The sequence below is a fragment of the Melopsittacus undulatus genome, chromosome 12, assembly GCF_012275295.1.
Source record: "Melopsittacus undulatus isolate bMelUnd1 chromosome 12, bMelUnd1.mat.Z, whole genome shotgun sequence".
Classification (NCBI taxonomy): domain Eukaryota; kingdom Metazoa; phylum Chordata; class Aves; order Psittaciformes; family Psittaculidae; genus Melopsittacus; species Melopsittacus undulatus.
In genome coordinates this window covers 6,241,762-6,526,842 of record NC_047538.1, presented here as the reverse complement: position 1 = coordinate 6,526,842, position 285,081 = coordinate 6,241,762, and the positions used below count along the sequence as shown (strand labels likewise).

Below are 285,081 nucleotides of genomic sequence, written 5' to 3'. Positions count from 1 at the left end.
TTTACAAGGAAGCTGGCAAGCAGGGCTCAGCAGTAAGAATAAATGAGAGCCCTTTAGTGAGCTGTTCCAAAGCTGCTGGCTTCTTTCCTCTTCCTGATCCCATGAAGGCTGAAGCCGTGCTGCTGCTTGGTTTTCCTTGCAGCTCAAAGGGGTTTCACTCCAGATTGCAGCTCCTGGAGCTGAGTGATCTCAGCAGGAAAATCAGCTTCCATTTGGGATAAATAACTTTAAAAGCTTGAGCTGCTCTTTAAATGATGGGGTTTGGTGTGTCTGAGTGCTCCATCTGCGAGCAGCACTAGAAGGAAAGTCCTGTGTAGGTGAAAACCTGTGGTTTCCTACATAATAGATGCTTAGACATAGGAAAACCCTCAGGGATTGAAGCTCTGCTAAAGGAGATGAAATCACAGTGGTCCCCAAAGCTCGTTCTGTGTTCTGGTTCTTTATTGCTGCCATCCGTATTGGATGGTCTGATGGCAACTGTTAAGTGATATGGAAAACTGCCTGCCAAGAACTGGGCTGTGGACTTGGCTTTGTGGAGCACATGGAAGAGCTATTGAACAGGAACATCCCTGTTGCTTGATAAGGCTGCTCAGAGTCTTAGTGGATGTGGTAGCCTTGCCACATGGCTCTTCATAATCCAGTTCTTTTGGAATGGGAAGGCCTAATAACTCACCAAGCATGGGCACGCAGTCAGCTGTTGCAATAGGTGCTAAAGGGCAGAGCTGGGTGGCCTTGGTGAGATGACATCCACCCCTTTATGTGAGACCTGGCTCTGGGCCAGTGTCTGCAATCATAGAACTGAGGTTCTGACACAGAGAGAGGGAAATAGAGCAAATTCATTGCATGTTAACTCTGGTAGGGGATAGAGACACAGGAAAGCAGAGCGAAGCCGTTCCCCCTCCAAACACTATTAAAGAAACCAGAAGAGAAACTGAGGCTGGAACCGAATTTGCTTGCCCACCATCACTTGGTAGCTCAACATCTGAGTGCAGAGCCCAGGCTAAAACACTTGTTAGGACAGGAAATCACTTCTCAGGTCAGAGGTTTTGCTGCTGCAGATGCATCAGAGCATCCCTCGGGTCAGCTCTCACCCCCGGGGCAGGCTCCTACCAGATTCCATCTCTTCCTCAAGCAGCACTGGGATCCCTGCTCTGCTCCCGGCTCCAGCAGGAAGCAGCCGGGCTGGGGTGATGGGTGCACGGCCACCAAGCGATGCAGCCTCTTGCGTGGGAGCTGCTGCTCCAGCCCCGGCTGGCACGCAAGGCAGCCCCGTTGGTTGTTATTAATGATGCTTCTGGCTCGCCCCGATCCCGCAGGGACATTCCGGCTTTAATAAAGCACAGCTGGAGTGAGGTTTCCGGGCTGGGGGGGGAGCGGAGCCTGCCGGCATCCAGCTCACGCCTGCCACTTCCCGGAGCCGGGAATGGTGGGGAGGAAGGAGGCTGCAGCCCCCCGAGCGTGGGAACCGCTCCAGGCACCTCCCGTCTCCTCCTCCTTCCTCATCCCCAGGCAGGAGGGGAGGGAGGGCTCCCCACGGGCAGCCTTGGCTCAGAAAAGCTGGCTTGAAAGCCAGGCGCGGTGGGGAAGGCAGTGGAAGGGGAAGAGGAAGCCGTGTATTTGCTGGGAGGAAAGGGAGAAGTGGTGATGGAGGGAGGTCCTCAAACCCCCGGCTGCTGTTCTGCACTTCCACATTGAGCGGGGCCAGCATCAGCAGTGACCTGAATCATGGCCTGTTTCCATCAGCCACCCCCCGAGAGGCCGTGGCTGCCCCATCCCAGAGCTGGGTCTGATGGAGGCTGCCCTAATGTGGAACTCAAGGAGCTTTAAGCTCCATCCCAGCGCACGGCTCCATCCTGCCCCGCGCGTGCAGGCAGCGACCTCAGGGGCTTGGCTGCATCCCAGGAGCCGCTCGGCTTGGCAGGGAGAGCGTGAGAAAGCGGGGGGCGACACCCCGAGTGTCATCACAGCTGCGAAAACTGCTGAGCAGAACGGGCCTCATGACACAAATATGCGCCCGGAGGCTTTTCCGTGCTGGAAACAGAGGCGCGTTCTTCCCCAGCGCCGCAATGAGAGTCATTCTGTGCTGTGCAGTGTGGGATTCTTAACTAGGCTTTGGGAAGGGGGGGGAGGCTCCATAAAGCAGGGTTGTCATCGCCAAGTGTGGCATCGCTGGGAGATGAAGGAGGAACATAACACACCCCATTAAAATTAACAAAGCCCTTTTCTCTCCCTGCTTTTATTTCATTCCCTTCTCTCTCCCTCCTCCTCTCGGCTGCTGCTATTTACAAAGTGACTTCAGAAACTGATAAAGCACTTTAAGTGCAGCCAAGCGCCGTCCTGGCCTCACATGGCAACGCTCAAAGGAATGCACCACCACCACCACCACCGCCGCCGCACAGGCGTGCCATTAAAGTGGAATCTGCTCGGAGGCATGTGCCACCGTGTCCCCAAGGCCTGCTTCCCTCTGCCCTTGACACGTGTCTCACGGCCCGGCAGTGCCACCGGGTCCATACGGATGCACTGAGTTAACCTCGGTGTCAACAGAGGACAGTGCAAGTGGTAATCGCATCCATTGTGAAAGTGGATGTAAGGGTCTGGCCCTGTGGGCAGACAGGAGGGACATCGGAGCTGCCAAACCAGGGGCCTGAGCTGGTTGCTCCAGTAGCTGATGATGGGGAGGACTCCACTAATGGGTGAGGAGGCTGATGTGACCTGGCATGGTGTGACAGGGATCCAAGGGGACATGCTCTTTGCACCCATCTTGCTGTGGCTCCAGGTGTGTGATAACACACATCTTCCCCCTGGATGTCCTGTGTGTGCTGTCATCCTCCTGGAGCAGTGAGGAGCAGTGGCACCAGCTCACTGCCAGCTCTGCAGCATTGGACCCAACACAGCCGCTCACTGCTCACTTCTTCCTGAGCAGTTCCCAGCCAGAATTGCCCACGGGCTTCATTAACTCCATTAATGACAGAGAAGCCCTCCCCTGCTCTGGAGCCAGGCTGAGACTGCTGGGCTGGGGCAGCCTGGAGAAGGCTCCTTAAGGGGAGGCCTTAAAGCAGCCCCAGTGCCTAAAGGGGCTGCAGGAAGCCCCCTGGAGAGGGGCTTGGGACAAGGGCCTGTAGGGACAGGCCAAGGGGAATGGCTTTAAACTGAAACCATTCTCTGACCCCATTACTGTGCAGCAGACACCTTGTCAGAGCTACCTGCACCCATCCCTGTCCCAAGGACGCTCTCCCCATAGCGTGTTTGAGAGCAGCTAACTCTGTCCCAAAGGGAGCTCACATCCCCCTTGTGCTCCTTCTCCTGCAGGAGGGAGGGCACAAACCCTCATTGCTCTCAAAGGGATTGTGCACCCACACCCCAAAAGCTCATTTACACGAGGAGGTGTTTGGGCCTCCAGGAAATCTCTGCTTCACACTTGTGCACTTGAGTAGCCTTAACTCGAAGCAAACAAAGGTTATGGTCCAGGTGTAAATATAAAGCACGTATCTTTATTCTTTATCTAATCAAACTCACAGTTTTATCTTTACTGCCACTGGTGTTTAAATGTTTGTACTACTTTTTTAACTAGCTAATGTAAGAGGGACCATAAACCTGAGGCAGGCTTCCACTGCAGCGGTTTCAGTTCTGCACACTCTCTTTCACTTCATACCCAGCTGATCTTAGTCAGTAACTGTGCCCCATGACAGCCACGGCCATCACCAAGCTGCTGCTTGGTGCCCCAAATACAGTTATTTACCCAACTCAACCCCGTTTTGCCCCTTTGTCTTCTTTGTCCCATGAAATGCAGTGGAACAAGCCTGCCAGCAGTGGCATTAGCAGAGCATTCTACAGGCTTTACCATTTGCTTCTCTGGGCAACCTGTGCTAGCACCTCACCACCCTCATAGGGAAGCACTTCATCCTGATATCCATAGGAAGCACTTCATCCTGCTATCCATAGGAAGCACTTCAGCCTGATATCTATTGATATGATGGGGGCTCAGTCTCTCTGTTCCCCTCTGTTTTGGCTCCTCTGTTGGACTGTCCATCACTGAGACCAGCAGCAGCATTTTCTCCATCAGAAAGACACTAGGGAACAGACCACAGTGTCTGCCCATTCCCTACATGCAACCAAACAGGCATCATCTCATCAAGAGCCTTTGGTCAAGCTCTGTTCCAGGGTTGCATGATTTCTCCTCACAAACAGCCGGTTCCTCCTTGAAACCATACAGATGGACTCCCCCCATTGCTGTGCTCCTTATCCATGCCCCAAGCCTGCAGGAAAGAGTTGACCTCCCATAAAATCCCTGTGGCAATGCAGGGTCATGGGGGTGGTGTTTGTGTCAGGGTCAAAGCGAAGGGGACAAATTCCAGCCATAAAAGAAGGAAAACAGCAAAGGGAGAGCACTGGTGTGCAAAAGAGAAGTCAAGGTACATGGTGTGAGTCACCTGCTGGAGTTTTCCAAAGGAAATGAATGGCTCCGTGCTGTATTTCAGTGCAGAAAGCAATGGGTGCGGGGGAAGCCTGTTTACCAATGGGCAGTCCTACCCCATCCCATTAAAGGGGAGGTTCTGACCACTGATTGCCACATCCTTGTTGCCCTTATCAGTATCTGCAGTGTGATACCATCTCTGCTTGTAGCCCAGGTAGCCTGCCAGCCAGACAGGGAGGGGCAGAAAGGCAATGGGAATGATAAGCCTCATGCAAAGGAAAAGTGCTCACCCACCAGTTCTCTTCTGCACGGGGACTATGTGAAAAGGGGATCTTTAGCCTCAAAAAGCCTGGAAATTGACATGTACCCAGAGCTGCACATCCTGCTCTATGTGCTCTTATCCTGCTTTTCACCCATCAGCACGGCTGAGCTGGAGCAGGTTATGGGAAAGCACAAAGAGGAGATGGATGGAAAGGGAATTCAGTTGCTCCTTATGCAGCTTGAAGAGTTATTGTTTGCTCCAGAAGCAGTCGGGACAGAGTGTGAACTCCATGAGAGCAGCACACGTCCCCATGAGAGCACATCTGCATGGGCTTTTGCTTGGCACTGTGCTAACTGAGGCCACAGAGCTTGTGGTTTGGAGCTAGCTTGTGTCTGCCTGGCTCAGAGCTCAGTAGCAGAGGCCCTATGGGATATAAGTTGCTGGCCAATGCAACGGAGAAAGAGGGAAAGACCTTATAGCACAAGCTGCTTCCAGGAACCACGGCTGGAATAAAGCTCCTTCCAATGCTATAGCTTGAAGAAGCACAAACCATTTTGCTGCTTCAGTTTATATCCTGCTTCACCAACTGATGGGAGCAGAGCTGGAGATGAAGGGAATAAAGTAAAGGCCAAAACCAACCTCAAATTCCCCTTCCCCTCTGACTTTGTCGCACCGATTGGAGTTGCACTGGGCCTGGTTGGTGTGATTGATCCCACTCCAACATGCCTAAAGCTGACCTATATTATGGAATCAATACCTTGGAAAGGCTCAATACTAGGGCTGGCAAAGGCAGCCGGAGCTTTCAGAGCTCCTGTTGGGACAATCCCGCACCCCAATTTCATTGAGGTGCATCAGGGGATTGAGGACCCAAAGTGAGCCCCTCTTGGCAGGCTGTAATGTGGAGGGTGAGCTAACAGAGAGGCTCTCTCCTCACCCTGCATTCTGTGTCCTGTGAGCCAGACACGCTGTTTACCCCTGGCTTGGACTTCTTGTCCTCACCTTAGTGCCAAGGTGGCAAGGTTACACTGGTTTGGACATGGATTGGGAAGCTGTAGCCCTCAGATCAACTTTTGCCCTAACTACTGATGCTCCAAGCAAAACGTGCTCCACATGGATATCTTTGCTTATGCAGGCCTGGCCTTTTGTTGGGAATTAGAAGAATGGAATAATGGGATTGTTTGGGTTGAAGGGACCTTAAAGCTCATCCAGTTCTAACCCCCTGTGCTTCCAAACTGTGCCTTAGCTCCCTCACAGGGAAGAACTTCTGCCCAAGATCTCATCTCCGTCTCCCCTCTGGCAGTTTAAAGCCATTAAGTTAATGCTCTGTTCCTTGTCTGCCTGCCCAGCCACCATCCCAGCCCATCCCATCCCAGTGCAAACTGGGGTGAATGGGGTGGCTCAAGCTCTTCATCCCCCTTCCCAAAGCTGTGCTGCACACATGGAGGCAGGGGCACTTCTCCTTTGTGCCCAGCTCATCCCGAAAGCATGCTGTGTGTTTATGTGTCTGCACACATCCCCTCCCCTTCCTTCCTTGCTATTTATTCTCTTGCTCTGTATTCCTTCCTCTGTCAGCCTCCCCTCCTGCCTTGTGAGAACAAACACAGCACAGTCGCTAATTCCTATCTGGCATGCTGCAGCCAAAACACAGGGAGCTGGTAGGCAGGATAAGTCTAATGGTCTGTTCAGTGCAGGATCCTATCTCTGACAGCGAGCAGCACAACTCACTGCTGAGGATGGAGAGCCCTAAAATGCCCTTTTGGAGCAGCAGCCTCCTCCTGGATAACCTACTGGCCCGGAGCAAAAGCCTTCCTACCCACAGACAGTGCTGGGTTAGCTCATGCCCCAAGCACGATGCTTCATCCTGCTTACTGTAACTGGATGTTTCCTTGTTCAAGTAAATGCCTCATGGTTGTGGTTGCATAGGAGTACCTAATCCTTGCTGTCTAATCCCAGCTGCTCACTGCCTGCCTTGTGCTGAACAATCCTGCATGGAGCATCTTATGTGGAAACCGAGAGAATCACATAGGCATGAGTGAAATGCATCCAGTATGGGCCCTTCAGAGTATTCCTAGATGCTGGACAATGTGTTCCCAAGGGCCATTCGTTTTGGGTACCTGACTGGAATCACTGCATATATCTGTGCAACTAAATCTGGCAGTGTTAGGGTTATATGCAAGTGTTAGATGCAAGGGGGCATCCAGGTACTCATGGGATGCAGGATGAGGATGAAACTGTTCAGTCTGCTTTCCTGTGATGCCATGATGTTCTATCAGCTGTGGAATTCTAAACACCTCATGCAACCCATGGCATGCTTGGCTGCATATGCTGCAGCTTGGAGAGCAAGAAATGCAGGCCAAATGCACAAGCATCACCCTGAGAACATGAGGTGTAATAGGTCTAGGCAGGGCAGGCTGATGCTTACAAGGGCTGGATGCAAATAGGGGCAGCTATCTTCAAAGGGAGGGCAGATCCCAATCTCTGTGTCCCTCGAGGTACTCAAAGAATGGGGAACTGAAACTCATCAACCCTGGCCTGGCTGAGCACAGGGATCAGCTCATGCATGGTCAGCGGGAGGCTGCAGCCCCGAGCAATGCACTGGTCCCTCTTTCAGCTTCACCCTGAAGCAGGAGTGCTTTTAGTTGCTGTTTCATTTCCCCTCCCCGCATACAGGACACTGCCAGCCCTCCATTGGTGCTGAAACACGAATGACAACCAGCCACACAAGGGGCTTTGGGGTAGAATGGCACAAGATGCTCTATGGTGATGCCACCAAGTGCTGTTGTGGGAAGAAGTCGAGCCTGAAGGATACAGAGGACTTTGGCAAGCAGAGCTCTGTGTTTTCCTTCACTGCTCTGCCCCATGGGGAAAAGGGAAGCCTTGGGGGTTCTTATTTGTCTTCTTCTTCTATCCCTTCTGTTTTCTGAAGTGAAGCCATTGGGGTGAATGCACCCATCAGTATCCCAGAAACACAGTCCATTTTCCACCACTGTAAGTTTGCTGTTGAAATACAGACACAACACAGCTATTTTCTTTGCCCAAGGACAAGCAAACCATCTCTCTCTTCACTTCCATCTGTACTGCTGAATGTCAGACCCTGCCCTGCAAGTCTCCCCAGTGGATTTCCCACTGCTTTTGAACATGGACAGGCTCCCCTTGGCCACAGGGCTCAATGGAGGGGAGAGGAAGAGGCAGGCACCGTGTGTTGCAGGCTTCCCTGTTGCCGGTGCTGCTGTCCCAGCCCCATCCGAGCAGGAGTGCCAGATTTGTCATTCCTGATATAAACCCAGGTGCTAAAAATAAACAAGGCTGCTCACAGGAATGAGCTCACACCATGGATGCTGCTGGGAGGCAGAACACTCTCTTCCCATGGCACCATCCCCTTGGCTTCACTGCTAAAACAAACCAGTGCTCGGCACTCCAAGCCTCATTCCCTACTCTGTCTATAACTTGTGATGTGGGCCCAGCATAAATCACTTCAACCCACTCTGTGCAGCCACCTTGTAAGTGCCTACAATAACCTCTGCTTCCCTTGGGTGCTGTGAGGTTTAATTGCTTGCAGACTGCTCTGAGGTCCTCCAAAGAGCTGCAGAAGCACAAAGTGCTATGAATGCAGCACCTCAGAGCACACACTTCCCATGGTTATCCATCCTGCCTGCCTGGCCTGCTGCCCAGCGTTTTGCTCAGATGATTTTGCTTTGTTTAATCCATTTTAATTACCTTTCGCTGATTGCTTTTTGCCCTTTGTTTAAAGCATTGCAAATGCCTAATTGCATCTCTGGCTTCTGCCATCAGTTGTTGTCGGGGCTGGTTCTTATCAGCTTTCTGGGTTTGCTTTCAGATGCTGGTGAGGGGCAGAAACCCAACGCGGGGTCATGTTTGTTTGTTTGCTTTGCTGGTGCAGGAACTAAGCAGGTTTTCACAGTTTCGCCAGGAAAGGGGCCACCCATTTTGTGGTCTGCCCTTTGCTAACAGACAATTTCAGGCCTGAGAGCAAACAGGCCATTTTGTGTCTGCCTCCTGGTGTAAATTAGTGGTTCCTGTGCTTTGCTGGGGCAGCCGCATCAGTTACCCAGGCTGGGACCTTGGCTGAACCTTGCAGGGATGCAGCCCAGGGTGGTTTCTGGGATGCTCAGGAGGAAGCAGCCCAACCTTCACTCAGCATCATCACTCAAAAGCAGCTTAAAAGCTGCATGTGCTGATCCCTCCACATGCAGAGGAAGGGCACATTAACCCTCTCGTCCCCAGTAAGAGATGTGCTTTGTCCTCCACAGAGGCTCACTCATGGCCCTTGTCTCAGTGAGGGCACTGCTGGTCCAGCACTGGCATCACCAGTGGCAACCGTCCTCAGGCTCTTCAGGGCCATCAGGTTACTTCAGGTAAGCCTCTTACAACATCCCTCAGGGATGCAGTGCTGGGGGCTGTGAGCACACACACAGGGCATCACACATGTGGCAGCATCCACGTGTGCATCATTGTGGTGACGCACACACATGAGGAGTGGTGCAAGGCATGCATGAGTCAGGCATAGAGTCATCATGGAATGGTTTGGGTTGGAAGGGGCCTTAAAGCCCATCCAGTTCCAACCAGGGACACCTTCCACTGGAGCAGCTGCTCCAAGCCCCTGTGTCCAACCTGTCCTTGAACACTGCCAGAGATGGGGCAGCCATCGCCTCTCTGGGCAACCTGTACCAGTATCCCACCACCCTTGTTGTAACGAATCTGCCCCTCACATCCAGCCTGAATCATCCCTCTTTTAGTTCAAACCCATCACCCCTCATTCTATCGCAACAGGATCTGCTAAATGTCTCCCCCATCTTTCTTATAGGTCCCTTTCAAGGACTGAAAGACCACAATAAGGTCTCCCATAAGGAGCCTTCTCTTCTGCAGGCTGAGCAAGCCTAGCCCTCTCAGCCTGGCTCCAGAGCAGAGGTGATGCACACAGAGCAGGCAGCCCATTAGGGACACATCCAGCCCATGCAGGACGCATGCATCCAGAGCATGATCCACAGCAGCCCCGTGCCAGGCGTGTGCCTGCGTGTTGCCAGCGGGATGGGCATGGGAACAGAGCCCAGAGTGTGACTCCATCCATGCCAGCTCTGCCAGGCTCACCCTGCACCCCTCTTGTCCCCCCACAGGGCTCCCCCAGCCCTGCTGTGGCTATAGGGCCATGCGGCTTCCTCCTCTCTGCTGCTGTTGTTTGGGTGACAGCTCCTGCCCCATGGCATCAGCACTTCTTGTTTAATGCTAACAATAGCAGCCACGTGCATATCTTCCCATTGCTGCGTGTCTCCAGCATGCCTGGCAATGCAGAGGGGTTCTAAAGGCCAATGAGCAGATCCATGGTGTATCAAGACGATGTGGGTTGATATCACTCACAGCTGCAGGACCTGAGCAGGTTGGAACAGTGTGTGGGCCATAAAGGCCATCACAGGACAAACTGGGGGCATTGGAACCAAAAGAGGTTCCTGAGCTTCCTTATCCAGTTTATGAGCGTGGTGGCAATGACCTTTGTACTGAGCTCTGCACTGCGCTGTGCTGATGGACCTCAACCTTCATCCTGGCCAGCCTCTGCTCCATGTGCCTCTGCTCCATGTGCAGATGCCCCTGTGTGTGCCTTCCACGTGTCTCTTCCCTCATCTGCTCATCTACCCCCGTCTCTCCCCATGTGTCAGCTAACGAACTGGTGCCCTTGGGTGTTGATCCTGCTACAGTTTTAGCTCCTTCCCCAGCATGTCCAAGGTGGAGTTGTCAACGGGTACATGCAACAGCTTGTTTCTTGCCACTGTGACTCGCAGCATCCCTGTTTGGATGAATTCCATCTCTTTATTTCCCTGAAGAGACCTAACCCTCCGCAGCTCCTTCTCCCTGTTCCCACCAAGGCAGGCATGGCCCTGGTGCCTCAGTGTGCAGCAGTGTGGTGGGGTCAGCCAGCTCACCTAAAGGAGCAGGGACCCATCAGCCTTATTGTCACTTGTTTCCTAAGGCAGGATTTCCACCCAGCTCTTTGGTGGGAGCCTATGGTGAACACAACGTTCCTGCTCCTTCTTTAACGACCCGTTGACAGGCAAGATGGAGTAGGCAGAAATCAGGATTCTGGATCCCCTCCAATTCTTTATCCACGGGAGCCCAAGGCTTTCAGCATTGGGAAAGCAGCAACAGGAAACGAGTCAGGGGGAATTTTAGGAGCTGTTGAGATGGCTGCAGTGTTTTACATTCCCAGAACTCAGCAGGCAGCAGCTGTCTGCTCCATTAATCCTTCCCGAGTTTCTCCTTTGCCCCACCAATGCATTCCTCTTATGCCCATAGAACACGCAAGGCATGATCCCATCCTGGTGTTATCCATGCACAGCACGACAGGGAAACACCAGCAGCTGTGTTCCGTCCTGCTGCAAGGCAAAGTGAGACCTTGTGCTCCCGCTGTGCCTGCCTACCACAGGCTCGGATTAAGGCTGAGTGGTTCAGGGATCCCTATTCCCAGCTGGATTTCCGTGTGAAGTGAAGGGAAAAGCCTGCAGGGAGATGCCATTTCAGTTTGCCTTGGGAAGGCACATGGAATCCTCCCTGGCTGGGCTGGAGCGAGCTGTGCTGCGCTCTGCTCAGCTGGATATTGCTGCTCCATCTGTGTTTTCCTTCCTCCTTGGCCCAGCTGCTGAAGCTGCTTTCCAGACCCCCCGAGCAAACTTGGATCCTCGGCAGGATCATCATCCTCGCTGCCTGCTTCCCAAGGGCTGCATCCAGGAAAGCTTTGGAGCGCAGCACCCCTCCAAGGGCCATTTGGCCAGCTGAGCATCAGCATTGAAACCACCTCCACCCTGCAGCCCCTTGGGGAAGTTCCTTTGAGGTCAGGGTTAAGACACATCAGCAGGGCGATGCGAAGGGAGCCCCTGCGTTAATGGAGTTGGATGGGGATGTGGAATGTGCCATTGGAAGCGTGCAAGGACCTCGGTGGGAAAGAGCCTGGCATCCAGAGGTTACCACTGCAGCCTGGCACGCTGTCAGCAGTAAATCCCTGCTGGCTGGTTCCTACCTGCTGCAGGAAATCTGTGCGGGAGCAAAGCCAAACCTCCTCCTCCCTTTCCCACTCCTTATCCCATCCCGGCCCCCACCTCTCCCACCCCTTTCCCACTGCTCACCACCACCCCATCGGAGGCCACATCATCCCTCCCACCGAAGCGGGCTGGAACGCGGCCACGAACTGCTCAACCTCAACACAAAGGGGAAGACAAGCCTAAAATAAACAGGCACGCACCCGCCGTGCACACAGCGCTGGGATGGGGAGGAGCGGGCAGGGAATAGCGATGGGAGGCTGGAATTCCAGGCTGGCCTCTTTAAAGGTGTGTTATTTGTTCAAGGCTGTCCAAACATTTGCGGAGCGCTGGCAGGCCCGGAATGTGTGCGAGAGCTCCGGCAGCGTGTCCTAGGCGTGGGAAAGCTCTGCTCTCCTCAACCTTTACAGGCTTGTTCCCCCACAGGCAGGGATTCAATAAAACCCGAGCCAGAGATTTATTGAGCTGATAATGACAGCTCCAGTCAGCAGGCAGACACCAGCAAAGCCAAGGGGGAAAAGGGGGAGAGAAGACTCCCAAGTCGCAGGGAGAGGAGGGAAGAGTGATCCCAGCATCTTGCCTGCGTGCGGCACAGCCTTCCCAACAAGGGATAGGGATTGTGGGTCCCCGAGTGTGCAGCCTTTGCAGGTGTGCAGGATTCCATGGGGTGGGAATTGCGGGATGCTGCCTGCCTGCTCCCGGTGAGGTCAGGGATGTGGCCATGGGGTGCAGTGGGTGAGCTGGGGGTGATGCTCTGGCCCCCAGCCCACAGGGCAAGCTGCTTCACATCCCTCCCCAAAACCAGCCTGGGTAATTCCCAGCCCAGCCAGTGCTAAGAGGAGAAGGGCAGTGAGAGGGTTGCTGCTGGGGCTGCTCTGGGGTGTTCCCTGCAGGCTATGCTGGATGTGAGAAGCTGTGTTCCTCATGGGAAGGCAGGAAGAAAGGGATGGCCATGAGGGCTGGCTTAAAGGCATTGCTGCTGGTCTTGGTTGTGAAGCCCAGGTTGTGGTGCTCAGGGGTAAAGAAGTAAAGAGCCTCCAAAACTAGCTGGAGAGGGGCTGTGGGTAAGGAATGGAGGGACAGGACAAGGGGAATGGCTTTAACCTGCCAGAGGGGAGATGGAGATGAGACCTTCATCTGGAGCCCTTCCCTGCTGCCCACCAGCACCGTGTGGTCACTCTGGAGTTAAACCCCATGCACACACCTGTGGTTATCAGCCTGTTTTACCAGTGGGAAATGCAGGAGATAGGAGGGAAGTGACTCACGCTGCAGGGCAGCACGGCCAGGAACCAGCTTTCAAACCTCTGCCCGCGATAGCTCTGTGTGCTGCACGTCCATCACCCAGCCAGGTGATACAGGCATTAAGGTTCCCCTTCCGCAGCCCTGAGAGGCTCCACTGTGGTTTCACTGGGTACAAAGCCATCTAATGGCCAAAATGCTCCAAGGAAAACCCTTCCCAGGATAACCCTTGTGCTCAGCAGCCAGGGAGAAGCATATCCCTTAGCCTTGGCAGCCAGGTAGCTGAAGGCAATAGAGGCATGGAGCAACGTTTCATGAGTGCTGCTGGGATAAAAGGGAAATCACATCGCCCCTCTTCTTTAATTATTCCCATCTGTGTTCTTTCTGGCACTGCAAACCTTTGGGAACTTGGGAACCCATAGAAAACAAAGTGTACTCTCTATAGTGAGAGTATCTGCACTGCTGGAGGGGGGGTTAGCCTCACACCCCACCCAGCTCGGCTTTCCCAAGTGTTGGATTCACATCCCAGCAGGACCTAATGAGAGCTTCATGTTGGTGGCTGCAGAGAGGGGAGTGCTGTGGGTGTTTGGGCTGAGGCCGCGGCTCTGCATGGACCTTACAGCTCCAACAGCCCTTTGCAATTTGGCTGTCAACAGGGAGGGCAACTGGTTTCTATAATAAACACTTGGGGATAGACTTTCAAAGAGCAGAGGCCCTGCCTGGTTTGGGTGTGTGTAATTCGTAACAGAGAGCAGATTCAAGTGTCTGGATCGCCGCCTTGAGCCTGGCTCTACCGTTTGGGCTGGGGTTTGGTGGATGTGAAGGAGGAATTGTCATGACAGCCCTCCCTGCTCCTGCTCCTTGGTGTCCTCAGGACTGCAGTGACATGTGCTGGCCCAGCTGGGAAAGGAAAGCTGGCTCCTTGCTTTCAGACACCATAGGCTTTAGTCTTAGCCCTTCCCTTCCCTGACTGCTGGTATTGATCCCTCACAGCCTCTGTGGTTTCACCTGCAGTTGAAGCAGCACATGTTGTCCTGACTTGATCCTGCTTGCCCTGTAAGAGCAGCTCCTCCTCTGTCTCTGTGCTGGCTCATCCTCACTCTGATGGAGTGACCTGTGTCAGCCTCAGCCCTTTGGTGTTGGCTCAGTGAGGAGCAGTGAACTGGGCAGCGCCCAAGGAAAAGGGCAACGGAGCCAGGAATCTCACAGCAATCCTATGGGAACCTGTGCTGTATTGCAACCCCAGTCATTACAGCCCGCAAGGGAATGGGGAGCCAGGGATGCCAACTGTGACAAAGCCATCCAGGGGCCATGCTAAAGGCACTGGGAAGATGCAGAGTTGCTCTCTAGCGTTACACTGGATGTGCTCTAAACCTACACGTAAGGTTGAGGGGAGGCATAAAGATTGCACAGAGAAAGGAAATGAGAATGAGAAGGGAATTGGAATGAGAAATGCAATGTCAGATCTATAGAATGAATACAGCTAAAACAGGCTCTGGGAGCTGGGAAAGGGGCAGAGCAGCAGGGGCACTGAACCTGTAAGTGCTACCTACACTGTAGGTGTCCCCCTCCATAAGCATCCCAGACACATGGGATGTGCAGGAGGTGCAGAGCCCTCTCCTTTGTCCTCATCTCTCCTCCTTGGGGCCCAAGCCAGACCTCTCCACGTTGTGCAACCCTGTCTGGAGCCCTGCAAACAACCCAGCTGCCTGCTTGGGAGCACGCAGCCCTGCTGCTGACGCCAGCCAAGCCATAGATCAGATGGGAGCTGCCCATGGCACCGTGTCCAGCTGCTAAGTGCATCCTCAGACGCAGCCAGGATGGAGCTCTTCCCTGTTAGCCACAATGGGCTGACTGAGGAGAGCATCCAGCTGAACTCCAAGGGCTGGATGAGTGCAGCACGTGTGGCTCCGCTCAGCCACAAAGCTGCTTTCTCTTACAGAGCCAGTTGCTCTTGGCAAAGCAGCCCCTGCTCCTGACTCACTGCCTGCCCCTCGAGGGCAGCTTCCTCCCTGGGTGGCAGGTACCAAACAGATCCCGTTCCCTCATTGCTGCCCCGGGAGAAGCCACAAGGATCATGCACACATCCCTCATCTGGCCCTCCAAAGGCGCTGCTGGAGCATCTGTTGCACATCACCAACAGCGTTTTCCAGGCTCTGTGGACTCGCTCCATCCTCTTCCAGATGCTTTCAAACTCTACATCCCCTCATGGCATGAATGCTTCTGATAGCACTGAGTGCAGATGTTTGGGTTCTGGACTGAGCTCTGGTACAGGATGTGTGCAAAGCTGGGCAGCCAAATGCACTGATTGCATGGAGGGGCTGAATCTGGGAGCTCTATGGGGAGCTGTAAGCCTAGCTCTAAGAGTAAGCATATGGGGTAATTAGCACAGGTCACCTCACTCTCCATATCCCACCATAACCCACAGGACAAAGTCACCCCTATGCTTGCACAACTGTGACACCCCATTCCTTGAGGCACCCCCAGCATCTCCCCTCCTTCCTCAACCACCTCCTTTCCTCCGTGGTGTTGCTGCAAGGGGTGTGTGGGGCATCTCCACCATGGGTCAGCCCCACAATGGCAGGGAGAGACCCCAGGAGCACAGAGCTCAGGGATAAGGTTCCTGCTGCTGAGAGACTTCATCTTCACCGGTGCATTATGGAGCCTGCTGGCTCCTAACACACTCCCGGGATGAAAGCACAAGGGCCCTAATTGTCCGAGTATTTACCCAAGTTTAGGTCCGATAAGCCCTGTTGATTTTACAAGTGCTCCTTGTGGCCTCGGGAATGACTTTATGGCTGGAGCGAGCAGGTGGAATACTGTGGGGAGGAGAGGAAGGAGGGCAGACACCCCAACCAAACCCACCTTATCCACTTGTTTGCTGATCATTCACATGCAGTTTAACTCCTTGCTGCTCACCCCCAGTGTGCTGGGGGCTTCCCATCACCTCTATAAGGGCTGAGATTAGGGAAGTCCTTGTCAAATTCCTTGTTCCTAAGAGTTCCAAAGGAAGAATGGAAACTTATCTAATGAAAGGCAAAAGAACCTCTTGTCATTGAGTCTATGAGCAACTTGCTTTTGAGGAAGGGGTAGAACATCTCTTGCTAAAGACTTACAGAAGTAGACCAAAAACCAGTCAGCACCAAGGTCTTCAACTGGTGTAAACAGGCATTAATGCCACCTAAGGATCTGAGGCTAGAAAGGCAGGGTATCAGTCCTTCTCTATCTCTTTATTTTACAGGTGGAAACCAAACCAAACCAACACATCTCACCTCAAGGATAATATAAACCAGGGTAGAAAATGACTGGGCAAACCTTTGCATCACTTGGGAATCAATCACCTTCCTTCCTGGAGCATGGGACCTCACAAAGAGAGCTGTGAAATGGCACTCCCAGAGTCTTCTTTCACCCCATTACTCAGGTCCAAAGCAATGAATCTTTCTGCAGATGCCATTTACATCCTCACTGGGATGAGGATGGGAGCTTAGATTATTTTTCACATGGGAATAACAAGGGGCTTGGCATCCTCAGGAAGTTGGGGTATCTCTGTGCTGAGCATCTCAGATGAGAGAGGAAAGGGAAGCATTTGAAGTCTGACAAAATACACAACTGAGCTTCTACATTAACCCAGGTTTCCTCTCTTGTGGCTCTGCCCCTTGGAAATCAGCCCTCTTGAAGACGGCATTGAAGCCTTTAGAAGTGATTCAACAAATCAAAGCACATCTTTAAGCACTTTCTTAACCTGGAGCCTTAAATTCCACCCTCTCTGATAAGAATGAGCCTGTCTGGCCCTGGCACAGGGTGCCCAGAGGAGCTGTGGCTGCCCCATCCCTGGCAGTGCTCAAGGCCAGGTTGGACACAGGGGCTTGGAGCAGCTGCTCCAGTGGAAGGGGTCCCTGCCCGTGGTTGGAGCTGGATGAGCTTTAAGGTCCCTTCAACCCAAACCAGTCTGGGATGCTATGAAAAAGCCATCAGGAATGCAATGATTGATCACATCGTTCCTCATGATGCTTCAGAGTCAACCCCAGGGCACTGCTCAGCAGATCCCTGCTCACCCCCTGTGATGCACATGGGGAAGTGGGCAGAGGAAGAAGAGGGAAGCAGGAGACAATGTCTGTGTCCGTGTCAGGGAGTTCATGTCCGGAGCAGAGGGAAGCCGGTGCCTGCACATTCCAGCCTCCTGCCCTGCCACATGCTGCCTCTGCCTCATTTCCTTGTGTGTGTGTGTGGTGTTGCCTTTGGCACCCGGGATGCTGTTTACACTTGGCATACGGAATAACACAACTTGATATGGATCTGGCTTGGAAAGAGCAAAGCCCCAGCTCTGCAGCTGGAAAAATACTTGGAGCTCCCACAGCAGCCAAGAGCAACAGCAAGGACAGGCTACTGCTCTCTAAGGGGGACAGGGATGGGTTTTGCTGACCCACTTCTAGCTTGTGGTGTAAAGGTGCCTGCCCCTCAGGGGAGAAGGGAAGGTGTTGAGCAAGCATTGGTGGTGCTTCTGAAGGGGTTAAATGACAACAGGTTTCTGTTGTGAGTATATAAAGGCCTTTGGAAGATGGGATCAGGATCATTCCCCTTGGGGCTGGCTGGTGGCTACATGGGATGCTCTCCAGACCCTAACAGGCTGGTGGGTCCAAGCCCTTGGGCTCTGCATCACACAGTGAGGCAGCAAACAGCTCAGAGATGCTGGTCCCACCCCTTCCAACACAAAGGCCTTTTGCAGCTCATTTGGGGTTCTGTGGCGCTGGGAGACAGGGAAAACTCTTTCTTTTGGCTGTCAGTTTTCCTTCAGCCCTCCCGCGGTGTCATGGGGATGGAGTGAGGAATCACCGGTGCCTTTCCCTGCCCCTGTCGCTGTCAATTGTGTCCGGGAATCTCGGCTCTCTCCCACCTTTCCAGTCCAGCCCTTTTCAATCTCAGCAGCCTTATTGGCATGACACAGTTTGCAAGTCTTGCCAAAGCTAATACATCACACGTCCGTCCCTCGGAGCAAGCGTTTCTCAGCACAATTACTCCCCAAAGACCCATCGAATGCACAGACCAGGGCTGAACACTACAGTTTAATGTCCTCATTAAACATCGATGAATAACCACCCCCTATCAATGTCATTCTGGTTTCAGAGTACGCAGCCTCTTGGGATTGGAATGTCAGGACCACATGGGAAGACTGTTGGGAGTTGGTGCCAGCATTTAGTTGGATTACAGGCGCCCATCCAAAGCCAGGCCCCTGTTGTGCCTGGCACTAGGGAAAAGTGCCTGGCCCAGTCGAGGTTGGACAATGCAGACACATAAATGATCCTTCCTCTCCTTTTACTGCCACAGGAGGTGCTGAGGGACTTGCCCAGGGACATGCAATGAGTCAGCATCAGAGCTAAGGGTTAAACCCACATCTCCAGGGACTGAACTGCAAAACCAGTTCCCCCTCCCAGATGTAAATCCCAGCTCTGGGGGCCTTTCCCATGGAATCTGCAGCACTGAGGCTCCCACAGCCACTTGCAAGACTCTGCCAGTTCCTCCCCTGCTTCCAAAGGGATGTAATGGTGCAGATGGAGCTGGTGCCTCTCTGGATGCACTTAGGGCATCCCAGAGGAGGAAAACACACGCTGTCAGCATCTTCCTTGTGCTTCTCTGCTGCTTAATGCCTCACAGACAGGATCCATGCTCACATTACCTCTGTGAGATCAATCCCTGCCCAGCCGAGCCCAAGTACATGATGTGTGCAGGTTTAATTCAGTTGAGCTCAGCTGGCAGCACCAGCTCAAAGCGGGGCTGTGGTACCCAGTGCTTGCCGCAGGGGCAGAGCTGATGGGCAGGCAGTTGCCAAGGCTCAGCTGGTGCCTGGTAACACAGGATGTCTTTGCTCACGTCTTCCAGCCCTTCACACAGATCCCCTGCATCTGGCCTTAGCAGATGAATAGGTAAGAGATGGCTCACTAGGTGCAGGAAGAAAACTCCTCCCAGGTAAATGTGCTTCTATTCCTGCAGCCTGATCCTGCCCATTCTGGATCCCACAGGGCTGATGTGCCTAAGGAAAACACAGCCACACCAGCACGGACAGGAGGAACACGCCATGGCAATTCCCTGTCCTCTCTCCCTCCTTTATCTACCTATAGGAGAAATTCCCATGTTAATTTTGGATGGACACCCCAGGCTTGTCTATGCACATTCATGCTCCATCCAACTATTGCCACAGTGAGTGGCTGTGTCCCATGGCCCATGGCCTGACATCCTCCCGTTTAGTTCCTGCTCCCTCCCAGACCTGGGAATGTTCAATGGGCTTAGGAAAACCAAAGCAGCCGCCTCCTAAAGAAAACCCTTCTCTGGAAGCATTTCAGGGAAGATTTCCCCATACCTGGGCAGGGAGACAATGGTGGGAAGGAAGTCGCAGTCATTATCCTCATTGTTCCGAGGTTTAATCAGGCACTTTGGGATTAGCACCTCAGTGCTGAGGGCACAGCTGGGTGGGAAAGGGCTTGGCTTTGTCCACTGCAGTGGGGGAAGGCTGTTTTCCTCACTGTTGGAAGTGGGTTGTGCTCTCCTACACCCAGGATCGTTGAGTCCTGCGGTGGGAGGCAGATGGGAGGCAAAGAAAGGCTGAGACCTGCGGTGGAGTCTTCATACCACAGAGCAGGGTATGTGATGGGGCTGGGGGAGCCCATCAGCCACCTCCTACTCCTGCCTACGTCAGAAGGAGCCGGAGTGAGGGTGTACATCCGCAGAACCTGTTTTCCAGATCCCTTGGCATCCTTCCATGTCTCGCTGCATGCGTCATCCCTTCGTGAGGCTGCATCGTTCCCTGGGAGCCCCTTCCCCTCCCCTTTCCCTGTCTCTCATGCAGAGATGCTGTGTGTTTGTTTAGAACCCTTTGCCTATCCCCAGGATGTCTTTCATCTGCAGCATTAACTGTTTCAGTGACAGGAGCATCCTCCCCGTGCTGCAGAAACAGGCTGCTTGCACTCAGCTGGACCAGAGGGCACCTGGCGTGGCTTCAAGTGCATCCCTGTATCCAACAGGACTGCTGTTTGTGTGGCTGAGAAACAGACCATTCCTAGTGAACCATATCCCTTGGGAACTGCTCTGGAGGCCTGATCCCCTCTGGGAATGGCCTCTCCATTAGCAAGGGACAATGTCTCTGAAGGAAACAATGAGTCCAGCCCAAGCAGCAGCTTGGCCACCCTCATGGTGTGGGTGTTGCCTCCAGATACCAACTGCTGCCCTTGGCTCCGCTTGAAAGGGCTCTGACAGGCTTTTTGTTCATGGATTGAGTGCAGGCCATGGGGAGAGCTCCTTCCACACTGGATGCTTTAGAGGGGACCTTAACTCTTCTGCCCCTTTGCTCAGCTGTGCCTGTTTCCTTCCTCTGGCATCAGCCCATTGCATCCCAATCCTACTGCATCCACTCTGTCCCTTCTATCACGATGTCTCATCCCTAGATGACATTTTTAGGTGTAGAAGGCTCAGTCCAAACCAGAGCTAGGATGTCCATGCAGACCCCAAGCCCCATGGGAGAGGGATTGATGGAGATGTTTGAAAGCACTCATATCCAAAGCAGAGCATCCTGCCTGAGCATACAGAGGATAGAGGACAAGCTGCATCCCACCGTGTGTGACCTAATGTGGGTCAGTATTGCAGATGCACAAGCAAAGGTTGCTGGAAAGTTGTGATATACCCAGAATAGGAGACAAGAAGATGGATGGGAACATCCATAGCCCAATCACAAGGCTCTGGAAGGCCAAAGGAGGTGCCAGCCTTTCATAGACATCCAGGTAGAGCAACTTAGGTATCCCTACTGGGCATCCCTGCCCAAAGGATGTGGCAGGGAGCCCTGAGCTGCTCAGCATGGAAGATGTGCAGACAGGGAAAAGCCCAGCTAAAACCCTTTGGATCCTTTGGAGAGGGGGCAGAGGAGACCAGATTGGAGTCTCATCCAAGAGGTGTGAATGGGTGAGGGCAAGGGCAGACTTTACACTCACTTCCAGGGGAGTTTTCACCACCCAACACGTGTACGTTGGGGATGGGGGGAGCTAAATATACAAGTGTCAACAGCAATTAGTGTTTCACACCCAGGCTGAGAGGGGGATAAACATCCACAAGTAGCCAAGCAGTGTGGGGCTGCCTGGGTAAGAGTGCCAGACAGGGAGGAGGGAGCAGAACAATGCCTCCTAATGCTATTGCTTTGTCAAGAGAAGTTTGCAGCTTGGTGGGAAGGATGCTCCATCCCACACACTTTCTTGTCTCCCTCTTGTTGCTCTGCAGTTATTGATTGGGGAGACACCAGGCATTAAGTGCTCAGCTTGGTGCACACAGCATCCCCTCAGAGGGATGCTGATGTAGGGTGACCTTAGCTAGGCCAGCACAAAGTGGGAGTGCTCTTACAGCCACAGTAACCAGGCTGCTGCTGAGCTGTTATCACATAAGGCAGAACTGAAATGAGCCTGTCTTGATGGTGCCTTGCATTAGGTATGAAAACAGCTTCACTGTTCTGTCCTGGCAGTGTGGAGCAGGTACAACTAAACCAGCAAGAGAGGAGATGCATGAGCCAGGGCACGCTGCATTGTCAGTAGCCAATTTGCCATCCTTCTGGTTGAACTGATGCAAAGAAGAGGTGCTTAGCTCTTAGGGAGGTGGGTTTGTGCAGTGTTGGATCTGGGGATGATTTTGAAAGCATTTTGCAAGCCATTTGGTGAAGCCATATGTGATACAGGCCTAAGTGGTGGGGTTAGAAGGCAGCTCCCAGCACTAAGGCCATGCCATCGTATCAGGTCTGGAAATAGACCTCTCTTCCTTCCAGCCTTCCCACTTCCACTGCTGTGGTATATAAAAGCCCTGCTATGCCAGAGGCTGTCCATGCATGCTACGGTGCCAAGCTCCTGCCATCCAGTCGTGCTAACTGGGCAGCAAATGAGCATCCATCCTTGTTTCACCATTGAGGAGCAGAGAACCTGAGTCAGTGCTGAGTGTCCAGATCCCACAGAAGTGGATCTGACTGACCCCATCTTCCATAGCTGCCACAGTCACTGCAGGAGACAGCACCAGCCCTCGGTGGGAGGCAGAAGCTGACAGCCCCATCTGTGAGAGCAGCTCCTGCACTGAGCAAAGGCTCTGGGGACATCCGCACTGTGGCTGTGCTGTGCCAGCACCAGGTCAATGCCTCTCCTAACCCCCCCTTGCTGCAGCTTCTGAGGCTGTGCAGGGGCTGCCCCTCCTCTCCTCCAGCCTTGATGCGCACGGGGCAGCGCCTGGCTCCGCGCAGCACCGCACAAAGGCTCTTTGTGGACACGATTCAAAGGCAGACGCTCTCTTTGTGGAGCCTGGCAGCAGCGAGCCCTGCCTGCCCTCCTCCTCCTCCTCCTCCCCTGGCTCCCCTCCTCCGTGCTAGCAGAGCTGCAGTGCGTGCGCTCCCCCCTCACGTGTGCGCACAGCCGTGCTGCAAAGGGGAGACAAGAAGGATGTGTTCCTGGCTCTGAACCCGCAGCAGCTCCTTGGGGAGGCTCTCAGCCCACCCAGGGCAAGCGGAGAGCACGACAGCTCCCGCTGAATCACCTCCTCCGGGGGAGCCGCGAATAGGGATGGGGATGCGGATGGGGATGAGCCGCCTGATCCAGCGGCATTAACACTGCCTCCGGAGGCACAAACTGCTCCGATGGGCACAGGAGCAATTCCTCCAGAGAAGCAGCAGTCACATGGATCCCATTAGTCCTTTGCTTAACATGAACCATAAGCAGAAGCCACCACCAGCACCTCCGCAGATGCCGGCGCTGTCAGGGGTGCTGCACGGCACAAACACATCTCCTCATGAAACCAGGGCAAAGCTGTCCCCAGAGCCCAGGCTGGGCATGCAGGGGCCATGTGAAGAATGTGGCTTGGGAAAGGGGGAAGCCACATGGGGCAACTTGCTGCCTGCTTCTTGCTTTATGGATGGGAACTACCTGTGCTCCATACATCACAACACGGTGCCAGAAACAGGGTCCCTGCAGGCAGTGCTGTCTGATGGCTTTGCTAATATACGAGGGGGCTCAAAGAAAGCCACCAAGTGGTTTTATTCATCACCCTCCCATCGTGCAAATACACATGAGCACAAAAGCCTCCAAGCTGCACGATCTGGGTGTTGTATTGCCCATGTCCCATGGTGAGCAGAAGCAGCATCCTTTGGTGGTACCCAGCACTGAGCCCTTCATATGGTGATTGTGCCCAGTCTAACACAAGCCCTTCGGGTATGGCCCTGGCACAGCTATAGGGGTGCTCTGTGTGCCCTGAACCAGAGCAGGTTGCCACTGGAGGCTCATGGTGACAAAGTGGAGTGTCAGGCAATTACCTTTTCACACTTGCAGCCTCTGAACTGCCCCATAACTCAGAGGTGACAGACTCAGTGTGTATTTTCTGCTTAAAGAGAAGCCGGTTCCAAAAGGAAAACAGCCCTTCCTCAGGTTTACAGCAGGCTTCAAGGCAGACAGTGGGACAAAGGAGCCAGTGAGGTTTCAAAGCTGAAGGCCAGGTCCGTGTCTGCAGGAGCTGGCATCAAGGAATCAATTCTATCAACATGGATCTGGTGCAGGCATTGTACAACACACACTGCTTTCCAAGTCACCATGGACGGAGCAGGAGCTCCATGTAAAGGGCAGTGGTGCCAGTTATGATGGTGCATAGTTAAAACCAGGTTAGGTCCTGCTGTGTCCTGGAACCCCATGAGCAAGGCACATCTGCTCATCTATCCCAGATTGCCTTCCTGGCTTTTCAAGTACCTGGGGGCAGGGCCCATACCTTGCAATGTGTCCTGTGGGAATCCTGCATCCATGCTCCCAGCTGGGAGAAGCCCTTTGATTTTGTCATTAGGCAGCACAGAGCAGGGAGCTGAGTGTGTCCTGCTGGAGTGAGCTCCAGGACACCAGATCCCTCCATCTGCCTCTTGTTTATAATGTAAACTCCTCTACACCCCTTCCCTGCTGCAAGCGGATGTGCCAGTGATGATGGATCAACACGAATCCGGGCAGCAACGCTCCCAATGGAAAGCAGGAATAGAAGCATGGAATGGTTTGTGTTGGAAAGGACCTTAAGATCATCTATTTCCAACCCCCCTGCCATGGAATCTCTGTATCTGTCTCTGCCATGGGCCAGTGCCTTCCCCATGGTGGGCAGTGGGCAAGAAGGGAGGAGAGCTGCGGCAGGATTTGCATGCAGATGTTACTCGGGTTTGCAGCTATCTATTTTTAATATAGTTTTGAGCTAGGAGGTATTTTGTATGCGGCAACAAGCATGTTTTTGCATAGAGCAGGAGCTTGGTGACAGCCTCTATTTGCATTATGGCTGTGGAAGGACACCAGGGACCAGAAAACCTGAACCAAAAGCAGGGCTCTGGCTCACTGGCAAGGATCCTGATGCTAACAGATGATGAAAGGAACCTGCTCAGAACATCCATGTTTTGGTTGGAACCAGAAGCACCTTCCCAATGTGCTGTGACACCCTCACTCCCTACCCAGGGCTTGGTTTTTATAGTAACATCTCCAAGGTCTCAGCCTCATTATCCCTATTGTAGAACAGAAGAAGCAAAGGGAAGTGTTGTTCTTTGGGTGAGCTCTCCCCAGCGGCCAGCAGCTCATCCCAGCCCTATGGCCTTCCCACTGGAATGGCCCTGGGAGCATCCCATCCCTGACCCGCAGCTGCCTCCGGACTGACAGGAAAACCCGTCTGCTCGGAAGGTTAAAGCACTGCCCATAGGGAGAGCAAATCCTGCTGCTGCCTGCAGCGTGCTGCTCGCCTGGAGTTATTGCCTGTGGATTAGCAAAGGTCAGGGTTTAGTGCTCCAGCCCTTCCTTTACTACACTTCAGGGCTGTGCTTGAAAACAGTGTTGATTTAGCCTGGAAGCGCATGGAAAAATCCCACCCAGCCTGGGGAGCCATGGGAGCAGGATTCCTGGAGCAGATGTCATCCTACTGGCGAATGGAAAACACCCCACCCCTTGGCTGCTGCAGCGCCATAGGGGAATTCATAGGATCTCTATGGGCAAGAACGCTCCTTATCAGCAGCCGCTGTGCTCTCCTGCTCCTGGCATCCTCTCCTGTAGCAAAGCTGCTCCCAGCCACAGCCTCCGCTCCTCCTTTCTGTGCCTTGAGTCTTTTCATCCCTCTCTCCTCCCTCCCGCCCCTTCTCATCTCGCCCTGACAACTCTGTTCCCCTCGCTGGATGTGGGAGGGATGGGAGCTGGATAATGAAGAACCCGGCACTTCTCAGCCCTGTCTCGCTGGGAGAGCTCGGAGCTTCCACCTCTGCCTCCCCCTGCTTCCAGTCATGTGCTGTCTGTTCCCATCGCCTGAGAAGCTGCAGCTGGCAGCTCTCGTGTGTTTGCAAGCGCTTTGCTTGTGTTCTGTGTGTGTGCTCAGGGGTAAGGGCTTACTTTGAGCTAGGGACAGGGGATGGAGATGGGATCCAGTTTATCCACAGCCAACGCCCCCGTTTGCACAGATGTGGGGCTGGGATGCTGACATCTTGGGTGTTGGAGGCTTCCCACCTCCCTGACCCCTAGGATAGCAGGAATCACTTCTTCCATCTCTCTGTCTCCTGTTCTGCCCTTCTAAATGGTTTACCACAGCTCTGCAGGTCGTTCAGGCTTTGGGCAAGGGCAACAAGTTTATTTGCTAACTCCTGATCCTTCTTTTTATGCTACCTCCTGCCAGAATTAAGTACTTTGTGTTGAAAGACATTATCTGGAAAGGCAAAAGCAAGACGTAAAGAAAGAGGAGGGTTGGGACTGTGCCTCCTCACACAGGGATCAAACTGGTGCTGCTGCAGAAACTACCTGAGCAAACAGCAGAAAACAACAGGCAGAGGCCAAGGAGAAGCTGCTGATAACCTCTAATCAGTGCTGGGTCCATCGATGCTCAAGAGGAAGCAGGCAGATGGGTGCTGGATTGTGCTCTCTGTCCCTGAAGCATGATTTCCCCTAAGTGTCACCATTGCAGAGCCCTGGAGAACATATTCAGGCACTGGGGATGCAGTGTTTCATCTCTCACCTCCTGCCTGGTGCCAGAGCCATAGACAAGAAGGAGTTCACCCTCCTCCACTGCACTGAGACAAGCAGCACAGCGGAGGATGGACAGGATTGATCATCCCAACACATTTTCCATCTGTCCCCAAAGCCAATATTGACACAAGGCCCCTGTGTGGCTGCTTCAGTCATAGGATGAGCAGATGTGGTGGCTCTTTGGAGCACAACCCACTACAGCTCAGGTCTGAGGGGATGTGAGGATACGGCAGCTCCCAAAGGCAACCATCCCACTGGGATGTGGCCTCTGCCCTGGTACAGCCCATGGGGCACATTGGAGCCAGTGCCACCAGACACACAGAGGATGGCCATGAGCCTTCATCCCGATCCCAGCCCGATCCACCCTGCCTGTTGGACATCCTGGCTCAAAGAGTGGAGGGCCTGGAGCCTTCCATACCAGGAGGCAGATTTCCATCTCCAAATTCCATTCAATTAAGGATCGTTAATGGGGCTGGATTTGGCCTGAGCACTAAGGGAGCAGGGTCAGTGCCGAACAATATCCTGTTGACATCGCTTCTGAGGAGCAATTCAAGGGGCAAGAGGAGAAGGGGCCTTGCTCAGCACAAAAACCCTCAAAGAGGGCTCTGGTCTCTGCTCCTGCCTTCCCCCAGCTCCATTATCCAGCAGGGCATCCGTGAGGAGAATCCTAAAGGAAGAAGTGGAGGGGAGCCTGAGAGGGAAGTGTCCCTTTTCCCTCTGGCTGGTGATAGCACATCCTCATGGGAAGGGGGGCACGGGGGTTTGGATAACCTGCCTCATTAGTGGCTGTATGACATCATTATCTCACATTAGCGACACTCTTCCCGAGGTAATTGGGAAGCCTCTGGAATGGCCCTATGACCTTTCATTAATGCAATGGGGCCTTTTCCTTGTGCCATTCCTCACTCTGCCTCAAGCAGCTGCTTCTTGTTAAGATGCCAGAAGAAGGGAGCCCTGGTGCCATGCTGGGGTTTTCTGAGCCTCTGTTCCCCATGGGAGGAATAAAGAGGTGCAGGAACACTCAGCTGCTGCTGTGGTTCAGCCTCTGCTCTCATCAGCTCCATGATGCTGCCTGGGCAATTACCTCTGCCTGGCCCATGCAGAGCTGTTTGGCTCAGCCAAGGTTCCCTGCCTGATGCCCATAGGGTCTCTGGTCCCACTGAAGAATGGGGATGGAGGAGATGGGGCTGTGGTACCCACGCTCTCCCTTGCAAAGGATCTTTGTGTATCTCTGTGCTTGGAAGATGCTCAGGACCCCAGAGCTGCACATATAGTAATGGGTCCTGCTTTCAGGTCAATCACAGCTCAGGACTACCTTCAGATACAACACAGAAATGTCATATTTCTGGTTGTTTTGGCTATGAAAGTGGAGTCCTACTCATTGCTGCAACACAGAAGGCACAGACCATGCTCCTCCCAAGCCTTTCATCTCACTCCAGCCATAGCTCTGGTGCCTGCTCCTATCTTTGCAGTTGTTATTGTCTCTGCAGCTTGGCCTCAGCTGCTAAATCAATGGCCAAAGATGAGGCCCTGGCAGCCCCAGGTAGCACAAAGGTTTCCAGTAGTGCTGTGCATCTGGGCTGTCATTAGTGTTGTTATTCCAACAAGGACCAGGGGCTCTGGTCCAGAGGGGCACTTTGTTGTGCTTGGCACAGTGCAGATGGGGAAAGGATGCCAGTGCTGATGTGATGAGCAGGCAAAGGAGCAACCACATCCCTGTTTTACAGCCAAGGCACTGAAACACAAGTGGAGAGTAAGCCTCAAGCAAGGTAATGCAAAAAGGCTGGGGTAACCTAAAATACACCCCAGACCTTCACATCTGCTTCCCAGTGCATGTATGGGAGCTGGAACTGCTTTCTCTGTGCCCTTGCCAATAGAAAAGCCTGACTGGAGCTGCAAAACACAGCCTTCCTTATCACCCCAGGCCAGGATTTGCTGCCTTAAGGTTGTTTTCAAAGCAGCACAAGAATTCTTGCAGCATGCAAAGGAGCCCAACAGCTCAGAAACACCCAGTTCCCAGTCAGGACCCAAATAACTGGTATGCAAATAGAAATGCAAGCTACATGTCCACCCAGCACTCAGGGAATAGGGGAAGAGATATCTTGCTTTCAGTAAGGAGAAGGGGGTGTGTGTAGGGGGGGGAAATGTGTATTTAAAGCAGGATTCCCAGATGTGCTGTGAGGAGACAGGAAGATGGGAAGGAATCACTTCTATGGAAGGGGTTTGCTGGAGCTTCATTCCAAAGGCTGGAACAAGGCCATTTCCTCAGAAGACAATGGTTTGAAGGAGGGATGTGGGATTGTTTGGGTTTGGTTGGAGGCAGATTGATCCACAGCCAACAAAGTGGGTACTGTGTGTGTGTGCTTGGGGTGGAGAACAGGGAGCTCTGAACATGGGGCTGACACTGGAGATGAGCAGGAGCAACAGCCTGCTCTAAGGAAGTAGTTAAGGGGAGCAAGAACATGTCAGCACTGGCCTGGCTTGTGTTTGAACAAGCAGCAAGTGAAGGGGGAGCTGCAGGAAGACCTATCCTCTCCATATGAGGGTACTGTGTGTGGATGAGCTGCCTTGCATGTGCACAGCACAGTGAACTGGTCCCAAACAGCTCTCTGCCTCTAATCACTGTTTATTCTTTGCAGATAGGGCCGAGGAGCCATGCCCGGATGTTTCTGTTCCCTGATCCCACAACTACAAAGGCATCCTATAGATGAGGTCAGGAGTGGTGAAGGCCAGTTGAGATGTCTCAATCTAATGGACAAGAGCAGTGGGGGGGTCCTGGAGCCAGCCAGGCTCTGATTTATGACCTTCCCACTAAAATGGGACACCACGATTACTGGAACATCACATCCCAGCCCTGTGCTCCTGCATCTCCCATCACATCACATTTGACTGCTCTCTCCACACAGCTTTTTCCCCTGGTGCTGGGCTCCCCAGCAGGCAGAAGGGAGCTCAGAGTGTCAGTGGGATGTAAATAAGGCTCCTTCCTTAGTCCCAGCTCAGGTTTTGTGCTTCCTGCTCTATGCTTGCTGCTGGGAGCCCTCCAAACACACACGCTGCCTTAGGCCTGGGAATGGACCACCAGAAATGGATGCTGTGGTACTGGCCCAGCTCTAATCTTAGTTTTGCCTCCCAAACCTCTGCAATAACCTTCAGCCTGAGGGGATAAGGACCACTGGCTGCTATTCTCCCAGCCACCATTCTCTGTGGGGCTTTTGTGTTCCAAATGTGGAAACAAATTAACTCCCTGGAAAGAGCTATTCAGAGGACTGAGGCTTTTAATCCCCAGGTGACTGAAGGCAGTTTCAAATGCAGGTGAATGAGGCAGCCAGGTCTTGGGGAGCCTTCAGTTGACAGAGCTTTACCTTGTTTCACTGTGGCATTTGGATTCCCCGGGCTCTGGGCACCAGCCTGCACAGTGCGATGCTCTGCGGATGCTGGCTGTTGGCACATCTGGCTCAACAGCTGGAATAGGATTCACCACCCTTGCTGCAGTGGGAAAGCACTTTCCATGAGTGCAAGTATGCTGGGATTCCCATTCCACAGCCTCAGCCTTCAGAGGGTTAATGCCATCAGCTCTCCAATGCCGGTTTAATTCAAGCCAGACTGGAGCACAAGGCAGCCTCCCTTGGAGCTGGAGCCTTTGCTCCCGGGGCAATCCTGCCCTCCGGATAAAGGGTGAGCAGAGCAGCCCTGTGCAAGGAGCTACCGGTGTCTGTTGTGGTTGCAACCTGACCTCTCCTTTGCTCTTTGAAGCTGCTGACAGTGGGTGGGCTGGGATCAGTGGAGCGGCAGTTAGAACAACAGCACGGCGATGCCCCGCTCCGCCGGGAATAGGAGCTGCTTGGAAGGGGATGGGCAGGCAGGGGTGAGGAGCTGGGGGCCTTGAGGGCTGCAGATGTGGAAGGGTTTGTTTGTGGGCTGGGGTGGGAGGGGAGACCCTTTCAACCCCCAGTGTAATGAATCAGCCGCTGGGACAGGCAGCGGAGCGGTGGCTGCACGTCCTGCTACCGTTGCCCTTTCCAGGCCCACAGCCAGGATGGGGAGGGGAGACCTTCCCCAAGAGGATGCTCTGTGGGAAAGTTTCAGCTCCTTTTCCCTTTCCATGTCCTATCCCGGAGCTTGCTCTTGCTCCCGAGGGTCAGCATCAGCATCACTGCCTTCCCTTCCATTGCTCCAGCCCAAAGCTGTCACAAAGGTGGGTACAGGAGGAAAAGAACCCCAGAGAGGTGGTCCAAGACACAGCTGATGCTCCTGTGAGTTTTCCTTTATGCCTTTACCATATGGGCCTGTGGACATCCTCATCCCAGCTGGTTTTGCCCCAGAAAGCCCTTTTATTGCTAAGGACAGGTAAAGGGAAGTGTCCAAGCCCCATCCCCATCCCTGCCAGTGTTCAAGGTCAGGTTGGAGCAAGCTGCTCTAGTGGAACGTGTCCTTGCTCATAGCAAGGAATTGGAGCTGGATGAGCTTTAAGGCCCCATCCAACACAAACCAGGCTGTGATTCTATGCTAAAATAAACCGGTTAAACCTTTAGTGCAAGCTGCAAGTAGCTGATGCAGTGACATGTCTCACAGGAGCTGCCCCAAGCTTGGCATTCCAGAGGGGCTATGAAGGAAGGTGATCCATGGGGAAGGAGGCAGTTCCTGCTGCTGGTGGGGTAGGTGTGAGGGTGGCTCAGCAATGCCGTGGGCTGTTCAGCTGGGCCCTAAAGGAAAGGTCAAAGCCGGCTCTTGGGTATGATGCCAGCCTCACAGCTGCTTTGGCACTGGGATGAAGATGCCAATGCTCTTCTTATTGCTGTCCAAAGGGCTCGGAGAGACTCTGGCCCTGGGCCATGCTGTGACCCAGCATCAGGAGACTACTGGTATTGCTGCCTGGCACCTCGTGCGTGCAAGGAAGTGCAGAGGCAGAGCAGAGCTTCCTCCAAGTGTTTAGGGTGGATTGGTGACTGCAGAGATGGAGCTACCTTCTGGCTTGGAGATTTGGTCCCCCACATGTGCAGCTGGTGACCTACCTGTGTGGATCACTGAACATCCCTCACTGCAGCACATGGTAGCTGCAGGGACTCCCAACACGCACAAGGCAGTGTTAGCAAAGACCCTGCTCTTCCAGCCTTATGGAACGTGGCTTTTTCCCTTCCCCTAGAGACATCACACCAGCTGGATGGGATGCTCAGGAGATGCTTAGCTTCCCCTTCACCCCTCCCTTACAGCTTGCAATGCTGATTGCTCTAACACCATTACAGCCCTACTGTCCTGGCTATTGAAGACCCCTTTTTAGGAGGAGCATAGACCTCTGTGCCAGGAGGAAGTTAAAATCCTAAGGAAACTGCTAACTTTCTGGCTGTAAGTGACATCTAGTGGAAATGGCAGGAAAAATTAGGCTCACAGGCAAAATCCTGTTGGAATTCAGTGGTGAAACTCAGATTCCTTCAGCCCAGACACCTTTTCTTCAGGCCTTGTAAAAGCAAACAGCTCTATCTATGTGGGTATGACTCAAAGAGAGCTTGGTTTGTCTCACACCAGCGAGCAACACGACAAGGAGGTGGCCGTGACATGACAGCAGTCACCTGGCCTTATGACTGCTGGTCCCAAGCCAGAAACACTGCATCCACAATAGGCCATGCTCTGGTTTGGTATTCCAGATGGAAACAAGCTAGTTCTGCACACCTAAGCACCATGGCAATGTAGGTCTGGCCTGGTCCATCCTGATGCTCATGATGCTATAGTCTGGTCCTGCTGGGTTCTCTAAGCAGGGCATGATTCCCCACAGCCTCCTGTAGCAGCACCCACAGAGAAGCAAAGAGGGGAGCTGCAGAACCTGTCCCTTAAGGATGATGAGTCCAAGGTTATGGGTACCTCTGTCCTAGGCCCTGTTTGCCTCCTCTTCCTTGGCACTGGATGTGCCTGCTTGCTGCCACCCCTGCGCCAGCAGGAAGGCTCCAGCCAGCAGAATAGATGTGTCCTGAGGCTGTTCTTGTGTAGAGCAAAGCCAAAGCTTGCAGAGAAACCTGAAACGCAGCGAGACTTGGATTAGCAACCCGAAACTCCAGCCAGGATATGAGCCTTTTGGAAGAGCTTGGCAGGGTTTCAGGCAAGTGCGGGCTGAGTTTCAAGTCAGCTAAGGCTGACCTTTGAGTGAGCCCACTGCTGGCTGCTTGGGAAGCATGGGCTTGAATGCTAAGAGAGCCTGGGGGGTGAGTTTCAGGCTAAAGAAACAACCCAAACACAACGAAACAGTTAAAGGGGTTAGGGAAAACCAGCACAGAGCTCTTATGGTTTGGGGGTGATCATTCCAAGCCACTCACCTGCCCCCAAACCAGCAAAACCAGACTGGGAGTTACAGCTTCACTGCACATAGAGTTTCAATGCAGCTTAACCCCTTCCTCAGCATGGAGTAACTCACTTCCAAGCTACAGCTGAACTCCACATCACAAGGGAGGGCTCATGGGTGTTAGTGGTGGAAAGTCAAAGGGGTATCCGAGCAGCTCAGTGTTCCCTGTTCCTGGACACAAAGGGCTGTATCTATAGGGCAGATTGTACCTCACAGGAATTTATGGAAGGGGAGAAATGAATCAGAGGGATCACATGATGGAAAGGCTGGGGCTGTGACAGACAGAGATAGGCAGACAAGGCCTGGATGTACCAGTCACCATGGCTGAAGGATGATGATGGTGAAACCGAAGCAGAAGAAGGCACAAGGAAATAGCCACAAACAGAGCTGTGTGTCCCAGGCAGTGGGATAAGAAGAGCTAATGCAGTTTTTGCTCTCGAAGCTGTGGATGTATTTCTCTTCCCATTATGTTGGTGTTTTTTTCCCATTACTTTTCCTGCAAACACATTCCAATCTTCCTCCCCTAACACACAGCATGTGATGGGTCTAGAGCAGGGCAGGGAGGATGTCTTCCTAATCAGACCCACATTTCTCTGCATTGTCTGTGTTGTCTCAGCAGTGAATTCAGCCAAACCCCCCCCATAATCATGATGTTTTAGTGCTGTTTGTAAAAGCTCTGTGAAGGTAGAATTTTCCCAAATGGAGTTTCCTGGATAGGAAATTGCTTATCTAAGAGTATTATTCTATAGAGCTCTAATAGCTCCTTTCCCCCTGCTTGTCTGTTGAAGTCCCTTTACACTGAGAGTGATGAATATTGAGCCTGAGGCCACAGAAGGGGTCTTTATGCCAAAGGAAGTGCCCCTCCACTGTGTCCCCAGTTTCCTTGCCTAGCTCCCCTTTCCATGTCCTTGATCCTGACTCTTTCTCCCACGCTGTGTCCTGTGTCATCAGGCAGAGAGGGGCCTCATCTGCTGCTTTATTTCAAGCCCTTCTCTAATTACACACTGACATTAGTTATTTATATAATGTCCTTAATACCACAGCATCAATACTGGAGGTGCTGGGGGTGGCCTGTGCCTGCCTGCCAATGGCTTGGCAGGCAGCATCCGCTGCTCACGTTGGTCCAGAGGTGCTGGAGCAGCATCCCAGCATCTGGCATCTGCTCCTCGGGAGAGCTGGAGCCAGGTACCCCGGAGAGGCACTGGGTCACCATGTGCCAGAAGGCAATCAGAGATGGTCTGCTCCTGGCTGGAACTGCTGGATGCCCTTGGCAGATGGCACAGTGTCCCTTCTGGCTGCGGGCAGTGTGCCTTTGCCCTTGAAGCCCACACTTATGGCCCTGCCATAGAGGAAAGCAGGGAAGCACTCGCAGATGCATGATTCCCCCAAGGACTCTGTGTGGGCTTTACCCTGGCCTGCTACATAAATCCCTGGATGTCTCCTGCGCCCAGACTTGTTTGTGTGTCTGGGGTGGAACGTGTGGTGGGGTGTGTGCAGTTCCTGCTGGGGTTTGGTGTGCGGCTGCTCCAATGGGACACTGATAACGCAGGCTGCTGGCTCCCAGTTCCGTCTCGCTGCCTCTGCCTCTTTCATGTTCTCTGCTGCGGTTTGCAAGGCAGAGTTGAAAGGTTTCTCTGACTAACCCTGCCTGCTGGACTCAAAGGGAAGGAAGTCGACTGCAGCCAAGAAAAGGAAGCCACTTGGTTTCCCCTCTGCGTCTGCAAGCGCGTGTGAGGGGGAGAGGGAGAAGGGTGTAGCCAGATCACAGAGGAGATAGGATGGGAAGACAGCAGACCTCTTCCCTTCCATATTCTCCCTGTGTGCGTCAGCCATAAGGAAAGGAAGCGTGTCCTGGTCAATATTTACCCTGTGGCATGGGGCTGCTGGTGGGCTGCACGCTCCTGGCTCGCTCCTTGGCAGTGCAGTGTGTGAAGGCAGCCACGACGGGGAGCTTCCTTCCCATAGGATGCTGGTGCTGGCAGGGCAAGAGGCCCAGATGCCTCCAGCCTGTGGGACAGGAGCCATGGGAGCACACGCTGTGGAATAGCTGAGGATGATGCAGAGATTGCGGGTCCCTCTTGGTTCCCACAGCATCTGCACAACTGTCCATCTCCAGTTTGGGGTCTACAGCAGCTTGGTGACTAATGTGTGTCCATAGCCTTGGGGCAGCATGGCCTGGAGCTGGCTTTGGGTTCACACACACTGTGCTGCAGGCAGCTGCTCCAGGTCATCTATTTCTGTCCTCTGGGACATGCAGAGGGAGGCAGAGGGCTATTTCTGGCTCTGGTTGCTGACCCACCAAGCCACCGGGGACCAGTCGCTTCCCCAGTAACTCCCTCGTGCCAGGCTCACACTGAGGAGCCAAGCCAAGGCTCCCTGTGCCACCTGCATGGGAGGGCTGCCATGTGCCATGCAGGGCTTGTCACAAGACTGTGACGCTGGCTGTGATCTTTTGATGTGAAGCTGCAGTCAGCTGGCAAGAAGGGATGCTGTCAATAGGTGAACCCCCTGAGGGATGTATATGTCACCCTAGGAATGAGTAACCCACAGACTGAGGTATGCTGGAAAAAAGAGCAGTCATTACCATCCATATGCCACTTTCTGCCTTGTGTCAAAGGCTGCGAGCTCTGTACATGGGCCGCTCCTCTGCTGGCCATGCCATGGGGCAACCCCATCAGTGGGCATCAGGAGTGGTCCTGGAGACCCCAGAGGCTGTGGGACAGGACGGCATTGGCTGGCACCATCACATCTTCCCCACCAGCTTCTATATATGGGCCTGCCCTGTCTGAACCCATCACACTCGGATCTCAAGTGACACGCCGGGGAGGGAGGGGGGTGTCTAATTTTAGCCCCTGAATGGATCTGTGCTGGAGCCCAGCTCTCTGCCCCCGTCAAGGGTACAGCATCATGTTGTGCTGGGAGGATTTTCCGGCGTGGCTCTTTGAATGGCTCCATCACCGGCTCAGGCTGTGGTACAGGTAGGATGCAGCCTTGTGATCTCTCTGCTTCTCCTCCCGCTGCTGGATGCCCTATGCTGGCTTTGGGCTCTGTTGCATCTCCCTCCCCAGTGCCACAGGCACGGCTTGTTGCAGTGTCCTTGTTTGGGCTGTGTTTCATGGCACCTTCATGCCTGATGCTGTGGCAGCAGGAATGCTCTAGAGTGTAAATACCCCACTTTTCAAATGGGCTGTAGGCAAAAGGAGAAGGAACAGGGTAATGGAAGTGCAGGGCTGCTGTGGAGAGAATCCCAAGCTCTCAATGCTGCTGTGCCTGGGAGCAGAGGCAGACCTGAGGGGGGTAGTAGTGGTCTCTCTCAGTGCTGGCTGGGCTGTGCTCCAGCACAGCGGTGCTTGTCCTGCTGATTCTGTCCTTGCCTCCCACTGATTTCAGTTGGAAATGAGTGAGGATGAGGGAATGCAGGGCAAGAACCTGGGGACAAAGTGATAGGGGCTTACATCTGCTGATGGAGGTGTCCCTTCCTCATGCCCTGGTCTCTCTGTCCCCATCCCTCCCTTTCCTGCTGCAGGCATGGATGACTTCGAGTACAGCATCCAGCTGAACGACAGGGACTGGGCTGAGTTCTTCTTGGCGGCAGAGGAGTGCAACCTGGCCCCGGCCTCGCTGGCCACGGCGGAGGAGCAGAGTGACATTGAGCAAGGGGACGGCTCACCGGGCAGCACAGAGGGGCCGATCGCAGCCAGGGTGGGCAGCAGGCCAGGGCCTGGCACGGGCAGCCCTGCCCCACGTGGGGTGACCGGAGACACCTCTCCGGGCTGCAAGGCCGACGGGCACCTCTCGGGCAGCGAGGGCGAAGCGGACCTGGGCTCTGTGGGCAGGACCCTGCGTGCGAGCGGCGAGCCCGGCTGCCCTTCACCGGCTCCGATGCCCAGCGTGCAGGGCAGGCAGCCCCCCTGCCCTCCCGCTGCCAGCCCGGCCGGGGGCACAGCGCAGGACACGGCATGTGAAGCAGCAGCAGCGCAGGCGGAGGAAGGAGCAGGCAGCGGCAGCCCCGCGATGGAGCGTCCCAGCAAGGCGGCTGGAAGCAGTGAGCACGGAGGGGATGCAGGAGGGGCTCCGCCCGCAGTGCCTGCTTCCCCAGGGCGATCCGCAAGGAAGGGTCTTAGCAGCGCTTCCCGCTTGGAACCAGGACCACGGGGACCCCAACGTGAACCTCCCCTGAGTCCGGCGCTGGAGACAGCACCCAAAGCACCCGTGTCCCCAGCACGGGAGGAGGCGAGCGGGGACAGAGCCGGCTCCGAGCGCTGCTCCCCCGCTGGCTCCCCGGAGGTTGTGAGGCCCAAGGTGCCAGCGCAGGCGAGGAAGAGCAGGAGGCAGCGGGGAGCCAGTGCCACCGAGCCGGGGGACAAGGAGCCGGTGGGGGCTGCAGGACAGGGGACTGCGGTGCCCATAAAGGCACCTTTAAGCTCGCCACTGTCCTCGCGGAAGAGTAAAGGGAAGGAGAAGGCAGCCAAGCCGGCCCCGGTGAGGATGGGCAGTGAGGAGGCAGTGGAGAGCAAAAAGCCAGTGCCCAGCGCTGGTGTGGATGAGGGTGATGTGGCTGCAAGCTTGTCCCCAAAGCTGAAGGTGAAGGAGAAGGCAGCCAAGCCGGCTCCTGTGAGGCTGGGGAGCGAGGAAGAAGCAGAGAACAAGCGGCCGGTGCCCAGCCCTGGTGTGGGTGAGGGTGATGTGGCTTTGAGCACCCCATTGAAGCAGAAGGTGAAGGAACCAGCCCCTAAACCAGCTCCCATGAGGCTGGGCAGTGAGGAAGCAGCAGAGAGCAAGCAGCCGGTGCCCAGCCCTGGTGTGGGTGAGGGGGATGCAGCTGTGAGCGCATCCCTGAAGCAGAGGATGAAGGAGCCCCCAGCCAAGCTGGCTCCTGTGAGGCTGGGCAGTGAGGAGGCAGCGGAGAGCCAGCGGCCGGTGCCCAGCCCTGGTGTGGATGAGGGTGGTCCAGCCGTGAGCACTCCCCCAAAGCAGAAGGTGAAGGAGCCGGTGGCACAGCCCCTGGGAAAGGTGAAGGCCACCAAGCAACCAAAGGCAGGGCAGGCTGGGGGCTTGGGTGGACGTGACTCTGTGATCCCCGATGGGGCCGCAGGTGCCAGCAGAGCCACAGCTCCTTCAGGAGGGACATGCCAGGAAAAGCTTCTCCATCCCAAGAGTGTGGTGGCTTTCAGTGGGGATGCTGCAGGCAGAGCTCATGTGGAGCCTGCAGCTGAGGGTCCCAGGGAGCTGGGTCCCCCTTGCTTTGAAGCTGGGACCTTTGCGGGGACAAACACCCTGGACGTGACTTGGCCTGAGATGTATGACTATTTGTTCTGTGACTCCCAAGAGGAAGAAGAAGGAACATGGAATTCAGTGGAGGGGGGAAAAACACTGGAAAGGGAAATCTCCTTACCTGAACTCTATGAGTATTTTTTCAATGAACCAGAAGGAAAGAGGAAAAAAGCCAAGAGTAAAGACAGGAAGCGAAAGAAGTTCAGCAGCTTGGACCACACAGAGCTGCAAAATGAGGATCCTGACTTGGATGCAGTCAATGACTCTGTGATTATCTCAGTCCCTGAGGTGTATGAACACTTCTTTGTGGATGGGCCTGGGAACAGGGCAGGCTGGAGAGGGATTTTCTCCATCACTCCCACCTCGGAGGTGAAGAAAGCTGTGGGGGCTTTGAAGACCCTCCTGCAAAGACATCTTGTCGGACGCCAGGTCCCGGAGCCCCAGGCTCTTGTGCAGAGAGGATCCAGAGAGAATCTGCCACTCGTTCCACTGGGTCCGTTGGGAAGAAGCAAGGCACAGTCTGACTTGGACATGGCCCTTGCACTGAGAGGTAAAGCATTGTTATCCCTGCCCGACAGCCCCATAGGGATGTGCCTTTTCCCTGTGTGGTCCCTTCCCCAGCTCCCAGCCCTGCCCTGCTGCAGCCATCTCTGCTTCAGCCACAGTGGCATTGAGGCCACCATATAAATGGGAGCATTGAGGTGGGCTGGTGTGGCTGATCAAATCACACCCCTGCCATGTTAACCCTGGCATATAGCAGCACTGGGTTGTAGCAGGGATAGTGTGCCTCAAGCCACCACCATCATGGAATCATCGTGGAATGGTTTGTGTTGGAAGGGACCTTAAAACTCATCCAGTTCCAACCAGGGACCCCTTCCACTGGAGCAGCTGCTCCAAACCCCTGTGTCCAACCTGGCCTTGAGCACTGCCAGGGATGGGGCAGCCACAGCTTCTCTGGGCACCCTGTGCCAGCGCCTCAGCACCCTCATAGGGAAGAGCTTTATAATATCTCAGTTTTCCCCTGTGTCAGGTTAAAGCCATCCCCCTTGGCCTGTCACTGCATGCCATTATAAAAAGTCCCTCTCCAGGTTTCTTGTAGGCCCCTTCAGGTATTGGAAACCGTGTAGGTTACCAAGTCCCACTGGACATGCTGTGTCACATTGTCTCTCGTGATGCTTACACTGTCCCTATGCCAAGTGAGTGCTGCTGGCTGGTTTCAGTACTGCAGGAGGCATGGACAGGGAAGCTGGGTATATTCCATGCATACCTTACTTTGCTCCCCACGAGTTCCAGTCCTGGGGCAGAGGTGGGCATGACAGCATGTGTGCAACAGCCTGGCCTGAAGTCTCTGTCCTGGGTGATTCACTTCTTCCCCTGAATGGATATAACTTCCTATGGATCTGATCTATATTTTTATACTCTGGCCAAGGAAAACTTCCTGAAGCATTTAACAGCATTAAATATGGTTGGGTTTATTACAAGGGCAGGTAGAGATGGGGATCCCCCACCCATCCAACTGCCTGCACAACCACATAGCTGTGTCTGATGAGGGCATGGGAGCCAGGGCAGCCAAATCTTTCTGCACCAAAGAACTCATGCCCCTGAGAACCAGCAATGGTTGCTAACCTCAGCAATGGTTGCTGAACTGCTCTCCTGTTAAGGCTGCCAATGGAGCTAATATTGGTGGGGGAAATGGTGTGCACAGAATGGAACATGTCCAAGGCTTCCAGCTGAAAAGGTGAAGGGGACTGTAGAACACATGCTAGCTTGAAAAACAGCCTCCCGAGACCTCAGAGGTCACCTGAACATTGACTGTTACGGGATGCAGGGAAGAGAAACAGGGATAAAGTGAGAACAAGTCTGACCCACTGCCACAGTGTATTTATCTTAAAGCTTATATGATGCTTAGAGGCACAGTGCCTCATAGGTAATATTAAAACCAAACAATGAATGAGTCATCCCAAAGGGTGCCTCAGACTAGAGCTTCCAGCCTGTTTGCACAGAGGCAAATGTCTTTGCCATGGTGCAGCTAATTAATAAGCCAGTTTTAATTAAAAACCTGATCAAATAAACAGAGGAGCTAAAGAACCCCTGTGTCTCCAACTAGACTGGAACTCCAGCAGAGAAAGACATGCAGAGCACTGAGGGCTGTCTCCTGCTGCAGAGAGATGCTGAGCACTGCTGCTTCTTGGTGACACCTGTGTTGTCCTAGAGCTGTGGGACATGGATGAGGACCTTGGGACATGGATGGGGACCTTGCCCAGAGGGTCCCCCCTGCACTGGCAGCCACTGCAGGAATTGTGTTCTCCTAAATCCAGCCCCACTTCCAGGCTGGGAAGATAGGGAGGTGGTGATGCACTCAGAGGTCCTGGAGGCATCATATCCATGGGTTGTGCCTCAGGCCCATGGGTGGCATTAAGTATTTGCCTTGGGTTCTTGAAGTATAAACCTGAGAGGGGTGGAAAATGTGCCCCTCTCCTTAGCAAATGTACCTGAGTCCTAACTAGAAATGTTTGACTTGATCAATGGTGAAATAACATCTTCTGGGAGGGAAAATGTGTGACAAAGATGTATTTCTGGGGCAGCACAAGGGACCCACTGCTACAGAGGGACCAGAGCCTGCTGTGGCAGAGGAAGTGGTGTGAAACCCCAAACCTCCTGCTCTTCTCCTCACAGGGAACCCCCAGGTTCCACTGGCGCTGACCCACAAAGACATGTGCCTCGTCTTCTGTGCCTTTGCATCCTGGGCAGTGAAGACCTCCGACCTGCAGGCTCCGGATGCGTGGAAGACCAGTACGTATGGTGTCCATCCTGGAGGGAGAGGGGTGGGAAGGGCCTCATGGAAGACACGGCAATGAGAAAAGCAGGGATACTAACACACCTAACACTGCCTGTGGGAAAATGCAGTCATTTCCCTACTTTTACAAAGCATCCTGTTAGTTTCTAATACCTTCTAATGCCTATGGAAATGGAAGTCCTGATTCATAGAATCACTTCTCTGGGCACCCTCTCACCACCCTCACAGGGAAGAACTTGTGCCTAAGAGCCCATTTTAGTCCCACCTCTCTTATCTTACTTATTCCCATTGTCCTTTCCCCACACAAAGTGACTGCTGACTTGAACTTAGCTCTAGGACAAGTCTGTGTTCCTAGCTTTAGCCCTGCTCCATCCAGCCTCTGACAGAGACCAATGCCAGTGTATCAGGGCAAGAAAGGCTTCTTAGGCTCCATGCTGGCTAGAAGCTCAATCAGGACCCTGAGTATGCAGGCTTAGACTCCCTCATCTCATCTAGAACAAATGCACGTTGTTCTGAAGTGCTGTAAATGCATCATCTATGTGCTATCCTGATGCACTGAGTCCTGCAGGAGCTCTGTTGCCTCCTCTCCAACCACAGCATTTGAATAACTGGTGGGGCCAGAGGAAGCTTGGGCAACACAGATTAGCTGAGCTGTGGCCCAAGGGGTGAGGGTCACTGGAGGAGTAGGGAGTGGGACAGCAAACACAGCGACCCTGCCCTGGGGCTGGGTCCAAAGCCCCTGCCATGGGGTGTGAGGGTAGGACCAGGGCTTCCTGCTCCTTGTCCAGGGCAGGAATGTTCCCCACTAAGGTCACACAGGAAGCTGACACCCTGAGCTGAGAATAGCTTATTAGCTAAGGTTGCTCAGTGCAGTCATCACAAGGAGCTTTTGGACTGCTCCTCCTTACCTTCTTAGTATTAGACCGTACATGTGGCCTCAGAGAGGGTGAGAAAAGAGGAGTATGGGCCTCGTGCCCTTGGGATTGCATAACCCAATGCACCCAGGCGAGGAGGTGACGTCCTGGCTTACCCTTCTCTTGTGACATTTTGGGTTCCAACAAGCTGAATTTACCTGTTCTAGGTCCCAAAAATCAAACTCATCTAAATTTAAGCCCGGAAGTCCAAACCGAAGCAGAAAATGAAGGAACTATTGTGAATCCCTGGTGACATTTCCTACTTACCTGAGGTTAGGCTCATTAGATGTCCACATGAACCTGTGCGTCTAACCACCATCCATCTCCATCACACACATGGAGTTTAGGTTGTGTTTCTCTTAAAAACAGCTATTTCTTGTGACAGGGTGGTGTGTTCCATGTGCCCAAGCAATAGGATCAGGTGTGGCTGGCCAGGCTATTCAGGGCTGAACACACTGGGAACAAGTACAATGAGGTGGGGAGGAAAAGCAAAAGCAGGAGGGGACTGTAGTTCCTATAGACCAGAGTGAGCCACGTTGCTTGTGATCCTGAAGGCTGGAAAAGCTCTTCAGGTGTGGGAGAAGCACCATCCTCACTCTGGAAATGTGTTGGGCTCTTTTCCAGTGTTCCTGGCAACCTTTGGCACCCTTTCTGCCATCCGCTACTTCCGAAGGCAGGTCAGAGAAGGACGTTCCCAGACCTAGGCTCAGCTCACAGCAACGATGCTTCCCCAGGACAGGAGAGGACCTTTGGAGGCAGAAGCTGGGGACTTTGTTCTTGGGCAAGTGTGAAAAGCCTGGATCCCAGCACCAAGACTTCTCTGGACCCATCCCTAAAGGGGACAGGATGTCACAGGAAGCAGGATCCTTCCAGTGACATCTACAACACGGTAGGCAGTTTGTACCTGTACTGAACAAGAGGAGCCCGGCCTGGGCTGGCTCTGCTCTTTCTTTGCACACTTCTTGCATACTTGTGCTATCTCCTAGGAGTAGTCACAGTGTCTGTTCCAGGGCGCTGCTTGTCCATCCTCCCTGCTGAAGTCACCTGGTGGCAAAGGAAGGCACCGAGGTGGTGGATGGAGGAGAGAGCAAAAGAAAGGAGGAAAGTGCTTTGTTCTGATGAAGGAGCTGGGTTATCTGTGAAGGAGGAGAGAGCTTTGGGGAAGAGCTATCCCTATCCAAACATGGTGCTTTGCTAAGCATGTGCTGGCTGTGTGTGGGTAAAGGGGGATGGAGAGGCTGCTCACTTGGCAAGGACCAGGTCCCCCATGACCGGGTTGGCTCAGGGCAGGAGGACTCATCCTCTTGGACTGCACTCAAAGAAGTCATGCTCACTCTAACTGCTCAGCAGGCTGAGATAGGGTTTCTGTTGCATGTGGCCCTGCTGAGCCGGAGCCGTGGATGTGGGTGAGGAGCTCCTGCTGCAAGGACACATCTCACTGTTGTAGGCAGGGAATGGGCAGGGATCCTGCAGCCAGAGCCAGGGGAAGGGCTCTGTAGGAGCTGTGCAGGATGCAAAGGGGCTGCAGGGGTGGCAGGGAAAGGGGCTGAGCTCAGGGAAGCCTCTGGAAGAGCCCTCATAAGGACAGGAGCATGTTGGAGGGGAGGAGAAGGTACGTGCACATGTTTGGCTCTGACAATCACCACATGAAGGGTCTAGATACATGACTTGGTCCCTCCACTGCCTTCCATCCTAGAGACATAAAGGTGGATGGGAGGAGATGCAAAGGGAGGATGTGCCGTGGCTGAGTGTGTAACCCTGTGGGGTTGGAGAGGGCTGGAATGACCCAGGATGGAAGATGGGGTGAAAAAGGACAAGGAAGTGGTTCGGTTTCTTCCCTGTCCCTAGTGCCTTCCTGACCACTCAAGGGCATTACTCATGATGGCTTTTCTTCACTCCCAAGTCTGATAACAGCATGAATGTGAGATTTGTTAAGCACTTAGGGACCAGATCCACAAAGATATGGGGGGGAGGCTGTCTGGAATACCTGTGTGGATCTGCCTATGGGCTTTGTAGGAGCACTGTGGCAATGTTTGTCTTATGAAGCCAGAGAGGGGAGGTTTAGCTCTTTCCTTGCAATGCAGAGTGCCATGCAATTTTAATGTGTGTAGGGCTGTATTGAAGATGATGTATTATTGCTGATAAGAGAGCACACTGTACAATTGTACAGAGAGATATGTAGCAGTAAATAGCAAGAGAGAGATGTACATGGACTATATATGTATATGGACTATAATATATAGATGTATATGACCATATATAGATGTATATGGACTATAGTAGCTGTATAGGCAGTAAAAGGAGTTTGGTGGAGGAAGAGAACAGATAAAATGTGCTGGAAGCTTCTAATAAAGATCTATCTCATTTAATACTCTTGTGTGCATTCCTGTGTCTATATTGTTTGTGTGTGAAACTGCTGAACGAGTGCTGAGTTTTAAAGAACAAGAAATCAATCCATTATGTGATGTTGATGCTAAACTGTAGGAGTTGTGCTGGTTGAGGACAGGGTATGCAGGGAGATGGGCTGCTTCTCTTCTCTGGCTCAGGCCCCATGCCTGCCCCTCTAAGACACATCCTGGCAGTTGCCTGTCATTAACAGCCTGCTCTAGAGAGCCCTTTGCTCTCTCCTGTCTCAAAAGCACTCAGGACTCGAGCTCTTGCTGCCTCCTCCAGGGCTCCTTGGACACATCAGTGAGCACAAGTCAATGCACAGCAGCAGCTCCTGGGTTTGGTCCATTGATGCTCACTGCTTCTGCCCTCCCCAATCCCTGAGGATGCAGCTGAGCTCTGCATGAGCAGCATCCCAGAACGCCTGGCCCTGCAGCCTCAGGCACAGCAAACCTCACTCTGAGCAGGAGCAGGCAGAGGGGAGGCTGAAGCATTCACATATGCTGTGTTCCTGTTTATCCAGCCATAAGCCATTAAGCACTCCCCACGTTCTCAGTGGCAGCCTTGGCATGGCGGGTGGGAAATGGGGGAACAGCTGGAGGAATCAGGCAATTCCATTAGGCTGCGTTTCCCAAAGCAGGGAAAGGTCAGAGGAGGGCAGCAGGCAGGGAAGGGGGCTCTGGGCCTGCCAGCTCCTCTCTCAAGGGGCTATTCCTGTCCAATTCCTCATGCAGAGTGAAGTTCCCAGGGTAAGGGACAGAGCTAAATCCCAAATGGTCCCTGCTGACTGCTGGCTTTGGTTCTTTCAGATTGTGTGGGGTTTTGTCACACCAATCTGGAGGAAATGAGGTTTTCCCTTCACCTTGCAGGTGCAGGAACAGTTGGTTTCCCTCCCAGACATGTACAGCACACCCAGGCACAGTGCTGGCAGCTAAGAAATGATTGTGCTGAAAGTCACTGCATTTAATGGTGAATTCAACGGCTGGGAAAGCTATTCTGGTCTGTCCCAGTGTCCCAGTGACTGTAAAGCTGGCCTGAAGATCTCCCTGGAACCGGGAGGGGTTCTGGCCATAAACCATTGTGTTGAATACACTTCTGGTGACATTAACCCCTCTAGGGGCTGGGGCAGGGCTCTGTTCTGGGATGTGGGCTGTCTGTGTGTACCCAGTCAGCCTGATCTTTCCCAGGCCATGCCCTTGCTTTGGGACCTCATTTTCCCTTGGGAAGAGGCTTTGTTCCCAGCTGCTCCTCACAAACCAAAGTGCTGGTTCAGCTTGGTTCTTGGTCTTCTTCCTCTGGGAGGAATGAGGAAGCTCAGTGAATTGAGGCTGGGCTGCAGAGACTCGGAGTGAATGTATAGCTGCTAAATCACTGCTGAAGCAGTGTCCTCTCCTGCCACCATTGCTTAAAGGCTCTGGGCATGGTTTATGCAGGTGACCAGCTTGTTCTGCTCCTTGCAGACAGCCAGGTTACAGCCAGAGACTACCATCAGTCTTCCTGAGCTGCACAGGAGTGGCACTGATGGGAGGCTGCAGGAAAGCTGGTTTGGGTGCATGTCTGATACGATCCCAAAAGGAACCAGACCTAGATGTTGCAAGAAGCAGGAATGGCAGGTAATGCCCTGCACTCCCAACATCCCATAGGTAAGCCATACACAGTCAAAACACTGCATTTGGGGTGGGAAAAGGGTCAGGCTGTCCCTGCCCACCTTTACCTGGGAAAGGGACACACGTGTCACCAAGGGACACAGGATACATCTCCCTCTCTCAATGCCCCTATCCCAGTGCTCAGAACCTCATGCTAAGTTTCTTCCCAGAAGAGTTCCGTACTCATGTCATGCTGTAGGCAACGTGAGATGCCTGTCACCTCTACCAGCCAGTGCCCTTTGCCTTTCTGTGATAACTGGTGTCTTATCCTTTACAGCTCAGGCTTGGAGATGTAAATGTGATTTGGCACCTCCCCCTGCTAACCCTTACTGAAGGTACCAGAGGATCCATCAGGTTAGAGGTGCATTTCACGCTCCTTTGATCTCCCCTGGAAGAAGTGGGTGAGATGAATATTTCAGAAGATGGATGTTTTCAGCTCACCACAGAAGCAAAAGGAAACGTTGAAGGATCTGGTTGGTGTCAGGAGCTGGAGCTCTGGGAGTGTCTGCAGTGCTCAGCCAAGCACCAGTGTCTCTGGTGTCCTCCAAGAGAACCTGCTTGGGCCTGCCTGTAATTTCAATGCTTGGTTTATTCTCTGACCTTTTAAGCTCTCTGCTCTCCTCCGTTGGGAGGTCATCGTGTATCTCACCCTGCAGGGAGGAGCCAGGAGCTCCCCATCTATTGCAATAGCAGCCACCACAATAGAAATGACCTTTTCCGTGCATCCTTGCTGTTCTCCCTTCACCAAAGAGTGTCAGGGGTGAGGTGGGCCCTGTGCCATCGCACCCGCTCCTTGCCTTGCACGTAGCTCCCACATCTGACCCCTTGCCTTGCCAAGCAGATGAAAAAGTCAGGCAGGTGCACGCTCGAGATGTGCCTCCGTATTTCATCCTGGGATATGCTATGTGCCACCCGGCTCCTGGAGCCCTCGTTCTGCCAGAGCAGCTCCTTCTGCCTGTAATAAAACCAGAGCAAAGCATCCCGTGGTGATCTCTGAGTCATGGCCACCTCCTCCCTACACTTCAGAGGGGTTTTAGGGTGCTGTGCCAGAGCCAGGAGTGCCAGCACAGGGCAGAGCAGAGTGACCTGAGGATCCCTCTGATGTGGGACTGGCAGGAACACGGCTGGGGTGTGAGAGCAGGACATGTTCTGGTGGATTCCCCCACCCACAGGGCAGAGAGGGAGTTGCTCAGATCCTGCCCATCCTCAGTGTGCTCCAGGCTCTGTTGGGGTTCCCAAGCAGGAAGCAGGTTTGAGCAGCAGGTCCTTCTCTTACAGCGAGCCCACAGGAACAGACACGTTCATCCCAAATGCTCCCCAAGGAATCCCTAAAGCTCAAGTGTCTTTGTAAATACAATTACAAGATCCAGTGCAGCAATGAGTGAGAGCTGCCCTGGTCTCTTCTCCAACCTCCTGAAGCCAAAGGAGCAGGTCATAGGCTCCACTCTCTTTAACTACATCTCTCTGCTGTTTATCCTTTGAGCAAAAGGTTATCCTTTGGGATTGTGGCTTGGAATTCAGCAAGCAGAGAGAAAAACAGCAGCTCGTGGTGTTGTGATCACTGCTCTGCTGTTCCAGCTCTGGTTTCAGTGGGGGGGACCTGACCTGGGCACTGGGAGGGAGTGAAGGGGTGAAGAGATCATTTGTCAGTGAGTGAATCACTGGCTGCTGGTATCACCTCGTGCCTTTCATCTTTCATCCCTATCCTGAAGCGAGCTGAGCAGTGGGATGTGCACAGGCACGCTGCCTGCTCCGGAGCACTTTGGAGGTGACCTGGTTCAGGCTGTGCCTGTACAACAGCCGGGCTGCAAAGGATGAATACACACTGGGGGAGATGAGAGGTGTTTGGTGTGTCCACAGGTACAACAGCTTCCGTCTCAGTGCAACCTGCACTGGACATCTGGGATCTCCTGAAGGGAACCCTCTGTTTTAATGCCTGTTGGAGGGAAAGGACAAAACTGAGTTTTCCTGGTCATAAGGCAGATGTCAAGGGGACAAGGGGTAATGGGTTCAAACTGAAACAGGGGAAGTTTAGGTTGGATGTAAGGAGGAAGTTCTTTATGGTGAGGGTGCTGAGGCACTGGAATGGGTTGCCCAGGGAGGTTGTGAATGCTCCATCCCTGGCAGTGCTCAAGGCCAGGTTGAACAGAGCCTTGGGTGATATGGTTTAGTGTGGGGTGTCCCTGCCCATGGCAGGGGTTGAAACTGGATGAGCTTCAGGTCCTTTCCAACCCAAATCATTCCATGTCCACAATCAGAGCCTGGAAATGCATCTGATCTTATCTTGACCACTCTGATGCTTATAGGGGCTGGTTTGGGAAAGGTTTAGGGCTTGTGCACATGCACAAATTGCTCAGCATTTGTTACGCCAGCCTCACAAACCTTCTGAAGTAGGGACGGAAGAAGTGTTTCTATGGGAAGTGCTTCTTTAACCTGCAGAAGGCTTCAGAGAGACCTTATAACAACCTTCCAACACCTAAAGCTGCCAGCAAGAAACCTGGAGAGGGACTTTGGATAAGGGCCTGTAGGGACGGGACAAAGGGAATGGCTTGAACCTGCAATGGAGGTGGGATATTAGGAGAGAATTCCTCACTATGAGGAGGGAACAGGGTGCCCAAAGAAGGGGTAAATGCCCCATCCCTGGCAGTGCTCGAGGCCAGGCTGGACACAGGGCTTGGAGCAGCTGCTCCAGTGGAACCATGGCAGGGGGTTAGAGCTGGATGAGCTTTAAGGACCCTCCCAACCCAAACCAGTCTGGGATGTGTCCCATGCTGAGCAGCTCTCCCAGTCCACAATATGGGATCCCATTGACCAACAGCAGCTACATTCACGGGCACACATCCTGGGCTCAAAGCACCACGAAGGCACAGCACAGCTTCTAAAGCAGTTTAACTCCTGCTCCCACAGTGGCATCTGCCCTCATCCCTGCCTACATCTGGGCTACATTTGTGCCTGTTTCAACACTGCCCTTTCCACATGCAGGCTGCTCCTTCCTCTGTGTGTGCAGCTGCCATGGGCTGCTCGGCTCCTGTTTCGGGTCCCGGCCTCCATCCCCATGTCCGTGTGTCTGTGCCATGTTTGTGGGGCTCGGTGTAGCTGCTTCCAGCTGCTGCCCTGCATGGAACACAGCGTTCCGGGCTGGAATGTGTGCGTGCCCTTCGCACAGCACCCTCAGTGCTTGCACCGAGGGGAGTGGGATTTAAAGCCCTGCCATAAATCCCTCTCCAGATTCCTCATGGGTTCCTTTAGGTACCGCAAGGCTGCTGTGATGCCTCCTTTGAGATGTATGGCCAACACATTTACTTCTTGCTCTGGTTATCCAGTGACACCTCTGGCTGCAGCACAAACATGTTTCTAAGCATTAGAGCCTTCCTGCTGAGGGTTGCTGTGGGTCACTATGGGTCATTATGGGTTGCTATGGGTCGTTATGGGTTGCTATGGGTCACTATGGGTAGCTATTGGTCGTTATGGGCTGCTATGGGTCGCTATGGGTCGCTGTGGGTCGCTGTGGGTCGCTATTGATCGTTATGGGTTGCTATGGGTCACTGTGGGTCGCTATTGGTCGTTATGGGTTGCTATGGGTCGCTATGGGTCACTGTGGGTCACTATTGATCGTTATGGGTTGCTATGGGTCACTGTGGGTCGCTATTGGTCGTTATGGGTTGCTATGGGTCGCTATGGGTTGCTATGGGTCACTATGGGTCACTATGGGTTGCTGTGGGTCACTATGAATCACTATGGGTCGCTGTGGGTTGCTGTCATGCCCGGAGCAGTGTGTGTGGAGGGCAATCCCTCTGCCTGCCCTGCTGCCGCACCTCTGAGGGCCGCATCCAGCTCCGGAGCCCTGGTGCTGTGCCCACAGCAGGCACAGGGGCAGAGGCACCTGGCACAGGGCACAGGGCTCAGGATGGTGCTTCCTCACCAAGCAGGTCCCTGCCGGGGCCAAGCTCCCCTTTCCCAACCGGCTTTGTCACAAGGAGCCTGCCATGAAGGGAGGTGACGGAGCCATGGGATCAATGAGGGTGGAAAAGAGCTGCAGGGGGATCAAATCCAACCCTTACCCCAGCACTGCCCCATGGCGCTGAGGCCTCGTCAGGGCCGGTGCCTGCAGCCTGTTCCAATGCCTGAGCACCCTGTGGGGCAGGAATGGTTCCTCAGCTCCATCTAAACCTGCCCTGGTGCAGCCTGAGGCCAGTTCCTCTTGTCCCATCCCTTGGGAGCAGAGCAGGATCCCCTCCCGGCTCCATCTTCCCCTCAGGAAGCGCTCAGGTCTCCCCCCCAACCGCCATGATGGAGCCGCTGCCCCTGCTTCAACGCCTCAGCACCACCATGGGCACGGAGCACCTGCCGGCCGCCATGAGGTGAGGTCTCCTCACAGCCATGCTCGGGTCGGGGAGGGCGGTGGTGGAGGCTCGGTTGGGTGAGGGGGGCAGTGATGGCGTCCATTGTGCTCCCCTCACGGTCAGGCCCCATGGGTGAGCAGGTGAAGGGCAATGGAGGCGGTGCTGAGGGTTTACATGGAGGGGAGAAGGCTCAGGGGAGGCCTCATGGCTCCCTGAGGGGAAGATGGAGCCAGGAGGGGCTGGGCTCTGCTCCCAAGGGATGGGACAAGAGGTAATGGCCTCAAGCTGCACCAGGGCAGGTTTAGATGGAGCAGAGGAACCATTCCTGCCCCAGCGGGTGCTGCCGCATTGGAACAGGCTGCCCATGGCTGCCAGAGCTGCCAGAACCCAGGCCTGCAGCAGAGTCCCATTGGCTTTAGTGCTAAAGCAGCCCAGCAAGAGCAGGGTCAGGTCCTGAGCAGGGCCTCACCTGGGTTAGACACAGGCACCCTCCGGGCCACAGAGGCCTCATGGCTTCGGAAGGGGCAAACCCCCCTTCCATTAAACCAGGGGTGCAAAGAAGGAGAGAAGCAAAGTATTCCAGAAGAAGGTGCACTGCAATCATCCAGCCCCACAGAAAGCCACCAGGGAACCAGAACATGGATTGGGAACCAGGGAACCAGGACATGGATTGGGAAGGGGCTTTCCCCTTCTGGTATCACTGCTGGAACCCAGTTAAAACCACCATGGTGACCATCTTCAAAGCCAGCATGTCCATAGGAGCCCATGGGCATTGCTGCATCCGGCACACCATGTGCTTTTGCTGTTCCCTGGTGCCCTTGTGTCCCCAATAAATAGATCCGTTTGGGGTTATTAGGTACAAATCTTCCCAATACGAAAGCAAACTGGAAACAAAACAGTAACAGGTTGAAGACCCAAACCAACACACACACGAATGTGCAGACAGACGCCTGTCCTGCAGTGCTGAACGTCATCCACAGCTGGACAATTAAATACATCTTCAAGTCAGCCACATTTACACGTTAAATACATAGAATCCACTCGAACCTCACATGTAAACTTTGTCGGGTACCTTCTGAAGAGAAGTGTAATGTAATACCTAGATATTCAAGTACAAAGAGCCCCTGGATTGCTTTGTTTGCACCAGTGAAAGAACAAAACTAGAGGTTTTGGGTAATCTGGTTTGCAGCCTCTTTAGGGAACAAAGGTTAAGAGTGTGGAGCCTCAGGTAAAAACATTGGGATTTGCTGCTGACCTTTTATGTGTTAAAGGATCTGGTCTAAGAGGCTGGAAAATGATGGCACTGAGACTTTGTCCCCTGTTGTTTGTGTCCTGGCCTTGCTGCTGCTCTGGAGGGGGGAAGAAAGAGGTTACAGCCCATAGTGGCATTGCTCAGTGTTCTGGCTGTAGTGAGTTTTCCTCCTTCCCTTTCTCCCTAGATACCCATAGGCAGCATTTAGTGCAAGCCCAGGGATGTGCAGAGGGGTGGGAGGAAAGGATGCGGTCCCATAAGAGGAATCTAGAGCATCCTTTCCAGGGAAGACTTTGGTAAACACAAGCCACTTGGCAGCACAGTTCTTGATTCCACCTCATAATATTGCAGGTCACCACCATGGTCTGGAGCTAGCACTGGCAGGAGAGAACTTACTGCATGAAGTGGAAAGGAAGTCCCATTCTGCCCAGACCTGGATTTCTCTTCTCCAGCTCTTGGCAGTTAACCCTGACCTCGCAGGAAGACAATCCTATGAGCACAACTGTTGCTACCAACCTTATGTACCACAATGGGGCCTGTCTCATGCATGTTTGCAGGCTTCAGAGCTCAGTGGAGGAAGGGTCAGCCTAACAGCTATCCTCAGGGATCAGGATCCTCAAAGAGACCAGCCTGAGGGTTCTGGTAATAGGCAAGATGATCAAACCCAGTCACCAACCAGCCCTGTTCTTTGGCCTTTGAGTGACTGCTCCATTTGAACATCTAGTCCCTTTTATTCAAGGGAGCCTGACCAGCTTTTTGTTCTTCCTTTCATTATCAAGGGGACAAAGATATTTCCTAGCCAGGGCTCCCTAAGCTGGCGCAGCCTCAGTGCATGCTCCTTAGCACACATACTGCTCTCTGGGTCTGCAGAGGATGATGCTTTTGTGCTTTGCCCCATCCTCAGATTCAGAGAAGTTTGAGCTGCCGGGACGTGGGAACCAGCCTTTACAGAGCAGGATCCTTCCCTTTGCTTTGTACACCCCAAATTCCTCACCCTGGAGGAAAACCCAGTGAGAAAAGAGCCTGGGGGCTTTTCTATGCCTGGTTGTGGAGGCTTTCCTTCAGTCAGGCCTGGTAAAACTGCTGGCCAGGAGCTGGGGAGGTGTGAGGGGTGTCTGGTTCCTTCTCCTCGGCTTCCCACAGGTTGTCGTAGCTGAAGTCACTCTGGAAGCTCTGGAGCTCAGCATAGTCATGGTAGGCTGAGGAGTCGCTGTGTGGGAAGCTGGTGTCTGGCAGGTCATAAGTGCCAACATCCTCATCTGCAATAAAACAGAGCAAAGCACTCAGAGAGCTCCTGAGCAACCCAGTGGCTGCCTGCTCCTTTGCCAGCAGAGTACACATGAGGGTCAGCAAGATCAGAGCGCAGATGCCAGTGATCTAACAAAGTGGTGGAAGTGTCTGTGTGTCCATCCTCTGCTCTGGGGAGACCTACAGACTGTCAGACAGACGCAGGCAAGAGGCAGGGTGACACAGTCCCACTCCAGGGAAGCAGGAGGAAGAGTGGACATGTGTGAGTCCCTGTGCTCCCTGGCAGCCCTGCTTTGAATGTTCCTTATGGAGACAGACACCAGCGAGGCAGAGTGGGCTGCAGCACCCAGCGGGCCTCCCAGAAGTCTCACCTGGTAGCTGCAATGAAGGGCCCAGATGTTCCTCTTGCAGAGAAGAGATCTGAAAAGAAAGAGATGTATTGATGAGGATGACTTAGCACTGCAGTTGTAAGACTCCACACCAGGGAATCAGACCTCTGTTGGGTCCCCATCCCTGCTCCCCAAGATGCAGGAACCGACCACTATTCCAGCCTGGAGAAAGGTAGGACCCCTTGCATCCGCGTGTATTCCCCCTGCAGCCTCAGACTGCCTTTACAAACTCACATTTTCAAAGTAAGAAGCATCAGGAGGCCGCAGCTGGAGATGGCATGAGGAGCTGTACGGAGCCACAGGCACCTCTCTGCAGTGACTGGGCAGGGGCTGGCAGTTCCTCTTCTGCAGAGAGAGATGGTCTCTGCAGGCATTCACCTGTGCTGAGCCCGTCTGTCCATGACACTGTAGGAACTGAACCAAAACACTCCACATTTGATGCTTGCTATGGACAGATGGGCAGCACTGACCTGCTGCTCCCCACCTATAAACCAGCCCTGCTCTGACCAGACTTGGCAAACACAGGTTTTCTGCCTACCTTACAAAGTCTACTACATTCCAATCCTGAAAGCCTTAATGGGAAAGGAAGAATGGCTGCAGTTCCCTCACAATGACCCACAGAGGTGGTGGGAGTTGGCCAGATGTGAAGGCAGGAGGATGAAGACTACTGTCAGCTCAAGGGATGAAGGACAGAGACTCAGCATATTCCTGAGAGGTAAGTAAAGCTAGAAACACAGCCTTTAACAGACACTTATCATAGCTGGGATTTTTTGGGGTGGATAAAGGGGTCTCTGTGTCTGACTCATCTCTAGTTTCTGCAGACTGGATGATCACATCTCAGTCTCTGTTTTGTGGTTTCTGGCTCTTCCTGGGATTGTCATGAGCATCCAGTGATAAGACAGGGGAAACCTGTTCCCCTCTGACTCTGTCCTGGCTTGACAAAACAGAGAACCTGCCCCACCCCAAAATGCAGCTCCTACATCCAGCTCAGGCTCAGGCAGACAGCAGGAAAAGAAATGGCCTGAGGCATGATTTCTGGAGCCAAAAGCTTGTGTGCTGAGTCAAGCCCATAACCAGCAGCAGACACACTGGGTGCCTTTTTACCTCTTCCAGGAAGCTGGATCCTGCCACTCTGCGAGCAGCAGAGGAGTTGGGGGTATAGGGGTCTGCATACAAGGGGGAGCGGGGCATGGCTGGCTTCTCCAAAGAGCTGGAAGCTGTTGAGGGCTGACTTCCCACCAAGCTCCATCTGTTCAGCTAAAAGGCAGAATTGAAACAGAAACATGACATGCAGTTCCTTACTTGGAATTCATCCCCAGGAGGGATCAGAGTGGGGAATCTTCCTGCAGCTAAAGTCCCAAATGCTGTTCAGTCATGAGGGATGACAGGGCTGGCTTCCAACTGTGGCCATCTGTGCTGACAAGGGGACTTCCCTGGGTGTAAGGCAGATGCACACTCACTTGGCATCACACACTAAACTAGTGATGGACACACACTGGAAAGCTTGTGTTGGTTCAGGAATTAGTGCCCAGCATCTCAGGGCTCCAAGGTGTTGTTCTATTTGTCATGTTTAACCTCACTTCTCATGGACCATTTTCAAATGGAACTGGGTTTCACACCTTCCAGGTCAATTCTCCCTGCAAATAGCACTGTAAGGAAAGTGTGACCCATCCACCAGCTTCTCTGCTGCTTCATCCTTCCCATCCCCACCATGTCTAACCTAGGTCATGGAGTAACCTGGTCTAGTAGAACGTGTCCTTGTGGCAGAGGATTGGAACGGGATGAGCTTTAAGATCCCTTCCAACCCAAACTATCCAATGAATCTCTGTTGCAGCCCCCTTACATTACTGAGGTCCAGCCGTGGCAGGGGAGCTGCAGGGTGATGCTGCAAGTTGTGTGCACAGTATGGCTCATTGTACACTGAGGACAGGAGCTCGCCGTTGGGGTTCTCAGGAATGAGGCTGCAGATGTTTCTCTCTGTGTCCTGGCTGGGCAGCTGCTGGCCACAAGGTCCACATTTGCCCTTGGACTTCCTGGCACTGCCTCCCCTCCGCAGGTCCTGTGCCAGGCACTGAAACAAGAAGATAGACCCTGGAGATGGCTCTTCTCAGGCCAGCCCTGGGCTTACAGACCTTCCTGTAACCAGTGCAAGGCACTCCCCTGCTAGGGCATCATGCTACACTCATGCACGGTCCTGCAGTCTATGCCCCACGTGTTCCTCCCCATGCATGCACATACCCTTGGGCATACATATGCTGCACAGGATTAAAGGCTCTGCAGGGGCTCTGACACCATTACCTCCCCCCACAGGCTTTTACTCTAGGATTTTCTGACCTCTGAACAGCCCCATTTGCCCTTTTGCAATCTGTACCAACAACCCTAATGCAGATCAGAGTTTTGGGATGGGATTCCTCGGCAGACTTCTCCCTTATCAGCAATAACAAAGCTGAGCCAGGACAAATACAGGCTCCAGGCATGGATTTGCTACACTGCATAGCAAACACTGACCACCCAGCTCATGGATAAACTGCTCATAGGCAGTGCTTGTCCTCACATGCATCCCAGGCTTTTGGGGGGTTCACTTACATGGAGGGGCTGGGAATAGCCAGGGGAGAGGGGGTCTTCAAGCACCCTGCTCTCAGGCATCAGCACGAAGGACTGTCCATCCGGGAGAGAGCCACTGTTCTGGGAGAGGTGTGTTAAGGTTGTCACTCTCCCTCCTGATGCCCAGGAGTTGGTACAGCCGTCAGAAGCGAGGGACCCTCTCCCACTGCCAGCAAACTAGATGGGGGAGAAGAAGAGCATGTAGGAACAACCCTCTGGACACAGGCATGTCCCTCCCTAGTCCCATGTCCCACCACACAGCACTGTGACAACCTACAGCCAGGTTGAAGGCAGTAGGATGAAACCTACTGACAGCTCAGGGGATGCAGGACAGAGAGTCAGGAAGAACCTCCAAGGGAAGGGAGGACTTCAGCAATATGGGGAACACTAGCCACAGACTCAGAAATAGCCTTTTCCCAAGAGATTTACCTTCTACAGGCACTCAGTTACCCTGCTTTTGAAGGAATATAATACAATATATCCCTATATAATGTAATAGAGCTTCCAAATAATCTGCAAGGATCAACAGCTTCCCAACAACCTTCAAGCAGAGGACTTGAAGCAAAGTCTGCTGTGTCACCAGAGACAGGTAGCAAGATAGGTCAGCCAGGAGTGCTGGGAGACAGGTATTGATCAGCTTACAACCCCACAGTGTGTTACCTGGCCGGGATGCGGCAGCTTTGATCCCGAGAAACTCTCTGATCCGGAGAGGGAAGAGTCGGCATTTCGGAACTGGGCTGTTTTGAGGCAGTAGAGCCACTCCTGGTAATCCTCATAGCTGCGGCAGGTCACCCGGATGGAGTTGATCAGTCGGCCTGTGGAAACATCACTCACTGCTGTTACTGGGCTTGAGAATCCTTTTGCTTCATCCCTCCCCACTTTCTTCTGGGATCTGGAGAGCCTGTGCAGGGGCAATGGGAATGCTCTGTCTTCAGTGCTGACCTTTTGCATGTGGTCGACTGCAGGGCAGGGGCAACCACAGCCCAGATCTAAATGAGGGGGTGAGGGTGCTGCTGGCTCTTCCTACCAGCAAAGCCAGGGCACAGATGTTCCCAGATTTCCAAGCAGTTCAGTTCCCAGAGCTTGGATGCTAACCCAGAAACCCAGCTCCTTAGCAAAACCAACCCGGACCATCACATACCTTCTATCAAAAAGGAGGTTTTTTCATTCTCTTCAAAAAGCACTTGGATGGCATTGAGTGGCAGCTCACCCTGTTGGAGAGAGAAGAGGCTTAGGAGTGCAGAGCTGAGCACATCACAGCCCACGCCATACAGCAGACAGCGGAGCAGGGAGGACAACAAGCCTGCTTCAGGCTGGAGCCTCTCCTGGCACCTGGCTGGCACCTCTGTACTCTCATAGGTGTGGAGCACAGGCATGTTGGAGAGCTCTGTCCCCAGACTTACTGCAGGAATGAAGCCTCTGAAGTGGCACTTCCGTAAGCTCTGTCCTTACAAAGTCCCTCCTGAGCTGGGAAAAACACTCCTTCCCTTCTAGTCCTGTTTTCCACAGCTTCCCATAGTTTAATGACAGACCTCATGTTGCAAACATGGTCCTGAAGGAGGGTTTAGAGGTGCTGGATTGGGACTTCCAGCCTTGCAAACAGGAATGCCCACAATCCACACCCTGCAAAGCCTTACAAAGACAGGGTTGCACCCTATAGATGCCAGTTGGGTGAAACATGAGCTCCTGTGCTAGACTAGGGCACAGTTGTGAATGCCACTCCTGTGATCCCAGTGGGCTCTGCACTTGCATCCACATTCCTAATAGCAGGGCAGAGGAGCTAAATCAGTCTGTCATTGGCAAAACTGGAGTGAGAAGATACCATGTGCTATTCCCCCTGCATGCAATAGCACCTCTGTATGCACATCCACCACTGTCCTCTCTGCCATCACGCAATGTCCCATGCTCATCCCCCCGTCTGATGCTGTGCCAGGCCCAGCTCTCCAGTGATCCCCATGGGACTGGTAGGAATGGGACTGCCTGTTCCAGACCTGTTGTGCCCTGCTGCCAGGAGCCCCTTAAGTGTCATTGCTGAAGTTCAATTCCCTATGGGAATTAAACCTTGGCAGAAGGGCCAAAGGTCTCCTCTTCCTCTGGGGCTCCCCAAGCTGAACTTTCCTTCTGGAAATGAAACCAGAACTGGCATCCAACTCAAGGTCCTCAAGAGGTGCAACCATTCAGGATTCATTTGCCTTAAGTTTACAGGCTGCAAGGCAAGGTGTCTAGCAGAAACTCCTCCTCATACCCTCACTGCAAAGCTCTGAGGACCGTGGCTGACGACGTGACAGCTTTGCCATGAGCAACACGTGGGGCTCAACCAGGCGCTGTGGTTTGTGCTGGCCAGCTGCCTCTGCAGCAGCCTGCGGGCACAAGCGGCTGGCTGTGGTATTTCTCCTCCACCAAAGTGATTTATGGGCTGAGCAGCGCAGGGAGGCTGACCTCGCTAGGGAAAGCCCAGGTGATGCCCTGGGACTTGTTCTCCCCTTTTGCTGTAAGAAATCATGGAATGGTTTAGGTTGGAAGGGAGCTTAAAGCTCATCCAATTCCAACCCCCTGCCACGGGCAGGGACCCCTTCCACTAGAGCAGCTTGCCCCAAGCCCCATCCAATCTGGCCTCAACACTTCAGGTGGAACAGATGGAAGGCTGCATGTGGGGCGTTCTGTGGTGCCTGCTCCTGCTTCTCAGCTCTAGCACATTGGTGCCCTCCTGCCCCTAAGGATGACTGCATAGGGCTTCCCCTAGGCACCCAGCCCTCCAGCCTCCCTAAGGCAACAGCTCTTCATCCATGGGGACTATAGTCTCACCTATGGAAGCAGAGCAGCATCCCTCCAATAACACACCACAGAGAGCCCCTCCAGCCTTCCCTGGGCATGTCATGAACTTTCCCCTCTCCAGCAGCTCCCCTGTTGCTGATTTATACCTTGCCCAGGGCCTTTTCCCACCAGCAGTGAGCCAGAGCTGCTGTGGGTGAGCTCCATCCTTGGCATGCTCAGCCCCTGCCTTCCCCTTCCCTGCCCCACACACAGCACTTGGCAGCAGCAGCTCCTGTGGCTTGTCTGAAACTGGAGAACAAAAGGGCTGGGCTATTCCCTCACACACAAATTGTAGGGCTCAGTGTCTGCAGGCAGGGAAGGGAAGTTCATTTGCAGAAGCCCTGGGAGAAGCAAGGCTCCTGTGCCCTGACTTGCCTGTGGAAAATCAGGTTCCCAGTGCAGTGTCACAGGCTGGTGAATCAGCCCCTGTGCAGAGCCCTGCCATTACCCCAGCACTGAGCCGCCCAGGGACCCACGCTCAGCACCGTGGGAAGGGAACATTGCATGGCCAGGGCAAACAAATCTGGTTTAAGCTTTCAAAAGAGATGAGTTCATCTCTGAGCCCAGCCCAAGGCCCCCTTACGTATGCTCCATTGCCAGGAGCTACAAACGTGTTCCCAAAAACAAGCTCTGAGGTGTGTCACATAAGCCACCAGCTGCTGGAAAACACCCTTCAGTGTTGCACGGGGATGGAGGAGAGCTCCCACTGGTGTATGTGCCCTTCTTGCTGCAGGCACAGCATCTCCTCTGGCTGGGGGGATGCTCTATGCAGTCTTCCTTTGTGTTAAAAGCAGCCTGCATGGCTTGGGCCTAATGTAGACATAGTGAAATCATGTGAAGAAGGACCCCAGTGAGCTCACATTGCATTTCCCAAGCCCTCACTCTATGCAGGGTTTCCTTGTCACTGGCTCCTCTCTCGGTGGCTAGGAAGGATGCTGCACGTGCAGGTTCACAAACAGTTCAGCACTACTTTTGGCAAACAGGGCCAGAAAGCACAGGGCTGTTTAATAGCCATTGCAGTGATGACTCAGATGGACGTTGGCAATCACACTTCAGGGCCATTCAGACTGAAGGCAATGTGAATGCAGCTCCCATGGCCCACAGTGCTGCCTGTGCTGAGGCTCCCAGCATTGCTCCCACAAGCAAAGACACAGCAGTGCACTAGAGAAGCTCATCTCACATCCCTGGGGCACTCAGACCTCCACATCTTTGCTGGCCCTTCCACTGGTGCCCTTGTTCCACAGTGCCAGCAGCAGCCTCTTCTCTCTGCCCACCAGCCAACTAATGCCTTTAGCCTTCCCCACGAGCATCAGATGCGCTGCCTGTATATTACCTGCTTCCAAGTGGTCTCACAGAGCCTGGGAAGCAAACCCCCACTGGGATACTCTCTGGGGCTGTTCCAACTCCTGTCTTGAGCAGGCAAGCCGGATTCTGTGCCAGCATAACCACATAGAAACATGCCAGCCTCCCTCCTCCCAGAGACTCGAGATTCCTTGGCAGCCAGCTCCTTTCCCCGTGGGCTTTTGTAGGAGGGCAAGGTGTTTCTCATGGGAAGATAGCTTGCACCATCCCTCTGCCTGCTGGCAAGGGAGCAGCATGGAAGGAAAGCCGTTGCCAACACGGAGAGCACAAGGGAAACCAGGTGGAGAAGGAGCAACAAGCCAAAGAGGTGCTGAAACAGCTGCTGTGGATGGGTGAGAGCAGGGAGGTGCTGAGCTTACCTTAAAACAGAGGCTGTTTTGCTCTTCAGATACTATCACCAATGTGGACGGGTAAAGCACCAGCAGCCGGTCATGCTGCTCCTTGGAAAGTAAAGAGGAAGAGGGTTTCCTGTGAACAGCCAGGCAGGGCTCAGGTCCGGAGAGCCCTTCTCTTTGTCTGTCTGACAGCAGCCTGAGGCCACAGCATTGGAAACAGGGGCTCCATGGAGATCCCTGCCAGCTCCAGCTGCCAGCCCTTTTATGCACATGCTGTCCCCAGGCATCACTTCTGGGACACAGGAGCCATAAAAACCTTTTTCCATGCACCAGGATATAGGTAAAATGATCCTTCAGGGACACATTGGATTAGTGGCAGCAGGTAGGCAGAAGCCCACACTTGTCACTGCATTCTAAGCCTTGCTGACAGAAGGATGCTCCTCAGGGATGTGTCCTACCTGGAAAGGCAGATGCTGAAGCTTCACTTTTGAAACACAAAGGACATCGCCTAAGGATTCCCTTTGGGTCCCTCTCCAGTCCTGGACAGGCATGTTCTGCACAGACCACCGCAGCTCCTCCTTCCCTATGGAGCTCTGTTTCCAGTCATTCTAGGGACAGGAGCGAAACTGAGAAGCAGGGTAGACATGTCCTCCCCTAAGAGTTCAGGCAGCACACAGCACATCTCAGGACATGTCTCAAGTGTGGCAGAAGCAGGAAACAGTAAACAAATCTGTGCAGGAGTTAGTTTTCCCACCAGGACTGAATACTTGGTACCTAGCATCATCTGTACCTTGCTTTTCAAAGGGGAATACCTCTGTTTTACAAGTGGGGAGATGGAGACAGGGAGGGAATAAAACACCCCACAGAGACTGGAAGAGAAGGCAAGTCTCTGGAGTCTGGTTTTCCAGTCCCTGGTCCCAGTCTCCTTCTCCTCCAGATGTTTTGTAAACTCGGGATCATTGCACAAGCAGCCAACTGTGTGAGAACTCCTCTGAACCAGCCCCAGACCTCTGCCCCTTCAGGGGCTGTGGTGGTGGCACCTCAGGGTCACAGATCTCCCTTCCACACACACCCCTGCCTGGCCCTATTGCAAAACCTTCTTTTTTGCTCCCTACACCTCAGAGGAGGATGCACAAAAGCCAAGCTCCTAAGTTAGAAGCTGTTGTTAGGTCTTAGCAGTAGAGAGCATCCCTAAGGTTGCTATTCAGACTGAAATCTCACCTCACTCTGGTGCTGATGGCACAGCCCTAGGACCCTAAAGCACACTTCCTCCCCAGGCAGAACATTCCAGAGGCTGCAGAGATTATCCCTCCCATTGAATGTAGCAGGAGCAACACAGCATCCCCCCAGGCAGCCCAGCTCTGTCCAGCTGAGCACACCTCATCATCAAAAGACACCAACCTGAGAGAGGAAGGGCAATCCAAGGCTTCCTCCATTTAGCTGGATCTGCTTCTCCAAGTGATAAAGCCACTGCTTCAGCTCTGACTCAGTGGGGCAGAACACGATAAGGGGATTCAGCAGAGGACCTGGGTATGTGAGACACAGGATGAGCAGAGCAGATAAGGGCACCAACTGCAGCATCAACAAGTAAAGAGCTGGCCAGAGCTGTCACACTCAGCACATCACACATGGACTGCCTGTCAGTGCATTGCTCTGTCAACACCAGCCCTTCCTACCACTACCATCCCAGCAGGGATGACTCCAGCACTTTCCTTCCACCAGCCACATCTCACTCTGACCATGAGGCACTTTTCAGCCCAAATCCAGGCCAGGAACAAGAACCAAAGACAGTCCAAAAGTCAATATTGACATCAAGAGACAGATTTCAGCTTTTAAAGTCCATAGCAGCTTGTGAGAAGCATCTCTGCAGGCAGACTATCACGCTGTGCTGCTGCAGACAGCCCAACTCAATGCGAAGTTTCATGCTACTTCTTACTTTTACTTTGGCACTCAAAATGTAGAACACTGGTAGCTTCCTGACACTCTTTATTTAGTGCTTCACCAAATACAATCTGTACCAGACAAGCTAAAGCTGCTCTCAGACATACTCTCGAAGGGAGGCACAGCCCCTAAATCTTGTTGATGTGAATGTTTCCAGCTATCATTCACTTACCAGCACAAGCAGAGGTCTCACACACCCTCTGCTATTCACTACAGACACAACTTGGTGACGTGAAGGATCATTTCTGCCAGGCTGCAGGATGTGTGTTGTGATTAATGATTTACCTGTGATCTCATGTTAAAGCATACTTGATGCATGCTCGGTAAGATCTGGCTTTGAGGGACTTGCAAGCATTCAGATAAGCAAGTGTCCTGGGTAAAAGTGGTACTTTGCCCTTCTGTGGAGCTTTTCATCCCGTAATTCCTGCATTATGCATGAACAATTGTTACTGGTGACTTTGAAACACTACTGTCTGACAGGAAATGCACTAACACAGACAGAGCAGGGGTGGGGAAACTGAGGCACAGACTCCCTGAGTGACTTTCCATAACCTCTCTATTCAGATCCACTCCAGTCATTAGGTGTCAAGCATTACTGAGCATCCAAGTGCCTGTTTGCCATCGTGGCATCTTGTCTCCTCTTGCCTTGGTTTCCCAATGGGGATAAGGGGATTCCCTACTTCATAGAGCTGCTATGATGGTATAAAGGTGCTAGCTTTATCTAGATATTCTGAACAGTTCTCTGGGCATCCAGGTCCCTATGGAAACAGCAGGAATTTTGCTGGGAGGGCATGACCCTTACCATGGCACTGCTTGCTCTGCCACCCCCAGCCTTTCAGACATACCCTGAGGGCTGTTCACATTGCCACATCTAAACAGGGCCCCAAAGGAAGAGAAGTGAGAAAAGGAACTTCTGCCTAAGCCTGAAGCCTCAGACATCCCTGAAGCTGGTGCAGGGAGCTGCTGGGGAGGCGGTGAAGAGGCTGCTGCTCATTCTCATTCAGTTCCTGCCATTTCCCTCAGCCCCAAGGGCACATTTGTGACAGGGCTGTGACACAGCCATGCTGAGCAACCTGTGCCGGCCCTCGTGCTCTTTTCTTCTGCCCTGTCCTTCCTCTTTCCTTGCAAATGCTTCAGGATGAACACTGGAAGTGAGAAAACCCTTTCCCAGAGCAGCAGCAGACTATTCCCAGCCAGATCTCTGCCTGGTGACACTAAAAAGCTGCCCCATTTGTAGAGGAGGGAGAGGTAACTCGAGGTGCTCAAGAACTGCATCAGAGAAGGACCACGAAGCCAAGGTGACAGCAGCCATCATCCACTTCACCATCCTGATGCACCCATGATGGCTCTGAACGCTGCCAGGCTTGGTTCTTATGCTCCACCTCCATGCACCCAGTGATCTTGCCGGCACCTCTGACGTACTGAACAAGCCTGGGAAGCACAGTTTATAGGCAACTGCTGACGCCATGGGATTGCACAAGGGAATGGATGCATGTCTTTTGTGTCTCAGGCTCATGAGACAAAAGAATTCCACCCTCAGCCTGTGTGGGGCCACAGACAAGGCTCTTACCCCCTCCATTCATTGATTCCACCCCCTGAAGCTCCACTGATGCCACTGATCTTGAGGAAGCTGCTCTAGCGGAAGGGTTGGAACTGAATGAGCTTTAAGGTCCCTTCCAAGCCAATCCATTCTATGATTCTCTGGTTTCCTTGTGTCACTGCTTCCTTCATAGACAGCACTCTGTCAGAAGGGCCTCAGTTTGCTCTTTCCCTCTTTTCCCCCCTTTTTGCATAAACCCAACAAAGCTTGAGGCAATTTTCCACCCAGCCACACTCCTGCATGTTTTAGTACAAGCAGAACAAGTCCACCCACCCCAGGGCAGACACCCCTGACTGGTTATGCATGGGAGAAGCTTTCCTTCACTTTGCAGACTCCCAGAAAGGGCTGTAGGACTCTGCCTAGAACAGTGCAACCAGCCCTTAAAATCCATGGGTTGCATGTCCCAGCTCCTCTTTATAATGGATGTAATCTTTTCATTTGAGTGGTCCTTGTATAACCTTCTCCCTATCAGAGGACACCAGAGGACACACACGGGGCCTAGGACACAGATGAGCTTTCTTGGCTCTGCATCATCACTTCCTTCTGTGCAGTTCATGCTTTAACTACTACTCTTGGGGGCTTGCAACTGCTGTAATTCAGCAGTGACTAAGCCAAAAGAAGCCTCCAGCCAAGCTGCAGACAGGCTGTTATTCCAGGAAAACCCTGTAAAGCAAGTTTAAAAAGCCTGTGGATAGAGAAGTGCTGGGGAAGAGAGAAGTGATGTTGGGTCCTGGTGTTAACAGCAGAGGTAACTCACCTCTCAGTACTGTTGCCCCCCAGAGTCTCTTCCTCACCTCCAGGTTTATATGGTCACAAGAAGTGGGAGCAGGAGTTTTATCCCATTCCTTCATCCAAAGAGAACTGTCACTCTATGTCCTGAGCACTAACCAGCTGGAGCACAGGAGCATCCTTCCTCTGCACTCCCTATTCATTCCCTTCCCTGCCTGCAGCCCTGGACATCACTGGCCAGCAGTTTAGAACCAGGGAAGCCTTGATAGGAAAGCTGGAAATGCTGGAAGAGCTTCAGATCTCTGCAGCCTCCTTCCACCACATGCTCTTCTCTGGGACAAGGTCAGAGCAGGACAAAGTGCAGGGACAGTTGTGATTCATACAGCCTCTGTTCTCTGCTCAAACCAAACCAAGAGGCACTGACCTGCAATGCGGAAAGCATGGTCCTCCTGCCCCGTGCTCTTGCCAGTCTCCATTTCACACACAGTCAACTCTTTCAAAGGCAACAGTCCCTGCATAAGGAGAACACACCATTATTTTGAGGGGCAGAACATTTCCTTTACATTCCAAATCCTTCAGTTTTAAGGGAAACCTCATTAGCATTACATGGGAATGACCATAAAGCAAAACTGAGCTGCCCAGTTCTATACTCCAGTCCTTCTAACTCTATACTCCAGTCCTTTTTAAACAAGCACTAATACTGATTGCTGTAATGTCTAGGGGCCAGTGTTGGCACATTAATTCCTCTTTAATTCCTCTACAATTAATAAAGCAAAGAGCTGTTTTTAAAGTAGATGGGAGATCTTGTAAGACAGTTTGCACTGTGACATGTGTCTTTCCTCTTGAAGGAAAGCCCTTAGGAAAACATGCTCTCATCCCCTGAGGGATGCCCTACCTGGTATGTGAGTCCATTGGAGCCCATAGACTGAAAGTACAGGTAGGACTGGAACAGCTCCAAGAAGCAGTCATTCACCTCCTGCAGAAAACACATATTTTGGGGTTTATCTCAGGTCATCTTCCTCATCCCAGCTTCCCTCTGTACCTCACACTGGTCTGTGCATGGAAAAGGGTGCTTATCCAAGGGCCACCACCACATCACTGCTGCAGATCTGAGCATGGAAGCATGACCCAGGTCCCCACTGGGATAGGAACCAGTGTCACCAGCCACTGCTGGGAAAAGAAACCCCACAAACAGGTGCTGCAGCTTACCTGGCAGTGCTGGAACTTAAACTTGACCTTGGAGTAATAGATCATCTTGCCCAGATTCCTGACAACTGTTTTCCTCCGTCCCTTCTTGAACAGGCTGGGGAACCTCTGGTCCAAGTTCTCCTTCTGGTTTTCCTGGTTCTGAATACTCTGTACCAAGAATTCCAGATAAAAACCCCATCAGAGCCAGTGGGATGATGTCTGCAAGAGACATTCCCAGAACATCTTCCCAGACGGGTTCCTCAGAAAGGCTCCCTGGGCATGTGCCCTGGCCCGGCTGTTTGTTGTTGGGTCTCCATGCCAGCGCCGAGCTGGGGTTTGGTTACTTCATTCTCCCTATGCAGGGGGAGAGAGTGACCTGAAGGGAGGCTTTCTGGGTTGGGAAGAGGAGGTGCAGAGCACACCCTACATTTAGGATATCCCTGCATGATCCCCTGCCATCCTGATCAAGTTGTCTGCAACAAGGACTGCTCAAGGCTGAGCAAGCACAGCTTGCCTTCCACTGGGGTTAGTGGAAAGGGTTCTTTTGCTCTGCTTCCACCTGGATTCCTCAGCATTCCCATCTGGTAGAATCTGTTGTTCCAGACACCCAGATCCTTTTGAGGCAGAGTCCCACAGCCATATGAGAAGATGCAAGGCTCTGAGTTGAGAAGCTGCGTATTCTCAGTGCAAAAGGGCAAGGGAAGTCTGCATGAGGCTGATGTGAGAGGGAGACAGCACTTAGGGCTGACGCATTCCCTTAATTCCTGCATTCTGGTTGTATGGAAATTCTTCCTTTTGTGTCACAGCACAAACCCACATCCCTATGGCACTTTGCTACTCACAGACCAGGGCTGCTGTTGCACTGTGGGCATGGATACAGGGATGAAAAGCTCTCCCTGCAGTTTCTTTGGGAAGAATGGTTTTGTTCCAGGGTCTCGGCTGACATCCTTGGGATAAGGGAATGGCTGTATGCCAACAAGGCCATATTCCCCTCAGGTCTACACCCCACTGGAGTCTTAAATGTCAGCTTTGTTAGCCACATCAGGCCCTGGGTATTCATTCCCAAGCAAAGGAGGAAGGCAGGAGGGAAAGGTTAGGTCCCAGTCCCCAGACTGTGGGGCCGCCTTGGTGGGACCCCTCGGGATACTTCCATGGCCACGCTGGAGCTGGGATACAGGGGTAGCAGTGACATGCAGCTCCCCATATCCAAACAGCATTTCCAGGAATGAGCATGGAGAGGGCTGTGGGGCTCCGCATGGATCCAGTGTCAGCCATCACCCTGTGCACCAGCACTTCCAGTGCTTCCCAACCTGCCCATTCCCAGTGCACTGTGCCAAGGAGACAGCTGCGTAAGCTCCGTGATAAATGGAGAGCAGCAGAGCTGAGCAGAGCTGTCTGCTGGGGCCTCCGTGACTCAAGCCTCTGGCATGAGGTTAACCCCCCTCAGCCCCAGAGCAGGGCCAGAGGGGAGCTGGTAACCTAATGCTGTCCCTTTCACCTGCAAAGCTTGGGGCTCCTGCCACTGACTGGAGGAAGCTCATTTAAAGACACCCATTAACCCCTTCTCTGCTCAGCTCCATGCAGATCCCACGTGGAGCACCCCTGGAGGTGGGAACCTGCTGGCTGCCAATTCCTGCTCTCACCAAGAGGCAATTACACGTAGGAAAAGATTACATGTGTGCTCCAAGCTGCTGTCAGAACAAAGAGCAATGGATCAGCTGACAGCAATAACAAAACACTGCTGGGATAAGGGAGAGGATAAAGCAATGGAATGATGGACACAGCGACAGCAGCAGCACCACCAGCTGCATGGGCAGTGCGGCTGCCCGGAATGCAGCAGCCAAATTCCCATGGAAAACATAAGGCCCCAAGAAGTAAAAGCAACCATGGAGCTGGGAATTCAGCAGGGGTTTAGGGAAAGAGCTCAGCCAACCTGCAGGCTTCCATAGGGATCCTGGCAGGGTCAGGAGGGAAGGGGAAAGCTTCTACTTCCATGGTTCATGGGGAAAGGAATAAATGAAGTGGAATACCTCCTGCTCCCAAACAAGAATCAGGAAGCTCCAGCTTGCAAGGCCTTGCAGGAAGGCTGAGATGATAGTGGATAAACATGGCGAAATCTCCAAGACCATGGACATCTTGTCCATGATCACATAGCTGCACTCTGCTGCCCTTTTGGCTGTAGGACCCTTCTGACTCAAGTCACACCAGTTTTTCAAGCCCCAGTCTTATCACTCATGATCAGACATTGTGGGTTTGCAGAAAGAAATGGGGCTCTTCATGTCTGTTATATTTTTTTCTCTCCTGGTTTTTTCTTTCCACCAATTTCTTGTCCTTCCCTGGAGTGCCACTGTTAAATCCCAAATGGAAGTGCACATGCAAGGAGCTCATCTGTTTTGTCCATACAATCCCAGACTGGTTTGAGTTGGAAGGGACCTCAAAGCTCACTCAGTTCCAACCCCTGCCATGGGCAGGGACACCTTCCACTAGAGCAGCTTGCTCCAAGCCCCTTCCAAGCTGGCCTTGAGCACTGCCAGGGATGAGGCAGCCAAGTCCATCTGCAATGCCTATGGTTTCTTTGCCCTCTATTCCCAGAAGCAGGCTGTCTAGCACTGTAAGGTTAACCTTTGTAAAGTTAATGGTACTTCCCACAAACTCCTCATCATCTGCTTAGGTCCAATAGCAATTTCCCAGGATATGGATTACTTGCCTCTGGAGAAAACAGCTCCTGCTGAGTCTTAGATGTTTCTTGGCTCGAACCCACAAGTGCATCCCTTTGCTCTTTGAGGGATTGAGACACATCTGGCCAGCCCCCAGAAAGCAGCACTGGGAACCCCATGATGTCCTGCGGGAGTCAGGGACCAGAGCTATCACAGCCTCCTCCATGCGCATCACTTATCTCCCTGGCCCATGCATCCCCTGGAACCATGGGGATGTCTCAGAGTGCAGCCAAAATGAAAGGGGATTGGCATTTCTCATACCTCTGAAATCCTCCCAGCCTGCTGCTTACTCCCCTGGCTGGGCTGTGCTGGTGCCAAGCTCTCTCTTCCCCCATTCCCATCCTGCTCAGTGCTGGCTCTGTCAGCTCAGCTGGGTTTGAGGCAGTGCAGAGCATTGGCAAGCTGCTTTGTCTCTGGGTTCAGGGAAGCAGCAGGGCTCTGGCAGTGCAAGTGCCCTGACACGTTCTCCCCCTGTCTCCAATGCCTCATCCTACAGGTAGAGCAAGTTAATCATTAACCTGCCTCAGCCCCTGCAGACCCCAGTGACTCCCAGCTGAATCACAGCCCTGGCAGCAGGAAGAGCTCAGCCTCTCGATGTGCCCTGGGGCTCCCAAAGCTGCTGTTTAATGAGAAAGGCAGCAAATGAGAAGCAAGGCTCCCCTGGCACATCCTTCCCTCTTGCGTCTGCTTGGGCTTCATAGGAGCTGGAACTGGGAGGTGTGGGAACCAGGGCATGAGGCTGGTGGGAGCCAAAGGTGCTGGTTTCATGGCAGGGTCCAGAGGGAATGGGATTTGCCCCAGCCCCGAACTGCCTGCCACGGCCCGAGGTTTGGGGATCCCATCTCCTCTGAGATGCATCGGAAGAGTCCTGTGCTGATGGTCCCTTTCTATCCCACCCCCTGTTATCCTAGCCCTTCCTGCTCTGGGAGGTGGTTCTCCTGAAAAGGCAGGAATGGGAAATGGGCAAAGCCAAGGCTTTCTCCAGGCCACACAAGAAGCTTGTGGCTGAGTTTGAATCCCATGTGCCCCAGGCAAGGGTAACATCCAACCGATCTCTCCACCCTCCTTCCTTCCCTGGAGAGATCCCACACTCTCCTATGCTCCCAAATGAGCAATTCTGCAGTGACCTTTGTTCTGTCAGCCCCAAGATCCGCTAACATGACTACTTCTCCGGCAGAAGGATCCAGGATCCATCTAGGACCTGGTCCCATCCTTTGGGATGCCAGCCGAGTCCCGCAGGGAACCATGCCCACACCACATTCCCATTACTCCCATTCACAAAAAATAGGCAAGAGCATGAAACATTCCCAGCTCCCCTGTGCTTCCCACCTCAACACAGACACAGGTCCCAATAGAACGGATGGCACCGTCCCAAGACCACCTCATAGCCAGGAGACGGATCCCAGCCCTGCCCCTTCTCAGGCTCACATGAGGAAAAGCAAAAGGGTTGGAAAGAGCCAAAATGGGAGAAGCTGCATGGAAAGGGACTGAAGAGTCCCTGCTTGTAGGGAGCAGATTTTGGGACCTCTGCAGCAACCTAAAGTACATGAGAAATGTCCAGCACCTCATCACCAGTGAGATCCACCTAACCTGCAGCTTGAAACCCAAGAGATGATGCCCTGCTGCTGACCTGCTCTGAAATCAGCTCTACTAGCACTCTGTGCCTCAGTTTCCCCTTCCCCTATATCCACATGTCTTACTGAAATGCAGTGGGGGAGATGCACGCACATACAGCCAATGGGCCCCAAAGCTCAAGCCACATCCCTGTTTTACCCAAAGGGGCTGAGAACACATCCTGGGGTTCATCATTTCACCTCTGCTTTCCCTGAGCAGTGCTGGGAAATGGGCCATATGGCCACAAGGCTGGTATGTGCCTGGGACAGACCTGCCCTTCCTGCTTACCTTCCCAAGGCTTATTGCTAATACGCTGCTGCTCCATCTCATTCCAGCGTGGGAATGAATCATCCCACCTTTAAATGCTCGCGTTGGTTTTCCCCTTCTTTCACAGGCTACCCAGTAACAAAAGAACCGAGAGCAAAGGGGATGTGTGGGGGATATTCCCACCATGCTGCCTGCTTGGCTTTCAGCAGCATCCTCCCCCCCATCATATGTTTTGGATGATGGTAGGGTCACCACAACACCTCCATGGGGATGTTGGGGCACAGGGCTCATCCCTCCCTGAGATAGCCCTGCTCCTACCTCCAGATCCAGACCCATCCTCCTTCTGATGCACAGCACTGTCCTTGGGTGGGAATAATCTGTGGGAGCAGTGGGGATGGGGTTGGATGTGTTTGTACTTGCCTTTCCTGGAATATACTGCAGGATTTTGTCTGTGGTCGTATCTCTCTCCTGCCCTCCTTCTATCCCAAAAAAGCTGGGCAGCTTCTTCTTGCCATTTTGTCTAGAGAAGGGAGAAAAGAAACCCAAAACACACACATGCAAACGCACATCTAGGCTGATGCACACTGAATTCTGCCCTAGAAATCAGGAAGCCATAAAACTAAGCACGCAGTTTGTCATGGGCTTCCTCATCTTCCCAGCCTTGCAGAACTGGGATGGGGTTTGTGCTGCACTTGTTGGCGTGTCTTTGCCTTTGCATCACCAAAGGATCAGATGGGCTCATTGGTGTCTCCAAATCAGTGCAGGGACCAGATGTTCCATTGCAAAACAAAGAGCACACCCAATCCTGACAGCTACTCCAAAGCCCCTGGAGTGGAGATGCATATGTGCACATACACCACTATATAGCCACAAAGAGGCTTGATTTCTGTTTTGGTGGGTTTCCTCTTTCCTTGTGCTCTTTGCAGAGCAGTCACCAGTGCTCTGCTGGGACTTCCCAGGAGTTGCTCCATCTCCATCAGATCTGGTGTTCGGCTCAGCAGGAACCAGGCTTATCTCCATGGAGAGTGTGGGAAGTGGGAGTCCTCAGGGACAGGAGGTGCTCTGGGGCTCAGCTGCTCCCCTGCAGCCACCCAATGTCAGCCCCCCAGGGTCCACATTCCCCAAGAGATCCCCCCTCTTTTATCCCCCGGGTTTGCTCCCAGTTTATAGCAGCACAGGAGGCCAAGGGGACAGTGTCAGTGTCTCCTTTTGATTAGAAACCCCCCAGCTGAGCAGAGTTTATGGGGTTTGTCTCAAAGCCTAGCGTGTAGCATAGTCAGGGCCAGCAAGATTGTGAGCAATCACCCTGGTTCCCAACAGAGCTTCTTTCCAGATGGAGCATTTAGGATGGGGAGAGCTCTGCTTTGTGTATGCTTAAGTACTGGCAGGTATGGGAGCATGGGAAAGGCTGGAATCATAGTCATGGAATAACAGATTATCTTGGGTTGAAGGGACCTTAAAGGTCATCCAGTTCCAACCCCTGCCATGGGCAGGGACACCTCTCACTAGGGCAGGTTGCTCAAGCCCCATCCAACCTGGCTTGTTCCACACTCCCCGCCAGGCTGAGGTCCATCAGCGGGTACCTGAACGCTGCTCTGGCCAGCCCAGCACCAAAGATCCCAAAGGATTTCGGGGACATTTCCAGTTGTGCCCTCACTCAGGGTTCCAAACGCAGCTCAAGGGGCAGAGTGTTGGGATTCGGGTCTTTACCCTGAGCTCCGAGGAGGTTGGAATGTCATTCTTTCACAACAGAGCACCACGACTCCGGTGTCATGAGTGAAAACATCGCAGGCAAAACAAGGAGTGTCTGCTCTGCACCTCGCCCTGCCTGCTCCATGGAGGAGAGCTTTAGTTTTCCAGCTGAAATCCACTAAATCACACTTCTCCCAGGGGCAATGTGCTCGGATACTCTTCTGCCATAGCGCTGGAATTCCCTTCCAGCCACTTGCGGGGCGCTCATTGCAGCGCTCATGCACTGCCCCATGAATCCATGCAAACCCCGTTTCTGCTGAGCACACAATTCCTGGCTTTCCCAAGCGGGGCTCAGCCCCATCCTGCACGCTGCATCCCACGGGAAAAGGCAGCACCGCTTGGAAAGCGGCGCAGGGTAAAAGCCAAGTGTACTTACTCCTTCTTCAGCGAGGGCTTCCTTCTGAAAGAGCCTCGGAGCCTGCCGGGTGCTTGAGGAACACAGGTTATGTTCCCCATGCCGGCAGCGCCCGCTCCGTGTGCCTGGGTCCGTGTCTGTGTCTGTGTCACGCAGGCGCTCCCCTTCCGCCCGCCGTGAATGGGGTGGGTGTGAGCCAGCCGAGGCTCCGAGCTGAGGTTCCTGCCCCTGCCCCTGCTCCTGCCCCTCTCTCCCTCCCCGCTCCACGCTGGGAGGAGCAATCCAGGCCCCGGGAATTGCGGGCAGGAGGGCATCCCTGCGGGAGCGCTGCCCCGCAGCCCCGCTTCATGGCCCCGCAGCCCCGTTGCATTGCCCCGCAGCCCCGCTGCATTGCCCCGCAGCCCCGCTGCATTGCCCCACAGCCGCGGTCCGGTTTGGGATGGGGCTCGGAGGTTTCTCCGGGACGAACCGGTGTCCTCAGGCTGGTGAAGCCGGCTTCAGAGCGCAGTTTTCCTGGAAAGAGGAATTAAGCGCAGAGTTCTCTGCCTGCCAGTGCCTAAAGGGGCTGCAGGAAACCTGGAGAGGGGCTTCTATGAGAGCAAGTAGGGACAGGACAAGGGGAATGGCTTTAACCTGCCTGAGGGGAGACTGAGATGAGCTCTTAGGCAGAAGCTGTTCCCTGTGAGGGTGCTGAGGCACTGGCACAGGGTGCCCAGAGAAGCTGTGGCTGCCCCATCCCTGGCAGTGTTCAAGGCCAGGTTGGACACAGGGGCTTGGAGCAGCTGCTCCAGTGGAAGGGGTCCCTGCCCGTGGCAGGGGCTGGAGCTGGAGGAGCTTTAAGCTCCCTTCAACCCAAACCATTCCATGAATTAAAAACCCAGCAGTGATTAAAGTGACCATCACACACTAAGATTCCTCACTGGCAAACAGGACAAAGCTGGAGTCCCTAATAAATGCCTCTGGAATGTTACTTCAAAAGGAAATTGATCACTGATCAGCTCAACCAGCTGCAAAAAGGATGCAGAAAGATAATAGCAGTGCTTGATTGGTGTTTAAGCTCAGGTGGTTGTGTTAGTTGAAAAAGTCCCAGCCTGGATTAAGGTGAATCAAACAGCATAAAAATATAACAAATAAACAGGTAGTATGCATTGAAATCTAGGAGTTATAGGAAATTAGTAAAGGAAGCAAAAAGGGATGTATGTGACCACGTAACTAAAGGGATATTTATAGAGGAAATGCTTTCAAAGATTCCTGACCATGATATGAAACCCTTACTCTGTGGAAATAGAAATAACACGAATGAGTAGTTAAGGACAATCCCAAAGGTAGATGCAGAACAACTATTCCTGTTTCATAGCTTGGAATAAACACAGGCAGCATAGTCATAGGAAATGACAAACTCCTTTTCATCCCATGGGCCTGCGGGTGAATGCTGCAAAGCCAACAGAAAACTTAGATCAGAAGGTTCAGAGGATTCATGTCAAGACCCGAAGAACAACGATCTTACACCAAAGTCTTGCAGGACCATGGGATTCAGGAAGAAACTGCTTAAGTTAATGGGGATGCTGCTATTTCAACAGATAAAGTATCCTGGTAGTTATGGGTTTGTCGGTGCCACTGATCCCTAGGAAAATGATGTAGGAGCTGTTAGGGAGTTTGATTCACTTTAAGAATTAAAGGAGGAGAATCTAGTTAATACAAATCAACTTGGGGCTATGGAAATTAGATCTTGTCCAAGCAATTGAATTGCAGTTGGAAAACATCAGGTTTAGTTAATAGAAACAGTGCTGATCTAAGGGATGACTCCAAAGCACATGATGTGACACATCTCTGGAGCTAGGGAGACTCCGAGACACAAAGACTTAAGATCCATAGATCTCTTACAGACTGCCCAGTCAGAGAGAGTCGATAGCAACTCTAAGAGGGAATGTTCCTTGGGAAGAGCATTCCTGTCCTGCTCCAGTGACAGCCCAGCAGCTCCACCTTGCTATGGGAGCAGAGAGGCTTACAGGGATGTGGAAGCACCTGCATGGGGGGCAGACCTGTGACAGCCAAGAGACAACAGGAAGAGATGCACAGAAAGTGAAGCAAGGAGCCAAGCTGAACCTGGAGCCTGAGTTTCCTGCTTTTTAACAGGAAAGGTTCCTTCTTACCTGGACAACTCCCAGAGGACTAGGATGCTTCTTCAACCAGGGATGGAGCATTTGGCTCAGAGATTTGCTATGTGAGGTCTTGGACAAAATGGGTATGTTAGACTCTATTAGCGTCCACCTTGACGTGGAATGGAAGTCCCCTTGCTCTAACAAAGCCCACATATCCCCCAGGAGATAACTGTACAGTCAGGCAATACTTGCCCAGAGAGAGTTGCTGATAATGGACATGCTATAACATTCCCTTTCTGTTGTCTATAGTCCATTAACCTTCATCATCTAGAGTCAGTCACCCCTCTGGAGGGCCCCTTGCCATGATTTTGATGGCAGGGGGCTTCAGCAAGCTCTGTCCTCCATGCACAGCTGGGAGACACCAATCCACCAGCAAACCCACAGCCCAGCACCCCTGGCACAGCCCAGACCTCACAGTGAACAGCAACAACTGTGTTTGCTTCAGGAAAAGCAGGAGTCCTGTTAAGACCCATGGCTAACACGGTCAGCACTGTGACCAGAAATGTGCTGTTCCTAATGTGTTTGTCCTATGTACAACCTTACAGCTCTAACTAGTGATATAACTGCCCCTTTCCTGCTGTTATTACAGCAAGAGAGAGGCAAATATGCAATATCCCTGCAAATATGTAACCTTTTATTACTGGGACACCAGTGACATGACCATGGCTGGTCGGACCAATGTGACCAGTGGTTGAGGGCAAGTCCTGTTCTCCATGTGCTGAGTGAACAGCTCTCCCAGTCCCTCATTGCTCTGCTTCCAGGAGGGCCTCAGCTGGGTGGCTCCAGCCTTTAGACAGACTTTTACAGCAGGATAGTTATTTATAGCAGCCTGAAACAGAAGTGAGAGCCTAGAGAGCAGCAAGAAAGAGGACACTGGTGGCAATGGCCAAGCCTGGCGTGCCGAGCGTGCAGCATCAAGGCTTAACTGCAGGGATCGCAGCACACACGCGTGGGAAAGTTCCCTTTGGGGCCCCATGGGGTGTTGCCATGCAGCTTCTCATTGCTCTTTTCACCCCCTGCACTCCCCCCATGGTGAATGGGGATAGTATTTCCCCCCTTCTCAGGCAGCAGCAAGGGAAGGTGGATCTGATCTGCTGCTGAACCAGGCCAACCAGCTATGCTGGCCCCCAGGCAAGAGGCATGTGGCAGCTGGAGGTAAAGGAGGATGTTTTCCCTCTGGTTTTCAGTTCTAGTGTGGGGGAAAGCTGTCAACAGCACCGGAGAGTTGGAATCCTAGGGGGTATAAATCAGTGTGCCCCTAAAGCCCCTATGCATTAGGCTGGGCTTTCCCCAGTGGTCTCTAACACCATAAGCATCTTTGTCCCAGCACATTATCTTTGCTGAGAATACAAAGCACCTTGTCCTCAGGTGAGTGCTGGGCCAGGACCTGAGCTATGAGCTGCACACCTGTAGCACAGCAGTTCCTTCTACTAATGCCAGACCAATCTGGCCTCCAGATGGGTGCCTCTCCCTGCTCTTCATACCTTGAAGCCTGAAGTGGCTGTACCCAAGCAAATGAGATCTCTCCCATCAGTGGCTGCTCAGATGCTCAGTCTGCCATGTCCATCCTCTGCCTGGGGCTCCTTCCCCACCTCTGCACATGGCAACACAAAGAGCATCTCCCTGCCCCATAGAGAAATGAAAAGGAAGGATGCAAGAGGCAGGATCCGGTATTCAAGAAAACATCTTTATTGTACACATTGGCTTCTATTGCTTATATCCCCTCCCCGATCCCATGTAGTGCAAAAACTTCAGAGAAACAGAGTTCCACATAAATAAGTCAGATAACTCACAGAGAAATTAAAGTGACAACGGATTGACATGGAGTAAACCGGGTCTGCCCATCAGGAAGGCGAAGGAACCCTCTCCCTGCACACTGGGGCAAGGGCTCCTGCCTGGCCTTGCAGACTGACACCGGGGTCCCTGGGTGAACCACATCAACACACACAGCCCCGGAGCCACCCACTGGGGGATGCTCCTCTGCTGGGAAAAGCTCACATAGGGAATTGCACGAGTAACATGTTGGGTGAGACACCACTAACTAAAACTGGCAGAGAAGCCACACACAGTTGACAGTTCTCCTCCCCTCGTATAGGGTATTACAGACAGACAGACACAGACACACATCCCCTCTGAGGCCTCCTCCTCAGCAAGGGATGTGCAGCACCAGAAGCAAGTCCACCCTGGGGTCACCCAGGGTAGATGCTGACACCTCGTGTCCACACAGTGTGGGTCAGGGTGCTCCGGACCCCCGCAAGCTGCTGGGGAATTCTTTTGCCCTCTCCTTCCTTCTTTCTCTTTCCCAGGAAAGCAGTGAGCACCTGCATAGTTAGAACATCACAGACACAAAAAGCTCCCCCCCTCCAGGTTCCTGCAGAACAGGCTCAGGGGTGATATTGCTCAGGACCCAAGTGATGGGTGACAGGAGCCACACTGCCTGTGTCCCTGATCCTTGAGGCAGGGCAGCATCGCACACCAGTGGTGTGCAAATTGCTAAAGATTACAACTGAGGCCAAGGGCTCCTGGCACAGAACTTCTCCTCAGCCTCCTCTATCACTCTCTTCCTCTCCAGTTTTGCCTGCCTGCTGCCCCCCTAAGGCAGCAGGCCCCATTCATGTTAACAGCCACAGCTGGCCAGATGTGAACCATCACTAGAACAACAACTTAGATGAAATCAGCTCTTCAGCAGGCTGCCTGGGCTCTGCTGTCCTTACCCCATTCATCACACAGAGGCCTCAGCAGGACCTCAGTATCCTTCACTTCTGACACAGCCATGGGGCTTTTAGGGTGATCCTGTTCAAACAGGACCCTAAGCCAGGTGCATCTTGCATGCGCTGGTCCAGCAGAAGACTAGAATCCTGATGTTGCTTATACGAGTAGGATGGAAAGGTGTTGAAGGCCAGGTTGGATGAAGCCTTGGGTGATATGGTTTAGGGCGAGGTGTCCCTGCCCATGGCAGGGGGCTGGAACTGGATGATCTTAAGGTCCTTTCCAACCCTAGCTATTCTGTGATTCTATGATCGAGACCTCATGCATGCAGCAGTGCAGATTTCACCCATATCACCATTACTTCCAACAAGCAAGTGACGACATTGACCAAGGGACAACCTGCATGAGCAGAGCCTGGACATCTGCACTACAGTGTCCTTGGGGAGAGGCTGGGGCAGAAGTAGCCCAGATTGCCAGAAACTGCTGTGAATTTCAGGGGTCCAATGTGAGGCACTGTAAGTGGGCTTGTAAAACATGCAGGCACCTGGCCAAGGAGAAAGCAGATCACCAGAAGCATGGTCTGAAGTTGGGGAGTCCCTGTCTCATCTCAAACTCTCACCCCAAAGAAAAGAGACCTCTTGAAAGCCCCTTAGTGAAATACAAACTGTAACTGAGAGATGAGAAGGAGCAGGGAATAAAAGAAGGATAAAGGGATTAGTTCTGAACAGTTAGACCATATTTCCAATGCTACATTTGAACACTGTTGAGGTACCAGTGGTTGAGTCATTCCTCTCTAATGTGGAGAACACCTGATAACGCATCTGAGCTCCAGGCTCACACACACACCCTACAGTATACGCATTGAAAACACCACCCAAGAGGTTTCATGGCATAGGTGGGTCTTACTGCGTGGGTCTTATTGACTTACAGTACTGATTTACTCAACCTTTAGCTACTTAAAGTGGTTGCCAGTGAGTTGCTAATTGCAAATGGTCCCTTTCATGCTGTTGCCACAGTATCTCACACATGCACATACAAATCCATACACCTATAGAGAACGTCTTCCAGGACACAGTCATCATCTCATCCACAACTGAGGAAAGTAATTGCATCCCTAAAAGCAGAGGGGATGGGGAATTGCAGGAGTGTCAAAAATAAAGGGATGTGAAGTCATCAAAAATTAAAATATTAGCAGTTCAAATAATAAAAAAAGGCAAAATATTAACACCCCAAAAAGTAATGCCAGGAAATCCTCCTCATTTAGAAGAGAACCGATACCTTCCCCTAACCCCAGCACCTGCTTTGCAGAGAGGGGAACAGCAAACAGGCCGACCCATTCCCAAGCTGAACCAGGACCATGTGCACAGAGCAGGCAGCCCCACAGTCACTGGAACCTGGGCCAGCAGCAGCACAGATGGCAACAGGGTCCCTCAACTCATCCTCCTGGCTGGAGATCAATGGTCGGTTGGGATCTTGGGGAATGAGGTGGGACCAACTGAGCATGGAAACACTGGAGGGTTCAGGATGCTGCATCCAGTCCTGTCTCCAAACCTCACCTCCTCCAGGCTCTGTCCCTTAAGCTGGGCTTCTTCTGTGTATTTTAAGGCATCAATTAGACACCATTGAGAACCATACAGTGGCCTCAGAGTCTTTTAACAGTGCACGATAGGCTTGGTTAAAGAGTTAGGCTACAGTGACATTCAGAGGAGCAGTCGCACACTCAGCCGTGTCCTTGGGTGCTGCCCACCTCTGCCACCCCACAGGACTCCTGGAAGCCTCCAAGGCTGTGCTCATCCGTGTGGCACTGGCTGGATCATGGGAATCCAAGAAGCAGCAATGGTTTGAAGTTCCCCCTCCCCAAAGAAAATATACCCCCTTTGGGTGAGCGGTGAGATGAGTCTGAACGGAGCAGAGAGCATCCTCTCTTCTTGCCCTCTACAAGGAGGGTGCTCGTCCAGGAAGCACATTTCTAACTGCTGTGGTCGTGCTGATCCAATGTGTGCACTGAGAACAGGGATGGCTCCAGGGTTCAAGGAATGCTGGGGCTGGTGGCCGGTCCCTTTGCTCTCCTCCTTATAGGGACCGGCTGCCCCGTGGGGTGAGCCTAGGGCCCCACCACGCACCCCTGTCCCCTTGAGGTAAGGTAGGTCCTGATTCTTTGTCAAAGGCTCGTCGAGGACACCGACAGGGTGGGCGAGGAAGGGGGTGGGAAGTTGAGGAGTTCCAGCACCGCCACCCCTACACTGCTCCGGCGTGTGAACATGCACGAGGCTGCGACCCACTTGTTGGTACGGGGGTTGTACTTCTCGATGGAGTTGAGGCTGGAGCTCCCGTCGTTGCCCCCTACAGCGTACAGCCACCCATCCATGGCCACCAGGTCATGGGTGCTCCTGGAATGACCATGCAGAGACCAACAAGCTTGAATGTGGTGTATATGGGGTGTATGTCGGATGGTCAGAGCTCTGCAAACCCCATAAGACGAGTGAACAGCCTCAAATGCCCAGTGAAAATGAACTATTGGGGCTCAAAGAGGCCATCAGCAGCAAAGCACAATACAGAGCCTCAGGTTTTCCCCTTCACTCCCATTGGAGAAGTGCCACCTCTGAATTGCAGGGCCAGTTTGGAGCAACCTGCTCTAGTGGAAGGTATCCTTGCCTATGGCAGGGTGTTGGAAGTGGATGATCTTAAGGTCCTTTCCAACCAAAACCATTCTGTGTTTCTATAAGTAACAAGCCTTAGGAGCCTGAAATCCCTGCAGCCCAGCAACACCTCCTATATGGCATTGCCCAGCTATATAGCACCTGGTTCTTTATGGCCAGACTGGCCTCTGCAGAAGGTCCCTGCTCTGCCCTCTTGGCACATACACCTTGGTCTTTCACAGTGCAGCAGGGACTGTGGGCTGCCCTTGTGCAGCACAGAGCCAATAGCAACACTAAGGAAGCCTTGGGCATCATCTGCACTTCATGGTTCGAAGTGTGGAGCAAGGCTCCTTACCTGCGGATGTTCATGGGTGCCACACTCTCCCACGTGTTGCTTTTGGGGTTGTAGCGCTCCACAGAGTTAAGGCAGCTGGTCCCATCGTTGCCACCAGCCACATACAGCATCCCCTCCAGCACGGCCACCCCGGCGCTGCTCCGGCGGCTCAGCATGTTGGCAATGGGTGTCCAAGTGTTGATCTGGGAAGGTTTGTGAGATGAACGAGCTGTTTTCCATGTACCCCTATGGTATCAGTGCTGCTTTAACCACACACTCCTGACATAACGGGGATCTCCAGAAAGACTTCTGGGGGGATCCCGCTTACTTCCAATTCTCCCATCAAGAGCTGCCCCAGGAGAGACCTCTGCTGACTGGCTTTGGGAAGGCACAGGAGAGCAAGCAGGAGTCCTGCCATCCCAGGGGCATGAGCACAGACATCTCCGTGCTGGGCCACCAGGCAGGCCATAGAATCACAGCATCCCATTCAGGTCACAGCTGAACCCAGCCCAAGGCTGAGCTGCATCCATCTCAAATGTGCACAAGTCACCACCGTGGCTTTACAGCTCACAAACCCTCTCTCTCTGATCTTTCTGCAGTGATCCAGCCTGCTCTGCCAGAGCTGGGAGACCCCAGGCCCAACACATGTCCCCAGCCTGCCACAATTGCTGCTGACCACTGTGGATGTGCAAGGACCTCAGCTGGAAGCTGGAAACAACTCAGGGCATGTCCAAGAACTGTTCTGCAAGAGCCGGCTTACAGGTAATGGGGATAGAGAGTGTTCTGGTGGTTGAAAACTTGGGAATCTCAGAGCTCAGGTGGATGAGTTCTGGGTTGCACCCTGGATACTCTGCCCATGCAGAAGAGCTGGGGAGGGATGTGATAGCCACTCTAGTTCATAGTCATACATGGTGGCAGGTCTGTGTTGCACAGGCTCATGTGGGTACACCTTCTGCTTCACTGCAGCTGCAATGTTGTGCTAGGAAGTGGTCACATACAATCAACTAGGCTGGAAAATACCTTCAAGATCAAGTCCAACATCTCAAGCTACAGCTTAGATCCATCACTGGCTGCTAAGTTCTTTAGCAACTTGTATAGCCCTCAGCTTTCTGCAGGGCCCTTTCAGGCCCTCAGAGAGGGGAGAAGATAACGGGTTATCAGGCATGTTCCCTCAGGTACTTACCTGGGGCTCGTACTTTTCTACTGTGGCTAAGTGGGATGAGCTGTCGTATCCCCCAACAGCATAGAGGTTGCCTTCTGCAAAGAGAGTCACACATGCACAGGAGTCAGCCTCCCACAGCCCTTGCCCATAGGGCCCATGTAGGTACCAGCTAAGCCACCATATGGAGCTCCTCTCAGCAGAGCTCCCCATCCCCTTGCTGCTTGGAGCACTGTGAAATACCCATCAGGCAGCTCCTCTGCCACACCACAAGCTTCCCGAAGCTTCCCTCACATGCTGCTTATTGACCTTTCTCATTATGGGAGCTGCAAGGGCTCCCTAAGGGAGCAATGGGATATTTTTAGCTGGAGCAGGGGATCAGGACTAATGGCTGGGGCAGGCAGAGAGCATGAGTGGGTGCTGGAGGGGAGGGAACCTCTGAGTCAGCACTGAGAGCTGAAAACAGAAAACAGGGCAAAGGAGAAGCACCACAGGGACACTGGGACACTACAGAGGAGTTGTTGGGGTGGTGAGGAGCAGCGTGGTACCCTGGCAACCCCAGGGAGTGCAGCCTTGCTAGGGCGGAATGTAGTACTTGCATTAACCCCATAGCTGTATTAGACAATGAGATACCCAGTTCTCACACTGCATCCCCCTTGAGGACAGAACTCATTCAGTGGAGTCTGGAGACAGCACAGCATCGCACCTGATGTTGTGACACCCCTGGTAGAGTGGATCATCAGTAAATGGACTGTTCCACATTCATAATGGAGGGGTAGTAAGGGTTTATCTTCCTGTCTATGGATAGGTGATCATCCACAGCAAGCCCTCTTGCTCCAAAGTAGAAGGGGCACAAAGGAGCTGAGGAACAAGTTGTGGGTCCCTTGAGGAGTTGCCTTCAGGATGTGATGAAACCCAGTTACCAGGGACACCGAGGAGTGGGGATATGGCAGAGGCATAGCTGGGCACTGGACTCACAAGCTAGGAAGAAGGGGCAGGAACTAGAACAGAAGAATGCGGAAGGGAACCCCCCGAAACAGCATGCCTGGAAGCTGGAATGCCATCACCCACCTAGCGTTGCCACCCGGACGTAGCGTCTCCTGGTGCTCATGGCAGCGATGGATGTCCAGGTGCCTGTCAGAGGGTCATACCGCTCTGCACTGCAGCAGGCAGGGACACAGGAACACAAAGGTGTGACACTGGCAAAGCCCGGCTCAAAGCTCTTTGACCCAAGCCTTCAGGGGCAGCTCCCAAAGGAAAGTTTGGGAATAGAAGGGGGAAATAAAGGGAAGAACTGACAAAGGCTGTGTTCTGTGGGGCAGAGGGCTACAAGGTGGGGTTTTCCCCCCTGAAGAAGCTTTGCCTGGGCCAAAGACACTGGAACACACGGCTGGGTTACAAGACATCTACTCTTGGGGCCAGTCCATCTCTCAGGAGCCAACCCTGGGGGCTCCCCAGGCACCCAGTGCCAAGGACAGTGCATGCAAGAGCAGTGGAGGAGCCTGTAGCAAGGCAATCCCCTACCTGTTGAGGCACGAGGCCCCATCGTACCCCCCAGCAGCATAGAGAAGCCCATGAAGTGCTGCTACACCCAGGCAGCTCCTCCTGGTGCCCATGGACACCTCGGGTTGCCAGGAATTGGTGACGGGATCATAGGACTCCACTGTGGCTAAATCAGAGGTGCCATCGTAGCTGCAGGGTGGAAATAAGGAGAAGGTGTAAGAGGTGGGAAGCAGATGAAGCTGTGGGCTGGTCCTACAGCTGCAGAGCCAGCCGAGAGCCCAGAGAGCACTGCTTGGTGTGAGTCCTTGTCACTAGCCCTGCTCTCTGCCCCTTCCCCAGCTTTCTTAAGGAAAAGTGCTTCAAAGGATGTGCTGAAAGTGCAAAGCTCCTGCAGTGGATAACCCAGAGATATGGGAATGCTGTTCAGCCTGGAGAACAGAAGCTGCATGGAGACTTCAGAGCAGCTTCCAGTGTCTGAAGGGGGCTACAGGGATGCTAGGGAGGGACTCTTCATCAGGGACTGTAGCGACAGGACAAGGGGTGATGGGTTCAAACAGAAACAGGGGAAGTTCAGGTTGGAGATAAGGAAATTCTTCCCTGTGAGGGTGCTGAGGCGCTGGCACAGGGTGCCCAGAGGAGCTGTGGCTGCCCCATCCCTGGCAGTGCTCAAGGCCAGGTTGGACACAGGAGCTTGGAGCAGCTGCTCCAGTGGAAGGGGTCCCTGGTTGGAACTGAATGAGCTTTCAGGTCCCTTCCAACCCAAACCATTCTGGGATTCTATGGTTCTACCCAGAGGCCAGCCCTGCTCCCAGCCCCTCCTTACCCGCCGACAGCATACAGCTTGTTCCCAATGGCAGCAACTCCAACCCTGGCCCTGCGCGTTGACATAGACGCCACCATGTGCCACCGGTCTGTCCGCGTGTCATAAGCCTCACAGTCCCCATGGATGGCGAACAGGCTCCCTCCGCCTGCACATGGGATGGTGAACAGAGCCAACAGCAGCGCAGACACCACAGGAAGGGGCTTGCATGAACATGAGAGGGTCTTACCCACAGCAAAGAGCACGGTGCTGGCCCCCTCGCAGCGCCGCGGCCTCGTCCTGCTGTTGCTCAGCACCCCTCTCTGCTCCGGCATGAGGTGGTACTTGAGGGCTTCAATGAGCAGGTCCTTGCACTCCGAATGGTGCCGCACCAGCAGCTCCGTGTCCACATTGCTCATGAGGAAGTCCCGGCTCAGCAAGGGCAGCCGCACACACTTCATGAGCTGGGAAGGGAGGAATTGCATCCCGCTGGCAAGGTGGGAAGGGTTCCTCCAGTGCTGCTCCTACATCTCCCATACAAACCACAGGGACCCTGGCAAGGCTGACTGACCTGGAGGTGCCCTCCTGCTCACTTGTGATGAAGGGCATCACAGCACACGGAGCAATTCAGTCTTAACGTCTCTGCAGAGCCAGAAGTCCTCAACCTGGCCATGACACATCCCATAGCCCCAGTAGATCCCAACCCTCCCCTCTGCCAGTACCCACATCCTCTTCTAGCAATCATGCTACAAGTAATAGAGTCCAGACACTGCTCCCCACTGCCCAGCATACCCCATGGTGCTGCATTGCCCCTGGGGGATATCTAAGTACACATAACCAGCAAAGCAGAGGGACAGGCTGCAGGCAGGGCTGAGCATTTCCGATGCTCACATCCTTCTCAGAGCTCCCTGTATCCAAGCCAGAGATCACACAGGGCATCCCCTCTGGGAGACTGAACTATCTCAGCATCACCTCATCTATACCTGGACTGGAAATGGTTTAGCAGGGACCCATTACCCCTGCCCTATTTCCACCCTGAAGCTTCTTCCAGCCATGTACCCACCCAGACCAGGCACTCAGAGCTGGTCAATGGAACCAGGCCACCTTCCCCAGCACACTCACCCTGGGGACATGCTGTCTTCTGCTGTCCACATCGTGTTTGACCCAGCTCAGCACAGCCCGGTACACCTCCTCCTCCGATGGCACATTGAGGCTGTCACTAGATATGAGGTCCAGCACCTGCAGGGTGGAAAGGCAAGTGTTAGCTGGTGTGATCTGGGAGGAAAGGACCCATTCACACACAGGTACCAAGGAGAGGCAGAGCTCCTGCCTCCTGCAGATGCTGGTGGTTGAGGGTGCACATCTACTCTCATAGGATCCAAGTAGTAACCAGGTCCCCCAAACCAGGAGCTGTGCCTCTCCTCGCTGGTGTGGAGACAGCTCTGCCCTGCATCACCCTCCTTGGCTCATCCCCCCTTTCTGTGTCTGAAGCTGCTGCAGTGCCTGACACTTCCAATCAGCATCAGTGAGATCAGGCAGATGACTCCACTTGCACGTGTCCCTTCAGTATTCCATGGGGTAGAGCCAGGTGCCCTGTCTGCTCCCAGCAAGCTCGCTTCACCAGCCAAGGACCATGGAGCAGGGGCAGGATACGACCCTCCCCTCGCTGCCACACACCCCACTGCCCTGAGAACAAAGGGAAATGTCTGTACCCTGCTGAGGGACTATGGAGGTCCGGTGAGGCAGAGCAAGGAGGGGGAATGCCTCCTGGCCAAGGCACAGCACCCTGCAGCCAGTGATGAGCCAGGAGCTGTCCTGGCACCACTTGCAGAGCAGCAGGAAACAGTAGCTGAGCTCTGAATTAAACATCCCAGCTATGTGAGCAGGGCAGCAAGGACTTATCCCTTGGACTGTGCCCTCTGAGGGAGGGCAGTGTGCTCAGAGCTCACGTGGCAAGCACCACCGGCAGCAGTGACCCTCCCATCCCTATTCACATGGCATTAAGCACTCTTCCCATTTATTGTCTCTCCATTGGCCCAAAGCACAGAACACGAGTTCATTCCACACCAAACCCTGTCCCCTCAGCACAGGTTCCTTTAGCTTTTGGCACACAGACTGTGTGGATTGAGCATGAAAAGCTTTGCAATTCCTACACCTTCACATTCCCACGAGGACCTCACCTGTTTAAGAGGCAGCAACATGAACTCCTCTGTCTTGGACACCTCCACAAAGTGCTGGAGGACGTACTTGTGTGCAGACTTGAGGAGGTCGCTGCAGGAGTGAGTGTCAGCAAAGCCCCGGATGCCCAGGCAGTTGGATGGGTCGAGCTGGCTGAGCAGGAACTTGCAGCAAGCATCCCGCACACCATTGAGCTGAAGCAGGCTGGCAGCAGGAAGAAGTGTCTGGCAGTGGGAAAGAATGGGGGGAAAAGAGAGGTTCCAGAGCAAGGAAACCATTCTCACCCTCATCTCGCTGCAAGTCAATCTCAAAGCAGTTTTACTGAGCCCTTCAGGCACACAAGCACAATAAGGACAAAGCATTCTTTGTTTCCAACAGGACTAAGCTAAAAGGCAGCTGAGGACACCCCATAGGACCAGGAGAATGGGAGATGCTCAGAGCTGCCCATTGCACAGTGCTCTGAGGAGGCACATCTGTGGGCAAGGGAAGCGGATAAACACCCTGACCACTGATGCAGGTACCATCACAGAGCGAGTTGTGCAGAACAAGCATCCCCAGGGGGTGAGTGTTGTACAGGACAGCTCTGTGCAGGAGGGAGGTGTGTGGGGAAGCTCCTACCTGCACATTCCCCTCGCCCACCACAATCTCAGCCGTGTAAGCGTATTGCACCAGCTGCTCCAGGGCCTGCGGGTCGATGTCGTGCAGCGTCACATGCGTCTGGCGGCTCTCGCTCATCTCATCTGGGGCAACACAGACACTGGGCATGAACAAAGGCCCCCAGCAGGGTTGTTTCCACAGAGGGAGGCTTGAGCATGTGTGGAATGAGTCACATCCACTTCTACAACCCAGCATCACAGCTCTAGAAGGTCTCCTGCCCACCTTTTAGCAGCATACTCTAGGGAATTGGGTCCATGTCTGAAAGAGAGGCATCAAGATGCCTGTGCAGGGTGTTATGGGCAAAGGGCTTCATGGAAAGGAGACAAATAAAGGATATTCATAGAATCCCAGAGTGGATTGGGTTGGAGAGGACCTTAAGATCATCCAGTTCCAACCTCCTGCCATAGGCAGGGACACCTCAAGCTAGACCACGTCACCCAAGGCTCTGTCCAGCCTGGTCTTGAGCACTGCCAGGGATGGAGCATTCACAACCTCCCTGGGCAACCCATTCCAGTGCCTCACCACCCTCACAGCCAAAGACTTCTTCCTGACATCTAACCTGAATGCTACTGCACTTCTCACAGGGATGATATAGAGGCACCATATTTCCATAAGGTAAAGCAGTGAGAATAGGGAGCAGGTCAGAAAGGGAAGTGCCTTGCAGAGAGGAGAGGGTTGGAAAGGCAGGGAGGCCCTGGCCATGGGGAAGAGGAGGACACTACTTGCTTGTGAACATGGCGTGGAAGTACGGGCTGCACGACGCCAGCACCACCTTGTGGGCCTTGATCTCCTTGGTGCCCACATGGAGCACGATGTCGCAGAGCAGCCCGCGCTGCCGCATGCGGTTCATGCACACGAAGGCATCGTGGTAGTGCCGCTTGGAGTTGTGGGAGATGCTGTGCCCATCGCGGTTGAGGAGCTGCACACCCCCTTCCATGGCTGAGGGTGGCTTTCCCTTCTCTCCAGCACTGAAAAGGGGGGGGAACCAAAGCATTACCCAGGCAGGAATAGCACCACGCAATTCCCGTTGTCCCAAAGTATGGTCATCACTGCTCAAAGGCTGTGCACTAATCTGACTAACCCCTGCCAGACATCACCCTGCTCATGAACCAGAGATGTGGAGGAGACAGTGCCTGGAGGAACACAAGTGATACAAAGTGATGCTGAGACTCTTCTGTTCATTGCTTACCAGCTGTGTCTGCCCATCTTTGGATTGCCATCCTCCTTACCTGCCTTCAGAAGGGCACTGCTCTACAGCAGATACACTGCTTTGCCTTGAAGTTGCACCAGCTCCATGTCTCCCTAACAAGGTGCACTTCCATGCAACAGCAGCAGAAGCATTGATCTTAGAAGTTTCACCAAGGCATGCCAATCCTACATTGATCAAACACAGCTTAAACAGACTACTAGAGACAGCAAACATGACAACCCTGCTTAGCCTGAACAAAAGGGAATCCCATAACCTAAAAGGCAAGAGTGATGTTATGAATCACAGGTCTAAGTGGTGCCTGTCCCCTTCCAACTTCCAACTGACTCTTCAGGTGCACTGGGCTGATGCAGGTCACTTGCTGCCCCTAAGGTAACTGAAATGAGCCCCAGGAAACCACTGCCACTTTCCAGCATGGATGGTCTGAAGGCATGAGGATTTAAGGATAGGAGGGATGGAGCCTCCACAATAGGTCTGGGATGTCTGTGTGCTAGGGTTTGGCACCAGGAGGTGGTGGTTTGGTCTGCAGCTCACTAACACTTCAACATAGATTTACAATGTGCTACAATGCCTTTTGGTTGTGATCACTACAGCCCAGCAAACATCCCTTGCTGGGCATTCCCAGGTGGCCAGTTAGGGATCAGCAACCACACACTTAACATCTTCATCCCCACTCTCTCCACTGTCCTCTACCCAGCCATGTCCAACCCCAGCCTCAAGGCTGCACCAAACAGTCCTGGTCTGCACTATGGGCAAAGCATCCTACATCTCCCTGCAAGCATCCCTGGCTGTCATTCAAGAGGTAACTTCGAGTACTGTTGGTCTGGGACAGGCAGCAAAGACCAGAGATGCTGATGGGACCCAATGCAGAACTATCACACACACCTCTGAGCACGGAGTGGGACAGGGAGCAGGAACATACACTCAATCCACTCATACAGAACAAAACCTGCCCCCAAAAGGCACGTCTTCTCTTTCCACGCTGTCTGTGCTGTTCTGAGAGGCGTTTGGCTGTGTCAGCACTGAAGGAAAGGTGGGAGATGACTGAGGAAAGGGGATGACTGAGCAGCAGGAGGAAGAAGGGGGAGGGAGGAACAACAAGGAGCCGTGTGCTGCCTGCCTGCACATCCCTGCTGCAGGAGAATCCCTCACAGCACCTCCGCATCCCCAGCCATCCTGGGCCTAAAAATAGAGCCCCCCCACGCTGTGCAGCCTCCTGCTGGGGTCTGAATAGTGATTGTGTCACATACGAGAGGCTGGGGGAGGAAAGGAGATGAATAAACATCTTTCCTGAGGAGGAGAGAAGCCTGCAATGCCCTCTGCTATCTGCTATCCCGTGTGATTCCTCACGCCCCTGGCAGCAGGGAACACTCAGGGGCACACAACAAAAGCAGTGCCTGTTGATGCTTTCCAGTAATAAGTGGGATGCCACTGCACCCTGCATAGGGAATAATAGCCCATGAGTTAGCTGGGCTTGTACACCCCTCAGAAAGCTGTAGCACACCCTCAGTGTGTTAATTCACACTGCTGGAAGAGAGGCACCCACACAAAGGTGGTTCATCACTGTTAGATCTGGGTTAGTGGCAGAGCAGATGGTGCTTTCTTGCCCTTATTGCCCTCCCTGGCTGCAAGTTCAGGGTTTTCTTGCTCTGCTTGAGCTGGTTTATCTCTCAAATACACTGCTGAGGCTGCTTCTCCCCATCCCTATGTAAGTCATGTCCCAGCCTTAACAGAGCACTCACATCTCCCCTCCTGATAGTGAGAGATAGGAGTTCTCAGCTCCACAGCAGTGGCAGGATCAGGATGTGGGAGAAGAACAGGGAAAAGATGGGACAACTTCTCCTTGTGCTCCTGGAGACTTGTGAGGAGAGGAGACTTTGCTGCCCTGGCCTGGCTGGGGTGACACACAGAGGGCACAGCAGACTGAAGGTTGCTGCAGCTGATGCATTGGCATCACAATGATCAGACTAATTTCCAAAGAGGGTCGGGAATGCTGGGCTCTCTTCCCAGCCCTGCTACTGAGTCATTGCACAACTTTGGGCAAGTACAAATGCAGAGTGACAAGGGTGACATTATCTTCCCTTGCAATGATTCCCACAGCCACGAGGTAGGGGACCAGCTATTGCTCACTCCCTCTCCACCCACAGCCCCTGCTGTGCACCTCAGAGTGCTCTGAAGAGCTCTCCATCACCCACATTGATGCACTGCACCCTGAGATACACCACCACAGTGTTACTTGGTCTTTGATGTGACCAAGCAAGGCCGTAAGGAGATGCCATGGAGCTCTTGAGCACCCCTACACCAGCAGACAGTCCATAGCCTGACCTGGCTCACATGCAGCCTGAGCCAGCACTGCTTGATGGTTTATTGCTACAGCGACACTACAGCCTCAGCAATCCCTTCCCAATGGGAAAATGTCACCCTCCTGAAGCACAGGGAATGCTGGTATGGAGCTTGCAGTGGGTACAGCCCTTTCACCCCACTGCCCTCTGCTCTGCAATCCCATCAGAGCTCTTTGGCTTTAATGGAGCAGAATATAATAAGTGGGGAAAAAAGGGACACCCCACTGCTGCTTGTGCTGCTCCATGTGCCTGAACTCTCACCCTCACTGCCAGCACTCAATATTCCTTCTTTCCTTCTAAAACTTCATTCCCAGGAAGTGAAGGTCTATGAGCATCACTAAGACACAATTCATGGGAACAGTGCCTGGACCACATGAGACAGTGAAGCAGTGTCCAGAGCTGCAGTCAATACAAGCCCACTTTTGTGGAGCAGGCAGCACGTGTTGAGCATCAGCTGTAAAGGATGCGGGGCCTGACTTGTAATAACTCTTAGGTTACGACAACAAGAGGAAGGCGTTTGTTTGGCTGGGATGCGACAGAGCGTGGCCGTGCATAACAGCTCTGGTAATGAATGCAAACGATCCCTGCCCAAAGGGAGCTCTGTTCTCCTTGCACAAAACACCAGCTTTTGCTGAGAAGCATAAACAGGGAACAGAGGATCCTCCAGGGAGAAGCTGAGCCTGCCCTTTCCCCAGGAAGGCTCTGGAGAATGGCTTCTTGTTGACAGCCTGCATGGAGGTTTTGTGTCTGGCAGGAGAGAGCGCAAAGACACATCCTGTGCAGCTGGTCTGGTGTTAGGGACAGGTCTGTGCTGGGGAGAAGTGACATCCTCTGCTCTAAAGCATGGAATCAGCCAGGCTGGAAAAGACATTCAAGATCATTGAGTTCAACCATTCCCCAGCACTTCCAAGGCCACCACTAACCCATGGCACTTAAAGCATGAGGTGCCCTAAGGCCTGACATAAAATCATGCTTAAATCCATCACTTCCACGTGTGTCCTATCCTGATGTTGATATCCCAGTACCTCTTTTCAGCTGCAAAGCCCTGGTTTATGTGCATCTCCCATGGAAGTGCTGCTGTTAGGACTTCAGGATAAGACATGAAGTCCTCTCTGACACTCACCAGTGTCATGGCACTAACAGAGCAGAGGGCAGCATGGATTAGGTCAGTAAGGTGACACCACATTGCCAGTTTCCCTATCAGGGAGTCCTTTCCCTTGTTCCTTGGTGTTGGGATGCATCTTCCAAGCACAAGTCCTATTTTCTCACCTGCAGACCTCTGCCTCTGTCCTTAGGCAGGAAGGGGCTGCTCCATTCTAAGCAGTGAAGCCAAAGCACTGCGCTCCACAACAGCACAGCACAACTCATCCTGGGCCAGAGGCACAGCATGACCCCTTGGGGAAGATGGAGCTTGACAGTGGAGTCACAGGAAATCAGAATTCCTATATTCCTACATTGAACCCCTCTGAAAGGGGTCACAAGCCCCTAAACAGCCTCCTGCAATTCAGCATCCCCCCAAAGAATGCAATACAAAATGCACATTAAAGTTCAGGGCAGCAGCAGCCTGGGGAGGAAAGAAGCACGAGCAGCTTCTTTCCTCATGGGAGCAGGGCTGGGAATGTTCTCCTGTGTTCCTGCAGGCTCTTTCCTCCCTGCAACAGTCAAGGGACACAAACAGCTGAGCTGGCACTAATAGCTGCTGTTGTGCTGCTGTAAAGAGCATGAATACAGTCCCAGCATCCAGAGATGAAGCTGAGCACATGCAGGCCTGCAGATTCCCACCTCTGTTCCCTTGTGGAGTTAATTCAGCTGAGCCACCCCTTTTATTGAGCCCTGTCCATGGCTAAAGAGCAGCTTTAAGCTGCCAGATGACTGGCAGTATTTTTGCATCAGTAATCCTCTTGCAGTAAGCATGTCTAGGACACCAGAGCTGTTTCCACAGGCTACAGCACATAGACACTACCTGCCCTTATACCTTCAACTTGGACAGCCCAAATTCTTGCTTCTTTCACAGGGCTGGCACTGCCTGTTACAAAATACATTGCATTCTTTCCTCCTTTTCATCCCTTTCATCCTTTCCATCCTTTCCTGCTCTTTTCCCACAATAAGAATGAAACAGGACTGGAAATCATCCAGGCCCAGGGCTCAGATGCAAAGCAAGCAGTAAATCAAGGCTGCTGTCCCCACCAAGATATGTCACATTAGCATCACTGATACAGATGGAAAATTATCCCCTCAATATAACACTTTAGGTTCAGTTCCTTCTCAGGCCCTGTAACACTTTCCCTGCATCCAGGGAATTCCAACAGCTCACATTCTTGTTAATAGAAGGTTAATTGCTGTGTTCAGCCTAAAAGAGCCAATGACTGTGAGGAAGCAGAGGGAACTAATAGCTCAGGACCAGCAAGAGAACCAGATGCTCTGAGCTGCAGGTCCAGCCGTCATTCCTGTGGTGGCTGATTTACAGCTGCACCTACATAGAGGTCAGGACAGCAAACAGTGATGGAAATGTAGCTGGAGGAGCTGTCATTCCTGGTCAGGTGGCAGAACTGGGAAGCTGGCAGTTTCCGGCAGGCAGATTGAGGACTCGGACACCTTGTGCCAGCTCCTGATGGACACGGAGGAGCACATGAGCACAAGAACGCAATGGGATGAGCTGCAAGGAGGCATTAGCAGCACGTATTTCAGCTCCAAACACCTCTCTGCACCACCTCCTGCTGCCAGCACTGCCCTGACCATGTCTGCCTTCTATTCCCCAAGCCCCCTGCTATGGATGGAAGGGCCACACATGCTGCTGCTATCCATGGAATGGGCTCTGAGGGCACCGCAGCAGTGCTGAGTCTGCAGGGCTGCTCGGTTGGGTTTGGGTTGGCTTCTTTTAATGCATGAGGCATAACTGACACGCACTGAATCCTCCTGTCTAGACATCTGCAGAGAAGTGACAAGCTGCCAGAGAGGATGTGGAGCCTCAGCAAGGGGGTGGGGAGGACGGGATAAAGCTGCACACACTTGCCAGCTCCACAGCACAGAGTGCTGGCTTCAGGCAAGAAGGGCATTGAGCACATTGACCTCGTCAGAGGCTTTCAGCAGCTCAGCGGGTTGTCATCAATGGGCTCTGGTGCACGCACAAGGCTGGAGATCTGTTCTAATTAAAGCCTCTCTCCCCATCACTCCCGGGGAGTTGTGTTGGGAACTCAGCTCCAAGTTGCTCTCAATCACCCCAGATCAGGCTCAGAAAGGCTTTTGATGGGAAAGGAGGGAGCACAAGGCAGAGCATCAGTGCCTGCCCTGGGATATTCCCATACCTGGAAGAGACAATGGGCATCCAGCCTGCTGGGTACCCAGTCTTCTCCCTCTTTCATGCACACTTTGCAGCTCTTCCTGCAGACATCTTCAAAGGGTTTTGCCTTCAATACATTGCAGGCAGGGGATTGCAGCAGCTCCAAGCAGGATGCTTGAGGGATTTAGAAGCACCTCTGCTAACAATTGGGTCACTAAGTAATTGGTTGTAAGGGTCAGGACCCGAATAGGTTTATGACTGCTGAATTCCCAGGTTAGGGAGGAACAAGGAATGGAAACCAATTCATGCCTTGAGGAGCTGCAGCACTGGGATTAGGCAGCAGCTCCCACAGGCCAGCACAAAGCACAGCAAGATACAACTGAAAGGAGTCCTTTGCCAAGGAAATGTGGGTCATGTCCTAATTCCCCCTTCCCAGTGTCCCCCACAGACACAGGGGAGGAGCTACGGTCACATCCAGTGCTATTTTATAGCACGAGCAGTGCCAAACCTCTACATGTCAGCATCATGCAAGTCTCTCCAGGCAGCAGGGTGATGGTTAACAGCTTCAGCTGCACTACCCATCACTGTGGTACCCCTGACCTCCCTCCAGGCATCACTGTCCCCAGCTCCCCTTACTCAAACAGGTAACCAGACAAGGTGAGAGCACTCAGGTCACTGGAGGCAGCCCATAGAAGAGTATCTCAGTATTCCTGGCTCCTACACTTGCCCAGCAGTTCCTGTCTGCAACATCCTTGGCCAGCAGCTATTCAGAGAGGGATTGTGCCCTTTACCTGTCCGCTGTGCAAGGTGACACTGGCAGTAGGTGGCAATGGGCCAGTTCAGAATGGTTGTTACCAGTCAGCAATGCCCTGACGTCAGATGAGAGCGAGGAGGCTCAGGACTTGGCTTCTAAAGGGGAAGCTGACTCCATGACAGGACACTAGGAAAGAAGGAAAAGGCACTTGTGTCTTTTGGCTGCAGTGAGCCCTGGGGTGCACTGAGCCTCCAAACCAGGTCAGCAGTGATGCCATCACCTGCAACCCTTTCATAGAGACCTCATGGTCCACACTGCTTACAGACCTCAGCCATGGTGTGGGTTGGCAGCATGGAGGTACCAGAGCATGTAAGCAGAGAATCCCCTCACATGAGAGGCAGCAGCACAGTGCACATACATGAAGATTGAGCTATGAGGAGCATGTGATATTAATGGCCTTAAGTTTGCTGGTACACTGGGAATTGCAGCTGAAGGAGCTCCTGACTCACATCTTTTATAGAAGGTAATGTGGTTTGCAGCCAGCTCTAGCAGGGCAGGTGGAAAGGATGAAGACCCTCAAGAGGACCAAGCCCACCAAATCCAGCTTGCCTAAGGGTTTGGAGGCAAGGCTTCAACACCTGAGACAATACAGAAGCCAGCACTGAGACTTCTTTGAGCTGCTGAGCCTGAAATGCAGCTGATAGAAAGCATTAGGGGCCATCCTTGCTACCCAAGGTGCTAAGGAGCCACTCCATGTGGATTCTGGCCTGCCAAGCCAAGAGACAAGTGACTGTTATGCCTGTCAGCTTCTGGTCTGCTCTGATTTTGATGCTGTTTGCTGTGATTCATGAATCAGTGCTCAGGAAGGAAACTCAGATCTTGACATCCAAAATCCCAAAGAATCTTACTCACTACCACACTGAAGAGTGTTTCTATCAGATGTGAATGGGTCAGGAAAGAAACTTGGGATGCAGAGGGGAGAGATTCCACAGATCTTTGCTGGGCTGTAGTGATCATAACCAAAGGGCATTGTAGTACATTGCAAAGCTACATTGAAGTGTTACTGAGCCGCAAACGAAACCATCACCTCCTGGTGCCAAACACTAGCACACAGACATCCCAAAGCTGTTGCTGAGGCCCCATCCCTCCTCCTGTCCTTAAATGAGCCTCATGTCTCATCCATGCTGGAAAGGGGCAGGCGCTCTCTGAGGCTCACTTCAGGTGTCCCTGTCTTAGGGGCAACAAGTGACCTGCAACAGCCTAATGCTGTCAGGGGCACACGCACCCCAACATCCACACGGTGCTGAATCACTCCAGAACAAACCTCCCTCCCTGTGGTCTCCAGCAGTGGGGAGCACCCCAAGACAGCGCTGATGGGACAGCAGCCCTTGAAGTCAAAGGGGATCGGGCTTCCTTTACAGAGATCCCACCAGAACAAGGCTGCTGCTCCTGCAGCTTCCTGGCTTGGCACAGAAGCCTGATGGGTCGGTGGCTGTGTCCTGGCACACGGGGACCACTGCGTTCCTTCCTTCCCGTGGGGAAGCCGAGGTCCCAGGGCCGCATTCCTTGGACAGGGAGGCAGAACCCAACCAGCTGCCTGCCCGCAGGACCACCTCCATCAACAGGGATGCTCTAGACCAAGGAGAGCCTTCTGCCCTAAGTCACTGCAGAGGCCAGATATCCTCCCTCCTGCTTGTCCCCTCGGGTTGCCACATAACCTGAGGCAACGATTCTCCCTCTGCCCTTCATCCCTCTACACCAAACGGTACCAAACACCCCAGGTGCTTCCACTGAGCACAGGCAAAGCACTGGCCAGAATGGCTTTTCCCTGGGCCCCAGCGTGTTGCTGCGGCTTATTCCCATACGGAAGGGATCGCTCCACGACTTCGCAGAGGACAGGGAAGGAGAACAAGCTTGGCACAGATGCGCTGCCGGGCTTGGCCACGGATTGATGCCGAGATACAGAGCGGCAGCGGCTCGGGAACAGCATGGGTGGCTGCTTTGGTACCCGCTAGGCAAAGTTGTGCCCTGAGCATCCCTCCTTCGGGGCATCCTCCTCCTTCTCCTGCCGGCCCCCCGCTATCCCCACGGATCCCAATGCTCCCACCGGGTCAGGCCCTGCCGCTCCCTCCTCCTCCTCTCCCTCGCCATGCCCGGTGGTACTCACGGCTCCGGCTCGGCTCCGGCCCGGCCCCAGGGATGCTATTGCGGGGCACCGCTATTCCCGCACCGCTGCCGCCGGCCCCGCGGCGGGGAGACACGGGGCGGGCAGGACCGCGGCTCCTCCTCGGGACAAGGCAGACCCACGACTTCCTCCGTAACCCGGAATAACCCCCGCTGCGGAGCGGGGCGAGGGGGGACTCGAACCCGCGGCTCACGGGGAGCTCGGGGTCCCGCAGCACCGGCCCCGCCGAGGCAGCCGGCGGGGGGCGTGGCTATGGGCGAAGGGGGCGTGGCCAGGCCCATAGCCCCGCCCCGCTGCGGGGCGTACTGGGAGCGGAAGCGGCGGCCGCGTTGGAGCCAGGCGGGTGGCATGGCGGCGGCCGGGAAGAGGTGAGTGTGTGGTGGGAGAGCCGGGCCCGGCCGGCCGCGGGGGTATGGGGGGTTCCATAGGGTGCCACGATACCGGTGGGAGCTACCGAGGGTGCTCCGGCACCGGCGAGGCCCGTCAGCGGCTCCTCACCCCCGCGCTGCGGCCGCTCTGAGCACGCAGGGCCGCTGAGTGTCCCATTATCTCCTCAGGAGCCTGGCGGAGCTGAGCCTGGACGAGTTCCTCGCTGCCGGTTCCGAGTCGGAGCCTGACGGTGCTTGGGAGGAGGAGGAGGAGGAGGAGGAGGAGGAAGCAGCCAGGCCCCGCAGAGGGGCTGCGGCGGAGCGGCGGCTGGAGGGGAAGGCCAAGCCGGCGGGGGAGGCCCGGCCGGCTCCGAGGTGAGGGCTCGGCTGGGTGCGCTTCTCGGTGTTGTCTCATTTATGAGCAGGGGGTTCATGCTCTCTGCCGTAGAACGGGCTGGTTCTGGGGCAAGGGGGGTTTAAAAGGGCAGTGGCCACGGTGTGGGGTTATGGGGTACAAAACAGGCAGGTTTTCTGTTGTACCTGGCTCGGTTCAGTAACCGCAGTGAAGAAGCGCTTATGCGTGCTTTTAATCTTTCACAGGGTGTATTGGACTCATGCAAAGCTGACTTTAGTTTTCCCCAGTTTGTGTGTATTTGCTCTAAGCAAAGGACTTTGGTGCAAGCTACAAATGAAGTAGCTCTTAAGCACTGATGAACACCATTAGAAACCAAAGCAATTCTTTAATGCTGGAGTGGATTTTATGAAGCTTTCATTGTCAGGTTTCTCTGGCATTACCTTTCAGTATTCTTTCTAAAGCCTATGAGAGTAACCGAGGGAAATTGAGAACTGATGTTTTGTTTTCATGCCCTGTGATCCCTATCTCATATCTCCATATACTTGTTATCCATAGTTTAGTGCTGCATTAAAATAACCTTTCACAAGTCCTCTAAAGCAGGGATACAGAGCTGGGGCACAGCCCTAATCAGCACTCAAATCAGAGCCAGGTGTGCTTTAGTGCTCAGGAGTTGCTTGTTCCTCTTGCAGCAGAAGTGTGAGCAGTGAATAAATGCCTGTTAATTGTTATCTACCAGGAAGAAGGGAAAAGCATCTGAACACAAAGACCAACTCTCCCGGCTGAAGGACAGAGATCCGGAATTCTATAAGTTCTTGGAGGAAAACGATCGCAGCTTGCTGGATTTTGATGCCTCGGACAGCTCTGATGAGGAGGAGGAGAGGGTGCATGTACCACCTGAGAAACTGGAGGTACTAGGTCCTGTTTGGTGTGCTGAAACCAAGTGTTTCAATTACTTGTTTAATAGTTGAAGATCAGTGTAAGGCTGAAGTGTATTTAGGCTTATAAGGGCACAAAGGGCTGGGGTGGAGCTTCCCCAATGATCACCTGCAAGTGTGCAGGCCTGTAATCAGAAATCAGCTGTGCAGGAGTTTAAGGATGGTCAAAGCAGAGCCTTAGAGTGTGTTTTCTCTCTGGCTTTTGCTTTGTGTCACCTTTCCCAGTGAAGGCTTGTTCTGCTTTAAGTGATATGGTTTCTCCTCTGTGTTTGTTATTGTGTTTATGTAGCAGAGCTCTGACTTCATTAGTGCCTTACAAAAAGTGCTGATAACAGCATCAATAAACTCCACTGCTGCCTTCCTCTTCAGGAGCTACTCAGTGAAAGAGGTGCTGCCAGAAACATGTGTAAATGTTCTCTGTTTTGCTGTTAACTTCTCTAGGTAGCAAGTGATGAAGATGATGAACAACAGGCAAAAGTCAAACAGAGAAGAGCTTCTTTTATCCCTGTCAGCTTGAAAATGGTTGAAGAATGGAAAAGAGCGGCAGAGGTGAGCAGGGAGTTCTCCTTTAAACACTCTCCACACGTGTGGTTGCCTCTAAAAGACCAAACTCTATTTGTTCGTCTTTCACAAAAACCCATAGAGAAGATGTATATCCTTACGTAGTCTTATTCCTAGAGCTCTAAGTACCTCAGCAAGACTTCTCTTTGCAGTGTATCTTGGGTTGCAGGGTTAGAGTATGTGCACTCTATCTGATGGAGGCTTGTGTGCCTCAGAAGGGGTCAGAATGGTTAACTGTGGATTTCATATCCTCTTAAAAGCATTGTGCCTTTGACAGCCCTAGGAACTCTTTTTAGTCCCATTTTTAGTGATGCTGCTTCTGTCTGAGAGGGAGGCAAAGGTCACATTGGATAGTTGCTTGCAGCTGAGTAATTGCTTCTCAACCCCCAACCAATTAAAACCCCTAAAGCTCATTTGAGCACAGGTGGAGACCATTAGCACTCATTAACTCTGCCTTTACACCCTGTTAGGTGCAGCCATTTTGGCAGTCTAACTTACAGTGACTTCCCAGTACTCCATCCCAGTGAGGTGTTTCAGAGCACTGCTTACCTTCCTCCTCATCAATCCTTTCCTTCCTTCCCCAGAGAAACCTAACACCAAAACTGTTCCATACAATCACTCAAGCCTTTAAAGCGGCTGTAGCAACCACCAAAGGAGATGATGGTGGGGCTGATCCCAGCAAGTTTCAAGTCACTGATGCTGCAGGTGAGTTGGTTGCCATGTTACTAGTGTGATAGAGGGAAGTCATTTGATAGGAAAGGTTTAGCTGTTGGAAGAGAGTGGGGATAAGTACTGGCAGGAGTTAACTTACCCTTTCTAGGCTTCATTTCACATAAGTAGCTTATCTTCCTGGTGGTGTCTGTGCAGTGGGATCTCCTCTGGTGTCCCGGAGTGTGAGTGTACCTCTTGGTGTGCATGCCTGGAGCAGCTGGGCTTGGAGGCTGCTGAGGAAAGTACCTCTCTTCATTCACTAGGCTGCTTAGCATGAAGGTGAAGCTAGGTACTATTTCTATGCTTGTAGTATGTGGGGATTTTGGACAACTTTTGCTGCAGCTTCTTGCTGTTCCCTCTTAGAACTAATCCACGACTATTTTGAGTCTCATCAAATAGTGTTCTGCAATTCCAGAGCAGTTCAGAGTTCAGCTGCATTATCAGGTTCACATTCCCCTAGCTGGGACTAGGTAGCTAAATTCTGCATGTCTGGATCTCCTCTTTAGGATTATCATACTTGTAGAACAATAGAGATGCATCCTTCAGTCTTGGCCCCCTTTTACATAAGCTCCAGGGTTTGCAGACAGTCCTGGTTTAGACTCACAACAGCCTGGCTGAGAACAAATATCTTTATTAGTGTCTTTGAGCTGCATATGCTGCAGCCCTGCTTTTACCACTAAATTAGCAGGTACTTTCTCACCGTGTTTATCAGCTTGTTACTGTGTGCCATCTGGAACTGGCACTCTGGGAAGGGACTGCTTATATCCACCTGCTCTCCTTCATTTCTTGCCCAGCGTAGAGCTTTTATATCTCTTTCATTGCTTTTGTTAAAATCTCTTTCTTTAGTACAAGATTTTACATAGAATTCACATATTGTCCATTTCTGTGACTATTTATTAAGAAATGCCTTCAATTTTCCTTATGTCTTGGGGGAGATTGGTATTATAGACTCCTGGTGATGGGTCAGGCTGCTTTTGTGCATGATGCTGTTCAGTCAGAGGGCAAAAAGATGACTCCTGTGCCATGAAGTTGTCCAGCTATAATATTGCTGTTTAGCTGAAGTCTAGGGAAAGTCAAACTGCTCTTCTGTGGAAGCTTCAGGAAATGGAGTAGTTCTGCTATGGGAATTACAAGCTTCAGTTCCTTCAGGAGCTCTTTTCATATTGGGAATATATGGAAAATCATTTACAAATGCTTTATTGTCTTCTTTTAACCAGTGTTCAATGCCCTTGTGTCCTTCTGTATCCGGGACCTCTTCCATTACCTGCAGAAGCTGCTTTTTCCAAAACCCCCAAAGAATAAGCACAAGTAAGTCTGAGATTTGAGAACTGCCAGTGGGATAAAGCTGCTTGGGGCTTGTGAGAACTGCATCGTAGCTGGAAAAGCTGCCTGTGCGTAGGCAGAGTATCACAAGTATGTGACTTGTTAACCCAAGGCTTTAGCAGCTGTATTAAGTCCTTCCCCATCCCCTGGAGGGAACGTTGAGCTAAACTTTAGATTCCTTGTTGACAGTGGTGCCTAGTCTGAGAAGTAAATTCCAGTTCTTTGTGTAAATACCAGTCTGCTTTCTTCTCCAAGCATGACTAGGACAGACTGAATCTTGGGGTGGCCTTGGAGCACTACTTCATGAGTTACAGCAAATGTCTCACAGCTAGTTTGATCCCAAAATAGACTTGCTTGCTACAAGCCAGCTTGTTCTGTTCTCAGGCAGTGGCTGCAGAATGCCTGACTAGAAGATGGCATCAGTGTCATTCAGGTTCGCAACAGGCTTTCTGGTGTCACAGCTCCCTGTATCACACTTCCAGAGATGCTGGGAAGCTCTGAAATGAGTTTTCTCCTGCTTCAGGCAGTTTTCACAGGTTAGAAGTACTTCTGCTCACCCGTAACAGTTGTTACTCCTTTAACTTCTTGCTTTGCAAGCAGTTGTTCACTTGTTGTTCACTTGCAATATACGGAGCTGAACTCCCTTTCTGGTGCTGACATCTAATTTATTTGGGGTTCTTTTAAACCTAAACCCAACTCTTGCTCCTTCCCAGGCTGATTCTCCCTTCCACCAGCCCACTTTGGAGCAAGCTGCGACTGGATGTCAAAGTGTACCTTGGCTGTAGCATACAAGTAAGAAACTTCAGCCTGGTGGTGTTACTGGGGTCAGTCTGTGCATCACGGGGCTCCCATTCAGGATGTTTTGGAATGATGGGCTTTTAGCAGTAAACAACAGTGTTAGAGTTGGTTTTCCCTTTGGAAAGACAGCTACTCTAATTTGAGGATAACTTTATGGTTATCACAATACTGGGAACCTTGGGTATTAGTTTCTGTGCCTTCTTGTGTAGTGGAGAATAAAGAAGACTGGCTAAGACTACTGTGGGCAGAAGCAACCTCAGTGAGTCTGAAAGCCTTGGCCATCTGAGATTGTGTCTATCCAGTTCACTGTTTGGCTTTGGAAGTATTTGGTCTGAAGATGTGAAGGTCCATAGGGTAGTTGGGTCAAAATAAGCAGCCTGTAAAGAAGGGCTGGGTTAATATTCTGGTACTTTCCTGTCTTGATTTGTCTGGAAACTTAACATGTAGTGGGTTTTAAAGCAGGTTGCAGTGTTGTGCTCCTCTATTGTGCATCTTCAGTTCAATTTTTGGCATTATGATCTTGCCACTTGTAATAAATGTGAAGGATGCAATGTTAGTAACCTCACATATGACATTTCCAAGTATGATTGTTTTCCATCCCACTGGGATACTCATCCATCTCCAGTTGCTCGTGTTGTTCAGAGACAGTGGATGGATTAGCTCTGAAGGAGATTTCCACCCCCAGTTAATTTTTTGATTGCTTCGTCATAATCCTCAAATTGGGAATATCAAAACCACAATAACATTTGAAATACTCATTGTTCAGAAGCTGAAGGAAGGGCATATAAGAAGAAGAACATGCTGATGTCTTAGCTGTAAGCTGGCAGAATGACTTAGCAGAAAGAGCCTTTTGTGGTGCCTCTTGCCAGCAGCAGGAGATTGCAGTAGAAGAAAAACTGGCAATGCAGTCCTGATGAGGTATCCCTGGTCCTGTGCTTGCTTCCAAATCCTCTTGGTCCCAGGCTTCACTACAGTGTTCCTCTAGCACAAGATCTTCTGTCCTTTTAGTACGTGAGAGACTTTGCAAAGGAGACCTGCTCAGTCCAGAACCTTTGCAGTGCAAGGAGGAGAATGAGGAGGAAAGTTTAAAGTAGAAGAAATGCCTCTGCTTCCAGCAACTGGGATTGGAGGCAAGAAGGGGCACTGCATCAGGCATGATTTCTCTCCAATTGATGTGACTTTGATTCACTTCACATTAAAACTGCAAACATTTCTGGGTTTGGCTCCAGGTCAACTGAAACAATATAAAGATATTGTTTCTTAATAGCTTTTCTAACCTTTTCCTTGAGCTAGAGTTAACTTCTTGATACCCAAGAGTATTCCAGCTTCCCGTGAAAGAAATCCTGGTGGAATCCAGTAAGTTCTCAAGTTCAGATGGCCTTTTTCCAAGCCTTGTGTAGACTGAGGGTGTCTTCATCGTGCATTGACTGCAGTGAGACAGCACTGGTGTCCTGCCACATGCAAGATGTCTTAAACTGCTTTTGCAGTGTACACAAGTGAGGTTTTATGTGATGAGCTCAGGTGCCATTAACAGTCGAGGTCCAGTAGCTTGAGCTCACATTTGTCAGGATGATGTACTTTCAGGGGTATTATTTAACCCACCACATGTCTGTTTCTTTTCTGACACAGCTTTTGTGAGTTTGCTTGAGCTTCTTTCTATGGAAGGCTGGTATTCCAGGTGTTTATTAACAGAAATACTTGGAAACAGCTTAATGGTAAAAGAAGAGGTGATGGGGACTACTCACTAAATGGAATCATGTTTTCTTCTCCCTCCATAGCTCCTGTCTTGTTTAACAGAAGCCTCAGTTGGTGCAGCAGTCCTTCAGCATGTCAATTCCATAGTGCCTTACTTTTTGTCCTTTCCAAAGCAGTGCCGTGCCCTTCTCAAGGTAAGGTGATGTTCTCTGTGTCATTCGGATCCAAGTTACTTCCTTAACCCCTCCTGATGAGCCTCTTTTGGGATTTGGGCTGTATTCCATGACACCTCAGTTGTTTGTACTCCTCTTCCCTTGCTTTTCTTTTGGTTCTGGAAAGGATTCCTTCTTCTTTTGTGTCACCTTTTCTAGATGTCGTGAAGTGCTGTCACACTGAGGTGAGTGGGCATGTAGCTCTTCATGTAGCTACTACTAATCCCTATGCCAAGTGACACGGAGGTGTTCAGGGGAAGCTGTCTGCTTCCTCAGTGCAGATGGAGTAATTGCTGCCTGTGTGCTGAGTGTGTGTACGTCTGTGATACCATTTCCCTCTCCAGAGCTGGGGGTGGAATGTATTTGCAGCAACTTAGTCACAACTGCTGAGCACTTAAGGAAAACAAAGGGGGTGTGGAAGAGGGCAGCTGGGTGGCATTTAGATGGAAAGCTTCCACACAGCATTTAAATGAGGCTGGGAACCCTTTGATGATAAAGATGACTGCTATACAGTGATGGGAAGCTGGTACACCTCATACCTGGAGGTGTAGCAGTCTGCTCGCTGCTACAATAGGGAGTTTAGAGTAGGCTTTTTCAGCCCTGTGGTTGGAATCTTTCTGATTTCCTGTAGAGTTCATTACTATGGATTCCTAGTTCTTGAGGCACCGGCCATCGTTGTGGTCTTGCTGCAGGGCCTGACACATCCAAGTCAATCTATGCTCTGAACAGGTAAATGCAGGCAGGCCTGGGAAGAGCAAAATCTATTCACTTGCTTCTCAAGAAGTTGAGAGGAGAGACTAATATACAATTGCTTTATGCAATGCAGAGATGTGTAAAACTCTAATGAGTCAGTGGGGGGCTGTCTGTTGGCCCAGACCTCTACATAAACTAACTTACCCTGCTGCAGGTGGTGTGGGTGTTCTTACACTGCACTGGGTGCTCATCATCATGCCTGTACCAGTGACTAAGGATATGGCTCATCAGAAGTGCTGCCTTACACAGGTCCTGTCTCTGCCTGCAAACCTTGTTCTATTGCTTGAATTAATACAGTGAAGGCCTAGGGAACTGGAATTAAGTCAGAGCTATCACAAGGAGATGTATCTTGGGAATTGCAACGTATTTGCCTAGAGGGGAAAAGCACTGATAAATTCAGGATGCAACCCCTGGTGCCCCCTCTCCAGAGACAAATACATTTTTAATAGCATTCTTTGAGGAGCTGGAATTTGGTGCTCATGGTAACTGGAGTTGTATTCTGCAGAATGCAGTGTAAGACCCAAAATCACTCCTTTAGTTGGGCTGGAAGATGCATTGGCCCAATGTGTGATGCAGCGTGATGTTGCTTTCTTGGGGATGATGAGGAAGATTTGGTGGTGCCTGTGCTCAACAGCTCAACTGTGTATTTAGGCCCGTGAATAAGAGTGCATTTATTTTTGACATGTTAGGTTTGGACAGTTTCCTTTATTGCTTATGGGAATGTCAGCCTTGCCTTTTGTGTGGTCTCACAACTGGAGTGTGAGGACAGAATGGCTGCTGGTGCTGTGGCTGATACTGTGACAATACAGCCTGCCATCTTCGTGTCATCTTCCTCCTCACTTGCTTTTATGGTGTGAAGGAGGGAAGCTCAGGCCTGTCTGTAACCAGGAAGGGCTCTTTATTCCTTCACTTACATGTGTCTTTTTATATTCTATTCCAGCAAGCAATTAGTTTGTGGAGCAAAGGAGAGGAGACAGTGAGAGTCCTGGCCTTCCTTGTGCTGAACAAGATCTGCCGCTACAAGAAAGAGCTGTACCTGAGTCCCTTGCTCAAGGTATGGCTGGTACTTTCTGTACTCTGCAGATTTCTTTCTCATGTTACATACAATGACCTTAGAGCAGCCTGTTGGGTAGGGTAAGTGCTGGGGAGGATGCTGGCCACCTCCAGAAAGTCAAACAGGGAAGAACAGAGTGATATCCTGCTTCCTACTACTGTCCTTCCTGCTGGAGGCATTCAGAGTCATAGCAGGGAAGTCTGCTGGTACTTGTCTGTCTGCTGGATAAGTACTCATCTTCAGCCTCTTGAGGGCTTTCCTCAAGTGCTCGCACACTGCTTGGTGCTACTGAGCCACCCTGATCTTTCAGCTAATAGCTGAGGTTGCCAAGTGTAGTTTGCTTAGATACCACTGTTAGAGGACTGTGACCAACCTTACACATGTATGGCTCAAAGCCATCGTACAGTTCTTGCAGAGAAGCACTGATACAGGCAGCTCCAAGCTCTGCTAAACAGAATCTTCCTCATTTTCCCTGAAGAAACAGCAGGCTGGATTATTATTTCTCCATATTGCTTTGAAGTGACTTGTAAAGTACTACTTGAAGTACACTTCACCCCTGGTTTGGGCATACCTGGGTGGGATATGCTAGTGAAATAATGAGTTTGTTCTGTCTTATGTGGTTGTAATCTTGTCTTCTTTTCTGCACAGCAAATGTACATTGCCTTTGTGAAGAACTCCAGATTCACCTCTCCCAATGTCCTGCCCATGATCAACTTCATGCAGCGCACACTGACAGAGATGTATGCCCTGGACACACACACCTCTTATCAACATGCCTTCATCTATATCCGTCAGCTCGCCATTCACCTGCGCAGTGCAATGACCATAAAGAAGAAGGTAGGTGCACATCAGTGTGGAAATAACGTATCCCCCTATGGTAGGGACTGGGAGCTTCAGAGATCACCCTATAGTCTGTGTTATTTCAACAAAGATGTGGAGAAAAGGTACCTGCAGGGTAGGAGTCACTTTTCCCTCCCTAGTTTATAAGAGTTTGTGGTGTACTTCCCATCTTCTGCCTTGGGCACTCTTTTTCCACTCTGAAGCTGCTGTTTACAGCCTGTGTCTCAAAACCTCAAGGTAAAGAAGATTAGGAACCACCCTGGTGTGTGCATCTTTGCAGTGAAGTCCATACTATTTAAAGGACTTAATTGAACAAAGCAGATCAGACCTTTTGGGAGCAGCCCTGATTTCAGCCACCTCCAGTCTGACCTTGGAAATCTGAGTGGAATTGCTAATCCCGGCTTTATTCATGTTTAGCAAAACAGACCCCTATGGATTAATTGTTCAGCTGCTCCCAAACATGGCAGGATTGGTGACCACTTAAATCTGGCTATTCAGACATGGGGATAAATGAGCAGACATAAATGAAGTCTGGGCTGCATATGCCCTAATTGGATTGCATTGGCTTCTTACACCCTGAATTCTGGCCTAGATAAGAACTAAATCCAGTGGATTTCACAGCTGGGGTGGGTTGTTGGAACTCGAGATGACAACTGCACAAATCCCAGCAATAAGCCAATTTAAACTGAGCAGTAGGCGGCTGTGGGGAGTGATTACAAGAGCAGATTGTACCTCTGTTCTATGCAGGAGATGCTGAGAACAGAGCTTCTTGGTACATCTCAGTGACCTGGTGAGAGCTGGGAGTGCTCTACCATTTCCAGCTGCATCTGCTACATAACCAAAGGAGTTTGAGTGCAGAGAGGGGAAATACAGATGAAATCAGATTAATTTCTTGCTGGCTTGAATCTATACTCTGGCATTACACACCCTTTTTCTCCCCTCTCTGGTCTGCAGAGGCCAGAAGACAATTTACAAGGGTGTGTTTAGGGTTCCAGCCTTCCTACCTGTGGGAGACCAGGGACTGTGGCTAAATGGAACAGTTAAAGTTTGCCCAATGCTTGGCCACATCCCAGCAGCTGCTGTGAGCTGGGTTATTAAATCACCCTTCTCAAATGAGCCATACTTGTAAAGAAAAGCAGAGTGTGTGTTGCTCATTACTTCCTTCAAGGCACTAACTAGAACCAAATCATAATGCTGCCAGTGCAGCATCCAAACTTGCTGGATGGTGGCTTAGCCACTAGCATCAGAGACAGCTAAAATGTTAGTTATTCCTCTCTCAACAGTGTCCTCTTGGGGAATGCTGAGTAGAATGAGACTGCTGAGAAACCAGCGAGCTCCTCTTCAATGCCACATCTTCAAGTTTGTGCCTGTGTTCTTGCCTTTCCTGCAGGAGAACTTCCAGTCTGTGTATAACTGGCAGTATATCCACTGCCTGTACTTCTGGTGCCGGGTTCTCAGCACGATCTACCCCAGTGAGGTCATGGAGCCATTGATCTATCCTTTGACACAGGTCATCATTGGCTGCATAAAGTAAGTAGGAGTTTTGTCTTTGGCTACAGTTCTCTCTCTTGCTTGAGGTAGCAGAGCAGTTACTAAGGGGTGTTACTGTTGCATGGTTTGGATTTAACCTTGCACTGTAAGGAATTGAGAGCTGCTTCTGAAGTGTCTCAGCTGAAGATGTGTTGTGAACATCTGTATGTTTAGGTGGTGAGGAAGTTGTGGTGTAGGTTACTCTTTCCTAGGCTAAATTCTCTGTATAATAGAAGTTGCACAGGCTGTGGAAGGATTATCCTTCCAGTTGTACACAGTGACAAAGAGAATGTCCTGACTTGCCTCAGAACCCAACAGTGGCAAAGAACAGAATCAAGTCCTCATCTCTGACTGTGTAAATACAGTTAGAAGATGTATTCTTTTGTGCCTGTTTGTTAGAATTTGAAGAACAAGGACAAGTTAATTGTTTTTAATGTCTCTGCTGAGAATTTGTCTGTTTTCCCATCAGTTTATATATAAATTCATATGCTTTGAAATGGCATTGAGGGAATTTCTGCATCTCTGGTGATCTCTGAAATCCTGTTAGCTCTGTTAACCAGATTCTCAGCTTTAAAACACTACCCCCAGCCTTGAAAACCTCCCAGTAGTGATGAGGATAAGCAGATTTAAATGATCTTTAGAGTATGCCTATATTCCTCTTCTCATCCCCCATGTGCCCAGGCTGCTTCCCACTGCTCTTGTAGAGCTTTAGTTGTCTTGCAGACAAACCTAGGCAGTTTTCTACCTGGCCAGGCAGATAAATCAGCTATGTGGGGCCAAGGGGGGTGAATTGGGTGAATCTCAGCAAGTAGAACAGTTTAGCATCTGTGATGGGCAGGGCTGAAGGACACTTACTGTCTGACAAGGCTTGAGAGATCTGGGAACCCAACAGATGGGTTCTATGATTGGGAAAATAGAACTAAATCCCACCCTGGTTTCCTTACTGAGCCAAGCCAATGTCCAGGATATAAAGAGGGTGGCTCCTTCCTGATCACAGGCATCTCTTCTCAGTGCTGTCCAAATTGGGGCTAGGAAGAGTCTATCTCTGTGCCCCATCCCCTGATGTGGATAGCCTGTAGCAGCTGAGTGGGGTGGAAGAACTTGGGTTGTTCCTATTTGAGGTGAGAGGATACAATAATGTAGCCTGCAGGTCAAGGTATTTCCTCTTCATGGGCCACTTTGTGTGTTTCTGGAAGGCTCATTTAGGGGGGTGCATCTGCTCGAAGGCTGCTTTGTATCTGGCTGCTGCCAGCAGCTTTCCTGGTGGAGATGGCTTCAGTGACCCCTCCCTTTGTGTCTCTGGGCTGCTGAGCTTTGAGGCTGCTGTGTAACATCTGGAATAGCTTCTTTCACATCTGCTCCTGATTGTAGTGCTCTGGGGTACATCCCAAGGGTGATAGTGTTGGGAGACTCTCCTTCCTCAGTGCCTGTTGTACCGGGAGGTGGCGCCTGGCTCCAGCACAAGGACTGAGCAGGGTGTCTGTCTGTCTGTCCATGGGACTGATCAGCTCTTGGCCTCTTGTGGGAGTGGAATGGGGTGAAACCACCATCCATCACAGGCTTTTTGCTCTAGGCAGGAACCAGGACAGAACTTGAGAAGTGATTTAAGAAGTTACCTAGCAGAAGGCTGCCTGCTAAAATCAGAGCTAGCTCCCTTGTTTTCCTGCTCCTTCTTGCTTCCAAGCGTCTAAAATGGATTTAAACTACTTTCAATAATACATACTTCTGAAATAGACCCCATATGTGTCTGGAAGTTATCTGTGCTCATTATGTGCTCCTGGGAAGTTGGACAACTGGACAAAAGTGCTGGAAATGATGGTTTCTGACTTCTGGGATGCTGGGAAGGGCCTCATTGCAGGGTTTGCTCATTACTCCATGGCAATTCCATGAGTGATGCTGTTTTCAAACAGCTGAAGGATTGCAGTTAGTTTGACCCATGGGGGGTGATATAGCTATTGCAGAGATCTCAGAACATGGATATTTCCCCTTCCTTGCTTTGCTTTGTGCTTTTCTGTCTCCATGCTCTGTAAGTCCCTCCTTTAGGTATATGTGCTTGCATTGGAGTTGGTAGCTGGGTTTTCTTTGAATAGGAGTTGTCATAAAAGCTCCTGTTCTGATACCCCTTTCCCCTCATCCTATGAAGTGGTTTTCTGACCATGTCTCTGTGGATTTCTGCCTTGCATAAAAATGAAGTTCCTCCCTGGCTTATAGTTAAATGAGGATTTTTGGTGCCTGTTAAGGGTTAGTTTCCAGCCTCTCAGCACATACAGGGCAGGGCACAGTCTCCATGGAGAAGCAAACACAACCTTGGTGTCCCTGAGCAGCTTCCCTTGGTGACCTGTCCTGTCGGGGGGGAGGCTGATGTTGAAGGAGGCTTCCTCTGTCCTACCTAACCAGAGGAATGCTATGGTCACCCAGAAGTGTAACAGGAGGAGCTGCAGCAAGCAAACAGAAGCTTGGAGAAGCCTTCAGGCTGTTCTCTGCACCACAGCCCATGTCCTGGGAGGCGTAGAGCAGGCATTCCAAGAGGCAGTGATGGTAAGGCAAGGCATTGGAAAGACCTCTCTCCTGAGATGAGATGTGAGTCAGTTTGAGCCTGCACTGTGGAGTGAGTGGGCAGTTGGACCTTCCCCAGCAGAGGTGGGACCCAGCTGTGTTTTGTATTCTCTCTGCATCCAGCTATTGGGAAGCGGGGCAGATTGTTGCATCCCTGCGTGCACTAAAATGAATGGCCTTGGTTTACAGTAAATCCATACTCTTAGCAGGTTTATTCCTCGATCAATTAATTCCTGGGAATGGCTTTCGTCATCCTCAGTGGTGTCAGAGCAGGGGTGAAGAGCAGATTTATTCCTGTAATGGATCCAATGATAATTATTTCACTATTTGGAGCTGGGGAGATGTAGGTGATTTATGATGCCTGCTCAAGCATCTTCCCTTTGCCCTCCTGGCTGGCTCTGCAGGCTCTTTGGGGAGGGGTTCATTGGTCAGACTTGAGCCTCTTGCAACTGTGGGGTTTGGGTTGTTTGAAACAGTCCTGGTTAATGCTGGAGCCATCCATGTGTTCAGGTACAGGTCATTCAGAGTGAGAGGTTTCCAGAGGGATACAGGAATGGGGTCTGTGTCCTCTGGCTGATGTGGTGCTGGGGGAGCTGACCCTTCTCGGGGCCAACCTTACAAATGGAGTTGGCTCTACTTCTCTCTATACCTGAGTGCATAAGCATTTGAAGTGGGGGTCAAAGGAAGTCTGGCCTTTTCCACTCCATGCTCATTACTGGCTGTTCAAATGTACATTTCACTGCTCTGAAGGAGATGGGAATAGCTCTGGATTGGAGAGTGGAAGAGATGCGGCTGTGAGAGGTCACTCTCATTCCTATTCTGTCCTTTCTGATATGCAGGTCTAGCTAGTCTAGCATCTGCCTCGGCAACATTCCACACTGAGGGGTATGTTCAGGTCACAGCATGAGCACTGGGTATGCAGAGGGTACGGAGCCTGAAATGGGAAGCATATTCCTCCTTGTAGTCTCTCTGGTATGTTGGGGGAGCCCTTTTCTTAGTTAAACTCACTGCTTTAGATTGCCATTTTACTGCTGGTTCCTACCACTTTCATTGCCTACCAACCTGTGCTGGGAACATGAGAGCTGCGAGTGTTGAGCAGCATCAGTGACAAACTTCATCTGCAAAGCTCTTGTAGCACTTTCTCCCAGCAGAAGCTGGAAACTTAGTGCTGTGGTTGCAGGAATGTGTGTTAGTGTTATAGCTTGAATGTGTGAATCCTATTTCCAACTGTGGGGTAGCTTCAGCAGCTCAGATTGCTGTGCAGAACTAAAGCTGTCTCTTGGAGAGCAGGAAAAGCTCTCAAGTGTCATTGAAGGCTGCAGGTATAAACTTGCCCTAATGTCTATCTCTTTCCCTCTAGGCTGGTACCAACGTCTCGGTTCTACCCCTTGCGCATGCACTGCATCCGTGCACTTACACTGTTGTCCGAGAACACCAGGACTTTCATCCCCGTGTTGCCATTTATCCTGGAGGTTAGTTGCTTCCTGCAGACCTAATAACAGCTGGTACCTGCTGCCTGATCAACACATTCATTCACTGTACCTACCAACAGCTCCCAAGGTTGCGCAGGTTGCTCACTTCCCTTTCAAACAGCATCAGACAAGGATGTATTGTTTGGTTAGCAAATAGAATTAAGCCTTTATTGGCCTGTGAGCAGAGAGTATCTAAGATCAGGTGGGTGCAAAAATGCATTCTGAGGTGGTTTAATGCAACTTAATAGGCAATGGATTTGCCAAAGAGGTTCAGAGGTTCAACTGGTTGCAGTAAATCCCCAGTTACTTACTTAATGCTGCTGGTGTGTTCATATCGTAGCAAGAAGAAGGATTTCTACCTCAGACAAAGGGAAAGGAATCCACAAGGGTCTTTGCAACTTTGCTGCCATGAGAAGGTGGTGCAGAAGTGGTGCAGCCAGAGTTCACTGAAGAAGCATGAACAGGGCAGGGTGAGGGACGCAGAAGCCCCCGTAGGTTGGCATGAGGCTGGACACTGAAGAGGAGGAGGGAGACTTCTGTAATAAATGACCTGAGTCAGCCAAGCTCATTCCTAATCAAGTTCTGTTGAAGCAAAAGGCTTTTGTGGTTTCGTGTTGTTATAAACGTCCTTTGCAAACCACATCCTCTGAGCCTATGGAAGGCAGTGGTGTTTATAAATCTCCTGCTCTCCTGCCTCCTCTGCTGCTCCTTGGCCCTGCCCCGTGTGGCTTTGCCATTTGCCTGCTTCCTTCCTCTCCTTCATGCATGTTTGACATCCTGCCAAGCAGATTTAGTGATAGCAGCATCTCCCCTCTGGGACAATGGAGCTTGGGGCGAGGATGCTTTTTGCTCTTCAGTGCTCTGAGAGATAAAACCTTTTTCCCCTCGGGGCCTTCTGGCCCCAGCACCTCTGCTCTGATCTGTGTGTCAGGCCCCAGCCAGACATTACCACACTGCACACTGTGCTTCCGCCCAGCTTCCACATCCCGACCACATCCGATCCTGCTGTGTGAGGCACTGCTCAGTTTAGCTTGTCCAGGTGCTGGTGACAAAGGAGAGATGGGGGCAGGGTAAATGTGTGCATGTGTGTTGCTTGCATGCTCTTTCACGTTGCTTTATCAGTTATTTTGCTTCAGCCTCTATAACCTAAGAAGAATGGGATGATGTTAAACTCAAAACTCCCTGCCGCTGTCAGCTTTTCCCTTCTTCCTGCCCATCTCCTGCAAGGGATCTCTCTAACATTCTGTGGAGTTACCAGGAGCATTCCGTCTCTTCCCAGCTCCTTCCTCTCTGTTGCAGTGGTATCTGAGCCCTCTTACAACCTCTTAGTGTGTCTCCATAAGCTGTTTCCAGGCAGAGGTATTCCAGCTGTGTGGATGAGGTGGTAGGAAGCTTTAGCACATAAAGGTGAAGTGACCTTCTCAAAGTCCTAGGGTGGCTGTGGTGATGCTGGAAGGAGAATCTGCACCCTGATGCCCAGCCACAGAGCTTTAACTATGAGCCCGTTTCTACCAGCTTACAAATTCAGCAGTGACTGAGTCAATGGCCATTTGTCCCATGCCATGAAACAAAATCCATTTAAAGCCCTTTATCCAAACCATAATGAGATTCAAGGATCTGATCAGTGTTTTAGTTCTAAGCAAAAGTAAACTTGAGGGACATGACTGGAGTCTGGGGAGCAGAATGAAACCTTTCCAGCATAAAGTATGCTCTATTTGATATGGAGGAGGAAAGGCTGCTCTGTCACTGTTGCGGTTGAATCCAAGTGCATTAAAAGAATAGCTGTTGGGTTTGTGACCCTCTATTTTGTGCCCTTTTTAAAGAGGACTTCCCATGGTCTCAGAGTGTGGAGTCTATGGGCAGGAAGTGACTGTAACTGTGTTTCCCTTCCTCCTCCCCAGCAAGCAAACCCAAGCCTTGCTACCTCTTGTCTCAGCCCTGTCGCTGCTGTGCTTTCCAGAGACAGCAAATTGAATGTCTGTACAATTCCCATAGGCACAGGAATTCCCCAAGCCCCTGCCAATAGTAATAAGAGCTGCCTGCCTGATGCATCTTGACAAGGGCTGATGCTCCCCATCACAGGCATCCAGGGCTTCTCCCCTCTGACTCTGCTTTCCAGGATGGAGCAGAAGCAGCTAAAATTACATCTTAGGAGGAGGTGGCTTGGGAGAAGGTGTGAAGCAGGCTTTGTTCTTGCACTGTTACTGTCCTTGAGGAGCCTGTGTGATCCCAGGCTCTGCTTTTTCCCATCAATTCCTGTGTGATAGGCAGTAGTTGCTGCTGCAGGAAGATTGGTGGCTCATCAGCTGGAAGGGGGCTAAAGAAGGTGACAATCTGCCCCCCAGACATACTTCACATGCCAATTTAAAGCTGGCTTCTCTGGGGAGGGATGAGGAGAGCAGGTTAACCCTGACGTGCTTAGGGAGGCAGGAGTGTTTCACATTGACACTCGAATGGCTTGGGTCATGCAGCTTGCTCCAAAGTCCTCAGGGGCTTGGAGTGCAGCATCCAGTGGGTTGTGTCAGTGTCATGGTTTAAACCAATCCGCACAGCTTGTGCACTCACTCCCTCCCTTGCTCCCCCAAATCTCGAAGAGTTAGGAAGGAGAATCCAAAGAATGTAGCCCCCATGGGTTGAGATAAGCACAGTTTAATAGCTAAGGTATAACACAAATAACTCCTGCTACTACTACTACAAATAATAATGATAAAGCAAACAATAAGTGAAGAGAATACAACACCTCACCAGCCACTGACCCATAACTCACCCCACCCTGCCCAACTGAGCACCGACCGATACCTCCTCCATCCCCCAGAGCTCCAGCCCTTCCAGGCCTCTCCCGGTTACCTCCTGGGTATGACATGCTATGGTATGGAATACCTCTTTGGCCAGCCTGGGTCAGGTGTCCTGTCTCTGCTTCCTCCCTGGCAGAGCATGAGCTCAGAAAAGGCCTTGGACAAAGCAAACACTCGAGCAGTAACTCAAAACATACTTGCTATCAGCAACCATTCCCAGCCCGGAAGTCAAACACAGCACTGCACCAGCTACCAAGAAGGAGAAAAATGACTGCTACTGCTGAACCCAGGACACAGAGGAACTGGTGTGAGGGTTGTACTTGGAGAGCTGACAGTGCTGGAGCTTGTCCTACATTTAGCACAGCTCTGAAATGAGTTTTCTACAAGACATGGGCTCTGCCCCCTTTAAAAGGGAGGCAGAACTGGAAGCTGAGACAGAGCAAGCTGAAGATGGATCTTTCCTTTCCCTCATTCTTGTCCGTTCACCATTACTTTGCAGCTCTTAAATTCTGGATTACAGCCCTGCAGGTACCAGGGGCTGTTTGAGTGAAATCATGCCTGACCAAGCTAATAGACTTCAGTGAAGAGATGATGGGCTCAGTGGATGAGGGGAGAGCAGTGGATGTTGTTTATCCCCTCTTTATCAAGGCTTTGGATACCATCTCCCATAGCTTCCTCACAGACAAGCTGATGAATTGCAGGCTAGATAAGCAAGCTCTAAGGCTTATTGACAGGCAGCTGATCTTCCAAGGCTCATGCTGTAATCAGGGGCGTGAAATCTAGCTAGAGGCTTGTGATGTACACTGGAAATGGATACGGGGGCTGATAGTGGTTATCACATTCACTGATGGTTCAAATGGTGTGGCAGAATGGCACCATCAGTAGCCTTGCACATGATATGAAGCTGAGGGGAGGGTGTTAGAGCTTTGCCAGCAGTTTGATTGTGGTCTTTCCCCCTCTGTTGAGCATTAGTGAGCCCACAGCTGGAGTGCTGTTTCCAGTTCAGGGGGGTGAGAAACATGGACATATGGGAGTGAGTCTTTAGTAAAGAGCCACAGATGAGGGGAATAAAGCATCCGTTCATGCAGGGAAAGGCTGCAAGAGTTGGGACTGTTCAGCCTCAAGAAGATGAAGATCAGGGATGAAGGTCCCTGAGCACTGGCACTGGTTCTCCAAGGAGGTTGTGGAGTCTCCATCCTTGGGGATGCTCAGACACAATCTGGACATGGTCCTGGGCACCTGGCTCTAGGTGGTCCTGCTTGAGCAGGGCACAAGATGACTTCCAGAGCTCTCTTTCAACCTCACTCATTCTGTGAATAAAGAGATTTGAAGCCAGATTTCTCTCAATGGCAGTTAGTGCTGAGATGCAATAAACAGGAACTGAAATACAGGTGCTCCCACTAAAGCACTGCAGGGGAAAACAACCCCAAAACCCACCCCCCAAATGAAAACCACCAACAGTTTTATAGGATGAGGCTAGAACAAGCTGCATAAATCAGTCTCTCGTTGGAGATACTCAAGATACGAGTAGGAGGTGGATGCCAGGCCTCAGGGAGAGCTGCAGGCAGGCCCAGCAGAGCCCTGGATCCTGCTGTGAGCTGGCCTGGGGCAGCCAGCTTTGAGCTGATCAAAGGAGATGCCAGGAGGCCTTTGCTGGAGCCTGAGGGAAAGAGAGGGTTGGATGGGGTGGAACAGTGCGAGTGCTGTGGGTGCAGAGCTGGGTCTCTGCTTTGCACTCTGCCAGTATAAACTGTGTGTGAGCACTCTTCTCACTAGCCCTTGGAAGTCCTCTGTGAGCTTGAGCTTGCCAAAAAGCCTTCCCCTTCCTGCCTGTGTTGCCCTGTCCTTTCCTCTGTGGTTATCACTTCAGCCAAATTGTTGCCTTTTGCTATTTTCTGGCCCTCTAGTCCCTCATTACCACCTTTCCGCCCTGCTCCGGCATTCCTGGCCACCAGTCATCCTCTCCTGCATAGTCTGGAGATGGGGGAACCACATTTTCCCCTTATCCCACACATCCTGACCGGGGCCTGGGAGAGTTTCAAACCCCCTTGCTTAGAGGCATCCCTCAGGGCCCGATGCCTTTTGCTTTAATGTGTCTGACCTTAGGGATCAATACTGCTGTTTTGGCCAAAGAAATAACTGTGCATAACAAGGTTTATAGCATTGATTCCCAGGCCTGGTGCTCTTTGTTTTCACAAGCCACCAGATTCGTGTCCCCCCCTTCCAAATAATCTGGATTGACAAATAAAATGTACAGAAATCAATAGTGGTCTCCATGCTTTTCTGCCCTTGGGAGCACTGGGGTGACCTGAGCACCCTCCCTTGCCTCCTCACCTCAGCCTCTAGCAATCAGTGTGCTGCATCCCCACCTTGCTGGGCTGCTTGGGGGCTGATGATGAATGTCTTGCTGCTGCAGAGAGGGAAGGGAAATTATTTCCTGCTTAGGAGTGCAATTTATAAGCTTTGGGGACAGGGATAGAGCTTTGTGCTGCTTTTGAGGTGCTCCAAAGTATGGGTGAGCAGGATGTGCTTAACAACCTCCTTAATGGTTGTCATACCATTACTAGAGAACACTTCCCTTGATTGCTGTTTGTTGTCCTGTTATGGGTGTCTCTGGGAAGCTGCCCCACATCAAGCTGGTTTTACTGCTCTTGCCATCTTTCTCCTGGGGTCTGCCTCTATCAGCATAGGAAAGAGCATCTTTCCTCTTGCTCCTTCCTGTAGCACAGCTTCAGAGGAAGAACAGCACAACACACAAGGGTTATTGGGGTAACAGTACCCTGTTGCCTACCTAGGGCAGAAGGACCAAGGCTCATTGTGGCTTGAGCTGATTTCAGCTGAAGATCACTTCCCCATGTGCCCCTTGTAGCCTTGCAGGGAAAGGAATGGAGATTCTCATTAATTCATGTTACTCTTTCCCCAGTGAAGTTGGGAAACTCCTCCCAAAAAGGAGTAAGGAAAGGGCTTTCCTAGATCTTAGTCTCAATTCCAGTTTGTTAAGTTTTAAGGCAATAATGGCTCTTGTGAATTAAATCTAAGCTTGAGAGCCACACACACATGTGACTTTCCTCTCTGATTTCTTCTTTCTTCTATGGCAGCTTCACACCTTCATATTTCTGTTCCCAGCCATTATCATTAAGCAAGTTCTGGAAGAGCACAAAAGCAAGGTTAAGGTCTGGCTTTTGCCTAAGCATCCATCTGAACCCCAGAGCTTGTGTGTGCTCATCACTTGGATGAGCAGGGTGCATGGACTCCTCTCAGACTCTGGGAAGGAGCCAGCATGTTCATTGCTATTAAATGAAATGGCCATGGGGAATAATGTGCCCTAATTCAAAGCCAGTTGAATTAGAATTGGTACAAGGGACACCAATGGGAAATGGGTTAGAATAAAAACCTTGCCTGGTGCGGGGTGTTCATAGAATAATAGAATGGTTTAGGTTGCAAAGGACCTTAAGATCATCCAGTGCCAACCCCCTGCTATGGGCATGAATAGGACTTACTGGTGTCTGCTTCCTGGGACAGTTATTTCAGTGACAATAAAAGGGTAATGGATTTGGTGTAAGCAACATTTAGTATTTCTTGTCCCTTAAGGGACAGCTCCAAAATACACTCAGGCTTTGTAGTATGATCTTTCTGCCATGAGAAGCATGAGTCTGAGGAACAAAGCTTGAGTTTCTTGTGCTGTTCCTTATGGTGGTTTCCTTTAACTCACGTTTCTGGGGTATCTTTCATACCCTGGTCTCTGAAGCTTCAAGTGTGGTTGGTGTTTGCAAGGGTATTGAAGCAAGCTGGGGGACAGTGATCAGAAGAGGCAAGCAGGAATCGGGATTTGTGGATTGTCTTCTCAGCTCTGCATGACCTTGGTTGAGTCATTTGGTATTTGGTTTGTGCTGGGATCATCTTTACACTCATTCTTTTCTGGTGTAGGTTTTCCAACAAGTGGATTTCAACAAGAAGCCAGGACGTATTAGTGTTAAACCTATAAACTTTGCAGTGATCTTGAAGCTTTCCAATGCCAACCTGCAGGAGAAGGCCTATCGAGTAAGTGGAACCCCAGCACAGCTTCTCTGAGCAACAGGCTTGCCCTGACTTTGTGTTCCTGTCCTGAAGCTGGAGACTCATTTCTCAAGGTTTAGTTCCTATCTGATATCTCTATTTCTCCTTCCCCTACTCAGGATGGACTCATTGACCAGCTCTATGACCTGATGCTTGAGTATCTTCATGGCCAAGCCTACAGCATTGGATTCCCAGAGTTGGTTCTCCCTACTATCATTCAGGTAAGGTTTAAGACTCTTCTTGGTCATGCTGTAAATGTGCACAAAGCAGGATGAAGTTGTTTAAGCTAACAGGGAACTCAGGATGGTCCTCGTAAGGTGAGGGAAGAGCCTTTTAGCTTTTCTTAGTTACAGTTTTCTTTGTGCTTTGGGGAATCCTTAGGAAGGAACAAATCTCTGGAGGCATCACATCTAATTAGGAGGCTGAAGGTAGGTGACAGTGGAGCTGGTTGCTCTTTTGGGAGCCAGAGTCGAACTGTGTAACTGCTGTAGAGATACGGTCTTGACTACAGAACACAGATGAGTTCTTGGCTGTTGGAATTGGGTTGTCTCAGAGCAGTATCTGTGCTGTGATCCGTGCTTTTCCTTCCCTCCCAACCTCCCTCGTGCTCTCCACAAGATGGCAATCTTCCCTCCTTTCATAGTGCTTCCATCAACTGGGGCACTTTCACCCCAGGTCCCTCCCTACAACCCAGTACAGTTCTTGTCTCCCACCTAACAGTGGTGCCTGCAAAGTAGTCTCCTTCCCCTCTCCCCTGCCATTCCACAGTGCAGGATGTTCTTCCTAACCACATCCTGTTTACTTACTTCATTGTCTGCAGTCAGACTGCTGAAGAATGCTGTGCAGCTGGGTGCATTGTGCATAATCCTTCCCTAATACCTTGCTAGTTGGGTGGCTTCAGTTTTGAATGAGCAGTGACCTCCCTGCTTTGAACAGTAAGATTGCTTAGTGCAAACGTGTTGGAGCTTGTTCCCCCCCTGCCTCTCAGCCCTCTCTGTTGGAGTGGCACATGTCACACTGTTACATCCTCCATGGGGACATGCACCTCTGCTTTGGTGCCTGCCAAGAGACCCTGTCCCTGCACATCTTGCTGCTGTGATGCCTCTGGTTGATGTGGGTGCAGTGTCTCAGCGGGGACCCACTTGGGTCTTGTTTCTGCTCTGTGTAATAGGCATCCATCAGACGCATGACTCTTGGCTGGGTCCCTGCAGCTTGGCACGGCCCATGCCGAGCTGGCAGCAGGGTGCTTTGGCTGATGTGAGCTGACAGGCACTCTCTGTGCTAGGGGAGCAGCTCCTGTGCTTGCTCTTTGCGTGCCTCTCCCTTATTGGCAGTGAACAAGGCCCTTTCCTCTCAGCCAGCAGCTGCTGAGAGCATCGGAGCTGTCGGAGCCGATGTTCTAGCTGGGATGAGAAACGGCTGACGGCCCTCTGGCACCCAGCACCCTGTGGCTTCCAAACACACCCTGGGACCAGCCTCTGTTTCTGCAGAGAATGAATGCTATCACATTTCTAGTTGGCTGCCACTAACCACAGCCTCGTGGCGTCTGCTGGGCTGGGGTGCTGAGGTTGGCTTCCCAAAATCTCCGAGTCTTCGGGAAAGCGTGTGTGTGTGGGGAAGGCTTTTCTCCTGGAAAGCTTCCAGTTAACTGTACAAATCCATCTGTCCTGATTCTTCCTCTCCAATGAGCTCACGCTTCTCTCAGTGCCGCGTCGTAGGGGCTGTGTTCCAGCTGGCGAGGGGTTGAGTTCCTTGTCTTCTGGTCAGCGGCTTTGGGAGCAGCCAGGCTGAGCTGCCCTCAAACTGAGCTTTGAGTCCTTGCCTGGAAGGCAGGAAGCACCCGAGGACGTTAAAGGAAAGGAGAGGCAGAGCAGGAGACAGTTCAAAGGATCCTGTTCTGCCCAGCCACTGGCACGACCCCATGGTGGTACTGCCTCCGCAGGCTGGTAAGGAGCTCAGAGCCTCTGTGCCTGGATGCTTGGAAGAGACTGCCTCTTCCCTTCTCTAGAGCCCTGACAGGCATCACACAGGGAGGTTAAAGGGAAAACTGGGCAGGATAAGGGGGGGGTTCTGCTGGGTGAAGGCAGGAGGTGGCATGGCAGAGGCACGACTTGCAGCTACAGAAGGGCAGGAGGTGCTGGCTTGCCTGGCCAGCAGCCACTCCTGCTGCTTGCGCTCTATCCCAAGCTGGATATTCCTTCTCCTTTTTGTGGGTGAGGGATCAGGCTTGATCTGGGTTCCCTGCAACACATGGCCAGCCCCTTCAGATCATTTCTGGTTCCCTGCATCGCTTACAGGAAGAGGAGCTGGGTTTTGCTGTGGTCTCTTAGGGTGTAAACCACTGGTGTTTAAGTCAGGCAGTTGGACAGCATCAGTCCCACTAATCACAGAGCTGCCTAGCTGGAAACCAGTGTGAGATGTTAATGATATATGCACACATACACATGTTTTCTGATTGCTTTTATTCTGCAGAGATACGACTGTTGTATTTGGCAGAGTGGAAAAAGACACACACAGAGTCCCTTTCTCTGCTCCACCTTTTACCTTCTTGGTTGTGTTCCCTGCCTCAACACAGCACTGAGATCTCATTATGTTTCATTACTATCTGTGGCAGACAGAGGTGGAACTATGAGGGATTGCAGGGGTAGGAGAGAAGAGGAAGGGGGGGGAAGAAGAAGAAATGAGGCATAGGGCTGTGAGAGCAAGCACCCGACACCAAACTGCACAGATAGAGGCAGAGATTTTGTAGGATTTCTGGTGACACTTCTGCAGTGGAAGAGAAATGATAATGTATGTGGCAGCGGATGGAATGGATCTGGGGCTGCAGCTGGGGGGATCAAGTGAGATAAATGGAATGACAAATGCATCTCTCAGTGGAGATAAATATGCAGCACCTATAAAAGAATGGTTTAGATAGAGGGGGGTGAGACCAGGACAGTCTTCACCAGCAGAATGGTTTTGCTGAGGGTTTCTCTGTACTTGTTTGATGCCTGGATGCCTTGTGGAAAGGTGAAAGTGTGCATTTTAACTCCCATGGCAGGGTGAGTGTATGCTGGGGATAAAGGGACAAGAGAAGTCTGTGCTCTTAGGTAATGGGGGACATTCTTCATGTGTGTAGCAGACAGCAGAGCTGCAGCAATACACCTATCAGGAGAGCAGTGTCCTGACAGAGAGGGGCTAGGTGTGACTGTCACCTCTTGATCAGCATTTAATACCTGCTCATATGTGAGATTAAGCAAGCATATAGGCTTGCTGGGAAGGAGACATCATCTTCCTTCCTCCAGCTCTGTGTTTTTAGCCAGAACATTTGAAGCCATAAGTAGAGAAGGCAGGACTATGTCTGCTGACTAGAAACCCTTCGTCTCTATCATGATAGCATCTGCAGGTCCCAACTGAAATGAATGTTCCATTGTGGTTAACCATTATCCTTTGCCTTATTGGATCTCTTTCTCTAAATCAAGTGTCTGTGCATTGTATATTTGTGTGTGTGTGTATATATATAGGGCTCTAACAAAGAGCTTGGCCTGCAGAGTTTGGGCAGCACTCCAGAGGCTTGTCTTGGAGTTGGTGAAAACTGTTAGCAGACACTGTAGTAAACTGGAATTCAAGCCATGAGTCAATGTGGACATCCCCATCTCTCTTTCTGTCAGCAAGGGCTTCCATTGCTTCCTCAGCTTTTAGTTTGGAGGTGCCAGAACAGTGCAGTGGTGTTGGAGGCTGGTTTGTGTTGGGAGGGGAAATCTTTAGCAGAGAGAAAAGAGGTTTGCTTGAGGACAACGGAGATAAAAAGGAAACCAACACCAAAACGTGCAATGAAGTCTCTTTGTCTGACAGTAGAGAAGTGCCTTGGATGCAGAGAGAGAGCAGGGCCACATTCTCTGTGAGTAGGATGGTCCTTGCCCTTTCTGGCTGTAACAAGGTTTGTGTTTTCCTGGCAGGGTGGTTCTTGGCCTGAGGGTTGCATGTAAGGTCTGAAAGAAAGCATCTTGTAGGCACATGCTGCACAAGTTGTCACAGAGAGGCTGATTTTGGACATGGTTATGTGATGGGGGTGTGGGTTTGCACCCTTAAACAGTCAGTGGTGCCAGCTGAAGCTGGGTTGGGACTGTCAGACATAAAGCAAACTTTACCCCCTGTTACCCATCTGTCCTGACCCACAGCAGCAGCACCACATTTCCCTCTGTGCTGTGACAGACTCTTACACCCAGTCCACAGACACGTCCACCCCAATTTGAAGTGTCTTCTCAAAGTCTGCCTCCAGGCCCAGCATCAGTCTCATGCACAGCCTCTTGTATTTGGTATTCCCATTCCAACACTGACCGTGCTTTTCCTAGAAGCCCTTTATCATGGTAATGTCTGCAGGTCCCAGCTGAGATGAAGGTTCCAGTTTCATGTGCCTTTGGTCATCTATCATCCACGTATCCACTGTTATTCCTTGTCTCTGCATCTGGCCCACAGTCCCTCATCCTATTTGGCTGAGCAGGAGACAGTGATATTGCAGCTATGATGCCATCTAGGAGCAGAGGCCAAAGAGAGCTCAGGCTTTATTTCCTGCTGGCCGCTTGAATTCCACTGATAACTCATTTCCAGAAAGAAGTAGTGTTACAGGTGCAAAGAGCTGGGTTTGAGCTGGATTCTGTACAAACATCTGGCCTGTCACTGCATCCTCCCAGCCCAGGGTAGCAGGACCCCAGTGGTGATACACTGGGGTATGCTATGAATCGAAGGGAAGAGGTGCCTCATGCTGTCACTGGGGGTGGGATCTCTTTATGGAAATGATTACATTGCTTTCATTCTTGCTCTCCTTCTCTTCCTCCCAGCTAAAATCCTTCCTGAAGGAATGCAAGATTGCCAACTACTGCAGGCCTATCCGACAGCTCCTGGAGAAGCTGCAGGAAAACTCTGCCTACATCTCCAGCAGGCGTCAGAAAGCTGCTTTTGGCGTGGCCAGCAAGGAGGCTGTGGTGAGCCTGCTCCTTCCATCTGGGCTGCCTGCAAAGACAGGCTGCTGCTGCTGGGGTTGGGCCAGTGGCAGAGGGAGGGGGGACAATGGGATCATGGAAATGGGAGGGTGTGAGGTGGGGCAGATGTTCATAAACAACTGGACACAGCAGGGCTCTGATGCTGTAGCTGGTAAGAGCCCCATGGAATAGAGTCCATAAATCGTGCCCTTCTATTATTTGCCTTCTATTATGTGCCTTCTGTTATTTATAACACACAGACATGCATGGAAGCGCCTTGTTTTGCTGGGGCATCTTTGATGAGAAGCTTCTTGGTTTTCATCATTTATTCCTGTGCCAGTTTGTGCCTGAAGTGATGTGGGGGATTCTGCTGCCTCTGTAAGAGTGGTGCTTACTCCTAGTCTGTAGAGACCAGACTGCAGCAGTGTAAAACCAAGCCATTGGCAGACTGATATCTTGCACTTTAGGGTTCTGAGGCAAGCCTTTCTCCATTTTCCTGGGCCCTTGTGGAGACAGAGCTATAGAATCAGGGAAGTTATGAGCCGTAAGAACAGTCATCAAGCATCTTGCACTGCAGTTGCTCCTCAAGATTGATCCTGGTGTATTCTTCTCTCTGCAGCCTGAGCATCCTGCCTGCAGAGCAAATGCTGAGCGTATCTGACACCTAGAGAAGTTGCTTTGGATCTGGGTGGTTCTTAATGCCTGTGGAGTAGTTGAGTTAAACACTGGGATTCTACCTTAGTGAAGAGATGAAGAGGAGTTGCCTCTGGTGATGATGGAGACCCCCCTCTTGTCTTAGGAAATGAACTGTAGCACAGCTAGAAAACAGTGTATTAGAGGGTGTGTTAGCTAATAGTTGTCCATCTGGCTTAACAGGCTGAGAGATGCTGCCTTTCTCCTTGTTTTCCCTGCTCCAGGAGTTTGCCTGCTCTGAGCCAGGTCCTCCTGGGGACGATGTAGTGTATTATCAGCACATTCCTTTCAGTGTTCGTGTTAAAGCTTTTTCCTTTTGCCTTGCTCCATCCTTCTTGGCTGCCCCATCCCTGGCAGTGTTCAAGGCCAGGTTGGACACAGGGGCTTGGAGCATCCTGCTCTGGTGGAAGGTGTCCCTGCCCATGGCAGGGGGTTGGAATTGGATGAGCTTTAAGGTCCTTTCCAACCCAGACCATTCTGGGATTCTTTGGGGACCTCTTGACCTGACCTAAACTCTGAGGTATTCGAAAGGAAAGGAAGTGTTTTAATGAAGCTTTGTGTGTCCTTTGTGTTGGATATTTCAGCTTTGCTTTTTATCCAGCACAGCAGCCTGTGTGTGCCTGACATTAGGTAGACTACTGAGAGGAAGTAGTGGGTTTGGCTTTCCTTTCCTGGCAGGATTGATGTGAAAATGTCTCTGCAAGGTAATCGATGGATCAGAGTAGGCTCTGTCCACATGGTATCTATGGGAAGTCCTCAGTTCTGCATCACTGGAAAGCTCCACCTCTTGGAATGGAGCTGAGCATGGAGCAGCAGTTGCAACACAGACTAATGTGTCCTCAGGCACTAAGATGCAGGGACTGCAGGAAAATTAGCCTTTAAAATCCTGACATATCAATGCCAGGACCCAGCAGCACTGTTCTGGCATTAAGGGGTTGATGGACCTGGGTTGGAAGTGTCTTAAGGGTCTAACTTGGTTCTGTAAATGCCATTCTGGGTTAGCCTGTTTTGCTGAAGGAATCACACTTCCCGTCTGGAGTGAAGTGGTGAGGCTCTTGTGGCTTTGTATTTGTTACAGGCAATGCTGTGACCACCCACCCGCTCTGCAGAGGCAGAGATTGCACCCTCTGGGACTCTCCATGGAGCAGATGGGGAAGTGGTTGGCTGAATAAAAGTGGATTTCCAACAACTCAGCCACTGTCTGCTCTTCCCAGCAGCTCTGGCTGCAGTCCCTTGTGTAAAACTAAGTGGTTCTTTTAACATCTTGCTGCCTGGAGGTCTCGAGTTGACACTGATGCACTTGCTTTCCCAGGGATGTCTGGGTGGCTCAGCAGCAGGGATCAGGCAGTTTTGGCTCTGGAAGGGTGGTAACAGACAGGAGGATGAATAAGGGAAGCAGGCACCAGTTGGCGAAGCCTGGTTGGAGATGGATGCTCTGCCCTTTAAGGGGATAGAGGAACACCATTGTGAAGTGCTGCTCAGGGAGGATTGCTTGTGCAGTCTGTATTTTACATCTGTGGTGTAGTGCTGTGGGAGGAGGGAGCCTTTCTCTTCCTTAATGGGATATCAGTGCTCCTGGGAGCAGACAGCCCTCTCTGTACTTCCATGGGGTAGAAGAGCCCCTGTGTTTTCTCCCTACACTTTTGCAAGCAGATGATGCAGATTCTTAAGAAGGGCCATAACTCCCACAGAGATTGGGCTTCCCAGAATGGTTTGGAGTGTCCCTCGAAGTCTGGGTTGAGTTTGCCAGCCTGTCTCCAAGATATGTGGGGCATTGGCACGTCTCATCAGCAAACACTGCCAGGAAAGGGAAGGGAAAGAGGGGGTGAAGGAAGGGGAGGTATTTGCATGTCCCTCTTGCCAGCAAGAGCAATTGAAAGCAAATGCTTTCTGGTTTTCACATGCATGCGTTTATGCCTGCTCCATTGTAATGGAACTCCAAATTCAGAGCTAATTCTTCCATGCAGTGTGCTGAAATGTGGCTTTCATGGGGGGAATGAGAGTATTGGGCATGCTTTAGAAAGCTGGATTTTACCTAAGGGTCTATATATATAAAATAGATATAATTAATATATATTAATATATATAATTTTAAAGACACAATCTGAGGATTGAACTTAGTGCAGTGGAGGGGAGCATGATGGTGCAATGTTAACATGGAGGGATCCCTCTGTGCATCCCAGGAACCACGGTAAGGAGGGGTAAGCACACCAGATGTGTTCAGCCTGACTTCTTCCATGTAATTTTAAGATTGAGAACTTCTCTTTTCCCTGTAAGCAGCAGGTTAATATTGGCAGGTCAGTGCTTTTTGAGAGTCCTGGTAGGTCCCTGTAATAGTTACTGTGAGGGGAGCCAAAGAAAGCAGAGCCTGCGGCAGAAGTGGGATCCAGATGCAGAATGTGCAGCTGTGATTTTAGGGTTGTCTGCACTGGTGTGGGCCCTGGATTGGCAGGGACAAAATGCAGGGCAGGAGAAGGAGCTGCAGTGTGTTTTGGACTGTGTCACAGCCTTGCCATGAGCTGGGGAGCCCTCATTTTAGAGCAGTGCAGGCCATGGTGCTTAATGAGATGTGAAGTGCAGGGAGTGAGCTGATGGAAAGCATTGCCTTGTTTCCATGGGTTTACCAGATCTTCTGAGTTCATCCCCATCTCACATACCAGATGGGAGGGTTTTCTGGAGGGCGGGTGATGATCTTTGGTACATGTGATGTAGGCTTGAGCTGTGCTGGGGTGTTGCCTGATAGCACAGTGATGCAGAAGCAGTAATAGAAAGAGACTTCGAGCTGGTTGAAATGGGTGGGATGGCATCCATTCTCTCATGAGGTGTTCTAACTCGAAAGATGGGAGCGTTTTAATGGTCTTTTTAATCTCTGGGTTTCAGCTCCCTTTAAAAGCAAAAGAGCTGTATCAGACAGAACAAGCAGACTTTTGCCCTCTGCAAGAAGAGGCTTTCTCAGAAGCTGTCCATCCCAAGCAGCATTAACAAACTGCCTGATTGCAGCTGGCAGCCTGATAGGAGCCTGATGTATATAAATGGGGTGACTCTGTTCTCCTTGGGAATTGCTCCTCTTGCCACATAGTGGTGGGTCAGATTGACAGGAAAGCTCTGCTGTCTGCTGCTGGCGTCTGGGCTCGCCAGCACTGTTGGAGTCAGCAGTGCATCAGCTCTGCTCACAGGCTCCAGCCCTGCAGACCTGGAGCTGGGGTACAAGCAGTCCTGTGGGACAGGCTGGGACCTGTGGTTACCAGGATGCAGTATTGATAGTGCCTGGTGTGGGATGCGTAAGTCGGTTCTGGGCTATTAGAGTGCAGGTGACACAAGCTGGTCACTGTTTAATTGCCAGAGTTCAGCTCCTGGTGCCAGCTCCAGAGACCACACAGTGTGTCTGCTTCCCTCCCAGTGATGGGCCAGATCAGGAGCTGGCATAGGATGATGTATTTCACTCCACAGTATATAGTAGGTACATGCTTGTCGGTGTAAGCTGGGAGCCCTTTGCTGCTATCCAAAGCTCTGTTGTATTCATACACTGCTTCTTCTCCTGCCTTGGTTCACAGGCTGCAGCCAGCACACCACAGCTCCCTAATGTGGGGGCTCAGCTCCCCAGAAACAGTTGCGTTCTGCTGCTGTGTTTTCTGCCCCAAAGATGGTCTGGCCTCTTGTTCCCACCCTCAGACACAAGGATTGTGTACCCACAGCTCTGGATTTGTTCTTAGCCCTGGATCCAGGGTACTCCTTTTGTACCTGGGTTGATTGTGGAGTGTATCTGTGCTAACCCTTGTTCCTATTGCTCCTTTGCTTGTTTCAGTTCCTACTTGTATGTCATGTCTTTGCTTCCATTTTTACTGTGGGGTGATCAAAGCCTCTGGGCACTGTGGTAATCCAGTGAACAGGTACAGTTCTCTGTGGGTTTTAAGCTATAGGGATGTTGGCAGCTTAAGAAGAATGCTTTTTAATAGGACCTAATCCCCCCACTTCCCACACCAACATGCCAAATGATTGAAGCATAAAGGGATTCGTAACCATCTCATTTGCTTCCCACCTTCACAGTGCTTACCTGCTTATTCTGCCTGCTTGGACAGCAGAAACAAGCTCAGCACTTCCTCATGCTCTGCCCTCTCAAGGTTGGGATGAGTCCAAGACCCTGCAGGGGAATGTTTGTTTCCAGAAGAAGCACTTGGCTGTGGAACAGGCAGTCAGACATCCCTGGTACTGAGGTCTTGTAAATGCTTGTGTGAGGTTTCTCAGGTAATCAAATGCCTCATTGAAGGAGCAGGGGGATGCATTTTGTTCTGGTAGATCCTCTGGTCTGTCCCTTTGATTCCTGCCTTCAGGATTCAGTTGAAGTCATTCCTTTTGCTTTACAGGAGGCTTGATTTGAATTCTGTGTCAGTGTCTTCTCACCAGAGCTAGAGAAGTGGATATTCAAAGCCAAGATAGCAGTATTGGACACCAGAAGTCACTGAGCTGATTCTCAGAGGCCCTGTTGTCAGTTCACAGCAATTCTGAGGATCAGGCCTCTTCTAGAAGGGAGAAATAGGAATCCAGGCTGCCACATTCCAGGCCACCACACTGAGAGTGGGAAAATGTGGTCTGGGAAAGGATCTTCCCTCCACTCTTGAACCCCTGCATTTACCAAAGTTGTATTGGAAAACTGCTCTGAGAACCTTCCTTATATTTGCCTCCTTCTTTCCTCAGGAGCAATGGGAGAAGCAAGTCAAAGAGGAGGGGACACCTCTGACCAAGTATTATACTCAGTGGAAGAAGCTGAGAGAGAAGGAGATACAACTGGAAATCAGTGGCAAAGAAAGGGTAAGGATGGAATGCCCAACTCACTGAACATCGTCTGTGCTATGGGAAGACAAGACAAGACAAGGCAGTGGGATTCTGGCTCATCAAACCCAGCTCCACTGGTGTGAGCTGAAATGGGCTGCCTGAGTGTGTAGGCTGGGCATTAAGACACAGCATGAGTGTGGCTGGACAGCAGCCTAGCTGGTGCCTTCAGCTCCTTGTGGATTTGTCTTGCTGGGATCTCTCGGAGCATCCTTTGTGTGTAACCTGTTGATTTGCCCAAGTTAACAGAGGACAGGTGAGACAGAAAGAATTAGCACTATGGTAAATTTCCCTCTGTGTTTAAGCTAATGCAGTTCAAGAGCCATTGGTACAGCAGCCTTTGTAATTCAAGGCTAGGAAGCTGAAAACAAGCAGTGATAGAACAATTGTGTGCACTGGCAGGGGTAGGTTGGGTAGCAGATTTGATGGTGCCTGAGCAATGGGGGCAATAGCCCCAGTGCAGGGTACTTTGGGAACAAGCATGTGAAGTTTAGACTGTGGTACCCAGAGTTCCTGTTAGTGAGTGCAGTCATGGACCTTCTCACTTTGCTTTGAGCAGTTTGCATCATGTCTTGCTTTCTTGCTAGTGAAACAGTGAGTTAAGCTTGTGGAGGCCTTGAGCTCTTCTTCCAGCTCTGCAGAATGTGATTGCTATGCTAGATCCTAACTGCAGGAAAGCAGGGAGGGGAAGATGCTAAGGGAATATCAGAGATGAGTTCTGTGTTTTCTTATCTCCTCCTTGTGAGCTTGTGAGGTGGGACTTGCTGTCCACATCTCCTGCCCAGGGAAGGGCTCCTCATGACACTGGGGATGCTGGGGGTGGGAGCTTGCCTGCCTTAGGAGTCTAAAGGAAAGCTGTCTGGATGCTAATGCAATGCAAGTGGCTGCGCCAGGCTCTTGGCCAGGGAGCAGGAAATAGATGTAATTGGTGCCTCCAGTGGATGGTGGGGAACAATTAGAATAATCAATGGGCCATGAGGATGATTGGCTCTGGGAGAAGGAGAGCACCTGGGACAGCCTGGAAATGCTGAGGACTGTGCACCAGCCTAAGACTGAACTTCCCTGCAGCAGCCATCGAGGGAACAAAAAGCACTCTGGTTTTCTGTGCAAAGCCAGCAGAATTTGGCCTTTACAGAAGGGAAATGGGGGGGACGACTAAGAAACAGCAAGAAGTGATGGGGAAATGCAGCTCCTTGGGGTGTCTGGGACCAGCTGAAGTGGTGATCTCCCCTTAAGGGGCTTTGCTTTCATATGGCAAGGCTCAAGAGGGTGACTTCTGAAACCAAAAGCCTGAAGGGCAGTGTCAGGGCCTTGGTTTCTCCTGGAGCAAGGGGGGCTGAACAGATCAACTGCAGAGAGACAGGCTGTGCAAGGCCTGTGGCTGCCTGGCATCTCTGCTTGGTGAATGGGGCTGTTGTCTCTCTCGGTGGGGACTGCTAGCTTAATGATGCAGCATTGTGAGCCCCAGCAGGAGAGTGAACACCATGAGGCCCATTAGGGCTGGGAAAATCCATGTCCCATTAGCAGCCATTGGGGGGGAAGGAAAAGTAATAACAGCAAAAATAGGCCTGGCTCTGAGCTGCTGGGAGCTGCAGCTTGCCTTCTGTAACAGCACTGCCCCTGTCTGCCCATTCCATTTGTTTTTTCCCAATGGTTTTTAATGGGATGTAGGCTACTCAGCTTCATGAGACTCAGTAGATAGCAACCCTTTAGCTGGGGATTAAAAGGCTGGCCCCCAATTACCTGATTAGTGCTACAGGGTGATGAGCAGAGGCTGTATCTGTGAGCTGGGCTCAGTATCAGTCTCATTCCTGTGCTTTAGGATCCCTATTGCTAGGAGGGTTTTCTGGTGCCTTTATTTCGACATGCCCATCTCAAAGGCACTTCTGTGGAGTCTCAGGAAGTTGGAAGTAGCACAACTCAGCATGATTCAACACCTTTTTAATGTGCTCAGTTTGAGTTCCAGCAGTCCTGTTTGCATCCTGAACTCTGAGCTGCTTTGGGAATGGGGACTTCTCATAGGCAGTGTGAAAATACAGGGAAGTCCCAACTAACAGCCTCTGCTCCCTGCTCAGGATGTGTGAGGATGAGACCTTGCATGATCTGTGGGTTTCATTTACTGCTGCTGGGAATGACTGGGGTCCTGGAGAACAGGACATGGGCAGTTGGTGCAGCAGTTGTTTGTTGTCAGAACTGGGCTTCTGCTTCTGTTTGTGATGCTTTTAAGCTCAACTGTTTCCTGCTTAGGCAGAGCTGGACTCCTGTTTAACTGCTGTGGAGTGCTAGCTGCCAGGGCTCTGCAGGCAGCATGGCTCTGGGCACAGAAGAGGGCCCAAAGGTACTGCCTGTAATGGGGATACTTAAAGTTACATGCCAGAGCAAATGAGAGGAGAGCAGCACGAACCTGTCTGTCCATTAGAACTGGTAGGGGGCTAAGGAAAACGTTTTCACCCTGCAAGCTCCCTTACTCCATGATGGAGCTTGCTGGAGCTATATAGAAGTGGATGGGTACAGCTTAGGTCAGCTGAATGCAGCTGTTTGGCAATGACTCTGGATTGCTCTTGCTGCATTTAGCTCCCCAGGTCTCTCCTCTGGCATGCACAGACTTGTTTGGAACAAGCTGCTTTCTTCATGCACCTCCCCAGCACATAGGTCTCTTGGGGGGCAGTGGATGGAAAAGCATCTCAGAGTGGAAAAGAGCAAATATTGGTTGGGGATTTACTCCCTTTTCCCCTTCTCAGGCCAGCCTCTGACTTTCCATCCTGGTGCTGCAGGTTATTGCTTGTAAGTGCTCAGCTCCCACAATCAATATTGCCCAGCTGGGGACCATCACTGTGAAACGGGCTGGGAGAAATTGCTGGAATTGGCTGAAGGAGCAATGAGCATCTCCTGGCTCCCGTTGCCTCTTCCCTCTATCCCTCTTCTGTCTTCCTCTCTGCTGAGAGGCTGCTTTGTGGGCTCTTCCTGCTGGGGGGAAGCTCAGGGGAGGGTTGGAGTGGATGTGGAGCATGTTGAGGGGTGGTCTGATGGGTGGGAAGAGAACAAATGAGTTATTACTGCAGGGTGAGTGTTTCCAAGCAAGCTAATGTGTGCTAATGCCTGAGTGCTTCCCAGGAGGTGTGCAGCCAGGCACGGGCAGGGCAGCTGATTCTCACAGAGCACTTGGGATTCAATTTGCATTCTGATTGTCTTTGCCCTGCTGGCCTGAGCCCTTGCAAGTAAATCCTCCTCCTAATCCCCCTCCGGAGAGGTGTAAAGAGCACTGAGGTGGTGTCAATTGCAAGTACTTAATGGCATTGATATTGGCCTTGCTGCAGCAGCAATGCTCTTGGCCCATCGGTCTCCATAAAGGGGTAGCCATGGTGTAGACATCTTCAGCACGTTGACATTTAACTGTGCTCAGCTGTCAGAGCTTTTGGGGTTGGGGGTGACCAGCACAGTCTGGCTTTATCGTGCTTGGCTACCCAAGCTCACATGGATGCATGGCTTTGAGTCCAGAGATGTAGGACAGCTGGATCCATTGCTATATCATTTTATCCATGCTAAGGTTTCAGCAGTAGATGGCCCATTAGCAAAAGTAGTTTATTAGGTAAAGATCAATAGAGCAGTGGTGCTTTGCATGTATCAGTCACCTTTGTAATGAACTCACAAAGCTGTGGCTCTCCTTGTTGGCAGCAGGCAGACCCAACAGTGTGGCTTACCCGTACTGGGCAAAGCCAAGTTCCTGTGTCTAAGCTCACTGATTTAGGTTTAAAAGTACAAATTAAGGTTGTTCTTACTGGTGGTTTTGGTTTTTTCCAGCTTGAAGACTTGAACTTCCCAGAAATCAAACGTAAGAAGCTAAATGAAAGCAAGGAGGAAGATAAGAAGGAATTCAAGGACCTCTTTGAGCTGGACAGTGACTCTGATGAGGAGAATGCTGGATTCCCTGTAAAAGGTATGGGGTTGGGGCTGGGCATGCATTCTTCTTGTGCAGAATTCTCTGTGATGTGAGTCAATACAGTCTTCCCCTAATGGGTGCATGCTGGCCATGCTTGGTTCAAGAGATGCTCTGTTAAGGAGAAGAGAGCACAGGATGATGATGCCTTTTGGAGGCATTTTAAAGTGACAAGAGGTGGTTGGGAGGCTTTTATCCTTCTCTAGCTCTACTTTATCAATCCAGCTCTTTTTAAAGCCTTATTTCCTGCATTAACCTTTTCTATACATGACCCATAGTCTCTCCTCCTCTTAGCACTTTATCACAGACACTGACCTCAGCATCACAACCCAAGAACTGGGGGATGTGTGGCTGAACACAGACCCTGCTTTCAGAGGCTTCAAATTAGCAGCCATAGGTTCATATTCTAATTCCCAAGGAGGGAGTTCTCCTTGTCCACGTTCTGGGCTGAAGTTTCACTTTGGAGAACATAAAAGTGAGTGGAGAAATTCATGGGTTTTGTTTCCTCACCTATAAAAGGGGAATAAGACAGTTCTAACAGACAGCAGTCTTTGCTGTCTACCTCGGTGCAAACAAGAGCTATCAGAGGGGCTGGCTACCAGAACAAGGATCTTTATGGAAGAATGGTTATTCTCTCTCTCCATGCACTTCTGATTCATGTGTTTGATAGTGACTGATGTTGCAAGTGTTCTTGGCAAGCCAAGAAAGGGTCTATAGGGAGAAGGGAGTGATGTGACCACGAGAGGGCCACAGTAAATTGTGGAACCTGCCTGAGAAATTGCTGTGATTTGAGGCCAAACTTAGGTGTTCCGTTTGTGATGTGGCATGTTTGGGCCATCACAGGTACATAGAGGAATGTGACTTGGGGGAACGCTGAGTTTTCCTCTTTGGAGGTTTAGCTTATGGATAAAGCCTGTGTGCACATTGTAAGGCATGAGGATAAAGCTGGAGGCTTAACACAGAACCAGTGTCTCCCTCACAGGAGGAGGAGAAGGTTGGAAAGCTCAAGGTTGGAGGTAGGTGACCCAGCAAAGAATAGGGGGAGAGCAGAAGTGAGCACATGACTGAGAGATCAGTGTGGCATCCAAATGAGTTGCTGAGATAGACCCTTGAGATTTGGGGCTGTCCTGCCTGCTGTATGAGTCAGTGCCTTAGAAGAACCAGTGGCTTCTATCAGGGCAGAGATAACTGCAGCTCGGAAGGCAGGATGCTGTGATCCAGGGAAAACCAGGGTCTCTTCCTGTGCCTCCCAGGAACTGACTTTATTGGACACTTGTGAGGTTTCTTGGACTGACAGGCTTCTAAATACCCATTGGGATCTAATGGGGCATGTCTGTGATGAATATACACCTCCTACATGTGCTTGTGCTACCTGCCCATGAGGTTCTTTGGCAGCTTGAAGGGCCTGACATATATTGTGAAGAGAGTGCAAGTGAGGACTGAGTTCTGTTTGATGCCAAAGGGCATCCCTGCTCCTTGTGTGTGTCTCAGAGCTGTGGTACCTGCTCACTGCTACCATTGGTATCCAGCATTCCTGGCTCAGCTGCCTCTCCACAGCCTTTGTTCCCAGCAGGGTGTTCTCTGGAGGGAAGGAGCAGGCCCTGAAGGCAGCTTCCATCTCAAGGAGCATCTGTGCTCAGCCCACCATGGGTCCTGAGGCACTGGGTCTGCACCAGAGCATAGGGTGAAGTCCCCATGGGGCTGTGGTGTGACTCCACAGTGGGAAAGGGATTGGGAATAGGGAGGCTGGGAAAAGCTCCTGTGTCTTGGGAGATGCTTACAATGAGCTCTTGTTCTTGCTCTGTGTGGGGTGTGAGATGTTCCCAGCCCTGCTCTGCATTCAGTATCTGTCAGGGCTGGCTGCAGATGGAAGTCAGAGAAGCCAGTGCTTCAGTTTGCTGCTGAAAGGAATATAGCTGTAAAGCCAGGAATACAGCTGAGACTGCCCAGTGGTGCTGACCTCCTTGACAGGGAGAGACCTGTTCCAAGTATCTGTGACATTGATGTGTCACAGGGATTTGGGAAGCCCTTCTGACACAGCACTGCTTCCAGATGTGGGCAGGAAGAGGTGGAGCTGATGGGCTCTGCCCTCTCTGCTCTAGGAATGGAAGCAGGGGCATGGTTTGGGAATGCCAAGATTGATGTGGGGAAGAAGAAAAGGCTCCTTGGAAAGGTCAGCCATAGCCAGAGGTGTCCACGCTCTCTTACCGGAAAGAGACAGTTCCAGGATCCTGGAAAGAAGGAGAGCTGTTATTCAGCTGCTGTTCAAAGCCCCCCTCACCTTTGCTTCTGAGTTATGTGAAGTGTTGTATCAGTGCAGGGTTGATTTGGGTTTACCCTGTCCCTAATCCCTATGGAAGAGAGGTCTGGAGGGCAGCTACAGTCCTTGGGTTAGCCATTGCCAGCCAAAACATCTTGCTCATTGACTAATTTGTACCTCAAAGACCTTTTCTCACAGCAGAGCAGGCTTCTGATGGGGTCTTTCCAATCCCAAGCAGGGAGGGAAAGAGGGGCTCCCTATTCTCACAGTTTGCCATCACTCATTCCTGGGATCATCAGCAAGTAAATGATGATCCTGTTGCTTTCCAGCACCACTGGTGCACTTGTGCATTACCTTCCCTTCTGTTCTGAGCATCCCCCCCTTGTCCACCCCTACGTCTACCATCCTCATCCATGCTCTTGCAGGGAAAGGGGATGTGCTGCATCCTGCCCCAGCACTGCAGCAGGGAATGGTCACTGGCATGGTGGTGTTTGCAGCTTACATTAGCCCTTGGTGCCAGGGTGCATGGGACCACCAGCCCCTCTCTTCTTCCTCTGGGGACCAAGAGCAGCAGCATCCTCCTGGAACAGCATCCCTGGAGCAGGCAAAGAGGAGCCACTGGGACTGCCCTGGAGTTGAATAGGGAATGGAGTAGATTTCCCAAAGAACGGGAGACACTGTGGTATGGGATAGGACCAGATTCAGATGGGTTCCTATGGGGAAAATCAGTGTGGGCAGAACATTGTGGTTGTGGATTCTCACAGGGCAGGATCAAGTCTGCACATCTCAGGCGAGGGCAGAAGGAGCTGGGAGAGGGGGAGGACAGAGCATGGGTTTGATCCATCACTGTATCACTAATGGGGATGGGGAAGCTGGTGCATTCCTCTCATTTACAGCTGACAGATCCCTGTGAGGAAAGGCTCCTGGAGATTATTGATGGCTCCGAATGAGGTGCTGGGCTGCCTCATCATGAGGCACTTAAAGGCGAGGAGGGAGCGTGGCTGCAGCATCTCTCTGTGCCCAGCTGTAATGAGTGCTGTGTCCACATTACGTGTTGCTGTGCCTCTAATGAACTTGAGCAGCTTGCTTCATTTATCCCTCATGTAATTGTGTTACAGCAATTTAATGGCAGGGCTGTGGAAGGAGAGGTCAGACACTGTCATTTCCTAAGCAGAATAAGAAATCCCTGCTGTGGGCTGGCAGTTTGAGGATGCAGGGGCTGAGTGAGGAGGCAAAGGGGAGATGCATAAATGAATGGCCCAAGGGCCCCAAACCCAATCCCTGCCCACATCTGGCCTCCTCTGGCTACTCTTAGATGAGCTGTAGCTGGATCTATTGGTGCTGATGCTGTTTGATGGATGAGGAGTTGCCCCTCAGTGTTGCCTGAGCCGCTCAGGTGCCCATCAAGCAGTGATGTGCTCTGCAATCCACCTCTGCATGGATGAAGGTTTCCTCTCCATAACATGGAGCTTCTGGTCCCTCATGGGGGCAATGTCAGGGAGGCTGCTTCTTGCCAGAGCTGAGAGATGGGTGAAGATGGGATGCTGGGAATGCTGCAGCCACCTTATTGGTGGCTCTGTATCCAGTTCAGTGAGTAACATAGGTCAGGTGCTGAGGAGGGAGGATGGGGCAAGAACTAGATGCCATGGTGGGGCCCAAGGGTCACAGTGTGAGAAAGATGTAGGGAGGGTTGAATAAACAGCTTCCTCTGCAGCTTTGGAAGCAAGGGAGGCAGCCTGCAGCACTGAGCTGGGCCTGGCTCAGGGAGAAGGCAAGGAGAAGCTGGTTCTGCTCCCTCTGTTTGCAGTGAGCCCTTCAGGGGTAAAAGCAGCCCTTCAGCAGGTAAAAGGGGGTTCTGCCCTTCTCCACTGCAGTGAGCTCTACAGGGGTAAAAGCAGCCTGTTTCCAGAGGCTCCTGGGCAGGGGATTCCTCCCAAGGCTCCCTTGGCCCTGGTTGTCCATCTCCAGAGGGAATTTGCAGCAATATCTGTTCTCAGACCTTTCTGTTGTGACTAGCAGAGGGAATAAAGCTAGGAGAGGTTTACAGTGATGCCCTGGACCAGACCTCTGTTTCCAGTTACCTGTGACTGTGAAGGTGAGGATATGCAGCACTGTTTCTCAGTGGAACCAGCCCTCTGTGGTCTGAGCTTTGTGACTTTGTCCTCCTCCTTTCCCATGTCTATTCAGTAGCCCATTGTTTCTCATTGTGCTCTTCTGTCTTGCTCTCCCAGCTTTCACACCTCTCTGAGCAGGGCAGGCTTGGGTGCTGCACCAGTGGTGCTCTGGAACAGCAGCAAACCCTGGGCTTTAGCAGTGAAACCTTGCCAAGTGCTTCTGAGGTGACTGGGTCCTGGCCTCTAGCACATGGAACACATCCTTCTCCGGGCCTTAGTGCAGTGCTATTGGAGGGATAGGATCTATTTCTCCTTTAGTCTGACTGTACTCCTGAGGATGAGTGTTGGGATGGTAGAACACACGTACTTGATGTCTGCTGCCTGTGTGTGTGCTCATGTGCTGCTCCTCATCTCGCCATTCGCATCACTTGCAGGTAAAGGCAAAGCCAAGCTGGCCTCAGATGACAGCTCAGAAGCAAGCAGTGAGGAGTATGGCGAGGATGATGATGAAGGAAGGTATGAAATCGAGGAGGACGAGGAGGAACTGGAAGACGACAGTGGCTCGGATGGTGAGTGCAGCAGTTGGGCAATGGGGAAGGGGCTCTGTTGCACTTTGGGGCTCCTCTACGAAGGTACCGTCTCTTGTGTTCTGAGCTGCAGGGTGTCAGGAGGGACCCTTACACACAGCCTGGACAGGGAGAGCTGAGCTGATGCTGAGAACAAAAGGGTTAAGGTCTTTGCAGGCCTTGCTCCACCAACCCACCAGTTCCTTTCATCTCAGGAGCCTCCTGCAGAGAGGCTCAAACAAGCTCCTGAAGTTCAGCCCCCCCCAGCAGGGCTCAGGGCCTTGCTTCAAGGCTCTATGGGGGTGAAGGGTGCTCTGCACTCTTCCTCTGAGCAGTGCCTAGGCTATGGGTAACCCTTTGGTTGCTGCTTCTCCACTGCTGCTCCCAGGATGGGACTGGTGGGAGACCCTGCCCAAGTGCTGCTGCATCTGGGGGTCCTCAGACCCCAAGAGCTCATCTCAGTCTCCCCTCTTTTCACCTTAAGTGATGTTTTCCTATTGCTGATCCTGATCCCTCCTGCAGGTCAGTACCTGCTGCCCGGAGGTACTGGGCAGAGCAGTGGGCATCAAGGTAGGAGGTTTACAGCTCCATGCTTCTTGCAGGCCAGACCAAGCAGCTACATAGGTACTGAGGAAGCCACCAGCTGTGTCACCAGCACTGTGGGGATGTTAATCCAGGCTTTGGTGCAGCTGAGGAGAGAGCATCCTCCCCTTCCCCCCCTTGCACAGCACCACAGGCAGCTGAGAGCCTGCTCAGCACCCAGCAGAGCAGCTCAGGCTTTGGCCCTGTCTGCCAAGTCCCTGTGCTAAGCTGCAGACAGAAACTGGGCCTGCCAAGGGTGTTCCTTTGTGTGCCACTTCCTTCGCCCTTTGTGTCGGAGCAGCAGGGTCTGCTCCTCGCATGCCATGGGGTGCAGGAACAGCCACAAAAGCTGCTCTGTGCTGCCTTTCTGTACTAGTTTGGGGGGCAGGAAGGGGGAAAGAGGCCAAGTGAGAGCACAGCGTGCCTGATTTAGCATGGCAGATGGCTGTGGCTTGGCAGGCACACCCAAACCTTGGCGCTCAGAATAGATGGGTGTTTGATGCATGTTCTGACAGTGCTGTGAAGGAGCAAGAGGGAAAGTTTTCTCTCACTGCCTTTTGGAGTATTCAGAAGGAAAAGCACCAAGGAACAGTGCTTGGGAGGAGCAGGAACTCTGAGCCTCCCTTCTTCCAGCCCTAATGCAGCTTTAGAGCCAGTTCCTGGGTCTCCTTGTTCCTGGATACCCGGTGTAGCTGCAGTGATGTTCCAGCTCAAGCACTCCTGGCCTGTGGCACTTCTGCAGCCATCCATTGGGCTGGGGCAGATCTGCCCTTCCCAAGTCTCAGGCTCTGTGTGTGCTGAGTGTTTCTGTTGTGCTGTTCACCCATACATGCAGCCTGGTTAGGCAATGAGGCAGTGAGGAGCTGGTGTCCATGGCAGCTTCCCAGCCTCCAGCAGGCCAGAGCCTGAGGGGAGAGCTCTGCACATGCTCCCAGTGGAATGAGAGGGAAGGGCACTGGGAATGGGGAATGTCCCTAGAAACCAGTTCCCACTTGTGCTCCCCACTATTAAAGCATCATTTCAGAAAGGAGGGAGCGTGGGGTTAGGTTTACCTTGGGAGGCTCCTTTCCTGCAGCCCTTCATTCCCAGCCTGGCATTTCTTGCGAGGAAGACTGACCTGAGCCATGAGGGATGAAGGTTTGGAAGCACTCACGTTCCCCTTGGATCTCACTGTGTGTCTGCCTCAGGCACAGCAGTTATTCAGGTCTCCCATCACTCCCTGCAGCAGCAGTACATTAATGAGGGGCTGGGATTAATTAGCATTGAGTTGCCTTGTTCCCAATGCAGCAGGATTGAGTCTTCCCTCTCCTTCCCCAGCAGAGGAAGGCACCCGCATTCCACAGGGATCCCAACAGAGGAGCCGCACGCCTGGGATGTCCCGAGCTGACCTCGAGCTGCTGGCTCAGGGAGATGAGGACCTTGTGGAGGACTTGGCCTTCTCTGATGATGACTGAGCCCCCTCGAGCTGCTGGTACCACAGCACCCATCCTGCAGCACCCACAGCTGGGTCCTGGAGCCAGGGTAAGAGCTGGGAGGGCAGCCCTGGGTGCCACCAAGGACTCGGCAGTGATGCAGCAAAGGCGCTGCTTGGACTTTAAAGCTGTTTTCCACCCATTCTGGTTTGGTAACAGTGAAATCGTGCTTGCAGCCAGGCCAGTGAAACTGCTCAGCACCTGTAATAAACAGCCCTTGTTAAAAGCTGCTGCTTTCAGTAGTACAGGGCTCAGTTTCAGCTCCTGGAGTGGGAGCCAAGGGGAAGTACAAGTTCTTTTGTCTGAGGGTCTTAAGATAGAGGCAGAGTGCAGAGATGGGAGGTTGTGCAGGCAAGAAGGGGGGGGGGGGGGGGGGGGGGGGGGGGGGGGGGGGGGGGGGGGGGGGGGGGGGGAGAGGCAAAACTAACACCAGAGGAACCATGTTTTCATTGTATGGTGGGTGTTGGACTTGCTTAGCACAACCAAGGACCAAATCTGAGCCTCTGCTTTGTACCAGACCTACTGTTAGTGACCTAAAATCACCTCCTGGAGCCAGTTCCAGCTGCTGCTGAACACGCTTGGTCTGGTCCTGCCATCAGCAGTGATTGACTGCACATGCCTTGGGCATCAAATCACTGCATCACCTGGGAAGCTTCTAGATGCAGCTCATGCTGTGTCTTCCTGTTGGAGTGATGCTTCTGGGAGGCCCTTGTGTAGCTCAAGGTGGGTAAAGGCAACAAAAACAGCTTCTCTGTAGAGACCACTGTTAGTTAGCAGCTGTTCTACACTGAGTGCTTCTCCTCTCCTGCTTCCAGACATCATTACTGCACAGCTAACAGTGCTGCAGTGTGGTGGGGTGGGCTGTTTGCTTCACTTAGTGTGTTTTGGAGCTTAGCAGCATGAGTAGGGCTGGAGAGGGCTGCTTTACCCAAGTGCAGTTACAGTAATCAGTAGCCATGCACCCAGATGCCCTCAGTCCTTTAAATGGGAGGAAGTAACCTCAGAAATGAGTAAGTTGTGTTTTATTATCCTCATCATCATTATTGTCATTGTTATTATCATTTATAGCCCACTTTGAGAGGAACAAAGCATCTGCTGCTTCATTAGCAGCTCTGGAGTGCTCAAGCCTGAGGTTCCCTATGGCTGGTAAAGCCTCTGTCACAAGGGGAGCTGACTGCAAAGATGAGGCCCTAATGACAAGAGAACTGTTTGTAACTTACCTTTTAGTCCCAAAGAGAAAGGAGATGTTGTTCCTCCTCCCTCTGACTTAGTGGCAAGCTGAAGAACCAACCCTCAGGCTGGCTTTTAGGCCAGAAATGCAGCAGCCCCAACCCACAGAGAGTTGCCACCAACAGCAGGGTAACACACAGAGGAGATCCTTGGGTAAAGAACCACATCCAAGGAGCTCAGGTACCGGCTGGAAATGGTTTCTCCTTTTTTATTTAAACTGATTGCTGGGAAGCAGTTGTATGGTGATGTGATGGGCAATGGCTGGTTGGTTTTTACAATAGAAAGAAGCTAATGTACCACCAAGCTAAGTTTGGTAACAAAAGGACGGCAGCACGTGCAACCTTGAAACAGAAAAGGGCAGGGGGAGCAGAGAGAAAAGTACCACATGTGATTGTTGTTCACAACTGTACAAGTCACAGGAGGGCACCCCCAGGAGTTACCATCACATTCACAGTAGTAACAACTTCTTACCCATTGGTTTAGCCTGAACCCCCCTCCCAGCATCCCTCCCCTGCTCTGGGAACACACAGGTACCTGTCTCATGGTCCACAGCAGGCCAGAATGTGCAGCTGCATCCACCTCTGTAACAAGGCTTGAAAAGAGAACCAAAACAACCCCAGAACAAAAGAAACCCCCACCCCAATGTAGAAATGAGTCTGTCGTACACGTGAGGGAGGCCGGGGTGCCCCTGCACCCACCAGAGCACATCGCTGGGTCTTCTCTTTACCAAGCATTGAATGGGCAAAACCAAGCGGCTCTGCAGGGCTGGAGCATGGGCAGAGCCTGTTCTGTGTGTGCCAGGAGCGGGGCAGCCCCGGGCTGTGCCGTACCATCCACTCCGAAGTAAACATGGACCCGAACTTGCCTTTTAGTTCTTCTTTGTCTTTGTTTTTGGCTGTCTTTGGTATTGGTTCAAAGTTGCTAGAGATGCATAGACACCTGAATGAGGAACTGAGTCCAGTTTCCAGGGAGGAGGAGCCAGCTGGGAAGGTGGGTGCTTTCAGTTCTGGTGATGGGGATGCTGAGTACCGTTGGGAGCAGCAGACGCCTCTTCCCTTCCCTGTTTGGAGCCACCCCAGAAGGTCCTGAAAGCCGTGGTGCTTTGAAGGCAAAGTGTCCATTCCCTGTCCCACGGCTCTGGGGAGCCAGAAGGGGGGTGAAAGGGAACGGGAGCGCTGCTGCAGCCTCTAGAATCACTCTCCCTTCCCTTGCGTTGTCTCAGGACATCTTTGGATTGTTTCTTTCCTTCTCTTTTTAGTCTCTGTTGGGTTTTCTCCAGCCCAACCAAAAAGCAAATGCATCCAATGTAATGAACCCCCTCCCTTCCTCACCCCTGTGTCTCACACAGCTGAGGGAGGCTCTCCCGGCCTCCCCACGCTCTTCACCTTCACTCAACGACCTCAGTCCAGGCCATCAGGAGCTGCCCCTGCCGTTAGGAGGGAGGCTTCGTGGTGTCTCCGAGGGCGCTGGGAGCCCCGTTCTCCTGCTTCGGGGACACGCGGCTGGCGGAGGCGAGGCCGCTGAAGGGGGAGGCCACACTGCCCGTGGATGAGGGCCGCAGCTCCGAGGCCGGGGGCAGCTCCCGCTCCGGGGGCCGCAGGCCGGGAGGCTGCAGTGGGAAGGCCATGGGGAAGCCGGCCATGTACAGGACCCTGCCCACCCTCTTGGCCACCTGCGGGGAGAAGGAGGAGGAAATAAATGCAGGGGGGTAAAAAGGGGCACAAATGGTCCTCAGAAACACGTCAAAGCTGTGTTTTCAGGCAGCAAACCCAGGGTCTGTGCTCCAGACTGGTTTGGGTTGGAAGGGTCCTTAAGAGCATCCGGGTCCTTAAGAGCATCCAGTTCCTTACGTCTAACCTGAACTTGCCCTGTTTCAGTCTGAACCCATCACCCCTTGTCCTATCGCTCCCATCCCTGTTGAAGAGTCCCTCTCCAGCATCCTTGTAGCCCCAGTGAGATACTGGAAGGCTGAAAGAAGAGCTGGGTACCACAGGACCATAGAACACTGACCAAATGACACCCATGTCTTAAGAGCAGGACTTGCTCTTAGAGGGGAGCTGGGCTAACAGGGGAAGGGGGAAAACTGGCTCCAGAGTGGCTGCTGTTCCTACACAGGAAGCCAGAAGCTGCAGCCTCTCCCTTCTCCTGCAGCACCAAAGGGAACTCCCGCAGCCGTTCTCGCCTCCCAGCGAGGGCCAAAGGCCCCCCAAGGTTCCAGCACCTACAGCAGCTGGTTCCCATTTCAGCTGGAACGAAAACACAGGCTTGGGCTCAAACCAGACAACTGCTGCATTATTCACTTAGCAACAGCAGGGCTTTGCTCCTCACTTACACACAGACCCCCCCACCATGCCTTATTATAGCCCTTTAAACACTCCTGATTAAATGGAAGCAAGGTTTTTCTCCCTTCAGCCCATATCTCATGTTTCCCCCCTCCAAATCCCATCTAAGAACCGCTCTGAGCTATTTGGCCTCCTCTGTTTTGGAAGAAACAGAAGAGTTTTATTTCCTCCTGAATTGACCCATAGGGAACAATTGTCCACAGAACCTTTTTATTAGACCCCTCATAAACAGTGAGGGCTGTGGGGAAAGCAGTAAAGTTGCTCTTATTGTTTTACCATAAGGTAATGAATGTGGAAGTTTGTGGCTTAGGGAGGCTCTGCCAGAGCTGGGTATGCAACCAGGGAGGTGCACACGCAGGAGGCTGCCACAGCCATGACAATTCCCAAGGGAATGCACTGGAACAGCCTGTTCCTGACATGTGTCAGGAGCTGTTTTGTGAGCATTAAATGGGGAAACAAAGGCCTCAGTGGAGGTGTTGTGGGTTTGAAATGGGAGTCACCCAGAACCCATGGCAAAGCAGCTGCATGGAAGCAGAGACTTGGGAACTAAGTCCCCTCAAGTAAAGGCCTAACACAACTGATGTGGTTTCCATAGCCCCTGTGTCAATGGATGACTAGCGCAAGCTGGGGGTGCATGGGGGGGCATGGCCCATCAGTAACCAAAACAGAGCCTGTGACTGGCCCAGCAGAGAAGGGAAAGGTCCATTACACACTGGGGAGGAGAAGTAACAACAAATGATGCTGAGAGATGCTAAATGTGTTTGTGCTTCAAGCCTTGACAGAAGGAAGCACCCTGAGCCATGCAGTTCCATAGGAAAGGAACAGCAGAGGGAGGTGGGTCCAGTCTAGAACAGAGCTGGTTCCTCAGATGGCTTCCAGGTACTCTGAGCTGCTGTTTTATGTTCACCTGATGCAAAAGCATCTCCCCTGCCTCACCTGGTTGCAGGTTTCCTCCTTTCCTGGCCCTGTTTGTGGGAACATCCTAACATGTCCTTTCCAGCAGGAGCTGGTCCATGTAGGAGTTTCCCACTTCACCCTCTTCCTCCCTCCCATCACTTGTCCTGAGCTACTTCCTTCTGCCCCTGGCCTCTGAGTACCACTGGGTGACAGCTGAGTAGATGGAACATTCTGGAGCCTTGAATCCAGGATTACAAGTAAATAAATTAACTATTATTGCGCTTAATGAATTCTATTCAATCCATGAGGTCCTAACAGGCCTTTCCTGCTTAGGGACAACATGAACATGTGCTACTTGCTGCTGTATAGAGACCATTCCTACCTGTGACCTGATCTTCAGTGCAGGTCCGAGTTTGAGCCCCATGTTGTTCAGTAAGTGCTCTTCCGTCAGGAGGGGCAGGGTCTCCCCATCAATAGCCTGCTCTCGGAATACCTGGAAGCAACCAGAACACAGATCCAGGCTTAGGAATGCCACTGATGTGCCTGATGCTCATGCACAGGAAGGTTCTGTGGAAAAGGTGGAGTGAGTTAGTATTGATACACGAGGTAGGAACAATCCTGTATCCACAGGCAGGAGCCAGTGAGTGAAAGGAGGCACATGGCAATGGGAATTGGGGCTGGTTGGGCCAGTTTGGATAAAGCAATACTTTTATTTACCTTTATGGTGTGATGGGGCAGGAACAGCCCCAGGTTTGGGCACCTTTCTCTTCCCCAGCACCGACAGGAGTTAGTAACTACCCCAATGCCCCTGTAGTGGTACTGTAGTGTATGTGGTACCACTGAATAGGAAGGCAACACACTGGCAGTCTCTTACCCCTCTCCTGGTTCACCGAGTGATGTGCACACCTGGACTCTCAGCAGTGACAGCAGGGCTGGAATAACCTGAACAGCAGTTTCCACATTCCAGCCATGCAAACCTGCACCATCCTAACACCCTTCAAAGGACAGCAAAAAAGCACTTCCTTTTGCCCCTACCTATTGCCAATGCCAGGGTCCTGCAAGAGTTTCCCACCTCATAGGGACTGTGTAATAAAGGTGAAGGTCTGGATCTTGCTCCACCTTCATGCACAGAGCAGGGCCTCCCTGGGGTGCTTACTCTGCATGTACAGGCTGCATACTCAATGAGTAAACTGCAACCACTATGTAACTCAGGCTGCAGGTCCCTCTGTGGGGAGGCGTCGGGCAGAGACCTGGGTTTCCCTATGAAACCCACTTCCAGTGTTCTGTTCCTGGATGCTCCCCCCATGAACTGTGTGGGGCAATGCCTTGTGCATGGTGTTACTATCACTAAACACCGTAGCAAAGGTGTTTAAAGGGTTCAAGTCACTCCAACGGCTTCTTTGTCAGCCCATGGCCATCCCTCTGGCTGTTAGAGCCGAGGCAGCTGAGCTGATGCAGGGATCTGATGCTGGGCTCCAGCACAGAGCTGCTCAGGACCGCAGCACACGGCTCTGCTCTGCCCTACCAACATCACCAATTCCCTCCCTCCACAGCCAGTGTAGGCTGGGAGCCAGAAGCCTCCCTTTGCACACACTGAAAGCCTTGTAACTGGAGGACAGCATCCCCTTGGCTGTCCCATGGGCCTGATCCACGACAGGGACAAAGCTGAGGGCTGCTGAGGGCTGCAATGAGGCACAAGCCCTTGTTTGTCTCAGCACAGCCTCCTGCTGGTGTTGCTGGCAGGAACAGCCTGCAGAGCAGTGCCAGACCTCCCCAGCACTGTGGTTTGGAGAGGAGAACACGGGCAGCTCGGAGCTGGGTCACCGCTCAACACAGGCATTGGCACACAGTAAAACCTGCTGGGACCCGGCCCTGGTGCACACAAACACCGTCCCTGCAGCCGTGCTCAACAGGAGCCTGGATACAGCAGCTCCCATCATCTAACACGGTGTCTGCAATGCACTGAGGCTGCTGAAGCTCTGCCTCAGCCACGTATTGATTTCTTGCTCCACCAGGAGCTGGCAACGGAGCTGGAAATGGATGAGCCTCCTGCAAAGTGGCTCCGGTAAAGAGAGAAGCTTCCAGGCAACTCCTGCTCTTCATTCCCCAGCACAGGAATGCAGACAAAGCACAGCACCACTGGTGCAGGAGCACACTGAGGTAACAGAGACATGTTTGGTATGGGTGTGTTTTGGTTCTAGAGCCTTTGCTTGAGCTTTAACACCCATCCCCTTCACCGTCCCCACTAAACCCAGCTCCTGAACCCCACTCCACACACACAGACCTGCTGCTTCGCACTCCCACCCACCCACCTTCCTTTGTAACCAGTGTCCCTCCCTCTCCCCACATCAGACACTGCCCTTATACACACACAGTCATCCTGATCCACTCTCCAACACAACCCAAACCTCTGTTGTTCCCCTTGGGGACCTTTACATGTACCCCATCCCTGCAACAAGCACTTGCTTTCCCAAGTGCTGCCTCTCACCTGCATGCACAGGTCCTTGCGCCCCTGAAGCATTGGGTTTACAGGTGCTTTTAACAAAGAGCTTCCTCAGGTCTCATCTCCACCTCCCCTCTGTCAGTGTAAGCCCATTTCCTCCTGTCCTGTCACTACAGGCCCTTGTAAAAAGCATGGAAGCAGGATGCTGAGCTCTACCAGTAGCATGGCTGGGGCAGGCGTTCAGCAATGACCAACCCTTGCCCCTACTCCATCCTCTCCCATCTGCAAGGCCCATCACACACCAGGATCTCCACTACCAGCAAGCAGCTGTTTCCCAGTGCAGTGGGACACTGCAAGCACACCATGCACAGGCAGCAGGGACAGGACAGGGGCTGTCTTCAGAGGAGCTTTACCTGAGTGTACTCGGTGCAGCCGGACAGGTTGGACACGAAGCTGCACACGTCCTCCACTGTCCATTTGCTGATGTCTTCCAGCGCGGGGCTTTCCTCCCCATCCAGGAACAGACCTCCCATGGTGCCTGGATTGTTTGGAGTCAGGGGGTAGGGGAGGAGAGAGAAACATAAATCATTCAAATCCCACCCGGACAACAATGTGAATATGTTTCTCCAGCCACACATTCATCTTTAATGACCTGTCAATTAAAGCACTGGGCAGGGTCAATTCATAGGCCTCTTCCTCCTGGAGGTCCCCAGCTTGGAAAGGGGGGTAAGGGAAAGCAAAGCAAAGCCCTGGCTAATGTATTTCATGTGTTTAATGTTCTTCAGCTGTGGGGACGGGATAGGGGGAAGGGAGAGGAAAGAAACAGCCCTCAAGGAGGGTTTCTCCACTTGCACTGCTCTGCCTGCCCTGTGGGCTGCTTCCCCCATCCCTTCTCCTGGTGAAGTGGTCCAAATGGGGATGGCCCCAGCCCCTCTCCCTGGTGGCCACTGCCTTGCCAGAGCCTCAATCACACGAGAAGAGCTCACTCTTTCCATGGGTTCATTTTCAGCCCACCCCAGTGTGAAGCATCCATGGGATCGGCTGCCCCAGAGCGCACTGGAGCCAGGTGATGGGTGATGGGATGATCCCCGCCAGCCCCTGGGGCACTCTGAGCTCAGTTCAAGCCCGTGAGTCAATGCTCTGCAATGCAACAGCAGTTCAGGTCCCAGCCCTGTCACCACTGACAGAGGGGATGGGTTCCAAAGGGGGGGACGAGCCTCCCACATCCCTGTATCCGCAGTGCCTGACAGCACGGAATGGGCTGGCGCCAGGAGCTGAAGAAAGGCACAGAGAGTAAGAAACCCCAAGCAGTTAACTCCTATCTACTGCAATGGGTAACAGGGAAATGCAGCAACAAGTAATGAAGAAACTGAGGTCCAGAAGACACCCCTTCATGGGGGAGGAATGAAAGGTGCTGCCAAGCTGTGGAGCTCACTGCTGCATGATACCATTCAGGCCAAGAGGACATGCACAGGGATATGAACATCCATGATTACAGTGAATAGAAGAGTTTATGAGGGGTATAAAGCAAGAGATGAGCAGAAAAAGTCCTTCTCCCAGGGATCTATCACACCAAAACTATCAGTCCTGTAGTCTTAAGGTCTGACAGCACCATGGATGTGACTCCGCTCCTTGGCTCCCCTCCACAGCAGGCTGGGTATCAGATACAGGCTTCCATAAGTAATGACAAGATAAAGTGGGATGCAATGAAATCCTGGTGGGAAGCACAAGGGCCAGTTCCCTGGGGAATGACCAGGTCAGAGGGAAGAGGCACAGGAAGAGCAGAGCCACGCGCCGAGTCCCCACTTGCTGGCAGAGCCACGAGCACATTCCAAAGGACAGGAATTACACAGGAAGTTATCGTGCCAATAAGATGCCTCTAACCCAGCAGCTGTGGTCAGACACTGTGTAATCATTTCCATGACGTTTCCGCTCCCAGCTTCCCGTTTCCCTTCCCAACCTCCAGCACCACCACATCCCTCCCTCCTCCTGGGGATGGAGACAGCAACATCTGCTTCAGCCAGAGCTGCAGCTGATGGGCACTCCAGTGCCAGCACCCTGGGTCCCATTGGAGGCCAGGCAGCTCCTCGTTCCCTTTGCTCCCTCTCCTTCCAGCCTGAGAAGGCTTCCAACGCTTGTGTGTGTGATAACAGCCATAGGGAATGACTGAGAGCTGCCAAAGAGGCAGCCCCAGCTCCCAGACAGAGAGATGGACACGAGCCCTCATTCCCATCCCCATCCCCTTTCCCAGCTGCTTGTGCTAAACCCCACAAAGCACTCCAATGGCTCAGGGCTTGTTCCCCTTTATTCTCCCTTTCAGGAGAGGGTTTTTCCTTCTCCTCCCTTCGGAAGGGTGGCTGCAGCTTGGGAAACAGAGGAAGTGCAACTGAACTCAATGATCCCAGGCACAGTCAATGCTCGGGCGAGACACCTCCATCTGCAGCCAGAGCTGTGTCTCTGAGGGGGTCTGACTCTCATAGCCAACTGCTTTCAAATGAGGTACTTCCTTATTCCAAAAGCAAGCCAAGGATTGAACTGCAGCAATGTGGAGCTTGGGAATGAGTTCTCCAGCCAGAACCACCCTTGGGGTTTAAGCTCAGCCTGATCAGTGCCCACCAGCACCCAGATGCCTCCTTCACAAGTGGCAGGGATGCAGGGAAAGGCATAAAGCTTCCCTATGCTCCCTTCTCCTGTGTGCTGGCAATCCATGAGCTGCACCACATCCAGGATCATTCCCAGGGCTCCCAACACTGCCCCAGAGCTGGGCTAACAACTGCTTCTCCTACATAAGCCTCCTCTGTGGTTTCCTCTCCTTTGTCCCTTTGTGCCCCCAGAAGGGGAGGGAGAGGTTGTGATGCACACAGGGGTGCACACACAGTGAACCTGCTGTGGCCAGGGCTGAGGACAAGGCAGCCTCTCTGTATGGGACCAGGAATACCTTCCACATACCCACACAGAGAAATACAACACAAAGTATTTCCCTCAGAGAGTTTGCTTTCCCTTCCCATCTGTACCAGGGAAGCAAGGATTGACTGCTGGAAATGTTCTTGGGATGGGGAAGGTAAATGCCAATACTTTGGGTTCTGGCCTGTGATTTCTATGGCAAGAGGGTGGGAACCTATTTCCATGGAAGTGAGTGTGAAACACCCCTATTCCCTGCAGAAAAGCCCCAAATCTCAAAGCTCCAGACTCAGTCCTCACCCCGTGTATTGAGAACCCCTCAAGCCCAGTTGTGAACCTCAGGTCACTGGTCCTTTCCAACCCTGAAGCCCCTGGAGCAGAGGGGCTCCTATCCTTCCTCCTCAGAAGACACAGCATCATCTGCTCCACTCTGGCAGCCTGGACAATGATAACAAATAGGTGCCAAGCAGCTGGAAGGGATGCACCTTCTATTATAATAATGACATGTCACTGGCTCCTGCTGGACTCCGAGGATGCAGAAAGGGCAGCATCCATTCCCTGCCAGGCCTCCTGTGTCTGCCTCTGTGATAAATGATAGTCCAAGGACCTGCTAATGGATTATGGAGCCATTTCACCAGATGGGGCCCAGCGTTGTAGGGACTGAAAAGCATCCATCGTCCCAGGCCGGGGTCCTGTAGCCAGGTGCCTATGTAAAAGCCCTCAGCACCCATGCTGCAACCCATTTATAACTTCCCTTCCTCCTCCTGGTATCCAGCTGCCCCAGAAGAGCAGCTAAAGGCTGAGCAGGTCAGAGAACAGCAATCCTGTCCATCCCAGGAAGGGAAACCTGTTGTGAATCGAGCTGCACAGACAGAGGAGCCTTTACTCCTGCCTCCACAGGAGACATTCAGGTGCCAACTGGGAAATCAGTGCACAAAGCACTGGGTTTAATCAGCTTTGCTCCCCCTCTGTAACCCCTCTCCCTGTGCATCCCCCCCCTTCCCTCACACTCAGGTCATGGAGCTGCAAGGCTCTGTTAATTGCTCTCCAGACTATGGATCGATGGGAAGATTTTAGCCTCCTGCACACTCCATCCTTCACCTCTTCCAAAGGACGGGGCTGGAGGAGGCGGTGGGAGGAGGAAGGGAATGAGGCTGCTGAAACCTGCTCCAGATGAGGTCATTGAGCAGCAGCCGGATCCCTGCAAGGCAGCTCAGGGAACCGACCCCCTCTGCCTGCCGCATCCATACCCATCCCACCGGGACAGCTCTGCCTCCAACCGGGAGCATCCTCTTGCTGGGAGGACACTGCCTGGAACTCAGAGATCGTTTTCAACCTGCCCCTTCCCTCCTTTCCTGCCTCTGGCTGTTGCTTTTGGCCTCCCACGTTACCTGCCTTGCTAAGGTTATGTTATAAGGGCAGCCTGCAGCGTACAGCACATCACCATCATCCAGGCCCAAAGAGCAGTCCTTGTGCAAAAACAGTCCTTGTTCAGCCTGGACAAGAGAAGGCTCCTGAAGGGGAGACCCTGGAGCAGCTCCAGTGCCTAAAGGGGCTGCAGGAAAGCTGGAGAGGGGCTTGGGACAAGGGATGTAGGGACAGGCCAAGGGGAATGGCTTGAACCTGCCTGAGGGGAGACTGAGAGGCAGAAGCTGGGATTCTATGATTCAATGCAAAAAGCACCAGGGAAACGGCACTGGGGGTGCAGGTCTGTCTTCAGGTGGTTTGTGTTCCCAAAGGCGAGAGCAACACATCCTCACTAACACACATTACCCCAGCACATCCCACCATCCCTGCAGCACCTGGATCAATACAGCCCTCAGTATTCCAGCTGCTGAACTCCCCTCTCAACCTGCTGTGCTGCATCCCACAAGTGCCCTATCCTCCCAAGGCTGTTCCAGAGCCTGTGCTCTGGAGTTCACAGTGCCTAAATTCATTGATGCCCCATGAATATTAACACGTGGAGTTGGCTGAAAGCAAAAGAGCCCTTTGGAAAAGACCTCGAGCCCTGGAACAGGCTCCACAAATCACAAGTGCCTGGAAAGGGGGCAGTGAAACACAGCCCTGATCCTTGCCGAGGCCTCCAACACAATCCTGGTGTAAATTGGAAGTGATAATAATAAATGGCCCATTACAGTAACTCCTGCATCGCTGGGGGAGGAGGAACCCCATGCACCAGCCCGGCCTTGCTGCAGAGCCTGACGCAAGCACTGAGCACCACGGAGCCTTTCCCTTTGGAATGCCAGGAGAAAAGGGCTCCTGCGAGGAGGCCTCAGCAGCCCAAGGCAGCAGCATTTATCCTGTTGGCCACCTGCCTGTCAGAGGGAAATCACTTCCCCCTTCCCCATTGCAAGGCAGCTCTAATGAGCGATGGGGCAGCACAGGGCACAGGCAGCCCCAGCGACCCACATGCTGGGCCCCCCTTATTAGCAGCTCCCATCTCCTGCTAATTGCTCAGCCAAGTAATCAGCTGAGGCAGGTTCTGGCTCCTGGCTAGAGCCACCAGGGTCTGAAACACTGCTTATACCACACACACTCCCCCTTCCCTTCTTGGTTGCCCAAGGGGCTGCTCTGTGGGGACCAGAGGCCAGCCATGACCCCCCTGCCTGCCTGTCCCATCCAGCAGGCACTGGTTCAGCTATACCAGTGCCTGAGAAATGCACCACAGACAGGGGAAAGAGCCCTCCTGGCTCTGCCCTGGGAACAGGCACAGCAGGGGTAACTGTCACCTCCAAGGGCATGGGGCAGCCAAGATGTTTAAATCACTGCCAGGGAACTCTGGGACGCCCCATCCCAAAGGTCTCTGCTCCCTTGGGAATGTCCCAGATAGGACACCCAGCAGGGAGGAAGAACACTGCAGCCCTAATCCTTTGTTTCCCTCACCTCAAACCCTGGTAATGCACAGAGGGAGAACCAAGCACATGGGAACCAGTCACCACTGTCCAGCCACACATATCCCAGTGCCACCTGCAGCTTTCCCTGTGGAACATCCTCACCCCCAGATCCAGGCAAGCTCTCCTTCAGTCCCCTTATTCTGCTTCAGAGCTGAGTGCTTCTCTCCAACCTGGCCCCTGCAGACCCCACTCCTTGGAAATCAGGTAAGCACAAATGTCCTCACAGCCTTTTAGGCCACCCTTCCAGATATATTACTTGCACCCCTTTATTTTGTAGGCTGTTGCCTCGCCTTGAAGGCCCCATAACTTACTGGTATCTGTCCCAAAACCTGCCTTCCAGAGAGGGCCTGAGCAACTGCAAGATCACTTAGTCCATCATACTGGGATCTCCCTTCTCATGTGCTTGGGACTCTGTTCCTGCCCTCCTGTGACCCCTGATTTGCTTCATTGCGAATTGAATGTGTTTGGTTCCCAGCACAGAACTCCAACCACACTGCTCATGGGGAAGGGGGCACAGCCCCACTCGTATCCCTCTGCAGACCCCGTGGCCGCAGCACAAGCACTCACCTGCATGGAAGTAGGGGCTCATGGTGTATGGGAACCCGAAGGGCAGCGGCTGAGGCGGTGGGATGGAGGCTGGCGGCAGATACTTCACCTCGGATTTGTTGATGCTGGGCCCAAGCAGGTGGCTGGGGGACTCCGCACTGGAGGAGCTGCATGGAGCAGCCTGACCGGGACCCCCTTCCCCCAGCTCCTTGCCCCCTTCACAGGCTTTGCCTGTCTCTTTGCACTCCTTGAGCTCCACAGCTGAGCTGCTGCTCTCAGCCTTGAGGCTCTCGGGCTTCTCATCGCTCACATCCGCATCACTCTCCGAGTCCTTCATCTCCTCATCGTTCCCATCCGGAGCCCCATCCCGTGCCCGAGGCTCCGCCGGCTCCTTGGCCTCCCCGACGCCCTGCGGCTCGGCGCGGTGCTGCGCGGCTTTGCGGCTGCCGCGCCGGGGCTGCTCCTTGGGCGGCGTGGCGCTGCCGGGGCCGCCGGGGGTGAGGGACAGCAGTGGGGTGTTGTTGTGGCGCAGCACCAGCATGGCGTTCCGCCGGGACAGCTCGTCCCGCAGCGGGTGACCCTCGGGAATGTCGTGCACGTTGCGCAGGGCCGGGTGGTCGGGGGGCAGGCCGGGGTGCAGGCTCAGGGGGTCTCCAGCCAGGAGCCGTTGTCTGTGCAGGTTCTCCAGCTCCTTCTGGCGGATGATTTCGGCTGACATCTCCAACCTGAGTTGGGAGAGGCAGATGGGGAATGTCATGGAAGGCTATGGGAATAACTCACCCACCAGAGCCTGCAGGAGCAAAGTGTAACCTCCACATCCATGCTTTGCTTCTCTTGGACACCCCTCTGTTACCTTGCACAGCTCACACAACACAACACCCACATTCCTGCCTGAAGGATAAACCCAGCCCAAGCCCAGGCTGGTCCTATACAGCCCTCACCTTGCCAGGTTTTGCTTCCGTAGCATCTCTTGCTGCCGTGCAAACATCTCTGCTTGTGCTGGCTGGAGGAACCCGTAACCTGGGGACAGGGAGAACGATACCATGGGGTTATTAATGTCAGCACTGACTCTGCCAAGTCAGGGCCAGCTCCCCAGAGAGCTAAGTGAGAGCTGCCTTTCTGTTCTGGAGCTCATCTATTCCCCCACTCCCTGCTGCTGAAACACTGGACAAGGAAGGTATTGAAAGAGAGAGAAGACAACCTGCTCCTGCTGCAGCAAAACAAGGGTGAACTCAGCACAACAGCAATAGGGAGACACAGGAATGTGTCTGGGCTGTGTAGCTGAAGGACAGTCACAGCCTTCACCCTCACCATTCACTCTCCCTGGTGGAGTGTGTTTCTTCTGCACTCACCTGGGGTCTGGCACAGAGCTGAAGGCACCCCAAGGAAAGGAGGTCTCAGGTGGGGCCCCAGGGCAATGTGGGGTGCGTTCTGGGGTGAGAGCAGAGGCGGTGGGTGAGATATCTCCCTGCAGAAGGAATCAGAAGAGAAATGAATGTCAGACACCTGAAGGCTCCATCCATAGCACCCAGAGGGCCCTGGTGCCCTTTCTGCACACAACCCACATTCTATAGCAGAGGCTGTTGTGAGACAGGAAGATGCCTCCTCACCCATAAGCAACACCTGCATAAAGGAGGAAAGAAAAGAAAGAAGCAGAACCAGGAGGAGAGGAAAGAAGCCAGGACTCCGTAAGTCCTCCATACTTCCCACTTTGACATGTTTGCCTTTGAGCTGGGCTGTGCAAGGGGGTTTGGCTGCCCAGGGCTAGCAAAGGCAAGGCAAGAGGAAAGATGTGAGGCAGAGAAGGACACAGGAGAGATGGGGACTGGGATGTGAGCAGGAAGTGCCATGGGGTGAGTGGAAAGGGGTGGGTGATGCTGGCCAGAATGGGTAAGGTGGAAGAGGCAGGTTTGAGAGGTGGGAAGAGGACAGTGCCTGGAAGCAAGGCAGGCAGTGCTTGCTTGTGTGGGCAGGAGCAGGGAAGGCAGGAAGGGAATGAGAGCCAAGGTCTCTTCCATTAGTCAGATCTGCCCTGGGAGCCTGCAAGCAAATCTGCTTTCCGGCTGCACGTCCCTTAATTCCTTTTGATGGCCACTTACAACGTTATTACCTTCACCAGGGCATCCAGAGGCACAGCCAAGTGCTCTGCCGTTTATTCTCATTTTACACTATCTCCCTATAAAATCTGCTTCAGGAGAGACTGGAGGGCAAAAAAACAGGGAGCAAGAAGGTGCATGTGACTGGCACAAACAGACTGTACACACAACCACACTCCCCCTTTCCATGGGGGAATGGCATTCCCAGACACCCATCCCCACATTACCCCCATAGCGCAGGAAAAGACAGACAATGACTCTTTGGGAATGTGATGGGCAAGGATTCCTGTTGTTCCCCAGCTATTCCCAGCATAGCTTCACCCTCATCCTACACCACACACTGACCCCTCACCACACAGCCTGCGATCCCCTCTGAAACCCTCCCATCTCCCTCCTGTCTCTGCTCCCATGCCCCCGGCTGGCTCCATCTCTCCTCCCCTCCTTCCTCCCCTAGCTCTCCTCTAAACTAATTGCAGAGCCGGTGTCTGGAGGAGAGCCACGGATCGATCGCTGGCTGTTGAAATGTTAATGCTAATCGTATCAGGGCTCCGCCAGCCCCTCGCACTCCGGTGGCAGCTCCAATTAATCTCAGGTAACGCAGCGCCTGACCTTCGGCTCGGAGCCGGGGCAGCAGCCAAGCGATGCTCATGTAATTACACCATGAAGTGTGTAATCACCTGCCCTAATCCCCGAGGCCTCACAATTAGCCGAGGCCTCGGTCGCTGGGCTGCCAAGTGCTTTTGCCACCCAGGCCAGCCTGCGGATGAATAACGGACAATTAAAGCGGCATGACGGGGGCTAGGAGGTGTCGGCTCGATTGTAATTAGCTGTAATCATGGGCAGACGAGCTGGCAGACGTGCTGCTCCCTTTAGAAGAAGCAATTTAGGGAATCAAGTCGGTTTTAACCATTCTGTGGCCAGGCACGTGGTGCCCGTGCCCTCCCTACCTGTTCTGTATGCAAGGAAAGGGGATCCTGGGGGAGAGAACGAGCCCCCAGGCACATAGAGCTCAAAAGGAAATGCTGAACACAAAGGGAATGGCTTGATTTTAGCCAGGAAGGGCTGGTCTATGCCAGGGAGCATACTGCTGGATGGGATTTGGACTGGACACTACAGAATCAAAGGTTCTCTCTCTAGTGGCAGCCCAATGTTAACCAGAGGCTATTTTGATGCTTTAATGTGGCACTACAGGGCTTAACATTGCTTCCTAAGGGATTCACATCTGGTCAAGGCCCTGTAGTTCATTCCCTCTGTTTTTCAGGGAGGGGATCAACTCGTTTTGGGTTGGGAAGGGAGGTGACTGTGGGATGTGATTGTGTTGCCATGTTCATGGCTGAGCACAGCAGCTCACCAGGGCAGGGATGAAGGCAGTGGTAAGAGGGGCTGTAAGCAACACATCAGGAGCAACTTGGAACGTGAGAGGTCAGTCACTGCCTGTGTTAGACACACAGCACACACTGGGGATGAGTCCAAAGGCTTAGGGAACTCAGGGAGACACATTTGCATGTGCTGTCATCATTCCTGCCTGACACAGCACATGGAGACCCTGGAGTCCTCCTCTCAGCAACCAAACACATGCAGAGGGCAAAGCTGCTGGGTAAGCAGATGAACAGGACCAGCCAAAGGTCCTGCACCTGCTATACCTGTGGAATCTGAAGTGAGGGAAGGGAGGCTGCACACAGCCAGGCACGAGGGAGCCATTCACTGCACCTCCCCTGCATCCCCTGATGCTCCACATCACATAACATAGAAGAAAGCAGGGATGCTCATAAGTACCTGGGGGACAAGAGGCTCTTCTCTCTGTCTGACTGACTCTCCCCAGCTCACACTGCAGACCCAAAGGAGGTGGTACCCCCAGGGACAGACACCCACAAACCCAGCCTCCTGCCATCCAGGAGCAGAACCTTCCACTGCTCCTTTCCAGCCCATCTGCCCCATCCTTGGCATGGAAATCTGGCACAGGAGGGAGGGAATGCGACCAGGCCATGTCCTGGCACAGCCCTCCCTGGCTGCCTGGTGTACATACAGCCTATTGCTTCCAAGCAAGCTTGGAAATGAACTGGCAACCCTGGAGTAAAAAGCCCCAGAGACTTTAACAAAAGCTACTGTGCTTTTAGACAGACATGCACCAAAACACAAACCCTGGCATCCTTTCTCGGGCATGGATCAGCCTTGAACCCCTATTAGTTTCCTTCCTCCTCTTCTTCTGCCTCTCAAAGTAAGAGCTGAATTACAAGCCCATACCTGGGGAATGTGAATTTAGCTCTTGGCAATTACATCTGATAAACCTCGTCCTTACCTTGCAGAGAGCAATTCTGTGTTCCTGTATATTCCTCCCCACATCTCCCCTTTGCTTTCCCTCCCCCAGTATACCAGCTGGAGGCTTGTGAGCAGGGTATTAGGGGATTTGCACTGCATGCTGCTAAATTTGATATGTCCTTTAACAGGAGACAAATGGTTCACAAGGCTTAAAAAGTATCGACTTTTCTTTAACAATAAGCACTAATGGCCTTCAAATAATCAATATTTAAAGTCATTATGGGGTTACACATTATACTGTTAAAACCAAGCCTTTCACTTTAACCCCCTCATATCCTCCCAAGCAGAGAGCAGTGCTCCCCCCTGACTCCCTCCAAGCTCAAAAGGAGGGCTCGGAGCTGTGACTGGAGATGGGAGAGGGTCAGGAAATGCAGATTGGAACCGGCAAGGCATGGAAATACATTCAGAATGGATGGAAGAGGGGGGAGAAGGAAAGGAATGCATGAAAGCTCTGCTTGCTTCTGCTTTGCATTTGATAGGAAGAGACACTTCAAACCTGAGGTAATGGGCAAGCAGCACACAGCTCCTTGCTGTCTGCCATCCACAGACGCTGTCTGGGCCAGGAAGGGCTTACTAATAATGGTGTTTGGGATTTCCAGGCAAGAGACACACACGGACACTGCTCTCTAGGGCAGCAACAAGGCCTGGACACAGAGAGGGGCTGGGTTATGCTGCCAGGAGAAATCACCCCTTCAAATCCAAACTGATGCTAAAACCACAGCAGTTAAATCAGGTCAAACTCTTTGGTCTTGGCTCTGCACAATGTTCAGGCAGCTGGGACCTGGGAGGCATCCTCCCAGTGCAGCAAGGGGGATACAGCATTCACAGCAGAGGTGAATGGTGAGGAAGAGGAGGCTGGATGTGAGGCTGGGGTGGGGAAGAGAGGAAAGGGAATGTGTTCAGAGAGGACAGCAGAATGCACCCAAGGAGCCAGGGGTGTAAAGGAAATCATCTGTGATGCAGGGAGGGAATTAGGTGGTGAAAGAAAAACAGCAACTGCAGATGGGAAGCATCCTTTGCTGCCATTCCAGGCACATCTTTGTACAGAGAAAGGCCCCTGGGTGATGCACAGTGTCAGCTTTCTGCAAGGGAAGGGTGATGGGGGCATCTTTGAGGCTCTGTGGCTCCCACAGTAGCCAAAGGGCTCAGCTTCCCAGGACCCAGCAGATCAGGATGCTGATGGCATCCCAGGCAGGCAGCATTTCTTGCTCCTTGGCATTCCTCCTGCCTTCACCCCATAACTGTCTATGGTCATGGAAGATGAATTGTGCTTCTAATGCTTCTTACAGACAGCACCAGAGACTGTGGATTGCTATTGCCAAGGTACCTGAGTCAACACGTGCCCTTTCTCCAACTATAATGGGGGGGGGGGGGCAGGTTCTCCCACACAGCCCCCATGCCATACACATGTGAACGAGTTCCTAGTAACTCATAACTGAGCATCACATTCAGCCTAAAAGCCTCCCCACACCAATCTCACTGTAGGCAGCTCCTCCAGCCTCGTCTGAGCACCTATTCAATAACCTCCATCTGCAGGGTGTAAAACCTTTTCCTTGAAGGAAGGTGAAGGAAATGTTCCCTGGGCTTCACACGAACCTGCTCTGTGAGAAGCAGTCTGGTCACATCAAGAGTACTATCAGGAGTGAGCTCTGCAGCATCTCTCTACCAGGAGCCGAGCGCCTTGGGGAAGAACATGCCAGGCTAAACGACCCCAAGTACACTGCCAACCCATTCTGGAGACAGGATCCGACAAGTAGGATCCAAGGAGTAAGATCCAAGCAACTCTGCAGGGCACAGCCACCTGCCATTTCCGCAGGAGACATGGCAGTCTGGGGATGGGAAGTACTCCAGGTTGGAGTAGTTACAGTGACACCTTTAAGTCGTACCCTTTCCTCTTCCAAGTCTTTTTATAACACTGAACTCAACAGTCTTTTCAAACCAAGCACCAGGTCCTGGCTCTCTGTAATCCAAGCCTGGATCAATCTAGAGCAGGATCTAGGAAAGCAAAGCCATGAAACCAAATGGATTCTCAAGCCTGCAGCTTGGCAAGACTCATCAGTTTTACTCTTTTCAGCAGAAGTAGAGGTGAGGGGGCCACTACTCCACTAAAAGGACCACGGAACCTAGTCCAAGGAAATCCATATTCAGAGTGTCTGTGCACATATGGGTATCATCCTCTTCACAGCCAGCACCCTCCTGCCCTGTGCTTAGTTAGCATCACTAAACCCACCAGCACGTTTATGACAAGCAAAGATGGATATTAACTAGTTACAAATGTCTGACCATACCCACCTTCCCAAGTATCCCCTGGCTTAGATTCATCACCCACTTCTTCACACCTGGAAACCTGGATGTACAATTCCCACTAACAGGCAAAGGTCTCTGCATTCCTGTCTTTGCAAAACCAGCAGCACTGCCCTGACAAACAGAACTGGATCACTAGGATGGGTTTTCCCCCCTTGCTTTGCCAGACATAAAGGCTGGAGTCTAGAGAGCCTAATTATTCTTGCCCACAAAGCTGCTGCACTGGAGAGCTGACCTGATCCCCACAGATCTCCTGGTAGGAAGCTGAAATGGAATTTTAACACCATGCCAAACAGTTCACATCCCCCTGCATCCTCTGTTATTGCTTCTGCTCCTGGCAAAGATGCTGTAAATCTGCTTACAGTTTGCCTATGTACGTGAGCTAGCCTCCTCCAGTGCCTTCTCCTCTGTCAGTGCCTACCTGAGCCCTTTAGAATTTGTCTACCTTCATAATAAAGGTTTGATTTACCCTCTTGACAAAGACCACGGCAGCCAAGTACAAAACCCAAGGCTAACAGCAACAGTGAGAAAGGAAGGGAGAAGTTAACCCACACAGTGCTTTACTGCAGTCCATGGCCATGGCTTCTCCTGGCATGACCTAAAAATGCCTGTGGTGCTACAGCAAAACAGCAAGAAACAGCCTGCACAGGGCAGCTCCAACCTGGGCACGTCTGGGTGGGAGCAGAGTGACCCTTGGTGACACTCAGGTGGCTGGTGAAATAACCACAAGAGCTAATGTCAAACAGATTGACCAAGTCATGACTATGGGGCATAGCTGTGGCTCCCATTCCCCAGCAGGACTCCCCAGCTCAGCTAAGTAAGGATTATCACACCTCAGAGCCTGGCCAAGCAGGTTGGTCACCCAGGGCCCTGTCAGACCCTCCCTGTGGGAGCAGATGACTGCAGAAACACAGCCAGTCTGGTCTGCTGTGCCTGGCAAAAGAAGGAATCATGGGATGTTCCCAGCCAGGCCCACCATGGTGATGCTTATAAAACCACAGAATGGCTTGGGTTGTAAAGGGACCTTTAAAGGCCATAAGAGCAGGGTGTCCAGAGCAGCTGTGGCTGCCCCATCCCTAGCAGTGTTCAAGGCCAGGGTGGATGGGGCTTGAGCAACCTGCTCTAGTGGAAGGTGTCCCTTCCCATGGCAGCAGGTTGGAACTGGATGAGCTTTAAGGTCCCTTCAAAACCGCTGTGATTCTAAGATGGAAATCAATGTTTTTCCAGTCATTAACTATGGTCTCTGTCCCCTGACCTAGTGAGGAACTTCCTTCTCCCTCCCACAGGTGAGGAGGAACAGCAGCCCCAACTCCAATTGTCCTCTCAAACTGGTGGGTAACACCCTCTTCCCAAACAATTTAACACCCCCTGGCCTAGACCAGCTCCATCACCTACAATACCTGGCTGGCTGTAGCAGGTACCCCTGGATTTGATGCACATCTCACTCCTTTTCAGCTTGCCCTTCTATACGTGCAGCACCTCCCCATAAGCATCCACCACCCTTCCATATGCACAGCATTAGCCAGGCCTCTGGCTGGCCTGGCACTGCTCCAGCCCACACAGAGCTGGAGATGCTCTCCCTGATGAGTGCCTGCACTCGGACTCCTCTATCTCTGCATTCCTCACAGCTCTGCCTACAATCCATATGGATCGGGTTGGATATTACTGGATGGGTTGGCCAAAGCACACCAGCTAGGAGGAAGTATTCCCAGGTCTGCCCAGCTCCTGACCACTGGGCAGAAGGACAGGAAAACAGCATCTCCAAAGCTCTAAATGTGGGGTGTGATTCTGAACTCAACATACATATATCCACAGCCTGTTCCCTGCACCCATCCCAAGATGAAAGCCCAAAGAGTCTGGATACTGAAGCTTTTCATGCTTGTCCTATGATACCCAAAGCCTTTGCATCCCTGTGGTTGTGAGGCCCTCTCCCACCTCTGCTATCCTGATCAGAAACACACATAGCTTTAATTTAATTCCCTGTAAAAGTGTTTGATTGAGGAGGGGATGGCTCATGGCACAGAGCAAGATAAATGAGATGTAATTTCAGCGCGGGGATCAGCTTTCCAGTACTTCCATCAGTGGTAAAGGGAAACTGTGCATCTTTTCTTCCTCAAAAGAGAAAACCACCTCTTTTTCTACTCCATCCTAGAGCATTGGCACAAGCTGCCCAAGAAAGCTGTGGCTGCCCCATCCCTGGCAGTGTTCAAGGCCAGGTTGGACAGGGCAGTGGGTTGGAACCACACCTTGGCACCTACCTAACCCCTAAGGCAGACAGTAACACCTTACCTGGGCAAACCAAATCCACCCTGCTTGTACCCCCCATCCATACACTCCTATAGACCACCCCCTGTGCAATACCACCGCGACAGGCGCAAACCCCGCCCCGAGGCGGCGGTGATGGGCGGCCGGCCCTGCCCCAGCCCGTTCCTCGCCCCCCCCATCCGCGGTACCTCTCGGGGAAGTGCGTGTCCCTGTGCTGGGGCAGGCCCTGCTTCCTCCGCTGGCTGGAACTGTTGCTGGCCGAGGGGATGTGCGCTTCCATCGCGCCGGGGTTCCGCGCCGCCACCGCCGCCTCTTGCCGTGCACGGAGGAGATCTGCGGAGAGGGAAGGGATTGAGCCGCTGGGCCCCGGACCAAGGCACCCCCCGAGCTCCGGCTCCGGGGGCTGCTCCCGGCCCGGCCCTCGGGTCCCTGCCCCGGGTACTCCCCGTGCGGAGCGGGCTCGGAGCGGGAGCCGCCTCCGAGGGAGTTCGGCAGCGAAGGAAATTGTGCAACTACGAGAGGGGGTGGACTGCTGGTTAACTGCCTTCCTGCTGCGGGAGGGAGGGAGGGAGAGAGGGAGGGAGGGATGGGGGAAGACAAAACGGAGAGGGAGGCTTCCCGGAGCCTGCCCCCCGCTCCCGGTCCCGCACATCCCGGTCCCCGAGCACAGCCGCAGCGGTATCTGCCCCAGCGTTATCCGCTACCGAGCAGCCCCCTATGCGGGTTCAGCCGCTGGGACACCCGGGGAGGGGGAAGCAGCGTCCCCCATGTCCCCAAACCACATCCCGGCACCTTCTGCTGCAGCCAAACGTCGGGAATGGCTGGGAGACAGTTCCCTTGGGCGCCTCTCCACGGACGGGAACGGTTCAGAGCACATGGGGTGTCTGCCCAAGCACGGGGCTGTACCTGCCCGGCAGAGGATGGGGTACATCTGACCACTGGTGGACAGACCCGTGAGTGGCACGGGCACACACACCAGTTGCACAGTTAAGCACCAGGAACCCCTTAGTACCTGTACCTACAACCTGTGGGTTCTACCAACCTGTCTCTATCCCACACCAAACCCTCTGCTGCCATTCACAGGGTACGCAGGAAGTGCACACATAGATGCACGCTTACAGGAAACCTTTTCCATACACTCCCCCTGGGCCACAGCAGAAGGAAACCAAAACACGGATGGGGAGAGGAGGGTTTATCCTAATGAACACATACTAAGATCTCAGAGCACTCCACATCCAATGGCATTATTAGTCCTCTCCCCACAACCAATTCATAGTGCAGGTTAATGCAAGAGTGTGGCATGGCCCTGGGAATGCTGCCTTTTCTGTCTCCTTGCCCTCCTTTATAGCACCATACTGTTTTCCTTTGGCTCTGGAAATATCAGGCATCCGTATTCCCATTAGCCCCAAGCTTAGTTTGACCTTCACCAATCCCCCCAGATTTTGGGGCTGGTCCCCATGATGGGACAGCAAATTGGGGTGTCAATTCTGACACCACTGCTGGTACCTGAACGCATCACATCCAGCCACATTCACGCCCACCCAATCCCCATCCCACATCCCCAAACCGAGGGGACAAGCATCAGAATGATGTATAATTCTGAGCTGCAAACCCAAGTAGGACACGGTGCAGCCACAAACCCCATCAGCTGGCACGAGAAGCTGCAGAGCTCTGCGAGCCAGGGAGCGTGCACCTTCACTGCTTATGAATTCCTTATCTGAACCCCCAGGTCACTCCCCATTGCCACAGTGCCTGTAATTTACAATTCTGGCATGCAGCCACTTCCAGAAGCTTCATTGATCCTGAATGACCGCAACCCCCCCCTGCACCCCCTCTCCTTGCCCAGACCCCCCCTCCAGGGTCTGTTATTTACAATCCTGCACTCTGACAGTTGGGAAATCAGAGTGATTGACAGTGGGACGCTGGCGGATGGAGGTTCCAGGCACGGAGACAGCCTGAATTCAGAATGTGGGATGAATGCCACTGGGAGAATGGGGGCGGAGGAAAGGGGGGGGGGGGGGGGGGGAGAGGGTTGGAAAGCAATTAAAAAAAGAAGATTTCTAAATTATTAAGAGTTGTTCAATTATTAATGTTATTGGTGCCTCCGTGTGAGCCCACAGATAAACTGCGCTTTGTACCGCCACTAATAATTTATAGCCCAACCAGAGCCCTGTGGTGCGGAGACAACCCAAAAACACACCGGGGTTTGTGCTGTCCTATGTTACACACCGGGCTCTGTCCGTGCAGGCTCCTTTTCAACCCCCTGCCCACCCCAAAACCTCTGTGTGACCCCTCATTGATGAGACAGTTTAATCATAATCATACCTCAGGCTTTTAATGTAATGAGCTACTTTGCTCATTCCATGGGGGGAGAAGGGGGTGACAGCAGCTCTTCTGCTGTCTGGATATGAATGTTCCCTGTGTCCAGCAGCCAGCCAGGGCCCAGGTGAAGTGCTCTGTCACAATACCAGTACACACAAGGTGTTCTGTGCTGAGTACATGCCCTGTTGTATTCAATACGGTCTACATGGACCTGCACGTCATGGTTGAACGTTCAGCGTTTGCCTGCCTGCATGTGTCACTCTGTTGTGCATGATGTATGTTAGACATTGTCCTCTTACACTCTGCTCCTGTTCCTTGCATGGATGTGTGGAAACTCACGTGGCTTTTCCCTGTACATACCTATGTATCATGCTTGCAGCTCTGCGAACGCCTGGGACAGCTGAACAGCACACAAATAAGCATGTGCCACGTTCACTACAGTGTTCCTCAGCACAGGTTTATGCCATGCCTTTGCTGATAAGCAAATCCTTACTCCTCAGTGAAAGGAATGGCCTTCTTGCCCCCAGAGAAGCCAATCAAATCAAACAGAGTGGAAAAGAAGACAGCCTCTTCATTAACCTAACAAGGAGCCCTGGGGATTTACACTCTAGACCAGAGATTCCCCTCCAGCTCTCGCTGGATGCTTCACCGACACTGCTTGTGCTCCTTCCCTGGATCACGCAGGCAGGCACCCGTCATTACTGCAGACCAAGCCGAGCCAGCTCTGCTCACCCCAGGGAAGAGAAGGGGGCTGAGGAGCCTTTGGCCTGGGGCATGAGATGCTCTGTGCTCTGCCAGGCAGCTCCTGCGGATCTAACTGCCTGGTGCCCCCTTTAGGCACAGCGCAGGAGGCTGCAGCCGGCCTGGATTTATCCAGCGTCCTCCGCAGCAGAGCCAGCAACCCCAAACCCACGTGGGAACCATCAGATCCTGGTCCTGTGGGACCCTTATCCCCCCCCGGACACGGCAGCAGCATTGGGTAACAGTTATCTACTAATGAGGAGGCTGCTTCAGGGCCAGGGTTTTGATTTTCCCCCATGTAACTGCACAAGCATCAGCCTTTTAAAGAGCAGATAGGCAGCATCTTCCCTTGAACACAGACACCAGTGCAGAAATACTCCTGTGCTGCTACAGCCTAGGAACAGCAGACAGGCACGTACAGAGGCACAATCTGCAATGCATGCAACAGCCCTTCAATAAATAAGGCCCAGGGGGTCTCTCAGCTGTCCTTATGTCCATCTCATCCTCAGAGAACCACATCAACCCCGAGAAGGTCTGAGTGCTGGAAGTCACAACCTCTACAGGGTCGTCATGGCAATGCTCTGATGAAGCCCTCCCAGAGTAAGCATCCATGGGTATGGAAGAAGTTCTCTCCCTTTCAGCAACCTTCCCTTCACTTTTCCACAGCAGATCTGGTTCTGGCTAGTGAAGAACCTGATCAGTCCTTAGTGATGTAGATGTAATTGCTTTCAATGACACTGTGGATGAACTTGGCCCATGGACTTCATTTGCCTGCTAAGCTGTCTTCCCTGCAACTTAGCTTCATCTACATATTTTAATTGTCTGTAACATCACAGACATCTAATTCTCACTAAGGTGACAGGTCTTTAACACCAATTTATGTGATATCTGTGCGTAGCAACTACTGCAGAAACTTTCTAAACCTATCACTATCAAGGTTTAACCAAACCCTGCAACATCACCTTGCTGTTTCAGACCCCAAACAGCAGGAATATCTGGCATTACCTGCACCTCATACCCCCCCAGCATTATGCCAACATTAATTCCCCTTGTTCCACACTATGACCTAAATAAGACACCACAGGAATCTGAACATTCAGATTGACATGAACTCTTGAAACAGAGGAAGACAAGGACTCCCCTCTCTGCCACTGCAAAATACACAGCAGTGATGCTGCAGTTCATTGATTCAAGCAAGCAAACACGTAGACCCCCCAATGGCTACATAAAGTATTGGTATTCGGCGATGGTGGAGGGTAGATGCCCCAAGAGATGATGGGAGAAAAGGTCTGTAGGATACTCATTCACACCACCTGCATTCACTGTATGGCACACACACAACACCACATCCCATAAACCCTCCTCACATGCACACAGGGGTTAGAGACATCTTACAAGGCAAAAAGGAAAAGCGAGCCCCTTCCTCTCCCATCGCCAACAGCCTGTACCTCCATGGCTGGGCACTGCCATGCTGTTGGCCAGCTGGTAGAGACGCTGTTGCTGCTGCTCCTCGAAGGTGCTGTGCTCATTCAGCGCCGACATCATGCGCCTGTAGTGCTCCTCCGGGGTCATCTGCGTCACCGAGTCCTCAAGCAGAGGCGTGTGGGAGTTTTCTGAAGAGCAGAAAGATTTGGTCTTTATTTTCCCAAAGAGAAATACAATGGGAAATGACATAAATCCAGGGGCAGTGCAATGATAGAGCACGATTTCCTACAACTCTATTGTGCCCACTGAACCTGAGGTACCTCCAAGCTGCCGAAAGCTGTACTCGTGCTCCAAGAGGCACCATTATATGGAGTCCAGACACACCTGCAAGCTGCTAAACCTCCCAAAACACTTCTGTACAACTTCTTTTTCTACCTTTCCCTAAAGCATTACGATAACACGGAATTCCCAGCCAGCTCCTTACCCCCAAGGTGGCAGAGGACAGGCAGAATGAAAGAGTTCAGAGTTCTCACCCTTTTATCTTGGGGATGAGAGTTCTTCTTTTCAGTTAAGTCGTGATTAGACACACACCTCTTTCCCCAACACCCGCAAGGACACACTGTGTGAGAGATGTTCAAGCACCCAGTACAACAGTACCAACAGTGGTGACAGCCCAGCTGCCTGGCTCTTGGAGGGAAGTCACAGGAACACTTTGGCTTATGGCTAAGCACCCTGAAGCCATTAAAATCACACCCAACACTAATACCTCTCCATCTTCCTGGAATGACTGCACAGGGAGAGGCTTTGAGGAAGGCCTTGTCTGCTGCCTGGGCAGCAGGGATCCCACTCTAACACTCAGGGAGATAAAACCACAGAAGGCTTTCTGTTTACTGTAAGCAGAACTCAGAGTAATTACCCTGCTCTGCCTTGGCAGTGCCTGCTCCAACACTGCTTTATCTTGGATCTTCCCCACAGGCAAAACCTTTTCATTACTGAGAGAGGAACTCCCAGGAACCATCTCCACAGGCAGAAGGGGAGGGAAGGGCTCCCCCCATGCTGCAGTCACCAGACCACCACCGTGTTCAGTGAATGACAAGACCACCCTACCGTGTGCCCCAGATTTGTGCTCCTTCATCCACCTCATTTCACACTGTCCCTCAGGGATGCTGGCAGGTGACTCTGCTGCTAGATTGCCTCCGAAGTCAAGGTGGTGGCTCTGAGCACAAGCCATTTCGTTTATGCTGTGGCATAAAGTGGACATCTCGCTAGGAAGAGAGCTGTGGATCTCTCCCAGGTGACAGGAAGGCCTCTAAGCTAGAAAAGATAGCCTGTGGCCATCAAATACAGCCCAAGGGACAGCAGAATGAGCCCTGCCATTGCTGCTCAGGAACTGGTTCACTTCTGCCTTGGAAGGGATAGTATTATAATAACTGCCTATACTGATAATACATATACCTGGATATGAAGGGATAGTATTATAATAACTACCTATATTGATAATACATATACCTGGATATGAAGGGATAGTATCAATAATAATAGTTGTTATAAAAATAGTAATGAAGTTGCAATCAAAAGGGTGGCACCCCCAGCTCCCAGGGCACTCTTCCTCTGCAGAAGGGCACAGACTTCAGTCCCCTCCACTCAGCCCAGATCCACACAGCAATCTGTGGCTGTATCTGCAACCACCGATCTCTGCCCATGTCACGGATATGTATCTCAGGGACCGCAGGCTTCCTGTGTGAATCACAGGTTCATGGCCTTGCTTCGAGCCAGGAGCCAGGTCCCACCCTGCACATCACACCTGAAGGATGAAGCTGCATGAAGTGATGTGCCTGCTTCCTTCTTCTCCCCAGCGCCGGTACCCAAACCTGCAAGGCACCAGTGGAAGGGGCAGAATTCCCTTCCAGGTCTGTTTCCCACCAGACCAGACTCCTGCATTCTCCTCCTCTGCTCTCTTGCTGCTTCCCAAGGGGAATACTGAAGCACACCAAGCATCAGTCCCCTCGCGATGCTCTTACCAAAGGCCTAAGGAGCAGAAGCACAGGCCACAGACCTGATTTAGACAAACACTGATTTCTCCCCCCCCCACCAGCTGTGTCATTAGAGAAAAAAGGGAGGAGGGAGGGGATTTAATAACACTTAATTACCATCAACTCTATCGGATCAGCCACAGAGCAGATTTCAGGTGCAAGGAGGGTGGCAAGGGGAGGCTGAGGGGAGGGAGTCCAGGGAAAGGCTGGATTTCCACCACTTAAAACATGACTCAGCCAGGGGTAATTCCAGCTTTGCTGTCTGCTTTTGTCATTACCAGGGGTAAGGCGGAGACTGATCCCGACAAATCTCTTCCAGCCGCCAGGTGTGAAATGGACCCTGGAGCAGGCATTGGGAAGGCAGGGCTGGGGCAGGCATCTGCTGGGGCTCTCAGTGCTCCAGAGTGCTCTGTGTCCATTCAAACCAAGGGGAGCTCACTTCTCCCTCCACCAGTACCACTGGGAGCAGCCAAAGGGAATTCAGGCTCTCAGCGGTTTTCTGCTCTGCTTGAAGGACCTGTCATTGCAGCACAACCTTTTCATCAAGCTTTTATAAGGCTCATCCTCCCCATTAGATTAGATTTAGATGAGACACTAGGAAAGAAGTTCTTCCCTGTGAGAGATGCCCAGGGAAGCTGTGGCTGCCCCATACCTGGCAGTGCTCAAGGCCAGGTTGGACACAGGGGCTTGGAGCAGCTGCTCCAGTGGAAGGGGTTCCTGCCCATGGCAGGGGTTGGAACAGGATGAGCTTTAAGGTCCCTTCAAGCCAAACCAGTCTATGACTCCACAAATCCCAGACAAGATGGGAGCATCCAGCCTGTCCATCTCCTCCTTTCCTACAACAAGCTCGTGGCAGGCCAAGGCTATCTTTACTAAACAACGGAGCCTCCTGCAAAACCATCTCACCCCATGTTCAAAGCCAGGTCTTAGTCAGTAGGATCCTCACTGTCTCTTGCCAGGGCAGAGAAGGCCCATGCCCATTCCCACCCCATCCAGCAGCAGAGATGCTGGTAGCAAGAATGGGGCCAAACACGATTTCTTCATCTGGCCTAAACTGACAGCTGCAAAACCCATCAACACACGGATCTCCCCATCTCCAAATGGAGGAATGCGCTGGCAGAGGCTGGATCTGAACTGTCATTCAGCTCCAGTTCTGGTCTACTCCATTAACCAGACATGCACTGAGATTTTGTTTTGTTTCAAATCACCTATGGCAAAGAAAGGAGAATGCCAGAAGAAGCAGCATATGAGTTCATCAGCTAACCCAGGGGGTGAGCACAATATTATTCCCTACGTGTGTTTTCCAGCACTTAGTCCAGTTTAGTTTCCAATCTTCCCAAACAAGGAGCCTTCTTCCCCATTAATTTTCCAGCTGCTCAAACAGGATCCAAACCCTCTTCCTGGGTTTTCCCTTTCTGCAATCGCTCAGTTCTATCTCCTGTCTCCAGGTATCAGAGATGCACATCTCCAGACACGCTGTTGCCGCAGGAGCGAGGGTTCTACTTGGGGAATTGTCTCCCAGGGAGAAAGCTTCCTCTGTGACCTGCCAGCACAGCCCTCAGCCGAGCCTCTGATATGCTCACATTTCCATATTAGACACGAGAATGTTCTGCTCTGTTTGACAGCAGCGCTGGCGCAGCCCTGTTTCCACTGAGATAGGGCTCTCTTTTGATCTCTGGTGCACACACTGCGAGCTTTGGGGAGGGGGAAGGGAAGGTTACTGCTTCCCTGCTGGAAGGGCTTCCAGCCCTACAGGTGTTTTGGAGAGGAGGAGTGATTTACTTGGCTGCCTCCCTTCTCCCTGCCTGGCCAGGCGCAGCCACAGCAGCACGAGATGCGGGGTCACTTCTCTTCAAAGGGCTGGTTTGGAGACAATGCAGCTGCAATAGGGAGAGGACAGTCCCCACCTTGAGATGTGCTTCACCCCAGGAGAGTGATGGTGGAGGAGCAGCCCCCACAGTGAGCACAGCACCAGGCTGGGGAAGAAGGAAGGGTGCATCCCAGGGAGGTGCTGCAGACCTGGCTCAGACCAGAGGAGCCTGGTCCTTGCTTCCCTTCCCATTCCTAAACCACAAACTGCACTCCCAGCATCTGGGTCTCAGCCAAGCCTGGGGCTCTAGCACAATCTCACACTTTACAGCACTGTTCCAGAGCAGCAGTTCCCAAATTCCAGATAATTAGCCACTAGGGTCCATGCTGTTTGAAAACAGGTTGTCACAAACTGATCCTTCCATTTCCAGCCAGCTCCTTACTGCAGTGCTGGGGAAGCAGGGACCATTTCCTCCCAGCCCTCCATGGTACCCATGCCAAGGAACACTGCCTGACTGCTGGTGGGATAGGAAGCCTGGGAGCTCTCAGCTGCAAGGTGCTCTCTGTCTGGGGCTTAAGACACAGAAGCAGTGGCAACAACCCTCCCTTTGAGCCCATTTTCACAGCAGGACTGGATAGACAAAGGCCCCCAAAGCACAAAAGTCTCTGCCTCTATTCTGATGCTATTGCAGCATGAGCACAGCCTAGGCTTCAAATGCCTGCCACAGTGGCAAGAACAGGGATTCCCCAATGACCTAATACAATAAACAGGTAACATGGGAGAGCAGAGAAAGGCCCAGCTCAGAATTTCCACTGCCCCAAACCCCTTTAAAGGGCAGTGGAGGCTTTCAGAGAAACAAGTGGGTGTAGAAAAGAGAAGTTTCTTTATTCAGGGCTTCCAAGGAACCCCTCTGTTAATGAGCTGGGGGAATCCCTAAGTCATTCAGAGCTAAAGGAGCAGGAGTGCACAGTGCAAAGCCAAGGGCTGCTCAACCCACTTAAGTGAGCAAAAATGGTGGGAAAGCCATAGGAGAAATGGAATGAGATGCTCTGACCCTGCTGCTCCCATGGCAAACCCATCAATTCATGCAAGTTCAGCCACTTTATGAGGGGGAATCCAAATGCAATAGTTTGGTTCCAGATGGCTTGACTCCGGTTGAGCCCATTCTCAGCCAGACCACACAGGTTGCTGTTCCCTGGATTCCCTTCCTAAGCATGCATGTCTTGGGATTACCAAGGATACAGACTCAGCAGAAACAGCAAAGATGACAGCAGGTGTTTCAAGTGGGTTACAGGAGCCTCGTGCCCCTGCAGAACAAAAGCATTTCAGGATCTATAGAAGCATCCTGCTGGAAGTTACCTGCACATCTACTAGAAACAGGGATAACAAGAATAGGGCAGATAAAGAAATCAAGGAAAACAGCTAAAGAGTAGCAGTCTATAGGGATGCTCTTTGCACCTATGGAAAAGCCCAGTAAAAAGCTAACACATTTCTACTTGCATTACAGAGTTATCAGGCAGGAGAGGGTTACATGAAAGAAGAGATTTAGCACGTTCTTAGGCAGTATTAGCATTGTTATATTAAGTGACACTAGAATTCAATATCCTTCCAGAGACACTGCCTTTCGGATCACAATCTGGGGACATGGAGTTAAGAAGAAACAATATACATTATGCAATACTTATACATACAATACTTATATATACAAAATGCAATACATATATTGCATAATGTAAGTAGCTTAAGAGGGCTTCAGGACAAATTGATTCCCTGGATTTGGGAATTTCCACCTTGAAGAGCCTCAGCTGCTGGACTCCAAACTCATCAAAACAGGATCTAGCTCCTACTCTGCTTTGTTTTTTAGGGGTTTTTAGCAGCCTAAGAGCACAGGACAGGCAGAGTGAGGGAGCTGGGTATTCCTGACAGCTAATTAGGTTGAGCTTAACAACAAAGCCTTGAAGTGAAGGGCCTGCAAAACCTCATTTACACAACCTTGAGCCAAACTCATTAGCTGCAGGCTCCATTACCCACTGCACTTTGCCGGGCGTAAAGAAAGTTTAAGCCTCCATGTTTCTAGCAAAGAACCTTCAGACAAATCAGGAGATTCAAGAATAATAATAATAAAAGACGCTGTAAAAAAGAGAAACCTTCTGCAGATCCCATCTCTATAGGAACAGTGCCATAAATGCATACGAAAGGCAGCCCTATTCTCCCTGCTAGGCTTCCTTTTTCCCCCTTTAAAGGAACAGATGCCAGCACGATAAGCCTGTGTGGCTCTCTTCTATTAAACACGTAACCAAGCTACTCTGCCTGAAAAGTAGAAATACCCCAAAAAATCCACCTCAAAGGCTGCAACGTGCTTGTTTTTAATCATAAAGCAATTATTCTAATGAAGAGGCAATCCCTTTCTTGCACTGCAAGCCTCCCTCCGATGAGATAAAGAAAGCACAGAGCACTGGTAGCCTCCTTCATGCACCCTCAGTGCCAGACACTCATAGCTCCCACCCCACAGCCTCTCTGCAAGCCTCCCTCCCCTCCCTCCTTAATTTCAATTAAGTTCCACTCTTAAGAAAGGAGAAGAAAGGGGAAGGGGATGGGGGATGGAAAAGCAGCACTTACCCTTTGGGGACTCACTTCTGGCTTTCTTGCTTTCTAAAGGACACTCACTGCTGCTGTTGGGAGAACATACTCTTCTCTTGCCTAAAATTTCATCTAGAAGAGAGATGAGAAACCTGAGCATCAGATAAGGTTGTACTTTTCCTCTTTGCAGAAGCAAGCACAGAGACTTTGGTATTTTGCTTCTCTCTCACACACAGACAGACACACGCACACAGATATTATAAGGGGGGGGAATAGAAAGTAAGAAAAATCATCATCTTGAGAGCCTTGATCTGCTTTCCTAATCACGCAGCCCAAAAGCACATAATGACTATTCACACCCTGATCAATGCAACGCTCGAAAGCTATAAATTCCGAATCCAGTTGATTTCCTTACTGAGTTTCATCATTTGCTCTGGTGCCTTTTGTCCCCCTGGTGTTTCCACTCCTTTCATGCCCTGATGCAAAGCAACTGGGGGAGAGGAAGGGGAGGAAAAAAACAACACAGGGAAAAAAGCACAACAGATCTCTGAATCTTCCTACCACAGTATGTATCTGTCTGCCTCTCGCTCGCTCTCTCAATCTCTCCCCCCCCTTTCCTCCTCCTCCTCCTTCAAAACCTCAAGGTCCTTAGCAATCTTCCTCCTCTAGATTGTACGGAAACACTCAAGCCTTTTGCATTACTGCAGCCTTACAAACCCAACACAAAATATCTAATATACAATTACAGCATCCCTGAACAGATTTAAAATCAATATCCTCCCATAAGGCTGGGGAAACTGAAAGCATGATGTTGCATATGGGCAGGAAGGAAGAGCCTGTTTGTCACTGCAAGCATCAAATTCTCATCTATCAAGGGCTCGTTAAAGATGCAGCATCTTAAGAAGGGAAAAAAAACCCCAATCTCACAAACAAGCACCATGTTTGAGGAGCACACGTTGATGTGCCTGTGAGCCAACACGCAGGCAAAGCTGCCGCTCGCCCCTAGTGTGGTGCGTAAGAAAGGTTACAGACCCCCTCAGTCCTGGTTGTAACAACAGGATTACTGCTATGCCAGGGGACATCTGAAGCCAAGCAGCTGTCCCTCATCCTCAGCATCACTCCAGTCACTCTGGATTGAGCCAAGCAAGCCCAGGTTGCTGCCTTGGCATCGGCTTGAGCAACGAGCTCTGTGGCTGCCACAGTGCCCTGCCAGGCACTGCCTCCATCCAAAGAGCAATGCTGGAAGCCTGCAAAGTTCCAAGTGGCACTACGAGGTTTTAAAGAGCACAAGATGCCTCCGACTGCATCTTGCCATGACCCTGTTAACAGAACTGATGCTCAGGGACAAGCATGCAAGATTGAAAGTATCCATAACCAAATACAGCAGAACAGTGGCAACAGGAAGGAAGATGGGAAAGAATGGAGTCAGGCAGTGACAGCACTTCAGTTTTTTCAGTACTTCATATCCCAGGTATTCAGTCAGCTCCTGCCTCAGTTTACCCTTTAAATACCTTCTCCAAAGCCACAGCCACTATGAGCTTGCCAAGCCAGCATCAAAGCTAGGAAGTACATGGCCACACAGCACAGATAAAGCCACAAGCTCCCTCCCCTTGGAACGCTTCATCCTTCATGCTGATTTTCCTGGAAATGCCAGGCTAGTGCTGCAAACCCTCAGTGCTGGAAGCCAGGATCACACATATCCTCCTCAGGGGTGTTCTCATCTGGGATTTGTGGCTTTGAAACAACACAAGTCCCATTGCTCTGCTCACCCCTCCCAGCCTGGCCAGGAGGCAGCAAAACCCAATAAGGCTTGTTTTGCTGTACTCCAGGCAGGAGAGGCTGCATGGAGGAGCTGTGACAGCAGCACCAGCTCCATGTGACAGCACTCAGAATACGAGCAGTGCAGATTCCTTGCTTTCACAACTCTGCCAAGGCACCTCATTACCCTCCTATCACTCCTTCTCTCTCGCTATTCCACTCCCACCCCCGTGTGCCCATCTGCCAGCAGACTCGCTCTGACTAGCACCATGCCCTGCTATTCCCAGGCACGTCAGCAGGACAGGCTGCAAGTCCCACCTCACTCCCAGCCGGCTGCACTTGGGCAGGGGAAGACTGAGATCACACAGTAACTCTGGAGCAGCACCATCCCCATCAGAGCTGTGCCCACCCGTCTCCAGAACAGCCACTTGCAGCCCCATGAACAGCCTGTATCCACACTGTGCCATGGGGAAAGCTCTGGATGTCTTGCAGCTGAGATCTAAGCTCCAGAGAGCTCCCATGTTAATGCATGCATCTCCAGGATGACCTGCAGCGTTTTCCTTCCAGCATCTCAGGCCCACATTGCACCAAAGCCCCAGATCCCACACAACGAGTCTGTATTTGCCTCTGTCCCCAGCAGTGTGGGCACTGAGATACACAGTAAGCAAGAAAAAGGGAGTAATTATCAGTAGCCAGGATGGAGGCACAAAGATCTAACAATCCACCCCAAATTTACTGCAGCAGCAGAGAGTATGAGACTGAATAACAACCTTCTGTGTGCCAGCCCAGCAGTGTGAGGAGTCACCCCCCCCTTAGCTGCAGGGCACAGAAGAGGCAGGTTATACTTTCATTAGTTACTTACTAAACTCACAGATCACAACCTAGATGACAATGTATTCCTATTACAGCACCAATCCTTTCCTCTTTACAACATAAACCATATGCACAGCTTTGGCACATCACACAGTAAACAGGTGCCCTTTACAAGAACCCGTATTCTAAATTCATCCCCTTACACCCACATTCTTTGCCCTCACACGAAGAACCAGGACAGTGGTTGAAGGCATTGGGTTGGGAGCATCCACAGTCCATCTCCCCCTGACTTTGCAGCAGCAGCAGCAAAACCAAATATGTTTTGCAAATGAGCTGGCAGCAGAGCTTCTGGATGCCTTACCACCCTCACAGAGACAGGTTGTGCATTTAGAGTACATTGCCACTCATCGACCACAAAGCCAGCAGATAGCTGTTTGCTCAGCCCATGCACCACCAAAAGGCAACACTCCACCTCAGAATGGGAGGGATGGCTGGGGGGTGGCTTTGGTTTTCCTCCTGTTTCGCTTCCCAAATCCCTGCTTTTGCCTCTTTTCTCCTGCCTTCCACAAAGCATTTCAGTTGAAAGGAAGCCAAATAAAGCTGAAAATGAAACACATTATCAGTAGAACTGTAACATTATGAAGCTAAGCCAGGCAATAATGCAAGTAAGAAGTGCTAGAGGAAGTCCCAAGCATCACTGATCACTGCCACCAGTGCCACACAACCATCCCTTGTCTCCTATGCAGGACCCCAAATCCTGCATTACATCAAGGCTCCTGCCAGCCCAGTCTAGTGGATCACAGGAAGTGATCCACAAAGCTTTTTGGAAATAAAGTCAATTATTTTCCCTAAAGATCTAGAAATCCAAGTGGATTTTCCCCCTTTTTCATAGAAGGAGAAGTCCAGCACTCACCTACTGCACTTCTAATGGGAAACATGAATAGAGACAGGCCAGGAAAGGTCAGCTGGAGGAGGACAGCACTTCTGGCCCCATATACAAGCATTACCCAATGGCTTTGCAATCAGAAAGGATGTAGGTATGGCACCATAACAGGAGCTTCTGCAGAAGCCAGGGCAATGTGGGTTGATCTGGTAACAGCCCTTCTGGGCCTGAGACATGTTGATCAGAGGCCATGGGTAGACACATCACCCAGAAGTAACAGTGCTTTGTACTCCTGCACTGCTGCTAATCCTCAGCCTCCCATCTTTATTATCAGCTTGGAAGAGAGCACTTGGAAGCCTAAATCAGCTGGGAAGATTAGAGAAGTTATCTCTAGGTTCCCCTAAAGGGACTTGATTTCCACTCTTCACAAGGGAATGTGCAGCAGAGATGCACCAAGGACACACACTGCATTGATGGCAGGGTGAGAACTGAGCCCATGTCCTCGTGACCAAGTTTCACCTGGAGAAGAGAGATGAACAAACATGAGGTGGTGACAGAATGCTGTAAAATGGGTGGACAATAGAGAGGATCCCAATTACAGCCGAGAGACTGCACCAAGACTTTCTGCACTGTGTTATGCTACAGCACAACAGGAGATCAAGACCTATCTCACGCTCCTTATCCATATCATGGGCTTTGCTATGAGAGCTTCTTGGACCCAGAAGTCTCTGAGTAAACAGAGAACTGAGCCAGCTTACACGGGAGGTCACCCAGGCTCAGAGAGCCAACATCTCATGAGAAGAAAGTCCTTTTTCCACCTTCTTTCACGTTATTTTAAGAGGAGAAAAACATTCTCCCTTGCTCTCAACTCCCCCATCAGGCTTAAAACCCTGGAGATGACAATTCCCACCGACCACTCTGAAATGTCTTGGCAGCATCCCTGTTTATTCCTCTCTTCCCTTTCCTCTGGCACACACAGGCCACCACCAGAGGAGCTGCTCTGCTCAGACAAGCCTGGTGCTCCAGCCCTGCTGCTCCATCTGGTCCTGTGCTGAGTGTGACAGGTTTGTGGGGACCCTGGAGGCTTCCATCCCCACGATGGGCTTCTTTGTAAGAGGCTGCACCAGCTTGCTGGGTCTCAGCAGGCCCAGAGCTGCTCTCACAAAGGGGACACGCAGGAGGCAGTGTGGAATCTGGCTGCACATCGGCCTCATCCCTTGCCAGCAGGAATCAATGGAACAAAGGGAGAGTGAAGCACAAGGTCATGGGAATAACGGACCATAATTTAACTGAGGGCAACGAGAATGGGAAACAAAAATAATCATTGGGGAAGCTGGGGGAAGGGAAGCAATGGGCCTGTGGGACTTGGGATGCTAGAACAATACAAGGGCATGGCAGCTTGTGGGGCAGGGTTAGCTCTAGCAAGGAAGGTGGAAAATATGGCTGGATCACTGCAAAGGGGATGTTGAATGAGCTGCAAAATAAAGGTAGCATTCCTTCTCCCAGCAGGTCACCTTAATGGCTTTAGGGACGTGGCAGGGAGCAGGCTTCCAACCTTAGCTATTGCACTGAGTTATCTCAATGCTCCTTTGTGTCTCCACATCTGTATGAGGTTGTTGGTTGTCATTTCGATTTAGAATGCAAGCTCTCCAGGGCAGAAGCACCCTTTTGCTAGCTGCCGTACCACTCTGAAGAGTACAAACAGTAGAGAAAGCTGGGCCCTCCTGCCATGGGTCTGAACCTAGCCTAGACCAAGGTATCTGCTAACATTCCTGAAGCATCACACTTCAAGTTCACTAACCCCTTCCTAAACATGAGTTAATTGCATATGAAAGCTGTGAAAGCACACAATCAGACAGTAGTTGAGTAGGATTCCCAATGTACAACACATCAACCATCCTTCCTTAGGCATGAGAAGCTGCCTGCATCCCCTTTCTCAGCTCTCCCCACCAGGCCATCTGCCTTTCCTCCTACCATGCAAACAGTATCCTGCTACTTCCCACCTCCTTGTGCTCACTCAGGTTGCCCAGCTGGAGCTAAGCACCTAAAAGGACTGTCCAATATCCCACCCAAGGAGTGAAACAGAGGGGGATGGAGGCCACGCTGGAGCCATCCTCCTGTTTATCATGAGGAGGTTTGATGGTGCACCAACATCCCCTCGTCTCACCAGATCCATTTTTACAGCACGCACCAAGCCACAGAAAGGTGGTAAATATTCATAGTATGAAAAAGCACTCATGGAGAGGATACAGTGCAGATGAGAGAGCTCTGAATTCATTTGATATGCTGCAGAGAGGATTTTTAGCAATTGCAGACTTGTGAATCCCCACTCGCTTCCACAAGACATTTAAAGACTGAAGCTGGGAGGGTGGGCTGGAAGTCCAGCTCTTTTGGAGACTCACTCTGTGGCTCTAGAAAGAAGCATGTTCTGGTGGGTAACACAGGAGAAGGTTGAAGCTTGTTCAATCAGAAGATTTAAGTACGGCTCCAGTAAGGATCAGACTTTAAAAGGACCACAAACCTCTGAGGCAAAGGTCATTTGGCCTCAGTTCATATAGCTGCGACATAAAGCGGTGAGAACTGGCATCATTCCTCTGACACAGACACCTCCCCTTCAGCCCTGGCAATGCCACACAACACCCCATCATGCCAAAAGGTGGGTACAGCAATGTGGGAGAGCACCCACGTTTCCTCTGGGGCTCCTACTAGGTGCTGCATCTTAAACACGTGGCTTGTGCCAGCATCCCGGTATTCCCTCCACCACCAGCACAGCAGCTCCACCTCCTCTGGCTGCTCCTACAGAGCTCCTGCCATCTCTTAAGAGAAGTGAATGCTGAAGACAGTGCTTTCCAGCAGAGCTGCTGGTGGTGCTGTACCCTTAGCACCATTTCAATGGCCGATTACACTCCTTCAGCCCCTGAAAAACACCAGCGCTCCTCCAGCCCGTGACAGCTTTGACAGCCAGACTCCTTAATTCCTTTTTCTTATTCCCTTAATCTGTCATCTTTATCAGGCTGGGGAAGTGCCAGGCAGCATGCAGGAGCCCCGGCCCCGATCAATCTCCACATTACAGCTGACAGAATGGTGCTAATAACTTATTGATCTAATGTTTGCCAAGCCCCACTGGGGCTGAAAGGCTGCCATTGATTGGCTTGAGAGAAGGAGCCTCTCAGCTGAGAGCAGAGTGGAAAGCCTTCAAATTGTCTTCTTCCCAAGGAGCTCGGAGATGGAGGGAGGGTAGGGAAGGGAGAATAGGGAAGACAAGGGAAATAAAGGCAGGAAGAGGAATGGAAAGCAAGAAGGGTGTGTATGTGAGATGTGGATTAAGAATGCTAAAGAGAAGGGAGAGAAAAGGGCCTGAGGACAAAAGAGATGCAAAGAAAAGAATGGGAAAAGGGAGAAAAGGGAAGAGGGGGAATTGGGAACAAAAAGGTTGTGCAGAGCTGAAAAATTAATGAAATAGGGAGGTGACCCTCCTCTTGCTCCCAGCAAATCATTAATGAAGTCCTCCCAACCCCCAGCCCTCCCAAAGCTGCTCATGCCTGATGTAAAGCAGGTGGCACACCTGACCAGTGCTGAACCACAGGCTGGCAGCTGGGGAGAGGGCACCACAGGGCAGATCCCAGCTTAATTTATGAGCCTGTTCCCCAGTGAAACACAAGGCACCCATCTCCTTGAATGGCACTGAATGGGCTAAGAACCAGAGCGAGTCATCAGATGTGCTTAGCAGAGGGAAAGGGGAAACCTGGGCATACCTGTGTAGGCAGAGACAGCAGGAGGGGAAAACCCCCAAGCCAGTACATGGCCTTTTATAATAATTGTAGTAATGGTTATCATCTGCTTCTCCTTTTACCCAAATGAGCCCAGTCTGCCCAAGGGTACACACAGGGGCAGTGCTGTAAGCAGGGACTGAGTGGGCAGGGCTTCAAGAACAGGCAGTTATGGTCACACACTGCCCTGGAGGTTCCCCTGCTCTGAGGCTCTAAAGGCACAGTGCTCATGGGGTCAGGTCTGGTTTTCTCTCAAGTCTATCAATCCAAAAGACTGGGTCAATGCTTTCACATGCCTCCTCTAACACAGCTCTCCTCACACACAGCTCTGCACCCCTTTCTCTTCAATGGGACACCTCAATCACTTCCACCTCACAAAGCTGTGAGCCACAGGCAACACTGCTGATGGCTTGATACAAGGAGCAGAGCAACAATGTGCTGGGGACAGCACCCTCAGTTCCCTGTGGGCTTCTAGATGCTGAATCATCTGCACGTGGCTTGTGCCAGCATCCCAATATTCCCTCTAACACCTCCTCTGGCTACTCCTTCTACAGATCTCCCAATAACTCTTTGGAGAACACCTGGTAGCTGGGCATCTAACCACAACACAGGCTTCCCAAGCATACAGCTATGGGGAGATGCTGTGGGGACAGTGTTACCTTGCTGTGCACTAAGAGCAGAAGGTTAAGCTTTGCAGAACTAAACCCAGAGCATCCAAACCTGATGACACTGAGACACACACATGCACTGAAGCAGGAACAGGGTCAAACCCCTGGCTCTGAAGCATCAGCTTGCTCTGCACCAGGGTCAGGGGCAGTGACTCACTCTGAGCCTCCTCTCCCTGCACTTCCACCCAGCAGCAAGCAGGAGTGGACGAGTCAGGTGCCACGTTAGGATCTGCACCAGGTTTCTATATATAACATCAGTGAGATGTCACCGCACCAGTGATTTGTTTTCAGCTCTTCACTGGCTGCTGTGAGGCACCTGGGAAAGGAGGTGGGAGCAGGGGGTGGGGAAGAGGTTATTTTTGGAAGCAGGATAATCTGCACGGGAAGGAGGAAACAGTCAGTGCTCATTGTGGTTTCAAAGCCATAACACGTACTGGCCATGAGCTTGGTGGCTGATTCAGCTGCCAGTGAGTGATGGGCTCATGGTCAGCCTGCCCTGCAAGGTACAGAGGAGATCAAGCTACCTCAGCTGCCACAGTGACCCTGGTCCCAAAAGGGAGGGAGATGCACCTTGAAATACATCCCTGACCTTCCAAAGGTGCTTGCAGAGCTGTCCTACAAGCACCCTCCTGCCAGAAGCAGCCTTCAAATCCCTGCCAAGAGCAAGGCTTACTGAACTCCAACAACAGGGCACTAAACTGCCTTGGCTCCTTCTCCTCCTGCAGTGATAAAGCCAAGGATAAAACCTTAACACTCACACCAGCAAGATCCCATGCACTAACCTATACTGCAAGCGCAGTTGCAGGGCAGAGCAAAAGGAAATGCTTCCATGTTGGGCTTTCCCATTTTTCCTTCACCTCCAAAGATCTCCATTTGTATTACAATAGGATGCTGGTTACCTCCCACAAGGCATAAGAAGAACTAAAAATGAACCTAAAACAGAGCATGAAGAAAGGACAGTCCTCCAGATCCAAGACAAGAGAACGAATGGCACTGACAGAACCCAGACCCTCACGTTGGCTGGGTGAGCAAGTGTCCTTCATGGTTAAGCACCTAAACCAAGGTGCCTGGGTTTACAACTCCTGGATGCCCATTTGGAGCTGATTTTCTGCTCAATTTAAGGCAGCAGCTCAATAAAAGCTTCTGCTTAATTTTTTGTTGCTCTTTGGCTTAGTTAAATGAGAACGTGTCTGCATCCCAGCTCATTACCGCACACTCAGCAAACAGCCCTTTGCCGCTATTCTGTCTCTAACCATTAGCTATAACATCCTTGATCCCAGTTCTCTTTCACCCCCAGTATTAACTCCTCCACAGCAGATGAAAGCTCCAGGTCTCCATAAAGCCATTGGGAAGCCCTTCGTGGTGGGCACACACACTTCAGGGATAGGCCCAAAGACAGACAACTGCTTTGATCAGCTACAGCTCCATGTGTGAGAGGTACAAGTGCTGCCTTGTCAATGCAAATTCCAAACGGATCCAATTTATGTGGATCTGTTTACAGTTCACTCCTGAAATTTCTCCTTTGTTTAGACAACAGAGCATCAAGTGGGAAGATGAGACAGGAGTGTTAATACAGAACAAATAACCTCAAAGAGAGAGAGGAGAGATGGCTCTCCCCTGATGTTTCTGGGACACGTAGATGAACACTGCTTTTCAGCACCCCAAAAGCAACATGTAATGCACAGCCTCCGAGGGACACAGATGTCCTGTTCTCCCCATCAGATGGGATTTCCCTAGGAACCAGGCTAACATGCAACTGCTCTGGTCACCGAGGAAACCAAGGCCAAGGCTCTCGGGGTTTGTCATCTCCATCACACTGAGCAGCAAACCCTAGGAAAAGCCCAGGCTCTCTCGTTGCTCTGCAAGCTCTCTCACAAGCTGGCCTTGTGCTGCTTCCCACACCCCAAAGAAGCCTTTACTCACTGGGGAAGTGGTCTTTAATCCACACCCATTAAACGCAGAACCATAGCAAACTGCTTGCTGTTTGGAGCAGACATGATGTTCTGCCATGTCTCCAATACATGCCCTCTCTCAGACAATATGCAGACATCAAACCAACTCCCTCTAATCACCAGGGACAGAAGGAAGAGAGGGAAGATCTACCCACCTTCCTCTAGCATCAGTGAGCCTGATTCTTCCACTTCTATCCATGCAAATAGTCCTACTGCAACTGGAAAGTCATGAAATGTGGCACTGCAGAACAGAGGGTATTTGAGGAGAGAAAGAGGAGAAATTAACAGGATTTTTGCAAGAGATAAATGATTTAGAGCCTTGGGACCAGGACTCTATTGCAAAATGCTTGTTCAGATCCTACAGCAGTGTGCAAAGCACACACACACCAGGGACGAGACACCCCTATTTGCTCCATGAGCCCTGCAAAGCCTCCTCTGTCCTCCCCCATCCCATGCAGCCAAACTGGATAGAGGAGATTGGCCTTGTTTACAGACACACCATGAGCTGCTTAGAGGGGTTCTAAATCCCTGTTTGATGTGCAAACCAGCAGCTTTGCTCCTGTGCCTTTGTCAAGCAGCCCTGGCTCTGCTCATCCTTGTGCGTGTGTCTCTCAGTTCAGATTAAAAGCACCTTGTGCCATCATCCGCTCTCAAGGTAAGCCCCTCTGGTAGTGCCCACCCTGGGCCCTGTCTGCTGCCTCTCCTTTAGCTGATCCATTGGGAAAGGGCTTTTACATCCTCATTAGGCTCATCATCTCCCAGCATGTGCTCCCCCAGAGGCACTGAACCACACTTGCTCTACCTTTGCAGATGTTATTAAGCTGCTTACTGAATCTCACCACTGCAGGCTGCCTCTATGTTCCTAAGGAAGTACAGACCCCATTAAACACACTTTTCCTTCTCTTCCTCCATTTGGCATAGTATATCCCCATTGTGACTGCAATTTAGTTAGCACCAAGGAAAGCATCTGCCAGCATTTTCCACTGCAGAACACCACTTGAAGAGAAGGATGCAGCAGAAAACCCAGCCTGAAGTCAAGAGAGGAGACACCACTCATCTTTCCTACATAAACTGGCCTGGGAGCTCTGAGCATCATCAAAGCTTATTCTTCCAGGTAGGGTCTACATATTCCATGCCCATGGCAGGGGCTGGAACTAGATGATCTTTAAGGTCCCTTCCAACCCAAACCACACTGTATGCTCTGCAGTCCTGCAGGTGGCCAGCACTGAGGTGAAGTAGCTTCCCTCTCTTCCCCACAAAGGGACTATCTCTGGGCAAGAGCCACCCTTACCTCTCAGCAGCTGGATTAGCCTGACCCAGGTTTAATGAATACAAATAGTCCAAGCACTGGCTAGAGCAGTAAGAGATTAAAGCCAGCAGCTGGATATAAGCCCAGTGCAGACACGACCTAGACTTCAAATGAGGAGCTAGATAGCACTTTGATCAATGGAGAGCAACAGAGATGTCAGAGAGGCGAGTGCCCTTCCTTTACATGACATTCTCTAACACAAGAACTTAGTGCTCTTTCAATCTGTGCTGGGAACAACCGACTCTTACACACTTGAGACTTGCACAACCATTTGGTGACCCAGGGACTACGGATACCAGTGCTCTTTATTTTGGAAGCACAAGCACCTCCACTCCCAGTCACAGAGAGGCAGAAAAAGCAGAAATGTACTATTCTGAGGACATGATGCCATCAACAGTCAACCCAGAGAAGAAACAACAGTGTGAGACGGTGCAGATGGATAAAACCCTATACCAAAGAGATGGGTTTCTTTAGTCTGTTCAGAATTCAGCATCACAAAGAGGGCAGCTCTTCCCAAATCCCACCCCCCCCAGGGCCTAAGGAAACCTGTGTGCCTCAGTGCTAATTGTAATAAATCTGTAGTGCCACTGAGCAGATGCAATACACTCGAGTTTGCTCCATGATTAAGAGATCTCTGTAATACCTCCAGGTCCCCAGTGAGCCCCGAGCAGTGAGATGCTGCTAACATGCATCAAACATAAGAATATCTCAATCATCACCAGGGTCGAGGGTGGCTCCGAAGCCGATCAATAGGGCAATTAGATTTTATCAGCACACGCCTCTCGGCCACCACCTTCTGCTGTCACTGCAGAAGCCTCAGTTCAGGGCTGCCAAGTCCAGGTCTCACTGAGAAGCATCAGCTGAGGCCGAGTTTTGCCTTACTTTGGTAGATTTTTGCTGTTGGTTTTCTGTATTTCCTTTAAAGGTCTGGTATCAGGGGATACTTCAAACAGGGGTTAAGGTGTCAGCTATTCTTATCAAGGGTTCTTGCTTCACCACCTCACTCCCAAATCTCCTGCAGGCCGAATCTCTACATTTTAGAGTAACCCTTAAACACTAACTCTTAAACATCCTCTCTTTCTACCCCTGCTAGTAGAAAGAAAACAGAACCAAGACATAAACCCAGTAATCAGCTACAAATCCCAGCACATTCTCCTTTTGTTCCCTTGAACTTGCATGTCCAAGAAGTGGTGACACAGGTACCAGCTCAGCACACCTCTAAGGTGAGAGTTGGCAGTTTCTGCATACACTTTGGGCAATGAGGCTTCCCTTACTCAACAGACATGTAAAGTGAGCCAGTGAAAAATCAGGGGTTAAAGTGCCCCTGTGCAGATGTGACAATGCCCCCTCTCATCATCCCCATACCTACTCTTTTGCTGGCCAATTCCTGTTAGACATACCAATCTGTTTTCTATTTCTCACCATTTCCTATGGTTAAGAAGCTAACCAGAGAATCTCAAATAAGAATCCTAAGAAAGAATAATGAAGACTCCTACATTTGCTCTTTTCTACTGCTGAACACTGGTGTGAATGGAAGTACCCTTCACACTGCTGGAATGGATCTCAGAGAACTTCAGCAACACTGGTCAAGCCCAGCAGGTTCTATGTCAGCAAACAACATTAAGAACCATTTTAACAGAGGGTCAACTGAGACAGACTCCAGCAAGATCACACAGACAAACCTACCTCTGGCCAGTTGGATACTTAGTGCAGGAAAAGGGGCGGTGGAGGTTGGTTAATGAAGAGAACATGGAGATTCAGCTGTGAAAGCAAAGCCTGTGGTTGCTTTACAGACATACCCCAAATCCCCCAGTTCAGCACAACACGAATATGGGACTGAACACAACCACTAAAGCAGTCACCTCAGCACAACTCCAGCAGGCAGGAGGAACCTCTCTGGAAAGGGGTCAGGCCTCACATAAAAGGCAAACTAGGTACTTGTCAGGTTACTGAATATCCTCCAAAGTCATTCCCAAAGCCTGTTAGATGTGGTGTTCCCTTCAGATCCAGGGTTTAGTTACACAGTCAGCAGAATGACTTACAAGAAAATACGATACCCACAAATATACATAAACCTACACATAGAAAAGATTTCCAGGAAGGGCCTACATTAACATCCACAGAGAGAGCCAATCCTGATTTGGAAGGACAGGCATCACTCAGTAGCATAATTCCCAGTTTTTCCCCAACTTTTATTTATAATCATAAATAATTCTCTGTTAACACTGCCTCACTTGTTGCTGATTCATATCTATCACCAAAGCATCCTCGCCATAGCTCCTGCACTGACATCCATAGAGGCACAGTGCAGAACCCAAGAGGAGCATTTCTGGTTTCACCACATTAAGTTGAAACCAGATAAGCTTCCCCGCAAAGCCAGGTAGAGCAATAAAGCCAAACAACCCTGCTCACAAAGGAGCTGGCAGGCACTGAGGCAGCACGGGGAACCTCTGATTAATGAAATTACAAATCAAGCCATGCTCTCTGCAAGGCCTTTCTGCTTCACTTGACACCAACCCTGGGGACATTTCACTTCTTCGCTGGCGCAAGCTCCTTTGCCAGGAGTTGAACACAGAGCCCTGGATTTGAGAACAACACAGGGCTGAGATCTCAAAAGGACTTTAATATTGCCATGAAATCCTTTCAGTGTTAATCTTCAGCCAGAATATTAAGAAGCCTTCGTACAGCTCACTCCAAAGTGTAACACAAACAGGCACGGACAAAACAACTGCTGGAATAATGAAGAAAGGAAAGAGAAAGAGAGGAGGGAAGGCAACAAACCCGAGCCAGCAGGACCTGCTCCAGGTGCTTACCTGCTGCTCCTAAGCCAACATCGATGCTGTTTCTCTTGAATTCACAGCGGCTCTGGGTCTCTGGCATAACGAGCTGACGGCTCTGATGCAGGTTGGAGATGATAGTGGAAAGGTCGTTATCGCGGCTGCAACAGAGCAGAAAAGCACCAAGTTAAGGCAATCCTATTTGCCACCACATAATTGATTTCTGTGTGTATGAGCATATGTGTGCGCGCCTTTTGTTTGCCTCTGGCAGAACTGGATTTCACTCAAGGTTCTCCCCCTCCTACCCATCAGGTTCCTAAGTAACCTCCTCTCATTTTGGGGAGCGGAGACTTAAGTGCAAAGCACTTCCCAAACAGCACTCTCATTTCCCATCAAGGGCTCTGCAGCTGCCAGAGCTCCTGATTTCACTATTGCCAGATATAACTTGCGTGGGCCAGAACTTACATCTCAGATGGAAAAACTCTAAGTGTAGGAATTGGCACATCTATTCCAGAATTAATAGGAAACTTGAACTGAAAGAACTGATAGTTTTCTATCAGTTGCCACCCTTTTTAGTCTTAAAAACAAAGTCAGTTTTTTCCATTCCATCACTGCTGAAGCACAAGACCACGTTAGTTACTTGAAGACTAGTTCTTCTTTAAGGAGAGAAACCCAGCACGAAGCTGGACATCAGCATTGCTCAGAGCTGAGGGGACACAATTATTTACAAAGGTAATTTCCAGTTCTTCAACAGATCCTGGAATAATGCTCCCTTCCATCTGGGAAAAGAGAATGCATTAGGGCAGTTCAGCATCACACTATCCTCGCATCACATTGCTGCTAAGTTGGCTAGTTTTGTCTCTTATCCCTTTCTATGGAGAGGGAGAAAGCAAAAAGCCATTCCCTGTAGCAGGTATGGCAGTTCACCTGGCAAATGCTTTTTCTTGGAAGCTGCTATCCACCTGTACGATATTGTTGACTAAATGATGCACAAACACTGAAGAACAAGCTAAAACATACACATGACACTCAATGGAAATGCTGGAATGGCTCCCTTTTGTTTGTATGTTAAATCACTCATCCTTTTAGCACAAGGTGCTGGCTCCAAGCTCAATGTGGCTATTTTAATCCCTCCCCTCTTCCTCAATGGAAGCTGACAGCCAGGAGACCCACAGACACTGAGAACAAAATCACACATATCAGCAATAGTGCCCTCCCTCCCACAGCCACAGCTCGCTCCCAGCCTCTACTCACATGCCAAGTGCACCCACTCTGTGCTGCTGTGACACGCAGCACATGACACCATGTGCACAGGAGAGGGTCCTCACCTGGGACCAGCAGGACAACACGGAGGGTGCATTATCTGCAGCATCACCTACCTATGATCTTCCTTAAATACCCCCCCTCATCTCCCCCTTACCTCCTCCCCAGCAGGGCTATCAGCACTAGAACAGGAGCAGATCTGCTCAGATGCTCCAGCGAGCCCAGCCCTAGTGCAGAAGCAGGGGCTAATCTGTCGTCTAGCTCCCTGCTAATCAGATAAGTTTATGACAGAAAGTCTTTAGACAGAGGTACTTTCAGCAGGCGTCTGGCTCCAGATTTTCACAAGATGCAGCAGACAAAAGCAGACTCTGTTCCCCACTGCTCCCCCCACCCCCAGGCTCAGCCAGCAGATAGGATGCTGGGTTCCCAAAGCCTTTGAGCACCCATTGCATCTTCCTCCGCTAAACCAGTTCAGATTCCTCCTTATGCAAGCAGAAGGCTAATTACTTAAGCAAGCCCACAGGTGAGTGGGAAGCCCATTTCTCCTGTGCCAAGCAGTTTTGGGTCTTATCCTCTTTTAGCTGCCACCTTTAAGATGCATTATGCAAATATTTGGGTGTCTTAAGTCATTTATGGGATTAATGTGAAGTGATTATCAGTTCTTTTTAATCATGCCAATCAATAACTGGCTGTCAGGGACAGAGGACAAATGCAGATAAACGCTGCCATCAGCACAACACTGGGGAAAGGGCGGAGGAGAGGAGCCAGAAGTGCAGAGGGAGAGAGGCAAGGAGTAGGAAGAGAAAAATGGGATAATTGCCTCTTTGCATTTGCAGAGCATCTTGCATCCCAATCTGAGCCCAAAGCACCTCTGATACATCAACACAGCAAGAGAGCGATCAGAAGGATCTGGTTTATCCTCTCCTTCTGGAAAGGACCATTGGAAAAGACCATAGCAACTCCTTAACATGACTTGATTGTCCAAACACTGTGATCTATCCACTGAAAACTAAACCCAGGAGTTCTGTGTGGAAGAAAATATTACCACATCCCAGAAGTAGTGTCTTGTTTTCCCCAATGATCTTGTGTTTCTAGGAGACTTTCTATGGCTTTAAAATCAAAATCAACATGGTATGCAAAGGTGTGATAGCAAGTCATAACTCCACACACAAGCAGACAGCACAGGGCTGACAGGTATACCCTATAGGCTCCACATTCAACTCAACCTACCTACACTATTAGGCAGGAAAAACATGACTTTGCTGGAATACCTTTGCAGAAGGCAAACTGCAACAGCAAGGTGACATTGAGAGGAAAGGGGAGAAAAGACCAAGGCAAACAGGCTGAGACAGCTTTTAACACATCAGACTGGCCCCAGGAGCTGCTCCTTTTCCCTTAGTGCACAGGAGGTTGGAAGCAGAGGCTGCCTTTTTGTTCTGGGCTTGTTCTACAAGTGGCACAACAGCAGGTACCTTATAGTTGGGGCTCAGTCTTAATATGGGAAAAGAGACTGAATGGTAACCAGAGCCCCTTATGAAAAGCTGAGATCTCTTTCTGCACAGGTGAAAACTTCAAGCATGTTTTAATACACTGTAGACCAAGCTGGCCCCAGCAGATACAGCTCCATGCAGCTGCAATCAGCCTCCCTCATCAGCTCATGCAATCAGCACTGCATGGACTCTAATGAGGGACACACTTGTATAAGGCTCTGCTTTGACCACCAAGGACTTCCCACCATCATGCTGGATCAGCAGAATAAAACACCAGTTTTGGTGCTGGAGGTGGCAACTCTGCCTCCTCCCCATTCCCTGGGGAATACAGGAAACAAGGAGAATTGGTATCAGAGACCCTCCGGAACCTCTGTAAAGCAAAGTCATAGAATCACAGAATGGTTTGGTTGGAGGGACCTTAAAGCTCATCCAGTTCCAACCCCTGCCATGTGCAGGGACCCCTTCCACTGGAGCAGCTGCTCCAAGCCCCTGTGTCCAACCTGGCCTTGAGCACTGCCAGGGATGGGGTGTTACTTATTTAGTCCAACAAACTGCTTTCATCCCAATGTTATTTAATAAAGGCAGTCAAGTTTGGGTTTTAGTTGAGACTTCAGGCACTCCACCAATTACTCAGTGCTTTAGCCAGGAAAAAGGGCTCTGCCCAACTACCAGCAGTTCTCAGGTATTACCTGCTTTGGCACACTCAGTATCTTAAACTGCAACTACACTCCCAGCCCTGCAACCACATTGTCTCCTGCTGCCTGGCCCTGGAAGAGTACAACAAACACAGCACTACACAGACCAGGGGAGAGCCATAAACCACCTCAGCCTATCCCTATCACCAGCCCTACAACCCAAAACAGGCAAACATCCACCTCAGCCCTGCCTCATCCAAGGGCCACAGAATCCCCAGCAAACAGCCTATTTCTTCCCAAAACCCAGCCATTTGAATTCAACCCACCACATACCTGGTTCCGAAGGCAAACTGCACTACATAATGTGCTCCCCTCTGCAGCACAGCCCAGTGACCCAGCTAACCCCTGCAATTATGAGCAACAAGGAACACCTGTGCTCCATTAGTGCCCACAGCTGAGCAGGGAGGTCCTCTTGCTGCCAGATGTCCATGTTTTAGCTCCTCTATCCATGTTCCAATTCCCTTTAACTGGTCTCCAATTCCTTCATCCCATTCCTTGTCTTTCACTCTAAACTGTTGGCTCCAGACCTTGTGCAGAAGAGACCCAGCACACACACAGCCACCCTACAGATATTGGGTCTTGATGCCCAGAGCCAGGCATTGCAAAACACAACCCAAATGAGTGCCACAGCATGGAAACAAGACCCCCTCCCTCAGCCCAGGTTATTCTGTGCATTCAACTTGTTTTAATGCTTGGACTTGATGATCTTAAAAGTCTTTTCCAACCTAGCTCATTCTATGATAACCAGAGGTATCCCTGCCCATGGCAAGGGGTTGGAACTGGATGAGCTTTAAGGTCCCTTCCAACCCAAACCATTCCATGATGATTCTGTAACACAGGACAGTGTTCTCAAATGACAGCAAGTCTCTTGGGGTAAAGGCTATTTGTTTCTCTTGGTTTACTCATCACCTACTTGCTCACAGTATTCCTGTCATATGCAGAACAGGCAATCAGTTCATGGGTTCAGGGCTGCAGCAGGCAGAGCCAATGCAGGATTGAAGATCCCTCCCTCAAAAAGGAAAAGGAATATCCAGCTTGCAGGACCTCTGGACAAGATCCTGAACACACCATTTGGGGTTACCAACATACATGCAGTAATCACAGAATCACTGTGGTTGGAAGGGACCTTCAATCCAACCCCCTGCCAAGGCAGGGCCTCCCAGAGCAGGTTGCACAGGAACATGTCCATGGCAGGTTTGGATGTCTCCAGAGAGGGAGGCTCCACAAACCCCCCTGGGCAGCCCATGCCAGGGCTTTGCCACCCTCAAGGAAAAGAAACTCTTCCTCATGTTGAGGTGAAACTTGTGCTTTAGTTCATGGCCACTGCTCCTCATCCTGTCGCTGGGCACAAATGGAATGAGTCTGGCACCATCCTCCCTGTACCTGCCTTTGAGCTATTGATGTGCATTGATGAGATCCCCTCTCAGCCTTCCCTTCTCTGGAATTACCAGGCCCAGCTCCCACAATGTCTCCTCAAAAGAGATGCTCCAGACCCCTGATCATCTCTGTGGTCCTAAGTCCCTATGCTCATGGGAAGGGAAACTGAAGTGGCTGTGAGAGCATCCTCTCTGAAGTCCCCATCAGCTCTTCCATGACCCCAGAGAGAAGGAACCCTGGGTCCTTCCTGTGTAGAGGATTCCACCTGTGTGCTGAAGGCAGTAATTCCACCTCAGTCCTGCTCCGCGTTTCCTTTGTCTTGTCCCTGAGCCGTGGCTGGGTGCCTGCTAATGCAGGTGCTGCTCATCCATGCACTGACACATGCACACACAATCAGATTAAAGGTCTGATCCCTTCCAGTAGCAGAATATTATATCTTAAAAACCGGATTAGAGAAGGAGGCTTGAGCAAGATACACATCTCCTGAAAGGTCAAGGAGGAGACAAACAGCTTTCTGTAGGGCTGTGGGCTGCTATGGCAATGGGCCTTTTGCATGGGGTTGGGTAATTCACGGTTTGGGGACCCTCAGTAACACAGGTATGGTCCCAAAGGGTGCCGAGGCAAGGCCTGCTCTTGCAGTGAAGTGAACAACTTACAGCCAGGGAGTCCAGGGGCATGGGGCTGGTTGGCCACATCCAGCTTTGCCTTCACACTGGGAAGTGACTCGGTGCTGTGGACAGTCTCCTAAGAGCTTTCTTCTCATACCTGGCTCAGGATGATGGAAGCTCATCATGAGACCTTTGTCGGATAGTTCTGCTCTTGTGGTGGGCAAGGTTCTAGGGAAGAACTTGCTGCACTGCAAGATCTTTGAGCCTGAACTTTAAATCCAATACACATTCAACCTCAGCCCAGAACACCACAGTTCTCCCTGTCCTACATCCAAACACACTCAGTAAACCCCACTTAGAGCTGATGCGCTGTTGCTCACTCTCTGTTTGAATCCACTCTCCTGTTTTTGTGACACTGTATTTTGTAGCTGTGAAGAGAAGTAAAACTGAGGCTCTTGCGTGGCAAGGATGTGTGTGATGTTCACTGATGAAGGAGTGAGATCCCATCTGCACAAAGCTGTCCCTCTAAGAACAAGGGAAAGGTAGGAGCCACCCAACAGCAGTGTGTACTTCCCTCCAGGCCAACCCCACAGCTTAGAGAGCAGCAGCCTGTGGCACAGACCTTAGTATGAACCTGCACAAGAAAGATACCTTCAGAGGGAGCAAAGCTGACCATGGTGATGTGTCAGTGCTTGTTTATCACTGTGCTCCTAGCACTGGAGAAGTCACCATCCCACCACACATGATGTATATCCATCCTGCTCTTCCTTGACCATTTTTATCCACTGACAATAATACCCCAGGCTTCTGTAAGCTGCATTCCACCGAACTGATTCCCATTCCACCACCAGGCTCTGCCTTGCTGCCAAAAGCAACAGGTGGAGAAGTGGCTGGATAGCATTACACTTGGGCAACCTTCAAATCCTAATGAAGAGGGGGCACACAAGCAACAGATCCATTTCCCAGGAATGGGGAAAGCTGTGATAAAGGGTTTGCCTAAGCCACAGGCAACTGACAGCTCACTAGTGCACAACTCAGGCCATGCATGCAGTAAGAAGCAACCACAAGGTTTAAAGGCCAAGTCCAAATGGCTCCTTTACCTGGCTGTAATATGAAAAGAAAGCTGCTCTCTAACCGAGCAGCCACCTAACCTTGGAGGGCTTTGCTGAAACCACCATCTGTCTGCTTAACCTGCAACACTGGTAATAGAACCACAAGGGAGACCAGCACAAGAGGAATATCCTACAGGTCCCATGCCAGGTCTGGAAAACGACAGCAAAAGCCTTTCTCATCCTAAAACCTCACACCAAAACCCAATGAACATGGGTACAGGACTCTGGAAATGCAGTCTTGACATCATGGGTAACTGTGCTGCTCAGACACAGATCAGACTTGATAGTCTAACATTCCCAATCACATCCCAATGCTCTGATATAAGAAGCTTGTCCTGCAAAGCAGCAATGAGATGTACTAAGAACTAATGGCTGCAAAAAAGAGGTTGCTAATGTTCTCCATGGATGCTTTGATTGCTGTACTGTCTATGCTTAATGGAACTAACTGGCCCTCTGTTTCCCCCCATGCTGGTTGTCCTGATGAGACACTGTAATGGTCCACCAGTGGTCATTTGATGGCTGTGTTGCTTACACAGGAGGCACTCAAGGGCAGAGACAGCCTCATCAGCTGGTGGAAACGTCACCCAGACAGAAGGTTTGGGTCAAGATGCCACAGAAATCCATTGCCTCACCTGCAGGACAGCAGCTAAACCTGCAGTGCTCTCATTTCTGGCACACACTGCACAAGCAACATCATCGAGTGCAGCTAATGAGCCCCAGCCTGTGCTCAGGGAAGGAGAAGTCTATCATAAGGACTGCCAATGAACCATCGGATTTGCTAAGTGTGGCCATCCCTTGGGAAGAATAAATGAATTGGGAGCAAGCCCTTTCAGGGAGGCCGTGGTAACCAGACATGCAGCAATCCTGTGTGACTGACTCACGGAACAACCATCTCTTTCTGAGCCACATCTGTACTATCACCTCCAGCTCAGTGTCTGAAGCCAGCAGCTACTGCTCCAAGGCCCCTTCTGGTCCTGTCTTGTCCCCTGGTCCTCCTGCTCACCAGGAGTTAGGCCTTTACTCCAGTCACCTCAGCTCAAATGCTCCCAGCAAACTAGCCCCTTACATCTGAAAGCCACCTTCCCAGCCTGGCTCTGCTGCCAGCACCTTCAGCACACTGTCACTTACAGAGGGGTCAAGACAAATGGGACAAGACACCTCAGTCTCTTGGCTCCTTGAGGATAAGCAGAGAGAGAAATGCCTGGGCTGCCTCTGCAGGGCACCTGCATGGGGACAGACCACCCTTGAGATCCCCTGGCTGTTAACCCAAGCTGGATTCACACCGGGAGCAATGCCCTTTAAATGTGTTTCATTTACAGACATTAGCAGCAACTGCATCTTTAACAAGGAGAAGGATGAGGAGGCTAATGGATGGAGACAATTAACCAAAATATAAATCAGTGTCAGGGGCTCTGCATCCCGAGGAGGCAGCCAGGCGCCCGCAGGCTCTGGCCATTCCAACGTGCTGCTCAGTGACTGCAAAGAGTAATTGTGAAGGGGAGGAGGGAGATGGGAAGGAGAAAATTGGGTCCAAATTTAAATGGGTTTCGATAGTGGCTGCCTCTCTGCTTGCTGCAGCACTCCACTAAATGAGAAGAGAGGCACAGTAACTTCACTGCAGATGCCATGCCCCATCCTCCTCACAGGGTGAGCCAGAACGAGTCCCGTGTGTGCCCTTCAGATAGTCCATCCTGCTGGCAGACAGGGTTTTGGCTCTGCTCTGCTCTGAGCTGCAAGATCACATCCTGTAGCCTGTCAGTGCTCGCTATCAGCACTAGGAAGTGCAGGTCACTGCAGAGGAGGTGTTTCTTTCACCTGCAGAGCAGCACCACTCAGCAGCACCCACAAAAGGCTGCTCCAGGATCCTGAGCACAGGTTTGAAACTCAAGCTCTTACTTTTCTGCTCCCAGGCTTCACTGGTGTATCAGTTAAACTACCCTGTGCTGCTGCATGGGGATGCAGAGGGGAACTGGACAAGCGGGAGGCACTGGATGCCGAGAGGCAACCTGGTACTTCAGCAATCCAGATGTATCCGAGACGAAAAAGAGGGAGTGAGAGTCTCACTGGACACAAAACTGTACAAATCCAGAACTGCAAGACAGTTACCTGAGGAAATGGTGTAACCTAGCACTGACAGACTGGGGATGAACACCTTCCTAATACTTCAACCAAATCCAACTAGGAAAACCAGCCCAAAGTGTGCGTCTTTGAAGGGATACAAAACAGAAGAGTGATGCCAGGTTTGGAAGAGAAGAGACTCAGGAAATAGCATAGGAAGAAATAAAACAGAAAAATACCTCATTTTAAATGTGTTTCACCAGCCCTCCATCCCCTCACTGAGCACACAGTAAGTGCAGGGATTATATTAAATTTTACTGATCAATACCCTTGCCATAAACCTGTCCTGACCCCCTGCCCCTCCCTACAATAAAGCAAAACAAATCCAATATGCAAGAGGAGGGATGTCAAGGCTTGCAGGGGGAAAGATGCAAGGACATTGATTGAGCCAGGGAGGTGGAGATCAGCACCAATGTGTGTCCATGTACCTCCATACAGACCCTCTTCTATCACCCCAAGGACACATGGGGTTTCTTTTCCTTCCTCACTGCTTGCCCAGGTACAAGTCCGGTTCAAGAGTATATCCCAATGGTACTCTTGGCTCTGGATTCACAGGCTCTGTTTGTTCTCTCTGCAGTGACTTCCTTCTATATGCCATATGCACTCCTTCCAGCCACCCAAGTCCCAGGGAATGACAGACACTCTGCACCTCCCATAGGTGACAACATTCCAGAGCCTGCAGAAACACAAGTGATTTCTGTTGCTCTGTTGACCTCCTCTTCCCTCTCCTGCCCACGCTGCTGGTGTCAGGATCAGCCCAGTGTCACAGCTGGATGGCTGAGCCCAAAGAGTGGTGAGGAATGGAGCTCAAGTAAACGTGGGTTACTGGTGGCCTTGGTAGTGCTGGGTTAACAGTTGGTCTCAATGATCTTAAAGGTCTTTTCTAACCTAAATGATCTCATGGTTTAGCAACCAGCAGGCAGCGTGTGTTGCTCAGGGCTATCCAAACTGGAGCCTATGCCCAGGGACAGGACAAGCATGTAAATCAGTCAGTGACTGTGGGAAGGGAATAATGAGCTTTTTATGGAAGCCATTAAAAGAACAACCCAGACTGGCCTATAAATACTGTTGCATCATTATAGCTCTGAGAAACAACCTTACATCACAGCACACGTGTGGCATGTCAGGACTGGTGTAAAATAACCACTCAAAGGCTATTTCTTAGCATCCTTTTAAACCCAAACCAAAATTAATAACCCATTTCCAAAGAAACCTCCTGATTCCAGGCCAGCCCTTGATAAAAATCCACCTTCTGTCTCCCTGTTATGAACTGCTAAATCTGGGGCTCATTAAAAGGGCCTGGAAAGATGGACATGAGCTGGAGATTGCTGGCCATTGTGCTGCCGCAAGAGGAATACCTGACTGCAGCTCCCACATCAAATGCCACCAATATCACTCCTTTTCCCTTAACCTGCAATGTCCAGCCTCTGTGGGCCATTTAATCACAGATCCATTGATTTTTAAGCCCCAGAAGGGACTGTTATATCTCCCTCGCCTGACCTCCTGCACAGGAGCCGTCAGGGCATCACCCCATCACACTCCCAGTTAATAGTGGCAGCTCAGAGTGAAAGAGATGTGTGACCTTGTCTCTGCCCACCCTCCATCTCAGAACCCTGACCACACCGAATCTGTGCTCTGGGAGTAAAATAACCTGTTCCAAGAGCTGATGAATCCTCTCAGCTCCTTTCTTTATGAGGATGGAAACCTCCCTATCCAGAGGAGAAAAGCACATTTCACAAGATGAGTGCTCCAAGTCCCTGCCGCATGCATAGCATCACATCAGGATCATCAGGATCACTCCAACAAAATCATCCTGGGATAGGGAACAGCAGAATAACTTTCTCCTCAGCACGTCTTGGTTTGCCCTGGCATGGCCTTTGAGTGCCAGAGGTCCTTGAGCAGACAGACAAGGTCGCTCCCAGGCAGTAAACCCAGGGTCACTGAGTCAGCACAAACGGAGCAGGGATGTGGATCAGGGAAAGCTCACAGCTCAGAGCGATCAAGGGCTCTTCCCCTCCTCCTCACCCCTGCTTATCACCTTGCACACAGCTCAAAACATCCACAGCATCTCCCTAATCACAGCGTGCAGCCAATACCTCTCCTCTCAGGCCGATGGTGGACCGAAGAGCCAGAGCAGGATAAGACTAAAGCTGGGCACAGGAGGATTTGGGTCAAGGATCTGAAGGCTCTGATCAGGTGACTAATAAAGAAGTGGATGGGGCTGGGGGGTGCAAGGGGGAGCAGCAGGGTTTGCCTCACTGCTAAGCAATAGGCAGCATGACCCGCTGACAGGATGTGTCACTTTTCCATCACATACAGGCGGATAAGCCCCAGGCAAAGAAGATGGATACAAGCAAGCCTGTGTATGTGCAGCTCTGAGGAGCAGAGGGGCTGCCTCCCTCCTTCAGACCTCTCCATGCCTTTACTGCCTCTCCCCACCCCGCTTCTGACCCCAACAGGACCTCCCTGGTCCCAGCTCCTCTGACCTGGGCACCCATGCATTGCAATGGGGCAGAGTGGTGGGAGATGAGCTACCTCTGATGCACTTTCTGTCTCCTTATTTCCTATGTGCATCTCTAACTTTGCTGCAAAAACCCAGACCAATGATTCAACACAAAACCCTCCTGGTCACTCTCTGTCCTTCTTAGAGATCAGTCTTGACAGACCGTGACCAGTCTCTTGGTTATCTCCAGCTTCTGATGGGGTATCACCCATCACACACAGGCCAAAAGGGAAAGAAAGGGGAAAAGCAAAGAGAAAAGAGGAAAGAGGGAGGGTAAAGCTTTACCCACTGAAGGGAGCTGAGAGGCCTGAAAATCCCAATGCCAACCATGAGCAATACAGCTCTAATTCTCCCTGCAGACTTGTCTTGGTGGGGAAAAAGCCAATCATCCCACAATGTACCAAGCAAAATGCTCATAAACTTTCATTAATGCTCATGACAGTTCATAAAGATGATCAGTAGAGCTGGCAACTCCAAAATTAGGTGAAGTACAAAGATGTTTTTATTGTAATCCTGCTTTGTCATTCGGCTCTGCATGCCCATAAATAACAATAAGGTGGAACTACACCACACTGATGATGGACTGGAGATGGGGAAGACATAAAGCACTGAGATGTAGCACAAACCCAGTATATCATCACGGACACCTTGTTCTGATAGTCACTTTGACAAGAGCCCATCCACTAAGGTGCTACAAAAGCATTTGGAAGGGGGATGCCCATGCCCATTTTAGCCTCAGATCTCCCCTCCTGTCTGCAGTAATACAGATGGGGTTTTGGAGTCTGGAAAATTAATGTATTCCAAATCCTGCATTTCCAGCACAGTTGGGATCTTGGAGCCAAAAAGGTCCCTGTGCAGCAGGAGAAAGGAGCACAGTGACTTCTGCCCCCAGCTCTCTTCTGTGGCAGGAAACACAAAGATTCTCTGCTGCTTTCCTCCCATAAGGACATGGAGCCCGGTACCACTTATCCTTAGTGCAGGTGTTCATCCAAGCACACCCATAACCAGTCCTTTGACTTTACCTTTCCCACACACACTAGGGCAGCAACTCAACACAAATTCACCTCAGTTCAGACAGATCTCCTGTAATGGTCCGTCTCCATCAGCTCATCTGCCACAACCACTGCATGTGTCTCTGCATCCTTCCTCTGAACGTCCATCAAGCCCAGTGCTATTGATCATGCCTCTCAAGCACAGGCTGCTGCTCACCCAGGCCACTAATACAGGCAGTTTCACTACAAGAATCATGAAGGCAATCATGGCAAGCAGAAATGGAGCTTAAGGCCTCACTTGCTATGAGTCAAGTGCATATCATGACTACCTAAACCTGTCTTGTTCTGCTCTTGCCCTGCCTCCTCACTACACAAACCACTTTGTCATGAAGACCGACCTAAGCATCCCAGATCTACCCACACTGCTATGTCTCCCATGCTGGATCTCCATTCTCCTCCCTTAAAAACTACTTCTGGAATTGTTATCTGTCAGGACCCAAGTCACACTGAGCCTCATCCCCTAAGTTCCTCCTGCTGCATGCATCCAAGTGCAGGGATGGACAAGCAATTCCTCTACCTGCAGCACCAGCAGCCTGGAGGCCCTCATTTTATCCCTCACAGTGTTTTTTGTATGTCTGATTTGCACCCAAATCAATGGGCTTGTCCTGCTCTTATGCAGAGGTTCCCTGAAGTTTTGGACTTGTCCAGATGCTGTATTCCAGTGTTCCTCAGTGATAGAAATGTTTTTGCTCAGCCACTAAAAGAACGTGTCACTGACATGAGCTGCTGTGCCTAATGGATGTTAGGTCTCTTTAAATATCCCAGATTCTCCTCATTTTCTCAATTCATTAAGCTGCCTGCTTTGAACTGATGAAATATTAACATCCTCAGATGAGCAATTTTCAATGGGTGACAGGGTATAAGTTTAGACAATGAACAGTGGGAACTGATGAGCTACAGGAATCACTCACATACCCAATGTATTAAGGGTAGGACAGACTTAGATTTGAATCCCTTTAATTACACAGTAGGGTGCGAAGAGGGAGGTCAGAAAACCTATTCCAGAACATGCCCTTGAAGTTCTGATCCAACATCCAATCTAAAGGCGGGATATGATTCTCTTGTCAATCACTGCATGCAGCTGAAATACATCAAGAATACTTCCCCAAAGCTGGAACCTTCCATCTCAACAATATACCAAGGTCTTAAGATGCTTTCACAGGCAGAGTTTATCCAGAATCCTTTCAGCTGCCCTGCAAAAAGTCCATCATACCCCAATTCCCATGACAGATACACTCGAGGTGACAACACACTGGGGATAACATGAAGAGCTTTACTCTGGATTAAACATTCCCTCATTTCTTGCGGGTGTCTAACAGCATTTCCCACCTCCCTTGTGTGAAGTACAATTGTATGCCTACAGCCAAATGAAGCCTCCTGGGAATGAATGGAAGAGCAGAAAGTACTGCTAATGAAATAAGGAGGAAAGAATTATTTCAGATTAAAGAATACTTTCCAGGAAATTAACAGCTACTCGTTTTCTTTTCCCTGATCATCCATCCTTCCCTAAAAGTACATCCATCCCAGGATCTGCACAAAAAAGGCCAGAGATAAGGCTTATCCCCACAGGAAAGAGAGAAGCAAAAGCTGCTCAGGTAACTGTACATGACTCCTTGAAAATCCCACTAATCCCACACAGTGAATTACTGGCCTAATTCACCCACTCCCATAGGCTTTGGGTGAAGCCCTGCCTGCGGACTCTGTGGAGCCCAGGAATACACTCCACTTCTTCCCTTCCAGAATGGAAGATGGTGTCAAGAACAACCTTCTGTTTCCTACCAGCACCAGTCCTTTGGGGGGTTAGATCCACAAACAAAAGGAAACCATATACCCTAGAGCATAGAGCCAGAGGTCTGTCCTGTTGCCATTTGAAGGCCCCTAAAAGCACCTGATGGAACATCAGGCCCATACACAGCAGTTCCTCCCATTTTATCTCTTCACTTCACTTGGATGCTTTGGGGGTGATCAAACACAAACAAAGCAAAGGTTGCTCCTGTTTTTTCCTACAGAGGTAGAGGCTTAGCTCCTTGGCTGAACCTTCCCAAATGCTCTTCATTCTGACACAGACTGCTCTTGTTGATGTCTATCAACCATGTGGATTTGGTGTGGATTTACATTTCTTCTTCCAGTTCAACAGAAGAACACATCCATCTCCTTGTTGGGCAACTATTGTCTAAAAGCAAACAGGTATGTCTCTGTTTGATGAACAAACTGAGATCACCCATCTGGAAAGTCTTTTCATTACAACATATTGTCTCCCCATAGCCATGCCATGACTGCCAACAGCAGTGGCATTAGCCAGAAGCTTCCTTGTACTTACTGGCTTTGCCTTCAGGAAGCACATCCTGGATCACAGCTTTAACAAGTATACAGGTGAGATTGTATATCCCCCAAAATGAGGGTTAAAACATTTCCTTAACCAGCTCAGGTCCCAAAGCCACAGCAGAAACAATGTGGAAGGCCTGAATTCATCCCCATATTAAATAAGTGTCCTCTGTATACCAATGCAGAAGTCATGGTTAATACATTCTGCAGTGTTTCACTGGGATCTTTTTAAGCTTTCCCTAGCATACAGTCAAGAGATGTCCTCCAAAGTCACCATGAGTTATGGAAGCAGCTCTGCAGCTCTCCATACAGTTGTTATTCCATCAGTATTCTCTGCCATGACTCAAATATGATGGGCAAAACCCACCTCATTCTCTTTAGTTCAGCTCACAGTCAGCTTTTGCAACTGGGGCTACTGCTCCAGCCCTGCTCCCTGTTGGTGTGGAGGCAGAAGCCAGTGACTGACATAGCAGGGTGAAGGCAGGTCCCCATTTGAGGGCTCTCATCCCTCTGCCACTGTCTGGTTCTCCTGCTGTAAGTTAGAGGTGCTTATCTGACAACCACCAGCTCTTTCAGCAGCAGATGCTGAAGGCTGCAGGGTGTTAAGGGGTCACATCCAGCTTCCAGCTGCTAAAAACTTCTTGTGACCTTTTAGTGCTTACTTCAGTTCCTCTGGATTAAAAGGCAAAGCTTAGGACAGAAAATAAAGAATTCAATAAATAAATAGACAGCCCAGAAGCCATCCTCTATCAATCCTTAAAGGGCAGAGCAGCAGGATGCTCTGGCACTTGGTAACGTTACCTGTATCACACAGTAATACTTCCTGCTTAGTCAGGATTGGCCTTGACGTGATCCAAACTGCCTACTTTTCAATTCTCCTCTCCTGCTTTCCTTTCCTCACCATGTGTATCCATCCAAAGGCATGAGCTAAGTCAGTGAATTCCCCTTCAGTTTGCTTCTGCTGTCCCATTTCCCATGTATTTTTCATCCACTTCTTCCACTTGGCCTGATTTGTTTCATGTCCTCTTCCTTCCTGAGCAACTCATTTAATTCCTCCTTAAATACAAATTCCTAAACTTAACATGTACACACAACAACCCAATTTAAACACTGTTTAAACCCAGTTCTGGCCAAGTAGGAGTCCATGCCAGGATTAAATCAAGGTGGAAAGGCCCTAAGTATGTTATAGTCCAACTTAAACATACACATACACACGGATACACAGGCTCTTGGCCAAAAGTCTGTCTAAACCACATTCTAATGTGGTTCATGCCCATCCAGAAAGGCTGGTTACACACCACTGTAATCTTTGTTTAAACTGTGCTTGTTAAAAGTGTTTTGCTTGCTCTGGGCAAACAATGCTTTTGTTTTCCTTCCATCTCCTTAGGCAGCCTTCATGTGGGAGAGACGTGGCTAAAACCATCCCCAGGAAGCATGGAGTGCCCCTCAAGTGTCTTTTTGTTCATATGGCAGTGAAGACACACTCCTGCATGCTCCTTTGTCACTGGTTTAAGCCTGCACCAGCACAGGACTTATGCTGCTTTGGATGTGCTGTCAGGGTTTGCTTACCATGCAGCCCAAAGCTAAAGCATGGGGCTCAATTCTCTGCTCCTTGTCTCTGTATGCAGCTTGAACCAAATTACACAGCATCTCCTTTCCTGCCACTCAGGTCATCTTTAACAAGGGCACCAGTGAAAAACTCCCCACTCCCTTGGAAACAGGCATGGTTTAATTGCACTGTCAGTGCCTTGAAATTCTCAGGTGGGCAAAATGCTTATTCCACCCGGAGCTGCATCCCTCCATGGCATTAACATGCATGGCCTCTTATCTATTTCTCACTCACCTCCCTGCAATTCCCTCAGGACATCAAGTGGCAACAAATGGAAGGAAAATCCTTTTCCTGCCTGGAACTCCTTTTTAGTCCACAATTTATTTTCATGAGATGCCTCAGGAAGGTAAATCCTGCCCGTGGTGCTGAGCAACTGTGACAGACACTGGGACTGAGGGGCACACAGAGCAGGCAGAGACCAGGCTTTAACCCTGGGTTTAGTAGTGCAGAATAAAAGAAGTGCTTCACTTACTGAGCAACTTGAACACATTCCAGCAATTATTCCAGGAACGACACATCCAGATAAGGAAATTCTACCTTAAAAAGGGAATTTTCAAGGAAGACTAGCTATAAACAAAGCCTCAAGCCTGTATTTACCTCCAAGCATAAAAGGGAAGGGAGCAAAGCACCTGGCAAGACAAGAAGAGATCCTAATCTTCCCTTTGAGGACAATTCTCCTACCTGGAGCTTTTGGTTCTTTGCATACAGAATGACTTGTACCCAGTTAAAGGTCTTTTTATCCAGAACAATGCAGACAGCAATCCCAAGGTGGAATCCAATGAATCCAGGTATTTCCTGACAACTTGGAAAGGAAGATCACAGACAAACTTATGCCAAAGGGGCAGGGAAATGAAGATGGCAATTCTCAGCCCTGCTTGATTAAAGCAGCACAGTGTCTGTGTGTATCCACACCCTAGTGATGTCCCAGCATGGCTTTGGGATGACCTGTGTTAACTCCCATGTGCAACTACACAGGGCCCCGAGAACAAGGGTCAGCTAAACCTCTTTGCCATCCCATGCTACATTCTATGTATACAGAACCATGTGGCAAGGTAGGTCACTTAAATACGTACAACCCTTTTCTGTGCCAACACATTTGACTTTCTCTGCCACACAGCACATTGTTTTCTCCTGAACTAAATGAATGACTTTAAATAGCTGGAAGGTTTAACCTGCAAAACTTCTATTCCCAGGAGGAGCTACCAATGTTTCTGCCTGGAGAGAGCTAAACTGAAGGGAACAAACACTTACACTGAGGAGTCTCAAGAAGTGCACTTGTTGATATAAAAACCAGACAGTTACTTTATTCTGTGCATTGGAAGATCAAATTCAAATCCTTTTTTAAGACAGGGATTCTCATTTCCAAAGGTGTTTGCACCCTTCATGCAGGATCCTGCTTCACATGGCTATTAATTAAGGATTGTGTCAGCGCTTCCATTACAAAGCTCTGGTTTTTAGTTTATAACCCAGTTGTAAAACTGTGCTCCGAGCTGGAATTTATCATGCAAGGTTCTGCTGGAAGGAATCCATCCCTTTGTATTTTAGCCCCAAAAGCTTATAGCAATAAACCAGGGATTTTAGTCTGAAGGCTACCATATAAACCCCCTCCCTCAGTGGGTTTTTACATGAGTGCTGGGTGGGATGTGCTTTCTAGAGCAGCTTCCAGATGCTCCCTGATCCGGGTGGGTTTTGTATCCTTAACATTGTCAATTTTAGGAGTTATGGGGGTTTATGCTTCAGGCCCAAAGTCTGTGCTTACATACATACCAGTGAGTACCTTTGCCCTCATTCATTCCCTAATGGAGTGTGAATCAGTGCAGCTTTCCCACCCTTCACTCCCCATGGCCTCCCCTGAGCCTCATGGGGATGCCAGGACATAATTCACACTCCAGTACTCAGTGAAACAGAGATGGACTTGTCCCTCCACATGCACTGCTCAGGTTACAACCTTCACACACCAATGCTGGCAACACAACAGTCCAGCTTGTCCTCAGGCTGGCATAGGGAGTGAGCGGGTATACGTGCAAATAGTGTGTACAACAGAGATACCCACATCACCCATAGTATGGATGGGTACATCTCCCTAAAGCTCTTAAGCAAGGTTCTCTTATGTCAACACTACATTTGCTGCTCTGAGTCTTACACACATTAACTCTTGTCTCAGAAGTCATCAGATAAATTTATTTGCACTCCCTTGCTCAGATAATCTGCTCTCTACAGGGTACAAATCACTTCTTAGATGTTTGTGTAGTGTCTAGCATGCAGTGGCAGTAGTAGCAGTAGTAGCAGTAGTAGCAGTAGTAGCAGTAGTAGCAGTAGTAGTAGTATTTTCCTACTGTTTTGAAGAACAGGAAGTTCATACACAGCATCACAAACTCCTTTTAGCAAAACAAAGATGCTCATAGTGAACTGCTACTTGCAGGCAGACCCAATGGTCCAGATCCTGCTTCCTACAGTATCCGTGTGTGTGCAGCACATACAGAACCAGATTCTGGACTCTTCTACACCCCATCTACCTCCTTTTCTGCTGCACAAATTAATTAATACCAGACTCAGCTATTTCACTCTGATTCAACATAAACCAAGGATCACAATGCCAGTTTTCATCTTCTAGTGCAAATTCTGCAGCTACATTTTAAAGGATTAGAGAAGTTTGTGACTACTATCAGTGAAAATGCACCATGCTCAGGGTATCAACTGACCAGAGGTCACAAAGGAATATTCATGTCTGTAACTGGGTATCTTCCACTGATGAATTTCCACTTTCTTAGGGGATCTGTGAGTGCAGGAAACCAGACTTCAAAACCAACCCACCACTGGTTTGGCAATCCTTCTCCTCTCACAATTCAGACTTTTACCTCATTTCTTGCATTTATGCTTTGTAAAACACTTCTCATTTGAATGTCAGCTTTTATCCACCCCTAAATCCTCTTGCACTGCACTTTTGCAGCTGTATTTCAACCCAGTCACACTTCACAGTGTCAAATGCAGAGTCCTGTTGGTTACAACATTTCATATGCTGCAGCTGAAGTGACTATATGCTTAAGTTTTGCAGGACCAGGGTGTCCCAGGATATCATATTATCTATTTACCCAGTGATTCTTGCCATTTGTGCCACTTTTACAGGTAGCACTGAGTTAGGCTGGCTAAACACAACTCCTGAGCAACTCAGGAGCACCAGTTACTATGGCCTTCAATGAGCCTTCTGCACATGTGAGATGCAGATTCCCATGTTTCATGTTGGGAAATAGGTCTGGACCACCTCAAACCTGCATGCTTCCAAAAAGGAACTAAAGCAGACATATAAATCAATAATGGACTTTCTTCAGTCTAATCAATTCTCTCTCCCCACATAAGAGACTTTCCCCCCACAGACAATGTCCCCCAAATATGAACGAAAGAAAGGATTTGTAAGGGGAGAAAAAGGAACAAAGGAGGAAGAAAAAACCCCACAGCACTGACAGAAACGTTCATTTACATCTAACAGCATCCATATGCCAGTAACAGATCATAAACTCTTAGCCTACCATACAAAGAGGGTGCCCCAAAATGGTACCTGCAAGAGGTCTCTCGGAAGGAGATGTTTAAATCCCAGTGGGTGTGTATCCTGTTGACAAACAAACAGAGAGGTCAATGGCACATGCACTGCATCTCTTGCCACTTAACAGATCTGCTCCCTCATAACAACCCACCATGGTCCTCTCAACCACAACTACAGCCCCCTCCAGAGCCATGGGGTGCTGCGAGGAGCCGCACTGCACACATGAGTCCTGCAGGACCCACTACTGTAAATGAGCCCTGCAGGTGAGCTGTACAGTGCTGAGAGAATCCTCCTTGCTGCATGCAGCCTCTCTAATAGGTGTGGGGACTGCAGGATGCTGTCTCAACTAATAGGGCACGTCCTGAGGAAGCAGCAAGAGCTAAGCATTGACATTTCCTGAAGGAAACCCAAACGTGGCTGTGCTGTGTTCCCTCCTCCGCACCCGCCCCAGCTGTAAATAAATTATTAGCCATTTCCCACCTCGGAAATTAATTCCATGGATTCTGTCACTCTGCTGCTGACAAGCAGGAAGAGCAGCTTCGGGATGAACAATGTCCCAAATTAACACACAGCAGCCAAGGGACTTGGGGTTTTGCTGTTGTTCTGCTTTTCCTCTCTTGCTACTCGACAGCACCCACACCGACCCACAGGGCTAAGGCAGATGCTTGACCTTCTGTGGTCTGGTGTCTTCACTCGAGCACTGATCCCCCACCACCAGCCCTGGTCTGTGGCCACCACTGTTTCTCCATGTCAACATGATGGATGAGAATCCCATCCATCTGAGCACAAACCCACTCCCACGTCTCTCAGCATCGGGCAGTGAACATGCTGGTTCTGAGCTGTGTGTATAAATCAGCTCCTGCAGATGTAGGTTCCCAAATGCATTAAACAAAAGTGGCTGAAAATATGACATGTAGCAGAAGCTGAATGTATTTTTGTGCATTTTGTGTATCCCAACAGCATTCCTGCCCCTGTCCTCAACTAGAAAGAGCAAGTGTGTAGCTGAAGACCATCTGACTGCAGAAACAGCCTAATCTAAAGCCTGCTGAAGTGAAAGAGCCTTTCTCCCTATTTGAATGTGCTTTGAATTGGGCCAGAAAGCACTTAAGCATGACCAGGGAAGTCAATGGGACTTAACTCAGGTTTGAGTGTCTGTTTAAGTGCTTTCCTGAATGGGTGCTTCTGCTTCAGCCTAGCTCAGAAATCAACTGAAAACAACCCTTGGCACGGAAACAATTTCACATCCAAGACAGGATGGTGCTGCAGGTTTTACTAATGTGACAGCATTCCTGGTGTGCTCTCAGGAAGGCAGCCTGGTTACTCTGAGTAGTTCTTTTAGGGGATGGTTAGATTATGGTAGATATTACCTTCCACCAATGAAGCTATACTCAGTAATTCCAACTGTTCCTAGTTTTTCCTATTTTTCTTTCTCATATATAACAATTTAAAAGACCTATCCCAGCTTTCCATCTTCCCAGCATTTTATTTGCAAATAGAAATGGAATAGGCACTTCCCAGCTACTGAGTTTATAGCAGTAACACTTGTTCTTCCAAGTGAAACTCGAGACATTTAAAACAGCCCAAACTGGGGCACTGAGTAGTGTTTCCATGAACTGAAATGTGGCCAAGCTCTGGGGCACATTTGGGCTTTCCAGGTAAGCTGCTCTGAATCCAAAGTTCAAAGCAAATTCAAAGCCCTGATGGGGCTGACAGGCACAGAAGGGTCTGGCCTGCTCACATGGGAGTGGAACTGGGTGGTCAGCCTGCTTCCACACTGCTCCCTCCAATACAAGGTTTCCTGATTCACAAAACCTCCATAAACCTCCTTTAATTCCAGCTCAACCCCTTGCACTGTGCAAATCAGAGCCCCAGGAGAGCTCCAAACACTGCCCAGCAATGAACACTGTGGGACCAGCTGGAAATGAAACTGCTGAAAAGGAACCTTGTGCTCCTCCTGTTTATGCTGAGTTACAGATATGTTAAAAGCCATGTTTCTGATTGATTAGAACTCCTTGATCCCTTTCCTGCTCATGTTTTCAATTCAGCAAACCTGTGTTTAAGGTAACCTGCTCCATGCACCTCAGGAGGCAACATGCATTTCTTCCAAGCAGTGTTCAGAGCCTAACAAGGGGGGTATAAGTAACCCTGTTCTGCTCTATCACCAAAGCTCAGCTAACTACATGCCTGTCCCTTGGGCTTACAATGTATAGTAGAATGCACCTACTATAACACTACCTGGCAGGTACAGAAGTGTTTTTCATCCTGGACTCTCAGAGCAGGGCTGCAGTGATGTGCTCAGGCAGCAAAGGGAACTAAGAGCAGAGCAGGAGCTTGCCTGGGCTGTGGGCCCTCCACTCAGGGTTTCATCTCTGTGTTAAACTCAGCCTCCCACAAGATGTAACTTCCCATTGTCTGCTGCAGGTACTGACATGGGCAGGCTGCAGAGCGTGATCCTAGAGTCAGGCAAAGGCACATCTCATACATGAGACTTAGCCAGACCTCAAAGTACAGAAACACTGCAGCAGGCGGGGGGAACAACACACCTCATACCAAGGGAATAGCTCAGATCCACACGGAGGCAGAACATCTATCTGCCGAGATGGATAATTAAACACCCATATTTAGACAAATGGATAGGTGAGAATGAAATTAAATTCTCATTATCTTTTCTTTTGGGGTGGGAGGAGGGCGGGATGAGGAGCAGAACCAAGCACTCTCTACGCCGTTATCACCAATTAGATTCCTGAGGCTAATGTACATCTTGCTGTAAGGGGTTATTCATCCAATTGAAATCAAATTACTAATCATTTGCAAACTATCAGCTACACAAAGCCCGTCTTTGGGTTGTATAAAACATGGGGAGCAGGAGCCAGTCCCTTGCTAATTAGTAACAGAAAAGGAGGGGGAGAAATAAAAGGCATCACCAGGCAAAGGTGTTACTGCTGCTACTGCCTCCCCCAGCTCCTCAGCAACCCAAGGTCTCAGACACAGTGTGAGCAGTTAGAAAGTGTTCAGTAGAGACTACAGAACCAAAATCCTAGATGGGGTTGGGATGGATGGGACCTTAAAGCTCATCCAGTTCCAACCCCTTGCCATGAGCAGGGACACCTTCCACTACAGCAGGTTGCTCTTCCCATACTGTCTCAGCTTCCAGTCTCCCTGTATCCATTCCATGCTGTTTTCAGGCAGCCAATATTAAGAAGCTTGTGCAGGCAATAAACAAGGGTTGGCCCCTCCAAGAAACCTCATACATGATGGCTGGAAGAACAGCCTTAAGACTGCAGCAAGACTGAGACCTGGACTTGGGGCATGTGGGTTATTCTCCACCACGGAACTGACATTGCAAGGGTCAGATACAAGGAGATACAGAACACGTGTGGGTCAAGATTTCATTTGCTTTCATTCTCACAGTTCACCTTGCTTTTTGCTCTCCTATCTCCTTCCTGGGCAAGAAGGGATTTCGTGCTGGTTTTACCCTGCAGCATCCCTGGGAAGTAAGTAGCCATTTTCCCTCCCTCTCTCCCCCATCAAGTGTATGTCCTCATTAGGGCAATGACATGCTTCCTGGCACTCTGGACCAAATCCAGCCTTTGCTTCCCAGAGGGTTCTTTAACATATTTATTGAATACAGTGACTGTTATTAAGTGAGAGAGAAAAAGACGAAAGGAGAGAGGAAAGAGAAAGGAGAATACAAAATAAAGGGTCGCAGAGGAAGGAAAAAGGGATTAACAGCAAATAACCAGTGGAAGCTGTGGAAGAAGTGTCATAAAGCAGCAGAATATGTCTCCAGCCACAAGAGGGGCCCTGCCTCCCTCCCCTTGAGTCATAGCAATTAGAAGAAGGGCTGTCGGATCTAATCTAAGAGCCTGGTTCGCGGCTGGAGCCCGCAGCCCTGCTCTGTCATGCGTCTCATTTCTCTCCTGCTTGGAAGAGCTTGTCAGCTTAGCCGAGCCCCCAGCCAGGCTCTGGCTTTGGCAGCAGGTGAAGAGCAGCATTGTGTGGTATATCCTGCCATGGAACAGCTCCACAGGAGCAGGGATGTCACACAGGGCAGTGCTCCCAGTGTTTGGAAGCAGTTCAGATAGAGGCCAAGCAAGAGGAGGAAGGTAAAGGCAGTGTTGTGTGCATTGCACATCAGCTGAGAAGGCACTGGGGCCTCAATGCCCTGAATTCCAAGCAGGTGCTTGTGACAAATATAATGGGGGGGTGCCTGGGTTTCATCTTCAATCAATTAGGGAGTCAAAGAGCAGCAGCCTTATGGGATGTAAGAAATAGCTTTCCACTTTGAAAGGCTGACAGCCACGAGCCATTAAGGCTTAGTGGAGGTCAGTAATTTCACTATTAGAAAATGGGCAGAGAGAGGAGAATTGCTGTCAAACCAGTCTGTGAGGTGAAGGATGCTGGGGGACAGGGGAGAGCAACTTGCCCCTGTCTGGATGCTATCCATGTTCCTGTCTGAATAGGGGCAAGGAGAGAGTGTCCTATCACTCCCTGAGTAATCATCTTCATTTCAAATGCTCTCCTTTGGTCTGAAGTAGCACTAATGCCATGTGTGTCACGCTGCAGACAGGCACAAGGAAGCTTTGGGGTGTGTGAGGAGTGACATAAAAAGCTGAGGAAGGATTTAAGGGCACAATGAGCTTCTCCAGGAATCTGCTTCTCATTGCACAGACACCCTCTTGCAGGACAACTTTCACTGCTCCTGAAAATGGCTTTCAATTCAGAGCAATGGCAAGGCAAGGAACCCACCTGTTGTGTGCTCTCATTGTAGAATCTACTCCTCCTATTGCTCCCAATCCATGAAAGAATTCCCAAGGCATTTTGCCATACATAGAATCATGCAACCATAGAATGGTTTGGGTTGGAAAGGACCTAAAGAGCATCCAGCTCCAACCCCTGCCATGGGCAGGGACACCTCTCACCTGACACCTCTGTCCAACTTGGCCTTGAGCACCTCCAGGGATGGAGCATTCACAACCTCTCTGAGCAACCCATTCCAGTGCCTCAGCACCCTCACAGTAAAGAACTTCCTCCTTACATCCAATCTAATCTCCCTCTGTTTAAGTTTGAACCTGTTACCCCTTGTCCTATCACTACAGTTCCTAATGAACAGTCCCTCCCCAACACGTCCTATTGCTACAGCCCCATGTGCTATCCTGCCCACTCTCAGCTCAGGGTACATGTTTACTGATATCCCAAAGGGTTCCTTCAGAGGAAGGCCAAAAAATTCCACCATTTTAAACAGGTTCTTAAGTATTAACTGCCTCTTATTGTTAGCCAAGCCATCCCACTTAGCTGGGGACTTACAGCTCTGCGTGAGCAGTTCCTAACCTACCCTGTTTAAATCTCAGCTGCTATCATTACATTCCCCAACTTCTCTTCCCCTCCCATACTAATGAGAAATGCCAGTCTTTAAAATCCAAATTCAATTCATACAGTGTAAGACAATGCCAGGCATAAATCCAACAGCAAGTAAGGATCTTCCTGTTGAAGCTGAACCTTACTCTATGGCTATGCTGGCTTTACACTGGTTCTTGGGATAACATAATGGAGATCCTTAAAGGTGGTTTGAACCTCAGTGTGGAAAAGCTCATGGGCTTTTCTGAGGTAATGCATCTATCAGTGTTGGATGGAATGCTCCAATGAGGGTAAGCAAGTTAATGCTCTCCAAACTACTGCAGAACAATGGCATTTGTCATCTCAAACTTCCTCTGCTTTGCTTATTTTGTGACTAGGATAAAACCAGAGCAGTAACAAAAAAGCATCTGTGGCTAGAGAGGGGCTCTCATCAGGGACTGTAGTGACAGGACAAGGAGATGGGTTCAAACTGAAACAGGGGAGATTTAGGATAGACCTCAGGCAGAAGCTGTTCCCTGTGAGGGTGCTGAGGCGCTGGCACAGGGTGCCCAGAGAAGCTGTGGCTGCCCCATCCCTGGCAGTGCTCAAGGCCAGGTTGGACACAGGGGCTTGGAGCAGCTGCTCCAGTGGAAGGGGTCCCTGCCTGTGGCAGGGGTTGGAGCTGGAGGAGCTTTAAGGTCCCTCCAACACAAACCATGCTGCTGGTTCTGTGATCCTGTACCTTTTAGTTTCTCTTGCTGGGAAGAGGCAGCTCAGTTCTCAGCCTGTGAGGAAAAAGGCTTCATGAAGCCAAGGTTTCTAACTGAAGCCTGCTCTAGTTCTTGTACCACCTCAGCTATACCAGTATCATTAGGACCAAAATAACCATACATGGCTGCAATGGTGCATGTAGGCAATGTTGTGAAACAGCCAGATCTTCAGGAACCAGAAATGTGATCAAAAGAAAAGGGATTTTCCTCTGCAACACTGTCCCAGTCCTCATCAGAGCTGAGTGCTCACAGTCTGTGTCAGCAGTGACACAGTTTTGCAAGTACTGGGCTGTGAAATGAGCTGGCAGGCACTGAAATGCACTGACTTCAGTAACAGTTCCAGGTCTCTGCTGCTTTCTAGGGCTGCAAGAACATCCTGAGGCAGGTTTTCTCTGCTTCAGATCTCCTCTAAAGGCCATTACCATGGGCAATTGCCTAAGATCACGGAGACAATCACTGTCAAAGGCTATAGTGAGGGACCAGCCAAGAAACTAAGCTTCTGACTCATATTCTAATCCCTACAGTCTTTTCTTCATCAATGCCCAGACCTCAAAGTAGCAGAAAGCATTCCCTTGTGCCAACAGCAGAAGGAAATGGCCAATATAAAGGAAAACGGGAATAAGAGACAAAAGAAAAGGCAACACTGCACAATGCAAGTGTTTATAATGGCAGATGAATGCAGGTGTGCACGAGGGCCATCCAGGGGAACAAGAGGAAAACACAGGTTTGCTCAGGCCCTGACCCTGTTTTCTGCTATCACAGTTTAACCTATTTCTTCCTCTCAGTGGGAGACAATAAAACCTCAGCCCAATCCATCAGCAATGGGGGAGCATACAACAGGTGAATTAACAGCAGCAAGCAGATGGGGCACTGTCTCTGATGGGCCCCAGCTGTCATGTCTGTGAGCTGTCTGGCCTTTATGATGCTGTTGCTGTCCCTGAAGCCAGCCCCATCACACCTTCCACCCCTGTCCCTATGATGATGCTGGGTAACAGGCAGAGGATGCTCCTCAGCAGAACTCAAGTCACCTCCCTCTCCATTTATTGCTCTTGAACCAGTGGAAATGGGCAGTCCAGGACAGGAAGGCTGGAAGACCCATTTGCAAGGGATAAAATGCTTGGGAATGCCGAGGAATTGAAGCAGTGGATATTCTCCGCCTGGACACTGAATTAACATGCTCTTTCTCTATTGTTACTGCACTCATTGAGCTGCCTGCCCCAGTTATTCCAGCTCTTCCCCTGCACACTCTACCAGAGCTCCCAGGAAAATGGAAAGGAGCAGAACTGTACAAAAGCAAGGAGAGTTTAAACTACCTGGCAAGAATTAGGCCCTCCTCTAAGGAATCAAGACAAAGCTTAAACAAGAGACCCTGAGCCAAACTGATTGGAAAGCACAGCCATGGTTAGCTGAGGGACTGCTGCCTAATAACTATTAAGTATTTTCCCTTCATTTCCTAATAAACAAGGCAAAGCAATTACAGTAATTAAAGATTGAAGATAAGAGCACTTTGTATTTGGGGGGCCGAGCATATCAATTATACAGTGAGTGTGTGGCTCTCCCTTCTAATGAGACAACCCAGCACTGTCATTCTGCAGCATTAAAAGCATAATTAAAGGGGGCAGGAGAAGAAGGGCAGGTCACCAAAGCTGATGGGGAGGGTTCCTTCCCCTCTGTGGCTCCTATGCACATGCATTCCCCAAACACCTTTATGGTTTCAGGATAAGAATGAGGACCCAAAGCTGCAGTGATAACCCCACACTTTAATTGCAGGTGGGTTTTACAAGAGGGGCTGGTTACTGTTTTGTCTCCCTGCTTTCAAGCCCTCAGCTGCTCAATGTACCAGCATCTGTTGGAAAGCAAAGGGCGGGGGGGGAATAGCTTATCTGCTCAGGAGCAAGAAACACATAAAACATAAGAAAAGCAATTACATGCCTTTGGTTTCCACTCCTCTGTTTTTATAGGGCTTGTCTTAGAATCTGAGTGATTTTATGCATCGGAGGAAGATGACAATCAAGATGAGTGGCAATGATATGCATGGGAGGCTGAGGCACGCAGCCTTCAGGTGGTTTTTTTCCTGTAGTTACAGGTCTTCTAAACATCATCTTTTATCAGAGGGATGAGAGAACCCAGCTGAATATTATGGGCACTGAGGCCCAAGTGACAGTAACTCAAGACAATCCCTTCCCTTCTTCTTTGAAGCCTGCATGATTCCAGGCTGAATGTATATGGTACTGAGAAAGACACCACCAAAACACATGAGAACTGAGATGAGACCCAGTATCTAAGTGACTCTTTCCTACTGCAACTCCATTACTTCTGCTTTTAGGCTACAGAGGCACTCAGGATCAGTGAGACTCAGCTATGCTCTTTGACACTTGTAGTCACTAACACGTAATCAGTGCTGCTATCTCTTTCCCAAACTCTGTTCCCCAGCACTGAATTATCAGTTTATATTACATCCCAACTTGGAGACAACTGAAAGCAAAAAGCAGGACTTTGGACCCGTACACCTCTGTGTATTTTCAAACAGCTATGTAAAAAGCCTACAGATGTCTTCCTGGTCATGGAATTCTTTGGCCTCATCAGACACAAAGACAGAGAATGCTGGACAGAGGGTGAAATACAACTGACAATCTGCAAATCCAGAGAGCTTTGGTGCAAACACAAGGCTCCATAGAACCCTACTCACTCCAAACAAGAGTAAGTAGAAAAGAGGAGCCAGCTACTCCTGAGCTATAATGTGACATCTGCACTTGAATGTCAGGCGCTGGAGATGACTCCATTGGCAGCCCACAAAGGCTGGTCACCTGCTGCCCAGTTTTCTCTGCCTTTGCTCTTGCAATGCAGCACTCCCTGGCAGGAATTTACCTTCTTTTCATGATACTGATGTGGAGATCCTCCTCCTGCTTTACTTCAGGGTGCTGACCATTGCTCTTATCACTCTCTTCGCTGTCGTCGCTATGCGAGAAAATCGAGGTCAGCTCTTTCTTCGGGATCTTGGTTGGAGGTAAGGGGATTGTCCTCTTCTCTGCCAGGCGACCCCGGTTCTGCCACAGGATGGAATCAGGTGGGACAGGCAAGGGCAGGAAGAAAAGAGAAGAAAACAAGAATTTGGTTAGGCAATACAGAACCAGGCAGCCTCAAATGGCATCAGTGCAGGTTTCAGGCTGATGTTGGGTGGGCAAAGGCTGCCTTCACTTTGCAGGTGACTCTTCAGCAGAGGCACATCTTTATGTAGTTCTAGTTCTAATCAAGTCATGCACTTCCAGCCTCTCCCCACCTCTTCATTCCTAGCTTGTATCTCATCCATGCCAATAGGTAAGGGAGATGGCAGCAGAATTAGGCACCAATCTCTCTCTCCAGAATATTTCCTATTAAATGTTGTACATTAACATTGCAAACTGATTAAGCCTTTGCCAGTAGCCCATACAGGATGTGATCCAGATAATCCACACCAGTGCAGTTTTGACTGCAAAGGGAAAACTGCCTACGCCAGCCAGCAGCAAGTTTGCCACTCACACCAGTGAGCACACCACATCAATTCATCTGGAATTACTGAGGCTCCTTCTCACTGTTCATTTGCATGCTCAGGTGAGCCCAGCAGGTCCTGCCTGGTGCAGACCTTCCCCAGGTGGTCCTGGCAGTGTGCTCCCTTCAACACAACACAAGTAAACAGGAGGAGAACTCCCAGGAGGCAAAAGCTGCTCTCCCACTGCATGTGTATCTGTGTGCAGAACGCAGCACAAAAGGACCCCAACCTCCCAGCCTGCACACAGTGAGAATGTGTGACAGATTACTCTGTTTGTACCATTTGTATGAGCCTAGTGCAGCCTAATGGAGAGCCTGATGGGCTTTAGCTCTCACTGTGATAGAACATGTTTCCAGCATTTGATGTGTTTAGCTTGACCTGTGATGGACCAAGACAGCCATAACACAAGAGGAAGATGTACACAGAGACGCAAGGAGACCATCATGTCATTGTCTCAAGAATTCAGCATTTTAACAAATAGAATCATGAAACTGGGAAGGGAACCACAGTGAGGGGAAGTGAAGAAAAGATTCCTGCATGTTCTTCATACAGGTATGCAGGAATACTTCCTTCAATAGGACTTCCTTCGATAGGACAAGTCATAGAAAAGAAACATGACCTTAGCAAAGAAGGGGAGGATATAGGTGGAGTAAACGCAGAGTAACACAGTGGAATAGGTGGAGTAAACACAGAGTAACACCAAACTGGTAACAGGTTGTCTGAAACATGGACTCCAACTTTCCATATAAACCTGGCAAAATGGTCCTGCAGTCAGTTGGGCTCTGCAGGGGAGGATGGAGGAAGCCCACGTGCTGGAAGAGCCCAGGCTGTTTTCATTAAACAAATGAAGAACTTTCCCCAAATACAAAGCAAAAACTCCTTGTTTACCTCCATCAATAAATTCCATTTGTGGTCATTAAGGGGAGCCCTAATCACTGTGATAATTGGCTAAATCCATCTGGAAGGTATCACCCCAAGGAAGCACATTAGCTTCCCATTCTGATGCATGTCCAAGCTGAGAATACAGCTGTCTGTGAACAGCAGACACTCAAGGGAGAGAGGAGCAATGGGCCAGACTGGCTTAGAAATGGGCAAACACATGGATGCAAGGAAAATAACACACACTTTCTTCTTGGGAGAGATGTGAAGAAGACAAACCCATGGACAGCAACAAGGTGAACAGTCCTACACCTCCGAGTATCCCAAGTACTTGGATGAAACTGCAGAGGCTTTGTAGTGAGTTCTCACCCTGTGGGCTCCCTCCACAGTAGCAGAGATACACACACATGGCCCTGTGCACAGAGGTTTCTCACTGCTCCCTGAAGGAGCATCTCATATAAAGCACACATCTCCTACCCTTAAATACTTCTTGCATACTGAGGGGTATTTCCACCCCTGATCCCACTCCTGTTCCAGAATGTGCACCAAGCTTACCCTCTGTGTAAAGCCACCTTAGTGACTCCAGCTAACGGACAGCAGGGAGGAGGAGAGGCAGGGGAAGGAGAGGAAGGGCAAGGAGGACAGTACATGCACCAGAGTTCAGTCATGCTGAAAAGCTAGGACATAAATCAGCGTGAGCTTTATCATGTCAGAGCTTTATATATATATGTCTGAAGTTGCAATTTATCATAACAATTAAAGGAGGAGACGAGGGGTGTGCAAATTTCCACTTCAAAATAATCACAATTCACTCCCTGCTGTGACTCCACAGCCTGAAGAGAACAGCACCGAGCAGACACTAAAAATCATTTTATGGCCATTACGGTACCTTGGAGCAGTTACCAGGTCTCAGTGACTGCCCAGGGACTCATCAGCTCTAACAAGAGTGAGAGTGCAGCAAACAGGGAGGCACTGAACCCGGAGCAACAGCCCAGCAGACCAGGAGCTCAGGTTCCCCCTCCCCTGCTCCTCAGAATGCTTATTCCTTCCTGGAATATGCTTAAAGCTGCTGCTGCACACATAGACACCTATATATAGACACACAGAGATACATATGCCTATATATGTAATACACAAATATGTATGTATCTATATAGATATCTATATGAAGACAGACTGAGAGCTGGGCTTGTTCAGCCTGGAGAAAAGGCTTAACAGATCCCTTAAGGGGAGACCTTAGAGCAGCTCCAGTGCCTAAAGGGGCTGCAGGAAACCTGGAGAGGGGCTTGGGACAAGGGTTGTAGGGACAGGCCAAGGGGAATGGCTTGAACCTGCCCGAGGGGAGAGTGAGCTGAGCTCTTAGGCAGAAGCTCTTCCCTGTGAGGGTGCTGAGGCGCTGGCACAGGGTGCCCAGAGAAGCTGTGGCTGCCCCATCCCTGGCAGTGCTCAAGGCCAGGTTGGACACAGGGGCTTGGAGCAGCTGCTCCAGTGGAAGGGGTCCCTGCCTGTGGCAGGGGTTGGAACTGGATGAGCTTTAAGGTCCCTCCAACACAAACCAGGCTGGGATTCTATGATATTACCTAAAACACAGAGAACATCTTCCTTGAAACATGAATGGAAAAGAGAATGTGCACCTGCAGCAATCTCTGCTCACAGATGACCTGCACTGCTTTTGTTCTGACCACAGTGGTTCCTGTGTCCCTGCAAACACCTGCATTCCAGCACTGGCAATGCCTTTCCTTTTAAGTTGTGTTTATTTTGTACTTGTGCCATTAGGTTTGGGGCAGTTTATTTATTTCTTTCTGACGTTTTCCCCATTCCCAGAAAATTAAAATAGACTGAGCTAATCAATTTTGCCTTTTACGTTCATCTACAGTCAGTTTTGAATCAATTGCACTTGCTTAATCTGTTTAGAGGCATTCACAGTAGATACACATTACTTTTAAATTAAGCACAAAGGTAGCCAGAAGCCTGGGCCAGAGCCTGCTACAATCAATTGTCTTTCCATTGACTTGAAAGGGCACTGGTCCAAGCTCAAAAGAAAACACACTCATTTGTGAGAAGCACTCTCCATGCATGGACTCATCCCTGTGACTATGGCTTTTGCTGAAGCCCTTTGTCACTTTGGTACAGACATAGGACTGGCAAGTACATACAGAGCTGAGCAGTATGTGGAGGTACCAGCAGTCAGATTAAGGTTTGTCAGCCATCATTTGGCATGCAGTGTACTTAAAGCAGTGTTAGGTGCAAGAATACACTCAAGAGTCTTGCAATGGTATCACTATGTAATGGGAGGTACATTAGGATTTACAGATATTTGATATAAACCTCATAATCTCACATCAAAAAAGCTTGTATTTGTGTGACAGGGTCATTAGAGAGATCTCACTGAATCACACTGGTTTGGGTTGGGACCTTAAGGCTCATCCAGCTCCAACTCCTGCCACGGGCAGGGACCCCTTCCACTGGAACAGCTGCTCCAAGCCCCTGTGTCCAACTTGGCCTTGAGCATTGCCAGGGACTGAACCATGAGGCCTGTAAGAGAAGGTTCAAGCACTTCCAGAAGCAAACTGCCTCCTGCCTTGTGGATGTTTACTGGGATATCTGATGCTTGGGAGCACAGCCCGATCAATAGGGCACCTTCTGCAGAGCATTGGACACCTTGGGACTCTGGCTACCCCTGTTAAATAGCTCGATTTCTACACACACAGGGGGAAGGTGGGCTTTGCCAGCTGGCTGTTTTGGCTAGTGGGTCATAAGGAGCATTTTCTATAGCTCCAGAGCCACCAGCTGCTAGTGCAGGAGCAGCACCCCCGGATGAAGTATATGGAGCACTAAACACATCTTATAGCTCAGCCCAGCAAAGCCAGGCTGCCTGCCAGCTCCCTGGCCAAGGGAGTACAGGCAGAAGGTGGTATAGGGAACAGATTCAAGCCCGGAGAGCAGGGGGAATGGAGGCTGGATCCTCACTGAGGACCTGTTCTCCACAATACATCTGTGGGTGAAATCCAGCCAAAACCCTGCTGCAGTTATCACACGGGTGCTCTCCCCTACCCTGCATCACCTCCTCCATGCCTGAGAGGAGTCAGAGATGTTTGCTGTCAGGATCAACACTGACTCAGCTCAGGGGAAACCTCTTCAGAGCCTGCACCTCCCTTTCCTAACACAAGGATTTCCCCACCCCTCGGACAGAACATCACTTCTCCTCTCCCTAATGAGCATAACCAGGAAGTAAAAGGTTTCTACAGCTCCCAAAGCCTTTGCAAGGGTGAGTGTTGAGGGCACTGCAGAGCTGCCTCGTGTATTAGGGCTCCCTTTATACATTGTTAGAGATTAATATTGTGGGTTATGATTCCAGCTAACGAAAACCAGCTGGAGATGGAGTCAATAACCCTCTATTCCCCAGGCATGTCCAGCTCTCCACCCAGGCGTGCCTGCATCAGCCCAGCCCTCAGTCACTCACCACCTCACCCTCCCTGGGTCTTCTGACACCATTAATTGCTTTCACTGCCTCTCAAAGCATTGGCTGGGTGGGGGGTGGCTTTGCTTTCCCAAATCACAGTCAAGCACATGTCCTTGCTCCTGGAAAAATGAGATGGGGACCAATGTGCTGCCGCAAGCTACCCATTACCCACGTCTAGAGATGCAGCTGCAAGTATAAATCCCCACAACCTGGGCACAGTGGTGTGTTACCTGAGTGGAGAAACCTGATCACGAAAGCATAGGAGCATCAGGAATATGAGGAAAACAGTGGTGATGTTCCTTCCCTGCAGGTAACAGGAGGGTGAAATTCCTCTCTATGTGGCTACATAGGGTCAATAGAGCTACAAAATGAAATCTGTCCCCCCACTCATCCAATCCCCTCACAGCTCTCCCCTGGAGCCATGTGCTCCCAGCCAAGAATCCCAAAAGCCCAACAGTTGCATAAGAACCCTGGGAGGGCCTTGCAGATGGAATGAGGGGCGAGGAGCATCAGCCTGACTTGGGAAAGAGACAGGAAGCGAGGGTTAGGAAAGGTTTCCTGCCCTGGGAGCTACTGCAGCAAGGTCAGAAGAGCTGAACGCCCTGGTGCAACATTCAAAGCCAGCCAGGAAAGGAAAGATTCCTCGCAGAGAGAGTCCCTGGTGAGCATTTAATTGATCCCAGCAATGGAAAGAAGAGCTGCGAGGCACAAAAACTCCATGGAAAAGGAAAATAGCACATGAAAGCAAAGCTATTCCAGTCCTCATGAACTGACAGCCAAACCCTGAACGGCTGATCCCATAGGGAATTCACCCAAGATGAGCAGGTGCAGTCCCTATGGACACCACTTCTTCAGCATCCCTTTAAAGCACAGAGATGCAAATGCCCAAAGAGTTTGCATACTGATCAAAGCTGTTTGCAAGAGGATCCAAACGATTTCCACTGGATTTTATGCAGCACATGCATTCCTTCTGTATACGTAGAGCTGGGAAATACAGGGAACAGACCGGGAATGCTGTGGGGAGGCAGGAGGGGAGGTTTGCGTGCTGCTAATGCTGGGAGCTGAAGAATGCAAAATCTTTTCCATATGTGAAGGAAATCCTCAAGTCCAGACAGCGTTTTTGCTCGCTTTTTATTGCTACTAAAGGTAGGGAAAGGAAAGGGGGAGGTTCTGGGAGCCTGCAGTACTCTTCCTTTTACTATTGCAAATAAGAAACCTGCACAAATGGCTTTGGTTAGGGAAATTACCCAGCGAGGGAGCCCACACATCCCCCTGGAGGGTAACTGCCAGGCTGTGCATCTACTTTCAACTGCAATGAGCGAAAACACCCAAGAAAGGGTCAAGCTGCCTCCCAAGATAATCCTCCTCTCTTCCCTGAGCCTTCATTAGAGGTTCTAGGCCAATGTGCTACCAGGGCTTTGGCAGCAAAGCCAGCGTAGGCACAGTTGTGCTGCCCTGCACTTACCAGCTTCCCCATCAAACCCGAGGTCAGGGGCAGGAGAAGATGTCCAGGTCCTCACCTCCTGCTCCTGTTCAGTCATGAACAAATGAAGAAGAGCCAGAAGCCTTCTGCTGCATCTGATTCCCTGCCTCCCCCTTAGCTGCAGGCCAGCCCTTTAACCTGACCACTAACAGGTTTGTTATTCATCAGCTCTTTCCAGTGGCACCAGTGGCACACTGGAATCGTTCCAGCATGGGAGGGATGGCCCAAAGTACAGAGGGAGCAGAAGGGAACAAACAGCAGTGGTGAGGCACAAGTTAAGGCAGTTCACACCACAAAGACTATTCCAGGTTTTGGGAAGTGTGCTCATCAGGGTCTCTTGAAAGTGGTTTACAAGTGCTGGCAATGACCAGAGGCCAAGTTGAGGAAGCAATTCAGCATAGAGCTAAGAGCTGCAGCCAGGGGGACAACAGGTTCTGGGAATGACTGTGCCCCAACAGGCTCTTTAGGTCTAATCCTGACAATCCTGACGATGGGATGGAGCTTGGAGCAACCTGCTCTAGTGGAAGGTGCCCCTGCCTGTGGCAGGGGGGTTGGAACTGGATGAGCTTTAAGGTCCCTTCAACCCAAACCATTCTGTGGTTCTGTGATGCTCAGCCGTGGCTGAGTGGCCGGGTTTGTCTATACAGAACATGTTCTGCAGCATCACTCCAGCCTTTGGGAGGACCATTCTTTACCAATGAGAAGCTCTGACACCTGCTGCATGCAGCAAAGTGAAGCCACAGCCTCCCTGGAGCCCCTTCCCTGGCACAGAGAGCCAAAAGCAAGGGAAAGCTGAGCCAAGAAGCATCATCTGCTACAGCGATGCTGCCACTGTGCAGTACTTCTCATTTGGAAAGCACAACCTGGTTTGTAAGCTCTGGTTATTTAAGGACTTTTAACACAGCTGGAAGGCCAGTGAGGAGCAGCAGGTCTGTTCCACAGTGGTACAAAGTGTGATGGGGATATGTAAGCTGATGAGCTAAGTCAACACAGAGGCCACTGCAGAGCCAGGAGCAGCCGGCTGCACTCCCAAAGCCAAAGGGGCAATATATTCACAGCCAGTGTGGAAAAGCAGCTCTGTGGACCCCTTCCAACCACCACACTGGATGACAATACCTCAGCAATGCCTTCTAGTGCTATGGTCACAAATAAGTCCTTGCAAGTAAAGAGCAGCCGAAGAAGATGTTCTCCTCTCTCCCAATCTTACTGCCTTCTATGTGCACAGACACAGCCTCCACTTCAGAAAGCACAAAGGATGCGGTTATGGTAACTGGAAGAGACTGACAAATCCATCCTTAGTTCCTTTACCTTGGCCAGTGTCAACATGTACCTGTGACAAAGAGCTGCCAGGCACAGAGAACCCCTCTCTTGGGTTCACCGTTTGGAAACAATCAGTTGTGCACTAATGCTGCAAACAGCAATTACACTGGCATGAGACCCACAGAACCTCCTTAGAGAACACCCTTAATGAGAACCATCATTCTGGGGTGATGATCTCATTTTATTCCACTCTATGGCAATGAATTGCCCAAGATTTGCTGTGTGGATGCCAAAATGAGGGAGAACTAAGAACAGTTGTGTCTGTCATCAGCTCCCCTTCTCCCCCTTTCACCAGTACCCTTCAGCTGGCTAAAGCACCCCTATTCTGAAGCTTTGCCTCCCTTCCCCACATCCCTCCCACCCCCAAACCACCGAAGACATCCATGGAAACTGCTGCTTCCATTTCCACTTCGTGATTTGCCTGCCACACCTGGGGGATTTCCCAGCAAATTGTATTACTTTATTTGGTCAATTGGCCTACAAATTGATTTTCCTGTACAAATAATGAACATTTATGGTTATTTTCCCCATAGACTGCTTTATTTTCCATGTAACAAAGACTGATTTCCTGCAGGTTTTGAGACCAGAGCATATGATCTGCAGTTACTGTGACCCCTGCTTGATGGATGACAGGGACTCGATGCACAACAGAGGGTTTGGGGTTTTATCCTGGTACCAGACCAAGCAATTCTACAGCATGTTTACTGCAGGGATAAATTGTATTGTTTTAAGACAGATTCAGTCCTGGGACCAGCCAAGCAAAGGCAAAGGGCAAAGCACATTCTATGAGCCACTGCAGTGCATCCACCAGCACATCCACATCCCCAAAGTGTCTCAAATGGCACCTCCTGCTCATTGCAACCTTTGGGAACACACTACAAGGACCTTCTTTAACCTTAATTACATGATTGCGGAGGCAAAGGGAGGAGGACTCGGGGAAGAAAACCAAGCAGGAGTGTGATTTGTGGGCAGGGATTGCAGTGTTGTTCTGCACTCGCCTCCCCAGAGATGCAGAGCCACAGCAAGAGCTCCACAATACATTTCATTGCCACTAATGAGAAAATGACTTTGGAGACAGAGCCTGGAGCAAGTTTTGAAGGTCACTCCCGCAGGTGTGGAAATGAATTGGGCAAGAACCAGGGTCCAAACATAAGTTATTCTACTTAGACCACAGCAGATTATTTGCATGCAGGGGGGGTTAACAGCCTCAGGGCTGTGGTGTGTGTCTATGTTTAATTTAATACATCTCCATGGCTGAGGCTGCTGGGCACAAAGGCCTCTCAGCATCAGCACTGCAGAGAAGTGATGATAGGGAGGGCTCCTTAGGTGAATGTGAGAGAGAGGGTGGACACAGGAGAGAAAGTCAATTATCCAGGTAAGTCCTGACTGTCTGCAATTCCCTACCCTGGTCCTCAAGGAGTGGGTCTGCCCCATGAAGCCAGGCTTCAAATCCAATAAATTAACTGATTTTGAACAACTACAAGAGATGCCTCCTTAGAGTTTTAATAGGTGCTCTTCAGCTTCAGCAGTGGAATTAAGGCATGAGGCTAAAAGCATACCAAGTTCCTGCTTAGCTTCCTGGGCTCCGGGGAGTCTCTCCCTTCTTCTTGGCACTGCTAAGGACTGATATGCCCTCAGTCCATGGCTGACAGCAGCAGAAAGAGGTATGTCCTGATTGAGGATGACAGTCGCCCTTCACATAAGCTAGTCAAGGCAAGGATGCATCTACCACCACACAGTGTGCAGATCACAGAATCAATAGAATGGTTTGTGTTGGAAGGGATCCTAAAGCTCATCCAGTTCCAACGTCCTGCCACAGGCAGGGACACCTTCCACTGGAGCTGCTTGCTGGAGTCACAGGTCCCACTTAGACCCTGGGGACCAAGACAACCACAGGATAAACCAAAACTACTCACAGAAATATGCAACCAGTTGGCTCAGCACATCAGGGGCAACACAAGATGATACTGGATGATTTACAATACATCTGTGTATATAACACTGGGAAATGAATGACCAACAAACACACTGGCTTTCTGATGAGTACTTGACTGAGAGTAGGGAGTGTTGGGAGTTGTATGTTGTGAGGATAAACACAAAGAGAATATAAAAGAAAATCCAAAACAAACCCCAAGAGATGTGAATAATGCATCAAAAGGATAAAACCAAGAAGCTGGAAGGAAAAAAAAAGGCAAGAAATACCAAAGGGAAGAGTGTTCTGAGCAGGTGGGAAAAACCATCTCTCATAGGAGGAAAATTAGAAGGCAAGTTAATTGGAATTAAGGAGGAGGGTATGTTTTTAAAGGTGAAACGTTTTGTCTGGAAACTGGTATCTCCCCTCTTAGAGATTTAAGTGTTTCCCTGAGGTGGGCAACAAAGTCTGTGCCAAGCTGCTGACAGAGGCAGCAGCCTCTTAGGTGGCTTCCAGCAATGCTTCAACCATGGACACAAGACTTCAAGCAACCAACCTGCTCACACATCCAGCACCTCCTCTGAAGCAAGCCTAGCTTCTTTCACCCAAAGCACCAAATCAAGCAACTTAATGTACATAAAGCCACCTTAACATAACCTGCCCATAACTATTTGTAGGTTCTTTTCTGAACTTGCTCCAGAAAAGGGTCTATAGTTGGAAGCTTCCTGATGGCAACTTCTGCAGCTGACATTCATTGCTTTAAGACAGCACACCTGTGTGAAGTAAACCCCACACAGTTTGCAGTGTCTCCTCCTGGCTTTCCCTTGTATGAGTTTACCACCTCAAGCTGTGGCTCCTTCCCATCGCATGAAGGATGCTGACCTGGGCTTGGAATGTACCTGGATGGGTGGATGTTGTAGCCCGCTGAAGGAGGGGAGAGATGTGGGACTCAATAGGTGGCACTCTTCCTTCTTGAATCCACGCGCTTGGGTACACTTGGCCATCAGAGGTGCTGGAGAGCAAATTTAAGGTCCTGACTTACTTACTGGGTGATTTTCTGGGCCTGTGCAAGTCAAAATCCCAGGCAAACACAAGCTTTACCAATTACACTCTGCCAATCCTAATCCCCCCCTGCAGCTCCAAGCAGACACAGACTCCTCTGCGGTCGCATGATCCTCTTGTGCACTGCTAAGCAGCTCTGTCCTAGCCAGAGAGCATCTGCACTGGAGATGCCTGTGAAAGTGAAAACCCACCCAAGGCTTGTTCCCATCCCATCTTCCTCCTGCAGAACCCACCAGTTCCAATGAACAGCTCCAGGCTTTCCTGTGGACACAGTGCATACAGCTCCTTCCAAGGGCACCATGGGGAAAACCTGCTTGAGGACTTGGTGTCTGCAGTACAGGCTGAGTCTGTCGCCAGCAGTTTCTCCTCTCATTACCCAAATTCAGCAAGAAAAAACAAGTTTTGTGCCCTAGAGCAAGAGGACTTGTTTTCTAAACCTCTTCAGGGGCCCTCCATAAGGAATTAGTCAGGGAGGTGAGTAATACCAGGATTTGACACAGCCTAGGAGAGGGAGTAGTCATTTGACAGGTTAACAAGAGCATGGAGTAGCTGCTATATTTAGGTGCCATTAGCATGCACATGTCTTCACACATTTCTACGAGCACACCTGTGTTCCCCTGTGTCCTCAAGGCATGGGAAGGGAGCAGCTAAAAGGCAGTACCTTCCCCATATCCCAGGTAGGGGTAAGGAATGAGGGGATTCTCTTCTCCCCATTTTATCCTACCCAAGTTCAGAGCCATTTACATCCTGAAAGCAGACCTGACTTTTGCTCTCTGTGCATGTCTATCCAGAAGCAGATAGGGTCGATTCCATTCTAGGCTGAAGAACGAGACAAAGGTAAGGACCATATCAGGCCCCAGAGAGTAGCTTACATCACACAAAAAACCCTAGGAAGCTTAGCCACTGATTTTCAATTGCTTCCCATTTGCTGCATCTCAACTATTTTCAGCCCTGCAGGCTGAACCTAAACTTCCTGATAACAGGTTTGCTTTCCCATGTTATTTCCCAGAGACTCTTGGAGTCCATGCACCATCCAGGACAACAGACCAAAGAAACACTGCTCTGAGCTGTCACAGGACAGAGCTGGAAGGACATAGCAAGGTCCAAGACCTTGGATGTCTTTACATGCCAACTCCAGATGATACCTGCAGGGGTACTGAAGATGTCCTGCAATGGCACAACACAGGGTGCGATGACATAGGCACTGCTAATAATTACTACAGAGATGTATTAAGCATCCATTCATGCTCCCCTTCGTTTTCCCCTCAATGCCCATTTCACAGCTATTCCTAAATCCAACCGAAAACCATGTCCCCTGCACCCTACAACATCCCTGTGCTTTCAGCTGTGTGAAAAGAATGAGAGTCATAGAATCCAAGAGGTTGCTAAAGACCTTTAAGATCATCAAGTCCAACCATTCCCCAGCACTGCCACGTCCACCACTAAAGAAAACAAGTAAGGATACAGGGCCCAGTTACAGCCTATCTACTGTGCTGGGATGGTACTGGGATCCCTACTGCAAGCACACCTCAACAACAGGTCTTGCCAAGGAAAGCCCCTACATAAGGAGGTGAATGCAAACTCCTTCTGATGGATTTAAACCGTTTCTCTGGATTTCCCTCACTCCACCTCAAAACAAAAGCAGGATACAAATGTCAAAGTACAGCACAACATCACTGGGACTCCATAATGCAGTCTCTGCCCAGGCAAAACCAGAACAAACTCACCATTCCCATGGATACATGCATGGATAAACAGCCAAAGTAAGACTTAACCAAATGAGGGTCAAAATCTTACACCCCCTGGTTGTGGAGACACAGGATTAGGTCTGAGAGGCAGCTCAGGAGAACTAAATGCCCTATTAAAATAAAGAGGGATCAGGTGGACAAATGCCTGCAGCCATTTCGAAAGGCTCAGCTCAATCTCCCTCTGCTCTGTATTCAGGCAGGTGAGCCATTCCCAAACAGAGAATGGTAAGAGGAAAGCAATACCAGGCACTCCAAGAGGCAGAGTCTGGGTTGGTTTACACACTGGGTACCAGCTGAACCCTAGAAAAACCCCTCTGGAATCACATTTAAAGCTGGGAGGGTGAAAAGAAGGCAAGGATAGGATTTAAAATACAACTGAAATGAACAATGATTGTGGATCCTTCAGCAAAGACTGCAAAGGTGGAATCCTGACCCCTTTGGAGGCTGATTCCTGCAGCCTCCTGAGGTGTTATTTACTGAGCCCAGGAGGTCAGCTGGAAAAGGGAGAAGGGGAAGGAGATTAAAGGAGCTCCACCTCCCTTGGAGGAGGGATACAACTGCTCAAGAGTGCCTTATTTCCAGGCAGCTGTGTTGTGCTGGCACCACTGGTGCTGCCTGTCCTACCTTGAACTAACAGGCAAGCAGTGAATACGCTTTTGAACCCAGGAACATGGACCATGAGCTTCAGAGCTGCTGCTTCTCTCCTGTTACCTCCTCCCAGCACTAGGTGCTAAACAGAACAGAGGAACAAACCTGACCCCAAGATCTTTGTTGTTGAACAAAAACCAGCACTTGTAAAAGGATTTGACAGCTTCTCCACCTCCTATTTCTTTGGCATTTTCCCTTCATGCTAATTTTATTGCAACAGTGGGTATTTCATAGTGTGAGACAAGTTCTTCTGAAGCACATTTGCAACTGCTCCGTTATTCCCTTCTAGATTTTAGTCAGCGTTTCGGGTACCACAAAGAGATACAGATGTGTTCTTAAGCTAATTACTCAGAACAGCCATGTCACCTCATGCCACACAAAGGGGTTCCACTTGACCTTTAGTGAACAGGAAGGGAGCTCACAGTGCACTGCAGCAGCTCTCTACAGCCTCTCGAGAGGTAATTCAGCAGTGACAAGGGGAAGAGAATCACCTCAAATACACTGAGGTCTGGTCAAGAGTTCTTTATCCAAGTTGGGCCATGCTCTCCCTGTGCTTTTTGGTTTCCACTCCTAAGAACTGGACTTCTCCATATGCAAAACTCAGCAAACGGTTGCAAACTCCACTATCACATTGTTTCTATAATCCTACTGATGACCATGGTCTAGGGGCAGTGGAGATGGCAGAGAGGGCAGGAGAAACCAAGATGCATATACTCTGCATCAACTGTCCCTGCCTTGAAAGTGCCTGTTTCTTAATGCTGACAGGGAGGCTGAAGCCAGGGAAAGCCAGAGCCATGCTAATGCACATTCCCTTCCAGAGCCTGTGGGTATCCCGGTGGGAGTTAACGCAGCATTAACTCCCACACCCTCCCCTTTATGGCTTTTAGTACACAGCAGGAGGAAGGAAAGGTCTCTTTAGGGCTCCCTGTGAGAAATGCGACTACAGCAGCTCACAGAGGGACAACTCTGGAAGCAAAGGTTTGGGGCTGCGAGAGCTGCTGAAAATCCATCTCATTTCCTTCAGGTCCTTATGTTTCCAAAGGTGATTCCTCACCTCTTCTTCCCCTTCCCAAACTTCAGTACAATTGCCTGCACTCAGGAAGGCTTCCCTTAGAGGCATGACATGGTTTCAGCTGAGGCTCTGGAGGGTTATTCTCACCCAATCTTCCATCTGGAACGACTAGCCCACATGGATAAGCCATGAATTCCACAGAGAGTGATAATCTATATGGGCCAGAAAGGCAGCTTGGAATTTCTGACTGTATTTCTAATTAATTGCACAGCACTTACAAGCAAATGATGGGTGTTCTATAAATCCAACAGAATTAACTAAAACAAGCATAAGCTAAATAGTAGTTCTGTATGTGCCATGCATATTTAAATATTCAAATCAAGAGCGTGATATTAATAAAATCTCTCAAAGTTCACACTGATATAAACTAGATTTATTGTGCTATATATAGTGCAGCCAGGCCTTATAGCATCGCAGAGGTGGCAAAAGCAATAAAACCCTAATCTGCTCGTAGGCAAGCAGCCATATTCATGTTTGATGGGTTCACACAGGCACGAAGAACTGAAAACTGAGCTTTATTTCCTCATCTTGTAAGGTCTGTAATGAGAAACTGTTGCTGGCTTTGTGCAGATGACATCTACCTACCCTCACCTGATGTAACGGGTACGTAACACACCACACGTGTGTGCTTGGCACGGTGATGACCAACTCTTCCAGGGCAGCATTCACTCCAGTGCATTCACTCAGAATCCATTTAAACCTTCAGCCAGTCCTAAGCTGCTCTAGTCTATGCCACAGAACAAAAATACCCTCAGCTACTATGGGAGAACTGTACAGCAGAAACCATCTTCCTTTGCCTCCTTCTCCTTCAGAGCTGTGCAGCGAGTGCTGCTCTGCTAAATCCCAGGGATGTGATTTCATTCCAAACAAGTTGCTCCAATTACACAACTTCCAAACTCCAAGAGACAGGAGGGCATCCATTAAAGAAGAAAAGGGGAAGCCACTTCTGTCTACTTCGGTATCTACAGCCAAACCCTACCTGGTTACCCCTGACAGGGTAACTACCAAGTAGGTGTCAGGTTGGTGGCTTGATCTTGATTCAGGTCCTTTGGAATCACACCAAAAGTGCTGCCACAGAAGGGCCTCTCTCTTTGGTCAGTCTCAGCTGACAGGCACAGCTTGCGTGAGCCATGCAGACTGAGCATCCCTTCTGCTCCCTAGGAATAATGCCTTTGGTCAGGGAAGCAAAGGGGGGGCTGACACAAGAGAGGTCTGAGGGTAAACAGAGCATCTACTAAAAGGGAATGGAACCCCCTAAAAGGGAATGGAGCCCCCTAAAAGGGGCTGAACTCCATATGCAGCTCTCCTGGATGATAACAAGGGGTCATTTCCTCTCCTCATGTCCCACTTCTCTCTCATCTCTTCCATTTTTCAAACAGGGAGTTCCATATTGAAGGAAAATAATGCAGCACCTCATATTGGTCCCTTTCTGGCTATAATAATAAACCAGCCCTCCTCCAACAGCACAGCTTAGGGGACATGGTATTCCAAGAGCAGCCAAAAAAGCCCCCAAGAAACATCCATCTAAATGCCAGCACGTTTCATGCACTCTGTGGAGCAGCCTGAGTGATGTCCCACATCTTTTTTAGCTCTAATTACAAGGATTCTCTGATCAAGGTGGAATTATTTGCTGATCAAGGATATTATTGATTCCAACTCGTTGGCCTACTGGGATCAATGTGAATGGCACAGTAGACCCTGACAGATTAAATACTGTCAGAACATTCCAGGGAAGCTTTGAGGAAAGATCCTCTTCCTGTGTTACTGCCTTAGCATATGTCAAGTTTCACAGCTCATGAGATACCAAGATGTTTCACGCCAGCCATGGCTAACAGCACAGCATCTTCATGCAAGCCAGTGTCAGGGATGCTTCTCTGTACAAACACAAGTCCCATGGAGACGGAGGTGGAGGACAGGGTATTGGCTGATGGTTATTGCAGCCAGCAGTGAAGTTGTGAGGTCCAGATGTAGCACATCCCCACCTCTGCTGTTGCACATATAATCCTGTTCTGACACAGTTCCAAGATCATTTACAGCAAATATGGAAGGAAGGTAGATGTGATCGTTTAAGGAGTTGCAAGCTTTGACAGAACACACCATGATCACTCCTTTAGAGAACTCAAACACCCCCCTGCTTCATAACCTGGCAGCCCGACAGAGAGACTTCACTGAGGGAGCAGGAGAAAACAAAAGCAGCCACACAAGCTGGAATAGCATCCAGGTGGGGGGAAAAGCCTTGGCTTTCATATGAAAGCCACAGAGGTTGGTTTTTGAAGCCCAAAACATCTATTCATTACCTGAACCCGCAAGCTGTAAGCACTCAGGCTGGCAAGCAGCACATACCACAGTGAGAAGATGAAGAGAAACATCTTCACAGAGGCCTAATGCACCACCAGCTCATCCATGACAGGCTCTCGATTACACCAGCACTGAACACGAGCAGGCAAAAAGGCAGAAATCCCACTGGAGACATAAAGCAAATACTAAGGAGTAACAGACCTGAAGACAGTTGACATTTCATCAGCAGAATCTGCCATGAAGCCTTTGCAATGGTGAGGTCCTGTCCTTCCCCACCACTTAGAAAGGTTTTAATCTTCAATAACTGCATGTGTGATTGTAATAACCCCTTTATACAGGGGAGAACTCCCAACTGCTCTGTAAACAGTGGCTTAGAAGGACAGGAGGTAACAATGGTTCCAGTCCATTACTTGATGGGAATCCCAGACTGGTTTGGGTTGGAAAGGACCTTAAAGCTCATCCAGTTCCAACCCCTGCCACAGGCAGGGGCACCTTCCATAGCGCAGCTTGCTCCAAGCCCCTGTGTCCAACCTGGCCTTGAGCACTGCCAGGGATGGGGCAGCCACAGCTTCCCTGGGCACCCTGTGCCATAAGACAAATGCCCAGTAAGTATCTGGTTCCTGCACTGGGAGAACAGAAATGGAATACTTCTCATTCCAGCAATGAATTAGGTTTCCAAACAGAAACTCCCAAAGTTAGATAGGTTTAACCCAGCAGATTTAGGTAACCTGCCCTCAAAGAGTTTCAGAACAGTGAGCAGAGAAGTTCTTCAGATGCTCAGATTTTTAATGAGACTCAAACCAAGGTGGAAATCCAAGGTAAATGGGAACACACAGTCCTGTGCCTCTATTCCACAAAGTGTAAACATAAGCAGAATAAACCAAGTAATTTTATAACCCTAGGAGAAACAATGAAATAGAGGAAACCAGACAAGTAATAATGAATTAAAGGAGGGTGATATAATTAATGCAAATTAAAGCTTGTTAATGGAAAAGATGTTAAACTAATACATCTTTTTCTGCTGAGACAATAGTGATGGGCTCAGATTTCTGCAAGTTATTTGATCTTACAGCACCCAACTTTCTGAATGAGAAACTGGAGCAGGACAAAGCACCACGGCACAAACTAAATGGATTAAAAGGCAATTAAAAGAGCTCAGAATATGAACATGGAACTGATACTCTCTAACATTTTTACTGATGACCTGGAAGAACACAAAGAGCCATCACCAATGGTTAACACAGAGAATATGAGAGTTAATGACAAGTAATGAAATCCCAACACAGTTTGGGCTAGTGGCGGAAGTTGGCATTTTAAAGGCAGGGAATATTATCCCAGGAAAAGGTGATTGAAAAGCACCCAAGGGTCAAGTTGGGAATTGGGTGAAGAGGTTTATCATGGGCAATGCCCTTGCCATATCAATAATGTGGATATAGATGCCAGAGTACTAACCAGAGCAGGAAAATGATAGAGTACCTACATCTCAAGGCCATGTGAGGGTACCAAACAATGCAGATTCCTGATAGGAAAGGCAGTATAAGGCACCTGGGCCCTGAGAAAACACATTTCTGGGTAAGCCAAGCTCAACATCCCAGGGTAAGAAGCTGCATTTGAAAACAAAGCCTGGAGAAAGCTATGTGGGATATCCTCAGAAGGGAACAGGGAGAGGCTTCCAGCCTGGAGTATTCACTACTCCACTCCGCAAGGGAGCAGTGCCAATGTATTCAGGATGATTATCCTGAAGTGCAGGCTATGAGTTTGATTCTGAAGTTACAAATCAGGTTTCCTTACTGAAACAAACACTGAGTTTGCATAGCTCTGCTTTGGCTCTGGACCCCTCTGTCCATAGGAACACGCTGCCAACCAACAACTCAAAACCTGATGTCTTATACTGGGTGGGATACTCAGTGGTAATAAATGGCAACCAGACAAAGCAAAATCCTCCCCTCCAAGTGTCCTGTGCTTTGCCACTGAGGCACAGGCTTAGCAGCCATCTGATCTGATCCCCAATGCCAATCCACATGAGAGCCCCAAGTACCCATGTTCATTGTGCTCTTTGGTGTCAGCCAGCTTCATCCAGAGACAAAACAAGCCTTTAGAAAAAGAATCAGTGAAATGCCAGGAACAGAGATCCAAAAACATTAAGGGCAACTTCTCTGGAATACAACTTAAAACATCCCAGCAAATCCAAGCTGGAGTGCAACCCTCACCACAAAGAATTCTGCACTGTGTATGTTTCCAATTGGTTTTCCTTGTCAGTGCCAAAAGACCTCCCCAGGTGGAGGCTGGGCTCCAAACATGGGAAACCACTGAAGCAACTGATACCTAGCCTTTTATTATGTATTGAACTCCTGTGTGGTCTTCACTATACCACTACTAAAGTTAGGAAGCCAGATTCTTGCCTGGCTGACAATGTGGATTCCCCCAGAGCTAGACAGGGGGCACATGAATATGTGGGGCAGATCTCTGGGCAACAGAGTAGGATTATCCCACTTGGAGCTGCCACCTACAACAAGTATGAGCACTGGGTCACTTCTCCTATAGGAGTTCCTGCTGTTCCAGTAGCTATGCTGGATGTGATGCAGCAGCAGCTTCTCTGCTTTACCTACTCCAGGTATACCTGGGGCTTTGTTTCCCAAAGCAGCCACAGTCAGTGAAGAGCAGGAGAGGCAAGAAACTTGTTTTGCTTCTCCTGCAGGGTAAAGTGCTGAATCCAGCTTTTTCTGTACTTTGGAGTAGTCCTGGCTTTGCTTCCCTAGTGGGATTTGATACTTCATCACTCAACTGATCTTCTCAGTGCACATGAATCCTGGATAAAGGCAGGGTGAGAATTCAGGCTGTATCCTTATGGACCAAGCAAAACTACTCTCCCATCAATGAGTCCTGTCTCTGTTAGTGAGGGTGGAATTACACATGGTACAGATTAAGACAGAGCTTAGCCTTAAGATATAGTACCCAAACACAAACATTTCTCAAGCTCTGTCCTTCCCTCTCTATTTCTCTGTGATATGATGGGAAACATTTTCCCTCTTGTTCCTAGAGCAGTGGGATGAGCAGTCCAGGGTTTTAGGAGTCCCATCACAACAACAAAATTGCTCTCAAGATGTCAGTATTTCAGGGTCACACTGCTGATGCCAACCTCATGAAGTTTAACCATGACAACAAGTGCACGGTCCTACACCTGGGTCAGAGCAATCCCAGGCACAGCTACAGGTTGGGCAGAGAAGAGTCTCAAATACCCTTTAAACTTATTAGGTTCTACATTCTATAAGGATTTAAAGACAACAGCAGAGTCACCAACGGGGGAACTAAATCCTCTGAAAGCAAGGATGATTTCTGCCCTCTGCACACACCAGGGGAGAGAAATGCTTCCCAGCCTCACAGAATTACTGCACTTACTTCTGGCAAATCCATCACAGCAAGGTGAGACTTCAAAAGACCAGCTCCACACTGCTGATGCAGATAAGTGCAGCTCCATAGACTTCCAGCCCTGAATTACCAGCTCAGGAATTTCAAGCCAAAAATGTTTCAAGGAATCACATTGTTAATTTGGGGATTAAAAAACCCAGACCAAATGTATACATTTTCAGACAGAATTAAAAGCATCCTTGTAAGGAGGATGCAAGCTGCCCTTCTCACTCTGTTTGACTGCTCTGAGATCATGCTCTGTCCATTGGGCCTCCAAAAACCTCAGCAGTGGTGTCTGGAGCAGCAGCACCACCCAACAGATCAAACCATCAGCCCTCTGCTCTGAGAGAGCCCATTTAGGCTGATAAGAAACAAAGCTGCTGGAGGACCAGAACACACTTTGCTGGTGTCCTCTGATGCACACTACAGTCAATGCAAGCCATGGTAGTCTAAGGATGAAAAAGAAGTCAACAGAGCTGACTCCTCTGATGTAAATCTAGACTGAGGGTGATCACAGTCCAACCCTGCACTCACACTGCCCTGCTCATTTAAACCCACATTTACTTTAGATCACAACAGGATCTATTGCAGCTAAACAGGAACATGGGAGGCATGGATGAGGTCCCAACAGTTTTAGGCACTGAACACACAACTACCAACTATTCACAATATGCAGCTTATTTCCTTTCCTTCTTTTATTTAAGCTCACCCTAAACCCTATAATACTTAATAGTAATGCTGTACAATTTTTAAGCAACACTACTATTGTAAACTCCAGCTCATTGAACCATCACAGCTGTACAGCCTTCATTTGTCAGTGTGTTTTATGGTTAAGTGGGTGAATCACAAGGGGGAAATAAAAGAGGAATTGATATCATAGTCCTCTGGGGAGTAAAAAACATACTAAAAAGGGCCATGTTTGTGTGGTTCAGCCCATGTCACAGAAAAAGAGCTCTCAAGAATCACAGCTGTGGTGAACGGTGGGAAAAGTTATTGATCTAAAAGAATTCAGTTTTACTGTAAGGGCTGGTCCTTTTACTTATTTAATAAAGGTCTGGCATCAAATCACTGTGAATTTCAGGATTATCTAATTCCATCTAATCTCATTCAATCACGGATGCTCCAGACTGGAGCAGAAGCAATGCTTGCCCTTTCCTGTCTGCAGGGGCCATCTCCCGTTGCCCTGGCAACCTAGCAAAAGCAGCCTCAACAGGGCCGAGTACCACGGATCACATTCATCTCCAGCTAAAAAGAAAGGATGGGGTTGCAAGGGAGTTTGTGCAATTTGATGGGTAGAGATAGGCAGAACAGCAGCTACCACCGGAGTGGAATCTACTCATAACTCTGAATTATCAAGGCCCCAGAGACTCAGTGATAAATACAAGCTCCTAAGGGTAAGACACTCAGAGGCAGGAAGCCAGCCTGGTAAAGCAATCTGCTTGCCTTCAGAAGCAAGAGGAAGTTTTCTGCTAAGAGGCTGTGGTGATGGAGAGGCCCAAGTTAACTGAACCCATTTATAATCCTGGAGCTGCTTTCTAAACTCCCTGAAGCAATCACACCTCCCAGCACAAGACTGGGAACCAACTACAAGCAAACACACCACTTGGTTGCAGTGTCATAATGAGAAATAGTTCAGAAGATGCATTTTCTACACCAAAGGGCTGCCAAGTGTCTGTTCTGTCACCAAAACCTCTCAAGTTTTCCTGCTTCTTCATTCTCTGGAATCCATTCAGAAAAGTTCTACCTTCCTATCAGTACAAAATAGCAAGTACTGCCCATCATTTTGCATCTTAAGACTTGTTACTCTGAGTTGATTAAATCTTACTATGAAGTCTGTGGGGTTTGGTTTGTTTTTTTCCATTTTAGAAGATGATAAAACAAAAGGCTGCATCAAGGCTCACACTTTTTATGCGAGTGGGCATCAGTTCAGAACTCGCCCTCAGCCTTCAGTCTGCACTGAGGCACAGCTTTAACCTGCTAGAGGGGAGACTGAGATGAGCTCTTAGGCAGAAGTTGTTCCCTGTGAGGGTGCTGAGGCTGGCACAGGGTGCCCAGAGAAGCTGTGGCTGCCCCATCCCTGGCAGTGCTCAAGGCCAGGTTGGACACAGGGGCTTGGAGCAGCTGCTCCAGTGGAAGGGGTCCCTGCCCATGGCAGGGGCTGGAACTGGATGAGCTTTAAGCTCCCTTCCAACCCAAACCACACTGTGATTCTATGATGCTATGATCTCTAGCATGATGTGTAGCAGCACACATGCAGATGAACAACACCTCTTCCTGGCAAGTGCCCCACTGAAAAAAGCAAGGCTAGTTGTGTGAGCCCCATGCCTGATGTGACACAGTGCAGCAGCCATGAGGACAACAGCCTGTACTGACATCCATACACATCACACCAAGGGGATCTGGCTTGTTGGCAAATGCTGCTCCAAGTTTCTTTCCAGCTGAAGATGTAAAAGATTAAGAAAGCCACGTTTGTATATGGACCGAAGCTACCCTGGTATCTTACAATGAGGGATCTGATGTGCAGGACTATCTTCATACAGGTAACAGAGCAAATTCAGGCTTGATGGTATTCCCAGATCCTGTGGCTGTGTATGCATGTGCAAAAGAAAGTGAAATCAGTAAAGGCTGAAAGTTCCACATTGACTAGAGGCAAAAGATATGAGCAAGAAGCATTTTTTGTGTGCTTGGGAATTGCCTCCATCCATCTATCCCCATCCTCAGACATGTTACAAGAAAATCCCCAGTCAGATTGTATTTATGACCCAGGGGAATGTGTCATTTCCTCTCGGTTCTCCCTGGTTTGTTCAAATAACAGAGCCAAAAATAAAAGGCAGGAAATGCATTGCTCCAGCAGTGGAGTTGGTACACGGAGAAGATTCACCCTCACACAAGAGCAGTATGAGAGTAAAGCAGTGGTGCTTAACGTGCCCTCTTTTATCTCACAGCATCAGAATGGTGTGGGTTGGAAAGGACCTTAAAACTCATCTAGGGCCAATAGGAAACTGCTTCTTTATTCTCCTGTTCCGAAAGTGAACCAGAACAAGCAAACTGAAAAGTTCTTCATCTCTGCAAACTCCAACCAGGTGATGGTTTTAAACCTCAGGAAAAGCAAAATGAACCAGTTTATGAGGGAGCTAAATCTGACCCTATAGTCATCTCTGCCACTTAGATCCCATGTTCACTAGAGGCATTTGCCACCAGGCTCCAAATTAGCACCGATCCCTTTGAATAAGGCCAGCAAGTGTGGACACAGACCACTGCAAATTAAAACCAGGTGCGTGTGCCCTGAAGCAGCAGAGACAGCCCTAAGCAGTTTAATGACATCTCTAAATAATTTTGACAGTAAAATTACTTATCCTATATCACCTTTACACTGCCCTTGACACACGACTAACAAGATGATGCTGCTTGCCTGGCTTCTACGCATTTATTTCTCTATGTTTCTTCCCTTTCCTTTCCTCGGACCAGATGATTTTCCAGCTCTGATGGAGTTCAGTGCAGCTCCACAGCAAGCAGCACTGGCTCATCCTGCCTCTGCTGACTTAGTGTGTAAAACTCACCTGGGAGCTGAGGGCTTGGAAACTGACTCTTCCTACAGCTGAGCCCACCAGAGAATGCAATGCCACAGTGCCAGCAATCACAGAATCATGGAATGGTTTGGAAGGGACCTTAAAGCTCATCCAGTTCCTGCCATGGGCAGGGACCCCTTCCACTGGAGCAGCTGCTCCAAGCCCCTGTGTCCAACCTGGCCTTGAACACTGCCAGGGATGGGGCAGCCACAGCTTCTCTGGGCAGGTTGAAGCCATTGCCCTTATGCAGCCTGTCTTGGCTCTTCCGGGGAATCACCACCACACAACTGCAGGATGAGGACACCCCTCCTGCAATCCCAGCAGGAGGGAGTTTGCTCCCTCCAGGCAGAACCCCTCACACATGTCAACCTCAGCAGAAGTAAGTGTTCTTTCACCCTCCTTGGCTGGTTACTCACAAGCACTAACCTGAACTCACAGATGGATTTTCCTCTGCCCTTCTATCATACAAACCCTTTTGCATTCAGTTCCTCATCACTGCTCACTGGAACAGCAGGTATCTCCACTACAGCTCTGATGCCACAGCAAACCTCCCCTACTTGGAACTCCTTAAACCCCCCTGTACAATAACACTACTTTCCTAAGCCATAGCTGCTTACACATCTCTGCTGTTCACTCACAAGGCTGCAATCCAATTAGTATTTTCCTTTCCAGAGGGTATTTAATAATCCACAGAATTAAATCCTTCAGTATTGTGCTGGCACTCTCAGTGCCGCTGATCTGCATTTGTTCTGCCTCTGTAAAATCATAACTACTCATTTTGCTGGTGCAATCCCACCTTCCCAATCCCTGGCAGTGCACATCATGCTATTGCAGTGTGTCCTGCTCCTGAGCTGAGTCTGAGGACCAGTAGGAGTAACTGCCACACTGATTCCCATTCCAAGCTGTCAAATTGTTCCCTGGGAAGTGCTGGATGACCCAAGAGCAGTTGATTTTAGGGATGCTCCTGGGAGAGAAGCAGATGCACACGTGTCCCTGGATTAGAAGCCCTGAATGCTGAGGCTGTGGGCTCAGGCTCAGCATCTCTCCCCAGCCCTGATGGGAGGTGTGAGTCTCTCCCCGTTTGAGAGCACAACATACCTCACCTCCAGCTTCTCTATAAAGGTGATGTCTGTCACATTCTGAACAGACTTTTGTTAAGGATTCAAGTTTAACTTACAAGCCTGCAAAGCAGCACACGCTCCAAAACTGACTTGAGTGAAATCCATTAAAAACCCAAAACAGACCCAGAAAACCCTGACAAACAAACAGAAAAACCCCAACCAACTCAAACCACTCCAACAAAAGCCAACCTAAAATGTGCTGGATTAAAAGCAACAATCCGAATCAGCATGAAACCACAAATAAAAATCAACAGACTGTGCCAAAGACCTTGGGGGGATAACAAAGTTTATAAGTCTGCTTTGCAGAGGGGCTTTTTCCACATTCATATGGCAGCCCCCAGGGACGCCAAGGCAAAGCTATGAAAACAACTCCCTTCACACAAACCCCAAGGTTCTCCAGCTCCAATCTTTAAGGCTACAGCAGCTAAATCTAATCTAGTCAGTTAAAAGCAAAATTTCAGGCTTAATCCTGCCTCTACAGGCAGCCAACTACATTTTCCAGCAGGCAGAGTGCTCTTCTCATAGGAAAGTTCACTTGAAAGACTTATGTCCAGGGTGAGATTCCCCTTTTTGGGCCAGCCTCTGATGGATCCCACAGCTCCACAGCCCAGGGATCTCCCTTCCTTCCCCCATCCCCAGGCAAAGGCATGGAGCAGGCTGATGTCCAGGAGGGCATCACTGGGTTGTGCAGGCAATGTGACTGCAGGCAGAACCCACAGCACAAGGCACAGAACCCCATGCACCAGGGTAGATGTGGAGCTGCCTCCATCCTGCCCCTCTAAGACAGGAAGACAGGAGAAAGCTCACTCCTAGGGCTAAACACCAGAGATCCTGCTGGTTGCTGGCATTGTTTTGAACTTACTTTTCCCAGCCTTGACAAAGTCTTGGATTAATGCCTTAACCTCAGGGGCAGCAAAAGAAAACAACAATGATGACGACGAGAAGCAAAAAGCAGCAGATAAATAGAAGCACATGTAAATAAAACCAAGAGCAAAACACAGCCCCAGTAAGGAAATGAATTTCCACTGCCAGTGACCAAGCTGTGCAGGATCACTGTGTGTGACAAGCAAGGAAGGAGATGGGGCAAAGCCCCCATATTGTGTCATGCTTTCTGTTTGAGTATGGCCATATCATGACAGCTTTCTGAAAACTCACCTTCTCTACCTGTGGCCTGACCCCCACACTGCAACATGGGCTGCCTTTCAGAGACCCCATCCAAGAAAACATGGGAAAAGAGGATGAGGAGCAGCCAGTGCCCGGTTCTAAGGTACTTTCAGAGGCAGCATGTCTAGTATGAAAAACACAGTAGGGGTCACACTGATAAGGGAAACAACTGAGGTATATCCACTGAATGGAAGGCTGTTCCTCTGTTACACTGGATAGGTGATGCTAGACTGCCAATCTAAGGTACTGCTAGCAATGAAGGTTTTAGTGCTGTTCTCAGGACCATTTAGGCTTCTCTTTCCCTCTGGCTAAGACAACCAGAGCCAGTGAGGACACCTCCAACCCCAGCCTGGCGAGTGGAAATGGAGAGACCAGCTGAGTAGCTCTGGAGCACAGGGTACAAAGGCAAAGGAACAGGGATGAGGGCAGCACAGCCACGCTCCAGAAGGGCTCAGCGGGGGCTCTGCAGCAGTGCACACACAGGCACCGCTTCCCCACGCTTCCAGCCCCGGAGCGGCCCCGGGGGCAGCCTCCGGCGCTCGCCCATGCCCGGGGATCCCTCCCGGCTCTGATTGATGGCTGCTGCCGGCCCGGGGGAGGAGGCGCCAGCGGCACCGGCTGCTCCCCTCCGCCTGCAGGAAACCGGCGGCCGGTGGCGGAGCCGGGCCCGGCGCCGGCCGCTGTCTGCAGCTGCAGCAAACGAGCTGCGACGGGCGGCGGGGGCAGCGCCAGCCCCCGCGGGGGGAACGGGGCCGGAGCCGGAGGGGGTCCCTGCACCGGGCTCGGTTTCACTGCGGAGAGCCGGGATGGGAGGACACACACATGGACACGCATAGACACACATGGACACGCATGGACACACGGTTCCGCTCTGGCTCCCTACCCGGATCGGTTTTCCTGGCCTATTCCCGCTGTCCAAGGACTGATTTAGGAGCAGCTCCCCGGCACCATACCCCCATGTGGTAACACAGGAGAACAGGAGCCAGGCACTGCAGGTCCATATATACCTATAAAAAACACTATAAAAAACAAAGTATTTCTACATTTGAGAGGAAACAGCCCTTTGATCCCAGTGGTGCTTGAAGAGGTGATCACTGAACAGCTAAAGATAAACTGTGCTCCATTTTTAACCCTCTTCCTTGGGTAACTGTTTAATGGGTAATCCATGTAGCTGGGAGAAGGCACAAAAACGATTCTGGGTTCAAAATGGGGATATGTCCCTTGGTCAAGTGTGTGTCCTAAGTACAGCACAGAAAATGCAGCCAGCACGAAGAAACAAGAGATATGATAAAAGCTCTCACTGGCATTTGTCCTCACTCTGCAAACTCTGGTATCAACCCTCCTCTAACTCATTTACAAAGACACAGATGTGGTAGGGGGCAAGCACAGATGGGTTTATTTTGCCCTTCCCAAAACTCTTTTCCTCCATCTGAACTTGTCCAGTTCAGTTCATAGAATCACAGAATCCCAGACTGGTTTGTGTTGGAAGGGACCTCAAAGCTCCTCCATCTCCAACCCCTGCCACGGGCAGGGACCCCTTCCACTGGAGCAGCTGCTCCAAGCCCCTGTGTCCAACCTGGCCTTGAGCACTGCCAGGGATGGGGCAGCCACAGCTGCTCTGGGCACCCTGTGCCAGCACCTCAGCACCCTCACAGGGAAGAGCTTCTGCCTCAGAGCTCAGCTCAGTCTCTCCTCTGGCACGTTCAAGCCATTCCCCTTGGCCTGTCCCTACAGGCCTTTATCCAAAGCTCTCTCCAGGTTTCTTGGAGACCCTTTAGGCACTAAGGTCTCCCCTTAAGGAGCTTTCTCTTCTTCAGGCTGAACAAGCCCAACCACTTTTAAAGACACTCGTTTCACATAGAGCTGCCTCCCCATCTGTAGATGCACAACATCCCTGTGCAACCACTGAAAACATGAGGAAAGTGCAGTGTGTCATTGCAGCTACCACCCAATGCAACTTAGCGCACAGAAAGCAACCAGCAGACAGCATCACCTGGCCAGAAACCTCCCAACACCATCAGCATCTGTGGCCTATCCCTTTGGCCTGCAGATAGCTGGTCACCAGCCTCTGATCCATACAACTGGCAACTAAATCACATGCAAAACTCAAACCTGGATAAAGCTCATTTCACCACATCATGCCTTGCTTTATAACTCAGAAAAAGTGCATGTTGGGTCTACCTGGTTTGCTGGGTTTAAATACCATGGTGATGCTTCAGTACAGCAAGTACTTGTAAGCTCACTAGGCAGTGCTTGCTTTGAAATGGACCACTGCTATACAAACAGGAGATTCACATCATACAGGTGGCACCTTCACATTGATTTATGTAACTTGATTATTGCTCTAAGGCCCTTCCCATGTCAATGCTGGCACACACGTGGAAGCCAGGACTGTATTTGTACACAGAAGCATGCAGGCACAGAGACACTAGGCAGGAATAAGTTAAATGCACCATCCTGTCATACAGCATCATAAAGATACTGCAGGAGAGAAGAGATGGCCCATTTGATCCCCAAGAAATGGTTGATTTCAATGGATAACAGCACAGAACTTCCCAGCCACAGCAGTTCCCCAGTGCTACTCACAACGTTTTAAGTCACAGTGGTTATTTCAGACCCAGAGCTGCTTTAGTTCCACAAACCAACAGCGCTGTCGTCCTGGCATTGCATTTATGGCTATTTTTACACCTGATGAACTGGTTTTAATGCCTGCAGTTTGCTATGATTTCAGTAGCTTTTTATTTATATCACTGACATCTTTTTCATGAAGATGCTTTATAGAGATTCTGAAAGTCTCAGGGCAAAGGCAAGACAGCAGAAACCACAAGGAACTCCAAAGTTAGGAAGCAACTGAAAAGCAGTAAGTGATCTATGACATGAATGCTGTAGAAGTCACAAGTGCTGTTTTAAGCTTGTGCCTCTCATCTAAGGAAATTCAACTGTGGCCGTTCTGACTCTATCATAAATTCCCTTTTGCTTTATTCAGCCACTTCCCACCTTGGCACAATCCACTAAAATGAAGGGGTGATGGGGAAGAGGCTGTTGGATGGTTTCTAAGTATCATTTTGGGTGTAGGCAGCTCCCCCTGAACATCAGACAAGGGTACCGGGTGCCGCATCCTCCAGGTCACACTGCTCTGTTGGCAAACTCCTCTTTGCCGGGCTGCGGTGCACATACTCGGTACTGACAGCTCCCAGCCCACATTGATCCCAGTTTCATGATCACAGAAGCAAAGGGATGGCTTTTTAAGGGAAGGAGGCGGAGGAGAGGGAAGATGTCTTAACTAAAGCACATAGTTTAACAATAATCTTACCACTGGAGACGAAATTCGACACCCAGGGCAATCACAGATTGGAGGATGTACCTGTAAGATTCCTTTGGACATAAGAGTCTTCAAACTTTTCCCTAGATGCAGAGATGGAAAAGAAGAAAGACGATCAGAACGTTTGTAAAAGGCTTTAGGGAAGGGGGGGGGGGGGGGGGCACAGCACGCGTCTGCTTCCATGCAAACACCCCTCCCACCGCCGCCTGCCGCCAGCAGCCCCCCCGGCAGCAGCGCCGAGGGGCAGCGCACCCCGCGCTCCGTGCGTGTCGCTCGGTGCTCCTCACTCACCCCGGAGGAACCGGCATCTCCCGGGAGCCCGGCAGGGACCGAGCGGCAGAGAGGGGGGCACCGGCTCTGAGTCACTGCCCTTCCCTCCGCGGCTGACACCTCCTGCGCTCCGCTAACTGCGTGCGGCAGCGGCTGCCCCCCTCCCGCACCCCCGGGTCCCCGCTCTCCACCTGCCGCCAGCACCGGAGCAGCTCCGGGTGCCGGGACTGCGGCGCTGGCTCGGGCTGCGCCGCGGGCGGCAGGGGAGGGAAGGAGGGAGGGAAGGGAGGGAGGGATGGATGGAGGCAGGGCCGGAGCCGTCAGCAGCCGCCGCGGAGGTCCCGCCGCCACCCAGCTGCGGGGAACACCCCCCCCCGCCGCCCCGCCCGCCGCCCCGCCGGGGCCTGTCCTCGCCCGGCCGCTCCCCGCGGCTGTGCCCGCTGCCGGCACCGGCACCGGCGGCTCCTTGCCCCGCTGTGCCCCGTGTCCGAGCGGACAAAGTTCCCTCCGGGAAATAGGAGCATCCTCCCTAACCCTAAACCCCCCCCCCCCGCCCCCCCCCCCCCAGTAACCCCCAACAACTGTTCCATAACCGCTTGGAAAACTTCCTGCGGAGAGCCCGGTACCGGGCACATACGGGAGAGGGGACCCGGGGGAGTCATGGGGACGGGGGACTCCGCGGGGGAACTCATGTCCCGGCTCTCCCCGTGCGAACGGCGGTGGGAGCGGATCCCGTGCGGATCCCGGTGCCGAAGGCCGGGGGTGGGAGGGAGAGAAGGGAAGGGGGGGGACGCCGCGTCCGGGAGCCCCGCACACACCGAGCAGCGCCTTTACCTTTGTGCCTGATGCTGCGCTTCCAGTCCTTGGCTGTCTCCCTGCCGCTGACAAACTGGAACTCGTTAGGGGTGAGCCACTCTCCCCGGTACCGGATGGAGGGTCCTTTGCTCCCCTGGCACAACTTATTGATGTAGAGCAGCGCCTTGTTCTCCCCGCACTCCACCTCGATGCAAGGCTCTCCGTTGTCAAAGAAGGGCTGGAAATCCGGGATGGAGGAAAACCTCTCCAGCATCAGGTCCTCGGGGAGGTGGTGGGGGTGGTGCGGGTGGTGCGGATGGGGGCGGTGGGTCTCATGGAAGCCCAGGTACGCACGGGGGGCAAAGAGCTGGTCGTAAGCCGGCGGGTGCGGGGCCACCACCGGCATGGCAGCGGCGGCCAGAGGGGCGAGATAGTCAGGTAAGGTTTCCATGGGCTGGTTAAAAGCTGCCAGGGCCATCTCCTCCCTGTCAAGTCGCTCCTTCTTGATCGCAGGCATGGTGCAGCCGCGCTCCCCCGTCTCTCCGAAGCACAGTGGCTCTAATGTCTCCGGTTCAACTTGCCCCCGCTCTGGCTGGAGTTGGGATGAAATGCGCCAGCGGCAGCAGCAGCAGCAGCAGCAGCAGCACAAGCACCTTTGGCGCCCGGGTGCCGGAGGTGGCTGGGATCCCCCGGAGCAGCCCGCTAACAAATCTCCTGGGCTGGCTCCCCAACGGAGCTGTCTGGGATCCCTCTCCCACGGAGAGGCGGCTAATGTACCGTAGACCCGGGAGCTGCTGTGTGCCTCGCAGATCAGCCCCTCCGGACCAATACCTGACATCTCGGAGAGGTCTCTGCTGCCGTAGACATTATTTTGGTTAAAAAAAAAAAAAAGAAAAAGGGGGAAAAAAAAGAGCTTATTGATTCCCCCACATCGACCCACCTTCCACCAGGCTGGAGGGTTCCCCGCCGCCCACCCAGCCCCCCTTTTCGCCCTCCTCTCCCCCCCTTCTTCTTCTTCCTTCCTTTAAACTGACACCTGGTTTATTTATTTATATGCAATAATTAAAATGAAACGCTGCGCTCCCGCCGCCTCGCCGCCAGCCCCTCCCCGCCCGTCGCCGCCGGCGCCCGCCGGCCGCAGGGAGCACACGGAGCCGGCTCGGCGCTGCCCGCTGCTCCCGGTGCTCCCGTTTCCCGGACGGGGAAGTTTGCCGGGGGCTGCGCAGCTCCACCTGCGAAGTGCAGCCGCGCCGGGTCCCACCGAAGCTCTATGAGCACACTGGGGTGTGTGTGTGTGTGTGTTTCATTCTCACTCCAGCACATGTTAAACCCGTGTATGTCAGTACGGACACAGGGATGTATCCCGATGCACACGCACGGACACACGGACACGCACTGCACTAAGGCCCCGCCGGCACAGACACAGACAGTTATCGATCGGGGCTCAGAAGTCACCGGGTAGTTCAGACACTGCCCAAACCCGACCGCCGCCGCCGCCGCTTCCCCAACTTGGCCCATTTAAAGAGCGGAGGCGCTTGCGAGCGACGAGCGGCGGCCGAGGGGGTGAGCGACGGGCGGCGGGGACAGCGCCGACGGAGCGGGGAGCAGGGCTCGGGGGCTCCTCCATCTCCGGGGGCTTCCTGCCGGGTGGGTGAACGTCCCAGGGTAACAAATCACAGGGAGGTTTGGGTTAAAGGGACCTTAAACCTCATCCAGTTCCACAGGCAGGGACCCCTTCCACTGGAGCAGCTGCTCCAAGCCCCTGTGTCCAACCTGGCCTTGAGCACTGCCAGGGATGGGGCAGCCACAGCTTCTCTGGGCACCCTGTGCCAGCGCCTCAGCACCCTCACAGGGAAGAGCTTGTGCCTAAGAGCTCATCTCAGTCTCCCCTCTGTCAGGTTAAAGCCATTCCCCTTGTCTTATCAATGCACAACAATGCACAACCCATGTAAAAAAAGAGAAGGCAGGCCAAATCCTTTTCCTTCCCCATACAATGATACAGAAAAACTTAGGAGAATGGTGTAAATTTGCTTTCCATTATAAGCCATGGCACAAAGTCCTCATGAAAGTGCCCTGAGAAGACAACATGATCCCAAGTTAAGTTGTGTGGTGGTTACACATCAACAAGATGGAGTTCCCTACCTTTGGATGCTCAGTAGGATTGACTGCAGGAAGGATCCTACCTGGAAGGGAAATAAAAGTTATCCCCTTAAAGACAGTACAGGAACCATGCCCCACAAGTCTTACACAGTGGCAGAACAGTGACAGTGAAGTTCCCACCACAACAACAGGAAGTTCTTAGCTTCATCCCAAGATGTCACAGAATCATGGAATAGGTTTGGCTGAGATCCTACAGCTGATATTTTTGCCCCCTTAGCTCTCAGGTGACAAGAACCCCTCTGTACAGAAAGCCCACTAATGGACAGACCACCTGTGGGATGAGCTATTGCTTCACATCAGTAAAGGCAGAGGAAACTACTTCTCCAAGGTTCTGCACATCTGAGAAGGGAATCTAGGCCCAGATCACAGTTTTCTCTTGACACTACTTCGCCATGATCCTTTTACTTGCCTATTTATTCTCAAGCAATACAAGCTCTGGGAGCCATCCTTGCTTCTTGCTCTAATGAGAGAGGCAGACACACATACACACACATCAAACCTCTCATTTAGGCTTTCAGGCTTAGACTCTTGCTCTTAATGCTTCTGATTGCTCAAGATGATGGGGAAAAATCACTTTCTATTATCACCTAATGAGCCAAGGAAAATGCTTGGAAGAGGCTCTGGGAGACACGGGCTTCTCTGTGGGAGCATGTCAGAGGATTCTGGATGGAGGTTTGCTCAGAAGGCTGTACAGTGAGACCAGTCCTGGAAAACCTTCACACCTAGAACTGCACTGAGCAACCTGCAACAGGCTTAGGACGACTTCAGCCCTCTTTTGACTTCATCTTCTTTACAACTTGGCTTCATGGCACTGATCTGTGTTCAGTTTTTAGGGGAGTGGGTAGTTTTTCCCAAAGCCTGCTTTCTTTTATACAGCCGTAAGAGTTACTGCTCAGCTTCCACCTCTGTTCCTCATGACAACTTCACCCCCAAGCACAGAGAGAGCTTGGCCACAGCCTTCTCCAAAGTCTCCCTCCAGGAGGGAACACAGGAGAGCAGAACAAGGAACAGCCTTCATCCTCCCAGAACAAATCCCATGGTACTTCCAGACTCCTCCGATCTCTGTGGTTTGGATGCACACTCAAATATCAACAGCACTTTGCATTACCATCCAATCCTCCCCTAATAAACAGCTCAATGAAACCCTTCCTAACCCAGAGAACTGTTATTTACCTTGTATTTTAAAGGAAAAGGTAACTTGCCATGGGACTTTCTCACTGCATGTAAACCCAGTTGCTTCTTACCCCTAAAGCTATGCAGAGGTACAGCACTGGAAGAGTAAGGCCTCATGATGGTGGCTTAATATGAGGTGCATGGCCTGAGCTAGGCAGGGTTTCTTGCATACATGTAAACTAAGCTAAGGGAAGTTTGGGGGATTCAAGAGGCACAGATTCAGGCTGATCCTGTCAGTCTCTTCAAAGCACTAAACATTCCTCTCTATCCCTCCCCACTGCAATACAGAACTCTGTATTGTGTAAGAGTTCTATCTGGATGTCTGACTTCAACAGCAGGAGGCTGAAGCTGAAACAAAATCTGGATCCTTTATTCCTCTCAGGTCAAATGTGTCAACAACTGCAAAAAGCTAGCTGTGCTGTACAGCATTTTACAGGAAGAGATGGTGCTTTCAGGCACAGGCCTCAAAGTTACCAGATAAGGATTTTCCTCCTTATTCCATCACTGCTTTCATGAACAAATAACTTATCCTGGATATGTCTCCATTATTATTCTTCTGGCAAAGCAGGGGAACCTTTCTAAATGTAATTTGTTATTTACATGTGTGACAGAAAACCTCTTAGTTTCTGAGATCAAAGGTCCTTTGTGTTCTGTGTTTTAAAAACTCATTGCAGATGCAGGCCCTGCCCCTTTACAGGAAAGACAGGTTGAGGCTGGGAGGAGACACCCAGGAACATGTACAATGACCAGCCCGAGTTTAGAGACTAACCCAGAGCTTCTGTCTTTGCAGGATTCCAGCACTGGTGGCATACCTGGCACGATGATCCTCTGCTAAATGAACAGGTCCAATGTTCTGTCAGCACAGACACATCTACAGCACTGGTCTTAGTGACCTTGTCATAGCAAGTCTGTAGCATGAGCTTCTCACAGCCCAAAGCTAACCATGCCAGCAAAGTTCTGTCCTGTACACCAGAGGAGCTTAGATAATAAACCAGGTCTGTCAACAGCTGGTGTAGTAACCACTGAATCACATTGTTTCCCCCAAAGAAGTAGGGGTGCTTAGCCTTTAACTGGGAGTGAATTACCCTGACACTATCACACCAGTGATGGAAAGCAACAACTCTGTCCCTACCACATCACTGAGCCTACCCAAGACAGAGAAGGACACCAAAGAGCCTCACCACCACCTCCCAGACCAGCCAGATCCATGCCTTCTACGGTCTCAGAGGACATCAAGGCTGTCTAGCAGCCAGGATTCATTGTTTCTGTCTTTTATTCCTGGTGTGGCCCAGCTCTGTGCTCACTGCATGTGAACAGCCAGCCACTGAGTCCTGCTCAGCAGGGTCAGCGTTGGAAGTAATAGTAGCCTCAGGCCAGACTGCTTCATTACCAGAGATATTTTGACAGCCCAGCAGCCAAAGCAACAGCAGGGAGGGCTCAGGTGGGTGTTCAGGGGAGGAGGGTTGGGAAGGATGTTGGAAAGGGATTTGCCTCTGAAAAACTGCTTTGTCAGGGACTGCTGGGCTGTACCCGTTTTAATCCCACTGATACAAACAGTGCCTTCTGCATCGATTGATTGGAGTGGAAAAGGAGCAGCATTGGAATTCAGAGGGTTTTCTGTCTCTTGTGAAAGTAGTGCCATAGTAGCACAAGCTTACACGACAAAGCAGAGATATAAATTGCACACATCCCTATCTAATGCTGGAATTTAATCTTAAGCCACCATTGACTGTCATTATTTCAGTCACTGGTGGGTTAAGAAACTCTCTTCTCATCAAACCATTCTCACAAGATGCCCCTTCCAAACCACCTTCTCTGTATAGCTATGTCACCAGGAGGTAAGTACTCAAAGCCTAGAGGAATTCAATCTCTGTTGGGGAGAAGCAAAGGAAGTTTTATCTGGGAGGCAAAGGCTAATTCTAAACTAGCTGCTCTGTTCTTCTAAATAATAAATAACTTCCCATGCAGGGAATATGTTTTCTGTTCTCCCTCTGGTTTGTTATAGAGGAATGCTGGGCTGTAACAGTCACCTGGCCTATGGTTCAGAGACCTTTCCGTGCTGCTGTACACACTGCACAGCCAGAATCACCCTCAGCAGCTCCAAGAGGCTGTTTGTGCACCAAGTGACCACCTTCCTTCGTGATGTGCTATCAGGGGATGGAAAACCTATCAGATGATAGAAGCACGGATTCATCTCTCTTCCTTACTGACTGAAGTTCAGGTTTGTTGTGGTAACTTTGGTCAGAATCAGCCCTGAGATCTCTACAACAAGAAGGTGAAGTTAAAAGGGTACAGTCTGTTAAAACCAACAGCACATTTTTCCTGACTTCACGCCTCAGTGTTCTAGTCCCCCATAGTACAGCAAGAGATTGCTCTTCTCTGCAAAGCTTTTGGAAAACAACAGGCTTAGCTACACGCAAGAGATGCTCCCTGATGTAAAAGAAGCACTTCCAGAAACCAGCAATGGAATAAAGCATTATGTATCAAAGTTGCTGTTGTAGTAACCATTCTCTCTGACCCTTTACTTCTAAGGCAAGAGCTGCCTTCTTTTTAGTTCCGGTTGCTGGACAGCTTCCCTGTACTTCCCTCTGCATTAACTACACTTCTTCATGCATACCACAGTTAAAAATGCATCTTTCTCCCTTGTCTATTGCTCTCTCCTCAGAGGTTATTTATTGCTAATTCTCACCTGCTGTGAAAGACCTGAGATACCAGAGGTGTAGTGCAGAAGAAAGCCTCCACCAGAGCCTCTCTTTTCCCTAGAGCCTTTGTTTGTGCTGCTCTGCTCCACTGCTAGGAAAATCTCCCTGTATCAGAGGATGGTGAAATGATGGTCATGTTGTATTAATCTAAAGCTTGGCTGTGTCCCAATAAGTGTATATCACTCTTTGCTATTCCACTTCCCCGACTTCCTGCCTGCCTTCCCGCCTACAAGCACAGTAACAGAAAGACAAACTGGAAAACTGACTATGGAAGAATCTGGGTATGGCTGGAATCTATTGCTGGGTTAAATCAATACAAAATTAGTGACCCCTGAAAGAAAGAGAACATTGGATGTGCCAGCCCAGCATCAGTGCCATGAAAGAATAAGCCCTGGATCTCTCCCTTAATTCACAAGCACATACAAACACACGTGCACAAACCAAGCACTTTTTTAGGTCAGGCAGCTTAGGTTAGCTAATTCTTTGGAAGGAATGTGTCAGAAAAGTCTAAAGTAATCAAGGTGTGACTGCTTTTAATACATGCTAGAAAGAGCAAATTAAAGACTAGGTAGAACCTGTCTTAACCAATTTTGGAGGTGCTGAAGTGCACACTACTCACAGCTTTCAAACACAGAGCTAATGTGTCCTAAAGTCTTTAAATCACTGGGCATCTCTGCAGACAGATTGCTCCAGTTCTCCTTTGTAGAAATTGATGTAGTGCAGTCAATGCCCCAGTAATGATGGGATTAGCATACATCACCTTTCCACTAGTGTACCTGCGCCCCACTAGAGCTGTGCTAGTTCCACCAGGAATGCTTCTGAACAGTTATTGTTACACCAGTGTAAAACCTGATGTATAGGTATGCCCTAATCAGGTCTGTCTCTAGTGCAGGTTCAGGTATGATTGCAGCAAGTGTCCATCTGCCACAGCTAATGTTACTAACTTAACACTGGTCCTCCAAGAAGACATCACACAGGAGCTCCATTAGCATGGACCTGTGTTTCTGTAGGCAATTCTCACTCAAGTTTGTGCTGCTGTGCTTCCTCTACAATGGCTTCATGGACCATCTAGGTCAATCAGTACAGGAAGATGGTCCTAACTTCAGAACCATTACATGGTCTCTTCGACATGTACACTGTGTTTGAGCAAAATATGCCTATAGTCACAGGCAGAGTCTCCAGTGAACTCAGGGAGACAATCACACACAAATAACTGTACTCACTCCTCACTCGGGCCTCCATCATCATGAATAAAAGCTGGGTCAGGACCACATGAACCCACATGAACCCACATGTTTGGGATTCTTTTTCTTTTCTTTCCTACCTTACATTCCTAGAAGAGTCATCTCATTCAAGTCAATTTGTTGCCAGGAGTCCACTGCAATGAGAGCGCTTTAATCTAACAAAAACTCAGATAAAAGAAGAGAATAACAAAACCAAAGGGAACTTCTAAAAATAAGTAAGTAAACAGGCACTGGAATCTTCTCATGGTGCTTTGAGGTCCTTGGAAGCAAAGCAACTTTGCTGCTCCTTCCCTTGTGTTGCTACGTGCTTGTGGACAAGAGAAGCTGCAAGTAGTTAGCACTGGGTTTTATTTGTTTGTCAGAATTCCAGACTTGAACTCTTCTCCATGTGGAGTCAGGCACTCCAACTTCTCCTCCTGTCTGTTCTGCTTCCCTATGTGAGGGCAGCAATTCACCTAGGGGCTCTAAACTCAGGTTCTTCACTCATAAAACAGAGAGAAGACATCTCTGTAAAGCAGTGTTGGGAAGCACAACTCTTCAGGTGAGCACACTCTCCATCATTTCTCTCTCACTGCAGATTCCTATAGCTCTGTCTTCCTCAAGTTCAGTAACTCAATCACTGAGCAAACCAGATAACTGTGACCCATAACACACCACAAGTGGCAACTGCAGAAATGTCAGAGCAAGCAGTTTAAAAGTCATTTTGATGCCTAAAATTGCTCATCTAAACTCTTTAGCAAATCCTTACCAATAACTGTCTTGTTCACAGCAGGGGAAAAGCATTTTGCTTGTCACACTTCTTCCTTGCCTCAGCCAAAACTAATGTGCAGCCAGACATGGCACAAACCACTTTCACCCACTCCTCACACTCAAAAGGCACCCATGGAAATAGATACACTGTCAGCACACACTTGAAATACTCTGTAGGCTGCCACTAAGTGTAAAGTTTGGCACCAAGAGGAAAGGATAAAAAGGCATTTTCATCATTGTGCTGCCTGCAAAAGTTACTCTCATCTGCTGAGTTTGCTATAACTGTGGGTAAAATGATGGGAACAGCTATAGCCCTGTAGCAGTTTACACACACACGAGTAGTTACAGCCTGGCACCCTTGTTAGGCACAGACACACAGGCATGTGCATGCAGAAAACAGACTCTGGATAAACAAGAGAGCTAATTTTAGACCATTTTGTGCCCTGACAAAGACAGGAAGAGCTAAAATATCAAACCTGGGGTTCTGTGTGTATCAACTGGTGAGAGATGTCCTGCTGCAAGAGTAGTTTATGGGAGCAGACATCAGGATTTTGGTCCCATGGTGACTCACATCTGCCCCTCAGCAGACTAACAGATGTGCCAACAGCTTGAGGGGCAAAACCTGGGCTCCAACACACATATCATTTCTGACTACCCAGGAAAGCCCTAGGAGGAAGTTGGGGCTGATTACTGAGGATGAAAAGTAGAGGAAAAAAATCTTTGTAAGTTCTTGTCTTCCCTTTTAAGTACCTGAAGCATGCAGATGTTCCTCACACATGCTTTGCACCCAGAAACAGTGTTGGCATTAGCAGTAAAGCACTGCATAGAGGTTAAAACTGACCCTAACATAGTCTAATCCATTGTAAATATCCAGAAGATACTCACATCTATTATACCCAGCTGTTTGTTGCTTTCCTTCCACTTTAAGGAGTCTGTCTCTGTGGTATTGTCTCTGATCACAATTACAGCAAAACACTGATTCGGATGCACATGGGAACATCATAGGAAACAAATACCAAATTGCCTTGACAAAGTAACCAAATGCATTTATAGGGCTGGTATTGCTTTTAATTAGCCTCAATTCCCAAAGAATTATTACTTGCTCCAAAAAGAGAAAGTCTTTATGGATCCATAAATTACTGAGCACAAGATTCTCCCCCCCTCTCTCCTACTAATACCTGAGAGAGAGCAGACGCAGCATAACTCACCAGGGAATTTGCTGCATTTGACTGCATGGATGCTCATTGTTCCAATATAGCTGGTATTTTCATTATAGCTACAAAGATTGCATCAGTTCTCACTGAGTGAATATGGAAATCAAGGCCCAGTCGGGATGAACCTTCAGACTACCACAAATACATGGTGCTGCTTAATCTGTGTGTTTGCACACATACACTGGCCATATACACCTAAGGTTTTATACCTTATTCTAATCAGATTTGTAGTTTGCTTCTTGAAATACAGTAATGCAAACTAAGACATTCATTTCTCTCTATAAAATGACTATGACCCTACAAGTATCACCCTTGAGAAGGCCATGGTGCAAACCCAAGCGAGATCAACAGGAGCATACGTGCCTGGGTGAACACAGCTTCTGCTTCCATCTGGAGCTCTGTGCCTTCATGCAAAGTGTGTGACTGGGTGTTTTAATTTGCAGGGAGATCCTCAAGAGGTTGTGAGAGGGAGTAGCTGGCACTTCTCATCTATCTGTGTCACTATGGTATCTAGGCACTGGTATTTCAGATTATAGCTGATTATGGAAAACATTTCTGGAGCAAACTGCTGGCCCTTTAGTAACACTAACGCCCTCTTTTATGGCATTCCCTCAGCACTGTGTCATTCCAAGAGCACTGGGAAATTTACCATTAAGATTATGGAGCCATTTCCTGCTGTATAACTCTGAGAGAGGTACTTTTCTGATCTTATTTGTATTACTCAACTGGGAAAAAGCATTATTAATTTAGAATAATAGGAGATCATACTATTAAACCAACAGTACTTTAACTACACTGATACTTCAGTAACTGGTTCTCCAAGCAAAGAGATCTCTCTCATTGTGCCAGTATGGTGCCACAGGAGGAATTCTTGTGGAAACACTAAAGAAACCTGCAGTGCAATGAGAGTCTGTGATCAGAGCTGCTGTGAGACAAGGGTTTGGGGAGTGGATTTGTCTCCTTATGGAATAGACAGGACAAACCCTCCCCAGCTGATTTCTGCTAATACCTTCATCTGTGGGCCATTAATGAGCATCTTAGTGCAAAAAATACATCTTTACATCTCAACTTGTTTAGCTTTGGTTGGGTGCACTGCTCATGAGGAGATGCAGCTGCCAGAATCAGGCTTTCAACACGGTATTTGCAGTGACGAATGCAACATTCCCTTTCCATTGATGTTCTTGGAGCTGGCTTCAGACTTGCTGCTGCACTAAATGCCACTAAATCAGTAAATCCATTTATTGGAACAGTCATAGAGAACTGCAGCAATGAGACACAAACTTAATAGAATTCAAACCTCTTCGAAGCAGGAGGAAATAAACATTCATCTCCGTTCTGCAGGAAACTCAAGTAGAAAAGGGCGGAACCTTAAGGATAGATATGATAAAGAAAAGGCCATTCAGGAGGCAACACAAATAAACCTTAGCAATAACTCAACAGGGACAAGAAGGGGAATGATGTCCCAAGCACTTCTTTAGCAAAGCACTGGAAATACCTCTGGGATTGTCCAAGGATACAGCTTTCCATCAGCTCCCTATTCACTCAGCAGTAACATCTGGAACCTCCATCCAATTAGAAGACAAAATGCAGGAGGATCAAAGGGAGCTTCCCAACTCTCATGAGAACAAGCTGGAGCATGGGATAATTAACACTTTACCTCTGCTAACCACCTCTCACTTGTCAGCATTTCTCCCTGGCCTCCCCACCTGCCTCTGCAGTCCCCTTTGCCTCTAGAGAGCTAACCTCCCCATAACAACAGTTGTCCTGACACATCCTACAAGTTCATAGTGGGCTCTTCTCTCCCCATTAACCAGAGGCAAAGCCTTTGGGATCATATTTTCACTGCTTTGGGGAAGGGATGAGGGCAACAGATGGGGGGGGTGAGGAAAGAAGAAATGGGGTTCAGCAGCCCTGGGGATCCTGGTGCAGCTACAAGCAAGCAGGAAACACCAGGAGAAAAACACAGGTAAATGGTAACAAAATGAGATTTTCTTTGCTTCTTGTATTTCTTGCTTCCAAGAAGTTCCAGTCGGGATGAGAGAGGTGTAATTCACTGGGAGAGAGAAACATTTGCTCACTGATTCCCACTTCTTTTTCATGGCTAATACATGGCACATAGCACAGAAATTTCAAGCCTCAAAGGCAACTTAACAGTAGTGAGAAGTCAAACTGTTAGCAGCAGGATTGAACTGTGAGTTGCCCTTGCAGAGGGGATGTAGGCTGTGTGTCCATCCCATATGGGGACCCTCGAGCTGCATCACTGGATTGGGTCTAAGTGCCTGCTCTTTTCCAGAAGAACAGCAGTCAGCAATTCCCCTCTAGCCAAGGGACAGACTGATACAGAAGGGGAATCTTATGCCAGAATCCCACAACAATCAGAAGATCCTTTTCCCCATATCCCATAGCAATTCCCAACAGGACAGGAGCACTTCCTTCTGACAAGTCAATCCACAAATGAGGCCTTTCCCTGATGCTGCAGTGTTGCTGTTCCATCACTTCAGCAGTCACAATCCTAGAGACAAACTCCATAGAGGAGTTTTGTCACTCTGCTGGCAAAGGAAACAAACTGATGGGGGACACAACAGATCTGCATGCAAAGAAGCCAGAAGGCTGAAGTAAGGCTAATGAAGATCTGGAAAGCACTGTGAGGTTAAAGGTACCCCAGGAACAGAACTCAGCCAGGAGCACAAGGGAAGGTCAGCTAGGGACTGCATGTGATTTTATCTTAACAATCCAACTTCACGTACAGTAACTCCAAGAGAATGTAATAAGTGTAAATCATGGAGCAGTGAGGGCACACTGATTTGGAGTAGTTCTGCATCAGAATCTATACTGAGTGGCTGCCAGAATGACACAGCCCTGACCCCATCCTCCAGTTCAGGCTGCTTGGGCTCACGCAGAGGAGCACACGCGTGCACCAGAGCTCTTCACTTGCCATCCCCAGCAAACCTCAGCTCCCCTCTACCATTTGACCTGCATGTACAACTGAGTGCTGAGGTGAGCTACAGCCCCATCCTTGTGCAACCCACCTCCCAGCCAGCTCTGCCTGGCTACAGAGAGCTTGCTCTTACCACGGACTGCAAACTCTGCAAACCCAAATCTTTCCCCTTGTTTGACAGAAACTGAGCTCCTAAGAAGGGAATGAGCTTGTCCAGGGTATTGGAGTTTCAGCTAACTGATGGACAACTGCAGAGGCTGGGATGCTCATCACACCTGGGATGCCCTGTTGTACGTGGGATGCTCTGTTGTACCACTGTCTCTAGCTCCACTAAACCACGATACATCAGATTCCCTTTCCCCTACCTCAGCTCCAGCCTGCTGTTAGACAACCACCCTTCTCCCAGCCCTCAGAAAACCCTTTTCCCTGCTGTTTCTCCCTTGCCAACCATCAAACCCTCAGACACGGCGGCCGGTGGGAGCCGAGCATCCCCGGGCGGCAGAGGCGCCGGCACCGTGAGCACCGGAGCGCTGAGCCCGCAGGCGGCCGGGCCGAGGAGCGCTCCCAGCCCGTCCGTCGCTGGTCGGGAACCCCCCGTCGGGGCCCCCTCCGCCGCCGCGGGTTGCTGGCAGCAGCCCCGGAGCCGCAGCGCTGCCGCCGGGGAGAGAGGTAATAAATAACCCGGGGAGCGAGGAGCGGAGCCCGGCGCAGACTCTGACCTGACAAATACCCACTGGAAAATCATCACCTCCCGCCCCCGGGAGCCTGGAGCCAGCCCCAGCCGGGCCCCAGACGGGGGGGGGGCTGCGCAAACACTGGGGCTCGCAGGAGCCAGGCGGCAGCGCTGCCCGCCCCGTCCAGCCAGCACCCCAAACACAGCGGGAGCGAGAGGCAAAGGTGCTGGGGTCTGTGCATAGACAGATACGTAGATTAGATAGATAGATGGGTGGATAGATGGATAAATAGATAGATAGATGATAGATAGATAATAGATGCTTTATTTTCCACTCTACACAATAAAGTGTGATTCTAAAGAATATAACAGGGAGCACAGCTTGAATTCCAATTGGTGGGGAGCTTGTTGTTAACCATCAGGGAACTATTTATTCTCTAGCCTTACTGATGCTCCTTGGTCAATAATGATAAAGGGGAGGGGGGGGTGGGAAGGAGAAGAAGTTGCAGCCATTATAAGGAAGCAATCACATTACTGAGGAGCAGCAGCAACAGCCCCCTCAGAATCTATGATTCCCTGAGGTCATGTCTGGTGTGCTCAGCCCACTGGCCACTGGCAGGATTTGCCCTGCATCATTAACCCACCAAACAGGGTTTTTTGCTGGCCAGGAATGACTGATTTCTCCAGCCCCATGGCAATCATCATTCAGGAGCAGAGCAGTGCTCTCCTGCTGCTCAACCATCCCCAGTGATGCTTAGTAAGTAAGAGCTGGGTGGTTGACCAGCTCCTTAGGAAAAGAGAGAAGAAAATGTATTTATTGTGTTAAATAATCACAGCTCCCTAATTCTGACACTTCCTCCTGCACACAGACATGCAGCATACATGTATGCTTGCCCTAAGCCCTATCAACCCCAACATTGTTTGCCTCACTCTTACCTCTGAGAACCAAGAATACATTGCATGAGGAGGTGTACAAAGGACAAGTGATGGTCCCTGTCCTGAGCAGCTGGCTGGTGCACTCTGCTATTTCTTGTGTTACAGGATTCTAAGTGAGTTTTGCCAACGTTTCAGGCAGGAGCAGTCACACCAGGCCAGCTTTAGAAACTTCTGGCATCCAAACTAGATGGCAGATCAAAAACCCCAAACACAGTGCAGAAACCTATGCTCAGAGTTCCCTTGCTGTACCACAGGGGAGTTGCTTGGATTTGAAGGGTTTTATTAACTTCTCCCTTTACTCCTCTCTCTGGCATCATTCCATCACAGGGGCTCCACACAGGCCTGAATAACCAGCAGAGATTATTGATGCCATGTTACAAGCACAGAATTCCAGACTGGTTTGTGTTGGAAGAGACCTTAAAGCTCATCCAGTTCCAACCCTCATGGGCAGGGACAGACCTAGAAGCCCAGAAGAAGTGAAGAGCAGAACAGAGGACGATGAGGAATGCAGCTGTGGCTTCAGAGGGCAGAGCCTGCCTAGAGTACAAGGGTGAAAGCAAACAGGGGGTGTTCCAGGAGAATCACAGTCACCACAAAGGAATCAGCAACATTGCTTTAAGGAAAGGATAGGGCTTTCTTACTGTTCTGGTGTTGCATCTCCCCTGGTTTTGCTCTGTTACCTTCACTGGCATTTCCAGACGAGTTCAAGGACTGGATCAGCTTCAAATTTTAATGAGGATGAACCAAGACTGCCTTGGCCATAAAAAATGGAAGTTTCTCCATTTCAAAATACACAACTTTTGCTCAGAGAAGACTAAAGGTCTGGGGGAGTGGGAAGCGCATGGGCTTGGGCACCGCAGATCCTGAGTTCTGAACCTCTCGTTCAAGACAACCCGGTCTCCTTTCCATTCCTTTGAAGATGCTGCCTTTAGCCTGCAGAGCAGGTTCCTTCTGTCAGTTTTCTGGTTTGGGGAGCTAAGGAATTCTGTTAACACACAGAAAGCTTCCAGGGTGCCGGAGACTTGGCACTTCCCTTCTTTAGGTCTTCCAACAAAGCAACACAACTGACAACACAAGGCATCTGTCTGCTCAAAACCAAGCAACAGGCTAAGGTTCCTGCAGGTGAACACATGTATTCCTGGTTATTCACTTTATCCTTGGTGCTTACACACACCTCCCAAATGTACTGCTGCCTCTGATGATGTTCTGAGCTGGGGAAATGTCCCTAGGTTGTGACTACTTTTCAGGGTAGCACTGAGTGGAGTTGTTAGGAAGTTCCTCCCAACCAGCACAAGGATCAGTCTGCTTTAAGGGCAATCATTAAATGAATCTCTTTCAATAACAAGATGAAAATGAAGATCTAGAAGAACAAGCAGGAGAAAGGAGGGACATTGTTCCTTGCTGCCAACAACAAGACTCCTATTGACGCTGCTGGCAGTCATTCACACTGAGCAGCAAAGAACCATAAGCCTGGATAAAAGCTTGACTTGTAGACTGGATGCAACTAAAACCTTCTGCAGAAGCCAGGAAATGGGGTTCATTCTAGCTCAGAAGAAATGCTGGAGTGGTTTTCAGGGAGAAAGCCATGTTCTTTCCCCTGTACAGGGATGTCTGTCTTTTTGCTCACTGTGATGCCTTCTCTAAGCTCTTCTGGGGGTAGGGATATAAATCATCATAATGCCATGGCATGGCATATAAATCATAATAAAGAATAATGATAGGTAATAAGGATGAATAATATTAAGAGGAGAAGAGCAGGTGTGAGAGACCCTGCACACACACCCCCCCTAAGTGAACGAATACAGACAGAAAAGGTGGTTGCTACTGCTTTGTGAACATTTGGGTATGTTCTCAGTGTGTATGTGCTGTCAGCGCACTGACCCCAGCCTCCTTTCACCACCTTCTTTTCCTACTCTCCCTGCCCTGCTGCACATGGAAGGGCAGTGAATAAAACATGTGCAGGTATTACACTGCTCAGGGGGTCAAGAATTGACATTACAGTGGGAGTCTGAACACCCAGCTCCTGTGCCTGTCTCGGTACAAAGCTTCCCTTGCATTTTATCACCTGAACACATCAAGGAGCCGGTATCACACTAACCACAACACACAACTGTCCCCTTCCACTGATGCCACCAAACAATAGGGTAACTGTCTACACTTGACACTACAGGGATCCTAACCTGCTGGAGGGCTGCTTGGCTCTTGAGGGAAGATTGGTTCCCTGAAGGCTGGAATTTTCTGTTACTTCACCCTTTCTGAGCAGTTGTAATAAAGGGAACTCAAAATGCTGCCACTTGGATAGCTCTAAATACCCAACTTCATGCTGCTGAGGAGAGAGAACTGGAGAAGCACAAATGGCAAGAGAAAAGGACCTCAAGGAACACACAGTTGTAGCAAGAAAACCAATGTCCAGCAGGATGCTTTCTTCTTCATGTGAACCCAATACGTAGGAGAGACAAAAAGACGGGTCCATGGGTAGAAACAAGGGTGGATGAACAGGTAAAGACACAAGGAGAGAGGTGCTGGGCGGTAAGGGAGTTTAGATGGAGGCAGGAGCCTCCTCTAAAGCACTAAAGCTGGTAGTGTCAAAGAAAGAGGTTCCTGATTTTACCTCGTTGTTTTGTGAGACCTTTAAGCTGCATTGGGGAGAGGCTGTGCTGATGGAGCCACCACCAATGACTTACACATTTGGGAGGGTTCTTCTCTCCCCGGTTTTCATCTGCCTGCACACAAGTAACAAAGCAAGCTGTCCCCTTAGACAAGGGGAGGCCCTTTGCCCCTACACCCTGCCCAGGCTCTGGCACTCCCCAGAACCATTGGTCACCTCTGCATGTTGCTATCTCATTTTTCAACTACATCTGAAACCAAAGGTGGGTAGAACTGGTTTGGTAAAAGTCTGTAATTACAACAGTGTGAATGAGCCTTGTGAAAACTGGGAGAAACCCAACACAAAGGAGAAGCTGGGAAACCAGGCCCACCACTCCAGAACATCCAAACACAGTGCTGTAACCCATAGGCATCTGCTGAACACTACCCTGAGAAGCAGATAAAACCAGAACCACGAGGGGCTCTCCCCCTGGATAACAGCTCTACATGCTTATCTCCAACTGCAAATTCAGGATCAGAACCTGGACTAAATGAATATCCATTTTAATATGGATTTAGTATAAGTGAGAAAGCCTAGACTGGCCAGGCTAGACAACCTTGGGCTTCCTCTGCATTCCAAAGGCAGGGGAGCACAACAGCAAACTTACTGCTACTACTGTCCTGCTGTCAGGGCATCACCACTCAGCTGCATCAGAGCAGGGATGCTTGCCACCCATCACACATGCCTTCACCTCTCTAATGAGGCAGATGATAGAAGTGGAAGAAGAGTATGAAACAGAATCATAGAATGGTCTGGGTTGGAAGGGACCTTAAAGCTCACACAGTTCCAACCCCCTGCCACGGGCAGGGGCACCTTACACTGGACCAGGTTGCTCCAAGCCCCTGGTCTTGAGCACTGCCAGGGATGGGGCAGCCACAGCTTCTCTGGGCACCCTGGTCCAGAACCTCAGCACCCTCACAGGGAAGAACTTCCCAAGATCTAATCTAAATCTAACTTTGCAAAAACTGTTTAATCTATTACCTGTATATTAGCCTAAAAGGAGGGGTTTATGTGTTTGGGACAACTGATTCTGCACAAGAGCTTGACTAGAAAGCCCAGGTTGCTGGCACAGCTGATGAACCAAAGGAAGCAGTGTGGATGGGTTTGTATAACTTCACAGAACTGACTAAACTGGGGCTCCTGCTCAAGATACATCCCAAATTATCTGATGTCTGAATTATCCAGTTCCAGTTCAGGTATGATGAAGCAGATTTCCTAGTCACTGAATATCAGCAACAGAAGCAGCACAAGGGAAGGATTGGTTACCTGCTTAAATGTATACTTAAAATGCCGAGAGCCCACACTGAGACCCAAGAAAATAATGCATTTATCACTGTTATTAACAATAACAGAAATAAACCCAGCCTTAACATCATGCAGGGTTTGATGCATTCCCCAAATACAGGGATTTAGTCATTTAAAGCCTGTGTATTTGTTTCTCTCTCCCCATCCTGCCTCCCCAACCATGCTGAATTTTTAATGCACACTGTTTCTAATGCCTGCCGTTTTTCTTGTAAAGGCTTTTCTGACATAACTTTCTATTGCTGCATCCTTTTGTTGCTGCCATTCCCCAGCCTTGTTAGAGCCTCCACTCTCCTAATGAAGCTCGGCTCCTGCCAGGATAATAAAAGGAAATAGATACAGAGCTGAAGCGAGGCAGTGCAAGGTGTGTGCACGTGTGTGTGTCTGATTAGAAATAAGGGTGACACAAAGTAAGTGCAGTAACAGTCTCTTCTCCAGGGACTCCCAAGGCTGGCCCCAAGCTCTGCAGCTTTTATATACGGCTCTGAGTGTGTGTGTGCACATGGATGTATACACATACATACAGTTTGCATGGATCTGTATCACGTGTAGTTTGTATGGATTCTGTACACAGACTGACAACGTGGAAGGACAGAGTTGCAAGAGGTGTCCTGCAGGTGCCAGAAGGAGGGGACATTCTGCCAGATTAAAGGAATAGGACTTAAAGTAATCCAGTGACTTCCTATTCTCTATATGTTGGAGGTGTCCCTGTAGTTTCACAGTAACAAGCTGCTGATTAAACCTGTGCAGTCACTTTCTAACCATTGCCTCTCTTTTCTTCTCCCCCCCATCCATCCTTCATGTGTGTCTAATGGATGAGAAGGCACCTTCCCCCTGTTGCCATTCAGAAGAATAGACAGAACTATTTCACAGCCCCGGAGATGACACAGATCTCTGCTATCCTGTGGAACATCCCCTCCTCCTTCCCAGCACTGAGCTTCCAAAAGCACAGTGTGTTAGTGGCATGTACACACTGGCATCCCTTGAGCAGTGAGAGCTGCTGCAAAAACCATCCTGTAGTGTGGAGAAGAGCTCCATCAACTCTTTAATGCCTTCCAGCCTTAGGAACAGCCTCTTGGGCTCTTTTGGGGCAATTCATAGTCTCACTAGAAGATGGGAAAGAATCAAACTGATCCTTCTTTCTCTTCTGTCCATTGAGAATAAAACCCTTCATGTTGCTATAACATCCTTCAGATTTCTAACTCTTTCTACAGGTCCTTGACAACCAAACCTCACAACTTCAATGTGATGGAGGTGGTCAGTGCCTGCCCTTGTATCACAGGCTGATAGAGAAGAGACAACTTAAACAAGGCTCCTGGGAACAGAGAAGAAGGAAGTGGCAGAGTCAGTGATAGAAAGACCTGAAGTGTGTGACATCCAGGTCTTCATCTTTCTGCTATACAACATCTATGCTCAATGTTAATGCATGCTGAAGGCTATGCAACATCTCTGTGGCTAATGTCACGCATCAGAAGAAACCTCCAAACAACTCTGAGCAGCTCAGTCACTCTGGGTCAGTGTTCATTAGCCCAGACCTGTAAGATATCTGAAAGAAGAGATTTTACAAAGGCAATGAAACCCATTAAAATAAAAGACCAACTGCCATTGGAGTCTATCCTGCATTCCATATTCCTGCCTGGTGCAGAAGGCCAGCACTGTTAGTCTTCTGTTTCCACAGTGGTGCTTCAAACAGATGTTTTCCAGTGTTGAAGGCACTGTATGGGGATGCTCTGCCTGCTGCTGTAAGATGCAGAGAGCCAACTGTCTCCCCAGAGGTACTGGGAATCATGCTGACACACTTCAGCTGAAAACTCCAGGTTTTTAGCCCAAGAGGTGCTGGGATTCAGCCATAGTTAGCACAGGAAAACAACCAGGTGTGGTACTGCATCAAGAATAGAACTCACACAAACAGCAGAGCAGCTTCAGCACACAGGATCCTGCTTCTCCTTTCAGAAATGGGTTAGATGCTTTGCAGCACAAGCCTTATTTAGACTATAGCAACAGTGAGCATGGGGGCTGGCTCTTGGCCCCTCCCTTCCCATGAAATAGAGCCCATAGTAAAGAGCAGGAATGGGTAAACCATAGCTCCTCTGTAGGTTCAAAAGTTGCTTGCTATTAATCAGAGATTTTGTATGTCCAAGCAATGCACATCCATGCACCCTGAGCCCAAGCACATGTGCAGAGTCCTCTTGGATGCTTTGGAAAACCGGATACACATGGAGCAATATTACCTTAGAGACTAGTTTATTTGCATACTCCAACAGGCACAAAGTGCATTTGGTCTCTAGTTGAAATAACAATGCGTGGAAGAGTCTCCTTTGACTTGTTTCCAGTGGGATATCCAGCTTTTAAGCACCTCAGACACATTAACATGGGGGGAACCTCGATGTATTTATAGCTTCCAGCATCTAAAGGATTTACAGTATCTACAGCTCTATTCAGTTGTTTGTACCAGTGTCACATACTTCAGAACTCAAGAAAACTCCATTCATTTCTTCTTATCAGATCAATTCCAGCATTCAAACCCCAGAGCCACCATGTCAAGGCTTGGCTCACACCAACTCTACACTGAAACGCTTAACTGTGATTTCAGATGGGAATTTATCTAGTCACCTCTTGTTCCCTAATGGATTTTGATCTACTTCTCCACAGCGGGACAATTTCTGGCATGGGAAGTGATATCTGTTTCTAAGAAGGCCATAATTATGAAGCCTACAGGGAACTGTAGGTCAAGACAGAGACACAATGACATAGCTCTTACCAGACCAGAAAAACAGGAATGATGAGGAGCACTGATAGGCTGCAGGAACAATGGCACATCAGGAAGGAATATACTTGCAGCAAGCAGAATCTGTCTCTGTTTGGTCCTTCTCGAGCTGTATTTTCATTGCTATGGAAAACATCCAGCTAATACCATATCACCCAAACCCAGGAGCTGTTCCCAAACATGGCAAGACTGTAGAATCCTTCTGAGTAATAGAAATAGTCACATGTTAGTACAGACTCAGCTCATCCTCTCCTGACTTTGAAAAGGAACCTTAAAGACTTTGGAAAATGGGAGACCTCAAGAGGATATGGAAATCACTTCCAAAGCCTCCACCTCCTCTTTGTAACTGCACATTTCCCATCTTTCTGGACAGCATCTAACATCCAATAAAATAACAGTAAATAGTAAATCACAGCAACAACTGCCCATCACGTTACACACTGCAAGGTGCAAATGTGAGTGTGCTCTTGAAAAGCTTTTCTGACGTGAAAGACCTACTGACACCTCTTCCAGAGCAAACCCAGTGTGTCTGTCCCAAGGCAAGATGTGATCAAGAAGAGTCATGAAAATCACAATGACATTAAGACAAAACCATTTGTTTCACACAGACAGACTCCTGGGTGGCAATATGAAGCCAAGAAAAGAATGGGTCTTTCATGGATCACACAAGGGGAATATGCTACACAACCAGTGGTTCTGAAAGGAAGATGATATTTTTCCCTTTGGCTGTCCTGACCAGACAATGGGACCAGCAGTGTGAGGACCTCAGACAGACAATGGACACAAGAGACAGAGGCACTGCACTGTCTGCAGAGCAATGACTGAACTGGAGAGAATCCACACCAATTATTCCTTTTGGAGGGGGGAGTTTTTTGTTATTTAACCCCATCAGGAGGGTAAAACCCAACCCTGCTGATGCTTCCTTCCCCCCCCCTCAATGTTAAAGGACACCCAGCAGGTTCACAGCCACTCATAACCCATCCCAGCATCTATGATTTTAATGTTTAGGAGGTGCAGGCTATGCTGTATTAATATGCAAAGTGTGCCTGCCTTCCCAATTAAATGGAAAATGCTATGATTAAAGGCAGTCAGAAGATATTAGATGGATAGTGCTGAACTATGGGCTTTATTTCCTACACACAGGAGCCCCACAGGAGTGCTGATGGAGTACATGCTGGGGAGATTACCAAAGGCAAAACAGAGCTAGGAAAGGAAAAATGCTTCAATACATAAAAGGGAGAGAAAATGAGGAAGCTGTTTACAGGAGGACTGAATTAACACAGTCCCTCATCCCGGTCTCTCAGACATGGGCCCTCTGAGCCACACATATCTGGAGGGAAACCAAGCACCACAGCTTGCAGAAGCTAAATTCTGGCACATCATTTGGAGGGAAGAAGGCCTCAGAAGCAGAGTGAATCACAGCATAAGGCCCAGAGAGCTCTACAATTCATAGCTGCGCAGCCCTGAGGCAAAGCTCAGAGGGGATGGCCTTCTCCTATGCCCCCTCCTTCCTTGTTAGCATCAGCATGTTCTCCTCTACCACCTATCTGGGATGGGAGAAGAAAACCCAGTACAGCATGCTGGGTAATTTACAATTCAACCCATGAAGATGAGAAGATAGAACAGGAAACATTAATAACTGACTGTAGAGTTCCCTCTGCCTTACTATGAAGGACTCACTCTAAATCACTCCATGTAACTTTAACCCTTCCAGCTCCGCTCTGCATTTCAGTCCTAGGCCATGGAGCCAGTTCCCCCCACTAACTCTTCCTTCCTGCTGCACCCTGTCACTGCTGCACTCCCTGCCCGTGTTTCATGACTTGCATTTAATTAAAAGAGATGGCAAAGTCAGGTATATTTATGGGGACTTCTAATCCCCACACTTGCAGTTGCTATGGGTTTCCTTCCAGTGTTTGCTCTTTCTTCTCTACCCCCACCACGTAACAGGCACCAGAATAAAGTCTAATAAATTCTGCTGTGTAATTGGCTGTATATTTTAGGGGTCCATCTATCCCAGTGCTGCGAAAACAGAGGCCTTCAAAAATTACTGTAAGGACAGAAAACCCTGGGGGAGAGACCAAGGTGCTTTATTTCCTCCACTGACTGCTGCTAAATTGTTAGAGGTACGAGGCTGGAGTGCTGAGTGGAATAAAGCCAGAGCCAGGGGCAGCTCCCATGTCACAGGGCAGCACCTGAAGGAAAGCAGCAGCCACAAGTTGCACCTTTGTCCAAAAGCAGATCTCACTGTCCTGCTTTTGCCTGTCTGAGGGCAAGAGAACCACCACAGGGGCTAACCAGAGAGCACTGCAGGCCTGCCCAGTGTGCAGCTCAAATGAGGTGCATATATTAATGCAATAACTCTTCAGGTTCTAGTGCTGCTCTCACCTGCTAGCACTCCAAAGACACTGAAAAGCCCATGATGCTCTTTAAATGAGCCACTTCCATCACAGACTCTCCTAGGAAGGATGGGAAAAAGTCTCCAGGTTTTGAGGAATACAAACTTTCAGCTGCTCTTTGTCTTTAGGAGGGATTCTCCTCAGCAGCAAAGTGTCCCCAGGTGAAGCCACACAGAGGAAAGGATGCAAATTATTTCCAGACTGCCAGCTTAGCTCCAATATGGGTTGGCAGAACCACGTGTGATGATAGTGCACGTTACTGACTTACCCTCTGAAGAGCAGAGCTGGTCATAACAGATAGGATGCAAAGTACACTGGAGTGAGTGGTGCTTGAGGAAGCCTGTGCTGCTGTCTGCCAGAGCCATGCTGGGGATAGAGAAAACAGTGGTTCAGCACACTGCAGAGTATGGAATGGAGTCATGTACTGGTTTGGGTTGAAGGGACCTTAAACCTCATCCAGTTCCAACCCCTGCCACAGGCAGGGACCCCTTCCACTGGAGCAGCTGCTCCAAGTCCCTGTGTCCAACCTGGCCTTGAGCACTGCCAGGGATGGGGCAGCCACAGCTTCTCTGGGCACCCTGTGCCAGCGCCTCAGCACCCTCACAGGGAAGAGCTTGTGCCTCAGAGCTCAGCTCAGTCTCCCCTCTGTCAGTTTAAAACAGACTAACAAATACAAGTGAGGAGTGTTAAAAGGTGACACAGATGTAAATGAAAACACCAACAACACATGAACATTATGTGCTGTATTTGAGGAGCTCGACTCCAGATATTAGAAATACTGCTAGTAGCTCCAGCCCATCACAGGACTCCTCGACAATGAGCACTTAGCAGGATTTACTGGCTGTAGTCTTTCTTCATACAAGGAATCCTTTCTGTGCAGGAGTACCCACCCTGATATCAGCAGGGCAAGGTCTCCTCATACCCAAATTCCCACTGACCCACAGAAATTTCAAGTCCACCATTCACTGCTAAATCCAGATATAACATCACAAAACAGGAGGGAGTGAGAAAATACATTTCCTCTGGGTTGTTCATTTAAGTAATAGAAGAAAAAGAGAAAAGAGGAAGATATTCCATGAAGTTGGCACACATGTGCCTGCCCCGAAACCACACAGAATTATGGCCAAACCTGGATGTCTGAATGCCACTCCATGGTGTTCACAGAGTCTAACACCCCTTCATCCACCGTTTTCCCACATTCTGAGCTTATGCCCAGTGTTAATGTTACTTAAACCCCACCTTATTTTTTCCCTTCTCTCCTCTATGAATTTGATGCTGGATTTCCTATTTCCCTCCGTTTTATGAAGGAAAGCTGACTGTACCTGCACCAATGACTACAAACCCCACCTCACAGAAGACAGTTTTATTCTGGTGATCAGAGGGCTGCCAGCCCAATTTATGAGTGGTCATAAGATCTCCAAATCACAATCTATGTGGTGTAGTATAACATCAGGTCAATGAGATTAGAAGTATGTTCATGAGAGAGCTGGAAGACAACTGGAGTTCCATGCTTCTGTGGTGACTGGGCATTCAGTCCAAGGAAACCTGTGTTAGTAACACACTTGCAGGCCCTGGGAACAAGCTGCACATTATTCATTATTGCAGCCTGCCTCCACCAACACCCCCTCACCATAAAAAGAGAGGAAAGGAGGGAGAAAAGCAGCTCTCCCCCTCCTCCCTATTCAGATGAGACCATCAGGGAGATAGTGCCATTGATAATGAATGGGTTGAATTAACAACAGAAACACTTCGCTTCCTTATTATATGGTTCACATAATCAAAATGGGAAGGGGGAATGACAGGGGAGAAGAAAGGTCTGAGTCTCACATATAGGTCTCCCCTACCAACTGGAAAATATATGGAGTAAAGGCAGCCCAGCAGCTTCTAGTCACAGAGTAATCCCCTTGCCTTTAAGGAACCTTGTTTATTGAAGAAACAACATCCTACAAAGCTTAAGCACCATGCTTAAATGAGTCTTTGCCAGGTCACACAGGCTTGGGTAGGTCACTGGAATCAGAGAAAACCTGAGTGATTGGTAGACATGGGCCTTGGAGCTGCACTGGATCTAGGGCCAAAAAGAACACAGGCTGGGCTTTAGAACAGGGCTGGGCTGGCCCACAGGCTGGATGCAGCAAGTCCTGCAAACTTAAGTTCAAATTCAAGTATCTACCAGGGCTGGAACCCAGACCAAGGTTTAGGTTCAATATCTTATCATGGTAATTTTCAAGTGAAACTCAGAGCTTGAGCTGAAGTTACACGTGGGCTCAAAGCTGTTTGCTTCTATCATTCTAATTCCCTCTGTGTCTCCTTGCAAATAACTCCTAGTTCAAGCCCAAATCAAATTCCTCATCTTGCTTTGGCATCACACCCAAACTTCCAGTTACTCCTACCTAACACAGGAATACTGCCACCCTTCAGGTAAGACAAAGCACCATGTAAACAGAAGGGAACCTCCAACAAATCCAAAAGTCATCATCTTTCCTGTTTAAGCTGTTTCATTCTTCATAAATGCTTCTTTTCTTCATCATTGTAATAAAGATTTTAATTGAAGAAACATCACAGGATGTAATCATTTGGTGGTAGGGAAAACGCTCCCTGCTTTGTGTCCCTGTGAACTCTAAAAGAACTGAACATCTCCTACTCCTTTCCCCATGCAAGTACAAGGCCCAAATTCACTGTGCCCTGACTTAAGAAGGGCTGAGAATCTACAGTTCCAGTATACTTCAGTAATTGCTGTAGGTGCCCAGCACTGAATATTAAGCACAACTACTGAAAACAAAAGAGCAGAAACATCTGGAATGCAACACCATCAGCCCTGAGGACAAAGGAAGGACATGAAGGAAGGAGCCTGGAATGGGACAGGGGCAAGAAGAGATGCCAGGGAGCTGGTATTTTTCTGTGCATTTCCATAAGGAAAGAGGTTCACAATGTTGCCCTTGGGACTATTCCAACCACTACGCAATGAAATCCCAACTCAGAGATCCCTGTGCACACACAGAGCCGTTACTGCTGAAGGGGCCAGAAACTGTTGAGCAAACCCATCTCCGATAGGCAGGGAGATACCAGGACGTTCCTGGTTCATTGCTGTTCAATGTGCTGTGTTGTCAGGCAGGGCACAGGGCCAGGAAAAGTCCCCACTGCCTCAGCTCCAGGGGTGGACTGGCCTCACAATGTAGACAAATAAAAGCAGAAACGCAAAGCGCCAGCAGCACCAATCTGATTACGGAGTCATTTATTTTCTGGTCGTTAATAATTTGTGCAATAAAAGATTGCGTGCCTTTCTGAGTTAGTAGGAGTTATTGGCATCAATTCCCCTCCACACTGGTGTGAGTCTGTGCTTGGAACATAAATTATTAGTTTCTTATCGCACTCCTCCTCATTTTTCATGCTGCCACAGCTCGATCGCCAGAAGCCAACCCCTCTCTCTCGCTCTCATTTTCTGCTGGGTGAGAAAGGCAGCAGAGATGGCTATTCCATCTTTAATCCTGCAAACTCACTTTTGCACTGCTTCCCCCCTAGTTTTCCTCCCCATCTTAATGCTGACTGGTGTGTGCACTGAGTTGTGTGAGGGTCCCAGTATTTGAGGAGACAGGCAGGTAATTCCTGCCATTCTGAACACCTAATGGAAGCCCTGTTCTTTGACACCACTCAGAGTGAGGAAGTGACAGGCCCCTACTGGGTGTCTGTTTGGAATATTAGCATGTATCTCAGTGTGAGGATAAAAGGAGACTGGAATTCTTACCCTCCTTGAAAGACAGAGGAAGGTGCTGGCACAGAGTCAGGCTGTACACGAGATGGCTGGATCTCCATTACAGGTTAAGAGGTTTGAGTCTTGGATGTAGCTGAGGAAATGTTCAGGCTTTCTCTTCCTATAGCATTAAGCAAGGGAATGATAGAACACCTCAATGCTCCTCCATAAAGTGGATTATTTATTCATGCTTCCAAAGTATGTGAAATTCAGTTACACTAAGCATTAGATCTCATTTAAAGGATATCAAAGCATCCTTCTTGTTTCTCTGACACGCGGTGCTGAAATGCTCTTTAGCAATGCTGATTGCTTTGTTAAATACAGCAGCTACATATAAACCACACCAAAACTCTTGGACCTTTCCATATGTTGGCCTCATGATCTTCCCCATTCACCATGTCTCTTTCAATTGTGTCCCAGGGATGTCTGCACCAACATCTGCTAAAGTTCAAAAGAAGCACTGACACATTCAGGCGACACAGCATGTCTGGCAACTGCAAACATACTTGCCAAGGGCTGTGCAAACCATAACCATCTACATATAAGTGAAGTCAGGAGGTGCAGGAGTAGCTTTGCTTTCACTGAAAGACAACTACTCACCAGCTGAGCATACTTTCCTGAGCAGTACCTCTTCACTGCAGTCTTTGGATCCACATTCTCCTACTCTCTCCTTACACACTCCACTGGCAACTCTAGTCACAGCCTCTGGTTACAGCCAAAGCCCATTATTCTCCCTCCCCAGTTCTTGAACTGCTGAATTCCTGCTGCATAAACCAGGTTGGGAGAGGCAAAAATGACTTTGAGTAAAGGAAATGTCTCTTACACGTACATGCCACAAGCTCCTCAGGAGCCACAGGCTGGAGATCACAAGGTGTTTTATTCAGCTTTACAGAGTCCTTTCTCCTGCCAGTATGGCAAAGCACAAGCTGCCCTACAGAGGCCTGATGTTGTCCATCAATAACGGAATGATGTGACGTGCTCAGGGCACCCCTGTGTATGTATGTATGTTACAAGAAACACATACTCCTCCATTGCAAGAGGATTTATAACAGGAGTCTTGGGCAGGCACAGCACGCATATAAGGGTGTATTGTCAGTTCAAGAGTGATGGATGGCTTGGTGCTGGGCATGCCTCTGGTGATTATACTGCACTAGTGAGTCACCCATCATTTCCAAATGATGCTTATGTCTACAGGCTAACAGCCAACACATCCATGGTTCACAATATGTTCCAAATGACCACCCTGAATCCTTATCATCTGCTGAAGAAGCGTCACTAGGGCTGCTTCACTGGGTTAATTTCTGTCTGAACCAAAGAGCAGCCTTCTCCCCCCAGCACAGCTAAAACCTCACCAGCCACCAGCACATAAGACAGCTGCAGCACACCATCCCCATCATGTGTAGCAGGAAGCCCATGTGCTGCACAACATCCCCTGGGCTGCTATCAAACTGAAGTAGTGCTCCACAAACCCCCAGCCCACCTACCACCATCTCAGTGTGTACCTCTGTGAGATAACTCCCTGCTTTCCCTACAGGAAAAGAGGCTGTTGGAAATGTTAGCACAGGAGGGAGTGGAGCTGCAGTCATGTCACAGCTCTAATAAGCATATTTAAACCTAAAAATGAATGAAAGCAGGGCAGTTGCATGATCATTTAACAGATCTGTCCTTGAAAAGAAATGCAAAGCCAGGAACACCAGCATCACAGAACTCCTTTGGAGCAGAGATTTATAGATCACAGCAGCAACCTCTTAGGTCTGTCACAAATTTACACTAATGGGCAGCAAAAAGAATCTTTACATTAACAAAAGCAGTAATTCTGCGCTCTGCACGTGCTGCTCCTGGTTACTGGATACAAAAATCCTGGGCTTTTCCCTGATTTTCTCACTCCAGATTTACATATCCCATGCTGTCTCCATCATAGTCGCACTCAGTTTGCACTCTCCAGTTTAAAGCTGCAGACTAAAATGGACACAACATCTAGTTCCTTCGGAAATCAAGGATCAGGATAGGACTGGAAGCAGATAATGTAAATAAGTGAGTAAGCAGAAGATTACTTGACTGAAGAAAGACCCAGAAGGAAGAATGAAATAGAGCCACCAGATCAACCGAGAGGGTACCTGAAATCAGGGCTTCTGATTCACTGCATTCAGAAGAAAGGCTGACTGTCCCTCAAGATCTGAGAATCCAAAATCCTGAGAAATTTATTCTAAACCCATGACACAGGCAAATTTCCATCCTTGGAGAGAAAAACACTGAAGAATTCCCACTGATCAGAAATCTCAGGCCTTCACTCACCAGGCCCCCAGGTTGTCTCACATTAGAAGACGGTTCCAAGGGCTCCGACAGCCACATCTTCCTGTGACTAAACAGTTTTAAGGTACTCATCACTCCTTTTTCCCTTTATCTCAGCCCATTCCAGATTTGTTTTGCTGCCATCAGCACCTGCCAGGGCCATGCTTTCTGTAGAACAAGCTGGCAGAATGCCACAGGCAGGACTTGTCAAAACACCATCCCCATGCTGCCTCTTGGAGAACCCACACCTGCAACATCTCAGTACCCTCCCCAGTTCCTTCCTTACACCCCTCACAGACAGCTGGCCAAACACTGATGCAAAAGCTGGAACCAAGCTGCACAAGTGTTTAAAACATCTGGTGAAGCAAAGGCAAGACACTGAGGGGAGTTTACAACAGAACTTGTTCAGCAAAGTGTCTGGGATTTAAAAGCAGCAAATACCTCAAAGCTACCTGACAACCAACACAGACCTGGACTTCAGTGTCCAGTTAAAGGTTAAATAGAGGGCTGACAGCTCTGCAGCTGAGCAGTTGTGTTGCAAACCCTTCTCAAACTAGTCCCTGGAAATCCGGTCTGCATCCTTTGCTCAAAGCTTGCCAGCTTAATCTGAATAACAACACCAAAATGGGCCCTACAAGGCTAAATGCTACTGAAGTAGGGCCAGCCAGGAAGAGAAACTGAGCAGCACGTGTGGCTGAGGCCTTTTAAAAGAAACAGTGCACTTCCTATTTCCACATCTTGAAATCTCAACCCTGGCACGAGTCCCTCAGTCTCACTCTTCCCAAGAGATCAGTACTTCAAGCAGACCTCCTTCTCCGTATCCCGTTCTCTTCCCTACAGCCAACAAGCCACTGGTTAAATTCATGGTGCTCCTTTGCACAGCAACAGCAACCATCATCTGAAGTTCATGAAGCACTTGGCAATCAGTCCTTTCTCAGCTTTCCAGTAGTCCTGTGGGGAGCCAGGGAAGCACCAAACATAGGCAAACATTAGCATGAGTTCTGATGTGCATGGCAGTAACGTCCAACCCTTCCCATGCTTTCGGAGCTGTGCCCCAAAGCACCAAGAACCTCATTACAACATTCTGCCATTCAATATTCTTGAATATTGCAATACACAGATGGATTTCTAAATCAATTTCTTGTATTTATTCTCCTTTTGGTTTTAAATCAGCTCAAGCTGATGAAGTTTGCTGCCTTACAGTTCTGTGCACAAAGATGCAGAGAAACCGGCTTACTACCCTCAACTTGCCTGTGGCATAAGGAAGGCAGAGCAAGCATTTGGCATTTCAGAAGCAGGAGACAGGAGCAGCAAACAACTCTGTTTGCTTGCAGACAGCTCCAGAATGACCAGACTGTTCTAAAATGGCCTGTGCACATTATGCTTACTAAGCATAAAGTAATTAATTCATTTTGTTACATACAATACTTTATCATTTCTAGAAGGGGAACTGTTCTCCCCCCATTTCTCCCACCCTTCTCAGTGTGAGCTTTCCACATATCTCCTGAAAAATCTGCCACTGTGAACTGCACAGGCTGTACTGCACTTAATGAGGCACTTCAGGTTCAATGAGGTCCTTCATCTTTTCAGTTCTAGCTCTGTGCTTCTCCCTTCCAGGCATCTAAGTTGGCTCCTGTACGATCTTCATTATGGTACTTCTTTTTCCTTAAGTCACAGCTCCATGGTCCTCTGCCTCCTGCCTCAGGGGTTCGAGCTCTGGGGTTCAGGTCCCAGATCTGTCACTGAGCTGTTGTGGCCCTGACAATAAGCCAGGAAAGTGGCATTTTTCAGACTTGGGTGCCTACATTTACTGATACGATTTACATCCGTAGCTCACACTAACAAACAGCAGTAACTACAACAGCATCCAGTGCCTCACACTTCTGTCTCCCCTCCCTCTTTCCCATTTCATTAAGTCCAAATCTGCATCTCCCCCTTACTTCAATAGCCAAAGCTAACACAAGCTTTACCTTCAAGCCCAGTATAACCCATACTCCCAGTCCTTCTGGAAGCTACACTCTTACTGCCAACAAAACCTTCCCTAAAGGCTAAATGAGAACCACAGAGCTGAGTTTCTGCTGTCAAGCAACGCACTGACCCACCTTCCCTAATCCTTTCACCATACACCACCAGAGCAGAAAACAAAATTCCTTCATTTTCTTCCTTGGGATCCATAAGGAAGAAAAGTAAAGCATCTCATCTCACTGATCTCACAACAGGTCCATAAAGCATGAAAACTGAACCTTCCAAGCTAACATGCTATGCACATGCCTTTCCTACAAACCCCTCATAAAAAGCTCTCTTTATGGTCATCTGTATGGTGACTACACATCTTTTTTTTCCTTTAAAGCTATAGCTGTGCAACATTTCAGGGCGTCTATTTGGTGCTGTGAGTGAATCCGCCGGGAGACAAAACAATACCATAGTGCACACGTATGGCTCTCCATCAGATGGACCTTGTGAGTAATCCGATTATCTCTCCTGTAAAATCAAAACAGCCGGGGAGAGGGGGGTTATCCTAATCCCAGCTCCATCTCCGGGAACGGTTTATCGTGCACAACTCCTTAACAACGACCATTAGAGCAGGGGTTTCCCGTTGGTAACTAACTCCTCCCCCAGCAGAAGCCGCGGGCCCCACCGAGGCAGTGGGTCGGGGTCCCAGCCCGGCTCTATGGGGCTGTGGAGGAGAGAAGACGCAGCCGAGCGGGACGGCGCCGGGGGCCGGGCTCCGGAAGCCGCTGCCTGGGGCCGGCCGGGGCTGGCGCCGCCCGTCCCCCCCCGGGGCGCAGCCGCCGCCGCCGCGGTCGGAGTGGCCCCGGCAGCGGAGCCGCGGAGCCGCCGACACGTTCCAATTAGCGCGGCGGCCGCGGCCGCTGCCTCCCCCGGGGCGCTGCGGGGCCCGGCGCCGCCTCCGAGCTCCGCGGCAGGGGAGGAGGGAGTGGGGATGCGCGCAGAGCTGCCCCGGGCACCGCGGCCACACACGCGGGGCTGAGGGGGGCAGAGGCACACACGGAGGGGAAGGGGGTGCGGCCGGCGGTGCTCCTGCGGCACCGGGAGAAGCAAACATAAAACACGGAGGTTGCACGGTGCAAACGAGTCCACACTGAAAACAGTGGTTTTGCTATGAGCAGCTTCCAGCCGGAGGTTTTCATGTGCTTGTTCTGAGCCTTGGACACGCAAGTACGGGTGTTAGGCACAGGAAAAGGCTGGTAAATCACTGAGTGCCACGCTCCAGGTGGGCAGGAGAGTCTCCAAGCAATGGTGGTGTGCAAGAGGATGAAGTCAGGATCAGAGTCCCCCATCCCTTCAAGCCACATCGGCCAGAAGACTCTCCACACACAGCAAGACCTCTCATGGAGAGAAGCTTTGGCTCTAAGCATTCAAGGCTCAATTTCCCCCCATTTATCCTACCAAAGGCTGTACAACTCAGCGCTACGATGCACCCATTCATCACGATCCTCACTGGCACTCAGCAGCTTTGCACCATCAGGTACAACACAGGATGTCCTCCCCATGTCTGTCTCAGCAGGATGGACCCAAGAAGAAACCAAAGCAAGCACCTAACTCTTTTGTTCCCTCAGAGACATGCTTTTGCTTCCGGGGAAAGCAAGGAAGATGCTGGAAGTTGTCTCCCCTATGCAAGTTCCTTTTTCCCTCTGTCAGCATTTCCCTTCATCAGCAGATCTGATGCAATCCCACAAAAACCAGTTTAAAATAGGATTCAGAGCATGTTTTAATCACCACCTTGTCTGACCTGACAGGTTTCAAAGGTGTTCTCCTTCTGGCTTCATTTTCAAACAGTTACAATATATTTCCTGTATAGGAGGAAGGGCTTTTGTATTACAAGACAGTTGAAAATCTCCCCCATTTATCATCATGGTCCCACTTTCAATTTTGCCTTCCTGGAAATCATTTTGGGATAGGGAAGACACAACTGTATCTCAAGCCACAACATTCCTGTAAAGTGCTGTCACTTGTCATCACAGAATGATGGTGCTTTGACCTGTACCACCACCAAATGATGATGCTTTGCTCCATATCGTGTCATATATTGAGATTTTTTCCCTCTCTACAGAATATCTGACTAGATTCAGCCTAACTCAGTCCCCAAAAGGAGACCAAACTTACCATGGTTAGCAAGTCCCCTTCTACTTGATACTACAAGGATCAGGGTAAGAAGTAGTATGTTACAAGCAACTTCCAGCTCTAGCACTGAGGGGTATGACACTATGAGAGTGGAGTTGTGTCCACTCAGCCTCAGGAAGCCATCAGAGCTCACAGTCAGCCAGCAGAGAGGAACCAGATGGTGTGGAAGGAGCTGTTATACCCAAAATGCTTAACCTGGACTCCCAATATACATCCTGACTTCAAACTGTTCCAAGTCACTACCTTCAGAATGAAGCTAATGTTCAACAATCAGATGTGCTCTGAGGATAGAGTGAGGTATTTGACATCTGATTTTCAGAGCTGCAGAGCCCTTCCACAGGTCCCTATTGACTTCTACCGAAGTTACAAAGGTGGCTGGAGGAGGACTTGCAGGTTGCACTCATATGCATGCCAACAACCACAAAAATAAAAGGGTTATTTCAGACACAGAGCAGCTAATTGTCAAATGGCAAAATTATCTGCCATTTAAATGATGTTTCTTTCCCCTCAACAGCCAAGGGGGGGCCTAATCCATATACCTGCAATATCTTGTGAGTAAAATTTAAGCTGGTTTGGAATTATGGGACCATAAGAAATGGACTTGGTGTTTACACCATCAGCCATCAGACAAGGCAAACTTGCCAGTAGAATCTGATGCAGTTTTACCTGAGTGCATCCCAGTTCTTCTGGGCCCTGCCAGAAGGGGTGAATGAAGAGCAGCAGCGAGGTAAGTCATACCACTGTGGAAGGCAAGGCCAGAAGGGAGCTGGAGTCCCTGGCAAAACTCTCCATGACTTCAGTGAAAACTTTGCTTCAGAAGGGGCAGCAAATTTCACACCTCATAATGGATTTGCCTGCTCAGTACAAAGGGCCACATTCAGCACTTTGGAGCAGAGATTCCTCTCTCACTGATACCATGCTGTTAGCATTTTCCTGGAGCAAGACGCTGAGGAAGACTGGGAAACAGCACTACATAATGGGTAGGATGCTGCTTCTCAGTCCAGCCCACAGCTTACCCAGAGGGGGCCCTAAAAGCAGCAGAGTATTCCCAAACCCAGGCCTCTGCTAGGTACCAAGTGCCCTCACTGCACATTGGCCCTGGGAACACAACCCTCTTCTGTGCCAGCACTTACTGCCCCAGCTCAGGAACACTGAAAAACCAGAAGGTGACAACTGGGTTAAAGTCTTAATTCGGTTTTTTAGCACACCAATATCATATCTGGGAGAGAGAGAAGAGCAGAACTTGATTTCATCAGAAGCATCCTACCAGTACCACCCGTAAACAGATGCAGTCATACCATCATGACATGTGCTTTATCTTAGTGAAGTCACATGGCTGCAATTACATTGATAGAGTCAGTGGAGCAAAACCCTTAAGTAAAAAGGGTTTAATCCTGATCTAAAATGGAAATGAATTGTCTTAAAGGTGGTTTTGTGAGCCTCTGGCAGACATGATTTTAACATGTAGGTCATCAGTACAGAAAGCACCGCACTACAGAAATCTCTGCTCAAGGCTTTGCATCACATGTGCTTTGGTTCAAGCAAGAAAACCTTAAGAAAGTTATTATTAATCTTTATAATTCCAGGAAAATGCTGGGATGCAGCTCCCATTGGGATTAAACATGGCAGAGCTCAGAACCCTCATGAGGAATTGTTCACTGGGAAACTCTACCAGGAACTGTAACCTGGGGGGTGGGGAGGGGAGAGTGTGGAGCAGAAGAGGCCCAAGATGATGTGAGAAAATCATCTCTCTAAGTAAGAGAGATGGAAAGAAAACAGTTGCTCCTGGATGAGTTTTGAATGCCAGATTTCAGCAGGTTTTAGCACCATATCCTAAACCCTTGGAAGACAACATTTAAGGCTTCTTCTCAATTAGATGGGCTACACTTTGTGCAGATGCTTCTCACCTTCTTATCCTAGAAGCAGGGGGAAAACCTTGAGGAAAAAGCTAAGTTCCTTTCAGGGAGAAGCTGCTCATTCTCGAGGGCTCTGTGCAAACCCTAACTAAAATGACAGTGATGGCCCCACAAATTTGTTCCTAGGGTTAGTGCTCGAACTGACCCTCCCCCATCCATCAAAGCAGCTCAGTCCCTCATGGTGAATGACACAGCAGGACACCACATGAATTATCTGTGACCTTCAGGAGGAGTGGCTCCTCCAGATTAGGTTGGGGTCATGAGGAGGGCAGGAGGGAGAAGCTGGGCTGTTAGACCTGGGGCTTAGCAGAATGCTTCAGCCTCCAGAGCAATGTGGTGACATGCTGATGACAAGGACCTGCTCTCAGGCCCAAGTGGAATCTCAGCCATCAAACCCAGGAGTGCTGTGTGAGGTCATGGTGCCTTCCTGGATCATGAGAAGCCCATGTGAGCTGCTTCAGGTGAGTCGAGCATGGACACAGCAAAAAACGCCTGTGCCCTGATCCAGGCTGATTGCACCACAGAAGCCACAACCAGGTCTGGTGACTGGGAGCTGGGTGATCCTGGTTTGCCACAATACCAAGGAGCTAAATGCTGCTGGCATTTCTATTAAAAACACAAATTATTGGGTGTTCATAATTTGTCTGAGGGTTGTGCTTTGCTTCTTGTAGAAGGATGGGAGATCTGCCCCTAGATCACATCATTGCTCCAGGGAGCTCAGCATTCATCCTGCCTCCTGCAGCAGACAGGGCTTGATACTCCAAAGGAAGGGAAAGGTTTGGGACTTTGTGCCCATCCGGAAATAACTACATTAAAGATTTAGATGCTTCTTCTGTATGGTGAATAACCAGACCTCAGCTGTATATTATAAGGTAAATGTCCTTAGAGACTTTTAGCCATAGAGAATGACTTAACACAGTTATTTTAAGGCATCTTTCACATCCCAAAACTCTGCAATGAAATATGCACCAATAAATTTACTCCTCTCAGCTGTTACTTATTCAATAGCCAAAATGTTCAGTATTACAGAAATTAGTAAGTACATGAATTAATACCTCGAGTGCAGCAAACACTTCTTTACTAACAGCTCCACCCAGATGAGTCCACAAAGCTCAGTTCAGCTAATCCCTGAGTAAAGTTACCCATAACACACTGCTAGCAGGATCAGGGCCTAATGACTTAATCCAGCTAACTACTGATGTGAATACAATGGGGCCATTCATGCACAGAAGTGTTAGGTGGACTGAGATTTAGAAATGAAATCGGGAGAGTGATTTTTCTGTAATACCAATGAAATGAAACAATCTGGTAAGTTCTTGATGCAGACAAGCGAGAATTAAGGGTTGCTGTCCTTTAACACAGTGAGCTCATTCCGTATTTCATCTGGTCATCATTCCTTGGAAAATTCAGACTTGAAAATTAATGCTGCTGGAGTTATGTCTTTAGTGGAGGGGCTATCTACTGTCCACCAAACCACCACCTCTTACCATGTTATTCCTTCCTATTCGGCATCAATAAGAACTGAACTGACACTGCTCTCATGTCATCTACAAAGAGATTCCCTTGTCACCAAGTCTAGTTCCAGAGTTTTCCCTGCAGGAAAACCTAACATGGCAGTTTTAACCCAAAATATGTACTGAAGCAATGTTGAAAGAAAGGCATGTTACTTTGCATGGGGCACCAGGGATGCCTACACCTCCTGCTTCCCCTAAATCAAAACACAGCAGTGAAGTTCCAAACATTCCCATCATCCAGCTGCAGCCCAGGAGGGTGTGAGTGCTCCCCATGATTTGAATTCCTGCTCTGCCTTCATGCAGGCAGCAAATGGAGATGAAGGAGCTGCTGTATGGCTTTGGCAGGTGATTCAGCTTGCTTTGCTGCAGCCACACCATTAGTTTGCATTATTACACTGGAGGAAAAGCTGCAGTTACAAGTTCTTGGGGGGGGGGGGGGGGGGGGGGGGGAGGAGGGTAAAGAAGGACTCAATGCTGGCAGCTGCTCCCACAAGGCACTGTGCCTGGGGCAAGACTCCATTCTAGTCTGGACTAGATTCCCACAGCACCATGCAGTGTGTAAAAGGAGTGTCAAGAGATGGTGCCTCCTCCCTGCCCTCTGCATACAGGCAGCAGAAAAAAGCATTCCTTGTATCCATCTTCTTCCCTCTGCACCTGTACAGGGTTAAGCAGATTCTAACCCACTGTCTCCTCGTGTACTATGCTAGGGCATGACCTCACAGCCTGGGTACCACACAGAGCTGCTGTGCTAGGAGAATGCCTACATGCCAATTCCATGCAGAAGGCAGCAGGCTATGGACAGGGAGGGGGGAATAAAGGAGCTGACTGCTCTTTCCAACACAACAGAGGGAAGAAAGAGAGTACAAGGATCAGAGACAAAGCACAGACGACTGCTGCATCTCCAGCTTTACTCCCCAAAGTAAACTGATCTGCTGAGCAAGAGTCCTCCAGCTCTAAGGAAATGTAACAGAACTCCCATCTTCTTCCCCCCTCAAGATGGATGCTTCAGTTGTTTATGGCAAAAGGGCAAGGAAGAAAATCTTTTAATCCATTAAGATGAGAAAGGGGAAGGTGACACCAGACACATTACCTGTCTCTGAGAACTCTACCTGTAGCAGCATCTCTTCATTCAGCTGGGATGGAGTGCTCTGAAGGCCCACAATCAAGCTCTCCAGTTTGCTGGTGATGCTTCTCCCACCCCTCCTTCCTCAATGCTGCTTTCTGCAGGTTGAGAACTCCAACACAGCATTACAGGGAAGAAAATCAAATCAGAAGGTTCTAACTCTCCAGCTCTGCTCTTCTGGAACAGCAGAAAGATACATCTTGTAGTTACAATAATGTGGTCAGTGTGATGATGTTTGGTGTTTTCCCTCAGCTGCTATATTATGCTCAAAGGAAAGCAACAGACACTCTGTCTTTTTAACATTACAAGAGGTATCAAATGTTTGTCCTGGGAAAGGAGGTGACCTGCAGAATGATTTCTCTATTAGAACTTAGTCCACACAGTGAAAGGATTGAGTAGTTCTGTCCTGTGGATGTATCAGAAATAGCAGACCTGCTTCCAGGCACTGCTGCTTGGAAGTATATCATGGAATGACCAGCTGCATGATAATGAAAGAATCACTTGCTCACAGGTCTATCAAGAGTAATGCCAACCTTGCATCCTTTTGTACACACCATCTTCCTCATGAGACAGAATACAGGTTGAACATTCCCCTGTCTAGCAGAAAAGAGAGTGGAGCTGAGGATCCATAAGTGGGGTTAAATGTCAAACTCATCAAGGACGTAGCAAGGATACAACAGTCCCATCAAGCTTATAAAAAGCAGGAGAGAGGCAATGCAGGAGGAGAGGAAGGGGACAGGGAAGGAAATAAATAAGGACAATGCACAATTTATGAAGACAAGAAGGTAGTAAGTGCTACTCACCCAGAGTGTAAATTGGTATTGATGTCACAGCACAGCCCAGCCAAAAAATAATGATGATTATAATTTAGGGCTTGCACTATATCTCACTCAAGCCACAGTCCTATCCAACAGCAACTCTCACCCTGCCGCTTTCTTCCCCTTCTCTATTCACTGGTGTCCTCTTAAATCAAATACACTCAATGCTGATTTGATTATATTTCCTTATTTTATTTATCAGCCATTCCTCACTCTTTTACTCTCCTCACAAGTTCTCAGTGGGCATCTCAGTCATTTTCTGGTACCCAGCAGTACTCAGAGGAATAAGCCTGTCTTTAGGCCACAGGAGTTAGAATCCTTATGCCGAGAAGGATTCATGCATCCTTCCCAGCCCTCATCTGTCATCCTTTAATCTCGCCTGTTTTATGCTCCAGATCCTGGCTACCCAGTCCTGACTTCCCAGGTTTATAGCCCTGACTTACTTCCCTCCTGTAACATTTTACTGCTTAGTTATCGGCCCTTAGGGGCCTCATTTACACAAGTGCTGTTTTTGCTATAGTTAAGACTAATTCACTGGGTTACAGTTTGCTCTTCCATTCTACACTGCTCAGTTCCCTGTCTCCTCTCTCCTACAGAGAGGCAAAGGACTTTCTAATGGGAACAAGATTCGTTTAATTATTGTATTTTTAATTATAGATATCAATCCCCTTTTGGGATTGAATTCAGTTCTCCCCCTCTGTACAGTGTGGTCCTGACTGTTTCTCTTTGATGCACATGTACCCTCTGGGCCCTTCATAAGGTCTGTGGGGACACTGAGAAGGAGACTTGTTCTAGGATCTGCTCTCCTCATCCAGTTTGGTGTTCTAGAGGAATAGCAGACCCCAGACGCCTTGGGAGCCACGTATGTCCTCTATATTCTGGTTTTAGATTTCTTCTCATTTTCTCTTTATGGAAGGAATTACTTTCTTTGTCACTTTGTTACTTCTTCCCTGAAGCTTTGTATGGCTACTCCATGACCAGTAGATTTCTGCCTTTCTAACATACACACATGTACAGATAGAGGTAAGCACAGCCACACAGATACATATATTGGTACGAGAATATAGCTCATTTCAATCTATCTCCCTAAACAAGGCTCATTTCCAGTGCTGCTTACTTCCACAGCTCAAACTCCAGCTGGGGCTGTGATTTAGCTTGTTTATGGGCCAGTTTTCATATAAAAGCATAGCACAATCAATGCTTTTCTGTAACTAAGCCAAAAGCACAGAATCACCTACAGACAGACAGAGGATGCAGTCAGAGGCCACATGGTGAACCTATGTGCACTCCAGGGCTGTATCTATTGTGCCTAAAGCAGAGGAGGATGGTAACTGGAGAACAGGTAAGTCTGAGCCATGGAGGCTGTAGAGTGTGACCTGTCTGGAGCTGCACACCCAGCAAGACTTAATTCAACTGCCTAAGCTAATGAAGGAGAGCTTGAGTCACATCAGAACCTCCCACACCCCAGGATCAAGAGTCTGTTGAATTCTGCTTCAGTAAA

At 50.4% G+C, this 285,081-nt stretch overlaps 5 protein-coding genes across 9 annotated transcripts; 2 read left to right on the top strand and 3 right to left on the bottom strand.

Moving 5' to 3' along the window:
• Positions 1-35,842: 35,842 nt before the first annotated feature.
• On the top strand, positions 35,843-42,003 carry PERM1 (PPARGC1 and ESRR induced regulator, muscle 1). Its single transcript, XM_034068414.1, has 4 exons — positions 35,843-36,882; positions 37,276-38,138; positions 40,265-40,381; positions 41,924-42,003. Exons 1-4 carry the CDS (start codon positions 35,843-35,845, stop codon positions 42,001-42,003), a joined length of 2,100 nt encoding a protein of 699 aa, XP_033924305.1.
• An 8,555-nt stretch (positions 42,004-50,558) lies between these two features.
• On the bottom strand, positions 50,559-72,055 carry PLEKHN1 (pleckstrin homology domain containing N1). Its single transcript, XM_031044283.2, has 16 exons — positions 71,865-72,055; positions 70,157-70,256; positions 65,160-65,306; positions 64,846-64,926; positions 64,375-64,462; positions 61,082-61,206; positions 60,139-60,288; positions 59,705-59,785; positions 56,311-56,380; positions 55,830-55,984; positions 55,152-55,346; positions 54,409-54,636; positions 53,670-53,822; positions 52,800-52,979; positions 52,548-52,596; positions 50,559-52,187 (listed from the first exon to the last, which is right to left on the bottom strand). Exons 1-16 carry the CDS (start codon positions 71,942-71,944, stop codon positions 51,994-51,996), a joined length of 2,076 nt encoding a protein of 691 aa, XP_030900143.2. The 5' UTR covers positions 71,945-72,055; the 3' UTR covers positions 50,559-51,993.
• Positions 72,056-75,671: 3,616 nt separating this feature from the next.
• Positions 75,672-86,940, bottom strand: KLHL17 (kelch like family member 17). The gene is made up of 11 exons (XM_034068527.1): positions 86,710-86,940; positions 85,945-86,066; positions 85,329-85,550; positions 84,271-84,387; positions 83,399-83,612; positions 83,173-83,317; positions 82,371-82,538; positions 81,918-82,006; positions 80,871-80,944; positions 79,709-79,890; positions 75,672-79,104 (listed from the first exon to the last, which is right to left on the bottom strand). The coding sequence occupies exons 1-11, from the start codon at positions 86,918-86,920 to the stop codon at positions 78,876-78,878; spliced, it is 1,773 nt and encodes a 590-aa protein (XP_033924418.1). The 5' UTR covers positions 86,921-86,940; the 3' UTR covers positions 75,672-78,875.
• A 9,122-nt stretch (positions 86,941-96,062) lies between these two features.
• On the top strand, positions 96,063-139,449 carry NOC2L (NOC2 like nucleolar associated transcriptional repressor). The gene is made up of 19 exons (XM_034068625.1): positions 96,063-96,119; positions 96,309-96,494; positions 97,211-97,382; positions 97,851-97,958; positions 98,555-98,675; positions 99,899-99,989; positions 100,718-100,796; positions 102,581-102,691; positions 104,403-104,516; positions 105,165-105,353; positions 106,747-106,886; positions 110,803-110,914; positions 117,637-117,750; positions 117,885-117,986; positions 122,586-122,729; positions 128,115-128,228; positions 132,051-132,186; positions 136,995-137,129; positions 139,029-139,449. Exons 1-19 carry the CDS (start codon positions 96,100-96,102, stop codon positions 139,160-139,162), a joined length of 2,322 nt encoding a protein of 773 aa, XP_033924516.1. The 5' UTR covers positions 96,063-96,099; the 3' UTR covers positions 139,163-139,449.
• A 1,142-nt stretch (positions 139,450-140,591) lies between these two features.
• Positions 140,592-245,426, bottom strand: SAMD11 (sterile alpha motif domain containing 11). Of its 5 annotated transcripts, none has more exons than XM_034068177.1 (14): positions 245,161-245,426; positions 244,099-244,139; positions 214,927-215,105; positions 205,967-206,017; positions 186,295-186,419; positions 172,368-172,460; positions 165,929-166,093; positions 161,606-161,750; positions 153,786-153,901; positions 153,375-153,453; positions 152,455-153,158; positions 146,506-146,630; positions 144,032-144,142; positions 140,592-142,082 (listed from the first exon to the last, which is right to left on the bottom strand). In XM_034068177.1, the coding sequence occupies exons 1-14, from the start codon at positions 245,393-245,395 to the stop codon at positions 141,843-141,845; spliced, it is 2,409 nt and encodes an 802-aa protein (XP_033924068.1). In that variant the 5' UTR covers positions 245,396-245,426; the 3' UTR covers positions 140,592-141,842. The 5 variants fall into 5 exon arrangements, with proteins under 5 accessions (XP_033924068.1, XP_033924070.1, XP_033924071.1 ...); XM_034068179.1 differs by lacking the exon at positions 245,161-245,426 and adding an exon at positions 244,348-244,591 and having other exon boundaries at positions 244,048-244,139; XM_034068180.1 differs by lacking the exon at positions 245,161-245,426 and adding an exon at positions 244,348-244,591.
• Between the last annotated feature and the right edge of the window lie 39,655 nt (positions 245,427-285,081).

Excerpts from the sequence above, each read along its gene's own strand:
- PERM1 (XM_034068414.1), top strand. The coding sequence starts at position 35,843 with ATGGATGACTTCGAGTACAGCATCCAGCTGAACGACAGGGACTGGGCT. Across the intron at positions 38,139-40,264 it reads CATGGCCCTTGCACTGAGAG|GGAACCCCCAGGTTCCACTG; the intron begins GTAAAGCATTGT and ends TTCTCCTCACAG. Across the intron at positions 40,382-41,923 it reads TCCGGATGCGTGGAAGACCA|TGTTCCTGGCAACCTTTGGC; the intron begins GTACGTATGGTG and ends GCTCTTTTCCAG.
- SAMD11 (XM_034068178.1), bottom strand. The coding sequence starts at position 245,395 with ATGCTGGAGAGGTTTTCCTCCATCCCGGATTTCCAGCCCTTCTTTGAC. Across the intron at positions 153,902-161,605 it reads GACACGCACTTCCCCGAGAG|GGAGATATCTCACCCACCGC; the intron begins GTACCGCGGATG and ends TTCCTTCTGCAG. Across the intron at positions 153,159-153,374 it reads CGGAAGCAAAACCTGGCAAG|GTTGGAGATGTCAGCCGAAA; the intron begins GTGAGGGCTGTA and ends CTCCCAACTCAG.
- NOC2L (XM_034068625.1), top strand. The coding sequence starts at position 96,100 with ATGGCGGCGGCCGGGAAGAG. Across the intron at positions 100,797-102,580 it reads ACCTTGGCTGTAGCATACAA|CTCCTGTCTTGTTTAACAGA; the intron begins GTAAGAAACTTC and ends CTCCCTCCATAG. Across the intron at positions 110,915-117,636 it reads TGTTGCCATTTATCCTGGAG|GTTTTCCAACAAGTGGATTT; the intron begins GTTAGTTGCTTC and ends TTTCTGGTGTAG.
- KLHL17 (XM_034068527.1), bottom strand. The coding sequence starts at position 86,920 with ATGGAAGGGGGTGTGCAGCTCCTCAACCGCGATGGGCACAGCATCTCC. Across the intron at positions 83,318-83,398 it reads CACCGTGCTCTTTGCTGTGG|GCGGAGGGAGCCTGTTCGCC; the intron begins GTAAGACCCTCT and ends TCCCATGTGCAG. Across the intron at positions 79,891-80,870 it reads TAGAAAAGTACGAGCCCCAG|ATCAACACTTGGACACCCAT; the intron begins GTAAGTACCTGA and ends AAACCTTCCCAG.
- PLEKHN1 (XM_031044283.2), bottom strand. The coding sequence starts at position 71,944 with ATGGGGAACATAACCTGTGTTCCTCAAGCACCCGGCAGGCTCCGAGGC. Across the intron at positions 65,307-70,156 it reads TGCAGTATATTCCAGGAAAG|AGTATTCAGAACCAGGAAAA; the intron begins GCAAGTACAAAC and ends TTCTTGGTACAG. Across the intron at positions 60,289-61,081 it reads GATTGCCCTTCCTCTCTCAG|AATGACTGGAAACAGAGCTC; the intron begins GTTGGTGTCTTT and ends TCCTGTCCCTAG.